The 288358-nt window shown below is 42.2% G+C and overlaps 4 protein-coding genes and 3 pseudogenes across 14 annotated transcripts in view; 6 read left to right on the top strand and 1 right to left on the bottom strand.

The window, feature by feature from the left end:
* Nucleotides 1-8507: 8507 nt before the first annotated feature.
* On the top strand, nt 8508-11439 carry LOC146260424 (uncharacterized; annotated as a pseudogene).
* Nucleotides 11440-26929: 15490 nt separating this feature from the next.
* Nucleotides 26930-63057, bottom strand: LOC146260422 (serine/threonine-protein kinase pim-3-like; annotated as a pseudogene). The gene is made up of 10 exons (XR_014729546.1): nt 63028-63057; nt 59683-59733; nt 59237-59599; nt 57969-58142; nt 57742-57861; nt 27594-27664; nt 27428-27478; nt 27277-27351; nt 27060-27179; nt 26930-26961 (listed from the first exon to the last, which is right to left on the bottom strand). The product of XR_014729546.1 is annotated as a serine/threonine-protein kinase pim-3-like (transcript).
* LOC146260423 (uncharacterized) lies at nt 35352-42336 on the top strand. Of its 2 annotated transcripts, XM_084669752.1 has the most exons (13): nt 35352-35601; nt 36339-36488; nt 36643-36729; nt 36826-36930; nt 37016-37303; nt 37410-37885; nt 37990-38317; nt 38416-39217; nt 39340-39549; nt 39760-40256; nt 40344-40448; nt 40549-40926; nt 41087-41280. In XM_084669752.1, the coding sequence occupies exons 1-13, from the start codon at nt 35467-35469 to the stop codon at nt 41138-41140; spliced, it is 3615 nt and encodes a 1204-aa protein (XP_084525878.1). In that variant the 5' UTR covers nt 35352-35466; the 3' UTR covers nt 41141-41280. The 2 variants fall into 2 exon arrangements, with proteins under 2 accessions (XP_084525878.1, XP_084525877.1); XM_084669751.1 differs by having other exon boundaries at nt 35356-35601; nt 40549-42336.
* Nucleotides 63058-76544: 13487 nt separating the features above from the next.
* On the top strand, nt 76545-77269 carry LOC146260421 (uncharacterized). Its single transcript, XM_084670655.1, has one exon. The coding sequence runs from the start codon at nt 76604-76606 to the stop codon at nt 77252-77254; it is 651 nt and encodes a 216-aa protein (XP_084526781.1). The 5' UTR covers nt 76545-76603; the 3' UTR covers nt 77255-77269.
* A 15908-nt stretch (nt 77270-93177) lies between these two features.
* LOC146260420 (inactive carboxypeptidase-like protein X2) lies at nt 93178-240770 on the top strand. Its single transcript, XM_084669881.1, is given in 15 exon segments — nt 93178-93948; nt 95697-95786; nt 114780-114889; nt 116275-116414; nt 151639-151723; nt 155674-155824; nt 156008-156096; nt 202821-202944; nt 203058-203254; nt 203768-203947; nt 206188-206254; nt 206257-206484; nt 206835-206974; nt 237727-237826; nt 239939-240770. Coding segments are annotated over 15 exon segments (2274 nt in total). The 5' UTR covers nt 93178-93671; the 3' UTR covers nt 240235-240770.
* Nucleotides 240771-269973: 29203 nt separating this feature from the next.
* LOC146260419 (uncharacterized) lies at nt 269974-272225 on the top strand (annotated as a pseudogene).
* A 12471-nt stretch (nt 272226-284696) lies between these two features.
* The window catches only part of LOC146260418 (uncharacterized), a 4232-nt gene continuing 570 nt past the window's right edge, over nt 284697-288358 (top strand). The window contains exons 1-3 of one of the 9 annotated variants that reach the window (XR_014729540.1): nt 284697-285798; nt 287760-287819; nt 287931-288358. The exon at nt 287931-288358 is cut by the window's right edge and continues 88 nt beyond it. Coding sequence is in view for 1 of the 9 variants with exons in the window: in XM_084670386.1 (XP_084526512.1) it covers nt 287905-288001; nt 288260-288358 (196 nt within the window). In the remaining 8 variants the exon portion in view is untranslated. The other 8 variants (XR_014729544.1, XR_014729545.1, XR_014729539.1 and 5 more) reach the window with 8 other exon arrangements.

The raw sequence follows: 288358 nt of genomic DNA, 5'->3' as shown, positions 1-288358 counted from the left end.
GACAAATAAATGATGTAATTAGGCTGTGTGTTATTTTGTGACTTACCTAGTAATGCAAGACTGCTGCTGGAGTTAGCTCATGAAACCAACCAACTGTCGAAACCACTTATTGATGACAGAACATTTTCAGAATAAAACCCGGAACTTCCATATATTAGTTGGCAGGTGAGTGGATGAACCATCGGTCTATTATCGTCCATTACCTACTCGTAGAACGATGATTGGTCCAGAACATATTTTGAGGCCAAAATTAGCACTTAAATCTTTGCAAGCCATTTTAATCTCACGATGCGTGATATCTGCGTCAACAGTTTTTCTCGCTAAGAAAACGAAGCTCCTGAGTGCTAACACAACTTAAACTCATTGAACATCTGTTTTAGTAGTATGACATTTACACAAATATTACTTCAGAGGACGGCTCAAGGCGGTAAAAGCTTAATAAGAAGGCTCCAAAGTGAGAGGCGGCTGGCAAGGAAAAAACGATGCCCAGTGAGCAACCACTTCTTAAGAACCAAAACTACCACAGCATCCTTGGCTACCACACAGGATACACTCAGATAAATGTGGCAATCGATTATTCTGTATTCTAAAATAAAATGGGTAGAATCTTAGACATTTGTAGACTATGTTTTATGTTACAGGAGCTGTAGAAAGACAAACCATAGGGGCCAAACTAATACTGACGTGTTCTATGGTATGAAGTTATTGAATTTTGAGTTTTTATATGGAGGTTTGTATAGATTTAACCTTTGTATTTGTTCATGTTTGGTTAATAATGTTAAAATTTACAGAGTGAAGTGTCACGTTTTCCATTGAAACATAATCCAAGTTTGTGTTTATTGCATTAAAAAAGGGAATGAACGGTTGAAAAGGATATGGTAAGAGCCTGGTAACACCATGGAAACAAACACAGCTTCCTTTTACAGTCCAGTTTCAGATTACTTACTAAGAACATAACCATGTTTTACCTGGTATTGCCTTGGAACTTATATTACAAGTTCATAAGGGTAACATTGACAAAGTGGTATTCGCTTACAAAGAATACGGTAAGAGCCCGCTAACACCATGGTAACAAACACGGCTTCCTTTTACAGTCCAGTTTCAGATTACTTACTGAGTACATAGCCATGTTTTACCTGGTATTGCCTTGGAACGTATAGTACAAGTTTTTACTAAGGGTAACATTGACAAAGTGGTATTCGCTTACAAAGAATATGGTAAGAACCTGGTAACACCATGGAAACAAACACGGCTTCCTTTTACAGTCCAGTTTCAGATTACTTACTGAGTAAATAGTCCAAACATGCGCTGGAACATACCCAGTATCCAAGAAGATTTACCATGATAGTAGAGGAAAACCTTTCCCACGGAGGCCAAGTAAATGAGGCCATCATCGATAAATGTATCTGAAAAGGTATTTTATAGGAAAGTACTGTCTTATATTCTCATTAGACGTGGACTGTTACCGACATTAACCTTAGGTAACTGCAGGGTAATAGTAGAGTATTGTTTTCATAATTCTGCTGGAGCTTGACCGTCTTTACCTACTTTGTAGCAGTGGTATTTACCCAATAACACATTATAATTTACCATATATATCTCCTGTAGATACCAACTTACTACCAGTGGTATTTAAATAGTAATATGTATACGTTTCCAGGTAAATACTACGTTTTGTCTTCTGTCTTTACCTAATTAGTGAAAATTACCCAGTAGCCTAATAACCAGCACGTTAGTAAATAGTTAATGGGTAAATACTTCAAATTATCTCTGTATTTACCACCTTGGTACCAATCGGTAATACCCAATAATACAGAAAACATACCCAGTAATGACCAGCACGTTAGTATGAAACCCAGACTTAACAGAAAGAACAGACACTAAACCTGGCCTTAACTTCAAATGCTCCATCCCCCCTGCCCAACCCCACGCCCTTTCGCCAACCACCAGGATGCCCGGCATCCGAGCATCCGATCCCGAATTTAATTTCAGCAAGGCCAGCTTTATATTGGCTCAAGTTGAGGAAACAGTGGCTGAAATGTTTGGCGCAGATATACAAAACTTTGGGAAGTTGTGTCGGCACATTTCCAGCAAAAATAAAATTAAGATACTGGTTGTGCAGAGGCTTGGATGAACAAACTAAAAAAATACTTTTGTTTTGATTTGTACATACAAACACAGAGCAACTATTATGCTTAGTTTGTTTGCTAGCCATGATGTCTCTCCAGGAAAAAACAATATTGCACTTGCCTTTGCACGATCGCAGCTCAGTTTCTCATGGGCGGGCCAGATTATCTGGGCGGGCAAAGTAGAGAGAGGGGACCTTCCTCCTTGTGACGTCACAAGGAGGAGATGTTCAAACAGAGTAATTGAGCCTTCATTTTCTCAAAGGTGGATAGGAACACCCAGGGGTTGGTTTACACCTATCAAAAATTCTGGCTACTGGGAGACCAATGTAACTGCTAGGCCTAGTCCAGCTCTATAAAACCTGAACCAATTTCCTACCCTACGTACAAAAAAAAATATTTCTGAACAAACAAGTGTCCCTACCAAAGCTGAGACCAAAACTACGCCCTTGTTACAGGCGCCCCAAAAAAGGGGCAATTTTATATTTAAACACGAATGCCTTGATAAAATTGTTCAAACGGACACAAGCGATGATCCACGTAGGCTAGTGAAGCTTTCTGGTATATTTAGCTACGAAGAAGCTAGCGGAGTTCTCTGCAAACTTTGCTCAGAGTTCTGAGGTTTGTGCTCAGACAGATTTCTGTTTGCTCAGTGCAGAAAATAATTAGAGGGAACATTGATTAGGCCTATAGCACAGATTTGTTCAAATCTAATTAAAGCAGTTCATGTAGTGGATGCCAGTTTGTGAAGTGATATCAGCAACAATTCATATAGAAGATGCCAGTTTATAATGCATCAACATGTTTTATTTTTTTTCACGAAATGAAATAAATGTGTGCAATATGTGGTCAACGTCAATGAGTCTCTAAATCTATTCTGTTGTGTATTGTGTTATATATGTCAAAATCTGCGTAAACATTAGAAAGGTCGCTGATTAACACTTGCAACTCAGTGTCAGGATGTTTTAAAAAACAATTCTGAAGGTAGTAAAAAAGGTATTAAAAGGTATAAAATGTAACTTAAAGATTGCTGTATATACCCTGTGTATAAGTTTGTTGTCACTGATATGGGACAGTATATATATATATATCACAGTTTATATATAAACTTAATGTGCACGTTTTTTTGTTAATTTACATATAAATACATTGAAATAACATTGTAATTAATTTAAATGTTCACATATAAATATAAATGTTTTACTATTTTGCTTTATATCACTGATCAAAAGGAGGTGGGACATAAATTCAACTGCATTCGTGGAAAGTCCCAGGTATCACACAATTGCTTTTGTAATTCCAAATCAGTTACAACAGTCCCCGCAAGATGGCGCTTGATCCTACTCTACGTCAGGGGTCGGCAACAGGCGGCCCGCGGGCCTATTATTTGGCCTGTAAAAATATTTCCGATAATCATTTTTTTCCCCCTGTCGACTTTTATTTTGAAACTGGGAATGGTGTAATTAGGTGCGTGCAAATTCCTGCAGCGCTGGCGTTGCCTGCAGCCACCTGACTTGAAGCAGCCAATGGCATTCTCAGCTTCAAGGCAGCCAGCTATCGGTGCTGCAGGAAGTCAAATACACCTATTGACTTGTATTAAGTATTTTTTTGCTATGATTGCTACACCTCACGGCTATTAGATCGCCTGAGAAAGCCACAGTTATGGCTAGTGATCCTATTCTCACTGGATGAGACAGTATTTATGTGCACCAACGACCCACCACTTTGGGATGACAGTGACGACCATGTTGATTTAAGAAATGTCAAAATTCTAAAACTTACTAGAAATAGCCTAGTAATATTATTTAGCATCCTCCTATTTGTTCTGGCAAGGTAACTCGCCTGGAACGTCTACGTAGGCCTACGGCTGTCACGGACAAGTGTTGGTTGGTTCATAACTAGCGTCTCTAAATTGCATAGCAAGATCAATGAAATTTAAATGGATCATAAACTCATGACATTTTTATTGGCAGATATATTAACTAGCCTACTTGCTAACCGAGAGTGAGGTGATGCCGGGAAATATCAAACTGGGGCTTGAACATATCGACCAAGCGATAGCGAAGAATGAGGAACAACGATTTATTTATTATTTAGCAAATAGCCAATAGTGGCGTAATAACATCAGCACAGATCTGTAAAACAATATTCATTTCATTTATTCATTTAGCAGACGCTTTTATCCAAAGCGACTTCCAAGAGAGAGCTTTACAAAAGAGCATAGGTCACTGATCATAACAACGAGATTGTCCCAAACATTGCAAGTAGCCAATACATGAAGCATACATTGTGAAAAAGCTAAACAAGTGCCAAAAGGGAAGACCCATAAGAGCATGCAGTTATACAAGTTACAAATTAAAACAACATGAACCACAAAAGTGCAGGACTGTACCTGTAGAAGAACAATCAACAGTAAAATATTTCACAGCGAGTACAAGACTTAGCTTCGTTATATCTAACCTGAAAGAGCAATGAGTCACTTAATAAGAGTCATTGTGATCCTGGAGGAAACTAACTAACAAGTCCAGCCAAGCATTCTTAAGTGCCGTTGTACTCCCGGAACAAGTGCGTCTTGAGCCTTTTCTTGAAGGTGGGGAGACAGTCAGTGTCCCTGATAGAGGTGGGGAGCTGGTTCCACCATTGGGGGGCCAGGCAGGAGAAGAGCTTGTGTTGGGACCGGGCAGTCTTGAGCGGTGGGGTGTAAGGTTGCAGGAGAGACTTGATGTAGACGGGTGCAGTCCCGTTTACTGCTCGGAAGGTCAGTACCAGGGTCTTGAATCTGATACGGGCGTTGATGGGTAGCCAGTGGAGAGAGATGAGGAGCGGGGTAACATGGGAGCATCTGGGTAGATTGTAGACCAGGCGGGCCGCTGCGTTCTGAATCCTCTGAAGAGGGCGGGTTGCACATGCTGGGAGACCAGCGAGCAGCAGTAGTCCAACTTGGAGAGGACCAGTGCTTGGACTAGCAGCAATGATGATCGGGCAGTCACGCAACGATCGTGGTGGATTTGCCATGCTCCTGAAACGACACAAGTAGGCATAAGGACAAATATTTCAGACCAATCTCAGTGACTGACATTCAAGATGAATTCTCGTAGGATAAGGTTAGGTTACTCACTTAATGGGAAAATTGGCATTTGCCACTCGTTACGATTTTTTTAATGTCTGGTGTTACAGACGTCACTGAAATCCGCAGCAGTTTTCCAGGTTTTCATTTGTAAGTCTGTTCCTCTCGTATGTCTTGATTGCATTCATTGAGGAGAATGCCGACTCGCATGTGTATGTGGAGGGGAACATTGTTAAGACGTTCATCGCCAGTTTCTTTATGGCCCCGTACTCCTCTGAACATGCAATCCAAAAGTCACTCAATGACCCTCCTGATCTGTAGGCGTCTTTGACCAAAGAGGTTGTTTGGAAATCTATGAGCTCCATCTCAAATGTGGCCTTATCCAAATAGGGCAGTACTTGTTTTAGCCAGCGAGGAGAGTTCTCCACTTGGTCGGATTGCGAGAGGGTCACGCACAAAAACAAGTACGTCTCTTGGGACAGAAAAGTCCTCCAGCCTAGATGCGAAGTTTGCGCGTAGTTGCTTGATGAACTCAACCATCAGACCGGTCACTCTCCCTGCTGCCCGTGTTTTCAGAGTGTTAAAATGCAGTAGCCTGCCAGTTGACATGTCTGAGTCCAACAACTCCAGCTTTACCGTGAATGATGGAGTTTTTCCACTATGTCCACGATGGTTTTCCCCTTCCCCAGTAGCTGTACGTTCAGAGTGTTTCGATGGCCAAATATATCAGCTAAAAAGGCCACATTAGCCATGAACTCATCGTCCTTTATTAGGACAAGATGATCTGCTGCCCTCTTGCCCGATAGGAACATCTTCACTTCATCTAGAAGTGCACAGAAGCGCTCCAGCCCTTTCCCCTTTAGCCAGCGCACGTCATTATGAAGCAGAAGGTCACAGTGGGTGGGCTCCTCTGAGTCAGCCACAAGCTGTCGGAAAAGCCGATGCTGGGTGCTTGATGTACCCCTGATAAAGATGATGATGCGCATCACTTTGTCCATGATTCCCTTTAACTCACCACCCACCTGGCACAGAGGACACTTTGGTGGATGAGGCAATGCAGTCCTTCAGGGAGCGACCTCCTTCAACCTGCTCACCAAACCTGTGTGCTTACCCACCATAGTAGGGGCTCCATCTGTTACGAGTAGGTTCACCTTCTCAAAGGACAACGAAAGTCGTTCAAACCGCTCAGACAATTAAGTGAAAATGACCTCGCAGAAAGGGGTATCTGTTTGACAGAGGCAATGACTCCATCCATGGACTTATCGTCAGCTAGTTCCTCCAACACAGCAATCATGACATCTTTGAAAAGCTCTGCATCGGTGAAAGGCTTGTTGTGTTGGGCGAGCAACCAAGACGCTTTTAGGGACGCATTTGTGGCTTTTTCTTGGGATGTGAGACCTCGCATTAGGATACTGCTACTCTTTGCATAAACCTCTGACTGCGCTTGAATTTTACGTTTTCGGGCCTCAGACAGGAGCGGATAAGCAACGTTGAGGGAGCCGTGCTTTGTTTCGTGATGCCGCTTGACATTGTACCCTTTGCAAACCGCCACAACTTTGTTGCAGATAAGACACATCGGCTTTCCATTTGTGAAACCGGGTAAGATAAAGGCAAAGTTGTCTCTCCATTCCTCTTTGTGTACTCTGTTATCGTTGTCAACTTTCCTCTTGAGACCTTCTGATAAAGACATTGTTCCAAGCTAATTTTCTGCAAATTTTTTCTCTGCTCGCTCTTTTCCCAAACAATATACATTGTAACGTTATAGCCACACGATTGCCACACGACTGTCAGCAGGTCTATTAGACCTGTGTAATGTCGATCAGGTCATATCTCTGGCCACTGGATTGCAGGGCTTGACATTAACTTTTTGAGGCACTTGTACTTTGGACAAGTACATTTATGTTTCACTTGTCTATGCACAAAAGTCACTTGACCCCGATAGCGACCGAGTCTGACTGAAACTAACATCAACAGTGTAACGATGGCGCCGACGTTGGCAGCCGCGGTAGCTAGGTGCGCTCTGTTTTGTCTTGTTTTATCTGTTAATTCAGTGTTCTGCCAAGATTTCCGGGGTTCTCTAACAAGAGAAGCACTTCTTAACATCAGGACTACAACTCCTGTGGATTATTTCATGTGTTTCCTGAGCATTCCTGTTCATTACACTACCCGTAAACGTAGATATGTCACAAAGTATATACGGTCTACGTCTAACCTTCACTACCTATCCAGATCTTCTCCAGCTACCCTCTCTCTTTCTTTAGGGCTCTGGAACTGCCAGTCTGCTGTGAACAAGGCAGACTTCATCTCGGCGTTTGCATCTAATGCTTCTCTTCATGCCCTTGTGCTGACAGAGACGTGGATCCGCCCAGAGAACACTGCAACTCCAGCTGCTCTCTCCGTCAACCACTCCTTCACTCACTCACCTCGCTCAACAAGGCGGGGGGGTGGGACAGGTTTGCTTCTTTCCCCACATATTAAATACACATCCACACCACTCTCTGTTATTGCCAAATCATTTGAACATTATGTGATGTTAATTGATCCTATCAAAGCATGCTTAATTGTTTTTTATCGCCCACCGGGACCGCTAGCCGACTTTGTGGAGGAGCTGGACATGCTCCTCAGCGTCCTCCCGGATGATGGAACCCCGCTGATAGTCCTTGGGGACTTCAACATCCACCTCCAAGGAACGCTCTGTCTCTCCTGACTTCCTTCGACCTGGCGCTGCTGAGCACAACGGCGACCCACAAGGCAGGCAAACAGCTAGACCTCATCCTGACACCAGAGCCGGACAGTAACAGAGTACATTTACTTGAGTACAGTACTTAAGTACAATTTTGAGGGATCTGTACTTTACTCGAGTATCATTCTTGGGGAGTACTCACGACTTTACTCAAGTACATTTGAGAGGCAAATATTGTACTCTTTACTCCGCTAAATTTCTATCCATAACCGTGAGTAGCCATTACTTCAAATATTATTATTATTTTTTTAATCCTCAATTTGTCGTTTCCCTCTCAAACGTCATTGGTTTGTGCAGGCACCACTGATTGGGACAGCCAATCAGCAATCACCTTCAGTTTTCCGCCAAAGTCAACTGTCAGATTAGATGAGAGACGTTAACCATGGACGAAACAATGGAAGAAGACAAAGCAGGTCCATCCCGGGAATGTGTTAACCCGTGGCCCCACCTCGCCAGCCTATTTAAATTTTCCTAACAAGTGAATGATAGTTTTCGTTTCAAATGTTTGCTCTGTTTACCAAAACAGAACTTCATCACCGCCTACAAAAATTCATCCTCCAACTTGCGAAGCATGTCAAGGTACGTACATTCAACTTCCTTACATTTCTAAGCTAGATTCTAGCTACAGGAGAGTGCACTAAATGATTGTAAAAAGCTGCATTATCGCATCAAGCCATTCTCGGTTACGTTTGAGTAGTCGAAGCCACATGCACCCGCCAATTTGCCACCTGTAGCTAGCCATTCAGATAGCTAGCTAACTTAAGCCTGACAATAGTTAGCATAAGCTGAGGTAAGCTAATCGTGTAACACAGATAATCAACTGAAGTCCTTTCAGCTTCATGTTTTGACATGCCCCTGACAAATATAAAGAACATACAGTGTATCTTTTCTAGTCTAAGATCGAGTATGAAACGTCTTTTTTACCATACAAAAGTAAAAGCCTAATTAGTTCCGTCGTAGGCTATGCTAGTTGCAAGCAGAGCATTTCAGCTCTCTTGTTTCACCGGAGTGAATAACAAGAGCTAGCCCAAAAGTTTAGTCTAACGGGCTATTTGGCTTTTTAAAAAGTAACAGTTCAGCCGGCCTAGACAGGATTACAATAGCGTTTGAATACATGAGAGATATACTACCCAAAGTCTTGTATTTGCCTGACCTAATATTGCAGGACTTGTTAGCAAGACAGAAGCACCTAAATACTTTGCTCTACCGGAATCTACAGCGAGCTAGCAAGACCGCGCACACGAAACAGACGTGCTCCAAACCGCGTTAGCATTTGTGTAGCGCGCGCACGACAGAGAGGGAGAGGGACCTAGAGACTGTGCGTGTGTGAGGCAGTGTGCGTGTGTGCCTCAGTAGCATCCTGATTAGTGATTATATGGATATATGCCGCGGGGCGAGGGCTTCAATTACCTCTCTCTTTTTTGACTATACATGTGTTTGCATCCCTGTTTGCTGGCCCCCGTAAATAAATGTAGACTACATGATGGGTATCTTTTCTAATATTTATTAGTTTTGTATAGTGTAAACTGAAATATTATACTGTGTTTTACAGAGCATGAGACACATCTGGAGGAATACTGTCAACTGACTTCAACAGCCTGCAAGAGGCTATCAGAAGCTGTTGGAGACCAAGCAGGTGTCTCAGAAGACGGTTGATCGGGCTATCCTCCGCTTCATCGTTCAAGGTCTCCAGCCCTTCTCCCTGGTTGAGAAACCATCCTTTCAAGACCTTATTGTAGAATTGCAACCGAGAAGTGCTGTCATGTCCCGCACAACTGTGCGGCGTAAGATTGATTCAGCTACATCTAAAATGAAAGTCTCAAGAAAGAAATGAAAAAGGTACCATACATTGCCACCACTACTGATTGTTGGACGGCCAGGAGAAGGAGCTTTATAGGTGTAACAGCCCACTGGCTCGATCCTTGAAGTTTTGGACGCCGTTCAGCTGCCCTTGCTTGCCGTCAACTGAGGGGCTCCCACACATTCGATGCCTTGGCAGCTGTTTTGACCGACATTCATGCTGAGTATGAAATAAGTCTAAAAGTTGTTAGAACTACAACAGACAACGAGTCGAATTTTGTCAAAGCGTTCCGTGTCTTTGGTCAGCAGGATGAAAATAACAATGAAGAGTTAGTTGCAGAAGGCACAATCGAAGAAGAAGTAGGAGAAGATTGTGATGCATCTGATGGTGAAGAAGAGGTTGAACTCATTGATGTGGAAGCCATTCTGGAGGAAGATGATGGGCTTCAGTATCAGCTGCAGAAACATCATCGGTGTGCATGTCACTTACTAAATTTAGTTTCCACAGTCGTTGTTGATATGGCTAATACGACAGAAACTTACAAGAAATTGTCCAGATCAGCCTTTTCTAAGTGTCAGGCACTCTGGAATAAAGCATCGAGGTCTCCTCAAAATGCAGAGCTTATAGAGGAACACTGTAAGCTTCACTTGGTACAGCCTAATTCAACTCGTCCAGTTGCGAAGTCCTTGAAAATACTACAAGGTGAAGTCAATGTTCAGATGGGCTGGCTGCTCCCGACAATCACCATCCTCACAACCAAGCTTGAAAAGTCCAGACCGTCACTCAGATTTTGCAAGCCACTTGTTGATGCTCTTCTTGAAGGTTTGAGGAAGCGGTTTGAGAGCATGATGTCAGAGCCAGAGCTAATTGCAGAAGTTCCAAGGTTCAAAACCTCCTGGACCAGTAATGACACAGTCCTACAGCTTGGTAAGGAAAACGTTTTTTTGTTTGTTTGTTTTTTCAAAAACCTTTCCATCCAACAATGATTCTATGCAGTTGCTTACTTACAGAGTAATAATAACAAAAATGTGTATTTGTTGGTGTGATTCTGCTGTTTATAGCCCTTGGGTTCTCTTCGGGTCATTCTGACCCATCAGTCATTGTGACCCACCGTCGTATTGCGACAACTTTACCGCACGCAAAAACAAAGTGAAGCATTTTCTTTTAACCGTTGGGCTGTTTCAGACCCCCCACATTACGAAGGTTGAAAGAAAATAATTGTTATTTGTTTTTTTATTGGGTAAAAGTGGGTAAACACAACGATGGTTCGTTATGAACCTTTGGGTCATGTGACCCGAAGGCAGCACAAGGGCTAATCAAGGCCTTAGTTACATCAAGACACATCTGCCAGAACAGGATGAAGGTCTTCGGTCTCCTGGTACCACAGCATCCTCTTCTGATGAAGATGATGACTTCTTCTCCAATGTCAAGCAGACACATTCCCATGAGATAAGTAAGCAACTTGATGGATACCTAGCCGCTAAAGCTGATGGAGTGAATACACTTGCCCCCTATCCAGCTGTGCGTAACCTCTCACTAAAGCTCAACAGACCTGCCAGCTTCAGTAGCGTGTGAAAGGCTTTTTAGCATTGCCGGTTTGCTTTTTACCCCAAGAAGGGGATCAATTCATTCACAGAATTTTGAGAACCAACTTCTCCTCAACTTGAACAAGGACTTCTGTCCCTGTTCAAGCCGTCTGTGACATGCTTGCGTGTAAAAAGGGTTATACAAATCAATTTGATTTGACTTCATGACATTTGATTGAACTGAAGTACAGTACACTCACACAAAATGTCCTGTGCTACTTACACACACACACCCACATACACAAAATGTCCTGTGCTACTTACACACATACACACACAAAATGGCCTGTGCTACTTACACACATACACACACACACAAAATGGCCTGTGCTACTTACAAACACACACCCACACCCACATACCCAAAGTCCTGTGCTACTTACACACATACACAACCAATAATACAAATAATAATTATACTAGTGTTGTACATTATTTGATTTGAATGCCAGCTGTTTGCCTAATTTTCAGCCTAATTAGTTTTCATACCAATCATTTATATATTACTTTTCATATATCAGTGAACAGTGTTATATAACTATGCCCATGCTGTTCTCATAACTGAAATAATTTACTTAATTCCATTGTTTTGGTATTGTTTCTTGGGTAAGTAACATAGTTATTTTTCAGTGAGCAGTACTTGAGAGGTATGTTGAATGCAGTACTGTGCTGTATATCTTTGATATGTTGACACTGTAGCATGAGTAGTCATTGAGTCACGAGTTGCTGTGTTTGAAATGTGTCTTTCCCATGTGGTGAGCCAATTATTGTGTCTGATGAGATATAGTGCGAGTAGACACTACGCATTATCCTTTGTCACAACATGTGAAGCCTTGTGTTACGCACTTGTTAGGCAAGTGAGATGTTAAATAAAGCAACATGGTAAAAATATGAAAATGACTTGATTTTACTTTCAATTCCTTTTACATTCTCCAAGGTATTAACATTAACATTTTTCTTAACTCCATGTAGGACATTTCTATACATAAATGTACTGTAAGCACCATGGCAGTAGTAATGCAATATTTAAAACATTTACTCATGATACTCAAATACTTTTAAAAACAAGTACTTTAGTACTTTTACTTAAGTAGACATCTGACTGTAGTACTTGTACTTGAGTAAAATTTAGCAATTTGTACTTTTACTCAAGTAAGGAATCTGTGTACTCTGTCCGCCTCTGCACGGAACTGTATCACTGACTTAACCTCTGTAACCCCACTGCATATTTCTGATCACTACTTTATCCAATTCTCTGTCTCTCTCCCTCCAACTCCTCCTACCTCCCCTCCCCTCGTAACTTTCCGACGCAACCTCTGCTCCCTATCCCCCTCCCATTTCTCCTCTATTGTAACACCCTCCCTCCTATTGACGAGTTCTCGTCCCACCCCACTAACACTGCCACTGACACCCTGTTAACCACTTTAACTGCATCACTTGACTCTCTGTCCCCTGTCAACCAGGTCTGCACGATCTTCTCCCTCCTGCCCGTGGCTCACGGATGTTATTTGTGAAGAATGGTCCACCCTTCGAGCAGCTGAGAGGAGATGGCGCAAGTCCAAAGACGGTCTGGACCTTGATAAGTATCGCTCCCTCCTTAAATCCATCTCTTCTCACATAACTGGTGCTAAAACCCTTTACTTTCTTAACAAAATTAACTCTACTTCAAACCCCCACAAACTTTTCTCTACCTTCTCCACCCTTCTTTACCCACCTCCCCCACCCCCTCCCTCCACCCTGACAGCAGACGACTTCTCCTCCTTCTTTGAGAAGAAAGTTGCCGACATTAGCAGTCGGTTTCCTAAACCCACCTTTCCTACCCCCTTTCCCTCCATGACTGACCCAACTTAACGTCTAAACTCTTTCTCTCCCCTGTCCGAGGCAGAGCTCTCTGACCTCATTCTCTCTCATCGCCCCACCTCCTGTCCCCTTGATCCTATCCCCTCCTCTCTCTTTCAAACCATCTCCCCCTCCATCATAACTTTTCTTCTCCATGTCCTAAACTCCTCTTTTACATCTGACACCTTCCCCTCTGCCTTCAAACAGGCCAGAGTTACCCCCCTACTCAAAAAACCCTCCCTTAACCCTGCCGTCCTCCAGAACTACAGACCGGTATCACTGTTACCCTTCTCTAAAACAATTGAACGTGCTGTATCTAACCAACTGTCTAACTTTCTCTCTCAGAACAACCTGCTTGACCCCAACCAATTGAGCTTCAAGACAGGCCACTCCACAGAGACTGCCCTCATTTCAGTCACCACTGCCCTCCAGTCTGCCAGAGTGGCTTCGAAGTCATCGGTCATCATTCTGCTGGACCTTTCTGCAGCGTTTGATACGGTTAACCACCAGATCCTGCTCTACAGACTTTCTGAGATGGGCATCACTGGCACTGCACTCCAGTGGATCTCATCCTACCTGTCGGGAAGATCCTACCAGGTCTCCTGGGAAGGCAAACTGTCAGACCCTCGCCAGCTCTCCACTGGTGTCCCTCAGGGCTCCGTCCTAGGACCCCTCCTCTTCTCTCTGTACACTACCTCAATCATCACCTCCCATGGCTTCTCCTACCACTGCTACGCTGACGACACGCAGCTGTACCTGTCGTTCCCCCCGACCGATCCGGGGATCTCAGCTAGGATTGAGGCCTGCCTCGCAGACATCTCCGCCTGCATGACCGAGCACCACCTCCAGCTGAACCTCATCCACGCCATAACATAACTTCTCATCATCCCGGGCAAACCTTCCATCTCCCACGACCTCTCAATCACTTTGGGATATGCGATGGTGACCCCCCTCATCCTCTGCCAGGAACCTTGGGGTCACCATGGATGACGAACTCTCCCTCATGGTCCTCATTGCTGCGGTTGTGTAGATTCCCCCTCTACAACATCCGGAAGATCAGGAGATACCTGTCTGAGCACTCCACCCAGCTGCTTGTCCAAGCACTTGTCCTCTCCAAGTTGGACTACTGCAACTCGCTGCTCGCCGGTCTAACAGCATGCGCAACCCGCCCTCTTCAGAGGATTCAGAATGCAGCGGCACGCTTAGTCTACAACCTACCCAGACACTCCCACGTTACTCCGCTGCTCCCACGTTACTCCGCTGCTCCCACGTTACTCCGCTGCTCCCACGTTACTCCGCTGCTCCCACGTTACTCCGCTCCTCATCTCCCTCCACTGGCTACCCATCACGGCTCGCATCAGATTCAAGACCCTGGTACTGACCTTCCGAGCAGTGAACGGGACTGCACCCGACTACATCAAGTTTCCCCTGCAGCCTTACACTGCCACCCGCCACCTACGGTCTTCTTCAGACAACCGCTTGGTGGTCCCACCGCTCAAGACCGCCCGGTCCCAACACAAGCTCTTCTCCTGCCTGGCCCCCCAGTGGTGGAATCAACTCCCCCCCTCCATCAGAGACACAGACTGTTTCCCCACCCTCAATAGAAGGCTCAAGACGCACTTCCGGGAGTACAACGGTACTTAGGAATGGTTTGCTGAACCCATTGTTAGTTTCCTCAAGGATCACAATGACTCTTGCTTAGAGACTTGTTGCTCTTGTTGGTTAGTGGCAGCGGATTTAAACTGTTGTATTTGCTGCAAAATATTCTATTTTAGTTAATCTTATTTTTATTTTTACTGCTGCTGCTTATTCTACAGGTACACTTGCACTTAGAGATTCATGTTGTATAAATTGTAACTTGCTTTACTACATGCTCTTATGGTTCTTCCCTTTGGCACTTATTTTTGGGTTGTTCACAATGTGCGCTTCTTGTTTTGTCTCCCCGCAATATCTTGCTGTTATTATCAGTGACCTATGCACTCTCTCTTGGAAGTCGCTTTGGATAAAAGCGTGAATAAATGTAAATGTAACTAAAATAATAAAGCAACAAAAGTTTAACGTTGTGGAATGCACGAGTGTAATATGGTCACATCTTCAAGTCATGCAGCTTACGCATTTACAGTGTCTGCTATTTTCTGCCAGCTTGGCAGCAGCGACTTTGTTGAATTTTGCCTGTATTATATGTTTGCATTCCTGATATGCTTGTATTACAATAGGAGAAGACCAGGGGTGTCAAAGTCAAATGGACGGAGGGCCAAATAAAAAATTTAGCTACAAGCCGAGGGCCGGACTGTTCGAATGTTCATTGAAAAAAATTAAAATGACGCATATAGTCTAGTGAACCTAATTGAACCTACTGAAAACCTAACAAATATATTCCAATATGATCAGATAAATAAAGCAATATTTTCTTATGGCTCTGTCAGTAATCTTTAATTTTCAACAGACACAAAAGACAAATTTCCTTTATATAAAAATCCCCATAACATGAACATTAAATGAAAGAAACCGGTATTCAAGGCACCATCAGTAGCCTATATTTTTTATTTTAGCAAAAGTGGGCTAAATTTACTTCAAAGAAAAAAACAATAATAGCAATTTTCTATCATCCACTCAACTGAAATATTTTTAAAATATAATTGGATTGAAATACAATAAAATAAAGTGCAAAAATCTATTAATCAAAAACAACACTTTGTTTAAGGAGAAGTAACATGCAGTGAAAACAAATATTAAACTTTAACTTTTAAACTTGAACTGAGTAAAAACTCTAAAATGTGATTGCACAGTAATGTTCACTTGTTTGAGGTTGAGGGTGATACTTGGTGGTGTCCCATCTTTTCCACAAGTTCATCAATGTTCGGGGTAAGGCTCTGAGCTGAGGAAATCCTCAGAATTGAGTGGAGGTGTTCAGCAGTAAGTCGACTTTTGTGTGATGTTTTGTTCAAGTTCATCAAAGAAAACAGTTGTTCACACAGGTATGTGCTGCCAAACATAGACAACGTTTGAGCAGCCTGGATGCGCAGCTGGGGCATTGTGTCGGGGAGGAAACGGGCGAACTCCGCAGCACCCACTGCCGCATATTTTGCCCTCAGTGCATCATTGCATTGGAGGTCAATCAACTCCATTTGGAGGTTTGGTGGTGAGCTTTCCACGTCAACAGCAAATGGGTTACCAAGCAGTTCCAACCTGCTTTTTTGTGCTTCAAAGTCAGCAAATCGGCGTCGAAAGTCAGCGGCAAGCATACCTATTTTATCAGCCAACTGTGCGCTCGGGAACGCACTGGTAGAGAGCTTCTCTTTCATGGTCTGGCAGCTGGGAAAGTGGCTCAAATTTTATTTCCGCATCTGCGTCTCCCACAGAGTCAGTTTGGTTTTAAATGCCTTCACTGTACTGTACATATCAGAGATGACACGATCCCGACCCTGCAGCTGCAAGTTCATTGCATTCAGATGACTCGTAATGTCACACAGAAAAGCCATTTCACACAGAAACATTTCGTCTCGGAGTTGTGTTGTGTCTTTCCCTTTGCTGTCCAAGAACAGACAAATCTCCTCACGAAGCTCGAAACATCTTTGAAGCACCTTTCCCTGGCTTAGCCATCGCACCTCTGTGTGATAAGGCAAAGCACCATGCTCCGTTTCTAACTCCGTCAGAAATGCCTTGAACTGGCGGTGATTCAAACCTTTGGCTCTGATAAAGTTAACTGTGCGCGTGATGATGCTCATTACATGCTCCATTTTCAAGGCTTTACCGCACAACGCTTCCTGGTGTATGATACAATGATAAGCTGTCAGCTCACCTGTCGCGTTTTCCTCTTGCATCTTTTCCCGTATCTTCGCCACCAGTCCGCTCCTGTGTCCACACATCGCAGGTGCTCCGTCGGTTGTCAAACCCACAAGTTTTTCCCAAGGCAGCTCCATCTCATTTACACATCTTGACACCTCTTCATACAAATCATGCCCCGTAGTTGTGCCATGCATAGGACGTAAAGCCAAAAACTCCTCTGTCACGCTTAGGCTGGAGTCCACTCCGCGGATGAAAATTGACAACTGGACAATGTCAGAAATGTCGGTGCTCTCATCCACAGCCAAGGAATATGCAATGAAATCTTTTCCCTTTTTCACAAGCTGCTCTTTTAGATTGATGGACAACTGGTCTACTCTCTCGGCAATGGTGTTTCTGCTCAGACTCACATTTAAAAAGAGTTGCCTTTTTTCTGGGCAAACTTCGTCACAAACTTTAATCATGCAGTCTTTGATGAAATCCCCCTCCGTAAATGGCTGGGCTGATTTAGCGATCTCTTCTGCCAAAATAAAACTGGCCTTGAAAGCAGCCTGGCCTTGTGATTTGGATTTTTTGAACAGAGCCTGTCGAGATTTGACGCCTCGTTTTAATTCCTCTGCCTTTTGTAGCCTTTGTTCCATGTCCATATTCTTGTTTTTGTCCGCGTGTTTCGTTTCATAATGTCGTCTCAGATTATACTCTTTCAGTACCGCCACACTTTCTCCACACAGAAGACACACATGTTTTCCAGCTACCTCCGTGAACAAATACTCCGACTCCCACCTTGTTTGAAACCCCCGGTTCTCAGTGTCCACCTTCCGTTTTGCCATTTTTGATGGGTATCTGAAAGTTAATTTTACTGTGATGCTGACAACTGCTGTGCCAATAAATATTGAAATGAAGCAGCCTACTGCTCGGTGCGTCACCGTTGCTTTGTGGGAAATGTAGTATTGGTGCGTGTAAAAGATCTGCGGGCTGCCGGCCTGCTGCGGTCTGTGGGCCGGTTCTAATAATAAATTAAGATCATCCCAGGGGCCGTAAAAAACCTTCTCGCGGGCCGGATGTGGCCCGCGGGCCTTGACTCTGACATATGTGGAGTAGACAAAGTTTGTAAGATTATTGTCTGCTCCTCCTGCGTGAAATATGCGGCTCTTGTTTTGTCCATATTTGCCATTAGACATACGGTTCAAACACCGCCCCTTTATGTGAACGTGCACGTCTCTAGATTGGAAAGATCTGGGTTGAGTTAGAGAATTGATAACCGCCGTTGTAGTTCCGCTTATCGTGATTGCGATTGTTAGGCTTGGTGTAGCCGGGTAACTGAAAGTAATCCAGAGCATGTTGATCTTGATTCGTAGTACCGGCCCCAGCTGTCTCCGGTGTTTTCCTACATCTTCAACACCTCCCTGGAGACATGCCATGTGCCAGCCTGTCTCAAGTCCTCCATCATCATCCCTGTGCCCAAAAAGCCCAGGCCAACTGGACATAATGACGACAGACCCGTCGCCCTGACCTCTGTGGTAATAAATATTTTCTATTTATAGCTGCTGTGCGTTTCTGCATTTCCTCAATGTTATAAAACATTTTAGAACCGCTCGGGTAGGCGCCCTATCTCATAAGATAGAATTTTGACATCTAGAGGGAGCGGGGGCGCCGTGAGCGCTGAGCGAGCAGTTACGAGTATTGAGTTGCCGTCTATTGAAAATGATGGACAAATCAAAACAGTTGTCGGGGGCTAAAAATAGAGAAAGAGGGAAGAGGAGATGACATGTCAAGGGATGCAACAGTAGTAGTAAATAAGTGGATGGTTAAAGGCAACCGGTAGGATTTAAAGTGTGACGTTTGTGCTTGGAGGCTTGCAAATATTCATGTTAACAGACTAGCTAGAGTTTGCGAACACTGGGAATGTGGCAGTCAAATTTGGGTTTAAGGCTAGTTTAGAATATGCAAAACTGAGGTTGCTGAGCTGAAAACTGGAAAATATAAGGTAGCATGTACAATAAATGACAAGAATCTGGAAAACATAATGCAATAACTCTGGTTTACGTCAATCATGCAGTGTGCAATCATGCATAGATTTTCTACCAAACTTGGAGACTTGCAAATATTCATGTTAACAGACTGTTTTCAGACTAGCTAGTGTTTGCTAACGTGAGCTAAAATGGGGTTGCTTACAGATGAAGTCTGATAAGTTCTAATGCCAAATCGAAATAATTTAACATGTTTTGATATAGGCTAAGCTAATCTTGCCATTGCAAATGAAAAATGCATTTCTGTATCAAAACCCTGCATGTGGGAAATATAACAATTAGCCTATGTCTGACAGTGGTGACGTAGTAAACAAATCAGAACGCAAATTTAAACATCCGCAAAGCATATGCTCAAATGCCATCAATGATGATTTATTTGTAATGAAAATAAAGTACATGAAAAAATAGGCTACAATAATGTGGTTGCCAGGGGTGATGATTAGGTTACCACTTGTCACAATATGGTTGCCACAATTTGGTTGTGGACTTCAGTAAGAACTTCAGGATGAACACAGCCCCACTCACCCACATCACCCTGTGCGACTCCCCAGTGAACACTGTGGAGTCCTTCCGCTTCCTGGGCACTATCCTCTCCCAGGACCTCAAGTGGGAACTGAACATCAGCTCCCTCACGAAGAAAGCACAACAGAGGATGTACTTCCTGCGGCAGCTGAAGAAATTCAACCTGCCAAAGACAATGATGGTGCACTTCTACACAGCCATCATTGAGTCCATCCTCACCTCCTCCATCACCATCGAGTTCACACTAACTTTAATGACTTCATGTCTTAAAACTATTTGCATTTTGCACTACATTCAAGTACTGTATTATTAGGGTTCCTCCGGTAGGAGGGAACCCTATTGTTATTGGTGGTATTATTAGGATTCCTCCGTCAGGAGGAAACCTATTGTTATTGTTAGTTTTATTAGGGGCCAAGCAGCGAAGCTGCGAGGCACCTATTGTTATTGTTAGTATTATTATTATTAGGATTCCTCCGTAAGGAGGAAACCTATTGTTATTGGTGGTTTTATTATTTGTAATTCTTGTACCATGGGAGTCAATGGCAGCCCCTAGACCCCATCGACAACTTTTTGTGAAATTTGGCACACTCATTAAGGACAGTTTCTTCTATACCTACACCAAGTTTCATGTCTCCCATTAGACCACTCTAGCGCCACCAATGGGTCAAAGTTGGACTTGTGTTTACACACGCAACTTTTGAACCGTATGACTCATTTTCAAAAATGAGGTACCATTGGATTCCCTGGATCAAGCCGAGTTCAACGCACACCATGGCGTTAATTTCCGGTTATATAGATTTCCCGCCATTTCCGGTTTTATCAAAAACCTTTGAAAGCCTACTCCTCCTACAATTTTTGTCATATCTTCTTCAAAATCACCAGAGATGATCTTCAAACCAAGCCTCACAAAAGTTATCAAAGGAATTTTGATCCTCATAACCGTCTGTCCGGTACAGCCAATCAAATTCATCAGAAAAGCCGCCAAACAGGATGTGAAGTCATGTCTCAGCAAATCTTTGAGATATCAACACTAAACTTGGTAGATCGGAGGAAGACACTACAACATATTACCATGTGCAAAGGCAAATTCATATCTCTAAAAATGATTGATATAAATCAAATTGAATTTATCGCTACCGCTGCTTGGCCACCTCATTGCTGCTTGCAGCTATATTTGGAATTGGTCAGATTTGGTATCCCCTTGGTAAGTCTGCAGCATTGATTTTTCTATACAGTTACAATTTGTCAAGAATAAAAAAAATTCAATGGTTCACGATGTTTGGAGGAATCCGCCATTACTGCTTGCAGTTATATTTATTATTATTATTCTTCCGCCATGGGTGTCTATGGCAGCCCCCATAAGCGCTTGGTCGAAAGTTTTGAAATTTGGCACACTCATTGGGGACAGTCCCCTGGTCCAATTCACAAAGTTTCATGTCCCATGCTTTGGCACTCTAGCGCCACCAACTGGTCAAAGTTGGACTTGTGTTTACACACGTAACTTTTGAACCGTATGACCGATTTTCAAAAATGAGGTACCATTGGATTCCCTGGATCAAGACGAGTTCAACACACCCCATGACGTCAATTTCCGGTTATATAGATTTTCCACCATTTTGAATTTTAAGGAAACACGTTTTTTCCCTTCAACTACTTTTATTTTTATCAAAACTTCCCCAGAATTGGCACACATTATCATCAGACCAACCCTCACAGAAGTTATCAAAGGATATTCGATTTTCAAAATCGTTTGTCCGCTACAGCCAATCAAAATTGGCAACAAAGCAACCAAACAAGAAGTTGGGTCGTATCTCAGCAAATCTTTGATGGATTCATACCAAACTTGCTGCATGCACTCGGAACCCTGTTCTGAGGATTTCTAAAGTGTTTTATGGGTCATTTGACTGCTTGGCCACTACATTGCTGCTTGCAGCTATATTTTTATGTGTTTTTTAAAAATAAAATACATTTTGGGTGTTTTATTCAGAAAATAAAAAGGTTGTATCTACAAAATTACACTTAGACTTGGAGTTATAAGGTTTTATCTGTTGCCCAATCATCTTTTGGAATATTTACAGAAGGACCAATCAAATACTGTCGTCAGACGCTCGCTCTCTGAAGTCTCTTTATGGTGCCAGGTTGTCTTTTTCACCCCATGTTAGCGTTAGCTAGCTAGCATTAGCGCCATAAAGAGACTTCAGAGAGCGAGCGTCTGACGACAGTATTTGATTGGTCTTTCTGTAAATATTCCAAAAGATGATTGGGCAACAGATAAAACCTTATAACTCCAAGTCTAAGTGTAATTTTGTAGATACAACCTTTTTATTTTCTGAATAAAACACCCAAAATGTATTTTATTTTTAAAAAACACATAAAAATATAGCTGCAAGCAGCAATGTAGTGGCCAAGCAGTCAAATGACCCATAAAACACTTTAGAAATCCTCAGAACAGGGTTCCGAGTGCATGCAGCAAGTTTGGTATGAATCCATCAAAGATTTGCTGAGATACGACCCAACTTCTTGTTTGGTTGCTTTGTTGCCAATTTTGATTGGCTGTAGCGGACAAACGATTTTGAAAATCGAATATCCTTTGATAACTTCTGTGAGGGTTGGTCTGATGATAATGTGTGCCAATTCTGGGGAAGTTTTGATAAAAATAAAAGTAGTTGAAGGGAAAAAACGTGTTTCCTTAAAATTCAAAATGGTGGAAAATCTATATAACCGGAAATTGACGTCATGGGGTGTGTTGAACTCGTCTTGATCCAGGGAATCCAATGGTACCTCATTTTTGAAAATCGGTCATACGGTTCAAAAGTTACGTGTGTAAACACAAGTCCAACTTTGACCAGTTGGTGGCGCTAGAGTGCCAAAGCATGGGACATGAAACTTTGTGAATTGGACCAGGGGACTGTCCCCAATGAGTGTGCCAAATTTCAAAACTTTCGACCAAGCGCTTATGGGGGCTGCCATAGACACCCATGGCGGAAGAATAATAATAATAAATATAACTGCAAGCAGTAATGGCGGATTCCTCCAAACATCGTGAACCATTGAATTTTTTTTATTCTTGACAAATTGTAACTGTATAGAAAAATCAATGCTGCAGACTTACCAAGGGGATACCAAATCTGACCAATTCCAAATATAGCTGCAAGCAGCAATGAGGTGGCCAAGCAGCGGTAGCGATAAATTCAATTTGATTTATATCAATCATTTTTAGAGATATGAATTTGCCTTTGCACATGGTAATATGTTGTAGTGTCTTCCTCCGATCTACCAAGTTTAGTGTTGATATCTCAAAGATTTGCTGAGACATGACTTCACATCCTGTTTGGCGGCTTTTCTGATGAATTTGATTGGCTGTACCGGACAGACGGTTATGAGGATCAAAATTCCTTTGATAACTTTTGTGAGGCTTGGTTTGAAGATCATCTCTGGTGATTTTGAAGAAGATATGACAAAAATTGTAGGAGGAGTAGGCTTTCAAAGGTTTTTGATAAAACCGGAAATGGCGGGAAATTTATATAACCGGAAATTAACGCCATGGTGTGCGTTGAACTCGGCTTGATCCAGGGAATCCAATGGTACCTCATTTTTGAAAATGAGTCATACGGTTCAAAAGTTGCGTGTGTAAACACAAGTCCAACTTTGACCCATTGGTGGCGCTAGAGTGGTCTAATGGGAGACATGAAACTTGGTGTAGGTATAGAAGAAACTGTCCTTAATGAGTGTGCCAAATTTCACAAAAAGTTGTCGATGGGGTCTAGGGGCTGCCATTGACTCCCATGGTACAAGAATTACAAATAATAAAACCACCAATAACAATAGGTTTCCTCCTTACGGAGGAATCCTAATAAGAAAAGGTAGAATCACTTATGTGGCTTCGCCGCTTCGCGGCTTGGCCACCAATAATAATAATAAGAAAAGGTAGAATCACTTATGTGGCTTCGCCGCTTCGCGGCTTGGCCACCAATAATAATAAGAAAAGGTAGAATCACTTATGTGGCTTCGCCGCTTCGCGGCTTGGCCACCAATAAGAAAAGGTAGAATCACTTATGTGGCTTCGCCGCTTCGCGGCTTGGCCACCAATAAGAAAAGGTAGAATCACTTATGTGGCTTCGCCGCTTCGCGGCTTGGCCACCAATAATAAGAAAAGGTAGAATCACTTATGTGGCTTCGCCGCTTCGTGGCTTGGCCACCAAGAATGTTCACAAGTTATAGGTGGTGGGTCGAAGCCCCGTATCTGTTCAACTTTATAATTTAAATTGGGACTAGCTGGAATTTTCAAGTTGAGTTAATTATATTATTTCTAGCGAGAAACCAGTTGTTGCCAGCAAAATTAGTTGCACATTTTGTCAAAACCATCGTATTAAGTTTGTTAAACTCACCGGCAAACACAGTTGCCTACTAAATCAGTCCAACCAATAACACAATGTAATACTGGTGTAAGAACATTATTGAACAATCAGATGCCGTCACATTGACACCCGTTTCACCCATTTCTCAGCTCATAGCTAATATTGACATATTTCACTGCTGCCGCGACAGCTCCAACCCATTGAAACAGAGACTTGTAAGTAATAATTTGATCAGTGTAAGTCCGTTTTAAAACATGTTCGTTTTCTAAACCGTCTTTTTCATACGTGAGTGATGATGTAAATAGTTTTAGTTCGCTAACGAGCCGTAGTTTGTACTATATAGTCTTGCCTACTGTTAGCTACGCTTTTTGTTAATACCTAATTTCTGTCAAGTCCAAATCCAATGGTACCTCATTTTTGAAAAATGAGTCATACGGTTCAAAAGTTGCGTGTGTAAACACAAGTCCAACTTTGACCCATTGGTGGCGCTAGAGTGGTCTAATGGGAGACATGAAACTTGGTGTAGGTATAGAAGAAACTGTCCTTAATGAGTGTGCCAAAATTCACAAAAAGTTGTCGATGGGGTCTAGGGGCTGCCATTGACTCCCATGGTACAAGAATTACAAATCATAAAACCACCAATAACAATAGGTTTCCTCCTTACGGAGGAATCCTAATAAGAAAAGGTAGAATCACTTATGTGGCTTCGCCGCTTCGCGGCTTGGCCACCAATAATAATAATAAGAAAAGGTAGAATCACTTATGTGGCTTCGCCGCTTCGCGGCTTGGCCACCAATAAGAAGAAGAAAAGGTAGAATCACTTATGTGGCTTCGCCGCTTCGCGGCTTGGCCACCAATAAGAAAAGGTAGAATCACTACCTATGGTATTCGTCATAGCTCGCTAAGCGGTTTAGCGAGCTAATTTTCAGGCTAAGATAAAACACGCCCCTCTTTTTGGTTCGTGGAAGCAAGTTACGATTAATCACCATAGTAACATATCAATTAGCACTAACCTGCTCCAGAGCAGGCTAACATAAGTGTAGCTGGATACGCTTGCCACACCCCCGGAAAAAAACATGGCATCTCCATTTTTGAGAGACCCAATTGACGAAGGAGCTATTCTAGTTCGATTAGCTTTTCATACCGATAGAGTTCTTCGCGATCGCCAAGATCCTTTATGTCACACGGATGAGTTCCTGTTTGAGCGATATCGATTCAGCCGACAAGGACTCATTTATTTGCAAGACCTTCTCGGGCCATACATTGCAAATGTCACACGCCGCAGCAGAGCTTTCACTGTGCTTCAGACTTGAAGGCTTTGAGGTTTTTTGCGTCAAGTACATTTTTATACAGTGTAGGTGATGCAGAAAACATTGGCAAAGCCGTAGCATGCGTTGCTGTAAGAAAAGTGTACTTGGCGCTCAACCAGCTGATGAATAAATTCATCATATTCCCAGGCCATGTCCCAGTCAATGACATCAAAGAGGGATTTTATGCAATTGCAGGTAATTGAGTAAATAAATATTTTACCATTTCATGAAAATGCCTTCCTTTCACTAATCATTACGGAGTTTATCACTATGCAGAGTTTCCTAATGTCATTGGCGCAGTGGACTGCACCCATATACGCCTGAAAAAGCCCTCTGGGACAAACGAGGCCGATTTTGTGAACAGAAAGGGCTTTCACAGCCTTAATGTTCAGGTACTTGTTACCAAATTTTCCTCAAATTACAGTGTTCTAAAAACAATCATTTGTCTTTGACAATAGACATGGACCTTGCAATTGCCTGCTGTAGGCTACTCATGTACTGTACAATACCCATGACTTGACTGCAATTCATCTTAGATGATCTGTGACTCCACCTGCCTGATCACAAATGTTGAGGTCAAGTGGCCGGGGCTGGCCACGACTCCCGGATATTCCGAGACTCCACACTATGCCACAGCTTTGAGCAAGGTATAGCACATCTCATGTCATTCAGAAACTGATTATTTTATGTAGAGGTGATCCAATATTGTTCATATCATATACTAGGTAACTACAATGGGCTCCTAATTGGAGACAGGGGTTACGCCTGCAGGCCCTGGTTCATGACCCCCTATCCAGAGCCAGCCCCAGGCCCTGAAGTGCGGTTCAACGGTGCTCTCTCTAGAACGAGGGCACGGATAGAGATGACCTTTGGCCTACTAAAGGTCAGATTTAATTGTCTGCGGGGGCTGAGGGTGGAACCGGACAGGGCCTGTGCAATCACGGTGGCATGTGCTGTGCTCCACAATGTGGCCACACTTAGGAGGGAGAGGGTCCCAGTGATCGTGGCCCATCCTGAGGACTATGTGGAACCGATCCATCTAAATGAGCGGTCTGGAGCGGCTACAAGGAACATAATTGCCCAGCATCATTTCAGATAGCTGTCCAGATGACTTTGGGTAATGTTGGACTCATTTCATGTTCTTCATGTTTGCATGTTTCATTTATATGGTTAGCCACCCCTCTTTGCTTTTAGTTACCCATTAATAGTCCATCCTCAGCCATCATCGAGTCCATCCCAACTCAGTCTGGTTTGCACCTCCACTGCCAAGGACCAAGGCAGACTGCAGCAGATCATTTTATCCCACCCTGACCTGTTCCATTCCAGGACCAGCAAGAGAGCAAGCAGGATCATTGCTGACCCTTCACATCCTGGCCACCACCTCTTCCCATCCAGCAAAAGTGTCCGGTCCATTAAAACCAATGGACTCACAAACAAGAGTCAGGTGGTTGAGCGGTTGGGGAATCGGGCTAGTAATCAGAAAGTTGCCGGTTTGATTCTTGGCCGTGCTAAATGACGTTGTGTCCTTGGGCAAGGCACTTCACCCTACTTGCCTCGGGGGAATGTCCCTGTACTTACTGTAAGTCGCTCTGGATAAGCGCGTCTGCTAAATGACTAAATGTAAATGTAACAAGGGGCTCACAAACAAGCCCCCTGCACCACACTGACTCTGGGACCCCTGCACACAATGCACTGCAGTTTGCATCCTTATTCATTCTGATTCTGAATAGAGGAACATGCTGAAGAATAATGTAACAATAAAGCCTTTATTTTTTCCCCCTTTATTGGTTATCCTGTAAATGAAGGTGCACAAGATTTTCAGTTTAGTTACAATTCATGGCAAAGCTCACAAATACTTAGCCAAAGCTTTACTTTACAGGGTTAGACTTACATTCAGCTGCCGTTTAAGTAATTTAACCTCCAAATCCAACTTAATTGAGCTCCAGTGGAGGTTGTGTATTTTGGCACGCAAGTATTGCTTATATAGCGTGCGCACATCTTCAGTATCAGTCTGGAAAAAAGGACAAACCATTCATAACTTGTTCAGTGTGGTGGTCAGATGCCAACTAAATTCAGACCTCACAATAGGGTATTTAATGAGAACTCACCCCCCCATCCCCAGTTCCCAAAGAGTGAGAGGGGCCAGGCTCCTCCGGATCAGCCCGTGGTCCAGCAAGATTTGCCTAAAGGAATGCATTGATGTAGTGAGTGACAGGAGTGAGTGCGATAGGAGTATTAGTTGACACAACTTGCATTTACCAAATCGCTTGAGAAGGCAGAAAGAGTGTCCTCATCGTTTAGACCGACCTCCTGTTAGTGAATTAGGAATTATTAGGAACTGTGGGAAAGTGCCTTCGGTTCTAAAATACACACACAATGAACATGTTTAGAATCATTACACAATGATGCAGCAATATCAACTTACATCATTGGGCTCCTCTCCCCCGACAAACACATTTGGAAGTGGCTGCAGGAGCGTGATTGAACCTCCGGCCACTGCAAAATGTGACGATGGTTAACCAAATGACTAATTATGAAGGAAACTCATAGAATGAAGTGCACCTACCTTGGACGTAAGGATTATCTCCTGCCACCACCTCTCCAGAGGAGCTGCCCCCAGCTATGCCCTGTATGATGGGCCTACCCCTATTATTAGCCAGGGCCAGCTCCTCAGAAGGGGTTAGCTCGGGACCTTGGGGTCCTCCCCCCGCCTTAATCATATCCACCTTTTTCTTGTTGGCTAAAATATGAAGGATATGACACTGACAAGCTGTTCAGTACATTACCATGGCACATAGTGGCGGGGATGCAACTACATGGGGTTTGAAAGCACTCATAATTATATGACAGTGTTCACCATATCACACCATACCATACAGTACACCATACCATATAATTATTTTTGAAAATGATTAAAGTGGACTCATGATACGGAGAGAATCTAACAATTTCTTTTCACTGCTTCAATTGATTGGATTGGATATGAATAATACTACGTACATACTGTGATCCGGCCATACACAGATTTGCACATGCATATTCAAACTCCTACTTCTATATGGTCATCTACACATACATGCATATGTACATGTATACCCCTGAACGAGTCATATTTGAGTGGAGTCAGATTGTCTTGAATAAAAATATTGGTGTGTGGTGGTTTTTTCTTTGACCAAGAAGTTAAAGAAATCCCGAGGAGAGATGGAGAAAGGTGGGGGCTAAAAGAGTCCTGTTACTTGAGATCTTACAAAAGTGATCCCAGAGGGTATGGTTCTGCATAATTATTTTAGTATTAATGCTGAGAGATGTGTTTGTTTAGATCAATTCCAAGTTTGGTGGTTAACAAATGCGTGATCAACATTCTTTATAATTCCTAGCCAAACAGGGAGGAGTAAAAACTAAGAGTAATTGAGAAAGTGAGAAGAGTAGTACATTCAACCATATAGTAACTACAAAATATGAAAATGAAATATTTTCATTAGGGAATCTATGGGTCCGCAAATGTAAATTCGAGATCCGTGCATTACGCATGCTGAGGGCAAAGGAATATTCTATATTACATGCTTTGATAAGGCTTTTGAAAAGTTAAGGACTAAGGTTTTGTGTCTTACGGGTTACATTGCAGGTTTGAAAAAGACAAAGGGAGCATTTTGAGTTATATTTTCTTTTTGTCTTAAGGGCATTGTTTGGCTGACATGATTACAGAGCGTAATACTGACATGAGGGACGTAGGTCTAGGAGCAGTTTTAACCTATCTAAACATTGATTTCATGAAACAAAATTATGATATAGTGTAAAGTAAAAACATTTTTAAGTTAACATTATTTTATTTTGGTTTGAGGACATGTGAAAGATTGAGGAAGTGATTAGATGGTTACATAAAAGATTGGTTTAGAGTGGATCATGGAAGGTTATGAAATGAAGCGAGAGAATGTTTTTCGGATGTGAAGAGATGATTGGTTTAAACATTGATATTTTAAAAAGGAAACTATGCATATACTTTGAAAGTATATGGGCAAACATTTTTAGTCAAAATAGTCAAATCTAGAGTTTTTAAGAGTTTTGATAAAGGTATTAGATGCAGTTTTGTTAAAAATTAGAAAAAGAATATTTACAATGTATTTTAATTTTAATTTGGTTTTAAGTTTTATTTCAGAGTTTTATCAGAGCCTGGCATACTGTTTGGGGTAAATAGTTTGGCTGTGATAATGTTGTATTAATAAATGGTATTAGTGCATGAAGAGGGTTATTATAACATTCAGTTCTGAAATAATTTGGGAAGACTCATCAAGTCTGATGAATTGTGGTTATGATGGTTTGAGCTGATTGGCTCGTTTTGAACTGCAGCAAAACGAGTTATGATGTTCTACCTATCTGACCTTTGTGGAACTTCACTTTTAAAAGGAAGAAAACGTTTTTTGAAGTGAAAGAAACAAGACTATCAGTTAATTGTGTTTAAATAAGGAAACAAAGAAACAGATTGTAAATTCTGGTAGGTTATGTAAATTCACAGGAGGAACTTATGTTACTAAGGAATCTGTTTCATTGTGTGCTGATTTGAGCCATGGGATGAATCATGTCTCAAACAGGAGGGATGGAGATAACGAAAGAGTGTTTATAGCATATGGGTTTAAAAACTATTCAAGAAAACTTTAAGATTTTTTTTTTTTGCATACCCTATTTGTGCAAACATTATATGCATGAGCTTTATTGAACTACAGAAATGTGAAGGGGAAAATACTGCCTTGTAATTATAGATACAGTATGTTTACTATGTGAATTGAAGTCTTTTCCAGTCCTATACCAGATGCTTAACACCATTTTAATTGATTTATGGAAGAATATTGACTTGATTTATTCTCATTTGATTTTCTTTGTAATACCACAACTTAAACCTTTCACATAGCATGATGAAAGAGGCTAATCAAATGGTTAACCTATTTTATAAAAATATGCTAACTAGAAAGGTGATTTTCTGCTTGATTCTGTTCCAGGTGAAGCTGTAACCCAAAGAGTGGAGGAGTTAAACCAGGAGATTGGTTTGACAGTTACATTTTGAATTAAATGTATTTTGATAATATCTTTTATTTTTTCTATATTACCATTCTAAAAAGCTTGGCTAAAGGTGTATGTATGTGGTGAAGGGGGCCTGTGAATATGTCCAGGTCTGTCGTGGATACATGGATGTCGAATGTCCACTCAGCGGAGTGACGGTGGGTTTTCACCTATAACATCATTAGGGTTTTCCCACTGTGTCCAGTGTGTCCTCACCACTTGGCCATAATGCTGCATAGTCTCATCAGTATAGTTGAATTGTATGTCAACATTGTGTCATCAGTAATGGGATATTTTTTTATTTGTGTTTGTTGTCACCACCTAAATGGGTGTGAAAGGAGGGATTTATTTTAACTTAAAAAATATCCACTTTAAATCCTCAAATGGGTTCCTGATTTCAATATCTGTGTTTAATCATTGGTGTCCGACTGTTTGCATCTCATTTGACTCAGTTACTGCTTGATCATGGGAGATAAGGTGATGCTGGGACTGTAACTCTTTTCTGCTTCTGGATGAGTCAGAGTGGCGGGTCTGACTACCTTTGGATATACAACCCCTGTTCTAAGGCCCCATTCCCCTGGAGACCCTGTCCCCCCCTTTCTTACTGGATGATCTACCCCTTCCCCTTGCAGACCCTGCCCTATTTGCCCCTATGCCTCATCAGACCTAGGAGTGCCCCCCCCCCCCCTTCCCCTTGAAGACCCTGCCCCAATATATCATCAGATGGTTGGTAAAGCCTGTTGTACATTTATGGACAGGACCATTCCAGGTCATTGAGAGAACCTTGCACGCCCTAATGGTGCTGGGGAAAGGGAGTATGTGGAACCACTGGAGCATGTGTTGTGCTGTGCATGAGTTGTGCTGTGCATGAGTTGTGCATGAATAGCAACCTTTTGCTATTGCTATGAATGTGAGAGTCCGGAAAAGAGGGTTACGACTAGCTCAAGAGTGTTACTGCTTGACCATACTAGCATTGTACTGGACTAAGAAGGTTTCCGCTAATTTGCTTAGTGTGTGCTATATCAAATATCAACATGATTGTTGCTCTATCCCAGGTATCAGGTCCATGTCCAACCGGATCATTGTCTCGGCTGTGGAGACCCTAACGAAGGGGTTCCAAATGCCGTTGCTGGGGGTGGCTGACCAGGACGAGGAGGCGGTGGTTGGTTTGGGCTATGTTGATTGATCTCTGGTGTTTTCAGAGATCAAAAGAGGGATTAAAGAATTTATAATACATTGCAATTCTAGAACTATAATCATTAGCTGTATCACGGTCATGGCACTATCTATAATCCCAGTTATTAATATTTGTGGCAACTTAATCACCAAATGCATCACGGGCACTGTGCACTATATAGCAACGGGAACAATGCTCATAAGACTTTATAAAGGATGCATGTATTAAAATTATGTATTGTGCTTATTAAATGTATGTCTTATGAACTTAGAAGTGTGCTCAGGCTTAAAACATTGTGTCTCACACAGGGTGTGGAAAACAGGCTGTATTTTGTGTTGTTATCTCTCCATTTCAGAAGCAAACTTGAATGCGGGCTGAGAGAGAGCCCGAGTAGGTGGGATGCGTAAGGAAGAACAACTCCCTGATACACGAGAGAACAAGCTCAACCCTTTTTTGATATTACTGTTTCAATTGCACTGTATAATATATGCTGGGGCAGGGACAGATAGCCAGTTGGACTTCGTGAACCAGCCCAAAACTCTGTTGCGGGTAGGGAAGCGTAGACAGCCCCAGAGCTCTGTACTTGTTGATTTCCAACTGCTGCATTAAAGCTGATATTATCGGACCTCTGCGACTCCAGACCACTCTTTCAAGAACACATATTTGTGTCATTGAATACCATCATTACATATTGGAATAGACACAAACAATCTGAGTCCTTCAGTACATGTTAAATAAGCGCTTTCAGTACATACATCCTCATAAGTGTCTATGAATTCGTATCAATTAGAAAATTTTTGGCCTTGGTTTTATCTAGGCCTACTTATCCTACTTATAAGAGTTGAGACAATTATTTTCGCTAACAAGATCTCATTCGATGATTAATTTCCATTAAGCCTAGTGCCAGCAGGCACATTTAAAGAAATGTGATCTGATTGATTGGGGTAATATGGCACTTAAGATGAGCCTATACATTTTCCCAAAACTTATACATTCAGTTTATCTGCAATTTTTTGCCAAACTGCCTGTCTTGCTCTGGCAGCGGTGGCGGTGTTTGACTTCGCCATGATTATTTCTTTGAAGTCTTCATAGAGACTTATTATTAAAAGTTGTTCTGATGGCGAGAATATCACCGCTCTCTCTTTAAGTCCGGTCTTTCCTGCCATCATACCATTTGAAAATCACGGTTTTGGTGATCGACCTTTCCTGCCTTCTGAAGTAGGACGTGCGCGTGCACTTGCCCCAATGAGTTTAGCCTGATTGAAATTAACCACATGATTTGGATGCGGATCAGCCGTCGACGAACCAATATTTGCGGTTCTCAATTAGCTCGCTAATGTTAACGGGCTAAAGGGACAATGGATTAGCTTAGCTTCAACCCCTACGACGAACGGGGCCCAGGACTCTGCAGAAACATATACAGCGGGCAAGTTACCAGGCTGCAGTGCACAGTAGGAGCCTGGATTGTTACCCAGACATTCCTTCTCCAATCAACCATGGCTGGAAAATGGCTGAGGAGCTCTATGAGGTGGACTGGATGTCACTTCCACCAGCTCCAGAGGTAATCCTTGAGCTTGTTCACTGCTCCTGCAAGAAAACCAATTGTGTCAGGGGAAAATGTACATGCCAAATGTATGATCTGCCATGTACAAACCATTGCAAGTGCACAAACTGTGACAATAGGACCATAGAAGAGGACAAGGGAGTACTCATTTATGCTCTTTGTGTACTAACCACCTTTGCCTTGGGGCTCTGGTCCAAGTGTTCAAGAGATATATCCCTATCCACATTTTCCCTTCTCCTTTTCCCCCTTGATGATTAAATATCTCTTAGACTATAACGTTTTGAGTTGCGTGGTTTATGAGTCTACCATTGACTCCATACAAGGTGAATAACGTTGATTAAACTTGACAGAAATGAGGAATTAACAAATAGCATAGCTAACAGTAGGCAAGACCATAGACATAATAAAGAGTAGACGCCACAATGGCTGCTGGGCGCGAGAAATGCGTCCGCCATCTTGGAAAGGTCAAATTCCCAGTTGCGTAGCAGCAGAATAAACAAGATGCCGCAACACTGTGCAGCATATTTCATGCACTAGTCGGCGAACCATCTTAAATAGGGCTCAGGGGATTACTTTTCACAAGTAATATTTACCATTACAGTACTAGTTGTTGCATTTTGTAAATAGAATCTTACCAACGTTGAGAAATTTTGAGCAAGAATCTTTGATATTACTGTACTGAAATTGTAGCTGGCAAGCTAGCCTACTGTAGCCCCCTATGTTTACTGCACCGGCCGGTGACATACCCGGCTATGAACTGAGACTTGATATGTCATATTCCATAACACTGACTTAGATGACACAACTGACACAATAATGCTATTGTAGAAATAAAACAGATATTACTGGAAAACATTGGCCAGCAAATTTTACAAAAGTGGCACCGACTGTAGGCATCAGGGCAGTCGCAATAGTAGGCTACTTGTACTTCTTCCACAATCGACCGAAATGTACATTTAGCTTATAGTTTATATAATCTAGCAAGTTCATGTTGTTTTTCCAAATGTCACAGAAAGCTGCTAAAATCGAGGCTAACAGGGCTACTACTGTCATAGCTGCCTATCAAAAACGGCCAAGCCGGACACGTAATTCTTTGCTCAAATAACTCACGTCACTCCCACAAACAAATTCTTCGTAAGTAAAAAGTTTAGACTTTTAATCGACAATATTGACAACACATATTAAGAAACTTGTCTTTACTCATAATATCGTCTCCGATTTCAATTCGAAGCTGTGAATCTAACACAGAACAGAAAGCAATCTGCCATGGTCTCCGCTCTGGCTTTGCCTCGGAAAACAATGGCTCCCGTTGCTGATGATACATTTATTTCCCTCTCCCAGTAACCCCTAACCAATGACATGTACTTTGAGCTTAAGTTGTCATGAGTATCTGGCAGTTTTCAGAAATAAAATCGGCAATTGGACGGCAAAGATATTGACGCGGGAACTATGGACATTTTAATGCCCATATTTGAATGGTCCGGCAGGAAAGGGTTTAAAGGAAAAGCCCACTATGAATATTAAAATACGCCGAAACAAACTGTGTGAAAATCCGTTTGGTATTCAGTGCGGTATGATTAAATGCGCTGACAGCTCAATGCCCCAACCAAACAGATAACACTGAGCGGAGCGATCGGACCTTTCCAAGATGGCGGCCCCACGTCTCGTCAGCGCCAGAAAGCAGTAGCGTTCGATGCAGCGTCTATTCTTTCTTATGTCTATGGGCAAGACTATATAGTACAAACTACGGCTCGCTAGCGAACTAAAACTATTTACATCATCACTCACGAATGAAAAAGACGGTTTAGAAAACGAACATGTTTTAAAACGGACTTGATCAAATTATTACTTACAAGTCTCTGTTTCAATGGGTTGGAGCTGTGCAGCAGTGAAATATGTCAATTTTAGCTATGAGCTGAGAAATGGGTGAAACGGGTGTCAATGTGACTGCATCTGATTGGTTAATAATGTTCTTACGCCAGTATTACATCGTGGGATTGGTTGGACTGATTTAGTAGGCAACTGTGTTCGCCGGTGAGTTTAACAAACTTTATAGATGGTTTTGACAAAATGTGCAACTAATTTTGCTGGCAACAACTGGTTTCTCATTAGAAATAATATAATTAACTCAACTTGAAAATTCCAGCTAGTCCCAATTTAAATTATAAAGTTGAACAGATACGGGGCTTCAGCCCAGCACCTATTATACCAGAGTAAGAATATTTACATTTACATTACATTACATTTACATTTAGCAGATGCTCTTATCCGGAGCGACTTACAGTAAGTACAGGGACATTCACCCCCGGGGCAAGTAGGGTGAAGTGCCTTGCCCAAGGACACAACATCATTTGACACGGCGGGGAATCGATCCGGCAACCTTCTGATTACTGGCCCTACCTGGGGCAGGATCGGCTACCTAAACTCCAATCTCACCATCCAATCAGGATACTAACTGTCCAATGTGGATTGGATTTAGGCCAATCACGTCATTGAGTGAGAATGGATACAGCCAATCACAGCGCTTCTTTCCATTGTGAGTCCGTTAGAAAACTTTCTGTCAGAAGAAAAGTCCGTTGGCTGTCACTACTACACAAACTGTTTACTGTCGGTACAAACCTACAAGAAAGCATCAAAGTAAGTGAACATTAATTTTATTTTCTACTTAAATAGGAATATATTGTATTACATCCGTCAGGCAAAGTCACGTTAACATGTTGTTGTCCAGTGTCATGTTAAACTTTAGTCACCTTAGCTAATATTAGCAATCGCTACTAGTATTACTGTACTGTACAGTAACGCTAATTTCTAATGTAATCGTGAGAGGAAACAGGCAGGATATATTCGCAATAATTCAAGTTAGTGTTAGTATCAGATTCAGATTAGTTAATTAGTTAACGTGCTATAGCTCTACGTCTATTACGTCTGACAAGCGGAGGTACTGTACAGTAGGTACTGTACTAGTAGCTAGCTACAGTACAGACAGTGCAGTACAGTAACGTACAGTAACCAACATTCAGTATTATAACTTGTCGACATTGCGGGGTCTGCTTACAGTACCTAGTTTAAACTTCTACGGTTTTAGTGTAAATATTAACTAGTCCTTTACTGTAGGCACTTAGCTACTTACATTCATTTAAAGTGGGTCTACCTCCAATGAATAATGGAATTCATAATGATCCTACAGTACCTGAAGCTTTGGTAAGAATGACAGTTGTCAATCATTGTAGATACAGTAAGCTGTTAAAAACTAAACAAAAACCTTTAGCAGTCTAGTTTGCTTATGTTACTGTACTTATGAGCATGCACAAGTTGGTTCAGCACTTCCATACATAGTTGTAACTACAGTTATTAATATGTCTCTGTTATTGTAGATGAGCACCAAGCCTAAGAGCCACAAATCCATGGGAGTTGGAGAGTGGATGGCGAGGCTGAGGGCATTTGCTGGCTCAGGGGTTTGGCCTGCTGGAGGAGGCAATAGACCTGCCCCAAGGCAGCGGAAATGGCATGACCTCTATCAAAAGGTAAAGTACTGCAAAATATGTGCTTATTACTTCTTACAGACATTAGACTGCAGGTCACTTGATGAAAAATGGTCAATACAATGGTGCAGATAATATCAGACAATGGACTGTACACTGAGTGACTCTGGCTGAATAACTATTCTGATTGTTTCAGATTGAGAAATGCCCCATGCAGGCCCGTGGTCAGACTGCCCTTTTTGGAGGGTCCATGGTCTGTAATTGTGGATTCCATGCTGTTAAGGTGATGTATTAAAAAAAAAACATCGACTATCTTGCATCTCATGTCTCTTACAAGGCTGTTGCTGATACATTACATGACATGCTGTTGTTTTAGCAGACTGCCACTCAGCCACCTCAGGCACCACAGTCTGTGGCTTCAGACTTGCCCACTGGTGCTGCAGTCCAGCCTTCTTTCCTGCGGCCCCCTCTGAGTGTGGCAATGGTAAATCTTTTCTTGATTATTCATGTTTTATATAAATCATTTTGTATGTGCTGAATAACAAAATTAACTCTGTTTCTCCTTGCAGTTCACTAAATCACGCTTTGGTGGGTCACAGTCTGCCTCAGTGAAGCCCAATATTGTGGCGAGGAAGACCCCCAGCCCTGCTCCTCCTCCATCCTCTGTGAGGACCCCCAGCCCCGCTCCGCCTCTATCCTCTGTGAGGACCCCCAGCCCCGCTCCTCCTCTATCCTCTGTGAGGACCCCCAGCCCTGCTCCGCCTCTATCCTCTGTGAGGACCCCCAGCCCTGCTCCGCCTCTATCCTCTGTGAGGACCCCCAGCCCTGCTGTTAGCGCCAGCATGGAAGTAGCCACTGTGAGTACAGCGTCTCCTTTTTGTCTTGTTATGTTTCAAGTCATCTTGAGAGTAGCCTTTTTGAACGCAAAAAAAACATTCTTATTTGCTGTTGTCTCTCAAACAGGACGGGGCAGGAGAAATCCATCCAGCTGCTACTGGGGCGACAGCTTCTGTGTGGTTGCCGGGTGAGCTGAGCAAGTCAATCCCTGTGCAAGATCAGAGGTGGATTTCCAACACCCTCTTTCACTCCGGCAAACTGCGGCCAGATTTGAAGCTGTGGTACGAGCCCCCTGTTCCAGCACTGATTTATCATCAGACGCCAACACCCGACCGCTTCTTCACCCATCGGCTGATGGTGTGGATGCCCTACCGCCTGTGGAGGGTGAGGGTGTTCTGCCCAGCTTGTGGGAAGCAGTTGACGGGTGCTGGCATTCACAGGAGAGCTCGGAAGGTCCTTGACATCGACAGGTACTACCTAATGGTGACAGAGACACTCAGGTGCTCTGTGTGTTTCCTGACCACTCTGTCGACCAGTCAGACTGTCAGGGACCAGCTGGACCTGCCACACCAGAATCTGTTCCGGCTCATCCTGACCTGCAAGTGAGTAATGCATTTTTGAAAAGATGGTGATTGTGAAGCCTATAACAACTGACATTACCCTCCAATAAACATGTAACTAATCACTCCAACAATGGGCCTGTCAGGTATGCTTGTGACATTCGTGTCGTTCGGATGCTTCGGGAAAGGACCCTTGGCAACAGTCCAACACGCCTGGTAAAGCAGCTCAAGGAGAACCATGGGGAGGAATGGCTGACCCGGTTGGCACACTATCTTGGGGAGTGTGCTGACTTTGTGGATCGACCCAGTCTTTTCCCAGTGGTCTGCCAAGAGCCCCCTGAGCCCATCGACATTCCCACCAGTCGTTGGCTGTTGTCTGTGTATGGCAGGGACATCCTCTCCCGCATGGACCACATCAAGGCCAGCATCACATCCACGTTTGGCTCCATTTTAAAAATGGATTCAACCAAAAAGGTAATACATCATTTGACTGTGTAATTGTACATTACTGTGTACATTACCATGGATGTAATATATACTCATATAAACAAACAACTTTTGTCACATTCTAGATCACAAAGAAGCTGTCTGGCCATGGCAAGGGGACAGCTCTCTGGGTGACCTCCCTTGGGAACGAGGTTGGACAGATCCTGACCAGTGTCCTGACGGTGCAGGAGGGGCCGGGATTGGATCGCATGGTGTCTGGTGTGATGGAGCGGTACCGCCAGGCAGCTGTTCCACCCCCAGTGCTGCTGTATGTGGACTGTGGCTGCTGCAAAAGTGAGGGGCCGAGCAAGCTGCAGACCAGGTTTGGAGAGTGGCCAGACCTCCACATACGGCTGGACATCTGGCACTTTATGAGGAGGATGGCTATCGGCTGCACCACCGACGCTCACCCACTCTACCCCACCTTTATGGGATCGCTGTCTGCCTGCATCTTTGAGTGGGATTCAGGGGACCTCACTCTGTTGCGGCAGGCAAAGAGAGCACAGCTCAGGCAGGAGGGTGTGCCATCCATAACTGATCTTGTGGTGGACACCAAGATCTCCAAGATGGAGCTGAGCCTCTACTGCCGCAGGAAGACACGCGGCGAAGAGACCACCATCAGCCTCATCGACCGGCTGCTGCAGGAACTGGGGGGTGCCAGAGGTAGAGACCTCATGGGGGTGCCACTGCTGGACCAGGTGCGCATGGAGCACATCTGGCGTGTGCAGAAACACCACGTCAAGTGTATCCAGGACGTGCCAGGGGTACAGCTGTACACTGAGGTAGGAACCACCACCAAGGGGGGTGTCCTACTGACCAGGTACCGCTGTGCCAGGGGGTCCACATCCCTGGAGTCATTCCATTGCCACCTAAACAGGTTCATTCCAGGTTGGTGTCTCTCTTATGTATAATGTTTTCAATGATTGAATGTCTTTTTATGAAACCATTATTCAGATTCTAAAGCAAGACCTTTTTTTTATTGGCCGACATCATTTATATATTTTCTTCAGGAACCAGTGCAAACGCACTGAATTTCCAGCTGTACCTCCTGGAAGGCCTAAATAGGTGGAACCAGGATCGGGGGACTGCAGCAGTGACCAGCAAGCCATCGTCCCTCCTCACCTACTCCGGGGATGTGGCCCACTGTGTGAACACCAACAGCCTGAAAGTGTTTGGCCGGGCATTTGTGCCAACCTTCAGGCCACCTGCCAAATACACTGGTATGTCAAGCTGATATCTGGATATATAATACTGTTTGTGGGTTTTCTGTGTTCTAACTTAAACTTTATTTTTACTATGCCCATTACCAAAGCAAACCATACACTTACTTGCACATGATACAGATACACTACTCTGATATTAAACAGTATCTTTAAAGAATGCTACAAATACAGCTAATAATGTATGTGACTGTCTGTACTATTTTATAGGAGAGCTGATTGGTGTTGACTACCTGCTGAGTCAGACTGGGCAGTCTCTCAACGTGAACCCCGACTCAGAGGAGACAGAGGGCATGCTGGAGGATGTTCACGAGGGCGAGGAAGAAGAAGATGAGGGCTTCGAGGAAGAACCAAGTCTTGCTGTGTCAAGTCTCCTGGATGACCCAAGCTTCACTACTCCCACCCTGCCTCCTGCCTCCATGGCTGCTCCCACCCTGCCTCCTGCCTCCATGGCTGCTCCCACCCTGCCTCCTGCCTCCATGGCTGCTCCCACCCTGCCTCCTGCCTCCATGGCTGCTCCCACCCTGCCTCCTGCCTCCATGGCTGCTCCCACCCTGCCTCCTGCCTCCATGGCTGCTCCCACCCTGCCTCCTGCCTCCATGGCTACTCCCATCATGCCTTCTGCCTCCCAGGCTACTAACACCCTGCCTGCTGCCTCTCTGACTGCTCCCTCCCTGCCTGCTGCCTCCCTGGCTGCTCCCTCCCTGGTATCTTAAGAAAATCAATGTATCTGCGTTTTGTCCCACTTCACTGACCTTCCACTGTGATGCTCATTTTTGTTTATTTATTTTCAGGCTGTGGATGACTCTGGCATGCCGGGCTTAGACAGAGTTGACAGCTTGGCAGAGTGTTTGGTGGAGCTGAGGAACCAATCCTCTCTGGCCCTCACCAACCAGCAGGTCAATAACATTTATTGTCTTGCTACATTACCTCTGTGCCCTGCCAAAAATGTTCACACTTGCACATCTTTTTGTCTTCTCATGTGTTCTCTGTGTGTAGGTAAGCAACATTGTTGCTCTGTGGCAGAACCTGCTGGACTACGACCAGCAGAGGGTTACCTTTGCTGCCAGACACCAGAGCAGGCTGGACACAGGGAGGTTCAGGTCTCCAAAGAAAAGGCAGGAGTTCACTCCAGGGGTAGAGAGCATGAAGAGGCACGCACTCACCACCACTGCCCCACTTGCCCAATGGCCTGATTGCTGCCGCCTGATTGAACTGATCTTCGTCAGGCTCTGTGCCATCCATCGCTCTCCCAAGAAGAAGGGGACTGGCGCAGTGTCCAGATGGAATTTGATCCTGGATGACTACAGGAAAATCAGGCAGCGCATTTTGGCAAATGGGACAGTCATGCAGCAGACCACACTGCAGCTAGTGGATGTAAGCCACACCACCCTTGTGCAGTGGCACAACAAGAGGGTGAAGAAGCAGGACAACGCTGTGGTTATGCAGGGGCTGAACTTGCCCAGTCGCTTGTCTGCGGCAGCAGACCCACTCCCCCCTGCTAATGTGCGCCTTCCATCTGCGCTTCCCCACCCAGGCCCGGCTCTCCAGTACCAACTGCCCTGCAGCACCGTGGGCCAGGCACGGTTGAAGAGAAAGGTCCCGTCCACAGATGTGACACCGGTGGCTATAAAGATGCATGCTCAGCGTCAGCTCTTCCCTGCTCCACCCTCGGCCCCTCGTCTGTTGGTGCTGGCTCCGGTGACCTCACAGGTGCCTGTCTTCATCGCTGCTCCACAGGCCCTGGGAGGTATCTTCCCTGCACCTCCTGCTCCGGTCCGAAAACTAACCCGCCATGTACCCCACAACACGTGCAAGAAATGCGGGCAGTTCAGGACAGCCCAGACTGGACACAGTCAGTACAAAGGGACCGTGTACTGCCCCTCTGTAGAGGCTGTTCCCAAGGAGCAGTGGTTGGAGGACATGAAAAAAATGTAGATGCCCCTCTACCCCCCTCCCAGAGGCATGGACACTGGGCTAGTGCCCCTCTACCCCCCTCCCAGAGGCATGGACACTGGGCTAGTGCCCCTCTACCCCCTCCCAGAGGCATGGACACTGGGCTAGTGCCCCTCTACCCCCCTCCCAGAGGCATGGACACTGGGCTAGTGCCCCTCTACCCCCTCCCAGAGGCATGGACACTGGGCTAGTGCCCCTCTACCCCCCTCCCAGAGGCATGGACACTGGGCTAGTGCCCCTCTACCCCCCTCCCAGAGGCATGGACACTGGGCTAGTGCCCCTCTACCCCCCTCCCAGAGGCATGGACACTGGGCTAGTGCCCCTCTACCCCCCTCCCAGAGGCATGGACACTGAACACTTTAATTTTGTCAATAGTTCTGTTAATGTTTTCTGTTATTGTCTGTAGTTACTGTTGAATAAGTGAATGGAGGGATTCACTACTGTTCTGTATATATTTAAGTTAATGTCTGTAGTTACTGTTGAATAAGTGAATGGAGGGATTCACTACTGTTCTGTATATATTTAAGTTAATGTCTGTAGTTACTGTTGAATAAGTGAACGGAGGGATTCACTACTGTTCTGTATATATTTAACTTATTGTCTGTAGTTACTGTTGAATAAGTGAACGGAGGGATTCACTACTGTTCTGTATATATTTAAGTTATTGTCTATAGTTACTGTTGAATAAGTGAACGGAGGGATTCACTACTGTTCTGTATATATTTAAGTTATTGTCCATAGTTACTGTTGAATAAGTGAATGGAGGGATTCACTTACTGCTGTATAATGGCTTTGTGATGACTGAAAATAAAAGTTTTATCACAACAGAAATGTATTTTCCTGTGCTTCGTTTGTTTGTTTTGTGGATAAAGGTTTCTGCTAAATACATCAACTTAATTGTAAATATTATCTTAACAGTTATTAGTATCATCATTGTTTTGTTATTAACCAAACAGTGATTATGTGATTTCCAAGAATACAAAATAACCACTTGAATTTCTAGCAACAATTTAGCCAAACCAGAACCTTGGGATTAACTTTTATCCCATATATATGTCTATAGAAATAGAAATATAAGGTTTTAATTGTGATTCCTGATATACCTCAACATTTTAAAAACATTGGTGATGTAGGTATGGGCCATAAAAATCCCTTCCTTCCCTTTTTCTCTCCTTTTTTCTTTCTTTTTTCCTTTTTCCCCTCTTTTTTCCTCCTTTTTCTTCTTCCCCCTTTCTCCCCCCTCCTTTCCTTTCTTCCCCCCCTCAGGTAGACGAATGTTCGCCAGCTTTGGCGCGATTCCCTAACCGTTCATCCACCTGACGCCCATGTAAATATGAAATGCGTGTGTTTCACGGCCAATGCGTGAGAGTTGGCAGCCCTGTAAGTAGGCTACAAATACATAATGAGCATTCATAACAAAAAGCTAGCTAGCTTCCGTTACCTAGCAACCTAGCATAACACTCGTGACAATGCTACTTCCTGATAGTAGGGAGGACAGACCAAAAATTTCCAATCAGTTTTGCTCCGTTTTTCTTTCAATTCCGTATGTAACCTAACGTAACTTAAACTAATCCGAAGTCAGATTTCAGTTACCTCTATTAGTTTTCTCATAAATCCAGTTTTTAGGCGTGATTTTAGGTAATTTTTTGAAACGTTCCACCGCTTTAAGCCTTGAGTTTTGTGGCACCGAGAAGCTGTCAAGCTCCCTTTAAGAACGCCATTGTTCTACGTCACAGAGCTCTGCTTCCAGCCAAGGCGGGAAATATGACTTACATTTGTCATTTAGCAGATGCTCTTATCAGATTTTCTGCTCTTATCCAGACTTACATTCTTTGTACATTGCGAGCTAATGCGGTGTCCAGTACTTCGCTATAAATAATTATGTTAAATCGAGACCACAAATATGCAAATGTTTGTCACGTTTAGCACTACTGCTGTAATGTAAAATTTTGGCCACTTGGGGGTGTATTTAACGTTGAACAGGGTGTTTGTGTGTGCTTGTTGTGACATTGCCCATTATTTTCAAATACTTTGATTTGAACACGTCTGTTTATGATGGACAAAAAGTATACACTAATCGTATTATAAATAATATACTTTATTTATAGGGATATGAAACCTATGGTCCAAAATGTAGTAATTGCCTGTGGAAAAAACCTACAGGTTGATAGCTCTCAGAGGACAATTGGGCACCTCTGCATCAATGGTGAAGGTTCAGGGGAGCAACTTTTATCTATTACTTCTATACTAACTATGACAGTTTGTCTTAACAGGGAGTCACCCCATTACAGGGCCCCCTGTCTCATATCACCAAACTGTACTTCTTCTAATCCTACCTGTATCTACTTTTATAGACATAGTCCATTTTAATATTGCAAAGCCAAGTCTGTCCGTGCCGCACAGGCCCACTTGATCAGACAACCCAATGCTAAAACCAAACAAATACTACTACTACTTACCCAATGCAGCTATCAGATATTATGGCAGACCATTTGGCTTAACAGGGAGTCACCCCCTTCTGTCTCATATCTCAAAATGGTCCATTATGAATATCCTCAAGCTACCACAAAGCCTGAATATTACATACCGATAGCTAAATGACACACTGCAAAGCTAAGTCTGTCAGTGCCGCACAGGCCCACTTGATCAGACAACCCAATGCTAAAACCAAACAAATGACTACTAACCCAATACAGTCTGAATATTACATACCCATTGCAAGACTACAAACCTAAATAGGTTCCTTTCACAGATGTCCGAGCTGAGGCGAGAACTTCAGCTCTTCTATCTGGATCTAACCCTGACAACCATTTCCAGGACCTATTCTGCTTAAACATGACCATACCCTCTAATGCTATTTTACTTGCCCTGAACTTTGATCTAATCAAATAATCAAATATCCCAAAATCCCTCTCGCATGAAACATTTGTTTTGGGCACTGATCTGAGGACATGATACTGATCTTCAGACACATCATCATACCGTCCATGTTCCAAGTGGTCCGCTACCAACCTACAGCAAACTTTCACTAAACCAGCAAATACAAGTTTTAGAACTTGTTGAGTCATAGCATCAAACTCTTCTGACGTCGACTCCAACAACTTATCTAAGATGGGTCCTCTGTGGATGTCTACATCCTCAAACAGAGTGACCTCACCCTTCATAAACTGCCTGCTGTCTGCCTGCCACTCTCTAAGCTTTATAACAGGCGTTCTATACCTATCATTCATTGCTAATACATGTTCAGTAGGCAGGGCCTCCCATATATGGGAACACTTTCTGGGGCCCTGCCGTGGTGAGGCCCAGCCGCGATGCCAGCAATAATCATGTTCGTCCTAAATATTTTAAGAAATTATAACCAATTTTATTTTGAACTGAAATACTCACGATTAGGGCCTACTTAAAAAAAGCAAACATAAACATTGTATTGTTGGCTTAACCGGTGAAGACCTCACCCTTTGTAACGAGTGGTGCGAACGCAGGGTTGGACCAAGTGTTGATTATTAAACAGAGTCAGGGTACAGGACAGACTACACAACATAACGCTAGACCAAGTTAGCCGGTGACAATGCTAGACAATGGTTGTTGTTGCTTGCTTTCCAGTCAACTTCAAAAGATGCTCCCAGCCAGGCTGCAGAGACCATCGATATATCTATGGCAGAGACGAGCAGCAGTAGCCACGATGCTAGCCAAGAGGAAGCTAGTTAGAGCAAAGCTGACACTGAGAAAGTGCATGTTCTGCATTGCTCATTGCTCTGAGGATATTCTGCACTTTACCATAACCACTTAACTGTGGCAGGAGGAGAAAGGTCCTTAAGTAAACTCAAAATCATAAAAATTACTTGTGCTCCACAATGAGCCAGGAGAGGCTGAATCACAATACTTGCCATTGCGTGTGAAATGGCTAAACAAGTTGACTTCAAATACATTATAAAAGACTGCATCCAGAAAGACAAGGAAGATAGCTGTATAATAGGCAAAGATGAAGACAGGTAAATTGCATTTTATACTAGAAAATGTGGTGTGAGTGTAGCAGATCTCGGTGTGTCAAATTGTTATTTTTATGTGTGTGTGTGTCTGGCCCGGCGCCACACAAGTTGTTAAGGCCTCTCAGTTATATTTATTAAACTTTATGTTTAAGTTTTATGTATAAAGATGTATTTGTTTTTCTATAATGTAGCTCCCATCACTGAGTAAGTCTCTCTCAGTTAACATATGTTTTATGTAGAGAGAGAGAGAGCACACACGTACATGCGTTAATAAGTAGCCTAAAGACCTATTAGGGGGGCCCATTCACTGAACCTTTTCAGGGGCCCAGCCATTTCCATGGGCGGCCCTGCCAGTAGGCCTGAGCTCTGCATTTACCTGCTCGAACACTTGCAAATCCCCTTTACATCCAGCTTCAAGGTGATCTATGTGCAGTAGCTCAAACACCACACCGAGACACGATTCTTTATCACTAACTCTGACTAAATGATTGAATCGTTTCATCAGTTTACTTACAGCAGTATGTACTCTGTTCCATATTTTATCATCAAAGTAATGTTCGTGGAGTTTAAAGTTATTTGTAATTATATTAAACGTTACAAGGTGCACTGGCATTTGAAAAACTAGGTTACGCTACGCGTGATAATGTCGATCATGATCCCATTTGTTAAGGTTTCTAATGGTAATTTACCACAAAATGATACCTAAACTTTTGCAAGTGGCTATGTGTTGCTCCCCCTCACCTATGAATGCAATTTCAGTAGTTCTTGTTTTTTTATCTGCCATAGAATTTCTTTTCCATTGATTGCCAGAAAGAAAGAATATTCGCGCTTTTTTAAAAATAGTTTTGCATTTCCTGACAGACAAAAAAGGTAATGATTGGTTCCGATTTGTGCTACGTGACAACAGCATTTGCATATCACAACCATGAATCATTTCGGTAGAAACATGTATTTAAAAAGTCACCAAGAGAGTGGGTTTTATATTACCAACATTTTTTTTTTTGATCTGCATACTGTAAATATACATGTAAGGTGTCTAAAATATATATGTTTTAAACCAGTAACCATGACCGATACTTGCATCCACATACGGGTATATATAACACGGCTAGTAGCACATTGTATGATGTAAATCAGTTGATTGAGCATTGGAAGCAGGCTAGCATGAATCAAGCGCGGGAGTTACAGAGGCTCAAAACGTCTGACGTCACAGGTTTCTGAACGACTCATTCAGGGAGCCAAAACACAAAATGTATGTCTTTCGATTTTCTTTAAAATTTGACTGATGACGTCTTTATACGTAACCTTGCTTTCCAGGAAGTGTCAGGGTGGTGCCGACATGCGGGAAAAAGTTACAAGGGAAAAACCAACATTTTTCTCAATAGAACGTTCAGATTTCAATGCATTCCTATGGGATTTTCATCAACATGTCTTCAACTAGATTTTTCTCAAAATGTATATGTTTTAAAATTGACTAAATATACCTTATTTTGAAGAAAACAACCTACTCTTTCATTTAAGATATGTCTCCCGGTGGTGCCGACCTTCTATGAAAGGTAGCCAAAGCAGCAAAAACTATAAACATTATTTTCATATACTTTCTCAATGTGCATTGCAACCAACATTTGATAGCATTAAGGGGTAAGTGTCTACATGTTAACTGGCATGTTTGTTTTTAATATCTCGCTAGTAGTCGCTAGTTATAGAGCTAAGAAAAGGACGTGGACCTTAAAATTCCGGTGCCAGATTTCTCAGTGGCGTTCTTAGCTACATTCAGGCTAACTTAGCATTCGATTCAATGCGTCTTCTACCGGCGTTCCACAGTATTTGACAGTTGGTTAGCTTTGGCCAAAAATGACGCGTTCTATTGTCCTCCCTACTGATAGTGTTACTTGTAAGCCTCCTCATTGTAAATTTGAAGCCATATGATAAAGTTTCCATAGTCAATAAGATAGATAGGTACTTTAATAACCCCCGAAGGAAAATTATTGTGTCCAGACAGATAGCTCGAAAGCTCACGCAGTCCAGAAAATCTTTAATCGATAAGTTGGATATTGTAGCTACAGTATAGCAGTACAGTAGCTAGCTATCGATCTCTCAGTCACTAGTTTGATACACCGTTACAATATTACCGTTATTCGCTAACAATATCAACAGCAACAACATCGGGAACGTCTCATTTTTCAGTTCACAAGATCAAAATCATAAAACGTGTTATAATAATAATAATCATAAAACGTGTTTGTGGTTAAATGACATGGAAAATCCTGTTGGCTTCAATGGCTTGTTAAGGTTTACTATCGCCAGCCAAGATCGACGTTATCCACCCGGAAGTAAGATATTTGTTGTTTTGCTGTTTTTGTCTATCGGAAAATAGTAGGTTGAAATGTTCAGAATCACACGTGTGACGGTACTCTGTGGGGCCCGCTTTTGAACGATCACATATCTGTGACGCTACTCCTTGAGGTTAAAACAAAAAATGTGTTAACACCATCTTTATCCATTTTATTTTATTTTTTTTTTGCTCCAGGGAGCCACTAGGGCGGTGCTAAAGAGCCGCAGGTTGCCGACATCTGCTTTGGACCCAGATATTTTGAAGTCACCATCTTTGCCACTACATGTTGCAAACAGACACTTCTTTCCTGACATTTCGACCTGATCTGACCACCTTTCTTTGTTTTGAACAATGAATACTGAACCCTAGACTCAAATGGTTAAATAATCCTCCATAACTTGAAAAAGCAACAATAACAGACTGAATATCGACTGTGTTTAATCCTTTCCTTATCAAATTAGTCGGAAGAAGAATCTGAACATTGATGATGGCAACTAATTTTAGAACAGTAGATTCACCCACAAAAAAAAAGCACAAGTTAAGTTATTTTGTACTTCCTAGTTGTAGCTTCTTTATAAGCTTCTTCGATACGGCTATGAGGTCAATAACGCCAGCTTTCTGCTTTACGGGAGGTTTGTGAAACTACTGCCTTTATGATTTATTTTCCATAAATTGTTTAATGTTTCAAGTACTTTAAAACTAGACTATGCTCCCTTGCTTTACACCATGATTATTACAACAGCTAGCTGCAACAGCTTATTTGCATAAAAACATGATCAAACATCAAAAATGTAAAGAAATGTAGGTTATCAACATTCACTTAAAAGATTAGGAGCAACTCGTCAGTAACAGTGCGTGTCCACTGCAGCGACGCAAATCGCTTGCCATCGCTTGCAATCGCTTCCCACAGTTCACCACGTTCGGGGGCGTTTCAAACGGATGAATGTAGAATGTAGTTCTCTAAAATCACTGTTGTAGTTGTCATGGCCAAGTGTGCAGACGTGGGTTTACGTAGTTGCAACATCGATCAAAATACAACTTGTATACCAAATACAAAACTGCTTAATAGACATACACATTGACATGTGTAAAAAACGTTTTACTATATTCCTCAGTCTCTGCTAATCTGTCGATACAATAGTGAGTTCCAGCCGGGCTAGCCAGCTAGCTAGTTACTACAGAACAAAGTTACGTAATGTCACTAGACTGAATTAGAAAGTACAAGCACCAACAACTTCGGCAACCTTGCGCCATGCATCGTTTTTTTATTATTAACATCTCTGTACAAATACAGCTATGGCTCCATAGAAAATGAATGGAAAACATGCTGTCGCTCGCAATGCAATGTTTTTCATTCATTTTCTATAGAGCCAGGCGAATCGTTTGCCTGGTGCATTGTGGGTAGCGACGCGACAGAGTTGAGATTTTCTAAACTTTATGCAAATAAGGAGCGACTTTCGCTAGCGTTTTGGCTTTTGGCTGCTGTGTGGGAGAGAGAAATGGCATTGCTAGAGACAAAATGTGGCTGTTTCCATTGTAGAATGGGTTTCGGTGTAAGGCTTTCAGGTTTGCTCTGTGTGTAGTTTTCCTACTAGCTAACTAACAACAACCTTCTTGATGGCTAATTAACTCTATGGATGGTGAAAACACTTCTGATATCTCTCTTCTTATTGGGTGATCTGTAAAGCACACAAGGGTCAAAAATATCAATGCTGAGACCAAACTAAATACTAATATGAGGCTTCATTATTTCCTGGCGTACTGCCAGCTCTCTTTCTGCAAGTCACGATTCACTAACGGTGCATTCACACTGCAGCGGGGCGGGCAGAGCGGGGCGTCGGCTTCCAATTTATTTTCAATGAAAAACAGGCATTGACGCTCGCGTAGGGCATTGTGGGAAGGTGAGCGGGGCATCGACGCTCGCGTAGGGTATTGTGGGAAGACGAGCGGGGTGTCGAAAGTTGGATTTTCTCAACGTTATGTAAATGAGGAGCGTGAAAACGCTAGCGTTGGCCAATGGGGTTGGTTTCTTGTTTCTTGTAACGTAGCAACTGTTGGTCATGGTAAACATTTCTAGGTTTGACAATTTGAAGATGGAAGAGCAACTCATCGTATGTGTGTCTACACACTCAGTCTTGTTTTATTTGCCTCTGTACGATTAAAGAGATGTTTAAAAATGTATACTTGGTGCAGGGTTGCTGAGGTTGTTGGTGTCCCTGGTGTGTTAAATTCAGCCTCGTCACTTTAGCTAGCTACAGTACGTAACCTAGCTCTAACTTTCTTCTGTGCTAGCTGCATACTGTACTAGTCTAGCTACAGTAGTCTAGTTTACCCAGCACACAATTGACATTCAATGTTGAAATGCTGGTTGGCAGTCACTCGCTAGCCATACAGTAAATGTGTAGTGGCCAGAACCTAGCGAATGTTACTGGAAAAATGTTTGAAGTGCTGTACAGTTACGTAGCCTATAGCCTAGTTGACAAGATCATGCAACATCTAGTCAGCGTATCTGATTCCTTGCATCATGCAGTGTAAAAGCTGTATTTTGATCAAGACAGGAGCACCTATATGTATATCAATAATGATTGATATTGTAAGTACATGAACCCAAGTCTGCACACTTGTCCGTGACACCGTTTTACACAAACTACAACAGTGACCTTAGAGAACTACAACTCTGTATTAACTTTTCTATTAACACGCCCCCGAGCATGGAGCACTGTGGGAAGGCAAGCGGTGCAGAGCCTTAAAAAACGCTGCAGTGTGAACGCACCGTAAGTGTTTCTGACTTTGCCTGCCACTTCAGCCAATTCAATGACATCATCTTGTTTCGAAGGCTCGAGGGCGCATTGTTTAACTTGGAAATGTACTTTTCCCTTTTCAGGGTGACGAATATAGTAAAGATAATAATACGAATGAGTTTTCCAAATATATTGTGCAAAATATTTCTTTTTGAAAATTAACAAAATATTTGTAGGGAAGATTGTATCTTTCCCTAACTTTGGTTGTGACTAGTCCCTATGGACCCTATGCAAACCTACGCCCTTGGCCTGTAAAGGTAACGTTTCAGATTTTTGTTGCCAGTCAAAGCTTGAGAAGAGCGCCATGGACGTTGTTTTGTTAAAAGCTTGCGTGTAGTCTAGAGTGACATTGAAATGTATGAAGTGGGCTTTGCCGCATTTCGCCGATCAACTGAACATTTATTGGTTTTATAAAATGTTATAGTTTTATTTATTTTTTAAATCGTCAGGGTGACGAATATAGTAAAGATAATAATACGAATGAGTTTTCCAAATATATTGTGCAAAATATTTCCTTTAGAACATTTACAAAATATTTGTAGGGACGATTGTATCTTTCCCTAACTTTGGTTGTGACTAGTCCCTATGGACCCTATGCAAACCTACGCCCTTGGCCTGTAAAGGTAATGTTTCTGATTTTCGTTGCCAGTCAAAGCTTGAGCAGAGCGCCATGGTCGTTGTTTTGTTAAAAGCTTGCGTGTAGTCTAGAGTGACATTGACATTTATGAAGTGGGCTTTGCCGCATTTCGCCGATCAACTGAACATTTATTGGTTTTAGAGGGAACATTGGGCCTCAAAGAGATTCTTGCAAAAGATTTTTATGGCAACTGTCTGAATGGCCTTTTCTTCAATAGTTTTGTCCATTTTAACCTGTTCCTCTTTTTCCTCTTTGTATCTCCTTCTGAGTGTATAGGATTTAGTGATTAGCTGTGCCATTTTTGACCCAGAAACATTTCTTTAAACAGTTCCGAAAATTCCTTCGTTGGAGTTCAATGAGTGGTGTTTAACTGCAGTGTTTAAACACCACAGAGCCTCCGCACACAGTGTTGATGTGGCGCCCATGGTCACCCGAAGGTCAGACGTAGTTGCTGGAGCCGTAGCATTGGCTTATACCATCGCACTAGTTTTCAGTGGTGCAGCAGCACAGACAGTTGAGAGTGGTAGAGTTAACTGCTCTCGCCGACCGCGCAATCCATTTTTATGTTTAGTGGATTGCAAGTGCATTAGCTCCCATCCAGTTGACATCAGTAGCGGACTGGCCATCGGGAGGACCGGGAGAATTCCCGGTGGGCCGAAGCACTTTTGGGCAGGAGAGCCGCTGGCCTTATAATTTTTTTTACTACTAATACAAATTTCTGCAGAAGATTGAGTGACACGGTTGCCCCCCCCTTTCCCCCCGGCCGTTTGGTCTATTCCTAATGAACATTTATGCAGCTTTGTCTCGCTTACACACGACAGTGACACTGACAGATTGAAAGCTAGCTAGTAGAGACTATATAACACGTCAACACACGTTAGCAACGACGCATGGATACAACGTGATAGAGACTTTCTAGCTTGCAAATTGGAGCTTGTATTATGAGTGAAAAATACCATCCCCAACAAAAATCACAACCATTTGGCTTTGTAGAGAAAGCAATTTAGAGTGGAACTGCAATCTCGGATTTTTGATTTAGGTTGTGAAAGTCTTTGTAATTTGAGCGAGTGCGGGTCGCCCGTGAGACACCCCAACTGTCTTTAGGCGGCAGCCATGCTAGAAAGCGTCATAGTAGTATTTTTGTAGCTAATTTTATAGTTCAATTTTAAACAAAAAAAATGGGAAATGTTATGACAATTTGACTATTGTGAAGACAGCCAGGTGGTGAGATTTTAATGTAGGTTGTAAAAACTTTGATTTGTTTGCTACGTGAGAGCCCCATCAGCCTCCATTGACAATTGAGGCAGCAACAACAGTTTTGTCAACGAGTGTTGACACTCGTCGACAACAGTGTTGTCGATCTGCATCTGGTGAGTATTTTCTTAATTTCGTACCAGGGTCAATTCTACATCCAAATGGACAGCAGTGTTTTAAAGATATGGCGATTGCGAAGACAGCCAGCGGGTCAGCATATTTTAGTTATTTGTGTAAAACTTGGAATTTGAGTGAGACCGCATCTTGTTTTGACGTTAGCCTCAGAGTCACAGACTCTGCTTGCCCACACTGGCAGTGTGTAGTAGTAGGCTACAGTACTGTCTTCAATGCCACAGCTGTGGCTAAACTTTTTTTTATTTTTTTATTAACTACTTACTAACCGAGAGTGAGGTCATGCCGGGAAATATCAAACTGAGGCTGGAACGTATCGACCGAGCGAGGTTGATAAGGCAAAGCTGAGGGTTGATATTTCCCGGCATGACCGAACGGTCAGGTTAGTAAGTAATTTATTATATGGCATTTTTAGCTTTTCGTTTTGTAAACGAAAATAAATGGTACCTCTAGGCTAATTGTAGCTTGCTCTCAAGTCTTCTCACGGTGTTTCATGTGTTGCCTAGCAACTCATTACTTTTGATAGTGTAGTGTGGTTTGCACGGTTAAGATTAGCAATACTTAGTTTATAATAAAGTATAGTAGTTCTTGGGGAACCACCTCTGATTTGTGGAAGGGACAGAGGAAACCTTGTTTAATAAAATAGCACTCGTAATAATCAGTCTAATCTTAAGTAGTGAATTCTATGAAAGTAGAGCCAATCATATAACGTGAGAGATGAGTAAGTATTATACACAATGATTTATTTAAGAGAATGTAAGTATAGTGAACACATACCAGATAAGTTATGGGTTAGTTGGGCTAAAGCAGTACAGTAGGCCTAGATTCTAATGCGAGCGCACTACACAATGGTTGCGTAGAGCGCGTGAAGGGGGAGGGGGAGAAGTTGAGGAAGAGGTAGAGAGGAAGAGGCTTCTATAGTAACAATGGACGATCAATGGAAACTGACCTAACGATGATTAAGTTAAATCATTTGTAAAATACAATCAAACATCAACAATTCAAACACAACATGCCAATATGTCACAAGTAAGAAATATTGCAAATCGCAGTTACTTTTGTCGGTTTGAAGAACGGAGTCAATGGTTCGTTATGTCTAACGAATAAAAACGGAATCTCTCGTCAAAGTACCGGGCGCAAAGTGAATGTGCAGGTTATGAGGAAATAGACTAGAGTGTGCACCTCCAGTTGATCCTACGAACGAGCGGGGGTGATTGTACGTTTGGGGGTTAAATACCCCAAAGAACAAGGGGGTCATCCCTGTGAAGGTGACCTCTCTCATTGGTCAGTTACTTCCACCTGGGCGTTGTCCTGGGACCTACCCAGAGGTGTGAAGTGGCTGATAGTTTTGAGTTCCATTATCTCAAATGTCCATGGAATGCCCAAACTTCAGAATATAACAATACAACGTTCATAACTGGTTTTGTTAGTATGATACAATTATTTTGATACCAAGACTGATTTAACTATACCCCCATGCTGGGTCAGGAATTTGAAGCTCCTACTCTGGGAGATAAGGACAAAGGGGGACAGACCCTTTCCTCGTCGGGGTAGGGGAAGGTGTGGATGGTACCATGCTTTGTCTGTGGACTCTCTGCTACAATAGAAAGCGGACAACATGGTTCTGCTAAAATGGCTTTAATTCTAACACAAATAACGACTCTTTTAGAAAGTTAACAATTTCTTCGTCGCTGTTGATGTTTTCAGTATTGTCTGGATAGTAAAACTCAGCAACTGACTCGTCGATATCGCTCATTTTGAAGATGACATCAGAGGGCAATAAGATACTTATCAGACCGCGGTCAATACGCGGCTGGCATTAGAAAGCTTGTACCGTCTTTGCCATATAATAATGTCTTATTATACTGCTGTTCTTAATGCTGTAGAATGCTCCATTCACTTGAATGGGGCTTCCCAACGTTCTGCGGTGAACAATTTTCTCATATTTGATCGTTGCTATGCATATTTGACCGCTGTCAAGGGAAGTGCCGTTTTTGCCTAGGATTCACGTCTTTTGTAGCACTCCACAAGTAGTCCGGTAACTTTTCAACCCCAGCGTACTCTGTTGTTTAGCAACGTCAACTGATTTGAAGCCTCGAATGTTGAAAGTCTATGAAGTTCATCATCTTTGGCTAACTATTTCACTGCTGATCAACAATACGAATGGTAACACAGTGTGTCTTTTTACAATGTATTTGTTATCAGTGAAGTGTGGATAGCAATGGCAGCTAGCTTGCTTCTAGGAAGCTGCTTTTGAATTAGCCATGTCCCCCTAAATTAATATCAAACTTATATACGTTTTGGGGGGCTTATTTTCAGTTAGCAGACGGTACTATTTGAATCGCAATTCCATCTGAAATACTGCCAGTGACAACGTTGTTACAGTAGCTTGTTTCAAAGGGTGTTCTTCATGAATTGTGCAATATGAGTAGGCTAAATGCTTGAAAATATCACGAGAAGGGAAAACAGACCCACCTGCAACCGACGCAAGCAAGCACACCCTACAATTTCCCCAGAAAATGTACCCTCTATAGTTACTGGTTGTTATTTAAAGGTTGTTGAGGTGAACATTACCCCACAAAAACGTATAAAAAATACATTTAGAAGCTTCGATATCGTGAATCTCTGTAAAATCCGAGTCTTAAGGATGACGTATAATGGATAAAGAGTTAATAAAGTCCTGCGTGTGATAGAGACGCATTTTCTGTTGATATAAATGATGGGAGGAATTTGAGTATAAACTGCACGCAAAATATATATATAACATATATATAACATACATATATATATAACATATATATACATTACAAATATATGGCACGCAAAATAGATGTGTAAACCCGTGTCATAGATATGCAGAAGTATGAGACTGGGTTGGCGGAGCGGACTCCATGCCGACTGCCAAGTCTTCTGCCTCTTTGTTAGGCTGTCACTCATAATTCCCGCCTCTGAGTTCAAGCCACGCCCCCTACGTAAAATCGGGGCCAAAAGTCTGAAACTGAAAAAAAAGAAGCCGTAAAAAAAGGTTTTGAATGTGAAAACATGAAATGTGAAAATATGAAAATATATAATTTATTCAAAAATTGTATTCAACCTGAAACAAATTGATATACTTATTTATTCTTTGAATACATGGTTTTATTTTTCAAGTTTTCGACCAAAAGGTACATTTTCAATGGCAAACTTTAGTTTTTTGACTAATGATTTTTATTTCAGAATTAACAAAACATTTGGCCCTGATTTAGCTCATGCCCATAGTCAGCTCGACCCTCCATCAGCCTATGGATGCCTGTTTTAAATGCAATCATCAGTAGCTCCCGTCAGTACATACTTTTCCCATACACAGTAGCATAACAGGTAGAAGTAAAACAAGGCGTCTTTGTGGTCAATGGCTTCCCAAACACAATTGGAGCGGTGGACTGCACCCACGTTGCAATAAAAGCACCATCCCTGAACAAGTTCAATTACGTGAACAGAAAAGGCTTTCACTCAATTAATGTGCAAATCATCTCGGATGCGCAATCAAACTTGTTGAACATGGTGGCGAGATGGCAGGGGGGAATGCACAACTCATTAATTTTGCGAAACAACGTTGGCCTTCGCTTACAGGAGGGAGCTGTTCAGGATGGATGGCTTATTGGTATGTATTGCCCAGGCATCAAGTATTTGCCATTAGTGTATTCTATTTATCTATTAGTTTCCCTGAAGGAGACAGAGGTTATCCATTGAAACCATGACTGATGACTTCTTTGACCAATCCTGTGACGGCACAAGAGAGAGCCCATAATGCTGCAGACATAATGCAGTCTCACAAGGTCGATCGTGGAGCGCACAATTGGAACTCTGAAAGGCCGGTGGCTCTGTTTGTCATCTGCTGGGGGTGCTTTGCAGTATAGACCGGAAAAGGCTTGCAACATAGTCATGGCCTGTTGTGTACTACATAACATGGCCATCAAGCATGGCATTCCACTTGTTCAGGTAGACCAACCTGACCGATGCCAGAGGCACCACCTTTCCAACCTCCAAATGCCTTTGCAGATCAAAGGAGGAGGGAGATAATTCAACGTTTGAGTTGAATTATCTCCCCCCCCCCCCCCCAGAAAAGAACAGCCCAAATGCCTTTAGCTCATTTATGTAATATTTGACTGGCACAGTTAACCAGTTGCTGTAGGGATTGATTAATGTCATTGAGTGCAGTGTAGATGCCAGTTAAATTATAATTTATTTCTTTAAAGGGATTTGATTATTTTGTCTTGTTTCTGTAGGACTGATTCTGTCAGGACCCTTGGCTCACGGGTTGATGTGGCGCGGGAGTGTGGCACCTCAATATGCGTCGGAGTGGGGGGGAAGACTTGCATCTCCCACAATGACTCCGGCACTGTCTCCACTCACTGCAATTTATGGAATTATTCGATTACTGCATCAGATCAGATTATAATTTCCTGTCGAATAAAGTGGTGATCATAATATTGACAACTCTGTTGTAAATCAAAAAATTTCTTCTAACCTTCAACCTAACCACAAGTAGACACCGGTGAATTGGACACGGTAGGACCTGCGACTAGGTCACTGTCTCCACCTGACACAATTCCAGACAGCAATGTTTCTCCAACAATTGTTGCAATTCTTTGCATGGGAGAAACGCTTGTCTTAACTTGCCCACCTCCAGTTGCAGCAATGTCTCGCCTGTGTATGACTACGGCCTTTTTTGCACTTGATTTTAAATCAAACCACTTTTTTTTTTATATCTGAGAGCGCCTCTGAGAAGATGCTGCGTTAACAGCAATCGCTACCTTTTCCCACAGACTACTCTTTTTTGTTGTTGGTCAAAGCACCGCTAAGTGTTCCAAACAAAACTTTGTGGTTGCACTCAACCTCCGACACCAAAACCTCAATTTAATTTTGCAAAAAATAACTTTTCTTTCTTTTATTTCTAGCTTACATTACATCGCTTTGACACAGCATGAATAAAAGATGGACAGTAAATGTTCCCTGGCACACACGCACACGCAGGCACTGTCCTATATCCCATTCTTTCCAGTACAGTGACCATTGACCACAGCCGAGGCTAAAATATCTGGGACGGACCGTGGAGCAGGTGGCCGTTAAATCCTCCATTTACTCCGGCTGGATCCAGGCCTTTCCGAGCGACCCCCCCGTTTAGCCGTACCTGTGCTTCCACCTCAGATACATCACGCTGGTGGCACTCTGCACAACAACAACAACACTGTTAGTGTCTCTCCATAAGACAGTGATTATAACTCCCTGTTCCTGTAGAGGGAGCCCCTTCCCTATAAGTGTGTGTGTGTACCTACCGTTGGACACCCGTCTCCTGTAGTACAGTCGTCCTCTCAGTATCTCCTCGTCCGGCTCAAAGGGGATGTCCCCATACACCATGTCATACAGCAGGACGCCTAGCGACCACACGTTTGCCGAGCGACAGTGGCATCTATGGAAGCGGATCCACTCGGGGCTGTACACTCTGGTACCTGGGGGCAGGAAACAGGAAGCAGATGAGTGGTGATGTTCCAAAGATGTGTGATGTTATGGGAATTTCATAACGTCACTGCAGGTGTTTTTAGTTTTGTTTTAAAATGCGTAAGAAAGAGTCCTTTTAGGGGCGAATGTTGACATCAAAGTTGACAGTCATTTGATTTGGCCCTGTAATATTTATACTCAAAACATTCAATCTCAACCACTCTGGTCTTTTTTAAATTTTTATGGTGTCGTGTCTGTTTGCTTGTCCCAGTGTTATTGTGGCTACTGTGTTTGTGTTTGAAAATCTCAATAAATATACATTGAAAAAAAAAAAAAAAAACTCTCCTTCCCTCTCTCTAGCACAGAGCTTTCCATCCGCGTGACCTGCCCCCCCTCTCTCCCCCTGTTCTGTTCCTTCCTTCCTCCCCTTCCCACGGGCAAGAGTAACTTGGAAACCAAACAAACTCGAATGCGCATCGAGAGCCATCACGTGAACACCAGGCTCCAGTTTCACAACAAACAGACGTTACTTGACGACTGACCCAACACCCACACAACCTGCCGAAAGCCAGCAGTTTAGACCGACACAACCTTACATTTAGTCATTTAGCAGACGCACTTTTCCAGAGCGACTTAGACCAAAACAACAGCGGTAAACATCTATATGTAGGCTAAACTAAACGAGTTGCATCACACACAACGTTCAAAACTATTATATTTACACCTCTATATAATCAAGTCGTTGTAATAAAATTGGTTCATTTCCGTCAGGTATACATTGATTATAAATCTTACCTACGCATTGGAGCTACACCTCGAGGGAAAATCCGCTACGAGGCACAGAAAACAAACATATGCGTCACAGGCTCGTCAACGCCCCTGCCGTTATCATGAGCTACCAGCCCATCAGGCTATCAAGGGCAAATCAACGGAATTGCATACATCCGTAGTATGTAAACATACGGTCGTGAATCACACACCACATTGTACAGAACTGTGCAACGTACCACAGAAACACCAAAACATAATTGTCACATAGCCAATGTGTACCGACCCATCGCCTAAAAGCACAGCAATGAACAGTTGGATTTAAAAAGCTACGTACCATCAAAATCGGTGTAGACTGTGTCCTTGAGAATGGCTCCGGAGCCAAAGTCAATAAGCGTGAGTTCCCGGGTACGGAGATCCACAAGCAAGTTCTCGTCTTCGATGTCTCTGTGCACCACCCCGCAGTTGTAACAGTGCCGCACTGCATCCACAACCTGCCGGAAAAAAACCCTCGCCGTGTCCTCGTCCAGTGCGCCCTTCTCCGTGATGAAATCAAATAAATCCTTGACGAGCTCTGGTCTCTCCATGACGATAAACCAGCCCTCCGGTCGCTCGTACCAGTCCAGCAGTTTAAAAAACCCCAAAACGACGAACTCACTTTCTTCAGTAGGAGGATTTCCAAAGGCACGATGGCACCGTTCTGTGAAAAGCGAACGAACGATTTAGAGCCACACTTTGACGTAACCTAAACAAACTCGTAACGGTTTAAATTAGGCTACTTACAATCGTGCCCCACTTGGTCACTCTTTCCTTCGCTACATGTTTTACAGCAACCTGAAATTAGATCACACTAGGGCTGCAACTAACGATTATTTTAGTAATCGATTAATCTGGCGATTCTTTTTCGATTAATTGATGAATCGGATAAAAAAACAAAAAAGCATTAATTTCCAACCCTTTATTCAAAAACAGAACTGACAGTGCAAAACATCTTCAGAATGTGCACAAACAGGCATACAATTTTGAAAAGGTTATTAATATTAGCTTGGATCTAATGCTATTTTCAGAGATGAGCAATTTATTTGAGTTTTGTTTAAAACATTTTTTTAAATTGAAAGGTTGTGGAAGTAGGCCAGACTTTGTTAAAATAATCTGGTGTATATGTAGGATTTTTTGACACAATTTTGAATTAAGTTAAATGTCACATGACATGCTGTTTTTGGATGCTTTTATATAGGAATTAGTGGTCCCCTAATACTGTATCTGAAGTCTCTTTCCCGAAATTCAGCCTTGGTGCAGAATTATAGCCACCACGAGTAGTCCCACAATCAGCTTTCCTCAGAACGCGCTGTTTCTGTGTCTGTAGCTTTAAATGCTAAATGAGGAGGAGAGGCGGCACCATGCGCTTATGTTTACAGTGGATGTATAGCAATTGCTCGTTGACCCATTGCTGTAAGATGCCTCGAATTTGCCCATTCTCATCTGATAACCCTGGTTTGCAGAGCTGCACACTCAGTCATTTCAATGTGGGGAAAGGCGGATATTGCGAACGCCATAACACCAACAGCAGAACGTTATCCACATCAACAAAGCGTACAACACTGCTTACAGAATGTGTATTCACACACATACTTGATGCTGACTACCTTTACAGTGGCGACAGTACCTCAGCTGATGGCTGCAGAGCTAATGTTACAGCCAGATTCTAAGGGTAGCAAGCTAGGTAACCATATCGCAAGCAACAAAATGATATAGCGTTAGTTGACTTACTTGTCCGAGGTTTGTAGCTGGACCAAGGAGTAGGCTACTGATCCAGAATTCAATTTCAGACGGTCAGCAAGGCCAACTTTGTATTGGCTCAAGTTAAGGAAACAGTGGTGGCTGAAATGTTTGGCGCAAACATGCAAAACTTTGAGAGTTTGTGTCGGCGAATTTCCAGCGAAAATATGTGCAGAGACTCCTCGTGACGTCAAAAGGAGTAGATGTTAAATAACCTCCTATATTGAAGTTTTCATGTCATGTGACCTTTAAGATTTGCGAGGATTGAGCTATTTTTAAAGATCAGTGATTTTTATCATTTTATTTGAAACTTTGTTGAAAAAGTAAAGGCTGTGGAAGTATACCAGACATTGTTAAGATACTCTGGTGTCTGTCTGAGGTTTTATATTTATAAAAATATTATAAAAGTCGAATTTTTTCTAAATGGTATGGGTAGTTTTCACCCAGTCCCTAGCGCGACGCTGCAAAGTAACGTCTTCCGAATGTGAGATGAATGTCAAATATGAAACTAACTTCACCCTGGTCAATAAACACACCTTTTCGACGTATTTAGTGTGAAATGCTCCCACACCTTGGATGACTTAGGTCGTACTGATTTCTCCCCCTTGTGTTTCAGAACAACGTTACTCAACAACGTCTCTCCGATGGTCTTTCCTGTACCTCCGCTTTGCTCCACTCTCAACTAAACTTTTTTTTAAATACTCAAACATCTCCGCGATTGACTTGACTTATTGAGTGGTGTAATAATTGCGCAACACAACGAATCGATAATGAAATTTGTTGCCAACGCAACTAACGCTTTTTCTAGAAAAGGCTGTTCCTGCGAAACAGCAGTGAGAATGCTGAAAACCTTAATGGGGATAGCTGACCATGCTAAAAAAGCTGAAAATTGTGAAACATTTTTGAACAAGTTATATGCTGAAGCTTCAAAGCAGCTTCAAATGTAGCTGGAATCCACACCTCAAACAAGTTAACCTAGACGCAAAACTGTACGTCCAATCCAAAAAATTTGGATATTTTCCGAGACCCAAGACTTGGCCGAAACCATTTATGTCCTTTATGTGTTTGTGCGGTCAGAAATACGACTCTACCGGCAGTTTTAAAATCGTCTTCCTTTCGGCCTTCTCTGACTAATTTTACCCACCTTTCCATTGAAGTTAGTGAGAGAATTTGAAAGGCTGCTCTCGCTTCAAGGCTCAAAGCTGAAAATCTGTAAATGTGAGCGCTTTAGTAGTTAAATTGACTTAAAGAGGACAAGTTTTCCTGAATTTTAAGGTATAACTTGTTTCTGTAAGTTAAACTATATGAACGTCAGAGGAATTTGTTTTACATTTTAGTTCAATATCAGAAAAGGAGCAGCTGCTCAAATCATAAAAATCAAGGAGCTTAATTTTTCATGTATTTAAAACTGTTTTTCTAAAACTGGTTGTTCCCATCCTTGATTGTGATTGGCTATATTGAATTCCATGCCATTGTAAAATCCAGCATAACCTCACAGGTTGTTCTTTAACATTCCATATTACTCGATTACTTCGAATATTTCAAATTGAAAAAGACGGTAAAGATGACCATCTGGCTGTTGCGTGGCAACGATTTATGTAGGAACTATACTTTAGCGTCGTGCCTAACCACTCCCCTTACCTGTTCTAAAATCAGCGTAAACCAGGGCCTGTTGGGGCCTCTTGTTAGCCAGGCTAGTTTCACTCGGTCAGCCTATTTAAAGGTCTCTGACAGTCAGAATCACTGCTTACAGGCAAAGGTCGAGCTGGTCCTTGGTCAGATGTGTATATTGACCAGTTTAGAGCTAAATACTCTTGCCAGAGCCTGGAATCTAGCCAAATGTTTGGAGTGACTGCATGGCCGGGTCTCCATCAGTTCAACACATTTGGATTCAAGTTCAAGTAATGCCACTGCATTTCACAGTCAAAACTGTAGTTTATGTCAAGTGTAGATGTAAAAAGCTTCCTTTTTCACAACTGACATGGATCCTTTCTTCACTTTTACAGGTCTGGAGGGTCATGCAGAGGCCTGCTCAACAGAGTTCAACAGAGGATGCTGAGAGAAAAACATATCCCTTGCTGGACTACCCCCCGCTAGCTGGACAGCTTTTCATCAGCCCTGACCCCAGGACAGCTTCACCCAGCTGGCCTGCTCTGACTGCCTGCCTGCAGGCCCTGCTTGCCCCTGCCTGCCAGCCCTCCAGAGACAGACAGTCACCCCACAGACACAGAAGCTCTGCAGACTGCTTTTTTGAGAACATTGATGAAAAAGGACAAACCAGCATTTTTTACTTTGAGGAAAATCTAAATGTTGAATCCTTTCCATGTCCCAGCATGCCAAGCTGCTGACCTTTAGTGTCAACCGGAAACCAGCCTCCATGACGGCCAACAACGAGTTTCCAGGTCCCATCCAACGTCTATAAAGCCGAACAATGGATTTTTGGTGTTTCAAAACCCATTGACACTGTATGACTATGTTTAGCTTGTGTTCTGCTCCTCTCTCTTGCCAACCGTCTCTGGAGGAGGGGATCCCTCTCTGAATTGCTCCTCCCAAGGTTTCTTCCATTTTTTCCTCCCGTTGGGAGTTTTTCTGGGAGTTTTTCCTTGTCTTCCTTGAGGGTTTAGGTTGGTTGAGGGGCAGTTCTATGGGCGTATGTGAAGCCCTCTGTGACATGCTTGCGTGTAAAAAGGGCTATACAAATAAATTTGATTTGATACTGCGTGTCATAGATGTGGAATGTCTAACCACACAGCAGATGACTGCGGAGCTAGAACTGCTAAATGCCTCTACTGTAAGAAGGTGGGTCATTATGCTCGAGTTTGTAGGAAAAAGAACAGCTCGACCCGAGAAATTGAAATCAAAGGCAAAAATGATTCAAAACAAAGACAATCAGAAAAGCCTATTAGGATTGTAAATGAGCAGAATTCAGATGATTCTGATGAATTTGTTTATTCAGTGGATCCAGAAGGCAAAGAAACAATCCAAATTAATGCACAAAAAGTGAAGATGGTAATTGATACAAAAAGCAGCAGAAACTTCATAGGAGATGGTCTTTACAATAGACTGTTTAAAAGAAATACAAAGTTGAGACAGACAACCAAGAAGTTTTATGCATATGGACAGAAAACACCTTTGCCGTGCATTGGATTTTTTGAAGCTGAGCTTTGCTGGAAGGACAGCAAGATAAAGGATGATGTCTATGTTATCAGAGGAGATGTTGAAGCACTGTTAGGAAGAACATCTAGCTTCTCAATGAAAATTCTGAACAAGTAAGAGACAATCAACACGGTACAACATATAGCAGAAAGATTTCAGAACTTGTTTGAAGAATATGCAGAACTTTTCAAAGGACTAGGAAAAGTGAATGGCTACACGCACAAAGTGACAGTAGATCCATCAGTACCACCAGTAGCACAGAAACTGAGACAAATTCCATATCACATGAAGGAAGTAGTGAATCAGGAATTAGACAAAATGCTTGAGCAGGATATCATAGAGGGAGTCAATGAAGGATCTGAATGGGTGTCAAACCTACTGCTCACACCGAAGAAAGGTACAGCTGAGATGAGACTATGCGTAGACCTCAGAGAAGTGAACAAAGCTGTCATCAGAGAAAGGCATCCCGTACCAACTGTTGATAGTATATTGCAAGCAGTTCAGGGTTCTAAAGTCTATGCAAAACTCGATGCCAGGAAAGGTTTTTGGCAAATTGAATTAGACCCAGAATCAAGGAAATTGACAACATTTATATCACACAGAGGCTGCTACAGATACAAAAAAGTCCCGTTTGGATTATCATCAGCACTTGAGGCCTACCAGAAGGCTATGGATTTATTGATAAGTGGAATGCCTGAAATTGTATGCTACATGGATGATATGGTTCTGTATGCAGATGATGAAGACCAGCTGGAAGAAAGGCTGAGGAAAGTGTTCAAGAGATTTCAAGAAAGAGGATTAACACTTAACAAAGACAAATGTGTGCTGGGACTGAAACAAATTGAAATACTTGGACATGTGATCTCAGGAGAAGGAATAAAGCCTGACCCAAAGAAAGTTGAAGCCATTAGCAAAGCACCAAGACCTGAGAATGTGACATTACTCCGTTCTTTCTTAGGCACATGTGTATTTTTGATGAAGTTCATTCCTAACTACGCCAACATATCAGAGCCACTAAGACGATTGACAAGAAAAGGTCAAGAATGGCAATGGAACAGTGAGACTGAAAAGTCATTTAATGACATGAAAAGAGCAATGGTAAGCCAACCATGTCTGGCATACTTCAGGCTGGACTCACAGGCTACTGTGATTTCAGATGCCAGTCCAATAGGATTAGGAGCTGTGCTACTTCAGAAACAGACTAACGGACAAAACAAACCAGTAGCTTATGGAAGTCGCTCACTAACCGCCACCGCGAGACGCTATTCTCAAATAGAACGTGAGGCTCTAGGATGTGTCTGGGCTGTAGAACACTTCAGAACATACTTATGGGGAAGTGTAATGTTGCAGATTCTCTCTCAAGACTTCCTTTGGCTGTAACAGAAGACAACAAATATGTTGACGATTACTTGGAGAGAGTACTTTCCATCATCACAAATGAAGTGCCTGCCATTACGCTTGATGACATCAGAAAAGACACACAGGAGGACGACGTACTACAGCAACTCGTTCCAATCATACAAACAGGACAATGGCCGACTCAGATTGCTGAGGAAATGCAACCATATAAAAGATGCGCAGATGAATTATCAACGCACACTGGATTGATCCTGAGAGCGCACCGGATCGTGCTGCCAAAAGGTAAAATCAGACAAGCAATGCATATAGCACATGAAACACATCAAGGAGTAGTGAGAACAAAACAATTTCTGAGAAATACGTTTTATTGGCCTAATATGGACATTGATATTGAGAGAATGATTAGGAACTGCAATGCTTGCGTTCTGAACAAACCACTACATGAAGATCAGCCACTCCAACCACTAGAGTTACCTCCAAGGCCATGGACAAAGTTAGGCATAGATTTAGTTGGCCCAATAGGAAATCTACACATACTGACAGTCATTGATTACTACACGTCTTACCCCAAAGCTATAGTGTTATCAGATATATCATCACAGTCAGTGATTGGAGAACTGATAAAAATCTTTGCACGCTTTCGATACCCCCTTGAGGTAGTGACTGATAATGGCAGACAATTTGTAGCTCATCTCTTCGAAGATTTTCTCAAAACTTGTGGAATCAAGCACATTAGGGCGTCACCCTATTACCCCAAGAGTAATGGTAAGATAGAACGTTTCCATCGTTACCTGAAGAAGGCCTTCAGATCAGCCAAATGTGAAGGAAAGAACTGGACGGAGGAATTGCCAAAGATTCTCATGGCAATGTACCACCCCTCACAGAGCATCAGGTGAAACTCCAGCCTACCTTATATTTGGTAGGTATATGCACACAAAACTACCAAACTTGGAGAAGGAAGAAGAAGAAGAATGCGGGATCAGAAAACATCATGACGAATACAAAAACAAAATGAAAGAGTATGCAGATAAGAAACATGGAGCAAAAGGACACACTTTCAAAATTGGAGATATTGTATACATTGCTAATCTGGAAAACAACAAATTAGATGCAAAATACAAGGACATTCGTTATGTCATATTAAGAAGCACCTCTGACACTTCTTTTGAACTGGTCAATACAGAAAATGGAACTCTGGTGATAAGGAATGTCAAACACCTCCGACATGCACCTTTCCCATTGGAGTTTAACATTCCCGAACCAGCGACACCGAACATGGACATGAGAGTACCTGAGGATACACCACATCCACAGCATCAGCCTACTGTAGAAACCCCTCAAGAGACTGTCAATGTGCCAGAACCTAAACCACCAGAAGTTACCACCAGATCAGGGAGGGCTATCAAGAAACCAGCCCGTTTCAGAACATGATTGTAAAAAAAAAAAAAAAAAAACTGTACTCTTTTGAAAGAAATGTCTTATGTTTAATTTTGTGGAACAGAATACTTTGTTAGAGTTAAGGAACTGTTTGATTTAAAAACTTTGAAATTAAGAATATGAGATATAATTTACTTTAAGAATTGGAGACTAGGGGGGTATTCGTTGTAGCTCGCTAAGCAGTTTAGCAAGCTAATTTTCAGGCTAAGATAAAACACGCCCCTCTTTTTGGTTCGTGGAAGCAAGTTTAGATAAATCACCATAGTAACACATCCATTAGCACTAACCTGCTCGAGAGCAGGCTAACGTAAGTGTGGCTGGATAAGCTTGCCACACCCCCGGAAAATAATTGGCAGCTCCCTTTTTGAGAGACCCAGCTGACCAAGGAGATATATAGTTCGATTAGCTTTCCATACCAATAGAGTTCTTCGCGATCGCCAATCCTTTATTTTACACGGATGAGTTCTTGTTTGAGCGATATCGATTCAGCCGACAAGTACTCATTTATTTGCAAGACCTTCTCGGGCCGTACATTGCAAATATCACACGCCGCAGCAAGCTATATGCTTTATGAGCTTATGCTGCTGTATGTGAATATGTAACGCTATGTTTTAAGAAATTTTTTATCTGTTGTGCCTGTGCTTTTTATGTTTCACTGTGGGTGAGTGGGAAACGTCATATCGATTCCTTTTTATGTCTTGACGTGAAGAAGTTGACAATAAAGCTACTTGAAACTTTTACTGTGCTTCAGACTCTCTGCATAACCTTGAGGTTTTTCGCGTCAGGTAGGCTACATTTTTATACAGTATAGGCGATGCAGAAAACTTTGGCAAAGCCGCAGCATGCGTTGCTGTAAGAAAAGTGTGGGCCTACTTGGCGCTTAACCAGCTGGCATGTCCCAGTCAATGAAATCAAAGACGGATTTACACAGGCCTACATGCATATACATATATATAGGGTGATATCAGGTAAAATGGGCCATCAGGTAAAATGGGCCATTTAAGGTTTGGGGGTCCCAGCCCTGACAAGTAACAGGGGATTTGATTGCTTTATGGTTGCTATAGCGGGCGGGCCAATAATTCAAACAAGACTGCACCAGAAATCTGCATGGTAAGTAGCCTGGCATACCAAATCTAACTAAACTATTATAAGGATGATAAATCTTTTTTTTTTTTTATGCTCATAAAAAACTATGCATAATATCTGTCTTGATGGCATCAATCAGAAATAATGTTGTTAGTTTGGTATATGAACATATTTTTTGAAAAAGTGATGTTTTTCTTGGTGGCCCAATTTACCTTAACCCACTGAGGTAAAATGGGCAACATGGTTTCAGCTAAAATGGGCCATCATCTGTGTCCCTCACAAACACACATACACATGTGTTGGAGTGTGTGTGAGGGTGTGTGTGTGTGTCACACCATGACCCCCCCAACAGTAATAATGGTAGTAGATATTTTATGTACAGTGAGTATGGCGAACGAGAAGGAAGCGAGAGGAGAGAGGGAGAAGGAAAGGGAGAGAAAAGAGAGGAGGAGCAAGGACCAGAGAGGAAAAGATATAAAGATAAAACAGGGATGGAAAGGAAAGCCAAACAATTACAATTTGTGGAAAGAGGAGAGGATGAAGGGGGCCTTAGATGAATACATGGAGGGAGAGAAGAAAGGAATTACAGTGAGTGTGCACCTCTTATCAAGAGCATGGGGTGTGCCGCAATCAACACTGCAAAGACGCATCAGTGGAAAGGTGACTGGCAGTGAACATGTGTCAGGGCAGAAGCCCTACCTTCCACAGGAGGCAAAAAGGGAGCTTGCTGCCACCCTCAACACATTGGCGCAGAGGGGGTTTCCCTTCACAAAACGTGATGTCCGGCAAGTGGCCTTTGATTTTGCAGCCAAGAACAACATTTCTGGTTTCTCCAAGACAGCAGGGAGGGCCGGATATTACTGGTTTAAGAACTTTCTAAAGCACAACCCAGAGCTTGGGATGTGCAAGCCAGAGGTCCTGTCTGCAGCACGGGCTGCTGGACTCAACAAAGAGGTGGTTAGCCAGTGGTTTAACCAGTATGAGAGCCTTTTGGTTGAGCTGGGTATTGAGGGCACACCGTCACATATATATGGAACTGTGACGAGTCTGGGCTTCAGGATCATTTTTTAAAAATTATGGCACATATGAATATGTTTGTTTAATGCAGTTTAAATGTTATGTGGCTGTATAAGCAACTGTGTTTTAAAATTAAAATTGATGATAAATTACAATTTCCCTTTGCAGTTTCACTGGCCCATTTTACCTGAAACTGCTCGTGCAAAAAACCTTGGCACAGCTGATGTTTCAAGAACTGTAGGGCCTAAATAATAATATTTTATTACATCATTTCAACAAAAAATTATCAAAAACAGTCATAAGTAATCATAAAACACATGGAAAAGGTATATGGTATTGTATTGTTGTCCCAAAGATTTACCAAAAAGTGGCCCATTTTACCTTATATCACCCTACATATATCCTCATAAGTATCTATGAATTCGTATCAATTAGATACTCTTTGGCCTTGTTTTTATACTTATTCAGAAAGAGTTGATATCATTATTTTCGCTAGCAAGATCTCATTTGATGATTAATTTCCATTAAGCCTACTGGAAGCAGGCACATTTAAAGAAATGTGATCTGATTGATTGGGGTAATAAGGCACTAAAGATGAGACTATACATTTTACCAAAACACACATTTAGTTTATCGGCAATTTTTTTTGCCAAGATGCCTGTCTTGCTCTGGCAGCGGTGGCGGTGTTTGACTTAGCCATGATAATATGGTTATTGTCTTCGTAGAGACTCATTATAATAGTTTGCTCAGATGGCGAGAATTTCACCGCTCTAACTTTAGTCTTTTCCGCCATCATACCGTTAGAAAATCACGGTTTTGGAGGTTTTGCCTTTTGAAGTAGGACGTGCTCGTGCACTTGCCCTGATAAGTTTAGCCTGATTGAAATTAACCACATGATTTGGATGCGGATCAGCCGTCGACGAACCGATATTTGCGGTTCTCAGTTAGCTCGCTAATGTTAACGGGCTAAAGGGGCAAATGATTAACTTAGCTTCAATCCTTACGACGAACTAGGTCTACATGTTGAAATGTTATGTTATACCAGGAGAGATTTAAAATACATTTGATAAAGATAGAATAAATCTACAAAGGGAGGAATATGTAGTATAGTTAAGGAAACGCGAACTACGGAAGCCGGAAGAGAAGACCGCGAAAGGGGAGAGATAAGTCACATGTGGGTGAGACGGACAAGAGTTGACAATAAAAGAAGTTAATGGCAACCGGTTTCTTTATTGGACAACACAACACTGACCAAAGCTAATACTCTGCCCTTTCTACTCTTACATTCACAACAGTTGGTATGTAGCAGAGAGGATAGAGAGGCTGCCTTGTAACCTTATGCTCATGAGTTCAAGTCCCCATTCAGCCTATTGTAGTTGGCCCAACATGATGTAGTTTTGCTCTCTTGTTGTCCAACTCTTGACCTTTTACAATGAACATTTTTATAATATTTTGCCATTTTGCAGAGGAACCCGCATCGCTGCTTGCAGCTATATTGTTACATTGATAACTATGTTTAATTAAAAGGTGATGACATAATCAAACTGCTGGAGAGGGCAGTGCGAGGCAAACCAATGGACATCAGGACTACTGGACCAAGTGGACCTACTTTTTGATGTCATGATGTCAGAGGTAAATGTTGTATTTCTTTTTATGCTAATGAACAACACCAAATACAATAACTAAATGTATTTTATCAGTTTTATTTTAAATTTGAATTTTTCTTGTTTTAGGTCATTATAAGAATACTGTTCAGGCATCAAGGGATGTGCTGCTACATGGCTGAAATTTTTATCCACAGCAGGAAAGCCATTTAGGCTACTTTTATTTATGTTAGTAGTTTGATTAATATTGTTGGTGGGGTTTTGTATTTAAATAAAACATTTAAGACCAACAGTTGTTTTCTTTATTTTATTGTAAAAATTGTTATTATGCTTTAATTGTTTCGGTGGTCCTATTCTCATGCATATAGCCTAATATCAAGTGCAGTTTTATTTACTTAAGTAAAGGGAGGCCCTCAACATCCCTGCTGTCGGCCATCCGTCCATGCGAAAACAAGGGCCTATAAAGTTGTTTCTGCTATCATAATTGAACAGCTATGTCAATTTATGATGTTTTAATAACTGTACACCTTCTGGTTCAATGCTAACTTTACCGTGTAAGATAACATGTCGCCGGATCCATAGTCAAAAACAACTTTTGCTGGTGCTACAGACAAAATGCATATTTTTTTTACTTGACTTGTCGCATAGCATGGTATTGCCTTTGTCTCTGCTCTAGTGGGTCAAACTGACGGCTTCAAAGACCTAAAGGGCCATGTACTTCAAAGGGTCATAACACAATGTTAAAATCTTACATGAGTCTTTATTAACAATTCTCGAAATAATTAAAATATATGTAGCCTATCTCTAGGCAAACCATAACATATTGTTTTTCAAGTCTATATTGTCATGAGATTCTATTGTTGATTGGCTTAATTTTTTATGCAAAAAAATTAATAAAGGCGTAAATATATAGCCTACACTTACATGCAATTTATACAAAATAACGTGACAAAAGTTATTGAGTCATCCACAGTTGCTGTAGCTACATTAATGGTAACCTTTGACGGCTTTGGTTTGGCTCAACACATTGTTTTGTGTTTTGCATTTGTCTCCGCTCAAAGGGAGTGTTTGTTGTTTTGCATTTGTCTCCGCTCAACGTTCATGTGCAAAGTTTGTGCTCAACATTGGAGCAACTGACTGGTGGCTCCAAATCCACCTGTAGGGCTCTCTAGAAACGTGTTTTATTGCATCAGTTTTATAGTTATTTTTGCTACATTATAACACAGTTACAGTAGTCAGTTTCCAAGAGTCCTAAACATATTTTAGTTATGTACAGTGATTGGGTATAAGCCAATCAGAAATTAGAATAAACTGTTATTGTATTTTATTTGAATGATACTAGTTTTCCGCTTGGGGGGAGGTATCCCAGAATTCCTGGAGACGAGATAGGGGGAGCTATGTTTTGCTGCTCGGCTAAGAACAGACACATTTTGGAGACCTAAACTGTTAGTTGCCCAAGTTTTACGGCAGTTACAATTTGTATGTGCACGATATTTGTCTATTCTACATTGCTCTAAGAAAATAGTGTTTTTCTTCAACGGTGAAGCTGTGTTTTCCGACCACGAGGACAACGCACATCGGAAAGCAAAGCTAGCCTACATCGCATGTGGCTCTCCTGGACTGGACATCAGTTTTTTTCCCTTGGTGTGCATTGGGGAGAGTTTTGCCATCTTCGGGTGAAGGTTGCGTGAGTACTAAGACAAAGTAAATCCATGAAAGTTAGCGATATGGGACTGTCACATTCAACAATGTGCACCAACGTGTCGACTGGGCCCCAACAAATTTAGTATCCAAGCTTGGTTAGAATAACAAAGGTGTCATTTCTGTTTCATTTCAACTGTCATATATGGGTTATTTGTTGGAAAACTGTTAGTGTGAAAGGGTATACACTCAGTCTGATTTGATATGTACACTTGATGTTTGATAAGTGGACGGTATATGAATGTTGTTTCGAAATTCATATTCAACCAAAATCCCTTAAATGATAACCAATAAGAGAGCAATAAATGTTTTATGATTTAAGTCTTGTTGGATGGTTGTAAAGTGTTTTAGTTCTTATAAACTGTATTTGTCACTAGTTAGGTCTGGGGAGTTACATTTTTACTATCAGGATCCTGTTTATATTATATGAGTGTGACTCTAGTGTGTCAGAGAAAAACCACTAGAAAGGGGTTACATTTTGGAGGCACCGCTGAGATTTTTCTTCTATTTTTTTTGCCAGACTGTTTAATAGTGTATTTTGGAAATTGATTGTGTAAACATGGAACTTTCAAAGGCAGTTGAGTGGAGCCGTGAAGAGGGTGTTAGTCTCGCTCATGCTATCATTATAGGTAATGTTCCCATAGATGTAGTGGATGACACCATTATGAAAGTGTTGAGCACTGTGAAAGCTTTTGGTCGTACAAAAATACATGGCCGCCGTGGAGACGCCACTGGTCGGAAGCTGTTCATACTTGTCCATATTAGCACTGAGTTAGAGCCAAGTGCTGCACCCCCGGAGATAGGTATTGAAGGTGAGGTTGGGCCTTGGACTGTACACTTCATTAAAAGTATTGCCATTATAGAACCTGATGCAGAATTCCACTCAAAACTGGTGGCATTGTTGCAAAAAGAGGGAAAGTCTTTAAAAGATGTTAGGGCCATTCTCTCTGAGGATCTGGCTCCTAAACCAGATGTGAATATGGATTTGGTGAATGCTATAGGTAGGTTGGTGGACAAGTGTTGTCAAGGACCCGCTGATGGACCCAGTTACAGAAAATTTAGATTGTTTTCTGCACTGAAACCTGTCCCACCTGGTGAAGAAGAATATGAGCCATGGATGGAGATGGCTACTCAAATGATCAGTGAGTGGCAGTGTAGTGATGCTGTGAAAAAGCAGCGTATTGTAGAGAGTTTGAAGGGACCTGTGGCTGACATTGTTAGATTTTTAAGGTGAGCAATACTTCTGCTACTGCTAAAGATTATCTTGTTGCATTGGAAACAGCCTATGAGATCGGGCCGACTACAGAGAGTCGGCCCGATCTCATGGCAAAACTCCGACACACCTACCAAGAGGACAGAGAGAAGCTTTCTGTATTCTTATGTTGTCTGGACAAGCTACTCCACAGAGCCCTGCTAAAAGGAGGTATAACTGCGGAAGACATGAATAGAGCACTAATGGAGCAGCTGATAAAAAGGGCATTGACAAATTATATGGTTGCTTTGCGTGTTCGATTGACTCACACTCTGCAAAACACTCCTTCTTTTCCTCAATTGTTGAAAGAAGTGAGAGAAGAAGAGAATTGGGTCAGTGCTAGGGAAGATGTGAGAAAGACCCTAAAGTTGCTACTGCTACAGTCTCCGAAGTATCCGATAGTACTGAATTTGACGGTCTAAGGAAAGAAGTCAGAGAACTGTCTGCTCACGTGTCAAGACTCTTAAGTGTAGCTACAGTGACTTCAAGTGTGGAAGTGCCAAAGATAAAGTCTGAGTCTGATGTCCAAGCATCTGAAGCCACTGCTCGCAGTGCTCCACCTAGAGTTAACACATTCAGATCCCCTCCACATGGAATCTTTTGTTACAAGTGTGGTGAAGATTAGCATACCAGGCGTGAATGTCAGGGCTCTGAAGACTTGAGAAAGGTAAACCAGAAGTTGTTGAGAATGCATAGGAAGCAGGGAAACTCTGCCGAAGTCCAGTGAAGGAACGGCTCGGGGCTCCAAAGAAATCACGTTCCGCAAATTGTTCTCCTGTTTTGAATGCTGATTTGCCTGTAGGTTTAGTCGGACCCACCTCTGTTGTGCCCGTTCAGATAGAGGGTGTATATACCAGGGCTTTGTTGGATAGTGGTTCCCAAGTCACTATTTTGTACAGGAGTTTCTATAACACGTATTTGAAACACCTCAGCATACAACCTGTTGAGAACCTTGAAATATGGGGCTTGAGTTCACATAAATACCCTTATGCTGTGTTGCTCATTCCAGTGTTTCCTGTTTTACGACATACCGTGCTGCACCTGGGGCCCGTTCGTCGTAAGGGTTGAAGCTAATCCATTGTCCTTTTAGCCTGTTAACATTAGCGAGCTAACTGAGAACCGCAAATATCGGTTCGTCGACGGCTGATCCGCATCCAAATCATGTGGTTAATTTCAATCAGGCTAAACTTATCAGGGCAAGTGCACGAGCACGTCCTACTTCAAAAGGCAGGAAAGGTCGATCACCAAAACCGTGATTTTCTAACGGTATGATGGCGGAAAAGACGAAAGAGAGAGCGGTGATATTCTCGCCATCTGAGCAAACTATTATAATGAGTCTCTACGAAGACAATAAGCATATTACCATGGCTAAGTCAAACACCGCCACCGCTGCCAGAGCAAGACAGGCATCTTGGCAAAAAAATTGCAGATAAACTAAATGCGTATTTTGGTAAAATTCCTTTCTTCTCTCCCTCCATGTATTCATCTAAGGCCCCCTTCATCCTCTCCTCTTTCCACAGATTGTAATTGTTTGGCCTTCCTTTCCATCCCTGTTTTATCTTTGTATCCTTTCCTCTCTGGTCCTTGCTCCTACTCTCTTTTCTCTCTCTTTCCTTATCCCTTTCTCCTCTCCTCTTGCTTCCTTCTCATTCGCCATACTCACTGTACATAAAATATCTAATCTACTACCATTATTACTGTTGGGGGGGTCATGGTGTGACACACACACACACCCTCTCACACACACACACACACACACACACACTCCAACACTCTGTGAGTGACACAGATGATGGCCCATTTTATCTGAAACCATGTTGCCCATTTTACCTCAGTGGGTTAATGTAAATTGGACCACCAAGAAAAACATATGAACATGTTCATATACCAAACTAACAACATTATTTGTGATTGATGCCATCAAGACAGATATGCATAGTTTTTGTATGTGCATGTTTAAAAAAAGATTTATCATCCTTATAATAGTTTAATTAGATTTGGTATGCCAGGCTACTTACCATGCAGCTTTCTGGTGCAGTCTTGTTTGAATTATTGGCCCGCCCACCATAGTAACCATAAAACAATCAAATCCCCTGTTACTTGTCAGGGCAGGGACCCCCAAACCTTAAATAGCCCATTTTACCTGATATCACCCTATATATGTGTATATGCATGTAGGCCTATGTGTAAATCCCTCTTTGATTTCATTGACTGGGGCATGGCCAGGAATATGATGAATTGATTCATCAGCTGGTTAAGCGCCAAGTACACTTTTCTTACAGCAACGCATGCTGTGGCTTTGCCAATGTTTTCTGCATCGCCTATACTGTATAAAAATGTAGCCTACCTGACGCGAAAAACCTCAAGGCTATGCAGAGTCTGAAGCACAGTAAAAGTTTCAAGTAGCTTTATTGTCCATTTCTTCACGTCAAGACATAAAAAGGAATCTATATGACGTTTTCCACTCTCCCACAGTGAAACATAAAAAGCACAGGCACAACAGATAAGACATTTCTTAGAACATAGCGTTACATATTCACATACAGCAGCATAAGCTCGTAAAGCATAGCTTGCTGCGGCGTGTGATATTTGCAATGTACGGCCCGAGAAGGTCTTGCAAATAAATGAGTCCTTGTCGGCTGAATCGATATCGCTCAAACAAGAACTCATCCGTGTGAAATAAAGGATCATGAGGATCGTGAAGAACTCATTGGTATGGAAAGTTAATCGAACTATATCTCCTTGGTCAGCTGGGTCTCTCAAAAAGGGAGCTGCCAATTATTTTCCGGGGGTGTGGCAAGCTTATCCAGCTACACTTACGTTAGCCTGCTCTCGAGCAGGTTAGTGCTAATTGATATGTTACTATGGTGATTTATCTAAACTTGCTTCGACGAACCAAAAATAGGGGCGTGTTTTATCTTAGCCTGAAAATTTGCTCGCTAAACTGCTTAGCGAGCTACGACGAATACCCCCCTGAGCTGCTCCAAACATTTCCCAAACTTTTTCTTGTTAACCGCTATATATTATATATTACTTCATTTATTTATTTATTTAGTCTATACCGATTTAATCCATACATCTACAGTCTAGTTATAGGTTTATTCGGCACGGCTTTCTTCCTGGGAGCTCGACGCTACTGTTCCTGGTGAACTAGCCAACTCAACGCTTTTGAAGGATTATCCTGGTTGGCATAAACTAATCACGTAAGTTAACTATAATGTCTGACGACCACTCACTTTGTCCTACATGTGCCATTTTGTTCGATAAGTTGACTCTGTTAGAGAGTTGCGTTCAGTCGCTTGAGGAAGAACGTATGCTAGTAACTTTAGATGCGACTGGCGCAACATCACAGACAGGGAGTCCTAGCGTGAGGGAGAATTCAAGTTTAGCCCCACCGGTTTCACCTTTGCAGCATGGTGGGAGTGGGACTCCTCAGACGTTAGTGATCGGTGACTCCATCACTCGTAACATTAGATTAGAGCAACCAGCGACAGTTTACTGTGTACCAGGGGCCAGAGTTACCGACATAGAAGCTAATCTTAGGGTGCTGGCTAGCACTAGGGCTAAGGCAAATGCCCAAGCTAAGGCACATGGCGCACACACTGATGATAGGTATGAGAATATTGTCATTCATGTCGGCACCAATGATGTAAGGCTGAGGCAGTCAGAGGTCACGAAGGTTAATATAGCTCGCGCATGTGACCTTGCTCAAAAGATGAGTCGGCATCGAGTAATAGTCTCTGGCCCACTACCTGTTAGGGGGACTGACGAGATCTACAGCAGGCTTGTCTCTCTCAACCGCTGGTTGGCTCGCTTTTGCTCAGAACAGGGTTTAGGATTTGTAGATAATTGGTCTAGTTTCTGGGCCAAACCTGGCTTGTTGAAAAGTGACGGGCTCCATCCTAGCTGGAGAGGTGCTTTTCTTTTGTCTAGGGATATTGAAGCTATTTTAGAGCAGGCCTGACACTCACTAGAACAAGCCGGGCCACAGTCTCTTAGAGAGTCTGATAGGTATGTTGATAGGCATGTTGTGAGCTGTTGGGGGCCCGATAGCTCAGCTTGTAGTGTAGCCAGCGTGGATGCTGATGTTGTTTCTCCCATTGAGACGGTGTCTGTCCCGACGGTGTTTTTTCAAATTCCGGCCCTCAATTATTAGGAATTATACCAATTTAATATGTATTCAGCCTTGCTCCCCCGTTGCTCTTCCTACTAAGTTTTCTGATAGCAGTGCCACCTTTTCAGAAGGATTACCTATGTCTAAAGCTGCCAAAAACCCCTACTGGAATGTTGGGCTCCTAAACATCAGATCTCTATCCCCAAAGGCCGTTTTGATTAATGATATGATGTCTGAATGTAGCCTGGACCTGATTGGACTCACCGAAACCTGGTTAAAACCTGAAGAATATTCCTCCCTGAATGAAGCATCGCCTCCGGATTTTGCGTACTCACACATCCCTCGTGCCTCAAAGAAAGGTGGCGGTGTTGCTATGATATATAAAGCTAGCTTCAACCTTAGCCTAAAATCTGTAAATACCTTTAAATCATTTGAGATAATATAACGACTAATAACGACTTTAAAAAGGACTAATTCTTCTACTATTGCCCCCCCTCCCTCATTTTGTTTAGTTACTCTATACCGGCCCCCCGGCCCGTATTCCCTCTTCCTAGAGGAATTTGCAGATTTTAGTGCTGGTCTTGTGACATATACTGATAATATCTTAATTATGGGCAATTTTATCATCCATGTGGATGACCCAAAAGATCCTCTAAGTAAGGCCTTTACTGCTCTAATGGATTCCACAGGTCTCACTCAGGTGGTTTCTAAACCTACCCATCTTCACTCGCATACATTGGATTTAGTTCTCACACGGGGAATCAAGATTAGTGACATCATTGTCCACCCCCACAATCCTATATTATCAGACCACTGCCTGGTTACCTTTAAAATTGATCTCTGCCAGATCCCTGGAGGCACCCAGAATATCTCTACTAGCCGCTGCATAACCCCAAACACAGCTATGGAACTGGCCAGTATTCTACCTGCTGCACTAGAAGCACTGGACGTCCCAAATAAATCATTAAATGCTAAAACAAGGGATCTGAATTTGGTTCTTCAGTTATCCCTAGATTCTGTTGCCCCACTCAAACCAAGGAAAAGAAAATACAAGCAAATGGCTCCATGGTATTCAGAGGAAAGCCGCACTCTCAAGAGGTCCACTAGAAAATTAGAGCATAAGTGGCGTACCACTAAATTGGAGGTTTTCCACCTGGCCTGGAAGGACAGCCAAATGAAGTACAAGCAAGTCCTCATCAGGTCCAGATCAGAATATTTTTCTAAATTGATTAGTAAGAACAAACACAACACAAAGTTCTTATTTGATACTGTTGCAAAACTCACAAAGAAAAGTACACTCTGTGTTAGTTCAGATCTCTCTCCCAATGATTTCTTCGACCAAAAAATCTATGCAATAAGGGACAAACTACAGACTAGTCCTGGAGGAGTGGCCATCAACACTGAATTTGACTCTATACCCAGCATGCTGCATGTTGAGGCTCTTACTCACTTTAACCCTATTTCTAGGGAAGCGTTCATCGAGCTGGTAGATTCCTCAAAACCCATCAGCTGCCTTCTTGATCCCCTCCCTGCCAAACTTTGTAGGGAACTTCTCCGTATTATTGGACCACCCATGCTTAGTATTATTAATGAATCTATTGTAACTGGACAAGTCCCTAACGATTTCAAACAAGCTATTATTAAGCCCCTTCTTAAAAAAACAACCTGGATCCAGGTTGTCTTAGCAACTACAGGCCAATTTCAAATTTGCCATTTCTCTCCAAAATCGTAGAAAAAGCTGTGGCACAACAGCTCACTGAGCACCTCTCCTCAAATCAGCTTTATGAACCTCTCCAGTCTGGATTTTGTCTTCACCACAGCACTGAAACCGTATTAGCTAAAGTAGTTGATGATCTATTATTAGCCCCTGACGCGGGCTTTATCTCTGTTCTGGTTCTTCTAGACCTAAGTGCAGCATTTGACACTGAGGATCATGAGATTCTCCTGGAGCGTATGGAGAACTATGTTGGGATTTCTGGTACTTCACTTCAGTGGTTTAGATCGTATCTATCTGATAGATCACAATATGTCCACTATGATGGTTGCTCATCCAGGAGCACTACTGTAAAATACGGAGTACCACAGGGTTCAGTTCTAGGCCCTCTGTTATTTTCACTCTATATGTTGCCTTTAGGAAACATAGTTAGAAGCTCTGGGGTAAATTGTTCACTGTTATGCAGATGATACTCAGCTATACATGTCCATAAAGCCTGGAGAATTTCCACATGCTATGGAAAAAAGTGTTTCCGGGTTGAGAACTTGGATGACAGCAAATTTCCTTTTTCTTAATTCGGATAAAACCGAGGTTCAAATTTTCGGCCCTAAAAAAACAGAAATAATTTATCCAATCTGACCTTAAACTTAGATGGCGTCAAAGTATCTCAAAGCCAGCTGGTAAAAAATGTAGGAGTCACATTGGACCCAGACCTTTCGTTTGAGAACCATATTAAATGTAATCTTGCTCTCAACGAAGGCAGTCGCATTTTCTTTCCCTCTCCTCCCCCTGACCTTCCCTGCTTGCTTCCTTGCTTGGCTTCACGGAGAAATGCTCTGAAGTTTCAGTAATTTGGATAGTTTTCGATGATATTATTCAAAATCAAGTGAATTGATTACAACCACAAAAAGGAACAACCTGAGGGACTGAAGCCCAAGGAGAACAGAAGTATTTTGGGCTGCTCTCCCAGACTGACCACAGGCAAGCAAGGTAAAGCGTGTTCCCTGTAGAACTATGGCTTTCAACGACTGCAAACAATTTACTCAGAGGATAGTCGAACTGGAGTTAAGAGTCAGAGCCCTAAATATCAGAGAGAACAAGGACTTAATAGATTCCATGCTACCTAGCCCGGAGGCTAAGCTACCGGCTAATGAGCCACCCTTGGAACCAGCTTTCTCTCCACCGGCCGATGGACCAGATGAGTTATGGCCTGCTCTCGGCGCTAAACCAAAGAGGCCTAGCACTGCCTCTACCTTCATCGGAGATGGGACTGGCACCAAGGATAAAAAGCCAAAAAAGTGAGGCAGAAACTCTTCCCTTATCACCTCTCCTCCTGTCCCACTCAGAAACAGATTTGAACCACTGGGAATTTTCTCTCCCTTGTGTGTGGAATCCAAGGCGAAGAGGCACAGGAGTGCTAGCCACGCAGCTAACCAACATGAAGAGCCCGGATTGCAGACACACCATGATGGTAGCTACTACACACATGCAAATCCAACATATCATCGTCTGCTACGACCGGGAGTCCCCCATTTTACTCCAAGCCCCTCTCGGGGCGCTGTTCGACCCCCTATCAAGTCTAATCAGACAACAATATCACAGGATTATAAAGATCCAAGGTATGCTAAGACTATCCACAGCCCATCAGCTCTTAGAGGAGCTAACGCTGCTAGCACTATAGAATCTATTGCTAGTACTGACACAGTGGCTAACCTTGGTCTGGCACAAGGACCTATCATTGCTAACTAGGGATGTAACGATATCAAAATCTCACGGTACGATACAATTTCGATATTGACCTCACGGTGCAATATTTATTGCGATATTGTGGAAAAGCTCACGGTATTGTTAAATAGCTCACGATAGTGTTTGTGATGATAATAGCAAAAAAAATACTGACATTTAAAAAAAGTGTGAAGCGCGTGTCCTTGCTATTCTCCGACATGCACTCTAACAATCACTGCTGAAAGACGGCCTATTTTTGTCCTATTTTCCGTAAAGCAATACAGTTAGGCTACTTAAAGTATGTTCTATTAATGGCAGAAATATGCCAATTAATAATTGACATAACAACTTATTGTAAATGGTCAGTAGCCTAGCCTATCGATCAAGGTACTCGAAAGCATGTACACTGTCGGCTTCATTTGATCTTGATAGGCTAAGCATTCTTTAGCAAATAATAACAGTATACCCACTGTTAACTAAAACTACTTCAGCATAATAATGCACCTAAAATACAAACGTGAGCAAGGGCAGCAATCGCTATCGAATCAACAGGCATGCAATTCTGCTAGCAGGGGAAGAATACAAACAACGAAAATCACCAGTTTAAATTAGCAATAACTGTAGACTAATACAATAACAGGCTTTAATGAACTGAAAACACAAGTTATACGACTTACAGTTCTCAAAGACGCACACACGCAATCTCAACTGCGCTGTGAAGCGCGTGTCCTTGCTATTCTCCGACATGCACTCTAACAATCACTGCTGATAGACGGCCTAAAATCTTGTACAGCCCTATTTCTGATACCGTGGCGGCAGAAATGTAGCCGTGGCGGGCCGCCACGACAAAATCAACATAGGGGAAACACTGATGGTTGTTGTGACGACGCAGCGCAAAGGATCATGGTCTATGTAGTTAACAATGATTTGTTCCGCGGGACTGTGTTTATTCCTCTTGCTTTTTGACGGACACCTGTCCTTTTAATATTGTAACCCAACCACGACGATATCGAGACACGTTTACCACCGCGATAGCGCGATATCGTCAATATCGTTACATCCCTATTGCTAACCCAAATAAGATAAGAACTGGCTCCACAGCTACAAATAAGGCAAACGTTAGAAATGCAAACACAACACCACATATGGCCACTATCTTGATTGGAGATGCCATGACAGCACATGTTAAACTGGCAAAGACAGAAAATATTTGTCTTAGCAACAAATCTGTCGAGGAATTGTCGTCAGAGGTACTAACAATCCTCAACAATAAACCAAACAACCCTAAGATTATCATCCACACTGGCTCATTTGATATCCTACACAAGAAAACTGGCACTGAGATACTTAAACATTTCACCCAGCTACTGAACACACAACAGATATCAAGATGTATTCATCAGTGGACCAATTGCATGCTTTCGAAGAGGAAAAGAAGCCTTCAGTCGACTACTATCTTTCAACACATGGTTGGCATCTGTCTGTCTGGCACACAAACTGAGATTTATCGATAATTTCAATGTGTTCTGGAACTGTGCAGACCGTTTTCAAGCTGACGGACTCCACCCAAACCGTAGAGGATCTCAACTACTAAGAGCAAACATCAGTCACGTGCTCCTGACCACAAATCAAGTTGCTCCCCCTATCCCTGTTGTGTCTAAGCTGACTGACACATTCCAAACAACCTCCCATGGAACAGAACAAAACATTAAAACAGCCTCCTGCAAGGACATGGGCCTTGCACAGATCTGCACCCCCCAGAGGAATTCCCTTGTGATGGAACAGCTCAGTGACATAGACTTTCCCAATGAAAAGCTACGCTAGGACAGCCACCATGCTATTTCATTAGACATACCGGTCATCATCACAAACAGAAAATGGCATGGTAAAATGCATGGTTACAAACCTGAAACTAGTGTTAGAAGTCACAGAACTATCCATATTCTTCCAACAGATTTATCAACACCTGTTTTATCTGTTAATACCCCACAAATGACACGGCAACAGCAAGTTTCTAGGAAATCAAAAAAAAGGTGGAGGAGTCGCAGCTATTTTTTCCTCTAAACTGTTGTTCAAAATCACTGAGCAAGGTGAATTCACATCATATGAATATCTTGCTATAGAGCTCAAAACCAAATCAATACTTTTTGTTATTATATATCGGCCACCCAAGCACTCGCCAATATTCATACAAGAATTCTCTGAACTATTATCACTGTGTCACTAGATATGACAAATTAGTTTTAAACGGAGACTTATCTCAGTAAATAAAAAAGCAGACCCAAGAACTATTGAGCTCTTAAATCTCCTTGACAGTTTCAATCAAATTCAACACATAACAGACCCAACACACCGGCACGGAAACACATTAGATCTAGTGATATCAACTGGACTAAATATCAATAATATTTCAATAACTGATCTACCCCTCTCAGACCACCATTATATACTTTTTAATATGGAAATTATCCTAACAAAAAACACAAAACAATTCTTAGTCCAAAGAAGAAATTTAGACGATACAGCTATGATGAAATGTTCTGAACAATTTGCTCTATATGAGACAACTAGACATAATTGCTCTCTGAATGAAATGGTAGAGAACCTCAATGATGCACTATTATCTGTGTTAGACTCTGTTGCACCACTGACAACCAAAAAGAAGTGCACAAGCAGAACCTCCCCATGGCTAAGAAATAAAAAAGTTAGTGAAACGAAAAGTAAATGCTGTGCAGCAGAGAGAAAATGGAGGAAAACAAAGATCACTATCCACTACAATATCTACAAAGATACACTAACCAACTATAACAAAACCATCCGTCTAGCAAGGAGAGAATATTTCTCCAACATTATTACAGAAAATGCCAGAAATTCCAGAGTTCTTTTCTCCACCTTTGACCAGCTGCTAAACACTGTCCCTGTCCCACCCCCATCCTCAGCAGTTAAATGTGAAGAGCTTGCTTTGTTCTTGGGGTCGAAACTGACATCAGTAGATTCTGCAACATAACCATGAGCACATTTACCTGTATCACACTTAATGAACTTTCCAAAATTGTCAGCGAATCTAACTCCAAAACCTCAGATATTGATCCTATACCCACAACATTCTTTAAGCGAGTGTTTGATAGTGTCTCAGGTCCGGTGCTAGAGATTATAAACACATCCCTTAGAACTGGCGTCTTCCCAGATGCCTTCAAAACAGCTGTTGTAAAGCCCCTATTAAAGAAACCCAAATTGGATAACAGTCTACGTGCAAATTACAGACCAATATCAAACCTTCCATTTATTAGTTAAGTACTGGAAAAGATAGTTTTAGTCCAATTAAATTATTTTATTGAAGAAAATAACATCCTTGAAGTCTCGCAGTCAGGTTTCAGGAAATATCACAGTACTGAAACTGCTCTCACCAAAATAATTAGCGACCTCAGACTAAACTCTGATGCAAATAAAGTTTCTATCCTTATCCTGCTAGATCTCAGTGCAGCATTTGATACCATTGATCACAACATCTTAATCAATAGACTAGAAAAGCTTATTGGGTTCACGGATAGTGTATTGAACTGGATAAAATACTATATCACAGGAAGGAAGTTTTACATTAGTTTAGGAGACCATAGGTCCAAGAAACTTGAGAACTGCTATGGGGTGCCCAAGGAAGCTGCTTGGGTCCATTACTTTTTTCTCTTTATATGTTACCACTCGGCGACAATCAGAGAACATAACATAGATTTCCATAGCTATGCGGATGACACACAACTATATATCACTGAACCCAACGATACAACGGCCATCAATTCCATTACTAACTGCCTGTTGGCAATAAACAAATGGATGAATGAAAACTTTATTAAATTAAATGAAGACAAAACCGAAGTCCTATTATGTGGCCCCAAATCCAAAAGAGAGAAGCTTACTAAGAATCTAGGAGGCTTAACCCCCTGTCTTAAACCAGAGGTGACGAGTCTCGGTGTAATCCTGGACTCAGATTTGAATTTCAACTCTCACATAAATAAAGTGACCAAAACAGCGTTTTTTCACCTGAGGAATATAGCAAAGGTACGACCATTCATAAACCAAAATGATGCAGAGAAGTTAATTTATGCTTTTATACCCAGCCGGCTGGACTACTGTAACGCACTTTTCGCTGGTCTTCCCAAGAAAACCACTGAAAGACTACAGCTCATTCAAAATTCTGCAGCTAGATTATTAACCAAAAATAAAAGGAGAGAACACATTAGTCCTGTCCTAGCTACTTTACACTGGCTCCCTGTCACTTTCAGAATTGACTTTAAAGTTGTTTTCCTCACATACAAAGTTCTACACGGACAAGGACCTAGCTACATTGCTAACTCCCTTATAAACTACACACCAGCTCGAACACTGCGATCATCAAATGCAGGCTTATTAGAGGTCACCAGAAGCAGTCATAAGAAGAATGGTCATTCGGCCTTTGCTAATTACGCCCCAAAACTATGGAACAAATTACCCATAAATATTAGGGAAGCAAACACGCCAGACATTTTTTAAAGACAGCTTAAAACCCACCTTTTTACCGAAGCATTTAAGTAATTTTATCTCAGAAGGGTTTTACTACTTTCATCAGTTATATTATTGTTGCAATTTTAATTATGACTTATCACTTGTATTATTGTTTTTATTGATTTTATGTAAAGCACTTTGAGCTACAATTCTTGTATGAAATGTGCTATATAAATAAAGTCTTACTTACTTTTCCGTCTGCCTTCAAACAGGCCAGAGTTACCCTTCTACTCAAAAAAGCCTCCCTTAACCCTGCCATCCTCCAGAACTACAGACCAGCATCATTGTTACCCTTCTTCTCTAAAACAATTGAACGTGCTGTATCTAACCAACTGTCAAACTTTCTCTCTCAGAACAACCTGCTTGACCCCAACCAATCGGGCTTCAAGACTGGCCACTCCACAGAGACTGCCCTCCTTTCATTCACCACGGCCCTCCAGTCTGCCAGAGCGGCTTCCAGGTCATCCGACATAATTCTGCTGGACCTTTCTGCAATTTTTGATACGGTTAACCACCTGATCCTGCTCTCCAGACTTTGAGATGGGCATCACTGGCACTGCACTCCAGTGGATCTCATCCTACCTGTCGGGAAGATCCTACCAGGTCTCCTGGGAAGAAAAACTGTCAGGCCCTAGCCAGCTCTTGGACCCCTCCTCTCCTCTCTGTACACCACCTCACTTGGACCAATCATCAACTCCCATGGCTTCTCCTACCACTGCTACGCTCACGACACGCTGCTGTATCTGTCGTTCCCCCCGACCGATCCGGGGATCTCAGCTAGGATTGAGGCCTGCCTCTCCGCCTGAATGACCGAGCACCACCTCCAGCTGAACCTCGCCATAACATAACTTCTCATCATCCCGGCCAAACCCTCCATCTCCCACGACCTCTCAATCACTCTGGGATCTGCGACAGTGACCCCCTCATCCTCTGCCAGGAACGTTGGGGTCACCATGGATGACGAGCTCTCCTTCATGGTCCACATTGCTGCGGTGTCCCGGTCGTGTAGATTCACCCTCTACAACATCCGGAAGATCAGGAGATACCTGTCTGAGCACTCCACCCAGCTGCTCGTCCAAGCACTTGTCCTCTCCAAGTTGGACTACTGCAACTCGCTGCTCGCCGGTCTCCCAGCATGCGCAACCCGCCCTCTTCAGAGGATTCAGAACGCAGCGGCCCGCCCGGTCTACATTCTACCCAGACGCTTCCATGTTACCCCGCTCCTCATCTCCCTCCACTGGCTACCCATCAATGCCCGTATCAGATTCAAGACCCTGGTACTGACCTTCCGAGCAGTGAACGGGACTGCACCCGACTACATCAAGTCTCTCCTGCAGCCTTACACCCCCACCCGTCACCTACGGTCTTCTTCAGACAACAACCTGGTGGTCCCACCCCTCAAGACACAAGGTCCCAACACAAGCTCTTCTACTGCCTGGCCCCAATGGTGGAACCAGCTCCCCACCTCTATCAGGGACACTGACTGTCTCCCCACCTTCAAGAAAAGGCTCAAGACACACTTGTTCCGGAAGTACAACGGCACTTAAGAATGCTTGACTGGACCTGATGTTAGTTTCCTCCAGGATCACAATGACTCTTATTGAGAGACTTGTTGCTCTTGTAGGTTAGTTATAACGAAGTTAACTCTTTAACTCTTGTACTTGCTGTGAAATATTTTACTGTTGATTGTTCTTCGACAGGTACAGTCTTGCACTTTTTGGGGTTCATGTTATTTTAATTTTTAACTTGTATGACTGCATGCTCTTATGGGTCTTCCCTTGGCACTTGTTTGGTTTTTCACAATTTGTGCTTGATGTTTTGGCTGCTTGCAATGTTTGGGATTACCTTTTTGTTATATCAGTGACCTATGCTCTTTTGTAAAGCTCTCTCTTGGAAGTCGCTTTGGATAAAAGCGTCTGATAAATGCATAAATGTAAATATCAGTTGTAAAAATGTCATTAAAAAACGGACCCCTCTGCAACAGACGTAAGCAAGCACACCCTACAATTTCCCCAGAAATTGTACCCTCTCGAGTTATTATATTCTTAGTCATAATGAGCAATTTTAATTGACTGTTCTGCCAAGCAAAGTGTGCTACAGTTTGGGTCACCTTCTGATCTGAAAGTTTGTGCTGGGTCTGTGCAATAATGCTTATTTCAGTGAATCCCCATTTTATCTTTCCTTTTATCTTTAAGATCAGCATTTAGCCTATCGGGTTTATAAATGTGTGTGGCGAAGTTATTTGGACGTAATTTATTAATTGTGTTCAAGATGTGACGACAAAAACATTATTAGCCCACATGAAGTGCAATTAACCATGGCCTTCTTCAGTGTTTTGAATTTTATCCTGCAATTTTCAATTGCTGCCATGTTCTTTTTTTGGGCTATTATTCTCAATTTCCTGTTGAAAATATTGGCCATGGGCTACTGTCAGAACGGTTTCAGACAGCTCATCATATTACACTAATTATCAGTAGGCCAAAATGCATATGGTTGTTAAATAGATTTGGTAGGCCTACAATTTTTTTGTCGTAATGGTTTGACAAGTTGTCTCCCTTGCCGTGTTAATTGCGGCAACATTGCCCTTTTTGGGGACAACTCTAAAAAAACATGACCTTTGCATAGTCCCCTTTTGTTGATATAATCGTCAGAAACTCGCTGCCCTAAAATCCCATTCACACAGATACACACAGAATCCTGGCATTATTAGAGATGTTACACAACACAATGTGCAATATACACCTAATGAAACACTATATACAGTATACAATAGAAAACACTTGAACAGTTCCGTAAACAATTCCTTCTGAGGACTTAGCAAGTGACATTCAACCTTACTTTCCAACCCCACCCCCAAACAGGTGTAATGAAGCAATATGTTTCATTGTGCTCACAGGGCTGCCAACTTTTGCAAAAACCTTGGAATGAGATTTGGTATTTGGTCCCCCCCTCTGCAGTTAACGTTTCTGGGGGGTATCAAGATTACAGAAAGGGATCGTATAATTTTTTATATTGATGGATTTTTTGACGATCCGAGTGTTAATCAGGCACGGAGCCAGACTTTGTAAACATTATGGGCTTAGCCCAAACCTAGGACATATGGGTTTGATGTGATGCGAGATAGGGACATCCACACGTAATGCGAGCGAAACATTTTGGCCATTATTTGAACGCAAAATAGTTTAATTGAGGCAAATAAACAGACTTTTATCAAAAAACCTTGTCTAGTGATGCCATCACTCCAGCCCTGCTCCCATCCATCCTCGCTGACGCGTATCGTTACGGTAGGGCCCCCCGGCCCAGCTCTCCGTAGCCTATCTCAGAAAACCTTTTGGAAAAGACAGGCTATGGACCCAACCAACTCTATTTGGGAGGGGAGAACTCCCTCACATCATGGTACAACCCATGCAGAGGCTGAGGTGTCAGAATGTGCAACGTGTGTAGCCTACTTTAAGAGAAGATAATACTAACGTGACAAATGTCAACAACAAAAAATCCTCAACCGGCCCAAAAGTAAAGCGGCCCACCGGGAACTCTCCCGAATACCCACCCCGGCCCTGTTTACAACGTTAACAGGGCTACTTGGTTGGCTTTGCATTTTCAGCGCGAGATATACAATATGAGATAAGGTGTGGCGTGAGAGCGTGTGAAATGGTTGAAATGTGTGTGTCTCATGGGTGTGAGAGTTGGCAGCCCTGGCTCATGGCATGCCATCCTTGTAGTCTGGGCTGTTTACCAGAGTGTGTGTGTGCATGTGCGTGCATGTGTATGTGGATTGCCGAGGTGGGGAATGTTAATCTGTCTTTAGTTTGTTTTGCTTCAGGCTGTGTAAATGTCAAGGGGTGTGTACATTAGGTGTGCGATACGCTCAATGGAATCGTGTCTTCTCCAGGACTATGAGTTCTCAGAGGGTGTCTGAGGCTAATGGTATCCCAGGGATAATTATAAAAATCAAGTCTTAAAATACCTGCAATAATAGACCAATAAAACTTACTTTAATTTGTAAGAAATTACATTACAGTAAATACACTCCCAGCATTGATATTTTGAATGCCTTTGTATAACACCTTAGATTCTAAATTGCATGCATGTGTCAGAATGGTTTATAACTGCTCTGCCTGGAACTATAGTAATACATATTACTATCTATAGGCTATATAATATAGTAAATACTAGAGAGGGTACCATTTCTGGGGAAATTGTAGGGTGTGCTTGCTTGCGTCGGTTGCAGAGGGGTCTATTTTTTAATGACATTTTTACAACTGATATTTCAGTATATTTTATATAAAAATGCATACTTATTATTTATAAAGATTACATAGATTTAAAAGCATATTTTTTTGCTGCTCATTTTCAACTCAAAATACTAAGAGTGAAGTGTAGAATGAAATAGTTGTATTTTCGTTTCCCCTGCAAGAGGGAATGGTGATCAGCAGCCTCATGGTTGAATCAAAACAAATACATTTGGCAGACCGGTGTAAAAATGTACCTAATCTCTATGACTGACGTTCTTTCAATTTTTTCCCTTCTCGTGATATTTTCAGGCATTTAGCCTACTCATATTGCATTCATTCACTAATAAAGAACCCCCTGTGACGATTATTCCAACAATGACGTTACCAGCAGTACAGTGGCTAGCTATCTCAGATGGAATCACGATTCAAGCTACTGTAGACCTAGCTCTACCATCTGCTAACTGAAAATATGCCCCCAAAAACGTAAATAAGCTTGACATAAATTTAGTAGAAAATCGCTCATTCATAAAAAGCTCACTGGTAGCGATCAAAAAAAATTGGTCGGGAAGTTGGGTCTGGGCTTGATCGGTTAGGGAAAAACTCTGTCCGAACAAGAGCTGTTCGGACCAATCAAATTGTCAGGGCGGGCTTTATACAATGATGGACAGATGATCAACCATAGATATATATATAAAGACTAGATGTCTCACGGCCGAGTCTAGAACATCCGTACATGGCGGCCATCTTGCTACAGTCAACTCGCTCACCCATAACATTGTGTTGGTGCTACATGTACTTTTTAACCCTTGTGTTCTCCTCGGGTCATTCTGACCCATCAGTCATTGTGACCCACCTTCGGTTGCGACAACTTTACCGCATACAAAAACAAAGAAAAGCATTTTATTTTAACCGTTGGGCTGTCTCAGACCCCCCACATTGCGAAGGTTAAAATAAAATTATTTTTATTTGCTTTTGTATTGGGTAAAATTGGGTAAACACAACGATGGTTCGTTATGAACCTTTTGGTCATGTGACCCGAAGGCAGCACAAGAGTTAAATAACTATAACTTGCTCAATTTTCAACCGATTTTTAAACGGTTTGGTTTGTTATCAACGTCAGAGATGTAGTTATGCCATTGCATACTTCTATTTTCTATTCTATAAAAAAGAACTTAATTATACACATATATATATATGTGATCAACAGTAACGCAATCAACCATGTCACAAAAGAGCGCTTGGGTTGAATTTGTTTTCAACAAACAACATACTACGTTGCTCTGATTGGTTGAAGGTCTATCCAATTGAGCGAAGAGGCATTTTTTCCGGGTTTGGTTGAAACAAGCCATACTTACAGCCCAACGGAGCAGTATCAGACTCATATTCTGACTAGAATTATGAGTATGACAACGTCAGGCTGGATCACTGTCAGTAACAACGCAAAATGCAATATAACCCTGTGTGGAGAAGCTTACCCGGTAAATTGTACTGCTACTGTACAGCCAGTTCTAGACTACTGCTGTGTTCGTCTTGGTACGGTAGCGATTGCATTGGTTGAATTTGATTAACGTTCCGTTGTACGGTTTAGGCTGAAATGAATTATTTTCATGGCAAATTGACAGGGTTTAGGCTGTGGCAATGAAATTCAGGTTAGTAGTCTGATAGTTTCACCTATTGAAAGACTTTAGATTTAAGTAAGGGGAGTGCCGAACATGTTCTGTCGCCGTTTGACTTCCAAAACAGCTGTGGAGATGTTTTTGTTGTTTTAATATTGTGTCTCGCGTAGGCTACAGCGTTGCAGTGAGCTACACTGGTTTGAAATCACAGGTAATGATAATTTAATCAACAAATCGTTTACTTGTAATCTAATGTCATAATAAATCCTACAACAAAAATGTATTTGTGAGGAATGTTTATTTTAACATTGAAAACAGATGCATCATAGGCCGCTGTAGTAAATGTGTTGCCCGGGCAAGAGAGGCTAATGTCATGATGCTAATGCTTCAGTGAAATAGTAGACCACTATGTTTCATATCAAAAAGTAAAATGAGTAAAAAGTTGTCACCCTGCTGTCACAGAGAGTGAATAGCGTCCTGGTGAAGTGAACATCGAGACCACGGCATTGACTGCGAGTGATCAAGGCTGGTGTTTAATATTGAGTTTAGCTAAACCCTAGTCTCATCGGAAGCTTAAGGGACAGCAGTTAGACAGCAGTTATATTACTAGTTTACACTGGTCAAAGAGTAGCTAGCCAGTGAGTCAGTTATAGCGGTTAATGTTGTTTAATTGTAACTTGTTTAACTACATGCTCTTATGGTTCTTCCCTTTGGCACTTATTTTGGTTGTTCACAATATGTACAAATAAACAACATGAATCGCTATAAGTGCAAGTGTACCTGTAGAAAAGCAAGCAACAGTAAAAAATATTTCCCAGGCGCCACAAAAAGGTAATTTAAACTTAAACCATGCAATGGAACGTAAATAAAAATGCAAGCAACTCAATCGCTACCAAGACGGAACTTTTCACACCAACGTTTTCTATGTAGTCCAAATATTGACGGATGCTTAGGGGTGGGAAAATAATAAAAATAATAATATATATGTGAGAAAACAAAGGTTGTGCCCTTACCGAAGGCAAAGCACTCCCAATAATATCGCTGCACACAGGTAAACTGTGGTGAGGTGATATGCATGATGTGTCTCTGCTGTGTAATGTTGGCTCTTCCTGGGGCTTTCTTTTTGTGTTCTCAATGAAGTCAGTATAGTTAAGTCACTCTGGGTGTTTTAACTGGCGTCACTGTGAGTTGCTTCAGATTAATGTGAGGTGTCTGTGTTTCCACAGGTAAACACAAAAGTACTGTATGCATGCAATTGCATTTTTGTGAAAGTGAATGTGTTTCCACACAGTATGTATGTGTGAGAGAGAAAGAGGGTGAAAAAAAGAAAGTGAAATAGAGAGAGGGAGAAATCAAGAGAGAAAAAGAGGGGGCAGGGAGAGATGAGGAGCAGGCAGTGCAGTGTTGATGTGATGGACTTTGACATGGGGGGCAGAGCTTCATCTCTGTGTCTGAGCATGCCCGGGCACGGTACAGTAAGGCACTGTTTTACCTTAGCCCATCGCTAGTGTGCAAATTACAACTATGTCCAAACAGGTCTGGCCATCCAACAACTCTGAGTCAGGAAATAAGGCAACTTTTAAAGGGAAGTTAAAGCAGAGTAAGATATTTTCCCAGAAAAAGTGCTATTTAGAAGCTCACTAAGATCTAACTAGCTACTTCTCCTGGTGGGATTCAGGGATTTAAGTTGGAATGAGGCCTTCAATGAACAGACACATTATTCATCCTTAGCACTAATTATAAATACAACATGTCAAGTTGGACTGTGACAAGTGTTTAAGTGAGTTCCAAAGCTTGCCCCTGCTCTCAGTTTTAAAATCTATGGCAAGCTTCCCCCTTGATAGCAGATGGGTTGAGAGAGTTTGCGCTCCCTCTGCTCTGCAGCTGAAAAGAGAAACTTTCTCAGATTACACAGCCACCCCATTTGTTCTGGACAGAGTGGGAGGAGAGGAAGATAAAAGAAGACTCTTTAAAAGTAAATGATCAATGTGCATTTGTGTCTGGGAGTTTTTTATCTTACTGCCCAACATCTCAAAGAACTCTATAGTCATCTTGTTTTTTAGCTCTATAACGTCCAAGGTTAAGCAAAATATCTGACAATTCCCCTGAGGACTTTTTGGAGATTCAGTCACTTGCCAACATCTAAGGAGGAAATTCTCTCTCGTTCTTACTATTGTCTTTAGCTTTCTTTTTCTCTTTCCGTTTCACTATTTCCTCTCCCCAGCCTCACCTGCATTGTTCCCGGGCACAGAGAGACTTCCATGGACCCCCTGACTCTGCTTTTGTCCAACACTTGGAGCACTCTGAAAACTCCCCACGCTGCGCTGGCGTAAGAAAGGAGAGACGTTGATGGGACGCAGCCTGACAGCAGCAGCCTCCTCTGGAGACAGACAGACCCCTGAATTCTAACCACCCTGTCTTCCCCACCCTGCAAGGCCATGAGTGGACCGCACCTCACCCTCTTTGCCCTGGCTCTGCTGGGAGGACTCCTGGCAGGGTACCTGGGGGTCTGCCATGCCCATGTGACTGAGGATGAGGATTACTACACGCAGGAGCTCCTGAGTAGAGAGCACTATCACCAGGTCCCAGGGGCCGAGGAGCAAGCCCAAACCCTACGGGACCATAGTCCTGGTCAAACCACAGCCAAGAAAGGGGCCAAGGGCAAGGCACCGAGCAGCCGGCAGACGGACAAGGCCAGCCCGGAGGCTAAGACTGGTACAGTCAACCCCTCCCTCTTTTATAGTTCCCAACAAGAGTGGCTGGTTATTTTCTCAAAAAATCAATCTTAAACTATATTGTGAATGGTGAAATGCTTGTTTTTCTGTTTATAGTTTTACTACTGTAAAACTGACAATTTAAAACACAGTTGCTAAACATTCACATTGCTTAAAAAAAAAAAAAAAATAGCCCCAGTGGACGTCTAATAGTTTTTTATGATTCTAAATGTTTTTGGAATGTGGTGCTGTAGGTCAGTTACAGTGTGTCCCTTACAGTGAATTGCTTCAGTGACAATACTAGAGTGTTCTTGATTAATGTTACCAAAAAAATGTACACACACATCAACATTTGTCTTGCAATACAGAATTGGAACATTAGTTTCATGACTTAACAAATCAAGGTTTTAATGGCCATGTAAGTAAACTGCCCAAAATGTGATCATCTTTTTCAAAGATGATACCAAATTCAGAAATCAAAAGCCCAATTTTTTATCTGAGGCTCATTATGGTATTGTGGTAAAATGCACAAGTTACTCATCTGTCACAAGTCACTTGCTAACCATTTGATGGCTCTCTAATGGAAACCATGAGGCACAATACCCTGGTGTCTGGGAAACACAGTTGAATTCAATTCAGATGTTGCTGTGATGGATGAGCAAATAAAGGGAACAACACCCATCTCCCCATGCAGTCCTCCTTTACTCTGTTCATGCACATTAGTGGCAGGTCTCTTTGTGGCTCGAAGGCCAGGTGGCCACCACCCCCACAGAGAACAGCATTAAACACCACCAGCCCTGGGGAGGTCAGGATTACAGTAGGAGCCCAGATGTGCAGTGTGCACATGTGAGGTCGCCACGTCTTCAGGGCGGAGCCAGTAGATTACACCAAACCTGCAGTCTTTCATACAATTGAGTTTCTTATATACTATTATTATAATTAAACCAATACACTGTTCTTATTGGTCCAGAGAAGTTCAAAGAAGTCTGCAAAACCCTTGCAGACATCTGAAAGTTTTCAGAGGTCTGCTTCGATTTATTAAAACGTTTTAACAAATCTCTGCCTACAAAGGCGTTTGCAGACCTGTTAAAGTTCATATTTGCAGTTTATTGTATGGGTGAAAGCCTTATCCACGGTTCGTGTAGCATGGGCCATAGCACTTAAAATGAGTTTGTCCTCCTTTGTTGGTCTGAATGAATGCAGAGCAGAGGAGCCAGTAACAGGCACGTAGTTGTTGTGTGGGTTGTTCCAGTGGTGGACTGGTGGCAGCTAATTGGGAACAGCTGTGTCGACACTGACCTCATGGCTCAGGCATGCTCACGTGCGGCAGCAGCCGTCAGGACTACCTGGAACAGGTGGGGCAGGACAAAGAATATGAATGCTGGATAATACAAGGGTCATTCTTGAGTGTAGTTGTGGCTGTACGGTTTATGGCTCTACTGGTTGGATTCTCATTGCTTTGGTTTACGCAATGAGTCTGTAACTTATTCATAGCAATTATTTGGAATATGCTACATTTACCATTCTCATGATAAAATACCTGGGCAATAATCCATTCTGGAAAATAATCTTCTATTTTGCAAGCCATTAGGATATTTATCTTTAAGTCAGTATCATTGACTTAATCCTCTGCAGTTTAGGTCATTTTTCTACATTCTTTCTGCCTTCAGAACATTACAAATCTGTGAGCCAGTCAGTAAAAGAAAACTACGTGAAATACAAATATTAATTCATGTGTCTCTCTTTCAGTGAAAAATAGAAATAAGAGTACTGAGAAGAGCAAGAAAAGTCCAAACATGATCAGCGAGGGAGATGCTCAATACAAGAAGATTCAAGAGGGTAAGTGATACTGGAGACATTAAGTCCACCACTGGGATCTGATATTTAGATGATAGCCAGGGATGACCCTTCTCCTCAGTGAATGGGGGTTCCCACCTCATGGCATGCAGAGGAAACTGTGTGTGTATCTGAAACAGTAACTGAGATATGCCGCACACACAAGCGAACACTTAAAAAATAACAAATGTGCCTTGTTCCTTCTGGGGCAGAATTCAATTCACTTACTTTTCCCTGAGAGGGGAAAAAAAAAACTTTGGCCATAAAAATGATGCTTTAAAGAGATGTGAAGCCACAGATGCACTGCAGTCTTTTCCGGGAATGAAAAATTGTGTTTGGTTTCCATGGATCAGTCTAACTGCTAAACAGAAGCCCGGATGCTGCCTGAATGAGAGCCAGTTTGTCTCTGGTCATGTGGAGAGTGTGGTTCTTCTCAAGGCTCCCCAGGCCTAAATGATTACACCCAAGGCCCCCTGCTGGTGGTAATGTTATTTTGGCCTGCAGCCTTGGCCTGACTCCATTCCCAACATTTCAATAGTTCTCAAAACTCAGCCAATGTCCTGCTGATTGATCATGGGTCAGGGCTAGTAATGTAATTACTTTGTAAGAGCTCCACAATTATTGAGTGATCGCTGCATTTGTTTGGAAGGCTGATGGGGGAAATGGTATATTCTCAGAATGTCTCATAGATGGATAAGAAGACAAGCATCCATTTAATATGAGTACTTGGATGCGAGACAAGATTGTGAGGTGAGTTCAATTGTAAGATTGTTTTGACATGTTGCAAAATGGTGACACTACACAGACATGGCACTTGGTTGGAAAGAAGTCCAGCGTGCAGTCATTTTCTAACCTGGCTGCAATTCTAATCTGGAAATCCTGTTTACGGTGCCATTACATAAAGCAACCAGGATAGGATTAATTGTTTGTTGCACTGTGGCAGGGATTTTAAGAGTGAAATTGGAAGGGTCTTTGAAGATTTAGATATCTTTCAGTCTGCTGCCACTCATAGATCTGTGGTTTATTGTTATGAAGAGCAAGATTATTTCAGATGTTTAAGCATAGCTATTCAGAATTAAATACGTTCAGTTATACAATTACTATGTACATTAACAATATATTTGACTTACATCATTGTGTTTGTGTAAATACTAAACAAATCAATTCCATCTATGAATTAATTGTTTCGCAGCATGGGGAAAAAAACGTTTTAATTTAATCATGATTGCATCGTTGTCCAGCTAAATGGAAAAAACGATTTATCTTTGAGCCTGACTTTGAAGTGCAGTTGTCTGGCAGGGTGAGCTCAAGCAATGATTCAGGGTGGAGTTACTCATGTAATCATTCGTGGGCAGTGCTGTTTTTTCTTCCACTTGGAATGAGCTAGAACTGCTGTTTTCATTTAGTTTTTCTCAGTGATAAAGTTTCAAGCTCCCTGCAGAACATGTTTCTATTTGTTTAACTGTTGCTATCCCTGGAATATGTATTGGTTATGTCAGAACCTCGAAAGATTCCAGTGTTTTGAACTAGCCTGATGACAAAGCCATGAGATTCTATGAACAGATCAGTGTTGTAGTCAAGACAACCTAAACCGAGACCAAGTCATGACCATGACCAGAGTGTATAAAGAAGGAGACAAGACAAAGACTGAGGGGTCGAGACCGATTCAAGACCAAGACCCAAGGCAGGGCAATACCGGGTCAGGACCAGACCACTCAAAATACACAAGCAATAGGGTTTGACTAGGTAATAAGTTAGATTTGATCTGTAACTGTATCTGAACAAAACACTTGCACTCAAAGTAGTGCCACGTGCTTATGGCCAGGCAAAACAGCCTATGCTTTTTTTTTGTTTTTCATTAGTACTCGCTCTCTTCTTTCACATCTCTCTCCCCCCAAGTGAAGGAGCATGGTATCGCAGCGTTTAACTTAACATTATGAAGTCAGGAGAGGTATGCAGCTGACATGAGTAAACATTGATGGAACATAACTTTATATTCATCATTAGCTACATTGCTTTATGTGGCCTGACTTGTTATCACAAACAAAATCTGGCAAGCAACTGAAACTAATGCCCGTCGCCCTGAAACATACAGTATGTTACATAGCTAATACTAGCTAAATCTCTTTGTGTAATGGGGGAAGAGATTTCTAAAGAGTTTTTGTACAGAGGCACATTGCAAACGTTAGGTAGCTAGCTTTGCTTACAACTTACTGTTTGAAATGTTTTCTTTCTAAATGCTGGTAAAAGTTTGATGTAGGCCTAGTGCCAGCCGTCTCAGTGAGCGTCTGTTTGCCAAATTTACACAAACTGTTTTCTTTCGGACATTATAGTAAACATATCTAATTATAGCTGATTTGGCCAACATCTTCAGACAGCCACTGTTCTGCCAATCTTCCTCATTCAGTTTTGGGGTTTGAGGAGGGGCTGATGGGTAATTTCAAATTCTAAAACTGGTTGTTCCCATTCTTGATTGTGATTGGCTATATCGCGTTCCATGCCGTTGTAAAATCCAGCATAACCTCACAGGTTGTCCTCATAACATTCTTTAACATTCCATATCACTGCGCATCGAATATTTCAAATTGAAAAAGACGGCAAAGATGTCCATCTGGCTGTTGCGTGGCAACGATTTATGTAGGAACTATACTTTGTAGTAGCGGAAGAATGACAGTTTATTATTAAACTATTTTGTTTCTAATAGTTTTTATTGATGAAACCATATCAAATATTTGTAGTAACAGTTTTAGAAAAGCAATAAGCCTCGCGGGTCCGTGGTTTACGCTGATTTTAGAACAGGTAAGGGGGTTTCCGGCACTCCGCTTCGCATCGTGCCTAACAACTCCCCTTACCTGTTCTAAAATCAGTGTAAACCACGGCCTCTTGGGGCTTATGGCTTAATTAGAAATGAGTTAAGTTATTGGTTGCATTGAAGCGTGGCGTTTTACATCCAATAACAGTAATTATATTAACAAATAAATTAAACAATGCACAGGCAATTTAGGGATTTTCTCGCAGTTGTGGTATTGCCTGGTCTTGAAATGAAATCCAGAGTCCTCTTTGTCTGAGACCGATACAAGACCGAGTAATGCGGTCGATTCCGAGACAAGACAGAGACCTTCAAAATGTGGTCGCGAGGCCAAGACCGGTCTCGAGTACTACAACACTGGAACAGATCCATCCATATGGATCCATTCAGATCCATATGCCCTACCCTTATGTTTTGATTAAAAGCATTGATATTCTGTGAACCGCTTTTCAGACACTGACAGTTTGTCTGCATCTCCATCATTAAAGCCAGATCATGTGTTTTTTCTGTGGGCATTGTTTGCCATGTTCACAAAGTTTCTGCTGGCAAGGATGGCATGCGTTTATTTGTTTATCCTGTTAGGCTTGTTCATTTGGCCTGTTACAAGGGCCAGGCTGACCCTAATGAGTTCTGATCCCTGGGTTCAAAGCTTTTTTCCAAGGCTATATTTTACCTCAGGGTGAACATGAGCTAAAATACACTTTAATACTCTAACTTGTCTAGCCTGCCAGGCAGGCCAAGTCTGTCTCCAACAAGCTAATAAGAAAGGAGGCACAACAAAGCTGGAGACTGCAATTCAAAGCCATGCATGCATAAACTGTTAAATAGAGGAAGGATGTTTGTATTGTGAGAGCCTTACCGCCTTCATCTTCCTACCCCTCCTCCAGTGTTCATATGAGGACAGCTTTGGCCATGGGATTGTGGAGCAATGGAAACCATGTGCGGTCCATGCTACATGGACAAACAGACACATGACTAAGAGGAAATACTTACTTTGAAAGCCCATAGCTGTGGTTTGGTGTAGTCTTCATGCAGCACGATCTGACCGAAAAAGCTGTGCACCTTCAGAGTTTTACCTGAAAGCACAGATCTAGCTGGGTGACGTCCAGCAAAGTCTAAATGTGGATCCATCATAAGTGAAGGGGGGGTGGTCATTGCCTTGTGATCATTATGTCACAGAGAGACAGCCATTCCATAAGATCCAACGTGATTCACATCATCCCGCTTATACCATGGTCACTTGCCGAGTATTTTTTTTACAAACATTAATTGATGTTTTCATGCGTTTTGTAATAGAAAACATTAGCCAACTCGATATTTCTAGTTCGCTCAGCTCATAGAACCAACAATGGCTTTCCTTTGGCTGAGCTATGAGCACAAAAGCTAACGTAATGCTAGCAAGATTCAAAGGCAATAACATTGTTTATTATATGGCAACGACGGTACAAGCTTTCTGCTAATGGGTAGTCATGCCAGACGCGTATTGCCCTCCTCAGCAGTCAATAAGGCTCCGTATTGCCCTCTGACGTCATCTTCAAAATGAGCGATGAGTCAGCTGCTGAGTTTTACTATCCAGATGATGCTGAAAAGATTTGTCATCGAAAGTGAGGATGAAGACTACACTCTTAATCACTTGTGTCGTTATTTTGTGTTGAAATTAAAGCCATTTTAGCAGAACCATGTTGTCCGCTTTCTATCAAAAGTAATGAGTTGCTAGGCAACACATGAAACACAGCGTGAGAAGACTGTTGAATTATATTTACTGTTTGTCAACCGAACTAACTACTAGAGAAACAGAAAAGCAAGAGTACAGGCCGGGGAAGGGAGACAGAAGGAGGAGAGAAACATATGTGATGGAGTATGTGAGACAGAAAATGAATAGTGTCTCTCTGCACAATAGCATACTCTGTTATGCGTGTGCGTGAGAGAGCTTTGCCGTATCGACCTCGCGATACGTTCCAGCCTCAGTTTGATATTTCCCGGCACTCTCGGTTAGTAAGTAGTTAGTATGGTTGACAAACAGTAAATATAATTCAACAGAAGGGATGGGTATCGTTAATTTTTATCGATATCGATACCATTTGAGACTGATTAACGATTCGAGTCTTAATCGATACCACTATCGATACTTTTCTATTTCTTAAGTAAAACAGATGTAAAATAGAACAAGGGGAACGTATTGCTCTCAGGAGGAGACTGGCTAAAAGGAGCAAATAAGCACAATGGATCCTGACTCTGGCTATATCTAAATCTGTCCACAACCTGGATGAGTAACTAGACTATGAGTAATTGGTTGGTTGACGAAGTGACATTGAACAAGCTCATCGACTTTATGAAAAGTTGAACACGTTTCAACAAAATGCACCTGATATAGCTTAATGACCAGCTAACCAAACCCAAACCTTCCTTATCCCTATTTTCTTCTGTCTCTGTTTTTGTTTAACACGATGTTTAAGCATCCCACAGAGCCATGCTTGCGGTGGCTATGTTTTGAATGATCAACAGTGAGGGGAGGAGGCTTGTCTATACTCACTCACTGTGCTCGTAAATAATTTTTGCAGTTCGCGCACACATCAAATTTTAGGGGCATATGCTAAATAGTTGCACTGTTGAGCCCTGAATTGGCTTATTATTGTCAACGACGGAGACTCGCTACGAAGTTGTGGTGCGCTCACCATAGGATTGTCCTGCAAAGGCAGCTGGAGTTTGCACCGTTGCGACTCGGAGACAGTCGAAGTACTGCTTTTTTTCTTTATCTGATGCACAACGTTGAGGTGCTTTTTCATCGCAGTTGTTTCCCCCCTTTACAAGAAATTACTTTAGAACATATATCGCACTTTGCTTCGTCTTTATCTTTGGCTTTATTATAATGTAGCCAAGCCTTTGACCGTTTCGTGCGTTCTGCTATCGTAGCTAGCAACAAAATGATAAATCAAGCGAGCTCGCTACTAAGTAGGTAGCGCTTGAGGCAATAACATTCTTCTTTATTTAGTTTAAAGGCGGTTGGCAGGCCATTCAATTGAATTTAGTCATTTTATTAGTTTATACGTTGTATGTTTGTGCACCAGCGATTTGATTTAAATAACATTACTTATGTCTCGAGACATAAGTCAATGTTACATTACTTGGTCTCGATAGCGGTATCGATAAGCTTGGACCTTATTGATATTCGGGTTTTGAGAAATTTGGAACCGGGTCCTTACAGAACCGGTTCTCGATACCCATCCCTATTCAACAGTATGTTTAACAACAAGACTAGCCAGCTTTCGAGCCATGTCATTGTCCCCAAATAAAATCAAGAATTTTATGGACAAAATAATTGGCGTATCATGTTGGCCGCAGCCTGTCTGAAGTACTGTAGATTGACTAGCGAGGTGAATAGCAAATGGGATGTGAGATGAGCGATTATGTGAAACTGACTGACTGAATTCAGTCAAATTTAACATTTTTAAACAAGGTTAAAGGTCCCATGACATGAAAACTTCACTTTAGGAGGTTATTTTACATTAATATGAGTTCCCCTTGCCAGCCTGGGTATTCTTCTCCGCCTTTGAGAAAATGAGAGCTCAAACGTTCGGTTTTGAAAATCCCCCTATAGTGTATTCACCTTGCTATTGTTATAAAGTACTTGAACTTGAAACATGAACTTATTTATAAAAATATTTGGAAAAAATAGCAAAATGTCATAAGACATACAAAACATGTGCAACAGAGCATAGCACAATATAATACAGTGCAATTAAGCCATTCAGCTAACAAGATGAACATGAGTTTACCTTCTAACCAAGGTAGGCTATACGTTAAGTTAAAACTACAGCATAGCTAACCTAAACTTAGCCTGGCTGCCAGCCCAACTTCTCCCCGCCCACAAAAAAATTTGGTCGGGAAGTTGGGTCTGGAGGGTCTCGTATTGGGAAACAACTACAGAAAACCAGAATCTGGGCGTACCAATGAAATTGCCAGGGCGGGCTTTATACGATGATGGACAGATGATCAACAGTAACGTAATCACCCACGTCACAAGAGCGTTTAAGTTGAATTTGTTTTGAACAAACAACATATTACGTTGCTCTGATTGGTTGTAGGTCTATCCAATTGAGCGAAGAGGCATTTGTTTTCCAGGCTCTTTGAAACACGCCCCGTAGTCAAAGCCCAACGGAGAGTTCTCAGACTCATATTCTGACTAGAATTATGAGTATGACAACGTCAGGCTAACTAAAACTATGTAGGCTACATAACATAAGCCATTGTAACTGTAGTGCCCACCATCTCAAACTTTGTGTGACGTGTATGACAGGTTAATAAACAGAGAGTGCATTCTTTGGATGTATTTAGAACTTCGCCGCGACCACAACGAACATTGATGTATTTGGTATAATGCCAGTTGTTAGCATCGGTGCTGCGCCTCGTCTGGAACGGCTCACCTTGAATTCTTTAAACAAATCCGGATGACGATCTTTCAGTTGCTCAGCTAAATTGGATGTATTACCTCCCTTGATCTGAAGAACAAGGTAGCATCTTCTGCATTGTGGCTTCTGCGAATTAATTATAACGCCACGGTCATCTGCCTCAAACGCAAAGTAGGCTTTCCAACCACGACTTTTTGTCCCTATGTTGTAAACAAATCGAGATGGGGCGATCGCGGCAGCTGCCATCTTGGTTTTCTGAATGTAAACATCGCCTGGAACACTCCTGAATACTGCCCCCATCAGTTCCAGAAGAGGCGCAGCACCGATGCTAACATCTGGCATTGGCGCTCACGGTGCTTCAAAAAAATGGGCATCATCTGTGTTTTGTTCAGACATGAAAATCCCTCACCTTTCGTTGAAATTCGCCGTTTTGAAACCAAAACAGGTGACCTACGTGAATCATGTAGATTCGATGAGAACGTTTTTTTTTGGGGGGGGGGGTATTCATATTCAGTGAACTGCGAACAGGTGCGCGTGTCAGAAGGGAGCCTTGCATCACCAGTGCAAACCACCATCAGAAGCTGAAAGCACCTGGCCTTGGTGAATGATGGTTTCAATCATTTTTTTATTTTTCTGGTATATCTAAGTTAAGTTACCCAGGAGCTCTGTTGACAGATTTAGCTAACGTTAGCTACAGCTTGATGAATTGAGTCATTGAACACAGCTGGAGAGACGCAATGTTAGCCAGCTAGCTAGTTAAAGCTCCGGTGGAAAATTCCAAATGACACTGACAGAAAGTTTAATTTGAGACAATAAAGTTTAATTTGATAAATATAAAGATGGAAAACCAGGCTAAGAAACGTAAACGTAATTACCTTCACTAGACAACGTGTTACAAATTGGACAAACGGCTATGTTTGTTTGTTTCAAGCTCCAAAAACAATTTCTCGCTCAAATCAGCCCAGAAAATTCGCTCACGCGCTCGCATTAACCATGGAAGTCCCTAACTAGCATCACATCAGGCACAGAATTTGCATGCATTAGCAGGGCACTTGCTGTATTGGCGTATACGGGACCGGTTCTGGTGGGCCGGTCTGGATCAAAGTCCAAGGCCTATTTTTACTCCCAGTCCGTCCCTGCCGTTCTATCAATAAGCAGACCTGCCAAACTGTACGCAATTTGTCTAGCGGATACGCATTTTGACTACAAAGTACGCTGGTACTTCTATTGGCTGTCAATCATGATTGAAGAGTAGACAAGTTAAGTTACAGCATGTCCACCATCTCTTGTGGGGGTTATGCATTAAGCCATTTGTGGTTCCCTTACCACATTGTGCCTCATATACTGTAAATGTTAGACCCAGTGACAGGCTGGCATCAAAAGGCTTGCATAATACTTAGTAAGGAGGCGATAATAATTTGACTCATGGCTTAAGTTACGTTTCTCCAGCTCTCCCCCAGGTTGGAAAAAAAGTATCTCAAAATGCATCAGATTGATGCTTTAAAATATGGAATATTACAATTTTTCTTAAGGGGGAGCATGCACCCGGACCCCCTTAGAGAGGTAATATCCTTCTCACCTTTTTCACCACTGACCCGTTTTCATGCCTGTTTGTTATTTTAGCATCGAAAGGTATTGTAAGTATCGGTTCTCTTGACATCCCTACTCCTGAGACCTTCTCCTCAGTTCTCCCTTGTCTTACTGTCCTACTCCTTGCTCACCTCTTGCTTTCTCTCTGATATACAATGATATTTGTAGAGTAGGTAAGATTTAAAGCTTTCATTTTGTAACTTGTTTGCCTTGTAATTTATTTCATTCATTTGCAATGTTATTAAATGCATATTTCATGTAACCTTACTTTGACCATTCTTGCTCTGATTCAACCCATAGAGTCAAATCACTAATTCTATTTGTATTGGCATTATTTGGTTCATGTTAACACACTGTTCAGTTTCCCATCTTCCTTTGAACCATAAGGGAATTGGTTTTGGTTGTTTGGCCAGTATTTAACCCGCTACAGTTTTGCTGACCCCTACTACGTGATGTTTCGAGCAATTCAGTTACAGTTTGGTATACCGACCATGGTGCGGTGAGTAAGCATTTATAAATGTAGCCTACATTAATTGTGTTCCACCTGGTTCTGTTGGTAGAAGCCTATTATAGTTTTTGATATTAGCTCCTGCATAAAACGAACAAAAATTGAATGGGAAACTGAAGTTAACAAATGACTTAACCTATGGGAAAAAGTTAGCGTTAACCGAACGTTATCTGAATTGAGCAAGAAAGACAAGAACGGTCTTAAAACTGATTATACGTTAGCTGACATAATTGACCATTGGCAAACTAGGAGTCCATAAAAAGAAAACAGATAAGAAACAAATATTGAAGATTACTGTACATTTAATTGGCAAATGTCTTCTCAACTCGCAGCGACCCCTTTTTGTCAATACAACTCTAACAAAAGCAGTGAAGAGACCATCCATGCTGCATCCATGCTGACTTACATTATACTGAGTTTTCAGACACAGACAGTGGAATTGGTGCGCAAATCACCAAACCGCGTTCTACAAAGAACCGTTGTGCCCCTGATCCGCCACACATTACTGCCATGAAGTTGGCGACAGAGTTAGAACCCAAGCCCCAGCAGCCCACTAGACAGTAACTTCTGTAAAAGACAAGGACACACTGAAATGCGATGTTGGGATCAAGGGCAGAAGTAGGTCTATTCCACCCACTCGCTTGTTTAATTCTAACAACAAATTTGATTTTGTCGTGCTTTTCTACGAAGTGGTCACACTGAGTCAACATGTCGGGATCTGGGAAAGGGTAGGCCTCCTCTATTTTATATGCAGCAAACGCTGGGGATACATCAGGCAAAAATACCTTTGACTTAAGACGTGCAATTCTATCTCTTATATTTACTTAATTCAGGTACTAATTGTGATATTGCTACATTCCTACTGTATTACCCGTGTTCAAAGGTTCGTTGTGGACAGTTGCATATGGTTTGTCCATCCATGGGTTCCTATGTTCCTATTCAACACCATCATCCCTTCCAGACTGGTCTCCAAGCTTGGGGACCTGGGACTAAGCACCTCCCTCTGCAAGTGGATCTTCCACTTCCTGACGGGGAGGCCACATCTGGTGAGAATCAGTGACCGCACCTCATCCGTACTGATCACCAACACAGGCACCCCCCAGGGATGAGTGCTCAGCCCTCTCCTGTTCTCCTTGTTCACTCACGACTGTGCGGCAACGCACAGCTCCAACCTCCTTGTGAAGTTTGCTGGGCCTCATCTCTGACAGTGATGAGTCAGCCTACAGAGAGGAGGTTGACACCCAGACATCATGGTGTCAGGACAATAACCTCTCTCTCAACATCAGCATGACCAAGGAGATGATTGTGGGATATAGGAGGCGGCAGGAGAAGGAGCATGCACCCCTATTCATCAACGGATCTGAAGTGGAGAAGGTCAGCTGCTTCAAGTTCCTAGGGGTGAACATCAGCAACGACCTCACCTTGTCTGTTCACATGGACAAGGTAGTCAAAGCGGCCCGTATACACCTCTTCTTCCTGAGGAGACTGAAGACGTTTAATATGGACTCAGTCATCCTCACTAACCTTTACAGATGCACTGAACATTCTGACTGGTTGCCATCAGGCTCCTGTATGGTCATTGACATAGTCACGGATCTGTAATTTTGCACTATTGTACTGTAATCCACCTAGGTTTAGAGGTTATAGGGTTGTAATAGGTTTTATGTGCATTTAGGGTTAGTATAGTGTATTATTTATTGTTATCTGTATATTTAGGAAGTTTTAGTATTAGGGTTAGTATAGTGTATTATTTATTGCTATCTGTATATTTAGGAAGTTTCACTTATTTAAGCTCAGCATAGATAAATCTAATCCATAGGTAAATCTAGGCTAATTCTAGGCTTTAGCTAAACTCACAATGGTTCCTGACCTGTAAATGTAAATTGGTATAACTTGTATTTTATTATTTAAATGTATTCATTTAGCAAACGCTTTTATCCAAAGCGATTTCCAAGAGAGAGATTTGCAAAGTGCATAGGTCACTGATAACAACACAGCCCCAAAACATTACGAGTGGCCAAAACATGAAGCACATATTGTGAAAAAACAAAATAAGTACCAAAGGGAAGAATCACAAGAGCCTGTAATTAAACAAGTTACAATTAAAAAACATGAACAAGAACATGAATAAGTGCAAGTGTACCTGTGGAAAAACAAACAACAATAAAAAATATATATCACAGCGAGTACAAAAATGTAACTCAGTCACCCCAACCACAAGATCAACAAGTCTCTAAGCAAGAGTCATTGTGATCCTTGAGGAAACTAACATTGGGTCGAACAAACCATTCCTAAGTACTGTTGTACTCACAGAACAAGTGCGTCTTGAGCCTTTTCTTGAAGGTGGAGAGACAGTCAGTGTTTCTGATGGAGGTGGGGAGTTGATTCCATCACTGGGGGGCCAGACAGGAGAAGAGCTGTGTTGAGACCGGGCGGTCTTGAGCGGTAGGACCACCAGGCGGTTGTTTGAAGAAGACTGTTGGTGGCGTGTGGGGGTGTAAGGCTGCAGGAGAAACTTGATGCAGTCCTGTTCACTGCTCGGAAGGTCAGTACCAGGGTCTTGAATTTGATACGGGCCGTTATGGGTAGCCAGTGGAGAGAGATGAGGAGCGGGGTAACATGGGAGCGTCTGGGTAGATTGTAGACCAGGCGGGCCGCTGCGTTCTGAATCCTCTGAAGAGGGCGGGTTGCGCATGCTGGGAGACCAGCGAACAGCGAGTTGCAGTAGTCCAACTTGGAGAGGACAAGTGCTTGGACTAACAGCTGGGCGGAGTGCTCAGACAGGTATCTCCTGATCTTCCGGATGTTGTAAAGGGTGAATCTACACGACCGGGACACCGCAGCAATGTGGGCCGTGAGAGAGAGCTTTTTATCCATGGTAACCTCAAGGGTCCTGGCAGAGGATGAAGGGGTCACCGTCACAGATCCCAGGGTGATGGAGAGATCGTGGGAGATGGAGGGTTTAGCCGGGATGATGAAAAGTTCTGTTTGGGTGAGGTTCAGCTGGAGATAGTGCTCGGTCATCCAGGCGGAGATGTCTGTGAGGCAGGCCATGATCCTAGCTGAGATCCCTGGATGCATGGGAGGGAACGACAGGTACAGCTGCGTGTCGTCAGCGTAGCAGTGGTATGAGAAGACATGGGAAGTGATGGGGTCCAAGGACGGAGCCCCGTGGAACACCAGTGGAGAGCTAGGGGGGCCTGACAGTTTGCCTCCACAGCAGACCTGATAGGATCTTCCCGACAGGTAGGATGAAATCCACTGGAGTGCAGTGCCAGTGATGCCCATCTCAGAAAGTCTGGAGAACAGGATCTGGTGGTTAACCGTATCAAATGCTGCAAAAAGGTTCAGCAGAATGATGACGGATGGCCTGAAAGCCGCTCTGGCAGACTGGAGGGCAGTGGTGACTGAAAGGAGGGCAGTCTCTGTGGAGTGGCCAGTCTTGAAGCCCGATTGGTCGGGGTCAAGCAGGTTGTTCTGAGAGAGAAAGTTTAACACTTGGTTAGATACAGCACGTTCAATTTTTTTTTAGAGAAGGGTAACAGTCATACCAATCTGTAGTTCTGGAGGACGGCAGGGTTAAGGGAGGGTTTTTTGAGTAGAGGGGTAACTCTGGCCTGTTTGAAGGCAGAGGAAAAGGTGCCGGAGGTAAGAGAGGAATTTAGGACATGGAGAAGAAAAGTTATGACGGAGGGGGAGATGGTTTGAAAGAGAGGGGAGGGGAAAGGATGAAGGGGACAGGAGGTGGGGCGATGAGAGAGAATGAGGTCAGAGATCTCTGCCTCGGACAGGGGAGATAAAGAGTTTAGACATTTACTTGGATCAGTAATGGAGGGTGAGAGGGTAAGAAAGGTGGGTTTAGGGAACCGACTGCTGATGTCGGCGACTTTTTTCTCAAAGAAGGAGGAGAAGTTGTCTGCTGTCAGGGTGGAGGGAGGGGGTGGGGGGATGTGGGTTAAAAAGGGTGGAGAAGGTAGAAAAAAGTTTGTGAGGGTTTGAAGCAGAGTTAATTTTGTTCAGAAAGTAGAGGGTTTTAGCACCAGTTATGTGAGAAGAGAAGGATTTAAGGAGGTAGTGATACTTATCAAGGTCCAGACTGCCTCGGACTTGCGCCATCTCCTCTCAGCTGCCCAAAGGGTGGACCGTTCTTCACAAATAACATCCGTAAGCCACGGGCAAGAGGGTGAAGATTGTGCAGGCCTGGTTGACAGGGGACAGAGATAGTTAAGAGATGCAGTTAAAGTGGTTAACATGATGTCGGTGGCGGTGTTAGTGGGGTGGGACGAGAACTCGTCAATGGGAGGGAGGGAGGATGTTACAATAGAGGAGAAATGGGAGGGGGACAGGGAGTGGAGGTTGCGACGGAAAGTTACAAGGGGAGCGGAGGTAGGAGGAGTTGGAGGGAGAGAAACAGAGAATTGGATAAAGTAGTGATCAGAAATGTGCAGTGCGGTTACAGAGGTTAAGTCAGTGATACAGTTTCATGTCAGGATGAGGTCTAGCTGTTTGCCTGCCTTGTGGGTCACCGGTGTGCTCAGCAGCATGCAGCGACAGCCTGCGTTCCTTGGAGGTGGATGTTGAAGTCCCCAAGGACTATCAATCCGGGAGGACGCTGAGGAGCATGTCCAGCCTCTCCACAAAGTCAGATTGTATTGCTGTTTAATTTATATTAAGTTTATTTTGGACCCAAGAACACATTTTTGCTTTAATTGCCATTTTCATCTATGCTAGATTATATGTTTGTGTCCCTCTCATCTATCAAAAGGGAGGACTGTTAGTTTTAGGACACTGTCTCACGCATTTCCATTTGTATCCAATCCTACTCTCACAGAAAATTTTGTTGACCAAGTGCTGTGCTCTAATTGTTTTTGCTGTAACGGGACAATAACTTAAGTTGCAGGAATATGCTAAAAAAAGGCACGTCTGCATGCCAATGCAAAGGTTCTTCCAAGTGATCATCTGAGCAACAGACATGATCCAAAAGTGGTCCTTTGAGCAATAGCTATGATCCAAAAGTGATCCTCTGAGCAAACAGCAAGGACCAATCTCAATACTGACCTGTCTGCAATCAAGTTATTTTCTCTTATGGGTGCAGGTTATCACTAGCCTGACGTTTTCATACTCATAATTCTAGTCAGAATATGAGTCTGATAACTCTCCGTTGGGCTTTGACTATGGGGCATGTTTCAACCGAACTCGTAAAACAAATGCCTCTTCGCTCAATTGGATAGACCTAAAACCAATCATAGCAACGTAATATCTTGTTTGTTGAAAACAAATTCAACCCCAGCGCTCTTTAGTGACGTTGTTTGACGTTGTCAAGTTGTCGGAGTTTTTTGGTTGTGCTATTCCCCAACTTGAAAAAGGGACTGAGCTGTCTACATGGAGGTGTGGGTAACTGGATTCCACTCGAGTTGCTGAATGACTGAGTCCCAGGCAGTAGCTATGTTTCCACTCTCCTTTTTATTTCCATTAGTCACTCAGCAATTGGCCATTTAGCAGATAGGTAAAAAACCTTCAAAGACAAACATAAAACACGCAAGTTTTCAGCAAAATGCACACAACAGTACACAAACACCACCATGCGCAAAATACTGATTTCAATGACTAAAAACACAAACCAACGATGCAGGAGGAAGTAAGATTTAAAGTTCATTCTCTCACCGGCTGCCTCTCCAAACTTGTAGACTCAGATCTCGCACAACACTCCACAAACAGCAGCACGGTTTGCTGCCGTTTCAATTACTCTCTCGTACCTGCTTGGAGCCCAATTAGGCACCTAATATCCTCCTCTGCGTCGCGCTGATTTGACCTTGATTGACTTCAGCTGGTTAATCTGCTGCTCCCGATTTAAAGTGAAAGCGTCACCACCCTTTTTTTCCCCAGTTTTCCCCCGTGTATACACAATTCTCTTAAAATCCCACAAGTGAAATTCTAAACCCACAGTTTGACTCAACAATTACGTTACTATTGAACATCTGTCATCATTGTATAAAGCCCGCCCTGGCAATTTCATTGGTCCGCCCAGCTCCTGGTTTTATATAGTTTGTCCCCAATACGAGCACCTCCAGACCCAACTTCCCGACCAAATTTGTGGGCGGGGCTAAGTTGGGCTGGAAGCCAGGCTAATGTGTAACTAGATAGGGTACAATTTCTGGGGAAATTGTAGGGTGTGCTCGCTGGCGTTGGTTGCAGGTGGGTCCATCCCCTTAAGTTTTGACACCTACGTTGTCCATGTTGTCCAAATATTGACAGATCCTTATGGGTGGGAAAAGAAACAATAAAAATGTAATAAATATATATATGAAAGAACAATGGTTGTGCTCGCCGAAGGCGTGAGCACACCCAATAAGAAAAAGGTAGAAACACTTAAGTGGCTCCCCAGCTTCGCTGCTTGGCCACCTATAATAATAAGAAAAGGTAGAAACGCTTAAATGGCTCCGCAGCTTTGCTGCTTGGCCACCAATAATAACTACAGAGGGTACAATTTCTGGCGAAATTGTAGGGTGTGCTTGCTTGCGTCGGTTGCAGGTGGGTCCATCCCCTTAAGTGTTTCCTTTCTAGTGATATTTTCAAGCATTTAGCTAGCCTACTCATATTGCATAATTCATTAAGAATTGAAACAAGCAGTATTTCAGATGGAATCGCAATTCAAACAGTACTATTTGCTAACTAAAATATGCAAAAACGTAAATAAGCTTGACATTTATTTAGGTGGAAATAACTAAAGTGCCGGAAATTAGAATGTTTCTTTTGAAAAAGTCTAGGCTGTGGTATTGAAGACAGCGACGCACTACACAAGTTTGAGTTTAAATACATTCTTTCATGTGACATTACTTACTGAACATGCAAGTCTTGATTTGCTTAAATGTACATGTGCTGTTAGCACACCACGGCACAATACGATACTTGCTGTGCAACAGCAGCACATCTATGCACGTTGTATCCATGTGTCGTTGCTAATGTGTGCTGACGCTGTGATGTAGCTAGCACTGAGTTCCCTTTGTTTGCACAAAGTACTTTTTGCCACAAAAACTTAAGTTCAGCCTAAATCGTGCAACGGAACGTAAATAAAAAGACAAGCAACTGCTTGCTACCGTTGCTACTGAGACGAAACTTTTGACACCGACGTTGTCTATGTAGTCCAAATATTGAGGCATCCTTAGGGGGGCCAAAAAAAACAAAAATAAAAATGTGAGAGAACAATAAGAAAAGGTAGAAACACTTAAATTGCTTGTAATGGAAGAATTCGAGTGGCACTGTGTAGATCTGAATAGTCAAGGGATATGGTTTTAGTACAATTTATTTAGACTATACAATTACATATGATTAAACAAAGCTTTGCTGATCAGTCTCAACAAAGGAGGTGCTATCCACACAGATCGTTCGCAAGAGTGATAAAGGACAATAAGGAGAGGCTCCCTTATATGAACAGATACCAGATGATGGTCACCATGATTGGTCAGGACTGGTCAGTGACAGTTTAGGATAATAAAAACCCCCAGGCCAGTGTCCCATGTTGGTGCAGTTTCTAGTTTCTACAAACAGAATGCCTGGCTTGGCCATCTCCTTGGCCAAAAGATCAGGTCAGGTCAGCACTGTCCAACCCCCAAACCTAACTAAGACCCTCTGGATCTTAGTTAGGCATCTTAAAACAACACCATAAATACCTTAAGACAATCTGAGTGTCCCTTCTACAGAGTAAACCGCATCACAGAACCTCAGTTTCTGTCTATAACAAAGGAACGTACTTTTTACCGCTTAAAGAAACATAAATATTGTAACTATGTCAAAAATTGCCATTACATGCTCCGCAGCTTCGCTGCTTGGCCACCAAAAATAATAAGAAAAGGTAGAAACACTTATGTGGCTTCACAGCTTCGCCAAAAATAATAATAAGAAAAGGTAGAAACACTTAAGTGGCTCCGCAGCTTTGCAAGCAGCATGAGGTGGCCAAGCAGTCAAATGATCCAGAAAACATTTTAGACATCCTCAGAAGAGGGTAACGAGTACATGCAACAAGTTTGGCGTGAATCCATCAAAGATTTGCCGTCTTCAAATTTGAATCGAATGCAACACAACAGAAAGTTGTGTCGTATTTGATTGGCTGTACCGGACAAACGGTTTCGAAAATCTAAAATAATTTGGATAGTTTGTGTGAGGATTACATTGACTATATACAGCTTGACTACAGGTAGCTAGCGACTGTGGTGTACTTGGCTTCCTTTGCAGTGGCTGACAGTCTCACTAAACAGAGAATCAGAGACATGACATGCTCATCGGCTTTGGCTGGATTCGAACCTCTGACATTGCCAGTACACCAACTTATCATTGTGAGCTAATCTCAGTGCTGGAAATCACAGGGTTCAGTTACTGGGTAAAAATATAAGCAGTTTTTCCTGTGGCAAGCGGTTGTCAGATTTGGCCCAACAGCTGTAATTCAGTCCTATTTTGACATGTCAAGGTGATTGTGGTCTAAAGATAATCTGTCCCAAATTTGGTGAATATTTCATACATTTTGTAGGAGGAGTAGGGCAAAAACGTTTTATTAATTTATTCAAAATGGCATCAATTCAGCTGGTATTGCAAGTTAACATATGTCGGACACGGGATCGCTCCCCTAGAGGTTAGAGGACACATCTACAAAGCACAATAAATCTGACTCTTCTTGAGTATAAATCCCCCGAGAATGAAACATTACCATGACCATTATACCACTAGACAGCTACTGTGGCATACCTGGCTTCACTAAACAGATTAACCAGTATCATGACATGCTTGATGACTGTGGCTGGATTTGAACCTACGACCATGTACTTCAAAGGAGCCCGTCTTATCCCAGTGAGCCATTCTCAGTGCTGGGAATTGCTGTGTACAGTTATGTATACAAAAGTAAGCTGTTTCTCCTGTGGCAAGCGTGGTCATATTTGGCCAAAATTTAAACAGCTGTAATTCAGTCCTATTTTGACATGTCAAGGTGATTATGGTATGAAGATAATCTGTGCCAAAGCTGGTGATTATTGTATATATTGTGTAGGAGTAGGGGAAAAAGTTGTATTCATTCATTCAAAATGGCCACCAACAATGATTCTGCTCAAAACAAACTGAGTGGAAAAAAAGTATGGTTTGAAGCCCTAATGCTAAGACTGTACTAATGAGTGAAGTCTGTAATTCCTCTGTCATAACTTCCCAATGTTGAAGTCTCCAGCCACAATGTGGCAGCAAGTGACTGGTTTATTTAAAAGAAGACCTTTAAAAGAAAGCGTTGTGACTTTGCTATGTTACTGAGTTAATGTTGTTGAGCCCATACAAAAAGTGAAAGAATATAAACCTCAAGTAGATGACATGTACACTCAGACATAATCAACCATTTCTCTACAGCCACCACCTGACTGGTGCGTGATTAATGTCATCATTGAGGTTGTAAAGTGACAGTTGATCATGCTCTAAACTTGCGTCAAACTGGGAACACATTTTAACTTTCTTCCATGCACATGGACAATCCACACAACAATGACAAACACATCAGGCCATAGATAACATGTCATGCAAGACTTCAATAACATGCCTAGAAACACCTACGTAAAATTATAATAACGATTGGAATTAACAGATTCATCCACAACAGTATAAAAGTAGTACTGAGCCATACATAGTTTTTTTTCTTCTTTTTTTCATAGAATGCCCTCCGATGGGACTGGAGACACTGAAGATTGATGACTTCCAGCTTCACGCCTCCACCATGAGACGCTACGGGCTTGGAGCTCACAGGGGTCGTCTCAACATCCAGGTGGGACAGACCTCTGAAATAGCAACCAAGGTTGCAACTAGGTTTTAGTAGTCGCCTGGAATACTCACTGAAAAAAAACAAATCAATTAAGTCTTGGTGGCCTGTAATTGTGTAGAGATATCTCAATGGTCTTATTGTGCAAAGATATCAATAAAATGTCATACTAATTGCTTGGTTCCATTATGATGGCATACAGCTCCCTTTTACATGTCATGGCTTTGCAGACTCTAGAGAAAACAACACTGTTGCCATAAAATCTGGGAAACATCCCCAAACCTCATAAAGCGGATTGGCAACTGGGAAAAGAGGTATTTCCTGTTAGTGCGAGCTGCTCCTCAGAGGAAATGAACTAGAGTGTACTCTCCAGTTTGCCTCATCATCATCTGGAGTCAGCACTGCCAGATTTTGTACATTTCATTCCACACACGCCATTTAATGTGTTGTATCTGTTGAGGGACTGACAAACAATGCCTTGGTTGTAAGCTGTCATGATGCTGTGTGTGTGTGTGTGTGTATGTGTGTTTATGTACACAGATAAAACAGATGTGTCCTCTTGATTCAGGCCAAATGCATTATCAAAACAAATTATTTTCTTTTCAGTGTTCAGATTCTAAGCACTGATAACAAAGGACAAAACACCAGAGACAATCTTTGCTGTTCTCTGTTTTGCCCATTTACAGTTTTACACAAGATCATTCCATTTATGTTGCATTTAAATTATCTTATGTTGAATAGAAGACTTGATCATGTAAAATGATAATATTCATCATGATTATCACCTGACTATCATCAAACCTGATTTACTGAAAACCTGTTTGGAAGACTAATTAGGTACTTGGAGCATCTTAACAGTTGACAAATTTCAAAGTGTGATATTTTCAGTGTCCTGAACAGCCATGGTAGTCTACATTAGAGGAAGATAAACAATTAGTCCTATTTGTATAGTTTTGTAATGTTCATAAATCCACATGTGTCAATTTACTTTACAATGTATTGGCTGCTTATGAAGGTTATAGCTTTCACTGCCCAGAACAAAAAGCCTAATGTGTTCCTTTGACCAAAGCCCTGTCAGTTTTGAGTAAGTTTCCCCTCTGATGGTTTGAGCAAAACGTCCCAAGAGTGGTTAGTGAAAAGAATTAAGGTGCAGGTCTTTTTCTCATACCATTGACTTGAGTCAGTGGTTCTCCAACTGTGGGGTGTGATGCCACATGGCGGCGGATGTGGGAGCTATTGCAGGGTAGATACAGGGGGAAAGAGAAGTGCATACGTTTTTTTACGGAGATTTAATAAAAATCGGGAGGAGGTAGGAAAAAAACAATCCCACTTTAAACTGAGAGTGAGAAAAATGGAGAAAGGGGTCTAAGGTGCTTTTCTGTCTCTGGAAGGCTGCCCTCTATGAAGATGATTTGTATGACGGAGGCTGGTGCGCAGGGAGGCTTGACCCTCTGCAGTGGTTCGAGGTGGATGCCAGAAGGTTGACCAAGTTCACCGGGGTCATCACGCAGGGCAGGAACTCCCTCTGGTCGTGAGTATGCTCGATGATGTTTGAGAACACGTTCAGACTCAGGCCCGGTTACTGACAGCAAAAGAAGGGTGGGCTGGCAGATATCCTGGGTGGGCAATTATGGCCCAATTATAAGGGTTCTTCTGGTTGGAGGAAACCAATTGTTTTTGTTAGTATTCTTATTATTTGTCCTCTTCTCCATGAAATGGCTCAATAGCTCAAAAAGTCCTGGACCCGATCTTTTTTAAATATGGCCCAATGATACAACAGGTCACTCACTACTCCCAGACTGCTATTGGCTCACGTACGCCCATAGGTGGTGCTATAAGCCACACCCAAAGTCTACATGATTTCCCCAGTGCCCCCTTACTCAAATGCCTGAAATAGGTATCCATGCCTTATTTCTCATGGGGAAGAAAAAAGCCTTAAGGACCCATAAGGTCCGCAATGATGGATTTTACTGTACTGCAAATTTTTTTGAAAACCTTAAACATTTATCTCCTCTTAAACTAAAGGTCCAATCGATTTTATTAATTTTTTACAGATTTGTAGAATACATGTCTTCCTATAAGATCAAGTTGAATAAGGAATGCAATGCAAAATGGCTGAAAGAAGTGTATTTATGTAAATGTCCAAATTGCCTCAATATCTTTGTGTCAATAAATCCAATATAATTTTGACTGATGTTTTTTCTAACCTTATTGGCTTCAAGATAAAATCATTCTAAAGGACCATGCTCAATTTCGAGCAATTTTACCTTGAAATGTCACCGTTTCTTAACCTTTGTCCCAAAGCTGACCAAAGCTAATACTCTGGCCTTTCTATTCATTACATTTAACAGTTGGTGTGTAGCAGAGTGGATCGAGAGACTGACTTATAACCTTATGCTCATGAGTTCAAATCCCCATTTAGCCTATTGTTGTTGGCCAAACATGAAGTCGTTTTTCTCTCTTGTTCTCCTACAATTGAATTTGTAAAATATTTAGCGGAGGAACCCGCATCGCGGCTTGGAGCTGTATTTATATACATTATTTAAAAATATATATATAGATTATGATTCTCCCATTATTTTGAATAGGAATGTAAGTTTGTGACAAAATGCTAACTGCTGCAGTAGTAGTTGTTGTAGATTGGTTAAACTCACTCGTTTTGAGGCCATCCGTGAAATATAGGCCTATTCTAGATGAAACTCACCACATAGCAATTTTTGCTTTGTGTTATAAGTATGATTACTAGTGCTGTCAGTTTAACGCGTTATTAACGGCGTTAACGCAAACCCAAATTAACGGCGTACATTTTTTTTTTGCGCGATTGACGCTCTTTTTGGCCTTGCAAACTTTACAACTACCGACATTAGAAAAACTACAACACCACACCGGATCTAGCTAGACCGGAAACAAAACAACAGGCATGCCACACACACTTGTTTGGCTTGCGAGCCGGCTAAAGAGTAGTAGCAGAGCCCGTTTACGGATATTAGACATTCTCTGAGTCTGGTAGTAGGCTATCTTAATGGATGCCAATAAGATTCTGAATGGGAAGTTTACTTTTAAAAACTTGCCAAATGGTTCCATTGAAAAGACCAAAGTGATCTGTGTGTTTTGTCGTTGTAAACTGAGCTATCATCGCAGCATGTCCAGTCTGAAATACCACTTGATGGCCAAGCACACAGCTGATGCGAATTCTCCGCCCCCTCGTCAAAGCCAGGCGATTGCAATGTTGTTTTCAATAAAAAAATATTTGCACAAAGCAATCCGAACCACTTTTCCATGTTGAAAAGAGCATTAAAATTTGAAAAAAGAATGGGACCAAAATAAATCAAGGGACATTTAGAATAGATAAAAATGTGCCCCAGCAAGTTAACTATGACATTAATGCCATTAATCGCGATTAAAAAATTTAATTGTTTGACAGCACTACTAAAAAGTCGAGCAGGGCAGCTTTCAAGAGATATGGGAATTCTGCTTTTAGCCAGCTGGTCTGATTATTTTTCTGATTTGTTTAAACTGGCAATCTGAGTGAGACTGCGTCCCATTACACTGTTTTGACGTTAGCCTCAGTCAGACTTGCTCACTGGCAGTGTGCACAATGTTGTATTTCACTCCATTCTACACCAGAAACGTCAGGGAGGACTGCCCAATGTAGATACGAGCCTAATGAAGTAGCCAGCTTCTCTGATTTCTTTAACCGAGCCTGTTTCATTCGTGATTTGCCTGAGAAAGCGACCTTCGTTAGCCAGGCTAGTTTTGCCCGATCACTTGATCAGGCTATTTAAGGGTATCGGGGTGAAGTGACTATTGTGCATAGACAAATGAAACGTGAATGTATTTGTCCAAAGGTCAAGAGTCCTCAAAAAGTTAATATCGAGCCCTGCAATCCAGTGGCTAGAGATATGATGACCTGATCGACACTCCAAGTGTAAAAGACCAGGGAGAAGTTCGTCTTTTGCAACCGACATGCGCAGTTGAGCCTGTTTGACAGTTGTGTGACGTAGGGTGATAATTGGCTAGGATAGGATGAGAAGGTGAAGCTATGTCAATCCAGATGTACATAGTTGGAATAAGTGCACCTTCACGGCTTTCTTAAACTGACCGTGGTATTGATCAAAGACTGATGCAGAAATGGAGAAGACACGTGCGGCATATTTTTCACCCGCTAAGCAGCAACTAATTACGGAAATTGAAGCATATAATATGCTAAAACAGAAATACGGCTGTTGTTATTCAACATAGAGAAAAGCCTGGCAGACAATTGCGGACCGACTGAATGCGTAAGGATTGAAATATCTAGCCTACTTACTAGGAAAGTTGTACACTCTGTTTCAATTGCTTTTAATATGCTTGTTTTATGTGTTGGTTGTATTTATGTATCTGTGTTTATGTGCTAAATGTGCTGGTTTGTCTGCAAAGCGTCTTTGAGTAGCCTATCATGTAAAGCACTATGTAGGGGTGGGCAATATGGCCGAAATCTTCTATCATGGTATGAGTAATTGTATATCACGGTTACGTTATATATCACGGTATAGTAATTGTTCTGTAAATTCTATTAAGAAATGGTACAAAATAACCATACCGTACTTCATCATCACACTCGATTATTCATTACAAACAAAATCAACTGCCTCACATGAGACAACACTTCAGTTAAAAACCAATGACTCAAAAAAGTTACGAGTAGCGTTCCGATTGGCTGATGCGCAGTCATGCCATCCGCGTGGTTACCTACCGACAGCTCAATACGGATCCGTAATGCCCTCCGACGAAAAATGAGCGAAAGCTCGATTTAGCCTACTTTGCCTTAAAAGTGAGCAGAGGGAATCAATTTTCCTCAGGAAATGTACCCTAAAGTCAAGGCCTCATTTCAAACCCTTATTCACAATGCAAGAATATGTTTTACAACCATATGCACAAATCACTATAAGATGTTCTAATTCTAAATATATTTATACAATTAATGTTCATACAGAACAAACATGACTGGACAAAAAAGATCCTGGCAACAAGTCAAGATAAAATATAAAAACATTTTGCAGGCTGGTAAGTGCCTTAACAGTTTGTAAATGGTATGTCATTACTTACAAGATGCCTGCAACATATTTGATCTAAACTGATTTTAGCAGTTAAGAAGAAGGCTCATTTGTCTGGCACTGGGGGGGTGGGGGACTCCAGGCTTCACCCCAGCTGGGGAATTGTCTCGTCTTAAACCAAGGAAGGCTTGTGATGGAAGGGATTCAGGGTGGGACAGCTACTGACCACCTGCAAAAACTGCCCTCTTCATACAAGGTACTTGCAGGCCTTGTGTGTCCAGCAACACAGTTACTCTCCTGCCACCAGACGAAGATCCAGTGAGTATTTTTCATTAAAAGCACATGGCTTGGCACATCCTGTCAATACAAAGTCTATTCAATATGGCAGGGGTAGGAACTTCTGCAGTATGGGAAAGGGCTTCGGCAGCTGATGATGAGGAGACTGTGTCACTGGACTCCAGAAGGCCTGAGGTATCATGTAAATCGTATGGAAATGCATATTTAGCCCATGATGGATGAGAAGTCATTTCAGTTCAGTTTATTCTTTGCTCCAGAAGGGCAATTTGTATGCAGCAAGATGGCATCCCATGAGAATATACAAGTCAAACAACTCAACAATTAACACGATAAAAGTCAGTTATATAGCACTCATAATATATATATTTGTAACTGGTCCAGACCAGTAGGCTACAGCCTGACAGCCAGCCTGGCAACATTGTAAGTATGGGCTAAAGGAAATCTAAATCATGCACAATTCCTGCTGTGCTTATCAATGGGTGGTTTCCAGAATTCACAAACTGTCAGATGTCTCTAATCAACATCTGAAAAAGCTAATTGAGCTGGCAGATGCACAGATTGCTGTCAGTAAAAGTCTCCAGGATCTGGACCTTGGTATTGAAATCAAGAAAAAAACACAGAGGAAACTGTATCTGGAGATAAAGAAACTAGAAAAATAAGTGACTTCAATCCATACTTAAGCATATCTGTAAAACAATGTATTAACCTCTCACGTCCGAAAGCACGTCTCAATATCAAAGCTTCGTTATCCAAAATGTCGTTCAGAAATGGGCATGCCATGGTGCAGAAAGACACACAGGTGAATGGTACCGTATACTAATAAAAAATAAAGGGAACACTAAAATAACACATCCTAGATCTGAATGAATGAAATAATATAATTAAGTACTTTTTTCTTTACATAGTTGAATGTGCTGACAACAAAATTACACGACAATGATCAATTATTTGAATCAAAGAAAGTATTTAATGAGAATTTTATTCATTCAGATCTAGGATGTGTTAATTTAGTGTTCCCTTTATTTTTTGAGCAGTGTCTATCGCCTTCATTACTGACTTCATTGAAATCACAGTTGCAACTTCATCAACCATTTCTAAACAATTGTAATAGTAGGGTTTAAAACCAAACTTGTGACAGCAATAGTGACATGTTGGCCTAATGCATGTTAATAAAAAATACATAACACATTCAGAAGACAACGGAATAACTGTTAAAACGTTTATTTCGGATCATAGCGGCAGCTGATTTAACACGAGACTACAATTAATCTTAGCCTGGCTGTTAGCCTGCTCTGGAGCAGGCTAGCTGCAAAGAATACATCTCCATGGTTACTGAAGGACTCAATCTTTGTGTCTAATCCAATATGTAATGATGGTATTCAATGACACAAGTCTGTGTTCTAGAAAGAGTGGTCTGGAGTCGCAGAGGTCCGATAATATCAGCTTTAATGCAGCAGTTGGAAATCAACAAGTATAGAGCTCTACGGTTTCCCTACCCGCAACAGAGTTTTGGGCTGGTTCATGAAGTCCAACTAACCCCTCATGAAGTCCCTGCCCCAGCATATATTATACAGTGCAGTAAAATAAAAAACACAAGAGGGTTGAGCTTGTTCTCCTGTGCAGTAGGGAGTTGTTCTTGCCTACGCGTCCCACCTGCTCGGGTGCTGTCTCAGCCCGGTTTCAAGGTTGCTTCTGAAATGTAGAGATAACGACACAAAATACAGCCTGATTCCCACACCCTGTGTGAGACACAATGTTTAAGCCTGAACACACTTCTAAGTTCATAAGTCATGAATTTAATAAACACAATACTAACTACTTACTAACCGAGAGTGAGGTCATGCCGGGAAATATCAAACTGAGGCTGGAACGTATCGACCGAGCGATAACGAGGTTGATACGGCAAAGCCGAGGTTAGTAGGTAGTTTATTATACGGCATTTTTTGCTTCTTTTCATTTTGTAAACGAAAATAAATGGTACCTCTAGGCTAATTGTAGCTAGCTCACAAGTCTTCTCACGCTGTGTTTCATGTGTTGCCTAGCAACTCATTACTTTTGATAGAAAGCGGACAACATGGTTCTGCTAAAATGGCTTTAATTTTACCACAAAATAACGACACAAGTGATTAAAAGAGTCTAGTCTTCATCCTCGCTTTCGATGACAAATCTTTTCAGCATCATATGGATAGTAAAACTCAGCAGCTGACTCGTCGCTCATTTTGAAGATGACGTCAGAGGGCAATACGGAGCAATATTGACTGGCATGACTCCCCATTAGCCAATCAGAAAGCTTGTACCATCGTTGCCATATAATAAATAACTTTAATACATGCTTCCTTTATAAAGTCATACGAGCATTGTTTCTGTTGCTATATTCATTAGTACACAGTGCCCGTGATGCATTCGGTGATTAAGATGTCACAAACTAGAGAGGGTAACATTTCTGGGGAAATTGTAGGGTGTGCTTGCTTGCGTTGGTTGCAGGGGTCAGTATTTAAATTATTACAATTTACAACTGATTATATAACTGAGTATATTTTATATTAAAATGCATAGCCTACTTATTATTTATAAAGATTACATAGATTTAAAAGCATATTTTTTTCTGCTCATTTACAACTCAAAATACTAAGGGTGAAGAGTAGAATGAAATAGTTGTCTTCTCATTTCCCCTGCAAGAGGGAATGGTGATCAGCAACCTCATAGTTCAATCAAAACTAATACATTTGGCAGACCGGTGCAAAAATGTACCTAATCTCTATGACTTAAACGTCATTGTAAGTTTTTCCCTTCTCGTGATATTTTCAGGCATTTAGCCTACTCATATTATATTCATTCATTAAAAAAGAACCCCCTTTGAAGCTTATTTTAACAATGACGTTACCAGCGGTAGCTATCTCAGATGAAATCATGATTCAAATAGTACCATCTGCTAACTGAAAATATGCCCCCAAAAACGAAAATAAGCTTGACATTTATTTAGGGGGAAAATCACTCATTCATAAACATGTCAGTGGTAGCGATCATTGTCAGTAACAAGGCAAAATGCAATATAGCCCTGCTGTGTGTAGAAGGTACCCCGGTAAATTGTAGGCTACTACTACTACTAGACTGTCTTGGTAGCGATTGCGTTGGTTGAATTCGATTTAACGTTACTTCCGTTGTACGGTCTAGGCTGAAATGAATTATTTTCATGAACAGATTGACAACGTTTAGGCTGTGGCAATGGAGTTCTGGAGCCGAGTGCACCAGCTGGGCGTACGCCTGGGCGTACGCTACGTCCAACGTAAAACTGAATGTTACGACTAGTGCACCAGTTAGACTTAAGCCCTTTATGTGCTGCACCTGGGTGTACATTTTACGCCTAGTGGGGAGCAGGCGTAAGTTGGGAAATTGGACTAATATCCATGGTAATTATAATGTACAACAGTTTGATCGGACAATATACTCACAACAATGGCAGCGCGTCTCGTTTATAGACAACAAATGGAAAGGGCTTTAAGGCGAGAAAGAGTCATCCGTGATCGCACAAATCCGCTAGACATTTACTCTGAACATGAGCTCATTGAGAGGTTTTGTTTCGGTAGAAACTATATTTTTGAGCTAATCGAGGAGCTTTCCCCTCATCTCCAACATACAACGGACAGAAACGCTGCTCTTCTAAATCTGGGGTACCTGGTATTGTTGGGTGTATTGACGGTACTCATGTTCACATTCAGGCCCCCTCGGATCATGAGACTCTGCTGAAACTAGAGATGTCCTTTATATGACTGTGCGGTCAGAAATACGACTCTACCGGCAGTTTTAAAATCATCTACCTTTCGGCCTTCTCTGACGAATTTTACCCACCTCTCCATTGAAGTTAGTGAGAGAATTTGAAAGGCTGCTCTCGCTTCAAGGCTCAAAGCTGAAAATCTGTAAATGTGAGCTCTTTAGTAGTTACATTGGCTGAAAGAGGACAAGTTTTTCTACATTTTAAGATATAACTTGTTTCTGTAAGGTAAACTATATGAACGTCAGAGGAATTTGTTTGACAATTTAGTTGAATATCAGAAAAAGAGCTCAATCATAAAAATCAAGAAGGAGCAAAAAAAAATTTTTATTTAAAACTGTCACAATTCCAAATTGGCTGAATATTTGAAAAAGCTGAATCATTTGGGAATAGCTGAATGGTGTCTCTAGCTGAAAGTATGCCGAAGTAGTTAAGTTTGAAAGAGGAGGAAGCTTTTTAATGATTTGAAAGGATTTACCATTACTTTTATTGGGAGAATCATTTGCACAAAAACCTTAATTCTTTAAAAAGTATAAAAGTGAGAAATACCAAAAGTCATAGCCAACATCTCCTGAGGGAGCGGAACGTTTTGATTCCAAAATTGTAGGAATTGATGAAAGTATGCAGAACTAGTTAAAGGCCAAAAAACGGCGGAAGAACTGAGAAGTTGAAAAACAATAGTGAGAATGCTTAACAGCATAATAATATATATGCGAGACTAGAAAAGGCTGTTCCTATGAAACAGCAGTGAGAATGCTGAAAACCTGAATGGGGATAGCTGACCATGCTAAAAAAGCTGAACATTTTTAGAAAGTTATAAGCTGAAGCTTCAAAGCGTCCGAAAGGTATTTTAAATAGGGGCTGGAGCTGGACAAAGGCATAAAACTACAGAAAAGAGAAGAAAAATGCAAATCAAAAAGTGAAAAAAATCAGAAAGAAGAGAAACAATGCATACAATGTGAACATTTAGCAGAAAATTATTTGCTGGAGTTTTAAAAGGCCTGAAATGTATGTTAGAAAGGACCTGCAGCAAGATTAAGCCAGAAAAGTACAGAAAAGAGAAAAAAATAAGTACTGGCAGTTGGAAGATACTGCTGTGAAAGGTATTTTTGAAAGGACCTGGAGCAAGATGAAGGCAGAAAAATGCTAAACAAAAAGGGGAAAATTTCAGAAAATGTGAAAATTGAGCAGAAAACCAGAAGTCTTGGTTGAACGAATTTGAAGGTAAAAGGACAACACTGGAATGACTTGAACTTGCTGGAAAAAAGTAGCAACCGTTGGTCATTGGCAACAGACTGGCAACATTTCTAACCAAGAATCTAGGTTTTAGGTTCAAGACGGAGGAGAAACTAATCATGCCTGCCTGCACACCCAGTCTTGTTCAGACACTTAATTTAAAATGACATCAAAATAATAATCCATAGTGCAGGGTTGCCGATGTTGTCGTTGTGTGTGGTGAGTTTTTTATACGTAAATAATAAGATCATGCTACATCTAACCAGCGGATCATTTCTTGCAAGTGTGTCAAAGTTTGTATGTATTAACACCGTAGGCTTGAATAATAACCGAAGGCGTGAAGCTGGAGAGAGAGAATGCAATGGAAGATTTCCTACATAAGTATATCTACTACTTCAAATTGAAAACGGAGAAGATATTTAGAGTAAAGACAAGTTACTTAACATCTGTGTTCAATATCGTCAATTAAAAGTAAAAACTTACCAATTACGAAGCGCTTGTGCGTAGGATTAACGCCAGCTGCAGCAAACACTTACCCCAACCCTGGTTTGGCAGTTAGTGACGCTCAGCTTTGACAGTCGAGCCTCGATTTGTGCAGATTTCTGTGAAACTTGTGTAACCCAGGTTAAAATATGATATGATATACATGGATTGTTTTACACTGTATGTTTTTTATGTTAGCCTGAAGTGGAGTGATGGTTTGATTTTGTTTTAAAAAGAAAATAAATAAAAATACTTATTTAATATATTATTTTCCCATTGGTTAACCGAAGTTGGCACAACTAATCAGAAACCCTCAATTCAATAACCAATCAGAGACAGGTGCCCATTAAAACTTGTGTTTGCTCGTTCTTCTTTCTCTTCCATACCAAGACGAGGATGAGAGCAGCCACGCCAGCGAACAAATCAATTAATTGAAACAAACATTCAAACAAGTTAAATAATACGTTTTCATTGAGTTGTTTTTCCACTGGAGCAAAGATTTAAGTAAGTTAGCGGATACGTTTGTTGCTGTACACCGAATTGAATATTGTGGAGATTCTGCAGTTCAGAATTTGTAGCGTCACTGTGTCCAATCCCGACCGCTGTAAACTACTATTGTCCAAACCCGAACGGGGTCTGGACACCCAGTTTCCGGTCTTTTTGCCACCATTTTCTTTTGCAATCGCTAGCAAAGTGTAAAGTAATATTATTTTAGGCATACCAAACCATCTACGTGTCAATTTTCATAAACATATATGGACATTTACATGTCTAAATAATTTAGAAAAGTTACATTGATGAGAGAAAGCCGAAAGACCACTAGGGCGACGCTTTTTACTCTGACATGAGAAGAGTTCAACAAAACATCCAGCAGGGGGTGGTAAACAGTCAAATTTAGATTTTATCGCATAGTTTGGAGATGTTGAAGCGTGATATCTTATTGTCCCCGTATATATTTACAGCATTATGGTCAGTTTGGTGACCCTGGATCAAGTTAATATCCCCGGAAAAACAGCAGCAGCGAGTGTTTACTACGAGTATAAGTGCGGTCGGGTTTGGACAAGGGTAGAGCACGGCTAATTTACCGGCGCCAGCGTCTTTTTACCGGCTCTAGTAAAGGATAAGCTAACTCTAATTTTGTTTACAATATTTAGCTCGAAGGGTAAGAAGTTAAAGCTTAACGTGAAATCAGTAAATCAGCTGAAAACGTGATACAATCTTTTTTATAAATATTTGAAGTGGCATTTTATCAGAACGTTAGCTAAAATCCGGTCGGGATTGGACACAGTGACGTTACCGCATTGGTAAGAAATGCCTTTGCTAGTATTTAAGTGATAGCGTATGTATGTCACTCAAATGATGTTTGTTAAGATGTGTATTATAATTGAGATGTTTTGTTAAGATGTGTATTATAATTGAGATGTTTTATTTGAATTTAGAACTGTTGTTAATTGGTAACACATGTGGCTATGTCGCCATAGCTATGCTACATAGCTACTGTCACACGAGGCAGAGCACAAGGTTGTATATTTGGTATTGATGTGGCCAGTTGGTATTAAGTGTATATGTCCGATTTAGAATATATTCTTGCTTTGGTTTTATAATCATCCATTGGAAATTGAAGTTTGAATACAAGTTCTGACCTTGCCCACATAGGTCAGGTTTTTGACGAGTTCGAGTTGATCCTGGATTGGATTCCACATTTGATGGCGAGCTACAACCCAACGGAGAAGAGCTTCAAAGAATTGCATGCAGAAGATTGAGAGACTTTGTCCTACACACACCAGTCCACTCTGCAGTGTGGTAGGGTGTGCATACCGGTCCTAGGTATCAACGATTTGTGTGTTAGCTACATTGATATTGATGTATTTTCTTTTCTATGGTTACCCGGGTAACATTTAAAAAGGGGAATTGTTTAAAAGGTAATATTTCACAGTTATAGGAAAGAGTAATATTCAGGGTTCGTACGGTCATGGAAAACCTGGAAAAGTCATGGAATTTTAAAATGGTTATTTCCAGGCCTGGAAAAGTGCTTGAAAAAAATAAAATCCCCAAAGTTTTGGAAAAGTCATGGAAAGTTGTTATAATCATATTTTCATGTTGTTCATTTACACTGAGTTTTAAATAATTCACATGCTTTTAAAAGAAATACGTTCAAAATATAAGCAGGCATACGCTCTCATACTAACTGAAAAGTTCGATGGCCATAGCAACAGTAACTCAGAGAAGCGCAAGGGATAATTCAAAATGCCAGGAAAGTGTAGATTTAACGATGCTTGGCTACAAATGGAAAGATACATTACAACAGACAAAGACCCGGGACGAGCAAAATGTCGGTTGTGTGGTGGAAAATCATTCAACATTTCAATCATGGGAGAGGCGGCATTAACTAGCCATTCCTAAGGTAGCAAACATCAGAGCGCTGCTGCTAGCAAAGCTACAGCAGCCGGTGATGGGTACTGCTATCAAAGCTAAAGCAGCACCCATAACCGGCTTTTCTCACCACAGCGAGGTCCACTGCTACGCCTAGCAGTAGGGGTCGTTAACCGATGCTGTGACAAAAAATTAAATCCTAACTGTGGAGGTAAGGGGCTTAAGGGCTGAAGGGGCTTATTTTCCCGACTATGACCGGCGTTCTATACATTATGCTGCTTATTACACAGCTATTTGCCAAAAAAATAACTTAACACAGTGTGTCTTTTTACAATTTATTTGTTACCATTCGTTGTGTTGATCGGCAGAAAAATAGTTTGCCAAAGATGTTGAACTTCATAGACGTTGAACATTCTTTAGGCTTCAAATCAGCTGACGTTGCCGAGCAATGGAGTACGCTGGCTTTGAAAAGTTACCAGACTGCTTGCGGAGTGCTACGAAAGATGCGAATCCGAGGCAAAAAGGCCACTTCCCTTGACGGCGGTCAAATATGCATAGCCAAGTTCAAATATTGAAAAATTGTTCACCGCAGAACGTTGGGAAGCCCCATTTAAGTGAATGGAACATTCTACAGTATTACGAACAGCCGTGTAATACTAGGGAGACAAACGTTCTGCTCTCAATGTAATCACAACGGAGGGTTCCAAGCGTCAACAAATGCAAAATTGAACGTATTGCTCATTTAATATTGTGATAAAAAACACAATTGTGAGATTTAATATACAATACGATGTACGCTGATATTATTAGTAAATTTACTTTCGAAAACAGTAGTCAATTTTCGTTTGATGACTGAGTCGTTAGCGTAATTAGCCTCTGTTGAACGACATATACGATAGCGGTCTGTGATACATCCGTTTTCAATCGTTAAAATAATAAACATGCCTCACATATCGATGAACCTTTTATGATTTATTATGACATTATATTACTAGTAAACAATTCATGGGTACAATTGTCCTTATATACCTGTAGTTTTAAACCAGTGTAGCTCACTGTAATGCTGTACGCAACGCGGTTTAGAGAAACAGAATTCTACTGCTGTTTAGGAGGCCAAACGGCGACAGTAAAATCTCGGCACTCCCCTTACAAAAATCAAAATTCCCAGATGAGTTTTTCAATTGGTGGATCAAGCTGTCACTCAAATTAGAGCCAATCCCTGTGTGAATACCATCCCGTATGTGGCACAGAAGTTTTCCCATTTTAAGAGGTCTGTAATTGGCTGAGAGTACTTTGAGCCATTGCCTACTAACCTGAACTTCAATGCCACAGCCTCGATTTGATGTCATTGTGTTCATGAAGGTCTCCTCTACAGGACTGTGAAAACCGCGAACAGTTCCCAGCTGGGGGATTTTTTATAATCGAGCTTATGTCTGAGGAGTGCCCCTGTTTTAGAGCTACATTTTGAGTGCAAACAAACTCCCCATCGTTCCATCCAGCTAGTTAGCTTGCCACGAGCATTCCTCTCCCTACTTCACTAACAAAATATGGACAGATGTGCCTTGTTTTCGCTCATTTAATTGGATCGACCTCAAAATACATTAACATATAGTGGAAACGTACATCTACGAATGTGTGGTCTCAAATATACATAAAGATAAACATTTTTTTATTCCACCGCGTTCAAACAGTCCCCTCAGTTAAGGTTGGCTAGCAAGTTACAGCAGCAGCCTGGCCCTGTGACAGGTGGGGGGAGGGGCGCAAATGGCAAATTTAATAGTGGTATCTTGCTTCCAACTCATATTTTAGACAACCCATTCATTTGTAGCAGATAAACATCTAAAAACATGCAAGCTAGTAGTAGGACCGAAAACTATAGGATTGAGAGAGGTTAAAATAAAAGGAGTATAAGAGAAGCTGACAAAGCTGAATGAGTATTTCATTTGTTTGATGTGCAAGGCAACTAAACCCCTCTATGGGAAAATGTAGATCCAAAATTACTGAAGAGCTCTGGCAGTAGTGCAATGCTTTGATAATAGTTTACTACATCAGAACTTGATGACTAACACGTTGTATTAGATTTGAGTACAACATTTAAATTAAAGAAGCAATGACAAAAGGCTCTCACAAACAAGCTAGAAGTGGGTAGTAGCTTACTTGTGCTTTCCAATCAGAATCTAGTTTTGATTGGTGTTACCAAGACTTGTCCTGCTTAAAAAAGCATCAAACTCTAGTCTGCTGTTTTTATACCTTGGTTCTATGAGAAGCCTTTAAAAAACATGTAAGTCACATTCACTGTTGACCATTCTCCTTAGAAGTTGAGGCAAACTAACCATCCACATCCTCAAACACCAAAGTGGCATCCATAGGCTCTTAACTGCTCATCTGTAAATGTAACTGTGTTTCCTCTGTGTATATGTAAAAACCACTGTGATTTCCCACACTGACAATAAGACTTTGTTTGTCTAACATAAGTCTTACAATAACTTTGATCAGTGCATCAAGCATCATACTGACAGTGTGGGAAATGTACACAGTACCATTTACATGTACACAGGGTGAAATGTATTGTGCTATATGTAACAGAGTTAGAACCACAAAACTTGCTCCTCAGGTATGTAACAGGCCACCCGCGTCAACGAAGAGCTAGCTTTTCTTTGGCGTAGTTGGTAGTGGTCACGCTTGGCAAGTCGGAGGTTGTGCATTCGAGCTCAGTGAGTAGCAAACGAGCCTTGTTGTGATGGCGCGTGGCTATAGCTGTTACATACAAGTCACATATAACATGTATAGTAGGCCCACATAATGATGTAATTAGTATGTGGATACAATAAAGTATGTATGTGGTACGTAATAAGATAGCTCAACAAAATAAGTCAAGTTGTGACCATCCTTGTCATCTGGCTCATAGAAACAACAAGAAGACGCGACAGTTTCATGGTTTGCAGATGAGCAGTACTGAGTCTACAAATGTTGTTCAGATGTATGAGGATGTAGTTGATCGGTTTGCCTCGAAGAACGACAACTCAACAGTGACAGTGACTAGTTTTCTTTTTAAAAAGCTTCTCAGAACAATGGCAACAAAAATGGAGAATGGATGGTTGGATGCTTTTCAAGCAGGACCAGTCTTGGTATGGCCATCAGAATAGACACTGACTGGAAAGCACAAGTATGCTACTATAACTAGAGCTTGTTCGTGGGAGCAGATATCATTTTGTCATTCTCCTTTTTTAATTCAACCTAATCAACACAATGACGTAGGCTTGTTTTGTCCTTGGCAAATGCATGGACCAGGGGCGTCGTTAGACCCTTTTCACTGGGGCACAGCGCACCGTCACTTCAGGAGACGTCTGTTCAGGATTGTGAAAGCGACATTATCAGCGGTGGTGCCTACATATGAAGATGTGTTATGCCAAAGCAGTATCCCAATTAAAGCAGTTAAACCGAAAACTTAAACCGATGCCCGCAGAATTCCATGTCAGCGCGCTCTTCTGAGCTTACCCAATAGCCACTGCAGCACGCACACAGAAGTTCAGGTGTCGGATTCGGCACACAAGTCAGAATTGAGGTAGGCTAAGAAAACATTACAAAACTAAATAAAGTTTCAAAATGATAGGCCTACCGATCATCTTATTTTGACTAAAACAGAAAAACAGTATTACATGAAGCTCAAAAGTATTTTGCGCTCGCATTTACTATTGATGTCCCTGCTAAAGCTGATCAAACTTGCGTATCTCACTGTAAGTCGCTCTGGAGCGCCTGCTAAATGACTAAATGTATTTGAACTGTTGTACGGTGGGTTAAGCAAGGGGAGTTTCTATAGCCGAGTAGTGCATCGTGCACAGCAAGCTTGGAAGAAAAAGAGGGATATGAATAAGGGCCTGTGCCCCAGTAGGGGTGTATGTCTAACAATGCCCCTGGCATGGACATTGTCAATAAGATGCTTGCATTTGCCTTACTGTACTAAATCTGATCCAACTCCATCAACTACTGTATGTCTGGCAGAATAATGTCTCGAAGGCCAAATCTCAATCAACCTCCTCCCTTGATGTATCATACTCTCTCATGTCTGCTTTATCGTTTATCGTTTTTATTCTATTAACTCCAGTCAACATATCAAACTATCTCCCCCAATAATTTTTGTTAGATTCTCGAACCTGGCTCATACTACTAGCTTTTTCATAGAATAATTTTTCCTGATTTTTGCAAAGATTGAAACCAATCTGAAATGGGTAAACTAGCAGCCCATTTATTTGCTTACGTCAAGAAAAGTTGCCTGGAAACGTGCTCGCGGATACGAACAATGAACAAGCACAAAAGGGAGCATCAGCAAATCGCTGATTTACCTGAGCTGAATGAGAACAAAGAGAAAGGATTTGATAATCTACAGCTGCCTGCCTTTATTGTAGTTTTACAAATGGTTGCACATACATGACGGTTGTTTGTAGAGTTAATTTAAGTTATTTTAAAGCAGATTTAACCATTTTGTAATGAACGCTATTATGCACATGGCATGACAAACGTAATTATAGCCTAATCTAATTAGTTATAATATCGTGGCATGTTACGGCTTCATTATATATTGTTGACATGTTATTCTGAGGCAAAGACAAAGATGAATAAATCATGTCTGATAACGTCAATATTGTTATGTTCGTTATATTGTTAGAACTTTAAGTCAGTTAACACCACAACAATGGCATTAACAATAAGCTAGTAATTGTAGATATTCAGGTTTAAAGTTTATTTATCCGACACAATACATAAGCAGTTAAACTATAAACACAAAGCAAAAAGAACAACGTATAGGCCCTGCACGTATAATACAACAGTACTAATAGTATTGATTTTCGTAAAGTTCACATGTAGGCTATCTGCTTCTTGATCGGACTTCTACCACATTCTGACAGTTTTCTGCAATGCCTTAGCTCCAGCTCACAAGCTCGCGACTGGTTGTCGCAAAGTATGACGTATACAGCTAGTTGCAAGCATGCATGAGTTTCGGAGCTAGGAACAAGCTTCTGCGCAAGACCGAACGAGTCGGTCTGGAAAGATGGCGCGGTCCGTTAGGAGCTCTCGCTTGCCTCACTGCGCCACTGAGCACTTTTCATAGAAATGAATGGGGACGCCATCTTGGAAGACAGATGTAGCTGTCTCTAGTTATATTACCTATGGGCAATACGCGTCTGGCATGACTCCCCATTAGCCAATCAGAAAGCTTGTACCGTCGTTGCCATATAATAAAACTTTTTAAAGTATACACCGAGATTTCACAAAAAGTTTGGTCATGGAAATTTCGTTTAAAGTCATTGAAATTGCATGGAAAAGTCATGGAAATCCATTGGTCAAAATGTGTATGAACCCTGAATATTATTGAATAAATAAGTTGCTTTAATATATAAATTAATAAATAATGAATAGCCATTCATACATTGTATTAATAATAATAAGCAGTAGTTAAATGAATACATAAGCAGTAACGGATAATAATATCAATAAATAGTAAATGGATAATAACAAATAGCTTGATAATTAATACATAAAATACACAGTTGATAAGAAACTGATAATCAATAATTGGGACAACAAGAGTGCATTCTGATTTCTTTCATTTCTATCCTTTATGTAATAAAAGGGATTGTGAATCCCAAAAGGAAACTATTTGTGTGTTGTGATTCCGGGTATTATTGTGTATGCTAGACTCCATAGCCGAATTTAGTCTTCTGTCGATCTAGTCCTAAATACACCACACATACTTGTAACTTATTATCAATAAGGGTTACACTTGCTAAAATAAAAAACGATCTAGCTAGATTATGTACACTTTAAGCTCAATATAGCCTACATACCTCTTGGCCAATTTGGTCGATTGTGGAAAAAGTCGAACCGTTTTTAGTTATGGAGAGCCATCACGCTAGCTCGATTGAGAAATGTAGCTAGAATCAACACCTCAAACAAGTTAACCTAGACGCAAAACTGTACGTCCAATCCCAAAAATAAGGATATTTTCCGAGACCCAAGACTCTGCCAAAACCAGAGATGTCTTTTATATGTCTGTGCGGTCAGAAATACGACTCTACCGGCAGTTTCTAAATCTGGTTGTTTTGCCTTGTCTGACAAATTTGGCACCAGATTTGCATTGGACTCTATGGGGCGAGAGTTGGACTTTGTCTTGCTTTCGTGGGGCTCTGAATAAATGTGTAAGACTGTTGGATTCCACAGACAACTGTCTATGACCAGCACAAATTTAGCTATCTATTGATCCAAAAACAAAGCATGAAGAGTGAAAATTGTGGTGGCAAAAAATGCTGGCAAATTAGAAATATGTTTTCAACAACATCCGAAGCTCCCCTCCACTCTAAGCGATTCAGTCTGCACTCTAGGCTTCCTCGTACACACCCATGTAAATCTCAGAAACGGTTTGAAAAAGTCAAGAAACATAATCAGTGATATTGCAAAAAGCTGAATTATTTAAAAATAGTTTATGGTTTTGTCAACGTTTTAAAGTTTAAATGGTGGCTCTAGCTGAAAGATTGAGGAAGAAGAAGGATTTGGAAGTTGAAGAAGTTTCAAGAAGTTTGAGAGGATTTGAAAGAACTCCATTGGAAACCCATGTTAAAAATATTATGAATATTGATTTATATTAATTTAAACATAAGAGGTAGAAAGCTGAAAAATCATAGCACCCATGGCATGAAACTGCTGATTTTTTAATAGTTGAACGCTTTTAACCTCTTCCCGTTCCTTGGCTCGCCGGCGAGCCAGCAACGCTGCGCCCCCTCCCCCAGTGAAAACGCACTCAATTTGAAGATTTTTTTTTTTTTAGACGTCTAAACATATTATACCTCGTTGGAAAGCTACGATTCTTGGGCTTTCATTGAAATAAACCAATTCAAGCTCAATTCGCAACAGTAAGTACTGTCAACGTCTTTGTCCGGTGACCGTTCCTTCAACAATGCCAGAGAAAAAAGTTTGACTTACCTACGATTACTTCGGAATGTTCCAGGTATGCACACAACTCATCAAAACCTCATCTGCTCACACTCCCAAAGGTCCAAAGCATCAAACCATGTCGAGTAGTTGTCCAAACAATGAATTATATCCACACATAGCCACGATCTTGTTGCTTCATTCTGCCTTCGTCAAAAAATTGTTTTGATTTGCGTCTCAAACAATTGCTCATAGCAAGAGATCTGGGGTCTCATTTATAAAGCTTGCGTACGCACAAAACGGGACTGAAAATGTGCGTACGCCACTTTCCACGCAAAGGTTGTGATTTATAAAAAACAAACTTGACGGGAGAATGTGCGGTCCTCCACGCAAACTCTGACCCTCTCGTAGGCCTATGCACATTTTGAAAATAGTTGGAATTGGCGACGCAGATGACCGTACTGTAGTCAGACTGCAGAAATTGAATGTGGGAAGAACATTACTCGTAATTTATATATTTTGTTTTCCTCACACACGTTTTTTTCATTCAATTTCATGATTTTCATGAAGATTACATCCAGCAGTGTTATTTGCACTTGAACTGAGTGATTCTTGTTCCATAAACACCTTGTACAATCCAACTCAATTTTTTTTTTTAAATTCAGTGCTTCCTCACCATCAGATTGTCCAATACGGCAGTTCAGGAGGGGCAGATTCCCTGACTGCATGGAATACAGGATAACATCACATATCCTACCTTTAGATAACTGCAGAACACAGGGTTTAACTAAATATATTTATTTAATACTGTGCAAATGTCCTCATGTCAAAAACTGGAAATACAGTCGTTAAGCTCCCGCAATCGCTACACTCTACGTCCTTGTTATCAGTCCAGACTTTAATAGATTACTGTTCATAACAAAACGCTTTTGTTTTCAAATTGTATGTCGACTCGCAGTATCACTGGCACAGTTGACGCCACTCGCACAGTTTTTTTAAATTGGTGATCTACCGGCCACCACATTTTTTGAGTTTTCAGGCTCCACCAATAGGCTAACAGTGTCTGAGAAGTTGTCATGCGCTATGATTCACCGTAAAGAACAATCGTATGCCAGGGTCATGATGAGACACTAGATTAGCATTCATGAGGTGCTTTGCATTGACTATATATGGTTAAAAATGGGCGTGTTCAGGGCGGGGTACAATGCTGATTCACGTACGCACACTTGTGGGTAATCTGTGATTTATAAAGGGAACATTGCGTACAGGTGTGCGTACGCACGGTTTTATTAATCTGAATTTTTGTGTGCGTACGCCATTTTAGGCTTTTGGGCGTACGTACACTTTTAGTAAGAATCCTACGCACAGTTTCATAAATGAGACCCCTGAGCAGTAAACAAAGACGAGGATAATCTTAAAATGGCCGCTACACCCTAAGCTTTTGATTGACACCTCATTTGACCCAATAGGAGCTCCATGCCCCGGTGACAGCCCTCTAAAGCCAACTAGGTCTGTGTGTCCCGCCGCCCCCTGCCCCCCCACCCCCTCTACACGATTTTTTCTAACTGGCTTCGTCTGGCTATGAAATGAGCTAGCTATCCTTGTAGTTTAGAGCAAGCTGTAAATGGCGATACCCCATATGCTAGGTGTTTTGGAGTCTTCAAAATAAAAGTCGATATGCGCAATATGTCAGTGTTCTGAGTGCCAATCCCGGGAATCAGATAAAGCACTCTAATGTGTTCATGCTTCAGTTTTTGTGTTTCAGTAATACTAATGAGGGATTTATTAGTTTATTAGTGTTATATATGATAGTTCTAAGTACCACCTTTCATTATAGATAACAATTATACCTTTTTATACTAGGAATTTGACCTTGGTTACAAGGGTCATTCTGGAGTCTCCAAAAGAAAACGCCTGGATGTGCTTTTATAAAAACCTTTTGTCAAATCTGAAAACATTGTGGTATTATGTTTGACTTTTGATTTGAATTGGGTAAGGCTTCAACCTGTGGTCCAATGCTGTCTTCCAGCTAATACCTACCACCGCTAGGCCTCTTCAGGCCTCTGTTTTCAACACAAACTCTAGGCGGAAATAGAAACTTTCCCTTTCTTTGTGTTCAAGCTTCTATTAGTCAACACCAGTAGGACTGACAGGGGTCCTGACAACAAGAAACATAACTTCAGAGTGTCAGCTTTCAAAACAGTCAATTTACATGCATGTACTCCAATTGGTTCAAGAACAGCAGTCAATTTACTTTGGGTATGCTGTTTAGGCGTTTTTGGGAACATTTAACAGGATCCAGAAGGGGTTAATAGCTGAAGATTTGAAGGCGCTGAAAGGTGTCATGTAAGAAATAGAGGAAGAAGATGCTGAATAAAGATTCAAAGAACAATACTTGGAATGCTGGGGCAGCATTCCAACAATAAGTAGAAACCCTGTAGGTGGCTTCGCCGCTTCGCGGCTTGACCACCAACGAGAGAGGGTGAAATTTCTTGGGAAATTGTAGGGTGTGCTTGCTTGCTTCAGTTGCAGGTAGGTCCGTTTTCCCTTCTAGTGATATTTTCACGCATTTAGCCTACTCATATTGCATAATTCATTAAGAACACCCTTTGAAACAAGCTACTGTAACAACGTTGTCACTGGCAATATTTCAGATGGAATTGTGATTCAAATAGTACCATCTGCTTACTGAAAATAAGCCCCCCAAAATGTAAATAAGTTCGATATTAATTTAGGGGGACATGGCTAATTCAAAAGCAGTTTGCTAGAGGCAAGCTAGCTTCCGGTGCTATCCACTGATTGTTTGAAAGTGCAGGAAATTAGAATGTTTCTTTTGTAAGGGATAATTAAGCAATAAGCCCCAAGAGGCCGTGGTTTACGCTGATTTTAGAACAGGTAAGGGGAGTTGTTAGGCACGACGCAAAACGGACTGCCGAAAACCCCCTTACTTGTTCTAACATCAGCGTAAACCACGGACTCGCGGGGCTTATTGCTTTTCTAAAACTGTTACTACAAATATTTGATATTTCAATAAAAACAATTAGAAATACAAAATAGTTCAATAATAAACTGTAATTCTTCTGCTACTACAAAGTATAGTTCCTACATAAATCGTTGCCACGCAACAGCCAGATGGACATCTTTGCCGCCTTTTTCAATTTGAAATATTCGATGCGCAGTAACAGGGGCGTTTCTAGGATTCAAAGAAAGGGGGGGCTTAGCCCGAAGGGGAGTGGCATGTTTGCGTGCGGCAATGTTTTTTGTTTTTATCCTCTTTTTTCAAATTGATGCTATAGTGCTTGGCAAGCTCATCTAAGTGTGATTCACTTAAGAAGTTCTGAGATTTAGGGCTGCATGCCTGGATGAAATGTTTGGCGCAGACAAGCAAAACTTTGGGAAGTTGTGTCGGAGCATTTCCAGCGAAAATAAAATTTAGATATTGGTTGTGCAGAGGCTCGGATGAAGGAATGAAATAAAGATTTGTGCTTGCATTTGTACATCCAAGCACTGAGCAACTGTTGTGCTTTGTTTGTTTGCTCCCCATGATGTCTCTCCAGGAAAAACCGATATCGCACTTGCCCTTGCACGGTGGTAGCTCAGTTTCTCATGGGCGGGCCAGATGATCTGGGCAGGCAAAGCAGAGAGAGGGGAGGTAACCTTTCTCGTATCTACGTCACTTGGAGGAGATTTTCAAACAGAGCGTTTGAGCCTTGATTTTGTCAAAGGCGGAGAAGAACACCAAGGGCTTTGTTTAGACCTAACAAAAATTCTAGCCACTGGGGGACCAAAGGCAGGCTAGGGGAACTCATTTTAATGTTAAATAACCTCATAAAATGAAGTTTTCATGTCATGTCACCTTTAAGATAAGTTCAAACATTGAAACATAACTGATCGAAATCCAGAAGCCAATTTTATGACTTGGCATAAAAATATCATGTAATAATCTAGTTTAGGCTACAAATGACAACAAATGCCTATACATATTTACCACAGTAGAAGAAAATAAAAAAAATCTCCACTAATTTCCTTCTAGACCTGTAGACCACTAACCTCCGTCATACCGGCTCCTTCAGCCCTGTCAATATCCTGCTTCTCTCTCTCATCTGACTGGGCGGAGCTGCCACCTCTCCTAAAGAATGTTTTTATATCCATCTGGTCAATGAATTGGATGATATACCGGCACAATAGCGTTATGAGGGACACTATGACATTTAGTTTTCACTAGCATGTTTTCACTAGTGCCCGGGGTTTGTATCGTAAAGTATGATGACAGGCTATTGGATTATTATTTGTTAGAGTTATAAATAACTTGTCCGTGTGAGAAACAATAGTGGGGGGTTTTAGGGGGGCTTCAGCTATTCACCTCGCTAGTCAATCTAGCTACTTCAGACGGGCTGTGGCCAATACGACAGTAGCAGCAGCTAACTCTACACATGGCCGATTATTTTCTTCTTAAAAATCTTTATTTGTGTACAATGACATGGGTCAATAGCTGGCTAGTCTTGTTGTTAAACATATTGTCAAATTATAATTACTGTTTGGAGCAAATGTTCACTTGGTGCGGTCATCCCGCATCCATTTGCTATTCAACTCGCCACAGGCTGTGGCCGTACTGAAGCCTAGTACTAGTATGGCCGATACTTTGTCCGTGAATCTTGATATTGACTTTGAGACAGTGACATGTACGGTGGCCCACTGGTGCACGCCACAGCAACATTAGTGAAGCAAACAAAAGTTGAAAACACCACAACATTAACACACAACACACCGACATTAACAAAAACAAAACATTTATAAAAACGCTAAATTTCAAAACCAATCTACTACTTACAACACAACAGCATTGGTTCACACCACCAACATCAACGGAGAACACCGCAACATTAGCCGAGAACACAACAGCATTAGCCGAAAACACCGCAACATTAGCGAGAATACAACAGCATTAGCCGAGAACACCGCAGCATTAGCACAAAACACAACGACATTTGTAGAAAAACTGCATTTCAAGTTCACACCTAATCGTTCTCCAGACCACTAGGGGCAGTGCGAAGTGGAATTAGTTGGGTTCTCCCCAAAATAAAAACAAACTTTGACAGCCGGTCAATTTGAAATAATTCAAATCAAGAACATCAGAATCATAATGGGATTTATTCGCCATGAAAGTCTGCACAGACATGGAATTTACTTTGGCAGGAAGGTGCATACAATAAACATATAGGACATAAAATCAAACAAGAACACAACTTAAATTCACTAATGAAAGTTGTTTTTATTATATTTTAATTATAATCTTATGTTTTAAGACGCCCTCTCTAAGTTTCAATGATGTTGTATTGCGTTACGTTCGATAGCAAACCTCAAAGGTAGTCTACGTAAGTGTGGTCCCGTAGAGTTAATTTACTTCACTTGATTTTACAACAACAGGTAAAACACCCCACTTTGCATGCAGTGCCCTTAGTGGTCTGGAGAACGATTTGGTGTGAACTTGAAATGCAGCGTTTCTGCAAATGTCGTTGTGTTTTTTGTTTTTTTATAACTTTTATTAGTACAAAATCCTTGAGTCTCACACAGCCTGTCATATAGTATTATATATAATTATAACAACACTATAGTGATATAATATTTATATATAATACAAGTGTAGACCAAAGGAAAAGAAAACACAAATGGCAAATCCCAATGAGTTCACATAATTACATATTCAATCCAGCTTGTCCAGTCAAATGTCAACAGGATGTTCAATTTAACAGATATATTATAACAGGCGTCCATTTGCTAAGTAAATGTCCATCTGTAGGCTTAGGCTTGCGGTCAAACTTTCCATTCAGTTCACAGCCTGGAGTCTCTGGGCCCACTGGTCCACGGTAGGTGGGTGAGGCTTGAGCCAGTTCACTGTGATCAGTTTGTGGGCAATTAACATCATAACTCTGATCATATACCATTTGTTTTTCTCTAGCCCCCTTGAAGGTGTAGTTCCCAAAATCAGCTGTTGTGGGTCTATCGAACTGTCTAAGTTCAAAATCTCACATATCTCCCTCTTCACATCTTCCCAGAACTTCTGTAATTTAGGGCAATCCCAGAAAATGTGAGAAAAGTCCCCTATTTGACCACAACCCCTCCAGCAGAGAGGGGAATATTTCTTGTCATACTTAGCTATTACCATGGGTGTTCTAAAATATCTAATTCTTAGCTTCCAACTGAATTATCTCCAGGTTGGACAACTTAAACATTTTTGCCAGGACACCCAAGAGCTCTCCCATTCTTCAACTGCAATTATGGTGTTAGCCTCCAATTCACATTTACCTTTTATATCTAATGTGTCAATGGATGTATCCATATGAATTTTCCTGTATAGGCAAGATATTATATGTCTTGTTGTAATTCTATGCTCCGCTATCTCCACCAAATATTCAAAATTGCCCGATGTGTCCTTAATTTTGTCCCATTCCTTGAGTGTGGTCAAATAGTGTCGAAGTTGGAAATATCGGAATAGATCATTAGCTTCAATACCATACTTTGCTTGAAGTTGTGAGAAAGCCTTGAGGGTTGTTCCTCCAAATAATTTAGCAGGCAGAAAGTCACAAAGAGCAGTTATCTTTGTTGCCTTAGATACAGATAACGAAAGGTTTAATACCCGTCTCATTTTTTTCCAAACCTTCAAAGTGGAACTGAACTGATTTGAACTACGGCTCATATCATTTTAAAAATAAAATCACAAAACTTTCTGACAACTAAAAGAGCAAAATGTTCCATTTGTTAATAAAAACGTTTTAAACTTTACTATTTAATAGGGATGGAGATTTTAACTGATTTCACTATTCGAATAGTATCCGAAATTATTTTCGAATATCCGGATAATCTATTTTGTTAATGTGGTTCCGTTATGTAATTAGCCTGACGTGACGCAAAGCATACAGTAAACACATGAACCACCACACATTCTGGCAATAATTGGGACTGTTAAGATATTAGATTAAATAAGGGTTGAATAAAGAAAAAAAATGAAAGATCAATTTATTAACATGACGAAAAGACAATGAACTTGAAAAAACGCTGCGTCTTCAGACGTAGGCTCTTAATTTGGCGAAGAAGCGATTAGCCTATTATTATGTGAAATAAAAAGTTGGCTACATTGGACTGAATTAAACACATTGGGTAGGCTATTCTCGATAAAAACGAAAGACACACAGAGAACTATCCTATAGGATACGGTGCGCCACCACACAATGCAAACATAAACAGCCGATTACGCTAGCTCTACATGGCTACTGGTAAGAAAATAAATAAGCCACAACTGCATTAGCCATACGCATTTTTATCCAGGAGAATTAGCATGTAAACATGCTCAGGGGAGAGGCGAGTACGAAGTCGATTTACGAGCAGGCCGGCGTAGAAAGGACTGCAGGACCTGCGGTTGCTGCGAGGTACTGCTTAGCCAGGACACTATGCTTCTTGTAGCGCCAAATGAAATGAAAGGAGACTCGTAGCAGAACACAGGCGTAGCCTACCTTTTTTGATGGTTTTCATCATTTTCTAACGTCACAACTATTAGAATTCACAACACGACGCGACGGTTTTTCAATAAAATGTTTTTTTTTAATTAAACTACGCTCATAAGTATTCGAAAAAAGTATTCGTATACTAACTTACTTTAGGATATCCGGATATTCGATTAACCACGCCCATCCCTACTATTTAAAAAATAGGCGCGGCCATCTTTGAATCGTCATGTCTGTGACGTCACGAGAATGGTTAGGTACTGTGACTGCCGCCTGCTAGCAGTTATCAAGATAGACATTGATACATTTTCAGGGAGAACAGAGGTATAAATGGCTTAAAACAAACCAGCTAAAACAAGGTGGAAAGTAGGATCTTACTGGCTGGTTGTACAAACAAATTTTACAAGACATAAGGCATTCACTATCATGTCCTACCCAAGCGGCAACCGGTTTTACGAAAATGGCTTGTATCTATACAGCGCCAAATCCCGCCAGCTTCCCCCGGATTCAGAGTTTGCAGGGATCACTTTGCAGAAGCGGTTTATATTAATAAACCTGTTAAATACACTAACGTTAATACACAAACTGGCGTTTTTGACATAGCTACGCTAGCTAGCTCTAGCTCCTACATTCACACCTGATTGTAGCCAAAGCTAGCTCCGTTACGTTACGTTTCCTACACTGTAGTTTGTTTAATTTAGCAGCGAACAAGTTATCAACTCAACCATTGAGCATGTTTCACACAACTTGAAGGGGCTACTATCTGAAACATAGGCTACCAGCTATGTGTAGGGCGCTCCAAACTTATTGTCAGATGCACAGAACAACACAGGGTCAGACCGAGCATAGGTTACACATATGATAAGCTAACATAAAAGGTCTTTCTCCTCACACAGCATGGGAAAGAGCCTGTTCTCAATGATGAACGATCATTTTGGTGGACCACCAAACACCCAGGTTATCCAGGTCTGCCTCTTTGATCAGATCGATTCTGTCTGTTGGCATTGTCTGCAGTTATGACAAGTAGCTAGCTACGAGTACATCACCACTCGTTGTTCAACTTGTCAGTGTTAACTATATTTACATCTTCCGACAAAAACATATTCTGCATCATATGGGACAACTGCGGTCCTGCAGGTACATTATTACGTATTGGTTCAAAAGCATATGCCATAGGATGAACAGGGATAGCTATGATGGGTCGATTTTCTTCCATTTTTAATGCAGTTTAACGGGTTCAAACTGAGAGCAACCATTCTCGTGACGTCAGATGTGTACGTCATTTAAACATGGCGGCGCCCAGTTCTTTTTAAGGGGAGGGCTGAGAGTGTTGTGTTTACTGAACTTTGCTCTATATGTACCCATTTTGTATCCATATCCTCATCCAGAAGACCAGTGCTCGAAGTTGTGCTGCCCAGTAATAACTTCTGAAATGAGGCAAGATAAGCCGCCCTTCTCTTTAAGTAAGCAAATAACTTTAAGTCTCACTCTAGGCCTCTTGTACTGCCATATGGGCCAGGAAACCAGCTTAAATCTTAAATCTAATAGTTTAAAAGTAAAATCTACTTAAAAGTAGATACCGGACCACAATAGGAAGAGAACAAAAGAGAAATAACAGCCTTGGCAGAACATTCATCCTGATGGTTTCTACCCTCCCAACCAAGGAAAGGGGAAGCATCTCCCACCTTTCCAAGTCATTCTTGATCTGGGAAATAAGTTTGTCATAGTTTGCTACTGATTTTAAATTAAATCTTCTAATATTATTTGCACCTTGACGGCCCGGTATAAACCCAATCTGATCAGGATTGATCAAAGTCCCTAGATATTTCTGCAATCTATTCACCAGTACAGAACTTAGAATCTTTACATCACTCCCAAGCAGACTAATTGGCCTATAAGCGCCACACTCCAGTGGATCCTTCCCCTCTTTGTGTATGACCGCTATTACGGCCTCTGACCAGCTCTTGGGTGGGTAATTTTCCTTTAAAGCGTAGTTAAAGACCCCACAAAGCTTTGGCACAAGCTCCTTCACAAAGGTCTTGTAAAATTCACCAGGCATACCATCTGTGCCTGGAGATTTGTTATTCTTCAGCGACCTGATGATTCCTTCTATTTCACTTTCTAATATTGGGGCTGTCAGCTCCTCTGCCTCCGCTTCCGAAAGTTTTACTAAATTTAGATCTTTAAATATTCCCTCCATTGTCACCGTGTTTGGCGCTTCCTCTGGTGCATCGTAAAGATTCTTATAAAAAGTTTTAAATGCCTCTGCCACGTCCACTGGATGTGAAACCTCAGCTAAGGATGTTGGATGTCTTATTCTAGGAACTATACGGTTTGATTGCTCTTTTCTCAACTGAAAGGCAAGTAGCCGGCTTGCTCAATTCCCTCATCTCATAATATTTTTGGTTTGTATATCTGAGCGCTCCCTCAGCTTTGCGTGTACGTAATTCATCCAGAGCAGTTCTACACTCCTGTAGTTGTTTCAATATATTTTTGTCCCCAGTTACTCCATGCTCATGCCCTAATCTTTTTATATCACTTTCCAATTGTTTCTCCTTTTAAAGTCTCTGTTTATTTAATTTAACGGCTATTTCAATAAATTTCCCTCTCAGCACTGCCTTAGCCCCATCCCAGGGTGGAGGGGTATACTGCTCCATTATCATTTATTGCTAAGTATTCTTCTATAGTTAGTTTTGCTTGCTCTTGGGTTATTGGATCCGTTAGCAAAGAGACATTCAATCTCGTCTCGTCATCTGCCGCTTGTCCGGGGATCGGGTCGCGGGGGCAACGACCTAAGCAGGGAGGCCCAGGCTTCCCTCTCCCCGGCCACTTCCACCACCTCTTCCTGGGGGACCCCGAGGCGTTCCCAGGCCAGCCGAGTGACATAGTCCCTCCAGCGTGTCCTGGGTCTTCCCCGGGGCCTCTTCCCAGTGGGACGTGCCCGGAACACCTCACCAGGGAGGCGTCCAGGAGGCATCCTAATCAGATGCCCGAGCCACCTCAGCTGGCTCCTCTCGACGCGGAGGAGCAGCGGTTCTACTCTGAGCCCCTCCCGGATGACCGAGCTTCTCACCCTATCTCTAAGGGAGAGCCCGGACACCCTGCGGAGAAAGCTCATTTCGGCCGCTTGTATTCGCGATCTCGTTCTTTCGGTCACTACCCATAGTTCGTGACCATAGGTGAGGGTAGGAACGTAGATCGACTGGTAAATAGAGAGCTTCGCCTTTCGACTCAGCTCCTTCTTCACCACGACGGACCGATGCAGAGCCCGCATCACTGCGGACGCTGCATCGATCCGCGTGTCGACCTCGCGCTCCATTCTTCCCTCACTCGTGAACAAGACCCCGAGATACTTGAACTCCTCCACTTGGTTCAGGATCTCCTCCCCAACCCGGAGATGGCACTCCACCCTTTTCCGGTCGATAACCATGGCCTCAGATTTGGAGGTGCTGATTCGCATCCCAGCCGCTTCACATTCGGTTGCGAACCGCTCCAGTGAGAGCTGAAGGTCACGGCCCGATGAAGCCAACAGGACCACATCATCTGCAAAGAGCAGCGACCCGATCCTGAGGTCACCAAACCGGACCCCCTCAACACCCTGGCTGCGCCTAGAAATCCTGTCCATATAGGTAATGAACAGAATCGGTGACATAGGGCAGCCCTGGCGGAGTCCAACCCTCACCGGAAACAAGTTCGACTTACTACCGGCAATGCGGACCAAACTCTGGCACCGGTCGTACAGGGACCGGACAGCCCCGATCAGGGAATCCGGTACCCCGTACTCTCGGAGCACCCCCCACATGAGCCCCCGAGGGACACGGTCGAACGCCTTTTCCAAATCCACAAAACATGTGTAGACTGGTTGGGCGAACTCCCATGTACCCTCCAGGACTCCGCGGAGGGTATAGAGCTGGTCCACTGTTCCACGGCCAGGACGAAAACCACATTGCTCCTCCTGAATCCGAGGTTCGACAATCCGGCGGACCCTCCTCTCCAGGACCCCTGAATAGACTTTCCCAGGGAGGCTGAGGAGTGTGATCCCCCTTAAGTTGGAGCACACCCTCCGGTCCCCCTTTTTAAAGAGGGGAACCACCACCCCGGTCTGCCAGTCCAGAGGCACTGTCCCCGATGTCCACGCGATGTTGCAGAGTCGTGTCAACCAAGACAGCCCTACAACATCCAGAGCCTTAAGGAACTCCGGGCGGACCTCGTCCACCCCAGGGGCCCTGCCACCGCGGAGCTTTTCAACCACCTCGGCGACCTCGGCCCCAGAGATAGAAGGGCCCCCCCCGATGTCCCCAGACTCTGCCTCCACGTCGGAAAGCGTGTTGGTGGAATTAAGGAGGTCTTCAAAGTATTCCTTCCACCGATCCAGGACGTCCCCCGTCGAAGTCAGCAGCGCACCGTCCCCACCGTATACAGTGTTGACAGAGCACTGCTTCCCCCTCCTGAGTCGCCGGATGGTGGTCCAGAACCTTTTTGAAGCCATTCGGAAGTCATTCTCCATGGCCTCGCCGAACTCCTCCCATGCCCGGGTTTTTGCCTCCGCGACCGTCAGAGCCGCGTTCCGCTTGGCCTGCCGGTACACATCAGCTGCCTCAGGAGTCCTACCAGCCAATAAAGCCCGATAGGCCTCCTTCTTCAGCTTGACGGCATCCCTCACCTCCGGAGTCCACCACCGGGTCCGAGGGTTACCGCCGCGACATGCACCGACCGCCTTGCGGCCGCAGCTCCGGTCAGCCGCTTCAACAATGGAGGCCCGGAACATGGCCCATTCGGACTCAATGTCCCCGGCCCCCCCCGAGACATGATCGAAGCTCTCCCGGAGGTGGGAGTTGAAGCTCCTTCTGACAGAGGGTTCCGCCAGCCGTTCCCAGCAGACCCTCACATTACGTTTGGGCCTGCCAGGCCTGACCGGCGTCCTCCCCCACCATCGGAACCAACTCACCACCAGGTGGTGATCAGTTGACAGCTCCGCCCCTCTCCTCACCCGAGTGTCCAAGACATGCGGCCTCAAGTCCGACGACACGACTACGAAGTCGATCATCGAACTGAGACCTCGGGTGTCCATGTGCCAGGTGCACATATGGACACCCTTATGCTTGAACATGGTGTTCGTTATGGACAAACCGTGTTTAGCACAGAAGTCCAACAACAGAACACCACTCGGGTTCAGATCGGGGGGGCCGTTCCTCCCAATCACGCCCCTCCAGGTCTCACTGTCATTGCCCACATGAGCATTGAAGTCCCCCAGGAGGATGAGGGAATCCCCGGGAGGAGCGCTTTCCAGCACCCCCTCCAGAGACTCCAAAAAGGGTGGGTACTCTGAGCTGCCGTTTGGTGCATAAGCACAAACGACAGTGAGGACCCGTCCCCCCACCCGAAGGCGGAGGGAGGCTACCCTCTCATCCACCGGGGTGAACCCCAATGTACAGGCACCGAACCGAGGGGAAACAAGTATTCCCACCCCAGCTCGACGCCTCTCACCAAGGGCAACTCCAGAGGGGAAGAGAGTCCAGCCCCTCTCAAGGAGACTGGTTCCGGAGCCCGTGCTGTGCGTCGAGGCGAGGCCGACTATATCTAGCCGGAAACTCTCTACCTCGCGCACCAGCTCAGGCTCCTTTCCCGCCAGCGAGGTGACGTTCCACATCCCTAAAGCTAGCTTCTGCAGCCGAGGATCGGACCGCCAAGGCCCCCGCCTTCGGCCGCCGCCCGTCTCACACTGCACCCGACCCCCATGACCCCTCCTGCGGATGGTGAGCCCACTGGAAGAGGGTCCCACGTTGTCTCTTCGGGCTGTGCCCGACCGGGCCCCATGGGAAAAGGCCCGGCCACCAGGCGCTCGCCATCGAGCCCCACCCCCGGGCCTGGCTCCAGGGGGGGGCCCCGGTGACCCGCTTCCGGGCAGGGGCAACTGGGAACCATTGTTGTGTTTCTTCATGGTTGGTTTTTTGAGCCACGCTTTGTCTGGTCTTTCACCTGGAACCTGTTTGCCTTGGGAGACCCTACCAGGGGCATAAAGCCCCCGACAACATAGCTTCCAGGATCACTAGGACACGCAAACCCCTCCACCGCGGTAAGGTGGTGACTCATGGAGGGGCATTTTAATCTCCAGTATTTCAAATGTCTTTTGAAACCCAAGTTCAATTTCAGACTCACTGGGCCATGGTCAGATAGCGTAATAGGTTCTATAACACACTTCTTAATTTTATGGAGGCTTTGCTTTGAAATGCAAATCAGATATATTCTGTAATATGACCCATGAACCGTAGACAGAAATGTAAAATCTTTTGTTGTTGGATTCTTGGCTCTCCATCCATCTACAAGCCCCAACTCTTCCAACATATGTTTTGCGGCCTTAGATTTCCTGCTAGGAGGTCCATTGTCTGTTGGTAATTTGTCTAATTTCGCATTTAAGACACAATTAAAATCTCCTAAGATGATGGTACCTTTCGCTTCCCTTGCCAATATGGATGCAATGTCCCTAAAAAACGAAGGATCATCTTCATTCGGAGCATAAATATTCATGATGGTCAGGTCTATCCCACCTATTTTTCCTATTATTGCTATATACCTTCCCTGAATATCTTTTACTTCCCGATGTACTGCAAGACTGCTGGATCGACTAATTAAAATAGCCACTCCTCTCTTTCTGCTATTTGGACAAGATGCATAGAACACCTGATCCACCGAATCTCTTCTCAATTTCTTGTGTTCAGCCTCATCAGAATCAGAATGGGATTTATTCGCCATGAAAGTTTGCACAGACAAGGAATTTGCTTTGACAGGAAGGTGCATACAGTAAACATATAGGAATCTTACATTTAAATATGTGGTCTAACTATACTAAGGATACATAAACTAGCAATACTAAGTGGAATACAAGTAAAATAAAATATACAATAAAGTAGAATATAAGTTGCCAATTTACAATATAAAATACAATATAAAATACTAATATTACAGGAGTTGAGTGTAGTGCAAAAAGTTTTTAAGGATATTCAGTCAGTGTGAGCTTTGGCCTTGTTGAGGAGGCCAACAGCGGAAGGGAAGAAACTGTTTGTATGGCGTGATGTTTTGGTCCTGATGGACCGCAGTCTTCTGCCAGAGGGGAGTGACTGAAACAGGGAATGTCCAGGGTGGGAGGAGTCAGCCACAATCTTCTTTGCCCGTCTCACGGTCCTTGAGGTGTGCAGGTCCTCGAGGGAAGGCAGATTGCAGCCAATCACCTTCTCTGCAGTGCGAATGATGCGCTGCAGCCTGCTCTTGTCATTGGCAGTGGCAGCAGCGTACCAGGTGGTGATGGAGGAAGTGAGGATGGACTCAATGATGGCTGTGTAGAAGTGCACCATCATTGTCTTTGGCAGGTTGAATTTCTTCAGCTGCCACAGGAAGTACATCCTCTGTTGTGCTTTCTTGGTGAGGGAGCTAATGTTCAGTTCCCACTTGAGGTCCTGGGAGAGGATAGTGCCCAGGAAGTGGAAGGACTCCACAGTGTTGACTGGGCAGTCACACAGGGTGATGGGGGTGAGTGGGGCTGTGTTCTTCCTGAAGTCCACAACCATCTTCACTGTCTTGAGAGCTTTGAGCTCTAGGTTGTTCTGGCGGCACCAGGTCACCAGGTTGTCTGCTTCCCACCTATAATCAGACTCTTTAGGGGAGTTTCCTGTAGTAACCCTATTGAACAACTGAATTTTTTCAACTGAGCTAGGATCTTTTTCCTCTTAATGGGATGATTGATACCTTTAACATTGTAACTGACAACCACTAAATCAGACATGAATAATCGTCTTTCTCGTTCTCTCGTCCTCTAAAATCCAGTGTTAAAAATAAAAAGCTTTACTTCAAAAATTACGTAATGTACTTGTGTGAGTTTAACCAACATGTCAAGGATATAAGAACTAAGAACAAACACATGTAAATGAACCAAATTAACACCTTTGACTTCCAAAAACCCAGCTGGCTGATGAAATATGTCCACCAGCCCCTGTTGTATTATAGGCAGAGAGTTGTGACCTCTATCTCTCTCTGGGGAATATGCACAAAGTGCCAACCAAACCACAGACCAGATAAAATAACCAATTCCCTGGTGAGGTTTTCGTCCCATCTTGGGTATTATCATAACAAAGAAAATGGGAGCCTTTCACTACCTCTTACCTGCAATATCACTCACATATATTCATCATATTATATTCAATGTGACTTCCTGTTTCAAGTGTCACATGAAGGGATACATATAATGTCTTATTATTCCTGTCGACCGTTAAACTTAGCACCAACTTTCAAAAGTCTGTTAGCGTTATCTGAGCACAAATGTCATTTTCTCAACCCCGCAGAAAAGACCGTAAATCAGTGCCTCAGAGATGCGGCTCCTCTTCCTCTCCTCCCGTCCTCCTGCCTTTGCCATGTCACCCTCGAAAGCTCCCGGTCCATCTCTCTCTCACTCACTTGCACAACAACGCCCAACTCCTCAAGAGTCGGCAGAGCCTCAACTAGCGTTGGAAAGGTTTTCACTCCCGTCTCCAAGGTGACTCAGCTGTGCAGGGAAGCGACATCCGGCCCAAATCCCCTTCTTTACTGCTTTATAACTCCACGTACCCGCGCTCTTTTCCTCTGTACCTCCGGAGAGCAATCTTGATCAAAGTATATCAGTTTTCCCTGGAACTGGACTTGTTTTTGCGCCCAGGCTTGTCGTAGAACCGCTTCTTTCACTGTGTAATCCAGAAATCTCACAATGATGGAGTGCGGAGGTGCGGTGTTGTCTGGTCTTAGCCCCAAAGATCTGTGCACGATCCTTACGGAGGAATCCTAAACAGAATAAAACTAACAATAACAATAGGTTTCCTCCTTACGGAAGAATCCTAAAAAGTAGAAACCCACTAGGTGGCTTCGCCGCTTCGCGGCTTGGCCACTAATGAACCTTTAGCTATGAATTCTTTAAAGCTGTTCTGAGCTAAATGCAACTCTCATTCTCTTATGAGAAATCTTCATGTCTTAATATTTCCCCAGGTCAAATCATCTACAACTGTCACCTTGGTGTTCAGTTGAGGTGGTGGAGCATGAAAACCTTTTTTCTCTTTTTTCAACCCACAGACCTACTTTGCCTTTTCTCTCATTCTCTTTATACAGGAGCGACTGGGTGACATCATACAAAATCCTGGTGAGCAATGACAGTCACACTTGGGTGACTCTGAAGAATGGCTCAGAAGACCTGGTGAGTAATCAAGAAAGGACAGGAGATCAAAAGAGCAATTCCTTTGTCTCACCATAATAATCAATTGTCCTACCCCTGAAATTTTGCAATGAGGACTGAAATTCTGCTCACAACTTTGTTTTACCCTGATTTCAAGGTGTTTTCATATGTTGTTTTCAATTTATTTTTATATTTTCATGATGGCAAATCTCTTGTTTGAAAGCAATTCATGGAGATGATTTGAAGGAGTTCTTATAAGCCAGCCAGATGAGCTTGGAGACAATAGTTAAATGTAGGATTCTCTGACAGATGGTAAGCTCATCAAGCCTAATTTTCAGACTGGCAGTGCAACTGTCTGTCTGGACTCTTAGCTTTGTTTACATTGGATAAGGAAACATTACATTCTTTAAATACAAGTTCACTATTGTTTCCTCTCCATGGTATTGAAATGTCAAGCAGGTTTACCCTCAAGAGTTCTATTGTGGGCACAACCTATGTATTTTCCAAAGTGGATGTATTTTTTAGCGTGAGTCTTTACATTATGAATAATATGTACATATATTGAATTAGTACCTGTATATATAGCGAATGTATATGTACACAGTTATAATACAGTTATTATACCATGTATTATAACTAGGGCTGTCAAGCGATTAAAATATTTAATCACAATTAATCATATTATTTCATATGATTAATCGTGATTAATCGCAAAATTATTAAATCTATTTAATCTGTAAATTTTACCCCAATAAATGATTTTTGTCTTAAAATAATATTAAAAGGGTGTACTTAAAAACAAATAGGCCTTCCTGTATGCACTGTATGTCTGTGACTTGTACTTGATAAATAAAAGTTATAAAAAACAAAAAAACAAATAGGCCTAACTGGATGATAATGTCCAGATAACAAGTTTGGATGTAACAATTTAAATTGTGAGGGAGTTTTATTCACTCACAAACTATACTGCTGTATAATAAACATCCACAAAATTAGACTTGTTCTGGAATATAAAATACATTTAAGACATGTTGTCTAATAGCCTACTACGATATCCTGCTCCATAATATTCAAATCTAACTCAAACATACTTCAGATACTTAAGCAACCACAGATTGACCTTTATATTGAAAAATACAGTTTCTATTTTGTTGAACCCAGTCAGCTGCTCGCTTCTTTTGCTAATGTTGCCATATATTACCAGAGCGAACGCTTCTGCTGCGTGGCTAACGTTGCATTCACACAGCAGCGGAGCGGGCGGCGCGGCGGCTTTCAATTCATTTTCAATGAAACAAGGCGTTGACGCTCGCATAGGGCATTGTGGGAAGGCGAGCGGAGCGTTGCAAGTTGGATTTTCTCAACTTTATGTAAATGAGGAGCGTGACAACGCTAGCGTTGGCCAATCGGATTGGTTTCTTGTAACATAGCAATCGTTAGTCATGGTAAACATTTTCTAGGTTTCAAGATGGAGGAGAAACTTTTTGTATATGTGTCTACACACCCAGACTTGTTTTATACGCCTCTGTACGATTAAAGAGATGTTAACAAAAAATGATATACCTGGAGCAGGGTTGCCGAGGTTGCCGGTGTCCCTGGTGTGTTAAATTCAGTCTCGTCACATTAGCTAGCTACATAGCTCTAACTTTCTTCTGTGCTAGCTGCATACTACAGTAGTCTAGCTAGTCTAGTTCACCCGGCACACGATTGACATTCAACGTTGAAATGCTGGTTGGCAGTCACTCGCTAGCCATACAGTAAATGTGTAGTGGCCATAATCTAGCGAATGTTACTGTAAAAATGTATGAAGTGTATGTATAGCCTATAGACAAGGGCCGGGTTTCCCAGATTTGTTAATAAGCTCTGTTAATTAGTAGCGTCATACATATGTGATCGTTCAAAAGCGGGCCCCACAGAGTACCGTCACATGTGTGATTCTGAACATTCCAACCGACTGTTTTCCGATAGACAAAAACTATATGACAAACGCTATAGTATGGCGTCAAAATGTACAATTAGGAGGTTAACAAGTAACACTAGCAGGTAGTAGCATTGCTACGAGCATTATGCTAGGTTGCTAGGTAACGGAAGCTAACTAAAGCTAGTTAGCTTCCGTTTTGAAAAAATAACTCACACTGGTGGAAGCGTCGGTAATATTTAGAACTCACTCCTTATCTAATGCTGGGGACACACTACAGGATAATTGGGCCAATTTTGCCCCTTCCGACAATCCTAGGTAACGTCCAGATTTTCTTGATGGTTCTACAGATTATCTTATCAAATGTTCCCTTGGTGTGAGGTGTGTCAAGAGTGACCGAATCTGCTCGGGAGGACTTCTGGGGCGCCCCTAACTCGAATCCTAAATATTCAACATGTTGAATATTTGCGATCAGAAATCCTGATGTGTGGGGGGAACCCCAACGACATACGACCGAGTTTATCACGTGAAACGAAACAATATCCAATCGGAAAGCAAGCTGAGAGAAGACGGAAGCATAACAAACGGAGTCACGGCGCAGCACAAAGTGAAATGGAATTTATTTTGGCAACAGCAAACCCTATTTTTTTTTGCCGTGAATTTTCTGTGAAAATCATTCCAAACACTATCATCGCAATTTCTTCCTGCATATCGTCCGCCATGCTTATTGTTAAATCTCGACAGGTTTTGCGAGATTTCTTGTGTTAAGTCGGGACACTGGTTGGAAATCTGTTTGTGTGTGGTGTGCAGTCTTTGTCAAATCATGGCACACCACACACTGTAGGAGCAAAACAGCAAAATGTAGGATTTTTTGACCTCATGTTTGTGGTCTATCACAGTTTGAAAATCTTACACGAATAAAAAAAATTGTTGTGTCCCCAGCATAACAGGTTAGAGCCTCTTAGGAACATTCTAAGAGCGTTTCTAGAGCGCTCTTAGAACATTGCTAAGAAGCTCTTAGTGTTAAGAGCTTCTTAACGAATCTGGGAAACCCGGCCAAGATCATGCAACATCTAGTCAGCATATCTGATTCCTTGCATCATGCCGTGTAAAAGCTGTATTTTCATCAATACAGGAGCACCTATATTTATATCAATAATGATCAATATTGTAAGCACATGAACCCAATGCCTGAAATTTCACACAGCCTTAGTTTTGTCAACCGAGATGTCTCGCAACTTTTTGAAATGGAACTTCCCATCTAAAAGTCCTATCTCCATCATTCAGCTACCATCAGCAGTCATGTGACAACAGGTGATTCCCTGAGTCAAAAAGAAACCTGCGTTAACAGCACTAATTTTTTTTGTTGCGTTAAAGTGAGATTGCGTTAACGCGTTATTAACTTTGACAGCCCTAATTATAACATGATTACTCATACGCTGCGCGTCGGATGGTTCATGCCTCTGCATCGTCCATTTTGGATGATTTGACACCTCGTTGGGCATTATCCCTTACTTATTGTACAGTATACACATTATCACTGTTATTATATTTAGGGGTGCTGCGAATAGGATTTTTGGGGCCAATCACCGATCACTAGAAGCAGTATCGGTATTAGTTAGACCATGTACCGTTAGTAGTTAGTATAGTTAGACTTGTACACCACTATTCAAGATTTATGAACCCTATATGTTGAATGTATGCACCTTCCTGCAAGTAAATTTCTTGTCTGTGCAAACTTTCATGGCAATTAAACCCCTTTCTGATTCTGATTAAGGGGTCTATTTGGAGCCTTCTATTAATCATGTACCATTATATATTTAACTATTCTTAACAACAATGTATATTAAGTAAAACAATGAAGACATTATAAAATATCATGAAACAACTGTTTATTTAGTGGCAAGAAACGTGTTATAGGCCGATAATGATTGGCGACCGATTGATCGGAGAACCCTGTATGATAATACACATTTCCATAGAGCAGCCGTACTGTGGATATCTATGTCTTGATTCCCAGTTCCTTGTGCATTGTGGCCTGTGCTTGCCTCAGTAGATATTTATAGGGAACAAAGAGAAGGAGATCCCAGTATTGAACATGTTCCCTGTACCCATGGTGGCACGCTACATTAGAATCAACCCTCGCTCCTGGTTTAACAGTGGCAGCATCTGTATGCGGGCTGAGATCCTTGGCTGCCCCATGCCAGGTATGGCACAATTGAAGGTTGGAGTTGAATACTTTATTCTTGTTATAACGCCCGCTTCAAGTTATAGCTGATATGGCTTTTAATCCGTCATTAACAATGTTGATATTGATGCAAATAATATTATGTAACTTGTAGGTTCCCATGTTTCATAACTTGACACCTAAATAGTACATTTCTCTGCAGATCCCAATAACTACTACCACAGAAGGAATGAAGTAACAACAACAGACAATTTGGACTTCAAACATCACAGCTACAAAGACATGAGGCATGTAAGTTGACTTGAAACAAGCTTGTGCCTTAAGGTTCATAAATGTATCTGAAATTAAGTAAGAAATACTGAAATGTGGTTTTCACTTGACACCTTTCATGCCACCGTAAGTGTTTCTACGTATTCTTATTATTAGGGTTGCTCCGGTAGGAGGAAACCTATTGTTTTTGTTAGTATTCTTATTAGGGTTTCTCCGGTAGGAGGCGCTATAAGACACACCCAAAGTCTACGTGATTTCAGCGCCTTTTGTCTAAAATACCTGTAAATTGGTATATATGCCTTATTTCTCATGGGGAACAAAAAAGCCTCAAGGAACCATATTGTCAGACTTATTAATTTTCTTGTACTGTCCAAATTTGGTCCAACCTTCAGAACCCTTCTCCTTATGAACCATAGATCCAATCGACTTGAAATGTGTTACAGATGTGTAGAATACATGTCTTTACATAGGGTGACATGGAATAAGAAATGCAATACAAAATGGCTGAAAGGGGTGTATTTATGTAAATGTCCACATTGCCTCAATATCTTTGTGTCAATAAATCTAATATAATTTTGACTCATGGTTTTTCAAACCTAATAGGGTTCAAGATGACATCACTCTGAAGTACCATAAACAATTTCACCTTGGTATGTCTATATATGATTGAATTCAATTGAATTGCTCGACAGTGCGCGCTCCAAATTCTCACAGGCTCATCCTGCTCCTTGACACGAGGGTGACCACCTGTCCCACTTTGCGTTGTGTCGCACAGCATTTTCACATCTTGTCCCGCACGTCGCATATTGAATATGCTGTGCGATACAGCGCAAAGAGGGACAGGTGGCCAACTTGTCTGAGGTTGTTTCCCCCGATGTGGAGCACCATCATGTCCGGCCCGGGAAGCATGCCACACTTCTCACGGAGCTTAGGCACAAGGTCTGCCCACCTCATGCCCCTCACCGAGTGATGTTACGCTCGATACCGTGCTCACGAAGCGGTATCGACCTTTCGAAACAATTGGTACCGATACAAACGTGTCGAGCGTGGCTTCAAATGGGCAAAAGCCACGTGATCAGAGTCGAAGTGTCAAAGTGACGTCCGAAGCATCAGACGTCACACGAGCAGCTGAGACAAACTCTGTTTTATTCAAAGGCTTAAAAGACATCAGAAATCACTAATATTCGGAGGTTATAGAGAGGAGACATAGGCCTATTTACGGACGCTATAGAATACATTCATTGACAGAGCCAGAGATACAGATAGATTGCCAGAGCTAGATAGACAGAGATAGATACAGATGAGATCGTACACAAGCACATAGCCTACATATTGCTTCGGAAAGCTTTGTTTCCCCCATCACTACCCTCACCCCTACCCATTCAAAATGGCACTCCAGTGCAAGGTCGGGGTACAGTCCGACCTCCTCCGCATGCCGTGCAAGCCAGTAGACAGAGGAGCTGCCTACGATCCAGACGTGGGGAGGACTTTGGTTTTCCATGGTGTGATATGATCCAACATCTGCCTCTTAAATACTAGTGCTTCCCTGATTCACACCTGATTCAAATGTGTGTTCGTTACCAGGCTTCTACAGAGCTAGTTAACGACCCTTTTATTGGAATCAGGTGTGGTGGAGCAGGGAAACATCTAAAACATGCAGGACAGGGGGTCCCTGATGACAAGGTTGAGAACCACTGCTTTAAGCTATTTAAAGGGTCAATTGTAGTCTATGGGACGTCTAATATTCCAGTTTGTCTAATAATGTGTAGGACCGTGTTTCTCAAGTGGTGGGTCGACCTAAACTAAAAGTGGATCGCAAGCTGGTGTAGGACATATTGATTAATAAATGCATCTAAATGTATAAACAATGTTTTCTGTTATTTAAAAGCAAGCTCAGAGACGTATGAATGGAAAAGGCATTAAAGGCATCTTTGTAAACCACTCTGATCAGTTGTAATGTGTATGTAAACCAAACATTCCCACTTGCTACTTGACTGTAAAGAATCACTTTGTATTCTAGCTGACCAACAGCGCAAAGACAACAAAGCTGACTAGACTAGCTAGATTTCTTTTAGCTAACTGGCTACCACTACGGCACTAGCTGGTGGCTGGACGATTTGTACAGTACCTACCAGAAGCGGTCTGGAACGGAAGACAAGGTAGCAAATTAGGTGTAGCTAGGTCTAACACTTTTGGTAACAGATAGTAGCAGAGATATGCCGGGTAACAGCTCAGCACTCTGTATAGCACATTGGTCAACGAAAGTTGTGTTTAGTTGTGCTTTATAAATAAAGATTGATTGAACAGCTGTAGCTAGGTCTAACACTTTTGGTAACAGATAGTAGCAGAGATGTGCCGGGTAACAGGTAGAGCTAACTCCTCTGTGAAATAGCAGACTACTGTTTCCGAAAGTAGATCTAGGTTACTGGCTTAGCTCTAATATTATCAGCGTACAGAGCTACTGTATCATATTTAGCTACATTTCATAATTGTGTTTCATATCACAATGTTAAATGAGTAAATAGTTATGCTATCACCATGGCGTCTTTGGTTGTGGCATTACAAATCGTTTACTTGCAATCTCATGTCATAATGAATCCCAATATTTGTGAGGAATTATTTTAACGATTGAAAACAGATGTATCACAAACCGCTGTCTCATGTGTTGCATGTCGCCCGGGCAACAGAGGCTAATGTCATGATGCAAATGCTTCAGTGAAATAGTAAACTACTGTTTCCGAAAGTAGATGTACTTCCTTAATAATATTAGCTTATATTTTACATTACACATCACAATTGTGTTTCATATCAAGAAGTAAAATGTACAAATAGTTATCACCCAGGCCTCTTTGCTTGTGGCGTACGCAAGTTTTTGTGAAGTTAGTGACGTTAGTGGCGTCAGTGACTGTGGCTAGCAAGTTAGCCACCGTTAGCTTCACTTTTCACCACTAAAACGTAATTTCTACTTAAACCGTGCAACGGAACAAAAAATCCCAATATAAGCAACTCAATCGCTACCAAGACAAAACGTTTGACACTGAAGTTTTTCTACGTAGTCCAAATATTGACTGAGTTTTAGGGGTGGGAAAATAAACAATAAATAATCAATATTATTTATTATTGCCGAAGGCAAGCACACCCCAATAAGATGACTCGGAATCCTCTTCTGTGGCTGTCCAATTAATTTGGTGTCATGTGATCACTGGGCGTGGCAGCAAGAAGCAAAAATGTTTGGGCCCATAACTGTTGATTTGTTTGCCTTTATTAAGTGATTTCTTTGTCTCATGATGTCTTGGAACGTCCCGTGTGTGACCCATCATCATTTGTGATAATAGCCGAATTCATGCGGCCGCCATTATGAATTAATTGGTGGCCAAGCCGCGAAGCCACATAAGGGTTTCTACCTATTCTTATAATTAGGGGCCAAGCAGCGAAGCTGCGAGGCACCTATTGTTATTGTTAGTTTTATTAGGATTCCTCCGTAAGGAGGAAACCTATTGTTATTGTTAGTTTTATTCTTTTTTTTATTCTTGTACCATGGAAGTCAATGGCAGCCCCTAGAACCCTATGGTAACTTTTTGAGAAATTTGGCACACTCATTAAGGACAGTTACTTCTATACTTACACCAAGTTTCATGTCTCCCATTAGACCACTCTAGCGCCACCAACGGGTCAAAGTTGGACTTGTGTTTACACACGTAACTTTTGAACCGTATGACTGATTTTCAAAAATGAGGTGCCTTTGGATTCCCTGGATCAAGACGAGTTCAACTATGACGTCAATTTCCGGTTATATAGATTTTCCGCAATTTCCGGTTTTATCAAAAACCTTTGAAAGCCTACTCCTCCTACAATTCTTTTCCAATCGTCTTTAAAATTACCAGAGATGATCTTCAGACCAAGCCTCACAAAAGTTATCGATTAGAATTTTGTTCCTCACAACCGTTTGTCCGGTACAGCCAATCAAATTCAGCAGAAAAGCAGCCAAACAGGAAGTGAAGTCATATCTCAGCAAATCTTTGAGATATCAACACCAAACTTGGTATGAAGACTCGGAACCCTCTTCTTAGCCTATCTACACAATTTGGTGTCACGTGATCACTGGGCGTGGCCGCAGGAAGCAAAAATTTGTTTTGGCCAATAACTATTGATTTGTTTGCCTTTATTGAGTGATTCCTTTGTCTCATGATATCTTGGGACATTCCGTGTGTGACTCATAATAATTTGTGAAAATAGCCGAATTGATGCGGCCGTCATTTTGAATTCATTGAAAAACGTTTTTTCTCTACTCCTCCTACAATTTTTTTCCAATCTTCCCCAGAATTGGCGTACATCATCGGCAGAGCAACTCTCACTCAGGCATTACTTTTATATTTGATATTCAAAACCGTTTGTCCGGTACAGCCAATCAAAATCAGCAACAAAGCAACCAAACTGGAATTTGGATAAAATCTCAGCAAATATTTGAGTTATCAACACTAAACTTGGTATATCGGTGGAAGACACTACAACATGTTACCATGTGCAAAGGCAACTTCATATCTCCACAAATGATTGATATAAAGCAAATTGAACTTATCGCTAACGCTAAAATAATGCTTTACACATCAGCCAGTCAAAAACAGATACTCTGATTCAATCACAAGTTCATATGAAGAAACCTGAGAATGTTTAGTACACAAATCTGTGAAAAAGTTGACTGTAAGATGAAAGGTCGATTTTTGATGAATATTTGAAACATGCATGCTTGGCTAATTTCTAGGGAAATTTCCAATGAAATGTGTCCCCTGCTCCTCCCCGCGCGCGCTCCAAATTCTCACACACTCAGCCTTCCCTTGACACACGCACGGCCTTGGCAAGACGCACACGCAACATTTCAGGAGAGTGTGGGCTGACCAAGCCCCCACTCACCCTCAGCGCACGCTCCAAATTCTCACACACATACTGGCCCTTGACACATGGACAAGCTTGTGGGTTTACGGGTTTCTGTAAAGGCTGACCAAGCACCTGCCTTCATTCCTTGGACTAGTAGCCATTCAGTGGCTTATTTTTTATGTAGCTTAGTTCAAAGTTAGCAACTTTATTTGTCAATCTTCTCAACTACCTAAACTCTCCAACCAACCAGAACTCGTGTATCATCTTGTTAGCTAATCAAATTGTTCGTAACAGGATCAGCTGATAGGAAAAACAACCTAAGTGACAATGTGTCAAGGAGCTAGCCTACATTCTGACTGGTTGTATCACAGTGTGGTATGGGAGCTGCACAGACAGGGACCGCAAGGCCCTACGAAGTGTGGTCCGTTCTGCTGAGTTCATCATCGGCAGGAAGCTCCCAGCCCTACAGGACATCTACCACACACGTTGCCTAAGGAAAGCCGGCAGGATTCTAAGAGACTGTTCCCACCCATCCTTCAGTCTCTTTACCCCGTTGCCTTCTGGCAGGCGTTACCGCAGCATCCGGTCGCGCACACGCAGACTGGACAACAGTTTCTACCCAAGGGCCATCAGGCTTCTGAATGGACTCTGATATGGACACTGATTTACTGCACACTAGTCACTTATACACTGTCACTTTAAGCTACTGGTTGCACTATCAGTAACATTGCACTACTGTACCTCACTGTACCGCCACCAGGCTCCTGTATGGTCATTGACATAGTCACTGATCTGCATTTTGCACTATTGTATTGTACTCCACCTAGGTTAGAATAGGTTATAGGGTTGAAATAGGTTTTATGTGGCATTTAGGGCTAGTATAGTGTATTATTTATTGTTACCTGTAATTTAGGAAGTTTTAGTATTAGGGTTAGTATAGTCGATTATTTATTGCTACCTGTATATTTAGGCAGTTTCACTTATTTAAGCTCAGCATAGATGTAGATTATGTTCTGTGTACTTATATGTTATGTTATGCCAGGTGCTTGCGTTGTCTTGTCTTAAGAATTTCAGTGCCCAGTCTGACCTTGTGTTGTTCTGTGTACCTGACAATAAAAGACTTGAAACTTGAAGTTTCCGGCTTTGAAATAACAGTAAGTTGGTTGCTGAGCTTTAATTAAATATTGTCAAACCCTGTCAAAAGTAACACATAACATTTGAGTTAGAGGTAGTTTTTAAACATCTGATGGTATAATGTGTTCAAGTTGAAGTGGTACTTTGCCTCTGAAGCAACCCGATCCCTACCACGGATATACAGTCAGAGGTTCTCATCCATTTGCCTCTCAGCAGCAACTAGCAACTTGCCATATATGTGTGTATTACACGCTATACATTTTTACTTAGTCTCTTTCTGCTAAATGTCAGTTTGGTGTATGTTTCCCCTTTGCATATAATGCAGTTTAATGGGATGGCTAGCTCACTGTGATATACCAACTCTGGTAAGGCTTGAGCATAGGGCTCGAATTGTAGTTGCTGATTCCTCAGGTAAAGGTTGCTTTACAGCTTGTACCTCTTTGTATTACTAGACAAAAAGGAAGGAAAGAGAGTAGTTATTTTAGATCTCATTTATTGAACTATATATTTACTTATTATAAAAAAATATTCACATAAATGCACTTCCAATGAACGTAACATGAGTTGTGTGGTCGAATAGAGGGGGGCAGGATAATGTGTGTACAATCAAGAATACTTTGTCTTTCCTGCTACAGGCCTTCTTTGTCCTAACTGTCCACTGCCCTGTCCGTCCTGTCTGTGCCCTTATTAAGCATGCAATGTATGTCAACTGATTTTCTAATAAAATGTATGGTGCACATAGATTGTACATTAAGCTGTACACTGTACATTTTGCCATAACAAATATTGAATTTCATACAAAACTTCTGTTTGTAAAAACCTTCTGTAGCTTAGTTCAAAGTTAGCAACTTTATTTGTCAATCTTCTCAACTACCTAAACTCTCCAAACAACCAGAACTTGTGTATCATCTTGTTAGCTAATCAAATTGTTTGTAACCAGATCAGCTGATAGGAAAAACAACCTAAGTGACAATATGTCAAGGAGCTAGCCTACAAGTTTCCGGCTTTGAAATAATAGTAAGTTGGTTGCTGAGCTTTAATTAAATATTGTCAAACCCTGTCAAAAGTAACACATAACATTTGAGTTAGAGGTAGTTTTTAAACATCTGATGGTATAATGTGTTCAAGTTGGAGAGTGTAAGCTGTCTTGTTTCTTTCTCCATATCCTGAAACATTGTAAAGGCCAAGAGTAACAACCACACTTTAACAAAAGCCCATGTGGATCTTGTTGGTATTGCATTTCCGATTTAGTATGCAATGGTAAAGTTATACAATTCCTGAAACATTGATAGTATAGGCCAAGAGTAACTACCACACCACAAATGGCCCACTATTACCCATAGGTCTTCCCTTGACACACGCGCGGGCTTGGCAAGACGCACACGCAACATTTCAGGAGAGTGTTCCTTGGTCTTTTGCAAAGGCCATGTGGATCTTGATGGTATTGCATTTCAGATTTTGTTTGCCATGGTAAAAAGTTATCCAAATCCTGAAACATTGATAGTAAAGGCCAAGAGTAACAACAACACTTTAACAAAAGCCCATGTGGATCTTGTTGGTATTGCATTTCCGATTTTGTATGCAATGGTAAAAAGTTAAAAACATCCTGAAACATTGATAGTATAGGCCAAGAGTAACTACCACACCACAAATGGCCCACCATTACCAATAGGTGTCGCTACAGGCCACGCCCTAAAGCACAAAGCACTTCACTTCTTGTGAAGATTAAAGCGCTTCACTTCTTGGCTTGAAATAAAGGCCCTTGTGGATGTTGATGTTATTGCATTTCAGATTTGGTATCCCATTGGAAATTCTGCAGCATTGATTTTTCTATACAGTTACAATTTGTCAAGAATATACATTTTTCAATGGTTCGCAATGCTTTACACGTAAGCCAGTCAAACAAGTTCATATGAAGACTCTTGAGAATGTTTAGTACACAAATCTGAGAAAAAGTTGACTCTAAGATGAAAGGTCGATTTTTGGTGAATCTTTGAAACATGCATGCTTGGCTAATTTCTAGGGAAATTTACAATGAAATGTGTCCCCTGCTCCTCCCCGCGCATGCTCCAAATTCTCAGACACTCATTCTTCCCTTGACACGCGCGGGCTTGGCAAGACACACACGCAACATATCAGGACTGTGTGGGCTGACCAAGCCCCCACTCATTCCTTGAATATCAGCATAGGCCCTTGAGGACCTTGGTGTCATTGCATTTCCTACTTTGTATGCAATAGTAAAAAGGTCTCCAAATCCTGACACATTGACAGTACAGGCCAAGAGTAACTACCACACTTTACCCAAAGCCCATGTGGATCCTGTTGGTATTGCATTTCCGATTTTATATGCAATGGTAAAAAGTTTTTAAAATCCTGAAACATTAATAGTATAGGCCAAGAGTAACTACCACACCACAAATGGTCCACCATTACCCATAGGTGGCGCTACAGGCCACGCCTTAATGCATAAAGATACAAGGCTTTCTGGAATGGATAAGCTCACCAAGCCCCCTTCCTTCACTTACTGGCTTGAAATAAAGGCCCTTGTGGATCTTGATGGTATTGCATTTCAGATTTGGTATGCCATTGGTAATTCTGCAGCATACATTTTTCTATACAGTTACAATTTGTCAAAAATAAACATTTTTCAATGGTTCGCAGTGTTTGGAGGAATCCGCCATTACTGCTTGCAGTTATATTTGTTAGTTTTATTAGGATTCCTCCGTAAGGAGGAAACCTATTGTTATTGGTGGTTTTATTATTTGTAATTCTTGTACCATGGGAGTCAATGGCAGCCCCTAGACCCCATCGACAACTTTTTGTGAAATTTGGCACACTCATTAAGGACAGTTTCTTCTATACCTACACCAAGTTTCATGTCTCCCATTAGACCACTCTAGCGCCACCAATGGGTCAAAGTTGGACTTGTGTTTACACACGCAACTTTTGAACCGTATGACTCATTTTCAAAAATGAGGTACCATTGGATTCCCTGGATCAAGCCGAGTTCAACGCACACCATGGCGTTAATTTCCGGTTATATAGATTTCCCGCCATTTCCGGTTTTATCAAAAACCTTTGAAAGCCTACTCCTCCTACAATTTTTGTCATATCTTCTTCAAAATCACCAGAGATGATCTTCAGACCAAGCCTCACAAAAGTTATCAAAGGAATTTTGATCCTCATAACCGTCTGTCCGGTACAGCCAATCAAATTCATCAGAAAAGCCGCCAAACAGGATGTGAAGTCATGTCTCAGCAAATCTTTGAGATATCAACACTAAACTTGGTAGATCGGAGGAAGACACTACAACATGTTACCATGTGCAAAGGCAAATTCATATCTCAAAAAATGATTGATATAAAGCAAATTGAACTTATCGCTAACGCTAAAATTATGCTTTACACATCAGCCATTCAAAAACTGATACTCTGATTCAATCACAAGTTCATATGAAAACTCTTGAGAATGTTCATAACACAAATCTGTGAAAAAGTTGACTGTAAGATGAAAGGTCGATTTTTGGTGAATATTTGAAACATGCTTGCTTGGCTAATTTCTAGGCAAATTTCCAATGAATGTCTCCCTTGCTCCTCCCCGCGCGTGCTCCAAAATCTCACACACACTCAGCCTTCCCTTGACACACGCGCGGCCAAGACGCACACGCAACATTTCAGGAGAGTGTGGGCTGACCAAGCCCCCACTCATTCCTTGGTCTTTAGCAAAGGCCCATGTGGCTCTTGATGGTATTGCATTTCCGATTTTGTATGCAATGGTAAAAAGGTCTCAAATCCTGAAACATTGATAGTGTAGGCCGAGAAACACTTTAACAAAAGCCCATGTGGATCTTGTTGGTATTGCATTTCCGATTTTGTATGCAATGGTAAAAAGTTATAAAAATCCTGAAACATTGATAGTATAGACCAAGAGTAACTACCACACCACAAATGGCCCACCATTACCCATAGGTGGCGCTACAGGCCACGCCAAAAAGCACAAATATACAAGGCTTTCTGGAATGGATAGGCTCACCAAGCCCCCTCCCTTCACTTATTGGCTTGAAAAAAAGGCCCATGTGGCTCTTGATGGTATTGCATTTCCGATTTTGTATGCAATGGTAAAAAGGTCTCAAAATCCTGAAACATAGATAGTATAGGCAAAGAAACACTTTAACAAAAAGCCCATGTGGATCTTGTTGGTATTGCTTTTCCGATTTTGTATACAATGGTAAAAAGTTATAAAAATCCTGAAACATTGATAGTATAGACCAAGAGTAACTACCACACCACAAATGGCCCACTATTACCCATAGGTCTTCCCTTGACACACGCGCGGGCTTGGCAAGACGCACACGCAACATTTCAGGAGAGTGTTCCTTGGTCTTTTGCAAAGGCCATGTGGATCTTGATGGTATTGCATTTCAGATTTTGTTTGCCATGGTAAAAAGTTCTCCAAATCCTGAAACATTGATAGTAAAGGCCAAGAGTAACAACAACACTTTAACAAAAGCCCATGTGGATCTTGTTGGTATTGCATTTCCGATTTTGTATGCAATGGTAAAAAGTTAAAAACATCCTGAAACATTGATAGTATAGGCCAAGAGTAACTACCACACCACAAATGGCCCACCATTACCAATAGGTGTCGCTACAGGCCACGCCCTAAAGCACTTCACTTCTTGTGAAGATTAAAGCGCTTCACTTCTTGGCTTGAAATAAAGGCCCTTGTGGATCTTGATGTTATTGCATTTCAGATTTGGTATCCCATTGGAAATTCTGCAGCATTGATTTTTCTATACAGTTACAATTTGTCAAGAATATACATTTTTCAATGGTTCGCAATGCTTTACACGTAAGCCAGTCAAACAAGTTCATATGAAGACTCTTGAGAATGTTTAGTACACAAATCTGAGAAAAAGTTGACTCTAAGATGAAAGGTCGATTTTTGGTGAATCTTTGAAACATGCATGCTTGGCTAATTTCTAGGGAAATTTACAATGAAATGTGTCCCCTGCTCCTCCCCGCGCATGCTCCAAATTCTCAGACACTCATTCTTCCCTTGACACGCGCGGGCTTGGCAAGACACACACGCAACATATCAGGACTGTGTGGGCTGACCAAGCCCCCACTCATTCCTTGAATATCAGCATAGGCCCTTGAGGACCTTGGTGTCATTGCATTTCCTACTTTGTATGCAATAGTAAAAAGGTCTCCAAATCCTGACACATTGACAGTACAGGCCAAGAGTAACTACCACACTTTACCCAAAGCCCATGTGGATCCTGTTGGTATTGCATTTCCGATTTTATATGCAATGGTAAAAAGTTTTTAAAATCCTGAAACATTAATAGTATAGGCCAAGAGTAACTACCACACCACAAATGGCCCACCATTACCCATAGGTGGCGCTACAGGCCACGCCTTAATGCATAAAGATACAAGGCTTTCTGGAATGGATAAGCTCACCAAGCCCCCTTCCTTCACTTACTGGCTTGAAATAAAGGCCCTTGTGGATCTTGATGGTATTGCATTTCAGATTTGGTATGCCATTGGTAATTCTGCAGCATACATTTTTCTATACAGTTACAATTTGTCAAGAATAAACATTTTTCAATGGTTCGCAGTGTTTGGAGGAATCTGCCATTACTGCTTGCAGTTATATTTCTTTTTTTTATTTATTCTAGTGCCATGGGAGTCAATGGCAGCCCCTAGACCCCTTCGACAACTTTTTGTAAAATTTGGCACACTCATTAAGGACAGTTCATTCTATACCTACACCAAGTTTCATGTCTCCCATTAGACCACTCTAGCGCCACCAACGGGTCAAAGTTGGACTTGTGTTTACACACGCAACTTTTGAACCGTATGACCGATTTTCACAAATGAGGTACCATTGGATTCCCTGGATCAAGCCGAGTTCAACGCACCCTATGACGTCAATTTCCGGTTATATAGATTTTCCGCTATTTCCGGTTTTATCAAAAACCTTTGAAAGCCTACTCCTCCTACAATTTTTGTCAAAACTTCTTCAAAATGACCAGAGATGATCTTCAGACCAAGCCTCACAAAAGTTATCGATTAGAATTGTGATCCTCACAACCGTTTGTCCGGTACAGCCAATCAAATTCAGCAGAAAAGCAGCCAAACAGGAAGTGAAGTCATATCTCAGCAAATCTTCAAGATATCAACACCAAACTTGGTATGATGACTCGGAACCCTCTTCTGAGGATATCTACACAATTTAGTGTCATGTGATCACTGGGCGTGGCCGCAGGAAGCAAAAGTGTGTTTTGGCCAATAACTATTGATTTGTTTGCCTTTATTGAGTGATTCCTTTGTCTCATGATATCTTGGGACATCCCGTGTGTGACTCATAATAATTTGTGATAATAGCCGAATTTATGCGGCCGCCATTTTGAATTCATTGAAAAACGTTTTTTCTGTACTCCTCCTACACATGTTGTCAAATCTTCACCAAATTTAGCAGAGATTATCTTCAGACCAAGCCTCACAAAATCTAACACATGGTTTTCTGATTTTCGAAACTGTTTTTCCGGTACAGGCAATCAAAATGTGCCGTTAAGCCAGCAAACAGGAAGTTGGGTTGTATCTCAGCAAATTTTTGATGGATTCACACCAAACTTGCTGCGTGTACTTGTTACCCTCTTCTGAGGATGTCTAAAATGTTTTCTGGGTTATTTGACTGCTTGGCCACCTCATTGCTGCTTGCAGCTATATTTGGAATTGGTCAGATTTGGTATCCCCTTGGTAAGTCAGCAGCATTGATTTTTCTATACAGTTACAATTTGTCAAGAATAAAAAAGTTTCACAAAAAATGGTTCACAATGTTTGGAGGAATCCGCCATTACTGCTTGCAGTTATATTTATTATTATTATTCTTCCGCCATGGGGTCCTATGGCAGGCCCTAGAAGCGCTTGGTCGAAAGTTGTGAAATTTGACACACTCATTAGGGACAGTCCCCTGGTCCAATTCCCAAAGTTTCATGTCCCATACTTTGGCACTTTAGCGCCACCAATGGGTCAAAGTTGGAGTTGTGTTTACACACGCAACTTTTGAACCGTATGGCCCATTTTAAAAAATGAGGTACCATTGGACTCCCTGGATCAAGCCGAGTTCAATGCACACCATGGCGTCAATTTCCGGCTATATAGATTTTCTGCTATTTCCGGTTTTATCAAAAACCTCTGAAAGCCTACTCCTCCTACAATTTTCAAATCTCAGCAAATATTTGAGATAAAGTTGGTATTTCGATGGAAGACACTTCATCATGTTACCATGTGAAAAATTGACTTAATATCTTAAAAAATGACTGATGTAAAGCAAATCAAATTTATATATAAATAATACTTTAAACATCCACCGGTCTAAAACGGATACTCTGATACTATCACTAGTTTATATGAAGACTCTTGAGAATGTTTATTATTCAAATCTGAAAAAAAGTTGAATGTAAGATGAAAAGTAGATTTTTAGTGAATGTTTTAAATATACATGCTTGGCTAATTTCAGAGCTTTTTGGCTAAATCCTCTCTCTCCTCTTCCTGCCCGCGCGTGCTCCAAATCCTCACACACACTCAGCCTTCCCTTGACACACGCACAGGCTTGACAAGACGCACACGCAACATTGCAAGAGAGAGTGGGCTGACCAAGTCCCCACTCATTCCTTAGTCTCTAGCAAAGGCCTTGTGGATCTTGATGGTATTGCATTTCCGATTTTGTATGCAAAGGTAAAAAGTTCAAAAAATCCTGAAACATTGATAGTATAGGCCATGAGTAACTACCACACCACAATGACCCACCATTATCCATAGGTGGCGCTACGGCCACCCCCCCAATTGTCAATTTTCAAAGTGATGCCATTTGCATCCCATTTGTCCCAAAATGCTGAAATTCATTACATATGCCTGATTTCTCATGAGGAGCAAAAAAGCCTCTCGAACCTATAACGGCACCCCCACAAATCTGAAAAATAGTTTAATGTAAGATGAAAATTAGATTAATTGTGAATATTTAAAATATGTATGCTTGGCTAATTTCTAGAGCTTTTACCCCAAATCCTGTCTGTAGTTTGTTTAAACAAACGTAGCCTTTTAAACCTCTAGGTTTAATTCTCTCTTTTATACATTTAAAGTTGGATTTGACATTTAATCATTTAGCAAGTCGTTTGACTCAAAAACCATAACAGTACATGGCCCCAACAGTACCAAGCTCCCACCTTCACTCCTTAGTCTAGTAGACATTTTAGACTAGTAGGCATTGTGTGATTAGTTCGGCCACAGCTAATTCTACTGTTAAAAGAAACAGAAGGTCTTCTTCTTAAGAACTATACAGTTGAATCAACGAAACACAGCTTGGTCATGTTATCGTCTTCTTTGGCACATCTAAACTAAGGACTAGACTTTTAACCCGTTAATTAGTAGCGTCACGTATATGTGATCGTTCGAAAGCGGGCCCCACAGAGTACCGTCACACATATGTGATTCTGAACATTCCAACCGACTATTTTCCGATAGACAAAAACTATATGACAAACGCTATAGTATGGCTTCAAAATTTACAATTAGGAGGCTAACAAGTAACACTAGCAGTTAGTAGCATTGCTACGAGTATAATGCTAGGTTGCTAGGTAACGGAAGCTAACTAAAGCTAGCTAGCTTTCGTTTTGAAAAAATAACTCACTCTGGTGGCAGCGTCGGTAATATTTAGAACTCACTCCTCTAAAGGTTAAGAAAGCATGACCAAAGCAATTTGTTGAGGGATGGTTCCTCCATAAACAGTTGCCGACAAAGAATTTCAGACAATAACTTAAACATAGTCCTGCATTAAGAGTAGAGTCAACAAATTGAATAACTGTGCTAATGGTTGTTGAAACTCATTGCTCTGAATTGGTGCATGTCAATTTAGACAGAAGTCCATGTCTGGTGATATTTGACAACCTCAAACAGCATGAGTCTGCTCAACATACGTTCTTTTACTTATCTTCATTTTACTTATTAATTTGCCTTTAACTTATTTTGTTCATTGCTAATAAAGTATTTGTTTATTCTAAAACTGCTATCTATCTTAACACCTCACAGAATATTTACCTTGCTTACATCTCACACAGATCATACAATAAGAAATAGTCAACCACCCAGCATTCACATACATTTCCAACACAACAACGACATGGACATATTACCACATGTAACTACACTGACTACAATTGATTTAAAATTCAGTGTGTATGTTTACGTAAGACACATATGTAGTTATTCTACTTTGACATCACAAAAACTATGAAATAAAAGTGAATGCAATTAGGAAGCAACTTTGTCCATGTACAATATGGTTGATGTTTGTTTATAACTGGAATATAAATGTGTGCACAACAATTAGTTCCATTCAAGTAAGTCTATTTGATTGGACAAGAAGCATTCAATGAGTGGTGACATTTGACAACCTCAGACAGTCTGCCACTGGGCCAAATGAAAAGCTCTATTCTTGATTTGCAATGCAGCTAGGGGAAGTCCTAGACCATAAGGGGCAAAGCTGCGGCCACTTGTGATGTTAAAAAGGCCAGTTACATAAAAAAAATATTGCTGTCATATACCATATTTCTTTGATTAAACGCTGCAGACAAACAACTAGACAAGGTCAAACAAACGCTGAGTGTAAAATTTAAGCTGCGCGTGTCTCTACTTTTTGTAGAAATCTGAAGTAGCATGCCAAAACATTCTTATACTTTAGCTTTCAAACAGAAAGCTGTGCAGAAAGCACTCACAAGCAGCAACAGACCTGTAGCACGCAAACTTGGGGTTGATGAAAGGCACATTGACCCAAGCCGAGGACTTCAAGTATCTCTGGGTCTTGTTCACGAGTGAGGGAAGAATGCAGCGCGAGATCGACAGGCGGATCGGTGCGGTGTTCGCAGTGATGCGGGCTCTGCATCGGTCCGTCGTGGTGAAGAAGGAGCTGAGTCGAAAGGCAAAGCTCTCTATTTACCAGTCGATCTACGTTCCTACCCTCACCAATGGTCACGAACTATGGGCTGTGACCGAATACAAGCGGCCAAAATGAGCTTTCTCCGCAGGGTGTCCGGGCTTTCCCTTAAAGATAGGGTAGGAAGCTCAATCATCCGGGAGGGGCTCAGAGGAGAACCGCTGCTCCTCCACGTCGAGAGGAGCCAGCTGAGGTGGCTCGGGCACCTGATCAGGATGCCTCCTGGACGCCTCCCTATACATGCTTGGCTAATTTCTAGAGCTTTTTTGCAAAATCCTCTCTCCCCTCCTCCTGCCCGCGCGTGCTCCAAATCCCCACACAATCAGCCTTCCCTTGACACACGCGCGGGCTTGACAAGACGCACATGCAACATTGCAAGAGAGAGTGGGCTGACCAAGCCCCCACTCATTCCTTAGTCTCTAGCAAAGGCCTTGTGGATCTTGATGGTATTGGATTTCCAATTTTGTATGCCATGGTAAAAAGGTCTCCAAATCCTTAAACATTGATAGTAAAGGCAAAGAAACACTTTAACAAAAGCTGATCTTGTTGGTATTGCATATCCGATTTTGTATGCAATAGTAAAAAGTTATACAAATCCTGAAACATTGATATACATATATATGTATATATATATAAATCTTTATTTCAGACGCCAAGTTCCATATACAATAACAGACATAGAGCTATAAAAAATAGAAAAAAACAAAAACATAAAACATAGATAATACAGTGCTTTAAAAAGTATGAAGACTTTTGTGCCAATGTCGTCTTAAGTTCCAAGTAAATCGATAGCAGCTCTTTAGAGGGTTGACCAAAGCGTCTACTATTCAGTTCTCAGACTTGTCCAGTCGACACATGAAACCATACATCAGTTGTCTCAAGAGTGCCTTACAGGTTGGTACGTGCTTAGACACAAACAACTGACTAGCACTATGCCACCTAGGCAATCAAATTCTGCAGAAAAGCCGCCAAACAGGAAGTGAAGTCACATCTCAGCAGTTCTTTGAGGCAGTGATACCAAAGTTGGTAGGCCTACTCGGAACTTTATTCTAAGGATGTCCTCCAAAAATGGTGTCATGTCAAAAGGGGGCGTGGCCGGAAGCATAAACGTGTTTTGGCTAATAACTGTTGAAGTGTTTACCTTAATAAAGTAATTTCTTTGTCTGTTGATGTATTGTGAGATATCAAGCTTGACCATCGATAATATTTCATAACAACCGAATTGACGCGGCGCCATTTGGGATTTAATGGAAAAGTGTAAAAACCTTTTACACGCCCCAAATTTTGTCCAATGTTTACTAAATTTGGCACAGATGATTTTCAGACCAAGCTTCACAAAGATATCGGATGGATTTTCCATTTTCAAAACCGTTTGTTCGCTACCAGCAAAAAAACAGTTTGAACACTCAGTACTTTGGAACGCAAACAGATATTTAAACCAAACTTGGTGTGTTGCAATGAGTGCAACAGGTTATTGTGACTTAATTGTTGCGCAAGTGCTATGGAGGCCATGTCCTGCTCTGGAAATTTGGCACACTCATTAGGGACAGTCCCCTGGTTCAATTCACAAAGTTTCATGTCTCATTCTTTGGCACTCTAGCGCCACCAACGGCTCAAAGTTGGACTTGTGTTTACACACGCAACTTTTGAACCGTATGACCCATTTTCAAAAATGAGGTACCATTGGATTCCCTGGATCAAGACGAGTTCAATGCACACCATGGCGTCAATTTCTGGTTCTACAGATTTTCCACTATTTCCGGTTTTATCAAAAACCTTTGAAAGCCTACTCCTCCTAGAAATTTTGTCAAACCTTCTTCAAAATTACCAGATATGATCTTCAGACCAAGCCTCACAAAAGCTATCAAAGATCATTTTGATCCTCACAACTTTCTGTCCGGTACAGCCAATCAAATTCTGCAGAAAAGCCGCCAAACAGGAAGTGAAACCATATCTCAGCAGTTCTTTGAGGCAGTGACACCAAAGTTGGTAGGCCTACTCGGAACTTTATTCTAAGGATGTCCTCCAAAAATTGTGTCATGTGACTAAAAGGGGGCGTGTCCGGAAGCATAAACGTGTTTTGGCTAATAACTTTTGAAGTGTTTACCTTAATAAAGTAATTTCTTTGTCTCCTGATGTCTTGTGTGATAGCAAGATTGACCATCGATAATATTTCATAATAACCGAATTGACGCGGCCGCCATTTTGGATTTCATGGAAAAGGGTAAAAACTTTTTGCACGCCTCAATTTTTGTCCAAGGTTTACCAAATTTGGCACAGATGATCTTCAGACCAAGCTTCACAAAGATTCTTAGGACTGGGTGTCTATGGCAGCCCCCATAAGCGCATGGTCGAAAGTTTTGAAATTTGGCACACTCATTGGGGACAGTCCCCTGGTCCAATTCACAAAGTTTCATGTCCCATACTTGGGCACTCTAGCGCCACCAACGGGTCAAAGTTGGACTTAGGTTTACACACGCAACTTTTGAACCGTATGACCCATTTTCAAAAAAGAGATACCGTTGGATTCTGTGGATCAAGCCGAGTTCAATGCACACCATGGCGTCAATTTCCGGTTATATAGAGTTTCCGCTATTTCCGGTTTTATTAAAAACCTTTGAAAGCCTACTCCTCCTACAGTTTTTGTCAAATCTTCTTAAAAATTACCAGAGATGATCTTCAGACTAAGCCGCACAAAATTTATTGTAGAGCATTTTGATCCCCACAACCGTTTATCCGTGACAGCCAATCAAAGTCATCAGGAAAGCCACCAAACAGGAAATGAAGTAATATCTCAGCAGTTCTTTGAGACAGTGACACCAAATTTGGTATGCCTACTCGGAACCTTATTCTGAGGATGTCCTCCAAATATTGTGTCATGTGACTAAAAGGGGGCGTGGCCGGAAGCGTAAACGTGTTTTGGCTAATAACTAAGTGTTTACCTTAATAAAGTAATTTCTTTGTCTGTTGATGTCTTATGAGTTATCAAGCTTGACCATCGATAATATTTCATAACAACCTAATTGACGCGTCCGCCATTTTGGATTTAATGGAAAAGTGTAAAAACCTTTTACACGCCCCAAATTTTGTCCGATGTTTACAAAATTTGGCACAGATGATCTTCAGACCAAGCTTCAAAAAGGTGTAAGATGGATTTTCCATTTTCAAAACCGTTTGTTCGGTAGAGCCGATCAAAGGCGGCAGCGAAGCCGCAAAAGACATGTGAGACGGTAACTCAGCAACCATTTGTGCGATTGTCACCAAACTTGGGTTCCATCGTTCCCACGAGGGGCAGAGGAGGCCTGTGGTGTTATACCAGTAAAAAAAACGTTTGAACACTCAGTACTTTGGAACGCAAACACATATTTCAACCAAACTTGGTGCGTTGCATTAGTGCAACAGCTTGCTGTGACTTTATTGTTGCGCAAGTGCAATGGAGGCCGTGTCCTGCTCTTGACGGCTTGGACCCTCCATTGCTGCTTGCAGCTTCACTATTGCTTTTCAACTTCTCAGTTCTTCCGCCGTTTTTTGGCCTTTAACTAGTCCTGCGTACTTTCACCGTTTCCTACAATTTTTTTATCAAAACGTTCAGCTCCTTCAGGAGATGATGGCTATGACTTCTGGTATTTCTCACTTTTATACTTTTTAAAGAATTAAGGTTTTTGTGCAAATAAAAAATGTAGCTCCTTCCTGATTTTCATGATTGAGCAGCCAGCAGAGTGGCACACTGCTGGCCGCTCTTTTTCTGGTATTCAACTAAATTGTCAATCAAATTCCTCTGACGTTCATATAGTTTAACTTACAGAAACAAGTTATACTTTAAGATGTAGGAAAACTTGTCCTCTTTCAGCCAATGTACCTACTAAAGAGCTCACATTTACAGATTTTCAGCTTTGAGCCTTGAAGCGAGAGCAGCCTTTCAAATTCTCTCACTAACTTCAATGGAGAGGTGGGTAAGATTTGTCAGAGAATTTCAAAAGTAGACGTGTTTTTAAACTGCCGGTAGAGTCGTATTTCTGACCGCACAGACATATAAAGGACATGTATGGTTTTGGGAGAGTCTTGGGTCTCGGAAAATATCCTAATTTTTTGGATTGGACGTATAGTTTTGCGTCTAGATTAACTTGTTTGAGGTGTGGATGCTAGGTAAATGTTGGTTATTCTCTGCCCTCAGTGTGTTAGCAATCATAGCTGCACCATCACCGGGGCAACCAAACAAACAAGCACCATGAAAGCAGAATTGGGTCACGTTTTGGAAACTGCAGGTAGAGTTGTATTTCTGACCGCAGAGACATATAAAGGACATCTCTGGTTTCGGCAGAGTCTTGGGTCTCGGAAAATAACCTTATATTTCGAATTGGACGTATAGTTTTGCGTCTAGGTGTGGATGCTAGCTAAATGTGTCATTCTCTCTGCCCAGCTCGTTAGCGAGTACAGCTGCTCCATTGCAGTGGCAACCAAACAGACACGCACCATGAAAGCAGAATTGGGGAACGTTTTGGAAACTGCAAAAAGAGTTGTATTTCTGACCGCACAGACACATAAAGGATATCAATGGTTTCGGCAGAGTCTTGGGTCTCGGAAAATATCCGTATTTTTGGGATTGGACGTGTAGTTTTGCGTCTAGGTTAACTTGTTTAAGGTATGGATGCTAGGCAAATTTCTGTTATTCTCGACGAACCAATAAAGTTAATCATTCATCAAACTCAATTACTAGCAATTCTCGGTTTATGCCAATAATACAATTACTCCGTTTACATGTGTAATTAGTTATGCGATTACTCAGTAAACACGTCTAACTGATTCTATTTTATTAATAGTTGTATGCTTCACGGACGAAACTTGCACCATCATACTTCTGCAACAAAGTGTAGCTGTGTCTTCTTGTATCGGCCCTACTGCTGTATGTTTGAAATCCTACTAAGAAAGCCGAGTAAATGCACTCAATGGTAGGCTACATATGCTACTGCTATTACTATCCTAACTATAATTTCAGCTGTTAAAACGATAATATTCTTGTTATGACTAGCTAGCCTACTTCTCTGTTTAACAGTTCAGCTTTCAGCTTCTCCCGCATTGTAGGGTATTTTAGCTCTTAGCTTTGTTAGATCATGCAGTTCAGCTTCCACACTGCCTCTTGTGTGACTCACACATTTTTGAAATTCATTTCAGCTTGCGGGTATTCTCATTTCTGTATTTTCAGCAATAATAAAAAAATATATATATAAAAAAAAAAACGTTCAGCTCCTTCAGGAGATGTGTGCTGTGTCTTGGTATTTCTCCCTTTTATACAATTTTTTTTTTTTAAGGTTTAAAAAGTAATCCTTTCAAATAATTAAAAGTTTCCTCTTTCAAACTTAACTACTTCAGCATACTTTCAGTCCTCCTCTTTCAAACTTAACTACTTCAGCATACTTTCAGATAGAGACACCATTCAACCTTTAAAATGTTCACAAGACATTCAGCTTATAACTTTCTACTAAATGTTCACTATTCAGCTTTTTTAGCATGGTCAGCTACCCCCATTCAGGTTTTCAGCATTCTCACTGCAGTTTCGTGGGAACAGCCTTTTCTAGTTATTATTTTTGCCCCCCTAAAACTTTGTCAATATTTGGACTACATAGACAACCTAGGTGTCAAAAGTATCGTCTTGGTAGAGATTGAGTTGCTTGTATTTGGAATTACGTTCCGTTGCACAGTTTAAGAGGTTACAACGTTTTTGTGGCGACAAAGTGCCTTTTGTCGACGAAGGGTAACCTGTGCTAGCTACGTCACCACGTCAACACACGTTAGCAATGACGCATGGATACAACGTGATAGACTTTCTAGCTCGCAAATTGGAGCTTGGATTACGAGTGAAAAATACCACTTCAAAAAAATCACAACCATTTGGCTTTGTAGAGAAATCGATTTCGAGTGGAACTGCAATCTCGCATTTTTGATTTAGGTCGTGACATTCTTGACCAGCGAGTGCAGGTTGCCCGTGAGACCGCCTCGTCTTTTAGGCGGCAGCCATGATAAAAAGCGTCATAGCAGTATTTTTTGTAGCTAATTTTCTAAAAACAGAAAGAGGTAAATGTTATGACTATTGTGAAAACAGCCAGGTGGTGAGATTTTAATATAGTTGCTGTAAAAACGTTGATTTGTTTGCTACGTGAGAGCCTGTCAGCCTCCATTGACGATTGCGGAAGTAACAACAGTGTTGACACTCAGTCAACTGACAATCTGCGTCTGATGAGTATTTTCTTAATTTCGTACCAGGGTCAATTCTACATCTTAATAGACAGCAATGTTTTAAAGATATGGCGATTGCGAAGACAGCCAGCGGGTCAGCATAGTTTGTTATTTGTGTAAAACTTTTAATTTGAGTGAGACCGCGTCTTGTTTTGACGTGAGCCTCAAAGTCACAGACTCTGCTCGCCAACTGGCAGTGTAGTAGTAGGCTACAGTACTGTCTTCAGTGCCACAGCTATGGCTAAACTTTAATGTCTTATTACACGGCTGTTCTTAATGCTGTAGAATGCTCCGTTCACTTGAATGGGGCTTCCCAACTTTCTTATATTTGACCGTTGCTATGCATATTTGACCGCGGTCAAGGGAAGTGGCCTTTTTGCCTCTGATTCACGTCTTTCGTAGCACTCCACAAGTAGTCCGGTAACTTTTCAACACCAGCGTACTCTGTTGCTTAGCAACGTCAGTTGCTAAAATAATGCTCAAAGTCTATGAAGTTCAACGTCTTTGGCGAACTATTTCTCTGCTGATCATCAATACGAATAGTAAATACATTGTAAAAAGACACACTGTGTTAAGTTATTTTTGTTGGCAAGTAGCCGTGTAATAAGCGGGATAATGTAAGGAACGCCGGTCATTATCGGGGAAATAAGCCCCTTCAGCTTTGCGTCACATTATCCCTTACAAAAGAAACGTTCAAATTTCCTGCGCTTTCAAACTATCAGTGGAGTGTGGATAGCAACGGCAGCTAGCTTGCCTCTAGCAAACTGCTTTTGAATTAGCCATGTCCCCCTAAATTAATATCGAACTTATTTACCTTTTGGGGGGCTTATTTTCAGTTAGGAGACGGTACTATTTGAATCGCAATTCCATCTGAAATACTGCCAGTGACAACGTTATTACAGTAGCTTGTTTCAAAGGGGGTTCCTTGTTTCAAAGGGTGTTCTTAATGAATTATGCAATATGAGTAGGCTAAATGCTTGAAAATATCATTAGAAGGGAAAACGGACCCACCTGCAACTGAAGCAAGCAAGCACACCCTACAATTTCCCCAGAAATTGTACCCTCTCTTGTTATTATTATTACACATCTTCTTCTGCCATGGGAGTCTATGGCAACCCCTAGAACCACATGGTCAGAAGTTGTGAAATTTGGCACACTCTTTGGGACCAGTCCCCTCATCAATTTCAGTCTTCAAGTTTCATGTCTCCCATTTCAACCATCTAGCGCCACCAATGGGTCAAAGTTTAAGTTGTGTTTACACATGTTACTATTGAACCATATGCCCCATTGTCCAAAATGAGGTATTGTTGGATTCCCTGGATCAAGACGAGTTCAACGCGCTCTATGACATAATACCCAGTCTTATAGATTCTCCACCATTTTGAATGTAAAGGAAAAGCGTTTTTTCGCGACTCCTACAATTCTTGTCGAATCTTCAAAGTTGCCACAGATGATCTTCAGACCAAGCCTCACAAAAGTTATCCCCTGGAGCTTTGATTTTCGCAACCGTTTGTTAGTTACAGCCGCATCAAATTGATGTGGCCGTCATTTTGAATATATCGTTTTTTTTGCTACCTCTCCTATAAGGTTTGTCCAATCTTCACCAAACTTAGCACAGATCATCTTCAGACCAAGCCTCACAAAAGACATCACATGTTTTTTTGATTATCTAAACCTTTTGACTGGAACAGCCGATCAAAGTCGTCAGCCAATTATTGCGCTGCAATAAGCAAAAATTTGGCACCATTTATCTTCAGATCAAGCCTCACAAACGACATCACGTTTTTTTGATTTTCTACACTTTTGACTGGCTGACAACTTTGACTGGCTGTTCCAGTCAAAAGTGTAGGAAAAAAAAAAACGTGATGTCTTTTGTGAGGCTTGGTCTGAAGATAAATGGTGCCAAATTTTTTGCTTATTGCAGCGCCACCTAGAGGTGAAATGGCATGACCTATTTTGGACCTCTTTAGAACAGTGTCCCTAGTCCCTATACCAAATTTGGTGTCAATGCAGTAAAGAGGTGCTGAGATATGACCTCACTTATTTTATGGTGGCTTGGTTGAAGACTTTGATTGGCTGACGACTTTGATTGGCTGTTCCAATCAAAGTCGTCAACCAAGCCACCATAAAATAAGTTAGGTCTTCAGATCAAGCCTCACAAACCTTTTCACATTTCGGTAAAGCTGATCAAATTCGGCAATGAAGCCGCCAAAACAGGACGTGAGATCATATCTCAGGAAATATTTGCTGAATCGACATCTAAACTTGGTACAGGTGCTCAGGACCCTGTTCCTAAGAGGTCCACAAAAGGTTGTGTCATCTAACCGCTACGGGGCGATCCTGTGTCTGACACATGTTAAACTGTGATACCAGCTGAATTGATGTGGCCGCCATTTTGAATGAATGAATGAACCGTTTTTGGTAAATATCAAATATTCACCTAATTTGGCACAGATTATCTTCAGACCACAATCACCTTGACATGTCAAAATAGAACTGAATTATAGCTGTTTAAACTTTGGACAAATCAAATTTTTACCCAGTAACTGAAATCTGTGATTTCCAGTACTGAGAATAGCTCACTAGGATAAGTTGGTGTCCTGGCAATGTACACGTCAGAGGTTCGAATCCAGCCAAAGCTGACAAGCTTGTCATGTCTCTGATTCTCTGTTTAGCGAGACTGTAAGCCACTGCAAAGGAAGCCAGGTACACCGCAGTCACTAGATGTCAAAAGTTTCTTCTGGGTCATCTGACCTGCTTGGCCACCACATTGCTGCTTGCAGCTATTAAAGATCTTCTTCCGCAATGGGGTCCTATGGCAGCCCCTAAAACCGTATGGTCAGAAGTTGTGAAATTTGGCACATTCTTTGGGACCAGTCCCTTCATCACTTTCACCAAGTTTTATGTCTCCCATTCCAACCATCAAGCAGGTCGAATTTGAAGGTGTGTTTACACACGTTACTTTTGAACCATATGCCGCATTTTCCAAAATGAGGTATCACAAGATTCCCTGGATCAAGACGAGTCCAACTATCTATGATGTCAGACCCAGTTATATAGATTCTCTTCCAATTTGAATGTTGAGGAAAAGCGTTTTTCTTCCTACTCCTTCTACAATTCTTGTTGAATCTTCTTCAAAGTTGCCACAGATGATCTTCAGACCAAGCCTCACAAACGTTATCCCATGGCGTTTAGATTTTTGCAACTGTTTGTTAGTTACAGCCAATCAAATTGAGCAAACTCATCAGGGATGAAAAAGGTCACAAGGATCCGAACCCCCTTTGGGGTCCGGGGCATGCTTCTCGGGGAATAAAAAAATAATTTTATATATATATATATATATATATATAGTCAGTTAACACTGAAATTAATTTGAGGATTGTAGACCAAAAATCTATTGAAGTTTGAAGGTTTATTTTGAATAAAGAATTACTTTTTAATAACTTAATAACTTTACAAAATAAAGCCTTTGCAGCATGAATGCATACATCTTCAACAGTTTAACATTATTTTGACATTAAAAGTTCATGTTGTTGAGAAGCTATTGACTTTTGAAACGTGTAATTTGTTGATGGTCCCTAAACATACGTGTTGTTTAGGCAGCCGAAAGCATTGGCTAAGCGGCCAGTCGTAGCGGTGCTAATGTAAGAGGGGTTAAAGAAAGCTTGTTCATAATCCAGTCTTCAACTTAGGTTAGAAAAAAAAATGATGCAGGCACATTAAATAAAGCTGTACGAACTTAATTTATTAGCCGAGCAACATTCGTTAACATTCGACCCTGACACCTTTTCTACTCGCGCTCTCTACAGCACATGTCTCTAATCAACCTCAACTTAATACGTCCCTTCCACATGTGTAAAATAAAATACAATCTTTAAAACTCTAATTGTACAAAATATTAAACAGAAAAGTAAATCTCAAACTTCCCCCCTTCCCCTGAGAATTTTTTTTTCCTCATTTCCAATAATAGAATAAAATAAAAAGTATACAAATATATATGACCATACTTGCATGGATATATTGCCTTTCTCTGTCCACTAAGGTGCGTGCTATATTATAAGAACACAACATTGTGTAGCAAACAGGTTTTTTTTTTTTTTTTACAAAACAGCAACAATGCTATATAACAGGTCACATAAACTTCCTAGGCCTTTTGCTAATCCGCCCTGAACGAGTTACTACCCCCTCAGTTGATGAGGGCTCTCCCACTACAGAAGATCCACCGTCCAGCCCTTGAGATGGCTGTTGTATCGGCTGCTGAACAGGAGGTATGCGTCCTGATGACCTACGGATGTAAGGACGAGCCATCAGGGTTGTAGTTTTATTCTCTGCAGCCTCAGGTACTTGTGCCGTCAAAGGAAGAGACCCTGATAAAGATGTATATGTTGGTCTTGCTTCGGGTACCTCTTCCTCTCCATTCTGACCATTACCGGTGGACTGGTTAGTTTGAATATTCCAGCTGGATCTATATGGCTTTAAACGATCATAGTGCACAACTTTGAGTCCTGCTTTCTCATCCCTTAAGTTTAACACTGAGTAAATTACACCATCCATGTCCACAGAAATGATACGATATGGCCCTTTCCATTTGGGCTCGAACTTCTTTCTTTGTGTGGTCGGATCATTCATCCACACCATGTCTCCAACTTTAAAAGGCAGAAACTTTGCATCCCTGTTAAAGTAATATTCCCGTTTGAGTTTCTGATCCATTCCATTACTAAGCACCTCTCTAAACACAGTTTCCATGCGCTCAACCAGAGTAGAGCCATAGTTCTGAGGGGTCTCCACATTAACTCCCACAGGGGAATCAATCTGTGCGTGCACAGGCAAACGAGGCTCCCTACCATGAGCTAGAAAAAATGGAGAGTAACCACTGCTAGAATGAGGTGTTGCATTAAATTATAGTACAACTGCTGACAAATACTGGTCCCATTCACCATCCTTGTTGAAGAGAACTTTGGACAACTGATCTTTCAGCGTCCTATTGAATCGTTCTACCATACCATTACCACGTGGATGATACGGGGTGGTCCTTTTCTTTGTTATTTGTAGTCGTTGACAAATGTCATGTATGATCTCTGACTCATACCGACGGCTATGATCTGATAATATTTCCTCTGGAACCCCATGCTCGGGTATATACTGTTCGCAGAACAACTGTGCTGGCCTTCTGATCTGCCATGGAATATGCATTAACATATTTAGTGAAATGATCTTGTACTACCAACACATACCTATTTCCTCTAGAAGTAACCGGCATTTCGGTAATATCAGAGCACACAAGCTGAAAAGGTCTATCAGCACTAATAGACTGAAGAGGTGCCCGTCGTTCAGGAACATGCTTCCTCCTAGATTCACAAGCTTCACATGACTCACAATATTGTTTAATTGCACTTCTCATTCCTGGCCAAAAACACCAACTCCGAGCACGTTTAAGTGTGCGCTCAGCACTATAGTGTTCGGCACAAGGATCACCATGTAAGCAATGTAAAGTGTCTTGGACAAGAGCCTCAGGAATTACTACTTGGTACATTTCAAGTTGACCTGGAGCCAGGTGAGCAGTACGACATAGTACGTCACCACGTAACACCAGGCGGGGAAACTGCCACCAGACTTGTCTTAATTTCCCTGTAACCTGTCTGAGATTAGGTCTCTTTGTTCTGAAGCCACCCAAAAACCTGTGAGAGATAAGGATCTGTTTTCTGAGACTGTGAAATGTCCTTTCCCTCACTACTCAAAGAAACCTGCAAAGGGTTTACAGTAGCAGTTACAATTTTTGCATCATCATTACCCCCCCGGAGTCAAACAACTTAGAGGCTGCAAACTAGTATGACTGTCCAAACGACTGACTCCAGAAACAACGCCTGCCCGAGAGATGTCAGTTAACTCTTCAGTTTGTATAGCCACTGTCTTTGTAAGAGCGTCCAGTGGTTTAGATAAATCCACAGGAATTCTAGACATAGCGTCTGCATTAGTGTTTCCGTCCTTCCTTATGTAAAATGACCCATTCATACGGGTCTAGGTCCATAGCCCACCGATCTCTACGTCCTGTGGGATCAATGTCAAACTTTAATTTTCTAAGACCAACAAGAGGTTTGTGATCTGTTACGATTGTAAAAGGGCAGTTGCTCAAGTAATGACAAATGCCGAAACGACCAAACTATTGCCCATAATTCTTTATCGTAAGTGGACCATTTTCTTTCTGTAGGAGACAGTACATGGCAAGCATATGCCACAACACGTTCGTTGCCATTTTGGATTTGGGACAAAACAGCACAAATTGCCAGATTAGATGCATCTGTGTTCAATGGCTGATCAAAGTTTGGAAACGTCATGACGGGGCGAAGTCAGAGCATCTTTCAGCTGCTGAAATGCCACTGAGCAGTCATCTGTCCAATCAAAGAGGACATCCTTATGAGTCAGTCTGTGTAAGGGTTGAGCTTTAACAGCATAGTTTGGAACAAATCGCCGATTTGCACTGCACAATCCCAGAAAAGCTCGTACCTCAGTGGGAGACCTAGGTGTTGGCCAATCTCTAACGCGCTGACTATGAGCTGGGTCAAGAGCCAAACCCTCCTTTGACACAATGTGAGCCATGTATTTCACAGGTGCTTGACAAAACTGACATTTTCGGGTGTTAAGCTTGAGACCTGCTTCTCTAAACCTGGTGAAAATCTCTGAGATTTGCCATATGATCCTCAGTCTTTTCCCATGCAGATTATGTCATCTAAATAAACAACACACTTCGTCCAATGTAGTCCTCTGAGGACCAGTTCCATCAGTCTTTGGAACGTTGGTGGACTATTCTTAAGACCCATAGGCATAACCTTCAACTGATATAAGCTATCACCCGTTGTAAAGGCAGTTTTCTGTCTGTCCTTTGCATGTAGTTCTACCTGCCAATACCCAGAAGACATGTCCATTGTAGAAAAGTACTGAGACCCTGACAAAGCATCCAGACTATCATCCACCCAAGGTAATGGGTGTGCATCAGTGATAGTGACTGAATTTAACCTACGATAGTCTACACAAAATCTATAAGTGTTGTCTTTTTTCTTCACCATCATCACGGGACTAGCCCATGGGCTATCACTATCTTCAACCACATATTGTGCTTTAAGTTGTTCTATATGACAATTAATTTCTGCCTTTAGAGCAGGAGAAGTCCAGTACGCTCGCTGAGAAATGGGAACGTCATCTGTTGTCCTGATATTATGGGTGACCTTGCTCGTCCTTCCATAGTCATGGGCATGCTGACTAAAAACATCCCAAAAGGAAGTCACCAACTCTGTCAAATTCTGTTGTTGTGCCATAGACAACTCAGCACCAGAGAGATCTGGCAGTACAGGTGATTTGGGTATTGACACTGAGTTAAGCCCACAAGCACCTTGCAAGTTGACATTATACACACTTTTGTCAATAACTGCATAATCATCCTGCTCACTCTCAGAGATGGAATGAAAAGTACCAATCTGTGCACCACTGTGCAGAGAAACTTCATCATAAGAAGGATTAACAACTTTCAGATAAATTGAACCCTTATCGGATTTGGTCACGGTCCACGCAAATCCAATTGTGGAGTCCTCACGATAGTGAGGCTCGAACACACCTGTATAGCCATTTGGCTGCAAACCCTTATGGGGCGATGCAAGCTTGGCCAAAATGACAGTCTCTGAAAAAGCAGGTATAGTCATGGTGGTAGACACCGTTACATCCACCAGTTTGGGAACTTGTTGATTTAAACTCAAAAAATGTATGGAGTCTCCACCTAGTTCTAGAGTCATGTCCCGCACATTTACCACCATCCTGTGAGTGGATAAGTCCCAACTTAAAATGATTGATTTAAAGCAGTTCCTGATCACCTGGAATGAATGAGACAGGATGCTTCCCCAAAGTTACATTAGCCAATAATGTACCCACTGAATCTAAAGTATCTCCAGAAACAGATGTCAAGGGTATGAACTGTTTCACTAATGGTGTTTGACGTAATGTAGCAGTCGACATTCTAAACTCCTCACTAATAAGAGATACATCAGCCCCACTATCAACAAATGCATGAACTAAGGTGTTTTCAATGACTAGTGGCACATATTGAGTCATAACATCAGTATTCAAAATTACTTGTTTTACATCGCTGTTACCATGGGGCCTATCATTGGCAGTTGGCAAGTGGCCCTCCTTGTCAACTACTTGTAGTTTTCCTGGGTCTGGTATGCACGTGAAGGGGACTGAAAGCGTACGTGGCCCGGGCTTGGTGAGCGGCGACTCTGCCGTTTCATTGAGTAGCCCTCAAACGACTTGTCACCCTGACCAGGATCCATACGGGATGACCGATCTCGATAGTCTCTCTCTGCTCTGTATTGTCCACGTTCTCGGGATCCCCTTGGACTCTGACCATGATAATTCTCACGTTGGTGTGAAGCACTATAGGTCCTATCATCACTACTGTCCCGGTGATCAGATCCACGACGGTCATGAGCGTCATATGCATGTCTGTCATACTTATGTCGCTCGAATGTGCGACCTTGTGCGCACCACCAGAGTAAAACTACACCCCCGGCGTTCTGGAGAAGGACGGCTGTTAGCATATCTCTGCCTACTGACCTCGAGCTGAAGCTGATACACTCTGTCCGACAAACTCTCCAAGGTCCTCTGCAGTGCACTGACATCCCCGGATGTCGCTAAGTTAACCGTCGAAGGAATTGCAGCTGCCGGAGCACAGGAGGAGGCAGGTGAAGTTTGTGGAGGAGCCCTAACAGTGGATTGAGGGAAAAGTCCTGCTGTTGGTGATGACCATAGTTGCGTGTGTGAAGTCATCAGAATCTTGCTGGCCTGATGCGCCCGTTCAATCTGTAGAGCCATTGTAAGAGCAGCATCCAATGTGTTCACGCCTTGTTCATGTATGCAAAGTTGAAGATAAGGTTCTATTCCCGCTATAAAGCGCCTGAATTTTTCTCCGTTCCTTGCATTCACCTCAAATGTGGGAAAAGCCTCATCCACTAAGCGGCTTATGTCAGCAGCAAAAACTTGGAGAGCCTCCCCGGGCAAACGCGTACGAGCGTTCATATAGCTCTGAAAAAGTAGAGAGGTAGATTGTTTGGCCAAAAGCTCCTTTCAGCTTCTCTTTCACCAGTCTGTAGTCTTTCTTTGCATCACTAGGCAAGCTGTCCAAATAACTAAAAGCCGTTCCACCAAGGCAAGTGGGCAGAAGTTTAGCCAGTTTATCATGATCAAAATCTGCACTAGCCTCCACAGTCACTTCAAACCGTCTGCATCAGTGAAGCAAATCTTCTTTCCCATCCCCCATAAAGACAGGCGGGAAATGTCCAGTAAACCGCGGCATGGCCTGTGAAGTATTACGACGCGGTTGAACCCCGTCCGCATCTTCTGCATCCATATCCTCCTCTCTTTGTATGCACCAATGCACAAAACAAAAACTGCAAAACTCGAAACTGCGCGCACACAAAACTTTACTCGTGCAATAAAAAAGAGGTGACGGTGGCACCCAACTGAAAAAAAATGAATGGGTACAAAAACTGCTCGTCACCCCTGTTCCGTCTTCTTCTGTAGCCAAAATGGCACAATCAAGTTATGTCTCTCACCAGTTCCAGCAATCCAACTCCGTGAAGTGCAAACGAAAAACTCAACCACTGTGGAATTCCAGAAGGAAGCCTACGTTGGCATTCAGGAGATTTCAATTTTAGCTACCGGTGTCCGGAATGCCTCAATGCCGCATCCATCCGCGTAGTGCCTGCCAAAAACCTTGCTTACATGCCAAGCATGTCTTCCAAACCCGCTGTCACCAATTATTGTAAAAGGGGTTAAAGAAAGCTTGTTCATAATCCAGTTTTCAACGTAGGTTAGAAAAAAAATGATGCAGGCACATTAAATAAAGCTGTACGAACTTAATTTATTAGCCGAGCAACATTCGTTAACATTCGACCCCGACACCTTTTCTACTCGCGCTCTCTACAGCGCATGTCTCTAATCAACCTCAACTTAATATTTCACTTCCACATTTGTCAAATAAAATACAATCTTTAAAACTCTAATTGTACAAAATATTAAACAGAAAAGTAAATCTCACACTAACACCGGTTAAAATAACACAATAGCCTACTGGGCGTCCGAATATCTGTTAAATATCGAACTTCAAACCAACTTTACCACGGTCATTCACAAGCCTAAAAAACAATACAATCAAAAATCTCTGTCAGTGACTGCACCTTTAACTTGCGCTGGGTAGCCTATGTGCCCCACACATAACTGAACTGCCCGCAATAAAGGTAGTCGAGGTCGTTATCCCAAAAATAGCATTTCGTGGCCACGAATTAGCATTTTGTGATCACTAATTCCAGATGTCATGTCTGGGGCTCTGGGAGTTACAGACCCGAGGGCTATTGCACAAAACAAAGATAAGGGATTAAGTCGGAATATTTAAATTATCCTGGATGAATTTAGCTTTGAATTGGTTGCACGATAGCAGGTTGAATTAAACCCATCCAAGTAACCATGGAGATTTAGTCTTTGCAGCTAGCCTGCTCAGGAGCAGGCTAACAGCATGGCAAAGAATAATTGTGTTAAATCAGCTGCCGCTCTGATCCGAAATAAACGTTTTTAACAGGTATTCCGCTGTCGTCTGAATGTGTTATGTATTTTTTATTAACATGCATTACTTGTCACTATTGCTGTCACAAGTTTAATTTAAACCCTACTATTGCAGTTGTTTAGAAATGGTTGATGAAGTTGCAACTGTGATTTCAATGAAGTCAGTAATGAAGGCGATATAGCCTACAATGCTCAAAAAAATTAAGGGAAGACTAAATTAACACATCCTAGGTCTGAATTAATAAAATAATCTCATTAAATACTTTCTTTGATTCCATTGATAATTGATCATTTTTGTGTGATTTTGTTGTCAACACATTCAACTATGCAAAGAAAAAAGTAGCCTATTTAATGAGATTATTTAATTCATTCAGATTTAAGATGTGTTAGTGTTCCCTTAATTTTTTGGAGCAGTGTATAAAGTCCCATTCACCTGTGTTTCTTACTGCACCATGGCATGCCCATTTCTGAGTTTTGGATGACAAAGCATTGATATTGAAACGTGCTTTCAGACGTGAGTGGTTAAGACATATATAACTGACTTTTATTTGTGTTAATTGTTGTGTGGTTTGAGTTGTATTATTCTCATGTGATGCCTTCTTGTTGCATACAAATTGCCCTTCTGGAGCAAAGAATAAACTGATCTGAAATGACTTCTCATCCATTATGGGCTAAATATGTATTTCCATACGATTTACATGATACCTCAGGCCTTCTGGAGTACAGTGACAGTCTCCTCATCAGCTGCAGAAGCCCCTTCCCATATTGAAGTTTCTTCACCTTGCCATATTGAATAGACTTTGTATTGACAGGATGTGCCAAGCCATATGCTTTTAATGAATAATACCCACTGGATCTTCGTCTGGTGGCAGGAGAGTAACTGTGTCGCTGTTTTAAACCAAGGAAGGCCTGTGCTGGAAGGGATTCAGGGTGGTACAGCTACTGACCACCTGCAAAAACTGCCCTCTTCATGCAAGGTACTTGCAGGCCTTGTGTGTCCAGCGACACAGTTACTCTCCTGCCACCAGACCGTAGTAGAATATGTAGCAGGCATCTTTTAAGTTATTTCTACATACCATTAACAAACTGTTAAGGCACTTACCAGCCTGCAAAATGTTTTTATATTTTATCTTGACTTCTTGCCAGGATCTTTTTTGTCCAGACATGTTTGTTCTGTATGAACATACATTGTAGAAATATATTTAGAATCAGAATTAATAATATATTTTATTTACATAGTGCTTTACATGGTAGGCTCCTCAAAGACACTTAAGAGTAAAACCAGCACATTTAGCACATAAACACAGATACAGCAATACAACCAATACATAAACAAGCATATTAAAAGCAACTAGAGAGCATACAATTTCTGGGGAAATTGTGAGGGTTTGCTTGCGGCTGCCCCAGCTGCCCATACTCTCCTGGTGTTTACATATTTCAAAAAGCATTTAGATGTATGACTGCAGTTCTGGCCATTGTGTTCCCTTGATAATAAGTTTGTAAAAATTACATGCATCACTCAGATGGAGGAGTGGTGATACTGGTTGGTTTGAAGAGAAGGAGGCCAAATGTAGCTCATGAAGATGCAGCGCTAGGTAACTTATTAAATTGTAATCAGATAAACAACTTGTTGGTTGCCTAACAAGAGGAAGACACAGCATCTGCTTCTTCAACTCCTTAATCCTCTCAAGGCAACTGTTGCACCTGGTTATGAGGTTGTAGGCTATGGGACGTCTAATATTGCATTTGTCTATGTGTAGGACCATGTTTCTCAAGTGGTAGGACATATTGATTCATAAAAGCATCTAAATGTATCCTATCAACGTCAATATATTAATGTTTTCTGTTATTTTAAAGTAAGCTCAGAGACGTATGAATGTAGAGTTGCTCGCTATATAGGCCTAGAGTAGCCTACCGGACACCGTGAGCTGAGCTCGCAATGCCTAGCCCTAGCCTACGTGACGCCGCTTTTTATGACACATTTCAAAGATGTAAAGATGGTGTGATTTAACCCTGTAAGACCCCATGGCAGTAGCGGACTGGCCATCAGGAGAATCGGGAGAATACCCGATGGGCCGAAGCACTTTTGGGCCGGAGGGCCGCCGGGAGGGCCGGAGGGCCGCCGGGAGGGCCGCCGGCCCTCCGACCCATAATTTCTTACTACTAATAAAAATGTTGGAAGAAGATTGAGCAACACGGTTTGCCCCTTTCCCCCAGGCCAGTTGGTCATTTCCAAATGAACGTCTATGCAGCCCTTTGTGCCGCTTATATACACAACAGCAACACTGACAGATCGAAAGTTAGCTATAGAGACAATATAAAGATGGAAAACTAGGTGAAGAAACGTAAACGTAATTACCTTCACTACACAATGTTTTACCAATTGGACAAAAGGCTATGTTTGTTTGTTTTACATCAAGCTCAAAAAACTACTTTTCGCTCAAATCAGCCAAAATAATTCGCTCGCATTAAGCGTGGAAGTCCCAAAGCATCACATCAGGCACAGAATTTGCATGCATTAGCAGGGCGCTCGCTGTGGTGGCGTATACGGGACCGGTTCTGGTAGGCTGGTCTGGATCAAAGTCCAGGGCCTATTTTTACTCCAAGTCCGTCCCTGCCCCATGGTTGTAAAATTACAACGGCACTTTGAACGGTCTAATTGCTCTTTTTTTACATTTTGGGTGGCTCTTAAAAGAGCCGTTGTTGTGTGTGCTGTGGCTAGCACAGGAGTCGTCGGAGACCGTCTTGGATGTTTCCCAAGAACACATTGTTTCCAATGTGATCAAGGTGGACACGGTCGGGTCGGTACATCCACACGAAACCGTGTCTTATTTGGGGGTGTTGAATGCTCCCCATCCCACGGTCGGCAAGGAAGTTAGACACGGCTGCGTTGACTCGACATCTTGCCCTGTCGATACCAGAAGCGCTGGTGCTCCTCTGATACCTCCAGACGCAGCGTTCCAGGATATCAGAAAACACCAGCAGAGTGTTTGGGAACATCTCCATGATGGCCCCCAGGTCTCGCTTCATCTGCTTCGTCAGGTCTACCCCGGTCAGTTGGCCGAGGTCATTTCCCCTGACGTGGAGCACCATTATGTCCGGGCTGAGAAGCATGCCACGCTTCTCACGGAGCTTAGGCACAAGGTCTGCCCACCTCATGCCCCTCACCCCTACCCATTCAATATGGCACTCCAGTGTAAGGTCGGGGTACAGTCCGACCTCCTCCGCGTGCCGCGCAAATCAGTAGACCAACGAGCTGCCAACGATCCAGACGTGGGGACGACTTTGGTTTTCCATGGTGTGATATGATCCAACATCCAACATCTGCCTCTTATATACTAGCTGGCTTTCCGATTCTTCTTTTTCAAACAATGCAAGGCTAACATCTGCCTGTTTATTTGCCGCCTGTGTCTGTGTTGTTTTTATTCACAATATTCTCATTGATTGGCCTTGAAGACAAATATAGCTCTCTATTATTTCTGAGACACTCGTCCTATTATGTAATTTTAACGCTCTGAACAGAATCATTTGAGTAATGAGGGCAAGCGCAGGCTTATTGATTACTTAAAAAACGTATTTCATTATGCATGATAGAGGAGCCTAGTTAGAGAAGGATTTAGCAGTTTTATTATTACAAGCCTATTTTATAATAATTTTCAGAGTAACCTCAAACCTTTCTTTTGTTTCTTTGACCTTACATTTTCTTTGAGGGCTTATTGGTCTCGGTTTAACATCATTATTTATAGCGACATCATTACCGGACACTGTTAGCTCGCAATGTAGACAAAGAATGCTCCTGCAACAAAGTTGTTACTTAAATAGCCAGCTAGACCATATGCTAGACGCCCAGCAGAAGTTTGTAGCTAACAAAGAATGCTCGTGCAACAAAGTTGTAACTTGGTAACAAGTAGCCAGCTAGAAACCGAGCAGAAGTTTGTATCCATATAAAGGCCTATATATATAGGCTACTTGATTTGGCTGCAAGATTCGCTGATTTTGAGTGTCTAAGATATGATGGATTCTGATCTGTATCAACAGTCCAGCCATGTAGCTTAGGCTTGTCCGGGAAGAGTGGATTTTTTTTTTTACGGCAGGTCTGGAAGATAAATTTAGTTACACCTGGTTAGAAACACATCGAATTTAATGCAATTTTACACAACACATAAATGATTCAAAAATAAACACCCATCTTTGCTGTATGGAAAGGGTCCCGTGTAAGCTATGGGACGTCTATTGAATTTGTCTATGTGTAGGACAGTGTTTCTCAAGTGGTGGGTCCCGACCCAAAAGTCGATCTCAAGCTGGTGTAGGTCATTCTAATTAATAAAAGCATCTTACTAGATGTTTTATGTTATTTAAAAGTAAGCTCAGAAACGTATGAATGTAAAAGGCATCTTTGTAAACCACTCTGATCTGTTGTAATGTGTAGGCCTATAACTATGTAAACAAAACATTTAACTTACTTGACTGTAAAGAATGACTTTGTATTCTAGCTGACCAACAGCGCAAAGACAACAAAGCTGACAAGATTTAATATATATATAGTGCTATATATATCTGGCTACTACAGTACGGCACTATCTGGTGGCTGGACGAATTGTAAAGTAACCTCCCGAAAGCGGTCTGGAATGGACGACGAAAGGTAGAAAATTAGCTGTAGGATTAACAGCTAGCCTAACTAATTTGTCGTTATACTGTAGCTACCTGCCACTCGTATGTTGTACAGTACTGTAGGCTACCTCCCCAGGCCAAAGCGATCTGGAACGGAAGACTACAAGGTCGCAAGTTAGCTCTAGCTCTAACTTACGGTCTAACACCTTTGGTAACAGATAGTAGCAGAGCTGTGCCGGTGTAACAGCTAGAGCTAACTTCTCTGTGAAAATAGGAGACCGTTTACACCGTTGTCAAAAGTAAAGCTAGACTAGCTAACTAGCTCTACAGTAGCTATAATCATCAGCGTACATATTTCACGAGTGTTTCGTATCACAATTTTAAATGAGTAAATGGTTATCACCATGGCTAGTCAAATCGTTAACTTGTAATCTAATAAAATAATAAATCCAAAAACGAAAATGTATTTGTGAGGAATGTTTAATTAACGATTGAAAACAGATGTAACATTATGTTGTATGTATGCCCTGTGTCGCCCGGGCAACAGAGGCTATGTCATGATGACTCATGATGCTAACGCATCAGCTGCAGCTCCACTCTTTCCAAAAATAGATGTACTAGCTTAATAACAATTCGTACATCATATTATACACTACATTTCATAATTTTGTTTTATGACAATGTTAAATGAGTAAATGGTTCACCCTGGCCTCTTTGCTTGTAGCGTTTTCTAGTTAGCCTATCATCTCCCAGAAGTCAACAAGCTGCTAAACTAATGTTCTGCAACAGGTAGTCACGCGTGTTTTCGTGACGTTAGCAACGTCAGTGACTGTGGCTAGCAAGTTAGCCACCGTTAGCTTCACTTTTCACCACAAAAACGTAATTTCTACTTACACCGTGCAACAGAACGTAAATCCCAATACAAGCAACTCAATGACTACTAAACGAAACGTTTGACACCGAGGTTGTCTATGTAGTCCAAATATTAACAAAGTTTTAGGGGGGCAAAAAGAAATAATAATAATATATATGTGAGATAACAATGGCTTGTGCTCGCCGAAGGCAAGCACACCCCAATTACAGTGTACAACCTTCTTAGTAAGTAGATTTCTATCATTACGCTTTCAGTCAGTCCGCGATTGTCTGCCAGGCTTTTCTCTCTGTTTAATAACAGCAGCCGTATTTCCTTTTTTACATTTATGTTTCACTGTGCTTCAATTTACGTAATGAGTTGCTGCTTCCCAGTTAACACATGACGTTGCCACAACGTTGCCAGTAAGTGCTCGGTTGGTAACCCGTGACGTTACCTTCTGGCAACGTTATAAAGGGAATGTTGCCAGTTGGTCCCATGGACAACGTTGCCACGACGTTGCCCCTTGGTCGGCCGGTTACGTTATTTTTAGACCCGTGGACAACGTTGCCGCGACTTCGCCCCTTGGTCAGCTGGTTACGTTATTTTTGGTCCCATGGACAACATTGCCGCAACGTTGTACCTTGGTTGGCTGTTTACGTTAGTTTTGGTCCCGTTGACAACGTTGCCGCGACGTTGTACCTGGGTCGGCTAAATACGTTAGTTTTGGAACCATGGGCTAAGTTGCCGTTAAGTGGCTCTTTGGTCGCAGGACAACGGATCTCGAGTGCAATATCGTGGTTTATCCAGAGATGGAGAGATCACACTGGACTGATCTCAGTTCTTACACTTTTGTAAAGTAGCCATAGTCTACAAGAATTTCAATCACACACAATATTAAATGTTGCACGTATAAATGTAGACAATGCATGTAAATGTGCAGCTCAGCCCCAGAATGTTATTGGTCATCAATTTTCTCATATGCAGAAACATAGCTTTAATAAATAAAAGAAAATTTGGAATATAATTTAGTCTTTCATTCTTTACTATAAACATGTACAAAAGCAATCAATGTGTAATGTGTAACATGATTAAGCAAACATTCTTTGTATAGCACACCAAAGACCGGGGTTGGTTGGCTACAGGGGTTGGTTGACACACAGCATTTTTTGGTCGTTTTGAAGGTCACAGAAACAAAATTGTAACATCAAAATGTTTGCTTTCTCGACCTGCACTCATCTACTACGTTAAAACATCTGCAAATCACGAACTGTTTTGGTGAGGGTAACATTTCACTTTTATAGTGTCAAAAGCAAAAAAATTGTCTGTGGACTAAATGTATTATAAAACTGTGTCTGCTAGAGATATATATGAAAAAATACATGTAGTTAATAGACATGGGAATCAGCTACATTTTCATTTAAAATGTGAAAGTTTGTGATGAGTAATGGTAGCTAGCCAACATAATTTAATCACAAAATTGGGTTAAATTTGGGAGGGGTTGGTTGGCACAGTGATTTTGAAGATATGTTGGGGTTATTGTCCCTTTTAAATGTTGTCTAATGGGAACATTGTTGTCAACATTCCATTCTTCAGTCTTTTTGCCTAATCCTGAGGTTTAGGGTTAATATATACATTCCTTCTAATAAATTGCATGAAACATGTTATAGAATGATTAATTGGTTAAACTCTTTTATTCAATGTTCAAATTGTTTATATTGCTTGCTTCATTTTGTGTAACTATAGCATTTTAACATTGTGCCAACCAACCCCATATTGTGTGCCAACCAACCCCGTGATGGGGCTGGTTGGCACAAATGCACAACATGACTTTAATCTCAAATCACAACATTTTAGAAAATATTTATGTACTTGTAAACATATTTAATTATAGCTTAGATCATGTTTCATTTGCTGCTGGTTAGAATATTCTATCATAAATGATGGCAGAGAAAGGTGGCAGAGAGTGAAAAGTGTGCCAACCAACCCCGGTCTCCCTATGACACACAATGCAAATTTGTGCTCCAATACTTTTGTAATACAAAATTGTTAAATGTGACCAAAAGGTAAGCAACTCCTAAGAGTTTCATTTCCAAAGACAAGTCATCACAGAATATTACAATTCTTCCTTAGCAAACCTGCCCCTCAGTCTGCCCCTGAGCAACAACTTTGCGCATGCCCATTTCAACGCATGGCTGAAACTGGGGTTCCTCAACAGATTTTGCAGGGGTCCCGACATCTTTCACGCTTTGGATTTTACCTGGAAATAAGTTACTTGAAAGGTGAGTTTCTTTACAGAAATAGTTCTAAATATATAAATATATTTTCAGTAATTGAATGGGGCATATAGGTTTGAAACTGAGGCTATTTAGCCTGTTTATGTGCTATCAGATTTACATTGTTAACGTTAGGATTTTGCTAGCTAGGTTAAACCCTCCAGAAAGTTATGTTGAAACACTGAAAATGTATCTCTGGAAGGTGAGCGAGGCTCTTCAGCAGGGGTGAGAGACAGTGGTAGCTTTTCAGCTGTCTGCTCCGGTGGCTCTGTATGCTTCGGTGGCTCAGTCCACAATTCATCACGCATCCAGTGGTGTGGACGGTTGGCGGCTGGAATGCTTGCACAAAGATGTTGGCTGTTGCGGCGGTACTCCTTGTTTCCACTATCCACAACATAGAATCTCGGGGAACTGTGCTGTCTGACCACAACCGCGGGTGTCCATGTGTGGCTACCGGGATGAGGCTGCATCCTGACATCCTTTCCGGGCTCGAGAGCAACACAAGGTTTGCCTGCTCTTGCGGTCATAATAGTACTTTTGATAGTCCTTAGTCTGATCTAGCAGGCGCTTTACTCTCAGTGGGTCGTAGGCCTTTGGTGCAAGGAGCTCACTTGCCGTAGGCAGCATGTTGCGTGGCCTCCTTCCCATGAGCAGTTGGGCTGGTGAAAGGCTTACTGACTTAAGGGGAGTAGTTCTGTAGTCCAACAGTGCAAGATGTTTGTCTGGTGCCTTGCGCCAGAGCCTCTTCACAGTTTGCACTGCACGCCCCTGCTTCACAGTTGGAGTGTGGTGTGTGTGGAGAAGACGTTACGTGTTGGATGCCGTAAGCCTTGCAGAAGTCTTTGAACTCCTCTTAGGAGTACTGTGGGCCATTGTCAGTTTGCATTGTCGCAGGAATGCCGTGCCTGCCGAACTGCTCCTTCAGTGTCTCTATGACAGTGCGACTGCGTGTGTCTCTCAGTCCGTCCACTTCAATGAACTTAGAGTAATAGTCTACAAGCAGCATGTACTGTTTCCCCTCAAACTCAAAGAGGTCTGATGCTACTTCCTCAAAGGGAAGTCCAGGCGTTTTTGTTGGTTTGAGTGGTAGTCTTGGCAGTTTATTCTGGAAGTCAGCACACAAACTGCAGTTTCTGACTGTTTCTTCAATTTGTGCACTCATACCTGGCCAGTAGAGGGCCTCACCAGCTCGATGTTCACTATCCCCAAGTGTGATTGGTGGATGAGCTTCAACATGTGCTCACGCATGGTGGGGGGCACTACTATTCGAAGGCCTTTCAAGACGATTCCATCAGACCATGCGAGTTGACTCCTTGAGTCCCAATATGGCTGAACAGGAACAGGCACCTTGCGTCTGTGCTCCGGCCAGCCACGCTGAATGACTTGTTGGAGGCAGCTGAGCTCTTCCTTTGTGCGTGAATGCAGTTATAAATACTTCTGATCACTGACTGAGACAAAGTTCAGCATGGAGATGCACTCTAATCCACTCATCTCTGGTGTGCTCTCGGATAACTGTGCTCTGGACAGTGTGTCTGGAAGCTCCATGTCTTTTCCTCTACTATACTTCACAGTTAGATCATACCACTGCAAGCGAAGACGCATCCTCTGGATCTGCGTTTGTGTGGACAACAGGGATTTTTTGAAGATGTCTTCAAAAGGTTTGTGATCGTTGTATACCGTGACATGTGTTCAATATGTAGTTGTGGAACTTGGTGCAGGCATGGACAATGGAGAGTGTCTCCTTCTCAATTTGCGCATAGCGTGTTTCTGCGTCAGTAAGTGAGGAAAAGGCAACGGGCTGGTCATCTGGCAGCAGGACTGCTCCTAGTCAGTCCACTGCTGCTGGCATCAGAGAATATCACAACAGGCTTTGCTGGATCAAAATACTTCAGCACTGGAGGATGTGTGCACAACTCTCTCAGCTTGTCAAATGCCTGCTGCTGAGCTGGCTGCCACGCAAACTCTACATCTCTCTTGAGGAGCTGGCACAGCGGTGCGTCTACTTCACTGAGGTTAGGTATAAACTTCGACAGGAAGCGATGGACACCTTCTTTATCCACCGGTGGTGGCATGTCCCGGACAGCTTCCACTTTTGCTGGGTCAGGCCTCAGACCATCAGCTGTGATCAGGTGTCCCACATATAGCACTGATGGCTGGCGTATGTGGCATTTGCTGAAGTTAAGCCTCAGGTTATAGCTTGTTGCTCTCTCGACCACTCTACGTAGGATTGCGTTGTGTTCCTCTACAGTGGGGGCAGCTATAAGGATGTCGTCCATCACGCTTATAGCTCCCACGATGCCCTCAAGCATCTGGTCCATGATGCGCTGATAGATTTTGGGTGCGCATTTGATACCAAAAGGGAGTCTAAGCCATCTAAATCGACCTATTGGTGTATTGAAGGTTGTGAGGAAGGACGACTGATCATCCATCTCTATCTGCAAGAAGCCAGATTTAGCATCCAGGACTGAGAAGACATTGGCACCTGGTATCATTGAGACAACCTCTTCTACGGTGCGCATGGGGTGGTGTTCTCTTTTTATAACTTTATTCAAGTCGCTTGGATCTATGCAGATTCTAACCTTGCCATTCCTTACTGCAGCAACCATGGAACTCAACCACTCAGTAGGCTGTTCAACTTTGGTAATGTAGCCATCTTTTTCCATTTCACACAGTTTTTCTACTATCTTTCCTCTGAGAGCAGCTGGTTATCTGCGTACAGGATGGACAGCACATTTTGCACCTGGTTCGAGCTTTATGGTGGATTTACCTGGCATTGTTCCAGTGGTACATGTCAGTTCTGGGAACTCCTCAAGTCCAGCAGGAACACTGTTCCGGTCTTGTCTGGGTTCCTTATGTAGTACTTTTGGGCGCTTTCCAGCAAATCAAGGCGCACGATCAGTCCTAGCGCCTCCTCTGTCGCACCACTGAGAACATTCTTTTGGGCAATGTCCACTATTTCAAACTCTGCGCTCACTTTACACTTTGTTGACTCAATTTGCAGACTAACAGAGGCTATGGGCTTTAGCCTGTGATTGGAGTATGAACGAAGCACTATCTCAGAGCGCTGTAGCTCACCTTTGTGGGCGAGCGACTGGTAGCTATTTAGCGTTAACGTGTTGCATTTGGCGCCTGTATCGATTTGGAATATCACTTCTTTAGACAGAATTTCCAATTTTACCACCCATTTGTCAACAATGGGGTCAGCAAGTTGCATCAGACATACTCAGAATTTCTTCATCGTCCGGAGAATCTTGGTTTGCCTCAATAGTTACAGCGCTTACTGCACGCTTGTGACACACTGCCACCCAATGGTTTGGTTTGTGACAGTATGAACAAACAGAGCCTTTTGCTGGGCACTTGCCTTGGTTCCACTTGTGCTGTGGGTCTTTTCCACACCTTGTGCAGTTTTTTGTTGAACTGACTGATGTTTCTTTTCATGTAAAGTTTCCCATGTTGTGCATTCTGTTACTTGGTAGGAAGTGCTTCGGTCTAACGGACACTGCTGACTTTTGTGAATCCTCATCTCTGACGATCTTCATCTGTTTTTGTGAAGTTTCAAACTGCTGAGGTATTCCTATGGCTTTGTTTAACGTGAGGTCGTCGCCTCTCTCGAGTAGCCGCTCTTGGACTCGTTTCTCTCTCACTCCCGCGATTATGGCGTCAACTAGCATGTCGTCGGGGTCAGTATACTCACAGTCCATTAGAATTAGCCTCAAATCCTTCAGGAAGTTATCAAAACTTTCGGTTGGCCCTTGTTTCCTTTGTTTGAAACGGTGCCTGGCTATCCTTTAGTTTTTTCTGGGTCTGATATAATTGGCACATTTATCCAATACCTTAGCCGGATCTTCTTTTTCTCCTTCACCCTAGGCTAGCGTCTTGTCGACTTCTCTGCCCTGTTCCCCGATCCACGTACCTAGCCAGCCTGCCTGTCACTTAGCTGCTAGGTCGGAGAGGGGACCATCGAAGACGAACGTGACGTGACTTCGGAATCTTTCAAACTCTTGATTCAAATCAGAAGCGTCCCAATCAATCTTGGGATGTTCGAACTGCGACAAAGCTGTTTCTTTTTTGGGCAGTTTTATTTCTTATTTGGTTCTTTAAAGACTCCTGACACCATGTAATGCACTCCAGTCAACGTACGTGCTTATAGCTTCGATCATGCCAACTTTATTGTGTCTGCGCATGCGTCACACATACAGTACTATGGGTAAAGAATTTGTAAAACATTAGTACAGAACAGACTGTAGCCACGGGAGTAAATCAAACTCAATACGTTACAGAACCAGCGAGAGGTTCTCCTATACAGGCAACGACGACGTGGCCCAAACACAGGCTGAACTCCAAGACCTTGAGGAGCACCTTCAGGTGCTGGAGTTCCGAAAGAGAGTGGTTGGTGTTTTGAGATGCCATGAACTATGGCTTACACACAGCGTTCAACGCTCAAATTGGTGCTAACAATAAGTTCATGACTTCTATTGCAGATGCTGTGATGAAGTGGAAGACGGGACGGGGAGAGGAGGCTGTGGAGCTCCTCATAGCGTAGACGGGACGGGGAGAGGAGGCTGTGGAGCTCCTCATAGCGTAGACACTCCAACACGCCCCAGCCAGGTGAATGAATCATGATTGCAGCTTCCATATCCAACCTTTCACATGGCTATGTGACAAACTAGAATCCCATAATCTTTTTTTGATGATGTATATTATTCTAGATGTGATTTTTAATGACTTGTATAGCCCCTTTCACACGTGCAATTATGTTGATAGGACACTAACTTATTTTGTGCTTTTGTCAGGGCCAACAGACAGGACCTGTAGCGGGGACTGGCACAAGATTTTAATTCACTGTTTGGCATTTTGTTTGAAATAAAATGACAATGTTACATGGAAATGTGGCCTTGTTTATGATTAGCTTAAGTTAGGCTACACACCATACAAACAGTCCTCCTGAAGTTGGCTATATGTAGCCTATTACACAAGAACACGTAGCATTTGGGGCAAATTAGGTCTGCATCTGGTTTGCAAACGTGCAACCGAATAAGCCGCGATGAGCGGATCACACTAACTCCAGCTGCGCTTTTTCAGTTATCCTGGATTTCTTTATTCTACTTTTGTGCAATAGCCCCCCGAAGACTTGAAATAAAAAGCGTGCGTGTCATGTTGACATTGGTGACAAACAACAAGCTTGAAAAAATATTCACAGCTTGCTATCGCAGACTAGTATACTTGGAGGACCCCTCCCCCCCACACACTCATATTTTTATTGCAGATCTACACAAATCACACAAATGACCTATTTCGGATCAAAAACAGCGAATTTCGCCGAAAGGTGACGAGTTTGCACCCCTGATGTTCAGACCACAATCACCTTGACATGTCAAATTAGGACTGAATTACAGCTGTTTAAACTTGGGCCAATTCTGACAACCGCCTGCCACAGGAAAAACTGCTTATATTTTTACCCAGTAACTGAACTCTGATTTCCAGCACTGAGAATAGCTCATTAGGATAAGTTGGTGTCTTGGCAACGTCAGAGGTTTGAATCCAGCCAAAGCCGACGAGCTTGTCATGTCTCTAATTCTCTGTTTAGGGAGATTGTAAGCTACTGCAAAGGAAGCCAGATACACCGCAGTCACTAGCTACCTGTAGTCAAGCTGTATATAGTCAATGCAATCCTCACACAAACTATCAAAATTATTTTTGATTTTTGAAACCGTTTGTCCGGTGCAGCCAATCGAAATCGGCAGCAGAGCCGCCAAACAGAAAGTTGTGTCGTATCTCAGGAAATCTTTGATGGATTCACGCTAAACTTCCTGCGTGTACTCGGAAACCTCTTCTAAGGATGTCGAAAGTTTCTTCTGGGTCATCTGACCTGCTTGGCCACCCCATTGCTGCTTGCACCTATATTATTATATAAAATGATAAAAACTTATGTAAGCCCTCCTGTGTCTTATGTGAAATATCCAATCTATTTAAAGTGCCAAAAGTAAGGAAGTGCTCTGTTGAAGTTTGAAGGTTAGGGATATGAGGGATGAGGGATCCGAGGAGTGGGAAATAGAAAGTATTTGAGACTTGGGGTAGTAGCTAGTAAGCCGAGGGCAACTGTTACTACATGTAAACAAGATAATGGAACATGTCTTGTCCTCTGTCCTCTGCAGCTCATGAAGTTGGTGAATGAAATGTGCCCCAACATCACCCGGATCTACAACATTGGCAAGAGCCACAATGGCCTCAAGCTCTATGCATTTGAGATCTCTGACAACCCTGGAGAGCACGAACTCGGTTAGAAAATAATCTTTACCATGACAATAATCCACTCTTGTATGCTGTTAAAAACCATAGACACTGAAGGTCTACTAGCTCCCTGCCCTCTTCCCCTTTTCCCCTCCCCCCAGGTGAACCAGAGTTCCGCTACACGACCGGTTCCCATGGTAATGAGGTGCTGGGTCGTGAGCTACTGCTGCTGCTCATGCAGTTTATATGTCAGGAGTACCTGTCCGGTAACCCACGGATACGGCACCTGGTGGATGAGACCAGGATCCACCTGTTGCCATCCGTCAATCCTGACGGCTATGAGAAAGCTTTTGAAGTGGTAGGTCTGCCCCCTGCCATCCTCGCTGCAGACAGTTACCCCTCTCTAGCATCTATTGACCCCTAAGGCCAATAGCACCCCCCCCCCCTTCCTAAAAAGATCTGTCAAAGTAAAGTGTTGTTTTATGTATGTTTTATCCTTTTTGAACCAAAGCAGCTGTTTAAGGTCTGAATGTACATATTTATATCTAGTATAAAAGTGTACATTGAAATAAAAAAATGTTAAAGGGTTCAGTTCTCAGGAGTTGTGCCCTAGAATTTCATAAAATCTTATCTGAATATATTAATGTTCACAGTTATTTTATATGATCAAAGATCATGAAATTCAACATGAGTTTTAGATCTTAGTTTGTGAAAAACTGACAAATCAAGTACAATTATGAATAGTATATCCACAATGAATTATAAACAATAATTTGTGTCATGTGTGTCTGTGCATGTGGTACACAGTATGTATCGGTCCATCTCCCTCATAATACCACCGTGTGTGTCTGTCTCTGTCGTTATCTCGTAGGGTTCTGAGCTGAGTGGCTGGTCCCTGGGACGATGGACCCAAGATGGCATCGACATCCACCACAACTTCCCTGACCTCAACTCCATCCTCTGGGAGGCGGAGGCCAGGAAGTGGATCCCCCGGAAAATGTTTAACCATCAGGTGCCCATCCCGGATTGGTACCAGTCCAAAAACGCAACGGTCAGTCCAAACTCAAACTTTGTTTTTGAGGTGGCAGGCCATGTGAGCTGTTCTCTATGGGGTTTGTTTATGACTCAGTCCTTTGGAGCTAATTGAAACCCCAGCCATCTATATTAAATTCTCACTCACAAGTATTCAGGGAATATATTCACGACCACCTGTGAGTCACACTGCTTCAGAAATAGCCAAGCAGCTGCAGGCACTGGGCAGCGCTGCCTCTACCCAGACAGGCAAGCACAGTGGAGCGGTTGTCCCCATCTGTGCTCAGGAAGCTGGGAACTTTTTTCTTCATATCCCTCCACCAACATGTGCCCCAGGCTTAGAGACAGGACGTTTAGTCTATTTAGAGTTTCTCCGATAGGAGGAAACCTATTGCTATTATCATTATTCTTATTTTTCTTCTGCAACATTACTGCCAGTAACTCTCAAACTACTAGAGCAAAATGCTATACTTCACCACACTAATACTCTATACCTCTTATTACTCGGCCACCAACAATGACCCCAATCCGGCCATAGCGGGTGCTACAGTACACGCCCAATATCTACATGATAGCCTGTATGTCTAAACTTGATGTACATGCCTTATATATCATGAGGAAGGAAAAAAAAGCCTAAGAACCCATAACATAAGCCTATAAGCCACCATCTTGGATATTTCTGTAAAACATTTGACCTCTTAAGAATCCTGTTAGATTTGCCTGAAAATGCCTAAACAGCATACCCAAAGTAAATTGAACCATTTGGAGTACATGCATGATTGTGGTCTCATTTGAAAGGTGACACTATGGAGTTCTGTCTGCTGTTGTCTGGACCCCTGTAAGTCATTCTGGTCAATCGAAAGGTCAGAGTGCAGTGGCCATTTTGACATCAACCTATTATTATTAACCTAAATATTCAAACCAGACCATTTTTGTTGGGATGTTTTACATATCTGGACAACTCTGAGTCTTAATAGATAAGAAGTCTATTTTTTCTTTCACGTTGTTGACATGCTCGTGGTCGGACAAAGACGTTGTACCTGCTGTTGCGACTCGATCTTGAAATGGTTTATATCAATAGCATCACAATAATAGTAGCTTTCCAACAAAATATGGCATGTGTAGCAGTCTAAATTATTATTTTGGTGGCGAGGCGATTTAGACAACTTGATAAGCTACAACCTGCCGGCGGGCCATTGGATTGCTATCTAAATCTTGTTATATACCTTACTTCTGATTTACTTTATGTATTGTATGACTGCATTGTAAGACTATGTTTAGCTTGTGTTCTGCTCCTCTCTTACCAACCGTCTCTGGATTGCTCCTCCCAAGGTTTCTTCAATTTTTTCTCCCGTTGGGAGTTTTTCCTTGTCTTCCTAGAGGGTTTAGGTTGGTTGAGGGGCAGTTCTATGGGCGTATGTGAAGCCCTCTGTGACAGGCTTGCGTGTAAAAAGGGCTATACATAGAAATTTGATTTGATTTAAAATGTGGTACACATTTTGTATGGGTAGTAAGCAAAAAATAAAAAACGTATACATATTGGTGAATAGACAAATGTTGCAGCTATTTAATGTGTCCATGAACCACTTGTATTTTAAATGTGCCACACAGAAAGAGTACTCTTGCCATGTCAGATATCTCAAAAAAAAAAAATTATGAAAGATTTAGGCGATGTTTATGATTCATTAAAATAATTGCTTTACACATCTGGTTGTCTTAAACCAATATTCAATCACCGGTTCATATTAACTCTCAAAACTCATCATGTCCGCATGATGGGTTTTTCTTCTACATTGATAATTTGTGAAAAACTACCAAATTTACTAAAAAAGCCTGAACATTTTAGGTGACTACAAAAATGAAACATCCTGGCCCATTGATCTAAATACCTTAAAATGTTGTGTATATATGTGGGATACATTTCTCTATCAAGTCAATTGGTCCGCAATCTTCAAGAGGAATCCACCATTGCTTCTTGCAGCAATATTGTCTAATTATGACTAAAAAATGCAAAGCTATGTAATTTTATGGTACTGAATCATATCCTCCTCCAGCACAGACTAGAATGTAATTTATTTTTAAGAAGTAGAAATTAATTGTTTGTGCCAGTTTGACATCTGTCCTCATCATTCTTTCAACTGAGTATACAATCCAATTGAATCATTTTTAGGGGGAAGCCAGAGATGATTTATGTGTGATGTTCTTGGTATTGAAATGATTACTTGAAGACAATACATTGTCCCTTTCCCTCTGCCCCAGGTTGCTGTGGAGACACGGGCCCTTGTGGCATGGATGGAGAAGATATCCTTTGTGCTGGGGGGGAACCTCCAGGGGGGGAGCTGGTGGTAACCTTCCCCTATGACAAGACACGCTCCCAGGGCGTCATCAGGGAGCAGACGGCCACTCCTGATGACCACGTCTTCCGCTGGCTAGCCTTCTCCTACGCTTCCACCCATCGCCTTATGACCGACGCCAGTCGCCGTGTCTGCCACTCTGAGGACTTTGCCAAAGAAGACAGCACCATCAATGGAGCATCCTGGCACACGGCAGCAGGAAGTTAGTGTCCATGACCACTGTGGCCTTCTCTCCGCCTTCTCTGCTCTTAGTGGCTTATTGTTGGTGAAGACCCACCAATGGTGTTAGTTAGCAGAAGCCAGCTCAGCCTTGGCGCTTGACAATTTTACTGTTTTAGTCCCTTTGCAGACATCTGCATATGCTGATCCCACTGTACTTCTAGCTACTTTTATAATGTTGTGTTTTGTTTATACCATTGTAAAAGTTTCCACAAACTATAAAAGGTAACATAATCCCAAAATACCAGGGATGCAGAAGTTCAGTAAGAGTGTGCCTTTTCCACTGTCTCTTCAAGAAAATAATCCTTCAAAAAATTGCTCTCTGTTTGACAGGTATGAACGATTTCAGCTACTTGCACACCAATTGCTTTGAGTTATCCATGTTCGTGGGCTGTGATAAATTCCCTCATGAAAGCGAGCTGCCCGAAGAGTGGGAAAACAACCGCGAGTCACTACTTGTCTTCATGGAGCAGGTACACAGAGTTAAGGGGCCACATGGCCCCATGACACTCACACACATACAAACACGCATCACATGCACACATAAACAAGCTATGTAGCCTATTTTTATGCTAACAAGAACATCATAAACAGAATTGTATGCATTATGTATGTAGCTGGTGTGGTAGTTAACAGAAAAAATTGTAAATTGTAAATTGTAGATGGCTTTGCGATACTGCTATAGTTTATGTTCCCACCTCAATATCCCAAGTACCACCAGAGGAGCAGCCATCCCTATGGGCACACCCCTGCCATGCCCCCTGCCATGTCACCTAACCCATCTCCCAGCCCCTCCACCTCAGCACAACCGAACCCTTTCCCTTTCCCCAATTATTATGAGGAGTAGGCAGTGGCATAAAAGAGCACTGATCTTCATATCTGTCTCAAATCAGTTCATGTCATTTTATTAAGCATTTATGTTACTATTAACAGCTTTTATGAATGTAATTGAATACATTTGATCAAATTCCATTGTCTGTCGGTCCACATTTCTTGCATTTACTGTTTCCATGGCTTTGGGCTAATGTAATGTGATATTGGGGAACACCTGGTTCCGGCATCAAATAATGCAACACATTTATCGGCATCAAATAATGTAACACTGAATGTCATGGATCCAGATATTTGGTGAGTGCATGTCTGATTCGTCGCCCCTCTGACTGAATGAGGCGTTACCGTGAATTTGTCCCTGCTGCAGATAGCGACGATCCACTTATGCCTCAGCTCGACAGGAAAAGTAAAACAAACTAAGTACAGTACTTTCCAGATGTCTGGCACTGTGGCACACAGCTGTGTTCGGAAGTTGTACCAGACACTCTCTGGTATCTCAGAATCAGAATGGGATTTATTTGCCATGAAAGTTTGCACAGACAAGGAATTTGCTTTGGCAGGAAGGTGCATACAGTAAACATATAGGAATCTTAAATTTAAATATGTGGTCTAACTATACTAAGGATACATAAACTAGCAGTACTAAGTGGAATACAATTAAAATAAAATAGAATATACAATAAAGTAGAATATAAGTTGCCAATTTACAATATAAAATACAATATAAAATACAAATATTACAGGAGTTGAGTGTAGTGCAAAAGGTTTTTAAGGACATTCAGTCAGTGTGAGCTTTGGCCTTGTTGAGGAGGCCAACAGCGGAAGGGAAGAAACTGTTTGTATGGCGTGAGGTTTTGGTCCTGATGGACCGCAGCCTTCTGCCAGAGGGGAGGGACTGAAACAGGGAATGTCCAGGGTGGGAGGAGTCAGCCACAATCTTCTTCGCCCGTCTCACGGTCCGCGAGGTGTGCAGGTCCTCGAGGGAAGGCAGATTGCAGCCAATCACCTTCTCTGCAGTGCGGATGATACGCTGCAGCCTGCTCTTGTCCTTGGCGGTGGCAGCAGCGTACCAGGTGGTGATGGAGGAGGTGAGGATGGACTCAATGATGGCTGTGTAGAAGTGCACCATCATTGTCTTTTGCAGGTTGAATTTCTTCAGCTGCCGCAGGAAGTACATCCTTTGTTGTGCTTTCTTGGTGAGGGAGCTAATGTTCAGTTCCCACTTGAGGTCCTGGGAGAGGATAGTGCCCAGGAAGCGGAAGGACTCAACAGTGTTGACTGGGGAGTCACTCGGGGTGATGGGGGTGAGTGGGGCTGTGTTCTTCCTGAAGTCCACAACCATCTCCACTGTCTTGAGAGCATTGAGCTCTAGGTTGTTCTGGCTGCACCAGGTCACCAGGTTGTCTGCTTCCCACCTATAATCAGACTCGTCTCCACCAGAGATGAGCCCAATGAGGGTGGTGTCGTCCGCAAACTTCAGGAGTTTCACGGACGGATGACTGGAGGTGCAGCTGTTGGTGTACAGGGAGAAGAGTAGAGGAGAAAGGACGCAGCCCTGGGGAGATCCAGTGCTGATGGACCGGGAATCAGAGACTTGTGTTCCCAGCTTAACGCACTGCTTCCTGTCAGACAGGAAGTCTGTGATCCACCTGCAGGTGGAATCAGGCACGTTCAGCTGGGAGAGCATGTCCTGAAGCAGAGCGGGGATGATGGTATTAAAGGCAGAGCTTAAGTCCACAAACAGGATCCTGGCGTGAATGCTGGGGAGTCCACGTGCTGTAGGGTGAAGTGGAGGGCCATATTAACTGCATCGTCCACAGACCTGTTGGCTCTGTAGGCAAACTGCAGGGGGTCCAGTAGAGGGTCTGTGATGGCTTTAAGGTGTGCCAGCACCAGGCGCTCAAAAGACTTCATTACCACAGAGGTCAGGGCGACAGGTCTGTAGTCATTATGTCCAGTTGGCCTGGGCTTTTTGGGCACAGGGATGATGGTGGAGGACTTGAGATAGGCTGGCACATGGCATGTCTCCAGGGAGGTGTTGAAGATGTAGGTAAACACCGGAGACAGCTGGTCAGCACAGTTCTTGAGGGTGGCTGGAGAGACAGAGTCCGGCCCAGCTGCTTTGCGGGGGTTCTGTCTTTTGAACAGTTTGTTTACTTCTCTCTCCTGAATGGAGAGGGTCGTCACTGTAGAGGGGGGGGGGGGGAGGCCTCACGGGTGGAAAGGAGTTGTACAGGACTGTCCAATTGTCTTTCAAAACGACAGTAGAACTCGTTCAGGTCGTTGGCCAGACGAGAGTCGTTAGTGGAGTGTGAGGCTCTGGGCCTGAAGCCCACTCCAGACAGAAGCAGAGTCGTTAGCAGAGAACTGGCGCTTCAGCCTCTTTGAGTACAGTCGTTTAGCCTCTCTCACCGCCTTGCTACACCTGTTCTTCGACTCCTTGAAACTGTCCCTGTCCCCACTCCTAAACGCGGCCTCTTTGTCCAGCCTCAGCCTTCTGAGTTTAGCTGTAAACCAGGGTTTGTCGTTGTTGTAGCTCACCCTGGTGCGCGTTGGTATACAGCAGTCCTCACAGAAGCTGATGTATGATGTCACAGCCTCTGTGAGCTCATCCAGACTATTGGAGGCAGTCATGAACATATCCCAGTCAGTAGAGTCCAAGCACGACCGCAATTCCTCCATAGCCTCACTGGTCCACTGTTTCGATGTCCTCACAGCAGGTTTGCAGCGCTTGAGCTTCTGCCTGTATGCAGGAATCAGGTGAACCATGGTGTGGTCTGAGTGACCCAGTGCTGCTCGGGGAACCGCATGGTATGCTTTACTGATTGTAGAGTAGCAGTGATCCAAAGTGATTTTCATGCTCCACGCACAATATCTGGTTAGCAAGCACACGTTGAGCCTCGTTGGCGCTAGCCTGAGGGGGCATGTAGACCAGTATGAATGAAGCAAACTCACGTGGCGAGTAAAAAGGTTTACAGTTAATAAAAAATGATTCCAGATCAGGAGAACAGTGCTGCAGAATCACTGTCACATCTTCACACCAGCCACTGTTAATGTAAAAACAAATACCACCACCTTTCGTTCTAAACTTTGACTTGTTCATGTCAACTAGCATTTACTGCCGCCTACAGGTTTGGCATAGATGATGGCGCTGGGGGCGTATTCATGCGGGTTCATGTAAACAGAAACATTTTTGAAAACGATCATGAGTACAAGGTTATTTTTGAAAACGGAGGGGCAGAAATATTTGTTTCTGTAAATACCCAGCTATGTGTAAACGTGGCCTAAAATGTATCGACACAATATGGGTAAATGGTTTTGTAAGTATTTTATCATCAGTTGGATACCAATATTTACTGACCCATCTTTATTGGAAGGGGAGTTTCATTAAAACATCAAATTAAATCAACACAGTATAAAACGAAAGGCATCATATCATCCCTATACAATGCCTATAAAAAAGATTCAACTCCCTTGGATGTTTCACCCTTTTGTTGCTTTTATACATGAAATCATTCTCAATATAATTGGGCTTTTTTGACAAGAATTTGCATCAACAAAAAAACTATAAATATATAAGGTCAAGTAGAGAATAATAATAATAATAATAGTATGTATAATGCACTTTATATTAACTAAAATCTCAAAGTGCTACAGGTAAAAAGCCAGAAAGGGCGAATACAATTAAATGAAAACAATCATGTCGACCAAAAAAAGCAAAAGAAAATTTTAATCAGAGAAAAAAAAGAAGATAAAATAGTCAATCAAAAAAGTGGGTTTTTAGGCCACCTTTAAAAACATCTAGGCTGTGGTGTCCTCAGATGATCAGGGAGAGCATTCCACAGACTGGGAGCGGTGGAGCAGAAAGCCCGAGCTCCCATGGTACGCAGCTTAGTCTTTGGTGGTTTCAGGAGATGTTTTTCAGAAGATCGGAGGGTCCGCGTGGAGGTTTGTGGTTCTTTGAGGTAGGGGGGGAATTTCCGTGGAGACACTGATGGGTGAGGAGGGAAACCTTGTACTCGACCCTGAATGAGACAGGAAGCCAGTGGAGTGATCTACGGATGGGGGTGATGTGGTCATGCTTGCACACCCTAATCAGGATCCTGGCAGCACTGTTCTGGATGTATTGCAGTTTCTGGAAACTTTTGCCAGGAATCCCGGTGAAGATGGCATTGCAATAGTCCAGCCTGGAGGAGATGAAGGCATGGACAAGCTTTTCTGTGTCTAATAAAGTGAGTGTGGGACGGAATTAGAAAATATTTCTGAGGTGAAAAAAGGAGGTTTTACACAGATGGTTGATATGGGCCTCGAAAGTCAGATGGGAGTCCATTTTAACACCCAGGTTGGTGGCTGATGGTGAAAGTGGAATATCCTGGCCCAAAAAAGTGATGCTGGTGATGACGGATGACCGGACCTGATGAGGGGTGCTGACTAAAATGGCTTCAGTCTTTGAGCTGTTTAATTGCAGGATCCATGCTTCATCCATGCCTAATTCTCCTCCAAGCAGGTGGTCAGGGTAGATGATAGCAAGGCTGCAGAGGAGGTTTTGTTTGTCCTGATGTACAGTTGCAATGGAATGAAATTCCATGTCCGCCGATGTCATGGCCAAGGAGGAGCATGTACAGAATGAACAGGATGGGGTCAAGCACTGAGCCTTGAGGGACACCACAGGTGACGTTGTGTGTCAGGGATTTTGCCTCTCCTAAGGCAACATACTCAGTTCTTCCGATGAGTTAGGATAAAAACCAGTTTTGAACAGAGTCAGAGAGACCAATGGTGGAATGTAAACGGTGAAGGAGGATGCTGTGGTCCACAGTGTCAAACGCTGCGGTCAAATCCAAGAGGATGAGCAGAGATGGTGAGCCAGCATCTGCCGTCATCAGTAGGTCACTTGTGACCCAGACCAGAGCTATTTCTGTGCTGTGGCTGGGGCGAAAGCCAGACTGAAATTTTCAGTTTGAGATGGTCCTGAAGTTACGCAGCAACTACTTTTTCCAACACCTTGGAAAGGAATGGAAGGTTGGAGATGGGCCTGTAGTTGGCGAAAACTTCTGGGTGGCTTTTTTGAGTAGTGGTCTGATGACAGCAGTTTTCAGTGTAGATGGAACATGGTCAGACAGGAGTGAGTGATATATGACCTTTGTGATCAGGGGGCTTATGGCATGGAGATTGGATTTTACCAGGGCTGTGGTGAAAGGGTCCAGGACACAGGTGAATGGTTTCATCTTTCTGATGATGCTCTCAACCTCTTGTTGTGAGATGCCGGAAAAACAGCAGAGAGGTTGGGTAAACCCAAACTGCGGGTCGGCAGTCGGGACAGGCAGGGTGGTGGAGGTGAATAGGAGGGAGCGGACGGTGTCAACTTTTTCTCTGAAAAAGGAGATAAAATTATTGCACCTTTCCTCTGTGGCTTCAAGATGAGAGATAGTTTGTGGTTTCAGGATGTGTGAAAAGTAGTTTGGAGTTTCCTGGGCTATTGTTGATAATGTTGGAGTAGTACTGTGACCTTGCTTCTCTCAGGGACCTTGCATAGGCTTTCTGGTGGTCTCTATAGGCTTGCCTATGGAAAGTGAGTCCTGAGGCCTTGTGGCGTCGCTCAAAGACACGCCCAGCTGTCTTCATCTTCCGCAGTTCACAGGTGTACTGCCCTACAAAGGCAAAAGACCGTAACTCGCCAAAGTGTAGAACTACATTTACATTTATTCATTTAGCAGACGCTTTTATCCAAAGCGACTTCCAAGAGAGAGCTTTACAAAAGAGCATATGTCACTGATCATAACAACGAGATAGTCCCAAACATTGCAAGTAGCCAAAACATGAAGCATACATTGTGAAAAAGCTAAACAAGTGCCAAAAGGGAAGACCCATAAGAGCATGCAGTTATACAAGTTACAAATTAAAACAACATGAACCACAAAAGTGCAGGACTGTACCTGTAGAAGACAATCAACAGTAACATATTTCACAGCGAGTACAAGACTTAGCTTCGTTATATCTAACCTAAAAGAGCAATGAGTCACTTAATAAGAGTCATTGTGATCCTGGAGGAAACTAACTAACAAGTCCAGCCAAGCATTCTTAAGTGCCGTTGTACTCCCGGAACAAGTGCGTCTTGAGCCTTTTCTTGAAGGTGGGGAGACAGTCAGTGTCCCTGATGGAGGTGGGGAGCTGGTTTCCAGTGGATAGAGATGAGGAGCGGGGTAACATGGGAGCGTCTGGGTAGATTGTAGACCAGGCGGGCCGCTGCGTTCTGAATCCTCTGAAGAGGGCGGGTTGCACATGCTGGGAGACCAGCGAGTTGCAGTAGTCCAACTTGGAGAGGACCAGTGCTTGGACTTGCAGCTGGTTGGAGTGCTCAGACAGGTATCTCCTGATCTTCCGGATGTTGTAGAGCAGCGGTCCCCAACCTTTTTTGCGCCACGGACCGGTTTAATGTTGCAATATTTTCACGGACCGGCCTTTAAGGCGTGGCGCATAAATACATAAAATGAAATGATACGACCGGCATACAAACGGTGGCATTTTCTAAATACTCCAAAGGCTTGTCTTTTAATGCAGGGTGCTTGGTCTCCAAGTGGCGAAGCAGTTTTGACAGCTTCATTGCCTCATTGGAGAGCCGCTCGCTGCATATAATGCAGAGCGGGCTTGGTGCACGGGAATCACCTGTTGCGATGAAGCCATATTTTAAGTAGGACTCCTGATAGTGTCTGTTAAATGCAGCTTTCTTTTTCTTGGAAGTCGTAGGCTCTTCTTCCGTCTCCTCACTGGGCCTTTTCCCCTTCCCAAAGAAACTTTCTAAAGACGTTTGTTTTTTACTCATTTTGTTAGCAAGTTGTAGGTTTCATTTGAGCGGCAACGTACCGAGTAACCGAGACAAGCTACAAGAGTACGTGATAGACGGATGTAACAACCAGAGGGAATCCGGTAATTTTTTTAAATAAAACTTTTTTTTTTTTTTTATAAAACTGAAATAATGTAATTATTTATTCTTTCTCTGCGGACCGGTACCAAATGACCCACGGACCGGTACCGGTCCGCGGCCCGGGGGTTGGGGACCGCTGTTGTAGAGGGTAAATCTACAAGACCGGGAGACTGCGGCGATGTGGGCCGTGAGGGAGAGCTCGTCATCCATGGGAATCCCAAGGTTCCTGGCAGAGGATGAAGGGGTCACCGTCGCAGATCCCAGGGTGATTGACAGATCGTGGGAGATGGAGGGTTTAGCCGGGATGATGAGAAGTTCTGTTTTGGCGAGGTTCAGCTGGAGGTAGTGCTCGGTCATCCAGGCGGAGATGTCTGCGAGGCAGGCTTCAATCCTAGCTGAGATCCCCGGATCGGTCGGGGGGAACGACAGGTACAGCTGAGTGTCGTCGGCGTAGCAGTGTTAGGAGAAGCCATGGGAGGTGATGATTGGTCCAAGTGAGGTGGTGTACAGAGAGAAGAGGAGGGGTCCGAGGACGGAGCCCTGTGGGTCACCGGTGGAGAGCTGGTGAGGGTCTGACAGTTTGCCTCCCCAGGAGACCTGGTAGGATCTTCCCGAGAGGTAGGATGAGATCCACTGGAGTGCAGCGCCAGTGATGCCCATCTCAGAAAGTCTGTAGAGCAGGATCTGGTGGTTAACCGTGTCAAACGCTGCAGAAAGGTCCAGCAGAATGATGACGGATGACCTCGAAGCCGCTCTGGCAGACTGGAGGGCAGTGGTGACTGAAAGGAGGGCAGTCTCTGTGGAGTGGCCGGTCTTGAAGCCCGATTGGTTGGGGTCAAGCAGGTTGTTCTGAGAGAGAAAGTTAGACAGTTGGTTAGATACAGCACGTTCAATTGTTTCAGAAAAGAAGGGTAGCAGTGATACCGGTCTGTAGTTCTGGAGGACAGCAGGGTTAAGGGAGGGTTTTTTTTTGAGTAGAGGGGTAACTCTGGCCTGTTTGAAGGCAGAGGGGAAGGTGCCAAAAAAAATCATTTTCGACAGAATTGAAGTTATGCTCTTTTGCCTTTGCACAGCAGTGTACCAAGTGGCTGAGCATGGGAAAGTGACAGTATTTGTTCTGAAATGGGCGTGAAGATCTAGGAGACTGCTAAGTGATTTATTGTTTAAGTCAACCGATTCATTGACTGAGGAGAAATCGGCAGAGGAGAGATGCTGGAGGTCTATGGTCAGGGTGCTCTTTTCAGGCCTCTGAAACATATTTGACGCTTTTCTTTGGTGTGGGAGGGAGGGAAGAGTAAGTCCATTGAGATTGATCCTTGTGGTCAGACACACCTAGATCATACACAAAAAGGTTGCTAATGGGGGCAGAGTTTGAAATGACAAGGTATTGTGTGTGCCCCTTAGAGTGAGTGGGGACATCAACATGCTGTTGGAGGTTATGGCAGTCCAGTAGTTCCAGAAACTCAGCTGCAAAGTGGCAGGAGGGGGTGTCTACACGAATATTTATATCTCCGAGAATTATTATTTTGGCAGAGGTGGTGCAAAGTGTTGTGATAAGATTGTGCATTTCTGAGATGAAAGCTGAGTTTGGTTTAGGGGGCCGGTAGATGAGTAGTATTGTAATGGGGAAAGGGGGTTTACATTTAAAAGCAAAGCATTCAAATTATAATAGTGTAGGCAGAGGAAGCTCCAATTTCTTTCTGTATATAACAGCCAGGCCACCACCACGACCTGTGCTGTGGGCTTTTCCCAGGTAACTGTAGCCGGGGGGGGGACAGACTTCATTTAGTGCTGAGTAGACCTCTGGCTGATGCCATGTTCCTGTTAGGCACATAGTCTTATCCCTTATCTATGATGTGGTCTTGAATGAGGGATGCTTTATTTGCGAGGGATTGTGTGTTAAATTGTTATATTTTAAGCATTGATGGGGTGGTAGATCTCTGTAGAGGCCGTAGTACACTGGGATCCACTCCACATTTTCTGTCCTGCCTGATGTGCCGAGATCTCGCGACGTTTCCCACATTGTCATGTTCAGGGAGTAGAGATCTCGCGGTGTAGAGATCTCGCGGTGTTTCTTGTGTTACTAACACAGAGAGCCACATCCAGTGGTGCCAGGTCCGCGGTTTTCCCGAGGAATTGGGCTACTTTTGAAGTGTTGCCGCGGGTTGAATTTTTCCGCTAGTTCGGGTAGACCTATTTTGCATGCAAATTACATTAATATCTTTAAATAAAAATCTACATTTTAAATGAAATAATTTATTTATGCCCAAATCCTACCAAACTGACTCCAGATCAGCACATACACACATGGACATGGGGCAATGAATAGAAGACAGTTTAGCTCGCTGTCTAGTTGGAGTTAACACACCTCAATGAGGACAGTACAGTAAAGTGTTATTCAACTGGAGTTTTTAACGTCCACAGAAGTAAGATAAGTCAAATTGGAATTAGCCAGGGGGCTATTGCACAAAAGTCGAATAAAGAAATCCAGGACAACTGAAAAAGGGCAGCTGCACTTAGTGTGGTTCGCTCATCGCGGCTTATTCGGTTGCAAGTTTGCCAAACCAGGATGAGAAGGTGCAACTATGTCAATCCAGATGTACATAGTTGGGATAAGTGCACCTTCACAGCTTTCTTAAACAGACCATGGTACCGATCTCATATTGACTGATGTAGAAATGGAGAAGACTCGTGCGGCATAGTTCCCCCGCTAAGCAGCAACTCATTACGGATATTGAAGCATAGTGAAGCAAATAATATGTAAAAACATAGAGAAAAGCCTGGCAGACAATCGTGGACCGACTGAATGCATAAGGTTTGAAAAATATCTACTTAGTAGGAAATTTGTAAACTCAGTTTTAATTGCTTTTAATATGCTTTTTTAATGTGTTGGTTGTATTGCTGTATCTGTGTTTATGTGCAAAATGTGCTGGTTGGACTGTATAGTGTCTTTGAGAAGCCTACCATGTAAAGCATTATGTAAATAAAATGTATTATTATTTAGCCTACTTTGCCTTAAAAGTGAGCAGAAGAATTAATTTTCCTCTGGAAATTTACCCTAAAGACTAGGCCTAATTTCAAACCCTTATTCACAATGCAAGAATATGTTTTACTTTAAGTCGCTCTGGATAAGAGTGTCTGCTAAATGACTAAATGCAAATTTAAATATATTTCTGCAATTAATGTTCCAGGATCTAGACCTTGGTATTGAAATCAAGAAGAAAACACTGAGGAAACTGACAGATATATCTGGAATCTGGTATCTGGAGATAAAGAAACTAGAAAAACAAGTGACTTCAATCCACACTTAAGCATATCTGTAAAACAATGTATTAACCTCTCACGTCTGAAAGCACGTCTCAATAACAATGCTTTGGAGCAGGCTAGCTGCAAAGAATAAATCTCCATGGTTACTTGGCTGGGTTTAATTCAACCTGCTTTCGTGCAACCAAATCAAAGCTAAATTCATCCAGGATAACTTGAATATCCCGACTTAATCCCTTATCTTGGTTTCGTGCAGTAGCCCCGGGACTGGTACTGCATCTGTGCATACAAGAAAATCAAAGAGTTCTCACTCATCGACATCGAGTGCAGTAAAGGCGTACGCTAATGCAGAGGCGGCGAAGGCACGAGCGATGTTTGCAGAGAGAGAGGCGGCGCTCAAAGTAAAAAAAAGCAGCAAAGGAAGCAGAGCTACAATTAGCAAAGCAAAGCTAGACACTGAATTGAGCACTCACACTTCAAAGAGAGGCTGCTGCAGCTATTGCCCGAGCCGAGGCATTAGAACTAGCTGAACCAGGGTCACTGATGCATTCAGAGTGAGCGGTTGCTTTCTGTCGCCCTCCTGCCTCAAAGGCCAAATATTGATTGTTTTTGACTGATTAAACCATACAAAATTGTAATATTTGTTCATAAGAAACATGTCTGGAACAGTGTCGTGGACATTTTTGAGAGAATCAATCGTTCAAGCTGAAGTCGGGTGAAGTATAGAGTTGATGTTTATTTGACGTATATTTTAAAGATTATAACGTTACCAACATAACATCATCAGCACACAAACATAAGACAATAACACAAAGACAATTCCATACAGCTCCATCTAGCATTCTAGAATGGAACCGGGAGAATCCAGCCCAACAGTACTACTCAGCTGATGGCCCTGAACCCCCTAGAACATTCTTCAACAGATATAATAGATATGACAGTTCTCAAAAGTCATTGGTCCATCCTACAGACATGAAGTTACACCAAATCTCTTCTGTCATTGGTTAAATCCTTAGAATAATACAGTTGGATCCACATTTTCTTCAGAACAACTGTCTCTTCTCCCCAGGTGACAAGAACTCTTTCAGGTCACCCATACTTCACGTCTCCTAGACTTCATTCCCCCCCCTTCACCTCCTAGTTTTGTGTTATAAAACTACAGGTGGCATCTCTACCAAATGGAGTTGAATCAACATACATTGTATCAAGCTTCTTATCCAACTGTAAACTTCTCCTAAAACAAATTCATTGTACATAGGCCCAAAATTTTTTTCACAACAGATGGAAACACTCGAAGACGTGCAGCTGAATCGCTGAAAAAAAACGCCTGTTGCCAACCCTGAGACAGGTATGGACGACGACAAACCTGATGCTAGCATTGCTAATTTTTATCTCCCAAAATGTCACAGAGAAGATTAGCGCCTTAATGGAGTTGAAGTTCACAGGGCTACAGTCTTCCTTAAACAGACAATGTGTCGTCAATCACATTGACGAAAACAGCAAGAGACTAACTGAAGCTAAGAGTCGCATCTCTGATAATGAAGACTGCACTAGCTCTTTGGGGAACAAAGTTGATCATCTTGAACAATCAAATTGAAAACAGTCCTTAACAAACTGCACTGAGGCTAGTGAAAACCGAAGCCGTAGAGATAATATTCGGATCATCGGACACAAAGAAGGCACAGAAGGGAAAAATGCGGTGTGATTTTTGAAACTTGAACACTACATGACACACTGGATCTGAAGACCATAAGGGGATCTATTAAGATCAACAGAACTCATAGAGGCCTTGGCCAACAAAAGTCAAACTCTAACAGACCAGTCATCATAAAACTCCATAACTACGGCGACAAACACATAATTCTCTCAGCGACCAGAGAGAAGGGGAAAAATTATTGATCAGGACAACAAGATTTACATTCGTCAAGACTTATCAGCGGCAGTGAGGGAGGCAAGACGCAGGTTCAACGACACCTGCGAACAACTCATCCAGAGGGGAATACGGTTTCAAATGTGCTGCCCAGCCACTCTGGTCCTCACCTTTGAGGGAGAGTTGCATTCCTTTGAGACTCCCCAGGAGGTGGAAAAGTTCATGAGCAGGACGGAAGGTTTGAGGTCATGATTGAAAGATTATTGAACTTTTTGCGTCCTGCATCATCAATGTAGGCTAATATAAAAAGGGTTCATGTTCATTAACACAATTTAACATACACAATGTCTGCCCATTTCACCCCTTAATGCTTACTTCCATTTTGCCTAAAGTTTTTTTCTTCTTCTCTTGGAGCCAATATTAAATGGACTTGTCTAAATTGATAGGATGTTACTTTTGGTCATAGCCTACAATGGAGTGGACTTTAACCTGGGCTACACATCCCTACTCTCTGTTGGTAAATTCTAACCAGCCTACTGCTCTAATTTTTTGTTGAATGCCTGGAATTTTCATTTTGACAAGACTTATGTTATTGGATTCAGCGGCGTAACAATGACTTGGCGGGCCCGAGTGCAGATCTCACCAACGGGCCCCTTAACCGACCTATTGTCAGGCGAAATTATTGAATGTTGATCTTAGCGAGGCGCATGGAAATGTACTTATTATCAGTGTTGCGTCTGAACACGTTCATGAACTCGCTCATAATTTTGGTGAACGTAAACTGAACATAGCCTAGGCCTACTGTATTACTGCCTGATGAACGAACAGTCTTGTGTCCAAGGTCACCGAACCCGTCAATCGCTGAGTGTGCTTTCTTTCTTTCTTCTACTGTCTATGCATAGCAAGTGTGAGAACGCCGAATTGCGTAGAGGTAGAGAGCGGTATTGCAGACGGCAGCCACATATTGAAAAAAAGAACTGAACTAACCTAGCGTTAGTTCATTATTTGGAGCTTTGAACTTAGTTCAACATTTTGAATTATGAACTGAAGTAGTTAGTTCATGTAGAAGTGAACTTTCCCAACACTGCTTATTACAAAAAACATTGGGAATTGATTGGTGAATGTTTGATAACATTTTTGTTAGCTTGATATGCTAGCTTAACGTTTAGCCTATCTAGCTTTAGCTACTTTCCAACAACATCCTGCACATTGTTTTCAATATATAACCTGGCTGCTGCCTTATGCCTATACGTGCATTTATTGACATTTAATAGCCATGTCTAAATACATTCAATAGGCTATACCAGACAGTAGCCTAAACGTTAGCCTACCATGGTGGCTGAGTTTCACTCATTGCTGTTGGGCTGGGGGTCAGACGTAGCATCCTCTTGAACACCTCGCCACAAATCCAAATGAAGATAATTTTGTCACCCTTTCATCCTGCTCTTTGCGTTCCTGCCGCTTCCTGCAGCCACTTTTGTGTTCTTGAATGAAGGGCATGGGGTAGCCTATACCGCAATTACTCAACATGCAACGCAATGCAACACAACAGGATGGCAAACGATCACAACGTGTGGGTGGCTATAGAATCTTTGACAACATATTACCCAGACAATATTACTAAATAAAAACGAGATTCGTTTCATTCAGCAAATGAGGCAAAAGGAATTATTTGCTGTTGTTAAGACTGACTATTGTTAAAATGTTTATTGGACAGGTGAGAATAACTGACACCATAATTGAGAAATGTTTGCGAATTGATCGGACTGGATCTAACCTTTCTGTGATTTATGCGGAGCGAGGGGCCCGGTCAGTTCTTCAGGTAAAGTTCTCACTTGAGATCGAGGACGGGCCCCCTTTCGCCACGGGCCCTAGAGCAGCTGCACTCCCTGCACTTCCTATAGTTGTGCCACTGATTGGATTAGTCATTTTTCCTCCATTCCTTAAATAAAATTACATAATTTGTCAGTTTTTTTTATCCAATGACATAGACTGATACTGGTTTGATCACTTTACACTGCCGACTGGCCGTTTTGGTGGTGGTGGGGGGTTAAGGAAACTGTGCTCTAATAGGGGTATGGTAATGCCTGCTGATAGACTGTTCTTTTTTAGTGATGGAGGGTCACCTCTCAGCTTCACTTGTCCCAACTCACTTAGCGCCACTCTTTGGCTGTTTTCTTTTGTTTTGGGAGGGGTCTGTTATTTAATGGGTTATGGCCCATCGTTTGGGGATGGTGCCATATTGACAGCATTATTTAGTGTGTTTTTTGATGTATTTACTTAGCTCCAGTCCTTTTCTGTAGAATTTATGAGTGTACTGTCCCACATTCAAGGATGCAAACACATGTATAGTCAAAAAAGAGAGAGGTAGTTGAAGCCCTCGCCCAGTGGCAAATATCCATATACTTACATTGCCACCAACCCCCTGACATCCCTGGCCCACCCCTATATGCACAGAGTAAAATTACATTCTGAAGATCAAAATACACTGACAGTAATTTGTAATATTCATTTAATTTTTTGATTCCGAGACAAACTCCTATTAAATTATCTAGCACTTCTTCTGGTTTTACTCCTTCTTTCTCTTCTTCCTGGCCACCTCTGAGGGCACTAAATGTTGATGATCCTAGCCAACTCCTTCAGCTGAGTAACAGACTGGGAATGGCCCCTCACCACAAGATCAATGGAGGACAAGGCCTGTAGGTTCTTACCTTTGAGAGGTAGTTTGTTCTACTTGCCGCAAGCTGCTTATGCCTTGGTCACCTTCCTTATAAAATCCATGACAGTAGGAGATTTCTTTAAGACTGCAAGGGAAGCTCAGCTTCCCCTAAAACAGGGGTACTCAGTTGGAAACTCAAAAGGTCCACTCACCAAATTTCCATTCATTCCAAGGTCCGGAACGTACTCCTGGCCATCTTTCGCCGATAGACCAGACTTCTGGGTGTAATTTTGTTCAAAGTGTCTATGTTTTGTGTCATAGTGACATTTAACGTTAGCTCTACCACCTTTGACAAGGGCAACCGTCTCATTGCAGATTAAACACATCGGTTTTGTACTCCCCACCGGCAACACAAATGCGTACTTGTCAGTCCATTCTGTCTGAAATTTGAGATTTTCGGAAACAACTTTTTGCTGGGTTTTGTCACGCGATGATTTTTGATAAGGAAGAAACAGGTAGGCTCGCTACCGTTAGCAAATCGATTAGCCTGCGTTGTTGCAAATGACAAACAACCTGCATGACCCACAGAGGTTGCGGCCAACGTTGAGTGAGTTGTCATGGTGATTACAGTTATTACAGCTCCTGATTGGAGCTTTAGATTGGACACATAAAGCACATCTACAAGGAAAAAAATAGGCTATAGCACAAAATCATGCACCAATGAATTGCGTCTAGGTATTGCGGTCTGGATCCGGACCGGAGTCCGTTTATTGAGTACCCACCGCAGACAGTAAAAGATACGCAGCAAGAAGAAACACTAGTGGTTCACGCTTGCGCGCATAGGCTACTGCTGATTTGCTTATTTCCTATTTACTTGTTTGGTGGAGGCAATACATAATTACTGTTGGTGCAATTAATATCAGACCCCCGCCCCTCCTTAAAAAACTCTTCGGATCTGCACGATTCACGGAAGTCACCCAAACTGACGTGAAAAAAGCGGGAGGCGCCAAAAAGCGCGCTGTTTGCATCCCTGCACATTGATCCTCTTAATTCATCTCACTGTCCATCTGCTGTCTCATTATTGTACAACATGAAACTTAGGTATGAGTGATGTCAATAATTACTGTGTTTTACTCTCCATATTACTCAAAAATCAGAGGGGTTGCTGTTCTTTTACATTGCTGCTTGCCCTTCACTCTGGACAAAACAATATCTGACAGAGGGCCGCTATGTGGTCCTATCTGGCTATTTGTATGGTGAACTTGTAGTTTTTGGCTGTGTGTATGCACCAAATTCTTATTATTATTAATTCTTCTTTATCCCACAACTACTTTCAGATTTGGCATAATTTCCTCCCCATACATGCTAATAGCAGGCAACGTCAACTGTGTGCTTAATCCCTGTGTGGATATGTCTTCTCCCCGTTCAGCTTCCTCCACTAAAATTAACAAAATGCATGCTTTCCTTAGCGATTTAGATTTATTTGATGTCTGGAGAGTACTACACCCCCTTGATAAGGATTACACATTTTTCTCTAACCCCCATTAAGTTTTTTTCTAGAATAGACGACTTTCTCTCTTCACGGACTGTCTTAGACAGAAAAGCAGACTGTACAATTTGCATCCAGTCTATATCTGACCACTCTCCTGTTGCTGTAACCATCTCCCTCCATATAGGGATCCCTCTTGTAGACACTGGCGACTGAATCCTGCATTATTACATAATCAGCGCTTTGTTGATTTTGTTACTTTGGAATGTGAGTGTTTTTTGTTGAGAATAAAACTCCTGACATAAGTCCCTCTACTTTATTGGAATCTACTAAGGCTTACATACGTGGTGCAATTACATCCTATACATCAGCACAGAAAAAGGAGGCTACAAAGAGGCAATTAGAACTTGAGGAAGCAGTACATGACCTTGAGGCTCAGTTGAAGCTGAAGAACAAAAAGATGGATTATGTAGACCAATTAGCAAGGATTAAGTTTCTGAAACCATCAGTAATCTTCAAGGGGGCAAGGCTCCAGGTCCAGATGGCTTTGGCCCTGATTTTTATAAAACATTTTGCAAGGTAGTAGTTGTCCCCCTCACAGATATGTACTTTGACTGTTTTGACAAGGGTTGTCTCCCCCAACGTTGAACTTTGCCCACATCTCTGTTAGTCTTAAGAGGGAAGCCTCCTGACTTATGCGGCTCTTACAGACCTATTAGCCTGACATCAGTTGATAGTAAACTGCTCTCAAAACTTTTAGCAAGGCGTCTGGAAAACCTGCTCCCAATCCTAATAAACCCAGACCAGACAGGTTTTCTTCAAGGACGTTATTCTTCAAATAATGTAAGGAGGCTTTGAATATTGTACAATCTATATCTTAGAAGAAACAGAATGTGAGGGCATGACCAAGAAGGCACACGAGAACTGAGTAGGGTGCAAAAAATTCAGGGGTTTATTACTTAGATTTGAATGGATGGAACACATGGACAAAGTAAATAAAACCGAGAAGTGATGATAAAACCAATACATGAGAACCAACCAATGCCTCATACAGACAGAGGTCTTCATCTAGGTTGGTTCTTCCTCTCTCATTTCTGCTTGCTCCTCTCACAGTTATATAAGCCTGGGCTGCCACAATAAATATAGGGAGGGGACGCCATACATCCTCCCACTTAATAATCGGAGCAAAATTGGAGCAAACACCCCTACAGCCCAGACAGGGATGGGAGCTTCCCATCCACTCTGAAACTCCATTTAAGCATCATGTTTTCTAGTCGGACACCCTTTACTGGGACACGGCAGCCATGCTGCCCTCATGATGGTCAAACAAAGAGGTAACAAAAATGCTAAAGCTAAACTAGCAAACATTAAACCAAAGGCAATAAAGATGACATGAGAACTAAGGAACAAATGTGACATGTGTTATTTATGTGAAGACAGTTGTATAGTGTTGCTGAATGTTAACATGCACATAAAGAAAATAAGGATACTTAAGTCCCTGTGTGGGCCGCTGTTAGGCGTCCATCACACAGAAGGCACAAGCTATTTCCCTTGATGCCAAAAAAGCCTTCGACAGAGTCAAATGGTGCTATTTGTTTGTCATATGCAGAGATTTGAGCTGGGGGAGACTTTTTAAAATGGACCCAAACCATATATCATGTGCCGAAAGCTATGGTCATAACTAATGGCTGTCGCTCTGAGCCTTTTTCTGTGACTAGAGGTGTGCGCCAGGGATGCCCACTAAGCCCTCTCCTCTTTGCCTTGGCATTGGAACCCTTGGCGGAGATTACCCGGCTACACGCAGAAGTGAAGGGGGTGTGGTTGGGAGACAGGGAGCATAAAATTGCCTTGTATGCTGATGACATCCTCCTTTTTGTGACGTCTTCTAGATTATCTATTCCAGCTATTATGATCATTTTCAGTGAGTTTGGTACCATATCTGGCTACAAGATCAATTTGAACAAATGAAGCCATGACGCTTGGATGCGTGAACAAAACTGAGTTTTCAAATGACTTCCCTTTTACATGGTCAGCCTCTGGTTTTATATACCTGGGAGTTAAGATATCCCTTGCCTTGAGGGAGTTGTGGAAATTAAAATGTTACCCCGTCAGTAATGCAGTGAAAGGAGACTTGGAACGTTGGCATAATCTTCCTCTGTCTTTATTTGGGCAAATTAGTCTAATCAAAATGAATGAGCTTCCCCGACTTCTATACCCTTTGCAGATGGTACCTCTGTACCTAACTAAAAAGTTCAACTGTGAACTAGAGAAGGCAGTCTCCAAGTTTATCTGGCATGGCAAAAAACCCGGGCAGAGGATGAACATACTACAGCTACCTACAGATATGGGAGGCCGGTCTTTACCCAACTTGATTTTTTATAATTGGGCCTGCCATGCTGATGATGCTCCACCTTTGGTCATGGTTACATTCTTTTGTCAAGGGGGTGCTGTTCTATGCCCCCTGATAGATCCTCAGAAATGTCCCCGGTAAAAAACACTAGCTTTTCTCCTTTTATGGTATGCTCATTAATGTTTAGATGAGCTGCGCGCTGATTGGTTGGTTTTCAACGAGTGAAGCTGCGGAGCAAAAATGCAACACAGCCAACAGAACTCACTGAAACACCGAAGGTGGAGACTTGAAATAAAAAGGTGCAAATAAATCTATTGTGTCTACACAACACTGGTTTAAACAGATTGTCTAGATATCATTTGAAATTATAACGTTAGTTGTTTCCACTTCTGTTGTAGAAGCAAACTGGATTGACTTGGGTGGATAGAACGCTACAACTAAGAAAACTATATCGTGATTTAACTCAGCTTCAGTTAGCTAGCTCTAGATATCATGCTGAAAAATAACCTGACAAAGATCTGGACAAACATGCATTGTAAATTGTAGATTTACATGCAACACAGGTTATTTATTCGATTGAAACATGAAACAGTCAGGAACATGAAATAACGTGTTAGCCCCATTGCCAATAAACTATATTCTACCTATGCTCTTGCGTTAGCAAGCTAAACTAGTTTACATGCCTACAGTCTAGGTGTTTTCGCTATCTAGCTGTTCTTGCATTCCTTGCAAATCAACGTTAATAAAAAGCAGATGAGTCTAGCTAACATTGACTCGACGGGCATGGCTGATGTTTGTCTATACCGTAGCTATAGCAAAAAAGATCCCTGTGCAGATCGACCCTCAATTACACATTTGCTCGAACCATTTCCCCAAGGACGGTTTTGAAAACCTGGGACAATGTTAAGCAGGATTTGTTTTGAAGCTGTTGCTGAGAAGAGGTGGGTTCCAACCTTTGTTATGTTCATCAAAACCGCAGGCTGTAGGATGATTTTGTCGGTACAGTTATTAGCAATGCTAACGTATCCTGTAAATAGCACCAGCTTTTCTCCAGTTCTTTCAAATAGATGATCTAGACAGGCGTTAGCAATAGGCTGGACTGCTATTCGTTTTCTGGCTATTTTTCCGGACGCTTTCATTCTAATGCCGACTACAGCTAGTCTAGCTAGAATCATTTGCTAAGTAAGGTATGCTATGTTGATGTGTTTGGAAACTTATTTAGCATTCTACCTATGCTAGATACAGGAGACGTTAGCATTGCTAATAGGCTACTGTTAGCGACAAAATCATACTTACAGGTTGCGTTTGTGATCAGTATACGGTCGGAACAGCACCTCTTTTCAGGAACAGCGGCTTAGCAAATCCTTCTTTAAACAGACCTGCAAACTCCTTAGACTAAAAAAGGTGACAGGGTTGCGGGGGGTGGGGCGTGCCCCCGGCTCGATTTTTTATTTATTTTAATATACAAATGTCCCATTTCTGAGCGTGACTTAAAGGCCATATTGCAGGTTAAACATCACTGTTGATAAATGGGTACATGAAGCACTCAAGATGTATACCATAAAAAAAATCTCCAAATGGTGTCTCTAAATGGTGTTAAAGACCAGCTTTTGTCGTTTTTGGTGTTAGCATTAGCATATTGGCGCAATTTGGTGATGACGTCACGTTGGGGAGACGTGGAGGAGAATAGGCATAGACGTGGAGGAGAGAGATCCATAGACATAATATAGATATCTATGGAGAATAGCCTCAGTTTTGTACTACAACTATGGCGAATGACTGCAACTCACCAGGACGCTTCACCAATTCCACTCATTCTCCTCAGACCATCTAACTACATAACACATTTACACAATTTCTACAGAATGAAACACTGTCTGTTATGTACGCTATTGCAGCTTTGTCCCAAGATCTCTACAGACCATGCAGGTAACTTAATGCTCAACACAAGGGCTTATTACTTGAAAGAGGAACTAGAGATGGTACAATTTCTGGGGGAAATTGTAGGGTGTGCGTCGGTTGCAGATGGGTCAGTTTATTATGAAACAAGCCGAACCCCCTTTGAAACTAGCTACTCAAACAACGTTGTCACCAGCAGTATTTTTCAGATGGAATTGCAATTCAAACAGTAGTACCATCTGCTAACTGAAAATATGCCCCCAAACACGTATATAAGCTTGATATGTATTTAGGGGGAAATGGCTCATTCAAAAGAAGTTAGCTGGAAGCGATCATTGTAAGTAAAAATAAGCCTACCATTTGATCTCAGTCTAGAGCCCTGCATGGAGAAGCTGCATGAAGAACCTACGAGCCAGCTAGCCTAGCTGATGTTGCTAGCCAAACTTCACTGAATGTGCCGGAAATGAAAAACGTTTTCATTTAGTTTAGCTTGTGGCATTGAAAACACAAGCTTGAGTTTAAATACATTATTTAATGTGACATTACTTACTGCACATGCAAGTCTTGAATTGCTTAAATGTATGATGCTGCCAGTACACCACGGCATGATAGATAGTAGTTAAGCTACTGTGCAACAGTCTATCCCATATAGTGCTAGTTCTATCCAGCCTAGCACATATGTGCACGTCGTATCTACTGCGATGTCTCAGTTAGACTATCAGGGCTTGGAAATACTGCGACTTGCTAAACACACAGCTGCAAGACCCAGTGAAATGTTATTTACTGCTAGCAAACTAACGTTAGCTAGCATTGCTATCAACATTGGCTAACTCAACTTCGTTAGGCTATCCTCAGTGCAAACTGGCCAGTGCAAGTAACAGTTGAAGCTGTGTTCTCAAAGATTCTGACGCAAGTGCTAAGATTCCGATTGGCCAAGAGAAAAAGTGCTAAGATTCCAATTGGCCCAAAGAAATTACAATTATAAAAATTATCCAATAATGTTTCGCAATTCTAAGCCTCCATGGAAGGGCAGAAGAAGGGCAGCCTACAACCCCCCCCCTCCCCTCACCCCAAAAAAACCTCTGGTTCTACACGATTCACGTAAATGACCCAATTGACCAAGAAAACGGCAATTGTCGCCGAAAAGCGAAAAGTTTGCAGGTCTGTTTAAATTGTCCGAGGTTTTAATTAAAAACTGTCTTTGGTGAAATGGTCCGAGCAAAGTAATAATTTAGTGTCGTACTTTATAGGGATCTTCCCATAGATAAACATCAGCCATGCCTGTCGAGTGTCTGGTTCCTTGGGAAGATTATAAAAAGTGTCAGCATTCCCAGTACAGCCTGGAACACTGGATTTACGATGGCCCATTTTCAATATACTTTAAAAACGTTCAAACTTTCTCCTTTGTTGTTCGCGTGGATGTAGACAGAGCAGCTAAACTAGTGTCTGACCCATGGGCGCCGCCGCAATGTAACTTGGGGGGGTCATGTCCCCCCCACTTAAAAAAAAGTTTTTGGACCCCCCCACTTTTGCGATCAAAATATTAGTGCATGACTGGTCTACTAGTCCAGCGATCTTTCCATTGCTTCACAATCAAATCTGTTCCACTTTATCAGTAGGGAGAATACCCATAGCAATAGAATTCCACTCCACGTTTTCTAAACTAACGGCATCACGCAGATTCAACTCCCATACTCTTTGATCGACGCATCGCGCTTGCAGCTAGCACTGCAATTGGTAGTAGCACCCCAGACATGACTGTTCCACAGACTAGATGGACATAGGGAGGTTTTTTTTGAGGAAGAGGAAAGTAAGTCAGAGTTGGCCAAGTTTTCCCTTCAGTGGCCAAAGCACCCTTATGAGACATTCTCTGACTATAATAGCATTAGTTAGCGTTAAGTCACAAAGATCCTTCTGCAAACATTAAGATAATAGCCAGCTAGATGAGCAAGCTTTTTACCTACATCTAGCACTAGGCAATAGCATACTTTATTTATCCATTAAAAGGGATACAGCATTTGTTGATTTCTTAATCTGGGTCTGAAATATGCTGTGCTTTTGGCCGTGTTCAGACCTCGGCGTCTGTTTCAGGCAGAAAGAGATGACAAGGATGTTTCTTCCAAGTGGCTACAAAATAAATTGCTGGTGTTTTTTTATTGCCCTAAAAACCGTGAGCTAATCTGGAGTTAACCTTAGCTAACATGCTTGTTTTTCTAACGACCCTGTATTTCAGAATTGTCTGCCAAATTTAACAAGGTTGCTCAACTTGTAATTTTGGCAATTCGTAGCATTTCATTACTACATGTTACTCTGTAACATGAAGGCAAACTGATTCAACCATTAAAACCATAAATTCTCTGAAAGTTTATACCTTCAGGATGTTATCTAATGAGACAAGAGACACGTCCTTCTCTCCATATTAGTATGCTGCCCATGCATAATAAATTGGTATTGGTAAATGGAGTATATGGCTGATACTTTCTTGGGCTGTGCCATTTAGGGAAACGGATTTAACCACCTAACCCATGTATTATCTGAAAGCTTACATCCTAAGGATGTGATCTGTGGAAAAGACTAGGGATGGGTATCGTTAATTTTTATCGATATCGATACAATTTTTGAGACTGCTTAACGATTTGAGTCTTTATCGATACCACTATCGATTTTCTATTTCTTAAGTAAAACATATGTAAAATAGAACAAGGGGAACGTGTTGCTCTCAGGAGGAGGCTGGCTAAAAGGAGCAAATAGGCACAATGGATCTTGACTCTGGCTATATCTAAATCTGTCCACAACCTGGATGAGTAACTAGACTGTGATTGGTTGGTTGACAAAGTGACATTGTCAAGCTCATCGACTTTATGAAAAGTTGAACACGTTTCAACAAAAGGCAACTGATATAGCTAAATGACCAGCTAACCAAACCCAAACCTTCCTTTTCTTATCCCTATTTTCTTCTGTCTCTGTTTTTGTTTAACATGATGTTTAAGCATCCCACAAAGCTATGCTTGCGATGGCTATGTTTTGAATGATCAACAGTGAGGGGGAGAGGCTTGTCTATACTCACACACTGTGCTCGTAAATAATTTTTGCAGTTCGCGCACACATCAAATTTTAGGGGCATATGCGAGTGAAATAGTTGCACTGTTGAGCCCTGAATTGGCTTATTATTGTCAACGACGGAGACTCGCTACGAAGTTGAGTCACCAGAGGATCGTCCTGCAAAAGCAGCTGGAGTTTGCGCCGTTGCGACTCGGAGACAGTCGAAGTACTGCTTTTTATCTTTATCTGATGCACAACGTTGAGGTGCTTTTTCATCGCAGTTGTTTCACCCCCTTTACAAGAAATGACTTTAGAACATATATTGCACTTTGCTTCGTCTTTATCTTTGGCTTTATTAAAATGTAGCCAAGCCTTTGACCGTTTTGTGTGTTCTGCCATCGTAGCTAGCAACAAAATGATAAATTAAGCGAGGTAGCGCTTGAGGCAATAACATTCTTCTTTGTTTAGTTTAAAGGCAGTTGGCAGGCCATTCAATTGAATTTAGTCATTTTATTAGTCAAACGTTGTATGTTTGTGCACCAGCGATTTGATTTAAATAACATTTCTTATTACTTGGTCTCGATAGCGGTATCGATAAGCTTGGTGAAATGGTGTGCTGACCAAGCCCCCACTCTTGGTCTTTAGCTCCTGTTTCATTTTGCTTCCAATCGCAGCTCGCCGTTACGAATATACATTTTTTCGGCGGCCATTGTTGTTTTCAACTGGAATCGCCTGATCACCGTGTTGGAGGCAGCCACGTTTGGTAAGTCCTATTTTTACACATTTTAAGCTAGAATCAATGATTAGGTTCGTGAAAGTACAATACTCTTGAATTATGGTGAAGGTTTGAGCACTTTGAGACCTTTAGATCATGAGTTTGAAGTGACAGAAAACAGAACTCAAAAAGTAGCTAGCTTTTTCCCTCTGTGTAATTACTGAATCATGTAGCATCTAAGGAGGTAGAGGAGGGCAGCTTTTAGGAGAACAAGCAATTCCCCATAGACCTGTCGGCTCAGAATTTTGATTTGGCTCGTGAAAGTCTTTGTAATAAGCCTATGTGCCAGGGAGACCGCATAGGCTTAGGTGGCAGCCATATTTTGGTCGCGTCATGTTCATAAGTTCACCATTTCACAGTACGGTCAACACCAAAAATATCGAGGATGGCAGCCTTTAGGAGATGTGGGAATTGTGCTTTTAGCCAGATGCTCCGATTATTTTTGAGATTTGTTGAAAACTTGCAAGTGGAGTGAGACTGCGTCCCGGGGGTACATTGTTTTGACTTAGCCTCAGTGACAGACTCGGCTCACTCACTGACTGGCAGTGTGTAAACAATATCGTAATTCACTAAATTCTAGTCCTAAAACGTCAGGCAGTGCTGCTTTTTGTAGACAAGAGTCTGCTGAAGATAGTATATAGGATCTTTCAAAACAAGCCTATTTGTCATTTTCCTGAGAAAATGACCTACGTTAGCCAGGCTAGTTTCACTCGGTCAGCCTTTTTAAAGGTCTCTGACAGTCAGAATCACTGTTTACAGACAAAGGTCGAGCTGGTCTTTGGTCAGATGTGTATATTGACCAGTTTAGAGCTAAATACTCTTGCCAGAGCCTGGAATCGAGCCAAATGTTTGGAGTGACTGCATGGCCGGGTCTCCATCAGTTCAACACATTTGGATTCAAGTTCAAGTAATGCCACTGCATTTCACAGTCAAAACTGTAGTTAATGTCAAGTGTAGATGTAAAAAGCTTCATTTTTCACAAATGACATGGATCCTTTCTTCAATTTTACAGGTCTGGAGGGTCATGCAGAGGCCTGCTCAACAGAGTTCAACAGAGAATGCTCAGAGAAAAACTGATCCCTTGCTGGACTACCCCCGTCTCGCTGGACAGAATCAGAATCAGGACAGCTTCTCTTCAGCCCTGACCCCAGGACAGCTTCATCCAGCTGGCCTGCCCTGACTGACTGAGGGGCCTGCAGGCAGTCAGTCAGGGCAGGCCAGCTGCTCGCCCCTGCCTGCAGGCCCTGCTCGCCCCTGCCTGCAGGCCCTGCTCGCCCCTGCCTGCAGGCCCTGCTCGCCCCTGCCTGCAGGCCCTGCTCGCCCCTGCCTGCAGGCCCTGCTCGCCCCTGCCTGCAGGCCCTGCTCGCCCCTGCCTGCAGGCCCTGCTCGCCCCTGCCTGCAGGCCCTGCTCGCCCCTCCAGAGACTCAGTCACCCCACAGACATAGTGGCTCTGCAGACTGCTTTTTTGAGGACATTGATGAAATGGACAAACCAGCATTTTTTACTTTGATGAAAGTCTAAATGTTGAATCCTTTCCATGTCCCAGCATGCCAAGCTGCTGACTTTTAGTGTCTTAACAGGGATCAACATTTTTTGGCACTGGCCCCATCGGGCCAGTGGGTTTGAAACTTACTGGCCCCAAAACCATTTTTACTGGCACCCCCCTCCAAAAGTTGTAATTTATCATTGTTACAACAAAACCAAAGACGTATAAGTTGTGTTATAACTGTTAACATGTTTAACCATTTATTAAACACATCCTGGATATAAAAATAACAACAATGAAATCACATTTCTAGTGATAAAAAATAAAAAGGTAATAGTCAGCAAAACAAGTGACTTTTAATGTCAAACATGACATGCTCTCTTTCCTGCTGACAGCCATCTCTGCACAACTCTGTCTGACATAAACTGAAACCTCTGGTTTGTCAATGCTAATATATAAAAACTTCCATAGCATTTCATGAGTATGATACTAGTAAGTACCCAAGTCGACACCATTCTTCTGCTGCAATTCAATAGCCTGAGGGAACGAGGCGAACGGCTGGCCCGTCTTGATTATGTGATATGTCGTTGTTATAAGTCGTGCAATAACACGATGGGCATCTACATTTTAATTCCTGACCAACATGGTCAACGGCCTGGAAGATGGATTGTCAACCATCCGTTTAGCTATTACCCAAACCAGGTGCTGTCTGCTAGCATGGCTGCTCAGGGATTGTTTTCAAGAAATGGTCGGTGCCTTGGTAAAAATATCTACTTTTGTCTGCTTTAGACGGGAACATACGACAGACGACACAGTGCCAGTTGTAAAAAAATGTATACAGTGATCCCTCGCCACTTCGCGGTTCACTTATCGCGGATTCGCTATTTCGCGGATTTTCATAATGCATTTTTTTTTTTTTTTTGGTGCATTGTGCTCTGCATTCTGATTCGCTAAAAACTCACTCCCGCTTCTTGTATCAAAACATGCTACGAATTGTGCTATCATTTTGTCGTCTCGTGCAGTTATGTGTACGTACATAAAACAGCTTGGCAAATTTACATTAAGTTGGCCAAATTATCTTGTAATTTCGAACATCTCCTAAACCCATAATGTCGACGAAACGGCCTACACGTGAGTCACTGTATTTGTATACATGTAATAGTTGCTAATTGTAAAAAATATATATATATATATATTTCGCGGATTTCACTTATCGCGGGTCATTTTCGGAACGTAACCCCCGCGATAAACGAGGGATTACTGTATACCCCGTTGGCTGCATGCTGTACACAATGGAATATTGGTTTCCTTAGCTCCTTAGCTAACATCTGATCAATAACCTTAAACTTTTATCGGAGCATTGAATTGTCAGTGCTTAGTTGCTTGCTGTGTACTCTCTCACTCACAAGCGTTCCAAAAGGCCTTCAAAATAAAGGTACTGTACTCTTACCAAATAAAGTCACTTAATAATACTGAATGCAAGTATTCTAAATTAGGACATTGGTTGAAAACAAATGATACATTATGTCATTGCGACAATTACATGTAGCCTACAATATTGCGAGGTAGCTGACTTCACCACTGGCGAATTCGCCTTTCATCAACCGCAAGTTTGCGTGCCACAGTTCTGTTGCTGCTGGTGAGTGCTTTCTGCACAGCATTCTGTTTGAAAACTGGAAGTGTCTAGTAAGACATCAAGGATTAAGACAGCTGTCTAGGTTTTCGAACAGAGCCTAAGGCATTGCAGAAATCTGTCAAAATGTGGTCTGATCAAGAAGTAGATAGCCTACATGTGAACTTTACGAAAATTAATACTATTAGTACTGTATTATTAGCTATACGTGCAATGCCTATACGTTGTTCTATTTGCTTTGTGTTTTTTGTTTGACTGCTTAAGTATTGTGTCGGATTAAAGAAACTGTAAACTTGAATATCTGGCTCCGTCATTGTTCTAGCACGGACGGCAAAACAAGCTAAATTAAGCATATGTTATAATGATAATGAGTGTTGCTTACTATTACTAGTTTATTGTCAATGCCATCGTTATGGTGTTACCTGACAAAGTTCTAACAATATAACGACCATAACAATAGGGTTATCAGACATGATTTATTCATCTTCGTCTTTGCTCCAGAATAACATGTCAACAATCTATATTGACACCGTAACATGCCACGATATAATAACTAATTACATTAGGCTATAATTAAATTTGTCATGCCATAAGCATAATAGCGTTCATTAGCCTATAAAATGGTTAAATCTGCTTTAAAATAACGGAAATAAACTCAACAAACAACCGTCATGTATGCAACCATTTGTAAAACGTGCTACAATAAAGGCAGGCAACTTTAGATTAGCAAGTCATTTATCCATGTTCTTCTCATTCAGCTCAGGTAAATCAGAGACTTGCTGATGTTCCCTTTCGTGCTAGTCCCCTGTTCGTATCCGCGAACACGTTTCCAGGCAACTTTTCATGATGTAAGCAAATAAATGGGGTGCTAGTTTACCCATTTCGGATTGGTTTCAAACTTAGCAAAAATCTGGAAAAATGATTCTATGAAAAATCTAGTAGTATGAGCCAGGTTCGAGAATCGATTTTTTGGGGGGGGTGAGATAGTTTTAGATTTGTTGACTGGAGTTAATAGAATAAAAACGACCGGACGAGTCGGGTAGCAAATCGGAAATGCAATACCACCTACATCCACCGGGGCCGTTGCTTCAAGCCGAGGGGTGGGGGCTTGCATTCTCCCCAATTCTGTGGTAACCGTCCCAGAATTCCACAGTTTTGCTGCATTACTCCGGTAATTACAATAAAAGGGCAGTAGATGGCGTGAACTCCCAACATTATGCAGTAATTTAACTACATATTCACATCGTTACACTAGCTGCAAGCAACGGTTTAGTTGATGTTCAGCAGGGATGGGTCGCTTTGTGCTGACCTTACTTGCTCTGCACACCTGAGAAAAGGCCATGTAGTACTATACATGGACAATTTGTACAAGTGCAACCCTCTTTCAACATTTTCTGTCTCTTGGAACGGGGGCCTGTGCTGGCCAACATTCACATTCACCTGAAAAATTTGAAAGGGAGATGTTCAATATATAGAAAGCGGTCAACAGCAGGCAGTCAAGTGGTATGACAAGAGATGTGTTCATTACCCTATGAAACATAAATCATACATTACTGTCTTGTCATTTCAATAGGCTGTTATATTGAATAAGCAAGAAGTCAGGTTTATTCTACATGTCGTCCATCAAGTAGCCCTAGCCTAGATTTTCCAAACGAATTACACTTGCCTCATTTTTGCAATACTTGAACTGTGGCCTGACAATACATGAGGAATAATAAATGTTCCATCAACACGGAAATGAATGGCAGTAGATGGTAGCAAGAGATCACAAAACATAGCCATCAATTTAGAATGGATGTCTGCTTTATTGTGTTTGCTCTAATTAGACAAAACATTTTCCAGTCTCGCCTGTATGGTTCAACTTGGTTGACATTGTTGATAATTTACTAGGCTATGTTACGTTGTTTGTGTGGCCAGATTAAAACGAGTACAAATTAATGCAGGTGCATCCAGACAGACTAACGTGCCAAGATTGTAATGCATAGTTTTATTTTTCTTACTTATTTTGTGAACACGGGCTGTGTTGCCAACTGAGTAGGTTTACGAGATGGAAGCCAGGTAGAGAAAACAACGATGTATAGCAATCAAGTTGGACTGACTGGATGTATCTGAATGATTGTGTATTCGTTATAATCCGACCACACAAACAAAGTAACATAGTTTAGTAAATTAGCAACAGCTAACTTGTTGATTCGACTCTTTACTACACTATGAGCTAGGTAGTTTGGCAAAAACATCACCTCATGAAATACAACAGTTAATGCTTTCATCTCAGTACCGTGCAAAATATATATAGGTGGTATAATTTGAGTAATACAAATACTTCTGTCACCAGATTCATAGCCAAAATATCTACTTTGAAGGTTTCCGCCAGTCCCCTGAAGCGGAAGTAATACGTAACGAGAAGGCGGGATAAACAAAACAACCAATGAATGGAGTTGTCGTCACTAATACGGGGTACAAACTAGGTCAATTTCAAATGTGAACCGAGAAATGCTGAAATAGTCTGGAAATTCGATTTGAATACGTCATAATCAATTTCTGGAACTTTGAAATTAATAACAAACTGCCGCGCCAAAAGAACTCACACTGTGGGGGCAGTCAAGAAATTTAGAACGTACGTTTGAAAGGGTTAAGCCTAATTTATACTTATGTCGCCGACACTTTTGAAATGGTCGCCGACGAAAAAAAAAGTGTCGCTCAGGCTGCTGCATAAAAAATAAAAATAAATCTGTTTTCACTTTAACACGAAATAAGCTTTTTGCAAATTCTTGTCAAAAAAGCCAAATTATATGGAACATGATTTCATGTATAAAAGCAACAAAAGGGGAAAACATCCATGGGGGGAGAATACTTTGCAACGGCATTGTATCATCCATAAGCAGTATGGTTCTTGAGAAGTGTTTTGGTGTGCCTTCTTACCCCCACCCCAAAGGTGGTCTGTATTACAATTGAATTATTCTTTGAGCCCCTCTGTTGCACTCTGAACACCTCTTCTGTACAGGTGCATCGTGGAATCAAAGGCATTGTGAGAGACGTCCAAGGGCGGGGTATTGCAAACGCCATCATCTCCGTGGATGGGATCAGCCATGACATTCGCACAGGTATGACATAAATGTATGTTAACGCACATAGAAATACCAATACAGATGAAACTTAAATGCTCCTTTTGACAGTGAAACTAATTGGATTAACAAGAAGAACATGTTTGATGAAGTACATCATCAATGGTAATTCACCTCACTTCTCAAGCATGTTGATCTAGCAAACAACATACATATGTAGAGGCAGGGAGTGCATCATACATCCACTCCGCCAAAGTCTGTCTGTGGTTATCAATAACTGGCCAAATCAATATGTGAGTGCCTTGACTGAACTAGAGATGGGCATTATGCTCTCTATCCTCTCAGGCTCCATGGATTGGATTAGGGGATCAAATGTGCCTCCAATCCAAGCCAATCCTGGCTAAAACGGCTACATGACTGAAATGCTTTTGTTATGGGAGCAGAAAATCAGATATTTTCTGCAAGTGGTTATTTTTCTTGAAATCCAGTTCAAGTCAAGCTTTTTTCCCAAGAAGCCTTCCTTCATCCCTCCACAGACAGGCTTAAGTAAGCTTCTTGATCTTAAGTATTAAAAAAACTAATCGGAGTGCCACATACTCTTAAAACTGAGTCCCTTAAGACTTATCTGTCTCCTCACCAAGCAGTTAAAATTAATAAATAATCCTTTTGTAAATTTGAATGTTCTTGAGTTAGTTGGAATTCTGCATAGCCTCGGCAAGGGGTGGTAAGACATGTCAACATAAAACATGTATAATGTTTTCCTAGACTTCTTTAAAACAGAAAGTTCTTAGAGATTCCCATCAGAATCCTCTTGGTAAAGGGCACAAACACAGATTGTTCTTACACGTCCATCTCAGTGTTGAACGTGTGGCTTTTTGAAAAAACTGTAGATTTACTACATTGGTATTTGTAACTAAAACCACACACCATAATCAGTTGGGCAATAGTCATGCAGGCAGCAGAGAAAAGGTTTGTGTGCGCATGTTTGCATGTGTGGGTGTGTGCATTTATGGTTGCTTGTGTGTGCAGGAACGGACTGGGGGGAAAAAGTGGCCCGGGAGTTATACTGTCAGACCGGCCCACTCAGTATACGGCGCACGGTCCACTCAATGCATTGCACGTATCGACCAGTCATTGGCCTACTTGGAAAAATACCCATACACTAAGCATTATTTTTGGATGATTACTAAGAAATTACATCATGTGCTTAATTTCTTACGTTAAACTTCCGAAGTCGGTAAGAACACGTTTGAGAAGACACGTTGGAACATTTTCAAAAAATTGGCACTGTGAGTGTGAATACAGATCGCAAAGAGCAGTATAAATGTCAGTCAGTGATTCTAGACTACAAATGGTCTTAGAGCAATGTATGCGTATTCAAGCTATGACATGTGAAATAATATGAGATGCTGGCGATGTCAGAGGGCCGGTTGTTAACGGGAGTAGACCGGTATTTTGGACCATCCCAACCCCGTCGGCCCACCGGGGATTCTCCCGGTGTCCCCGATGGCCAGTCTGCTCCTGTGTGTGTGGAGGGGGGGGGGGGGGGGGTAGAAGTGTAGCTGCCATCACTGTGCCTGCTGTATCAATGGTTGAGCATCAGTACACTGCAACTTCACATTCGAGAGTCCACACAATGCTTCTGCTCAGAGAAAGCGAAGGCAGGTAAACCCAGGATGACAGTGCAGACCTATTTGATCCTGAACAGGAATACAAGGTTCCTCCTCTTGAGAGAATTAGAGCACCCTTCTATCCCTCTTTTTTTTTCTCACTCAAACATGTTCCTGCTTTATTGTGCCAGCTTTCGACTGTTGCCACACATACCGAGTTTTATATTCTAGGAGCACAGTAGCATATAGGAACGTTTACTTTGGGCTAGAAAAACAATGATATCAACGTTTGTATTTACTCCATCTAGAGTAAATGTGCATACATTTGAGATCTGTGAATGGTTGTAATAATGGCTTAATTGCTGTGAGTATATTGTCTTTGCATGTATGATGTGGTCTTGATGTAATCAAAATACTGATTGTCTGGCATAATCATGAATATCTTTGGTCGTGAGTTGACTTTACAAAAGAATTCCTCTCTCTCTCCCTCTCTCTCTCACACACGCACATGTATTCACGGATGTGTGCATGTGCTCCAAAGCCTCTGATGGTGACTACTGGCGTCTTCTGAATCCTGGGGAATACAGAGTGACAGCCAGGGCGGAGGGCTACAGCCCTAGCAGCAAGAAGTGTGAGGTGGGATACGACATGGGTGCTACCCAGTGCGACTTTACAGTCGGCCGCACAAACCTGTCGCGTATCAAAGAAATTATGGAGAAGTTTGGCAAGCAGCCTATCCAGTTGCCTGTCAGACCGTTTTCAATTCGCACTCCCCAACAGAGACGCCTTGGAAGGGGGGGGGCAACATCTAAGGGAGATGGAGTAACAGGGGGATAAGATGGTGCAAGGTCAAATCACAAACATGGTTCTCTGTCCGTGTGTTCTAATGGAAATGCACATTGATTCTATCATGTTTCATTGGTCTTTGGTTGTGAACTCTAAAGCAACTGTCATCAAAGTGGAAAAGATGCGGAGGGAGTTTGTAGGTCTTCATTGGTTGATTGCTCAAAACAGAGTGCTGTTCTTTTAATTATGTTCTCTCTACTTGGTACTCATCTCATTGTGAGTATTTATTTTTTTTGTGACAAAGTGGCGACAGTCTGTATAACACCTCAAAGTTGAGAATGATCTTCCTCCAGTCAAGTTGGTGTCAGTCAACATGAATTTCCCTACTAACTTATGCAACTCCAGTATTTCCTTAAGTAGTAATAAACTATTGTACCAGTAATCACAACACAGCAAGCAATCTTTGAAATTATGTTTTGGAGCAAAGATATATTCAAGTTTCATTTTTGGGTTGTTTATTTTATATTGCAATCTCCTGTTACTTTTGTTCATTCAGAAATTATTTAATAAAAGTGTATTTGAAAAAAAGAGTCATGTCTTCTCTTGTTAGGTTAAATAAACTACGTTAAAAAATGTAATGTAATTTTTTTACTTAGATACACAGTACAGCCATAAAGCTGGTTTATGAACGCCAAAGTTACTTTGACAACCCTATATAGGTGAAAGGTATGATGAGAACAAAATAGCATTCTGGAAGACAAGATTGTCTTTGTAATTAAAACCACACATTATCATCAGTTGGGCAATATATATATATATATATAATAGTCATGCATGCAGCAGAGCAGATAAAAGATAGTGATGTGGTGGTGAGGGGGGTACATAACATTCAGAATGTTTATGGATAAATGCAATAGCTAAGCAAGTTGAATAATATTGGGTATTACCGATTGGTACCAAGGTGGTAAATACAGAGATAATTTGAAGTATTCACCCATTAACTAAATACAAACATGCTGGTTATTACTGGGTAATTTTCACTGGTAATAATTAGGTAAAGACAGAAAACAAAACTTATTATTTACCTAGAAACTTATAAATATTACTATTTAAATACCGCTGGTAGTAAGTTGGTAACTACAGGAGACATTTATGGTAAATTATAATGTGTTATTGGGTAAATACCACTGCTACTACGTAGGTGAATGGAAACAGTGCTTTAATTTAAAATAATGTCACAATTTACAGAGTGAAGTGTCATGTTTTTTCTAATCCAAGTATTTATTGCATGGAAAAAGGAATAAACAGTTGAAAAGGATATGGTAAGAGCCTGGTAACACCACGGAAACAAACACAGATTCCTTTTACATTTCAGTTTCAGCTTACTTACTGAGTAAATAGTCCAAACATGCGCAAGAACTTACCCAGTATCCAAGAAGATTTACCATAATAGTAGAAGAAAACTCTTCTCGCGGAGGTTGTTACCAGCCAAGTAAAAAAGTATGGCCATCATCGATAAATATACCTGAAAAGGTATTTTATTAGAAAGTACTATTTTATATTCTACTATTACCGACATAAACCTTAGGTAACTGCAGGGTAATAGTAGAGCCTGGCCGTCTTTATCTACTTAGTAGCAGTGGTATTTACCCAATAACACATTATAATTTACCATATTTATCTCCTGTAGTTAGCAACTTACTACCAGCGGTATTTAAATTTCAACATTTCTACGTTTCCAGATAAATATAAAGTTTTGTTTTTTGTCTTTACCTAATTATTAATAGTAAAAATAACCCATTAATAACCAGAAGGTTAGTATTTAATTAATGGGTAAATACTTTTACTTTATAATTATCTTGGTATTTACCACCTTGGTACCAATCGGTAATACCCAATAAAACACAAAACATACCCTTTATTTTCTACGTAAATACCTAGTACTTAAGGGACTGTAAAAGGAAGGGTTACCGAGTTATGTACGTTTTAAACGTATGATATCAATCTAACCAAAGCAATTGTCCAGTTCTGCCAGTTTTACATGGAGTAGTCTAGGGTTTGAAAGACCCTGTGATGTGATGTGATTAAAATATGTAATTTTAATCACATTGTCACATGTCCAGAGTTGACAGTAACATAAGCTCACATGTCACAGAAACTTTAACTGGGAGAGATCAGTCTGCTCCATCCTCCACTTGGACTTCCATCCAGTTCCAGAAACCAGAATCTGACTCAATATGGACCAGTTCAAGTCTTTTATTTGTCAGGCACAGAACAACACAAGGTCAGACTGGGCACTGAAATTCTTAAGACAAGACAACGCAAGCACCTGGCACAACATAACATATAAGTACACAGAACATCATTTACATCTATGCTGAGCTTAAATAAGTGAAACTTCCTAAATATACAGATAGCAATGAATATTTGACTATACTAAACCTAATACTAAAACTTCCTAAATTACAGATAACAATAAATTATACACTATACTAACCCTAAATGCACATAAAACCTATTTCAACCCTATAACCTGTTCTAACCTAAGTGGAGTATAGTACAATAGTGCAAAATCAGTGACTATGTCAATGACCATACAGGAGCCTGGTGGCGAGGTACAGTGAGGTACAGTAGTGCAATGTTACTGATAGTGCAACCAGTAGCTGAAAGTGACAGTGTATAAGTGACTAGTGTGCAGTAAATCAATGTCCATGTCAGTGACCATTCAGAAGCCTGATGGCCCTTGGGTAGAAACTGTTGTCCAGTCTGCATGTGCGTGACCGGATGCTGCGGTAACGCCTGCCAGAGGGCAATGGGGTAAAGAGACTGAAGGATGGGTGGGAACAGTCTCTTAGAATCCTGCCGGCTTTCCTTAGGCAACTTGTGTGGTAGGTGTCCTGTAGCGTTGAGAGCTTCCTTCCGATTAACTCAGCAGAACGGACCACACTTTGTAGGGCCTTGCGGCCCCTGTCTGTGCAGCTCCCATACCACACTGTACTACAACCAGTCAGAATGCTCTCTATAGTGCATCTGTAAAAGTTAGTGAGGATGACTGAGTCCATACCAAGCTTCTTCAGTCTCCTCAGGAAGAAGAGGCGCTTGATTTGACCACCTTGTCCGTGTGAACAGACCAGGTGAGGTCGTTGCTGATGTTCACCCCGAGGAACTTGAAGCAGCTGACCTTCTCCACTTTAGATCCATTGATGAGTAGGGGTGCATGCTCCTCCTACTGCCGCCTCCTATAGTCCACAATCATCTCCTTGGTCTTGCTGATGTTGAGAGAGAGGTTATTGTCCTGGCACCATGATGTCAGGGTGTCAACCTCCTCTCTGTAGGCTGACTCGTCACTGTCAGAGATGAGGCCCACAATGGTTGTGTCATCAGCAAACTTAACAAGGAGGTTGGAGCTGTGCGTTGCCGCACAGTCGTGAGTGAACGAGAACAGGAGAGGGCTGAGCACACAGCCCTGAGGGGTACCCGTGTTGGTGATCAGTACAGATGAGGTGCGGTCACCGATTCTCACCACCTGTGTTCTCCCCGTCAGAAAGTGGAAGATCCACTTGCAGAGGGAGGTGCTTAGTCCAAGGTCCTCAAGCTTGGAGACCAGTCTGGAGAGGATGATGGTGTTGAATGCTGAGTTGTAGTCAATGAACAGCATCCTCACATACGTATTCCCCTTGTCCAGGTGGGAGAGTGCGGTGTGCAGAGTCAGAGCGATGGCATCGTCTGTAGACCTGTTGGACCGGTATGCAAACTGCATAGGGTCCAGGGTGGGGGGCAGCGAAGAACAGATGAATGATTTGACTAGCCGCTCGAAGCACTTTATGATGACAGAGGTCAGTGCTATCGGGTGATAGTCATTCAAACATGTGACCTTGGTGTTCTTGGGCACAGGGATAATGCTGGTCCTCTTGAAGTAGGTGGGGAGTACAGACAGGTTGAGGGAGAGGTTGAAGATGTCACTGAAGACCCCTGCCAGCTGGTCAGTGCAGCCCCTGAGGGCCCTACCTGAAATGCCGTCTGGGCCAGGTGCCTTGCGAGGGTTGATTTTCTTAAAGCACAGCCTCACCTCGGCTACAGTTTGTGTAGGCACACCACTGGCTTGTCCTTCAAGTAGCTCCACTGCAGGGGGGTCACTGTCCCTCTCAAAGCGAGCGTAGAAGGAATTCAGCTCGTCTGGCAGTAGGACAGAGGACTGCGTCTCATTGTAGCCTCTCCCTTTGTAGTCAGTGATGGCTTTAAGTCCACTCCACATGCGCCTGGGGTCAGAGCCATGGTAGCTGGACTCCACCTTGGTCCTGTAAGGCCTTTCCGCAGCTTTGATGGCCTTCAGAAGGTCGTATCTGGCCTCCCTGTACTCATCGGGGTCCCCAGAGTTGAAGGCGACAGTACGGGCTCTCAGCTCAGACTGAATAACATGAAGATCTTTCATTTGTCCTAAGTCAACTGACCTTGTTGTGCCTTCAGTTTCCTCGGGCTCACTGTACTGCACATTATAACAGTGTTTGTGTTTTCCAGTGGCCTTTCCTGCCCGGCTGAGAATTGTTCCAGTGTGGGTTTGGCCACTTTCATTGTCTGTGTATTGAACCAACTGTCCAGCTTTCAGCCTCAAGCCTTCACAAGTCGCGGTTGAGTTTATCCGCGACGTGACAGGTTGATCAAGATCACTCCCTCCAGGCTGTACTGATGCATGAGGGGGTTCAGTGTTATCCTCAGCATCAAGGTGTTCATCATTTGTAGGTGCCACTTCCTGTAATTCATTGTCACTGTCATAGTTATGATCATTGAGTCCAACTGCTGGTGTCACTGTACGTTTTTCATTTTCAATTATTTGATCTCCCTTTTTATTTTCTTCCAGCTCTGCGTGATCCACTTTTCTCAGCCTAGACTGGTGCACTCGAATGTAGGTTCCCCCATGTCTGACGAAAATCACCACACCATCTTGGCCGATAACTACACCTGGACCTTTCCACTCGTTACAGTCTACTCTCTTATAGTATACTTTGTCCCCTGTTTCGTATCTGTCATCATTGGGCCGTAGTTGTTTGCGAAGGGCTCTTCGGATCCTCTCAGAGCATTCGGCTTCTGTAAACGCTCTCCTCGTAGCATGTAATGTTGTGATGTGTTGGGCTACCCAAGTATTCAAACTTGTTTCCAGAGCTGGAGGCTTATCGGTAAGGATTGAAGGCAAATTTGGGTTCTGCCCAAACACTAGCTGGTAGGGGCTGTAACCATGTACATTGTGCATCGAGTTTTTTGCCATCAAGGCCCAATCCAGGGCTGTCTTCCAGTCACATTGGTTGTCTTTCTTCACCTTCAGCAAAATGTCAGTCAGAGTTTGATTATGCCTTTCCAGTAGGCCGTTGCTCCATGGGCTGTATGCTGCAGTGGTTTTCACTTCAATGTTAAATTTTTCAGCCATGTCCCTCATTTCTTCGTTGTTGAATTCACCTCCATTATCACTGAATAACCTGCGCGGAGGACCATGGATACTTATCCAGCAGTGAATAAATTGCTTCACTATCTTCCTGGGTTTTTTCGTGGTGATAACACTTCCTGCGCTGAAGCGTGTGAAGTGGTCGATAGCATGGAGATACCAAACTCCCGGTTCAAGCTCATGCAAGTCCACAGCAACAGTTTCATTGTAAGTTGAGGCCATTGGCAAACCCACCACTGGCTTGCGTTTTGGTTTGCTGTACCTGATGCATGTTTCACAGTTTTTTACAATGTCTTTGAGTATTGTGTTGCTTTCCTCATCATTATTACCTGCACAGGCCAGTAGTTTTTGTAGTCTTTCAACTGAAGCATGTCCAAATTGTTTATGCAGTTTCACCAGGACTGTCTTTTTTTCCTTTGTCGTCATGTTTTCTGTCACAGTGAGAACTTCATCCTCATCTTTTTGGGTCTCACTTTCCTCTGCATCACTATCATCTCTCAAGTTCACACAATAATGTCCTGAAGATGTCAGTTCAAGCTTAACGGGTTGTTCAAACATTGTTGCTTTGTCATGCGCAATGTCCAAAACGGCACTTGCTCTTTTCAACGAAGTCTTGCTTAAAAGCATGGGTATATCTGCAGGGACAACTTCTGTTTCAATTTTGCATTTAGTCTGTCCTATCTTCGCTGGAATAATCACTTTCCTCGTGGAGTGGACCACTTTCCCATCACCAAATCTGAAAGGTCTAGCACTCTGTTTGTCATTAACTTTTTGTAACTCACTCTGTGGCAGTTCACGGATGTAATCATCAAGCCATTTTTCTCCACATACAGTTCTTGTACAGGCTGTGTCAACCACAGCTGATCCCAAAGCCTCCACCATGAAGACTTCTGTGTCAGACAAAACGTTTGAAAACAAAGTAATGTTGCATTCTTCAACATCATTTTTTATCCCTTCATCCGTTGTAAGTTTTACATGTTCCTTTTTGTTTGGACAATCCTTTGCCCAGTGATAAGTGCTCTGACATATTGCACATCTAGATCTCCTCCCATGTTTGTCGAGTGGGTTTGTGCCCTGAACCACCGTTTGTGACTGTTGCAAGTTTGACCTACTCTCCCGTCTGCCTGTGTATCTTGTGTAGTAGGCAGCATCACTAGAATCTTCACTCATTCGCAGCGCACTGCTGCCCTCTTGCGGTGGTGTAACGTTATCGCCAAAAATTCTTTTCAAGGCTGATTTCATGTCAACATAAGAGACGCTTGGGCAAGCTGTAAGCGCTAACTGTTTATCTTTCACATTAAGTCCCGCAGTATCCAGTAGCTTGAAGGCTAACACTGCATCTGGAAGCTCCATTTTAAACTTACGTAGATTGTTGTAGCGATGTTCAAATTCGATGATGTAATCCACCATTGAAGCACCGCTTCCTCTAGCGATCCGGTCGAACTCTGTGTAAGCCTCGTACTGCCGGTCCTTTTCTTCTTTCAAAAACACCAAGTCCAATTTAGTCAGAAGTGCAGTCATTCCCGTGTCGGAATTTAAGTCGCCAGCAGCAACTTCCAGAGCGCTAGCCTTGGCTCTCCCCTTTAGCGACAAGGTAACCGCCAAGGCTTGCTTCTTTTTATCCAGTTCGGTGACGAGTCTCCATATTTCGATCTCATTTTTCCAGCTTTCGTATGACGTCTTCTCGTCAAACGGTGGCGGAACTTTGTAATTCCCAGCAGCAACCATCCTCTGCTACCAATGTTAAACCAGTAACCACAACGACAGTTGTTCGAGTTTAGACTTTTACTGAACGTTAGCATATCACATGCACAACCATGGCCGTCGCCATTATTCACAGTCAGAGAACCGCCACTCCACTTGCCGCGCACGCGCAGTAGATAACATGCAACTTAACACACGGCATCAACCCAGGGCTTCTGATTTGGGGAAAACCTTTTTGGGGACAACGTCATCTATGCAGTGTTGGACGTAGCTGGAAACAGTGTCCGTGTATTCGTTAATGTCCCCATCTGCTGCCTCCTTGAACATCAGCCAGTCAGTGGTGTCAAAGCAGTCCTGGAGGGTCGCCACACTCTCGTCACTCCAAAGGTGAACTGAGCTCTCAACCGGTCTGACCCGTTTAAGCTTTTGTTCATATAGAGGGAGGAGAAGAATGGAGGTGTGATCAGCCTTCCCAAAAGCAGGGCGGGGAGGGGTTTGTAACTGCCCTTGAATGCTGTATAACAATGGTCAAGGATCTGGTTTCCACGTGTGAAGAAGTCAATGTGCTGATAGTACTTGGGCAGGACTTCATGTTGGCTCTGTTGAAATCACCAACAACAATGAAGGCTGCCTCTGGGTGCACATTTTCCAGACCATTGATTATCCCATACAGTTCATCCAAGGCAGCGGCCTTGTCTGCCTGAGGAGGGATGTAGACTGCACTCATGACGACCGCAGTGAATTCCCGAGGCAGATAGAAGGGTCTGATTTTTACAGTTAGCAGTCTGTGGAGACAGCTAGGTCTCGACGAACACCAGTACACAGCAGTTCCTGATGTCCCTTTGGAATTTGACACGACCGTTAAGTTCATCCATTTTGTTGTCGATGGACTGAACGTTAGCAAGTAAGATGGTTGGAAAAGCAGGTTTGAAGCACTGTTTCCGAGTTCGAACAAGAACTCCAGCACGCCGGCCTCGTTTCTTCTTCCTCCGTCTCGCAGGTAAACAGAGCAGCGGAACAATAAAGGGCCAGCTGCAGTACGAGTTTGCAGACCGAAAAGTGGAATTAAAGTTCGTAAAATAGTCCTTGCCAAGTGACAACTTAGTGTCTGCCGGTCGTACTGAATAAACGACATTATAACATTGACAAAACAAGTAACAAACACTAAAATTACAAACAAAAAGCTTGGTTTTTGCGGAGCTCTCGTTGGCACAGCCATCTCTTGGCGCACCGGATGAGACTACATGGTATTTTAACTTTTTCTTTTACACAATTTGGACAAGCTTTGTTGGTACAGAGCATTATTTATGTAATTAACGCACATCAAATTTGTCTCTGCTGTTGTCACTTATAGTCATGCTCTTAATATTCGGTCAATAACTTGATAATTTTATATTGGCAGCTATTTCCCAGTCTCGGGCAGTCTCTTGGCTCGAGTACTCAGAAAGTTGTGATTCCGCTTACTTTTATCCATGACACTTTTCCTTACCTGGTGCCTCACAATCATCCTTCACGTCAGCACTGGCATACTCCAACTGGAAAAAGGCAATGTGTTAGGTCTTCCCTCAATCGGCCTCCAGCTCAGTCACGCCCTCTACCTGCAGCTCCTTTACAAACACCCACATAACCCACCTCTCCTTTATGCAACTCCACTCGTAGAACACACTCACCTGAGTACTAGCACCTGTTGTCCATTAAGCACTCCCTATTTAGGGCTCCAATCTGCCCTTGGTACTTTGTGAGGTATTGTTGTTTGTGACAGCTTTCAGTACCAAGCCGTTCGTGCATTAACCTCGTGTTTTTTACCAGCCTTTTTGACCTGCCTTGGACCTTGTTTGCCTCTGGATTACTTGCCTGTCGTTTGGTACCTTTGCCCTGTCGTCTTGCCTCTACGTGTACCGAACTCTGCCTGGCCTTGGATTTGTCTTTTGCCTGCTCCTTTTTGTCAGATTACTAAAATGTGCGCTCTGCGCTTGTACCATCTCCTCAGTCTCCACAGAGTATTCATTACACAATGTACAATGATCTGTAATGTCTGGCAAACACACTGGACTGGCGAGTAGGATTAAGATAGATGCTAAGCATGCATTTTACATACATTGTAATGCACATTGTCTCAACCTTGTTTTAGTTGACTCTGTCAAGTCAGTCCCTGAAACTGACTGCTTCTTTTCTCTCATGCAAAAACTACATGTTTACATGTCAGGCTCTTACATGCACCAGAAATGGCTCTCGGTGCAAAAATAAATCAAGGTGCAGCCAGAGAGCTACAGAAGTTAAACGACACCAGGGGCCTCATGTATAAAGGATTGCGCAGCTTTAAAACCAGAAGATGGCGTACGGCCAAAACTCGAAAAGTACCTACACACAGAAATATTCACATGTATAAAACCGGTGGTACGCCAGGTCCTGCGCACCTTTCCTTTATAAATCACAATCAACGTGAGATTGACCGCATGTGAACGAGCCACTGACTCCGCCTTGCCTCCTCCCATAAATGAATATGCAGATGGGTTGTAAATGCACTCCAGAGGTCATTTCTTTGTCTGAATTACCGTATTTCTTCGAATAAACGCCGCCCTCGAAGAACCGCTTCACAAAAAATGAACGTTAAACTCCGCTGCGTCTATTCAAAGAAATACGGTGACTGTGATCGAGGTTCTGATAACCGAGTGTGGAGGCGAGAAAATGTGTCCTGTTTGGCGGCATGTCATCAGGTATTAGCAACAAAAAAAGTTGGCGGAGTGGAAGACTGTCACTATTTACACCCTTACTACACCCTTGTATCACTTTGAGATTTAGCTAAATGTAAAGTGCATTACAAAAAAAAAACATTATTACTATAGGGCCATAAATGCTGTGGGTTCAGTGAACCGGACCATGGCAGAAATTAAAAAGAAATGGTTCGATGTAAAACTTTAAATGAAGAAACGAGTGGTGGCGCATCGTAACAGCATGGCAGCTATAGGGTTAGCGTGACATGCATTTCCTGAATGACTTTGTTGTTTGTTTGACACCCTCAAGTTTAACAGAAGTTATTAAATGGTGGCGGATTAAACAGACGGCTAGGCCCCTATAGCATTTCCCGTTTTAGGTTTTGGCATTTTGATGTGATTATCCACATTAATGATCAATCTTTAATTTTTGTGCTTTTTTGAACATTTTGTCAACGTCATAAACATAGTAGTGGAAACTTTATTCAGTAATATTTGGTGAGTTTCGGCACTTTTCAATTTGAATTTGCTACGTTACAGAGGCAAACAAGAATTAACGGACGGTCCGCACATTCTCACGTCTGCTCAAAAGTTTCCGGGACGGCCCGCACATTCTCACGTCAAGTAAGTCTTTATACATCACAAAGTGTGCGTGAAACCAGCGTACGCAACGTTTATACATGAGGCCCCAGGTGTAAGTACAACCATGAATGATGACAGGCTTAGTAACCTTGGAGTGCTTAGTATTGAGTCTAGCAGAGCAGTGTCACTAAACATTGATGACTTTGTAAAACGTTTCGCTGCCCACCACAAAAACAGGAGAATTAAGCTGTTTTAACATTCTCACTTGACTGATTTGTTGACCCTAACTATTCCACTATATGTTTGGTGAATTACTGTTATTTTCTATTGATATTCAAAATAAAATAATGGTAACATGAAGCCAATGCATACTATTTCAAATGTTTTCATTACATGGTTCAATTGTTTTTTGGGCCACATTTTAATTATACCTCCATTTACTGTTCTAAGGATATTATATCTAAATGTACACTCAGGTATAAGAGTTAAGAATCATATTTGTGTTAAGAAACATTTATTTTTGTACAAATGTGTCATGTATTTAAATAAAACAATAATACAAAATGTGGAGGTTTAAGGTTATAGGTCAAACTTACTTTAGAAAATCACACTTTCCAATTATATATTGTAATGGTAAAACTAGAGAGGGTACAATTTCTGGGGAAATTGTAGGGTGTGCTTGCTTGCTTCAGATGCAGGTGGGTCCGTTTTCCCTTCTAGTGATATTACGAACCATTTAGCCTACTCATATTGCATAATTCATTAAGAACACTCTTTGAAACAAGGAACCCCCTTTGAAACAAGCTACTGTAACAAAGTTGTCACTGGCAGTAATTCAGATGGAATTGCGATTCAAATAGTACCGTCTGCTAACTGAAAATAAGCCCCCAAAACGTAAATAAGTTTGATATTAATTTAGGGGGACATGGCTAATTCAAAAGCGGTTTTCTAGAGGCAAGCTAGCTGCCGTTGGTATCCACACTCCACTGATAGTTTGAAAGCGCAGGAAATTAGAATGTTTCTTTTGTAAGGGATAATTATAGCCTGGCTGCCAGCCCAACTTCTCCCCGCCCACAAAAAAAATTGGTCGGGAAGTTGGGTCTGGAGGGTCTCGTATTGGGGAACAACTACAGAAAACCAGAATCTGGGCGTACCAATGAAATTAGCCAGGGCGGGCTTAATATGATGATGGTCAGATGATCAACAGTAACGTAATCACCCACGTCACAAAAGAGCGCTTAAGTTGAATTTGTTTTGAACAAACAACATATTACGTTGCTCTTATTGGTTGTAGGTCTATCCAATTGAGCGAAGAGGCATTTGTTTTCCAGGCACGTTTGAAACACGCCCTGTAGTCAAAGCCCAACGGAGAGTTCTCAGACTCATATTCTGACTAGAATTATGAGTATGACAACGTCAGGCTAGGATAATTAAGCAATAAGCCCCAAGAGGCCGTGGTTTGCGCTGATTTTAGAAAAGGTAAGGGGAGTTCAGGGGCGCAAAAAGTGGGTATGCGCTATATGCGGCGCATAGGGGCGCCGCACCATGGGGGCGCCAAAGCAAGGGTAAAATTAATATTATTATTAATATTAAATCTTTTTTTTGTATTTTCTATTTATAGCTGCTGTTGCGCGTTTCTGCATTTCCTCAATGTTATAAAACATTGTAAAACTGCTCAGGTAGGCGCCCTATCTCATAAGATAGAATTTTGACATCTAGAGGGAGCGGGGGCGCCGTGAGCACTGAGCGAGCAGTTACGAGTATTTAGTTGTTGTCTATGGAAAATGATGGACAAATCAAAACAGTTGTCGGGGGCTAAAAATAGAAAAAGAAAGAGGGAAAAGGAGATGACATGTCAAGGGATACAACAGTAGTAGTAAATAAGTGGAAGGTTAAAGGCAAAAGGTAGGATTTAAAGTGTGACGTTTGTGCTTGGAGGCTTATATTCATGGTAACAGACTAGCTAGCGTTTGCTAACACTGGGAATGTAGCAGCCAAATTTGGGTTTAAGGCTAGTTTAGAATATGCAAAATCGAGGTTGCTGAGCTGAAAACCGGAAAATATAAGGTGGCATGTACAATAAATGACAAGAATCTGGAAAACATAATGCAATAACTCTGGTTTACATCAATCATGCACAGTGTGCAATCATGCATAGATTTTCTACCAAACTTGGAGACTTGCAAATATTCATGTTAACAGACTGTTTTCAGACTAGCTAGTGTTTGCTAACGTGAGCTAAAGTGGGGTTGCTTACAGATAAAGTCTGATTAGTTCTAATGCCAAATCGAAATAATTTAACATGTTTTGTTATAGGCTAAGCTAATCTTGCCATTGCAAATGAAAAATGCATTTCTGTATCAAAACCCTGCATGTGGGAAATATAACAATTAGCCTATGTCTGACAGTGGGGACGTAGTAAACAAATCAGAACGCAAATTTAAACATCCGCAAAGCTCGAATGCCAACAATGATGATTTATTTGTAATGAAAATAAAGTACATGAAAAAAATAGGCTACAATAATGTGGTTGCCAGGGGTGATGATTAGGTTACCACTTGTCACAGTATGGTTGCCACAATTTGTCGAGCCCTGAATATACCTATGCTATATATACATATATAATTATTTATAATTATGGTAGGCCTACAGTGGCTGATATACTTTAAAATAAACTTTTATTATTTAAAGCCTATACATGATGATGTCCGGCACACTTATTTATTTTTTTGGGGGGTGGGGGGGCGCCAAAATTGTTGCTGCATACACCTCTGACACTGGGTAGTTGCGCCCCTGGGGGAGTTGTTAGGCGCGAAGCGGAAGGGGCTTATTTCCCCGATAATGACCGGCGTTCTATACATTATCCAGCTTATTACACAGCTACTTGCCAACAAAAATAACACAGTGTGTCTTTTTACAATTTATTTGTCACCATTCGTACTGTTGATCAGCAGAGAAATAGTTCACCAAAGACGTTGAACTTCATAGACTTTGAGCATTATTTAGGCTTCAAATCATCAGGCCACTTCCCTCCCAAATATGCATAGCAACGGTCAAATATGAGAAAATTGTTCACCACAGAACGTTGGAAAGTCCCATGCAAGTAAACGGAGCATTTCTACAGCATTAAGAACAGCCGTGTAATAAGACATAATAAAGTTTAGCCATAGCTGTGGCATTGAAGACAGTACTGTAGCCTACTAGACTGCCAGTGGGCGAGCCAAGTCTGTGACTCTGTGGCTAACTTCAAAACAAGACGCAGTCTCACTCAAATTCCAAGTTTTACACAAATAACAAACTATGCTGACCCGCTGGCTGTCTTTGCAATCGCCATATCTTTAAAACACTGCTGTCCATTTAGATGTAGAATTGACCCTGGTAAGAAATTAAGAAAATACTCACCACACACAGATCAACAGTTGACTTGAGTGTCAAAACTGTTGACAACATTGCTTCCGCAATCGTCAATGGAGGCTGACAGGCTCTCACGTAGCAAAAAAATCAACCTTTTTACAGCAACCTATATTAAAATCTCACCACCTGGCTGTTTTCACAATAGTCATATTGTAACATTTCCCTCTTTCAGTTTTTTTAGTGTAAAATTGAACTATAAAATTGGCTACAAAAAATACTACTATTACGCTTTCTAGCATGGCTGCTGCCTAAAAGACGAGGCGGTCTCACGGGCGACCTGCACTCGCTCAAATTTCAAAGACTGTCACGACCTAAATCAAAAATGTGAGATTGCAGTTCCACTCGAAATCGCTTTCTCAACAAAGTCCAATGGTTGGAAATGTTTGGGAGTGGTATATTTCACTCATAATCCAAGCTCCAACTTGCATGCTAGAACGTCTCTAGTTGTATCCATGCGTCGTTGTTAACGTGTTGACGTGGTGACGTAGCTAGCACAGGTTACCCTTCGTCGACAAAAGGCACTTTGTCCCCACAAAAACATTGTAACCTCCTAAACTGTGCAACGGAACGTAAATCCAAATACAAGCAACGCAATCGAGACCAAGACGAACATTTTGACACAGCTGTTGTCTATGTGGTCAAAATATTGACTGAGCCTTAGGGGGGCAAAAATAAAAATAAATAAATATATATGTGAGATAACAATGGTTTGTGCTGCCGAAGGCAAGCACACCCCAATTACTGAATAAATGGTTCTAAATGTATGAGTCGTCCTACAAATAATAAATCTGTCATTTCAAGTTTGCAGTTACGTTTCTGATGTGTATGACAGGTAGAACTTATGGAATCCATCGAAGAAACTGTAGACTTATACATTAGAATAAATCATAATTTGCCATAGGAAAATCCCACGTGCGGGATGCTCAATTTAGATTAAGGATGTGACCATTTACTAATAACTACACATGGGGAACATGTCAATAGAAAAATGCTTAGTTTATTGTCATATAACACAGTGTTTCATTACCTACAACAGAAAGGGTAGATAAAATGTAAACTTTACAGGCTCGATTCGTGGTTGATGGCCACCCTGCTCTGGGGCTGTGCCCCTGCCTGGCCACCCTGTTCAAAATGTTCTAGACACGCCCCTGCTGTCAAGTTCATCAACATTTAACTGTTTTCCTTCTATCTTTAGGAGAGAGTTCAGCAATTCAGGCCATCTCAAATCAGCAGAGCTAAAAGATGCAAAAAAAGGTGGGTATGGAAAGTTGTCTTATCATAACAAAAAGGTCTATCTGTACTGACATCCAGAATGGAGGTGTGCCACGAATTCCTCTTAAGAACTTGTATCTTTCAAGTAGGGTTAGGGTTAGGTGTTTGTTCTGATAACTCTGATAAGCAGGCCAGGCCAAGTTTGGGGGCTGTGGGGCCTTCCTAGGCAGAGTTATGGGCCCGACAAAAGGGGAAGGCGAATATGGTCCAACAACATACATAGGTAGAGGCAGGGAGTGCATCATACATCCACTCCGCCAAAGTCTATGTCTATGGTTATCAATAAATGGCCAAAAAGGGAAGGCTAACATGGTCCAAAAATACGTAGGTGGGAATTGTAAGGCCGGAGACACTTTGTGTTTGTCCCCGGCTTGTGAAACAATACAATTCTGGTTAGATGTTCAGGGAGATAATTGACTCGTTAATATCTGACTCCAATTTTAGAAATGTGCACAAGTGTATTAACTGTAACCTTGAGCGCTAAACAGTTAATGACATGAAACTCTGACGTAGGTAAAAATCGCCTGCTTGATGTTAGTTTCCTCCAGGATTACAATGACTCTTATTGAGAGACTTGTTGCTCTTGTCGGTTAGTTATAACAAAGTTAACTCTTGTACTCGCTGTGAAATATTTTACTTTTGATTGTTCTTCTACAGGTACAGTCTTGCACTTTTTGAGGTTCATGTTGTTTTAATTTGTAACTTGTATAACTGCATGCTCTAATGGGTCTTCCCTTTGGCACTTGTTTAGTTTTTCACAATGTCTGCATGTTTTGGCTGCTTGCAATGTTTGGGACTACCTCGTTGTTATGATCAGTGACCTATGCTCTTTTGTAAAGCTCTCTCTTGGAAGTCGCTTTGGATAAAAGCGTCTGCTAAATGCATAAATATAAATCAGAGCACCAACCTTAAAGTATGCATACTCACTAATCAGTTGTTTATCTCTACTATAATATGGATTTAACCACCAACCTAGTATGTAAACCGACCACCCAGAGGCTCCGGTATTTCCTTTGGAGCGTGGAGGTCCACTGTAGGTGACTCAGAGGCCTTAAACCTTAAAACCTACTTCAAAAGTCTATATCTATAATCAGTATAGCCGCATCAACCCAACTAGATCAAGGTTTTCACCGCCGTCGCGTGATAGATGCGTTTCAACGAGAACAAGTGACTTAAAATGCACAATAATAGTTTATTATCTAAATAGTAAGATAATCAATACAATGATAATGAAACATCATCAAATACAAAACATGCCTTCAGAGCAATGCTCAGAACTCAAAGTGATTGGTAAAACTTCTCCCTATATACTCCCAAACCTGACTAAAATGGGGACACCGACCATATGACAGAAAAGTTGTCTAACGCATGCAAATTCAAATTGGATCATTAATCAAGGCTGCAGTAGACCAAGTGGTGCCCTTGCAAGACAAGGGAATATGTTAACACGTTGGTCTGCTGCAAGCACAAACTCTGTAAACCCTGTAAATGTACATGTTACTGTATTAAAATTATTACTAGAATGTAATACATAAAATAAGAAACAAAATCATATCAAACATGACATTAAAAGCTGCTTAGAACTATATTTACAAGAACACAACTTTTAATGATAATTTCAGGTCTTCCTCGGTCCACCTTCCTCTTCAACTGTTGAGATCACCTTTCCAGAGGTGTGTTATTAAGGTGTGATTGTCATTTTCTTCTCTCTCGTCTCGTCATCTACCGCTTATCCGGGGGTCGGGTCACGGGGCAGCAACCAAAGCAGGGAGGCCCAGACTTCCCTCTCCCCATCCACTTCCACCAGCTCTTCCTGGGGGACCCCGAGGCGTTCCCAGGCCAGCCGAGAGACATAGTCCCTCCAGCGTGTCCTGGGTCTTCCCCGGGGCCTCTTCCCAGTGGGACGTGCCCAGAACACCTCACCAGGGAGGCATCCAGGAGGCATCCTGATCAGATGCCCGAGCCACCTCAGCTGGCTCCTCTCGACGCGGAGGAGCAGCGGTTCTACTCTGAGGCCCTACCGGATGACCGAGCTTCTCACCCTATCTCCCGGACACCCTGCGGAGAAAGCTAATTTCGTCCGCTTGTATTTGCAATCTCGTTCTTTCGGTTACTACCCATAGTTCATGACCATGGGTGAGGGTAGGAACGTAGATTGACTGGGAAATAGAAAGCTTCGCTTTTCAACTCAGCTCCTTCTTCACCACGACGGACCGATGCAGAGCCCGCATCACTGCGGACGCCGCACCGATCCGCCTGTCGATCTCACGCTCCCCGGCATCTCACGCTCCTCGGCATCTTCCCCACTGAGAACCATTGTTATTTTTCTTCGTGGTAGGTTTTTGAGCCACTCTTTGTCTGGTCTTTCGCCTGGAACCTGTTTGCCTTGGGTGACCCTACCAGGGGCATAAAGCCCCCAACAACATAGTTTCCAGGATCACTAGGACACGCAAAGCCCTCCACCGCGGTAAGGTGGTGACTCAGGGAGTCAGCATTCATGCAAATCTACGACTGTCCCAGACGAGTGTCTGGGTGACCAGTGACAAAGAGGCTGCCAATACAGCCCTACAGTTACGTAATATTTTACTTACCGAGTCTGGGTTTGTTAGCATGCCGTGTGTCACTTCTTTCAGAGAATTATTGCCTTCACCTTTGCGTAACGCGACTGAAACACTAGACACAACTTGATTAACTTCTGATATGTACTGTGCATAAAAAATGAAGTCTGTGTTCTGTGCGAAATGACCATCGGCATTGAGTATGCATGTATTTAGGTAAAGTAACAGTGTTATTTTTTCCTCTCTTTCAGCATGTAAAGTAGGCCTACCAGTAGGAGAGAGGACAGGGAAACATTTTGCTTCATTGGTTTTATCTGATAGTATCCTAACAGGACTGTTGCCTTCACCTGGTACCACCAGTGTTTCCAACACAGACTAATTTGTGGCGGTGCACCACAGAATCAACACCGGCCACCACATATTGCGTTTCGTTATAAAAAAAAATTGTTTAGGCTATCTAAAACATGCAGCGTATTCGCTCAGCTGCATTTCCTTTCCCTGCTCTCCCTCCGTCTCTCACATACACTGTCACAACGTCAGCACATGTTAGCAACGACGCTATGCGATATCAGCAAGCCTTCAGCATTAGTACCGTAGCTAAGTCTAGGAAAGTTTGTTACTTTTTGCTAGATACCTACGAACATGTCTTAATCTGCTAGACAAGTGGGTTCCCCATCGTTGTTTTAGTGAGCAGTCTCACAAGCCCTATACCCGTTGTCATGGAGCCGACCAGCTAAATAGTTATTTAGCACTAGCGTTTCAACCTGCATATATGCAGAAATTGTTTACAATATTTTCAGGCTTCAACCAGTGCTGCTCAAGCATAAAAACAGGGTCAGGGAGAGAAAGAGATAGATTCTTTAGGCTTTGAAGAAAGAGTAGGAGAGGAGGACAGGATCCAAAATAGCTCATACATATATATTTAATAGAAAAAAAAGTTCTGTGTAACGTTCTGTGTAACAAATGACCCCCCCCACCACCACAAATTTTTTTCTAATCTGTGGGAAACACTGTATTTAGTATGTCCTGGAAATGCTGATCAATGATCTCTGAACCAAGATCAACCGGCTGTAATGATGCATCTGACAAAAGTCCATTCTGTCCTTTAATGTATGTCAAATCTTCCTCTGGTTGCTTTTAAGGAGAATTCTCTTCATCTCTCTCTTCTACTGTTTCATCTTTGTTATATGCCTCTTTCTCAGCATCATCAGTTTCATTCAAAGTATTAACACAGTCTTCATTGAACTTCACATCATCATACCATTTATTGTGCATCATTAAATATCTCAGAGCATTTCTGACACGGTCAGTATGGACATACATATACTCATAATGCCCTTTATATGTCAATTTTAGTTTCAGTTTTACTCTTCATCATTTTGACATCACATTCATGTCTCGGAAGTATGTTTGTTACATCTGCATTATTGATAGGAACAGAGACACATGGGCCAATGACAAGCTCTCTGGCGACTACGGGGTATGAACAGTGCAATTTCATGAAAGGAATATGACGTGCAATCAAATGTTGCTCTAAAGAATTGAGACGCCTAAGTTCCGCTGGGATTTCCTCCAAATGCATGTTGTTAGCAACGCTCTGGTCTGGAAGTTTTCCACCAAGTATTTTTCGATGGCATTTATACGAAATCCATAATTTACTTGGATTGTCACACAAATGATTTCCATAACGGCTGATATTGAGAAGAAAAAAAAAAGGAGGAGTCCATTTGAGGATTTTCAGGATAACAGCAGTAACATTCATCTGGCTGTTTTGTAACTCCTCCAATTTTGATTTAAAAAATGTAAGGGGCTTTTGACTTTCACTGGCATGCTTGGTGTTCAGGTGGCTAAGTAAATAAGAGGGCTTCAGACAGCTGTTAGCCAGAACCTTACTATATACTCATTGTGGCTTTGGGCAATCTGCATTGCCAATCCAAGTGAAGCCCAGACCCAGATAATTTTAATCGTATTTCCTCTTTTTTTTTCCCAGTCTGATGCTCATTCTCGTTTCCTCTTTTTTCACCTTGACTCCGCGATTGGCCTATGTGCTCCCGATTTGTCTTTGCTATCCCCTCCTCCTTTTCGGTCTGCTCCGTCTAATTTTTCTCTGACTCCCGCTCAATATCTTCTCCCGGTCTCTCCACAACACATCTCTCCATTTCTCTCGCCTCCGATTCTTCACTCTCTCTCTATCCGTCTCCTCTTTTATTAGGCTACTGATAGGTTCAGATGTCCCTTCTGACAGTTTCCCCGATTTAAGCCAGTTTAGCATAATTGCATTAATGTTACTACTGAATGAATGAAATTAGCTGTAATCTTACGTTAGGTGCACAAGCTCGGCTAGTTGTCATGGAGACATAACACTAGTGTAGTAAAAGACAGTTTGGCGGCAGAAGCTGAAGTGCATTTATTTACTAAATTGTACGTTTTTTATTTAGTCTTACAACAGGAATTTTTATAATTCATGTTTTTGTATTGTGAAAAATCCCACTTCACTTATTACACCAGTAGACCACCATTACATTTTTACTCTCGCTCACCCCCTAGAGGCAGCTCGCGCGCACCACACTTTGCAAAACCCTGCTGATAGATCATAAAATACTGCTTCAAAAATTAGAATGCTATGGTTTTACACCTTCGTCTCTGTCATGGATGGGGAGTTACCTATCCAATAGGAAGCAGCGGGTGTTCTTTAATGGACAATATTCGACTACTAAGACAATACATTGTGGAGTGCCCCAGGGTAGTTGCCTTGGGCCTTTGCTATACTTGATCTTTACAAATGATTTACCTTTTATTGTGAAACATTCAACTGTTGTTATGTATGCAGATGATTCCACACTGTACTGTTCTGAAAAAACTCAAGATGTCTCAAATCTGTTAAATCATGATTTGCAGAATATAAGCAAGTGGGTAAAAGATAACAAATTAGTTTTAAATGTAGACAAATCAACATCGATGATATTTTGGAAAAGATCAAAACCAACTACCCAGCCTTCTCTGAACTTGACAGTCAATGGTCTGCTGCTAAGACAAGTGATGCAAGCCAGGTTACTGGGCGTCACCTTGGATTCTTGCTTGTCTTGGTCAGCTCATATTGCTGGAATGATTAAAGTGGTTAAAATGGGGAATGGTATTGCAGTGTCCAGAAAATGTATGTCATATATTTATATGTCCATTGCTAAACAGGTTGTTCAGTCAGGTTGTTTTGTGCCATTTAGAAAACTGTCCAATTATACGGTCGTCTGCATCTCAAAAATACCTTGATAAGCTTCAAATGGCAAAAAATAGGGCAGCAAGGACCGTCCTCCAGTGCTCTCTTGAGACTACATCTCTGATGCACAAATGCTTGGCTCACAGTTGACGACAAAATTAAACTAAGATTAATTTAATATTGTGGAATGCAGTTTTTATGAAACAGCCACAGTTTCTCTCTGAGCAGGTTGTTTTTGTAGGAAGTAGACACCTATATGCCACCAGGTAGGCACTAGGTGGTGACATAAAACTTCCGCTTCCCAGGACAAATTTTCTGAAACGCACATCACTTTACAGAGCAATATCTATTTGGAATCGACTCTCTGTCTCATCATGCAGAATTCAGAACAAATATAAATTTAAGAGGACAGTAACCCAGGAATTGCTACAAATGACCTCATGAAAACTGGAAATTCTCATGTTCTTTCACTTAATCATATTTTGAATGTAATTGCAATGTTTGAATTTTTTTGATTGTCGTCGTCGTCGTCATCTGCCGCTTGTCCGGGGATCGGGTCGCAGGGGCAACGACCTAAGCAGGGAGGCCCAGGCTTCCCTCTCCCCGGCCACTTACACCACCTCTTCCTGGGGGACCCCGAGGCGTTCCCAGGCCAGCCGAGTGACATAGTCCCTCCAGCGTGTCCTGGGTCTTCCCCGGGGCCTCTTCCCGGGTGGGAACACCTCACCAGGGAGGCGTCCAGGAGGCATCCTAATCAGATGCCCGAGCCACCTCAGCTGGCTCACCTCAGCAGCTTTTTTTTAATTGTAATTTGTGTAATTGCTTTGTGTAATTTTATGTTGTGAATATTTTAAAGAGGACCCCAGGAAGATTAGCTGCCATTAAATGGGCCGCTAATGGGGATCCTAATAAAAATGAAATGAAAATATGTTAATGTTATAAACCTGTTAGCCAGTGCAGCAATTTTCTGTCCTTTGTTTTCATAGCAAGGTCTTTTACACTCAACAACCTGTTTTCGGAAAAGTAAACAGTGACACACACAGCATACATAATCTGGACCTGTACTGACTTTTTGGCGGAAATGACTAATTGTAAAATCAAGGTTTTTTTTGTCTCTTTTGCCACCTTGCATAGTTCTCACAGCTTCCTTGAGTTTTATTTACACAGATATTTATTCATTTTCTTGGTACTTCTTCCCTGTTATGCTGTTTGATTTGATTTTGAAATATTATATATATATATTATTAAATATTATTATTATTTATTCTGTATTTATGACGACCATAATCACGGACAAAAGACTGACATTTCCTGTTTGTCTGGTATTTGGCTTTAGCAAATGCTTGCACACTAGCTTGAAAGCTAAGACTTGTCCTGTATTTACTTTTAGAGTATGCTCGTACACTTTCTTTAAAGTCAAGATTCTTCCAATATTTACTTCCAGTGTATGCTCGTACACTTTCTTTAAGGTCAAGATTCTTCCTATATTTACTTTTAGAGTATGCTCATACACTTTCTTTAAAGTCAAGATTCTTCCTATATTTACTTTCAGAGTATGCATGAAAATTCATGATTTGTCCTATATTTGGTCAAATAATTATCCAGCTTATATTTTTGAAAGGTTGTGTTTCTCCAATATTTACTCTTCTCATTTTCACACTTAGCCTGTTTGTCAGACTCCTCTTTGTGATATTTATCTTTAAGATATATCATCTTTTTCTCTCTGTAATCACTGTTATAATACTGTTGAAGTTTTTTCTTAGCTTTCACATTTTCTTGTCTATCGTTCAATTTCCGTTAACGTGTCTTCAAATGATCAATCTCTCCAGGCTGACACGTTCCTGCATAAACATTTTGTGCACATCTTTGTTTAACACATTGTACAACTTCATAATGATTGCCTGTGTGGTTCAAGAAGATACAATTTCCATACTCTTTGTTTTACAAGGACAACCCATGACATCAACGTTTGTTTATACAGTAGTCTGAACGTTTTCATGAGCAAGTTTTAAACGTGCACACAAAACATCCTGATCCTGACGCGTTAAAGGTTTAAAAGGTTGTTCCTGAACTCTTACATCGCTAATAATGATATCATCTGTTCCCTGACTTGTTTGAATGGGGGTTGTTGTTAACGTTGGTATTTTCCTGCAGGGTTTTTCCTGCATAGATCATATTTGGGCGCGCGCCTAAGCCGTTTTCCCAAGCGCCTATGGAAAATCCTGAGCGCCTAAGGCAAAAAAAAGTCTGATTATAATAAGTCAACGCTTTTTGGCATTTACAAAGTGTTAACTAATAGTTAGTTAATCCTTTATAAAACATTTTGAAACATTAACAATACATTATTAAAAAGTTAATAAGCTTATTAACAAACGCTATGTTAATCATTAGTAAACACTGTTCAAAATTATGGATTTGATTCATAATACAATTCATAAGGTGTTTGATAACTGCATTACCATACTTAATAGACGACTTGTTAATATAGTTTCAAACCAGTAGTTTATAATCTGTTAATGGTACATGAGCTGGTATAGAAAGCATTAGCAAATGGTGAACAAACCATTTACATTACCTTTACAAAGCATTAGTAAATAACTAAATACATATTTACTTGTGTCTTTAATTAATGTACGCCAAGTCGAATACATAATGTACACTAATACTTAGCAGATATCTTGACAACTATTTTATACTATTTGGGGTGTGCTTGCCTTCGGCGAGCACAAACCATTGTTATCTCACATATATATTATTATTATTTATTTTGCTCCCCTAAAAATGTGTCAATATTTGGACTACATACACAATGCCGGTGTCAAAATGTTTGTCTTGGTCTCCATTGAGTTGCTTGTATTTGGATTTACGTTCCGTTGCACAGTTAAGGAGGTTACAACGTTTTTGTGGGGACAAAGTGCCTTTAGTTGACGAAGGGTAATCTGTGCTAGCTACGTCACCACGTCAACACACGTTAGCAACGATGCATGGATACAACGTGATAGAGACTTTCTAGCTCGCAAATTGGAGCTTGGATTAAGAGTGAAAAATACCACCCACAAAAAATCACAACCATTTGGCTTTGTAGAGAAAGCGATTTCGAGTGGAACTGCAATCTCGCATTTTTGATTTAGGTCGTGACAGTCTTTGAAATTTGAGCAAGTGCAGGTCGCCCATGAGACTGCCTCGTCTTTTAGGTGGCAGCCATGCTTGAAAGCGTCATAGTAGTATTTTTTGTAGATAGCTAATTTTATAGTTCAATTTTACACAAAAAAACTGAAAGAGGGAAATGTTATGACGATATGACTATTGTGAAAACAGCCAGGTGGTGAGATTTTAATATAGATTGCTGTAAAAACGTTGATTTGTTTGCTACGTGAGAGCCTGTCCATTGACGATTGCGGCAGCAACAGTGTTGTCAACTGTCGATCTGTGTCTGGTGAGTATTTTCTTAATTTCGTACCAGGGTCAATTCTACATCTAAATGGACAGCAGTGTTTTAAAGATATGGCAATAGCGAAGACAGCCAGCGGGTCAGTATAGTTTGTTATTTGTGTAAAACTTGGAATTTGAGTGAGACTGCGTCTTGTTTTGACGTTAGCCACAGAGTCACAGACTCGGCTCGCTACACTGGCAGTGTAGTAGGCTACAGTACTGTCTTCAATGCCACAGCTATAGCTAAACTTTTATGTCTTATTACACGGCTGTTCTTAATGCTGTAGAATGCTCCATTCACTTGAATGGGGCTTCCCAACGTTCTGCGGTGAACAATTTTCTCATATTTGACCGCTGTCAAGGGAAGTGGCCTTTTTGCTTCTGATTCACGTCTTTCGTAGCACTCTGCAAGTAGTCCGGTAACTTTTCAACCCCAGCGTACTCTGTTGCTTAGCGACGTCAGCTGATTTGAAGCCTAAATAATAGGTCTATGAAGTTCAACGTCTTTGGCAACTATTTCTCTGCTGATCAACAATACGAATGGTAACAAATACATTGTAAAAAGACACACTGTGTTAAGTTATTTTTGTTCTCCACTAGCCGTGTAATACGCGGGATAATTTAAAGAACGCCGATCATTATCGGGGAAATAAGCCCCTTCAGGGCGGAACTAAACCCCTCCGTTTTGTGCTGTTCGCCCTGTCGGGTCTATATCCCTTACAAAAGAAACGTTTTAATTTCCTGCGCTTTCAAACAATCAGTGGTGTGGATAGCAACGGCAGCTAGCTTGCCTCTAGCAAACTGCTTTTGAATTAGCCATGTCCCCCTAAATTAATATCGAACTTATTTACGTTTTGGGGGGGCTTATTTTCTGTTAGCAGACGGTACTATTTGAATCGCAATTCCATCTGAAATACTGCCAGTGACAACGTTGTTACAGTAGCTTGTTTCAAAAGGGGTTCCTTGTTTCAAAGGCTGCTCTTAATGAATTATGCAATATGAGTAGGCTAAATGCTTGATTGAAATATAAAATATCACGAGAAGGGAAAACGGACCCACCTGCAACAGAAGCAAGCAAGCACACCCTACAATTTCTCCAGAAATTGTACCCTCTCTAGTTTTATTTTATCCACCTTTTTCCTGGTTAGCGAATGTACCCATGATTCATAGCGGGTTTCAACCGGAAGCCGGTTATCGTTTTCCGGTTCAAATGTTGCTAATGCTCTGACATTCTGATTCTGCTTCGGATGCCATCAAGCAAGAGCTCTGGTCGTATCAGTCCTTCACTAACCAATCAGCATTCATTAGCAGAATGCTAACGTGTTAAAGGCAACAACGACTCACCCTGTAAGAAATCAAAAGGACATAAGTACTCGTTCATTCAACTTTTGACCTATAATCCATGTTGAACATGCAAAAACTACAATCAAATCTGAGATTTCTCAACGACAATCAGGCAAAAGAAAATTTAGCCGTTTAGCTGCATAGACTCCCATTCAACATGCACTCGCTCGCGATCATCCCCAGTGGAATTCTGGTGGAACTGCAACCAAATTCGGTACAATGGGGCTTAATAGGGAGTGGCAAGGCTCTCCTTAAACAGGCTCTGGTATAGCTGACGCAATGACCCAATGTTAGCTACATCGACGTTGTTAATTACCTTTTGTGTTCTGAAGGTGTTGATGGCGAAGAGTTGCGTAATTACACAAGCACAGAAGCATATACGTACTTGCATAGTAACAAAATAGGTAGCCTACAGTATTGTTGAAGAAACACAGCAGCGTTATGTTTCTGAAGGCAGCAGTAGAGCCCAGTCAGAGTGTCAATGAAGCTAAACATACAGCATGGGTAACGCTGAGGGAAAGTGGAGTCTTGACATTTACTCATTTAGCAGATGCTTTCATCCAAAGCGACTTCCAAGAGAGAGCTTTACAAATTGCATTGGTCACTGATAATAACAACAGATAGCCCCAAAAACATTGCGGGTAGCCAAAACATGAAGCACATATTGTGAACAACCAAAATAAGTGCCAAAGGGAAGAACCATAAGAGCATGTAGTTAAGCAAGTTACAATACATTAGCTACAATACATTGAGACAGTTGGCAGCCGGGTTAGGGAAGTCATGTAGCCATGCAGCAGCTATTCAGTGGAAGGTAAAAATATAATACTACATATACACAGCACTTGACAAAATTTACTTTTACACTTGTAATTTAATATGTTCATGCTTACTCTCTTTATTTATCCACCTACTATTAACATTAGCATTAATAATAGCAATAGGCTATTGATAGTGATGCCATTATTGCATTATTGCGTAGCCCTGATAAAGCTCCGGATCAGGAAACAGTTCGGTTGGCTTTTTTTTGTATGGAAAGAGCAAACATACACTTTCTTGTATGAGGGTGTTTTAGTTTCAAAGCTTCAAGCCACGCTGTTTTGCGTTCCTTGACATGGAGTGCAAAGTATTGACCTTATTCCGGAAGTCACAATGGGCGCGGCCATCTGCGTATTCTCATTTCCGGTTTAGATACTTTCCACTTTATAACGGTGCTAAAAGACAGTGTCTTAAACAAGCTCTGGTACTCATTCATGGCTAATAGAGATGCCCAGCGTCAACTGCAGTTTGTGGCTGCCATAACAGGTGGAGAAGACGGAATCAGACCCTGTATGATACTTGTTTTGACCATGGAAAGAAGAGGTCCAAGTGTTGTGGGCCGACATAATTTGCATTGACCTCCAACCAAAGTTGAGGATCTGCGTCCCTGGCTGAAGGGGCTGAATTAAAAAAAACACCGAAGTTTTCTTTTGTCTGCTCGTATCAATAAAGGGTGTAAACTAACTATATTTTAGTATGTTTTAGTGTTCTCAATTCATGAAATAGATACATGATTATAACCAAATGTATGGGCATGGCTGTGAGCAAAACAATTGCTGCAGTGCATCTAAGTTTAATATAAAGCTTTTGAAACAACGCAGCAATCAAATTATTTCATGCGTCTTTATAATTGCCATTAGATAGGAGGGAAGATACATATTTTGTAAGTTTTAACACGTTGCATATCGCTTGTACCAAAGCCCCTCGATGAAAAAGTTGTTACTATTTATTATTACAGCACAATTTGTCACTCATAAATTTGCAGTTTATGGCTAATAGCAGAGACTTGATGTAAAAACTAGAGCCTCAAGTAGATAAACAAGAAGCTAGCTAACGTTCTGCTCACAGTGCTAGCTGGTCGGTTTTGAGGGGAAGTCTCAAATACATGTACTGACTGTAAAATTTATCACACGACTGAATTCTAGAGGACTTAAGCTTTCAAACAAAGTATAGCAAATGCATATGCCCTGCAGTGAAATCTTTAGAATATCTTATGTTTGTGGCTAATGTGATGCCTGCATATCGCAGCACAGCAGAGTGCAGGGCAGCAATCTGTCCGGCAAACAAATTATATCAACAAAAAGTCGTTTTCAAGCCATCCAGTGAAAGGGTGTATGTGTTGACTTGTTGTAGCACATGAACATAGCACATCTTGCACAAATCCACCAAATGATTTAACATTTTAGCAGCGGGAATTCTCAACATTTCTCCATGAATGATATCCCCGGTAAAGCGGAAGTGCAAATACAACGGAAGTGCAAAAAGATGAAAAAAGTGGGCGGGGCGGAATAAGGTGAATAGGGCGATGGACACAGACAATTTCTTCGAAGTTGTTGATGTTCGAAGCAATACGTTTCCGACGAATTTTCTTGAATTGTTATGGCAACCAACAACGGCACAAGTGTAACCTGAGCTCATGTTAACAACATTTAATTAAACACAACTTATTCTAATCAATGTAAAGTTGCCTTCTCTGTCGATATCATGGTACGCTAGTAGAGGTTAGACGCTGAACAGGAAACACAAAACCGGAAAGCGGAAGTAGTTCAGGACCCATTGGTTGCTGGAGAAACAGGTGGATAACACTTACTAATGATGCAACTTGTGATTAGTAATGCAAGTTATAAAGGATTTACTAACTGTTAGTTAAGGCTTTTGCGTGGCCTAATCTTATTAAACATTTACAAGTTATTTATTTAAGGTATTCTTGTCCATTCTCAAACCTCACATTCACGAAGGCTGAACACACCTTTCTCAAAATGAAACAGACACAACACAGAGTGATACACAAAATTACTATTTTATTGAAGTAACGACCGGCATGTATTTATGTTTATTTCAGCCATCTTTGGGACAATATAATACAGCTTTGGGATGAAACTATCACGTGTAACCGACTTTTATACCAATTCTACTGTATTGTTTATGTATTGCTTCATCAAAATAAAAAACAACCTTCACTGGCACTCTGCAACCGTGCAGTGAGTCAAAACATAAAACAAAACGAAAACTCACTTAAAAATCACAACTTAACTGTTAACTTACTTTTTATTGGTAGTAGTTTATGGTAGGATGCCTTAAAGGCCTTGATTGTGTTTTGTACAGTCACAACTTCTATTATAATATTGGCACACTGTGTGGCAAATGAGCTCAGTTTTGCTTGACCTTTTTAGCGCAGTTCACAGAATTTGTTATGTGAATTAATAAATAGCTCAGCAATTGGTGCATTCATGACAATGGTGTTTCTATCTACGCCCACACGTTTAAAAGCAGATGATATTGTCCCTCCTTTTCTGATTTGCTTCAGAACCTTTTGGTATCTGGTCACCACCTGTTCTGGTGTATTGGCTGCAATTCAAAGATACAATGAGTATTGAACCCAACAACGTTAGTAAGCATCCACACTCTCAGTCATTTTAGTGTCTGTGATTTAGACTTAGCCGCCTCGTGGGATTTAAAAAATCTTTTTCCCCTTTTCCTCCTTCTTCTTGTGATCATCAGATGACTCAGAAGAGGAAAAGTAAGAATCACTTGAAGACTGACTTGACTCTTTACTGGTATCAGTGTGAAGTTCCAGGATGTCATCTTTTTGGGGTTCTTTTTTTTTTAATTTAAGAGCTGTTTCAACACATTGTAGACAACACAAAGCAGAGTAGTTTCAGCATTAGTAAGGACAGGTAAAGGTCCTGAACCAAAACTTTGGTAAGGCGGGGCGCAGGCAAAGGTTTGTTAGTTGACACAAGTAAACAGCTGGAGACTGCAGACAATTGTGGTGGCTGCAACCACACTATACAACTTCCCCAGAAATGATACCGCTCTAATTTTACCCCTCTAACATTAGGCTATATTCTGAGACAATTTACAATTGTAATTATAAATTGTATAAACTTTATGGCTTGTATTTTTTTTATATATATATATATATATTTACCAGATGCTAGTTCCTCCTTTAGGTAATTCCTCTCTTTGGTCAACGCGTTGATTTTGTCCTGCTGAATAATAATTTTGGAAGTATGGGTAATTAACTAACCATTATTATTTCCGTACAGGGTAGACTACTGCCAGTGCAACAACAGTACCAACATGAATACATTCATGCGGTATGAAAATATTGCATACCCTATCTGGGAGATTCTGCAAATGTCCCCGTTTTGATTAAAATTTTATGTGTTAAGTGCATTTTTCAAATCATAAATGTGTTTTAATAGGATTTGTCGAGCAAATGCTCATATCAGGCACAAGTCAATCTTCAAATGTTCTAAGGCAGCAGTTCCCAAACTTTTTAGGCCACGCACCCCAACTACACCCCAACTGGGTTCACGCACCCCCACTCCCCCACACCTTAAAAAAAAAAAGCGAAAGCCTCTTAAGCCGCATTTAAATCGTACCAATGAGAGAACAGTTTGCTAGCGCGTGGAGTTTGTTTACAAGATTTAGTCCACTGTTAAATGTTGCAGTGTAAACACAAACCGAACAAAGGGGCAACAGCAACATTTTATCATATTAATCCCTGAATCGGAACAAAGCAAACAAACTACATGGGTGAAAACGCCCTGTTTTAGCAGAGTAGGTTTCTGCAGCGATCCTGGTGTAAGTATTTGACCCAGTGTTAACAGTGCAGTTGAAAGAAACACATTTTCTGAACTAGTTCTGGGAGAGAAACTAGAGAAATATTTATTTGACAGGAACACATCAATTTATTTCCTCAAGTCACGTGCCAATCTTGCTGGCGTTCATTGGCTAACATGTACCTTTAAATAGCCTGAGGAGTGAAACGGGCAAAACTAGCCTGGCTAGCTAGTAACGGAGGTCGCTTTCTCAGGCAAATGATGAATGAAACAGGCTTGGTTGAAGAAATCCGAGATTCTGGCTATCTTCAGCAGGCTCGTATCTACCAAAGGCAGTCCTTCCTGACGTTCTAAGTGTAGAATGGAGTGACAAACAACATTGTGCAGACTGCCAGTGAGCGACCCGAGTCTGACTGAGGCTAACGTCAAAACACTACTGTACAGTAACGGGGACGCACTGTACAGTAAAAAGATTAACTTTGTCATGACTTGAAGACATGGCTGCCGCCTATGCGGTCATTCTCACTCAAATTTCAAGACTTTCGTGCCCCAAATCAAAATTCTGATGTGACAGATCAATGTGGAATCGCTTTCTCTCAAAAAGGTTGTCCTCCTCGACCTTTTTGGTCTTTTAAAATCTAACTATTGGATTCTCTCACCATTATAAAGGCTATATTTTCCCCGTTTTTTGCCACCATACTGCGCGCGCATCCCGAATGTTTACAAACAAATAATTGTTCCGGATCCGTGTCAGACGGGCGAGGTGGGCAATACGCAGCTAGCAGGACCCATTAGCCATCCGAAAGCTTGTACTGTCGTTGCTATATAATAATTCATATTACACCAATAGACCACCATTACATTTTTCCTCTCGCGCACCCCCTAGAGGCAGCTCGCGCACCCCTGCACCACACTTTGGGAATTCCTGTTCTAAGGTGTCTCTCCGTTACTGGATGGTATCCATCTACAGGTAGAACCTAGTAATAACAATAATTGCATAAATTGAATGCTATTGATAGTTAGAATAAGTGACTATTCTTAAAAAAATGTCTATCATGCATAACCTGTGTGTTGTCAGTCCTTGATAGGATAGTCTATGAAAATGGAATGACGTAGGCAAAATAGTTTTGGGGACCTAGCGGTTGTAGATTTTCCCAGGGCCTACAACTGCGTCAGATCGACATGATCGATGACAACATTGCAGCAAGCTCAACAACTCTTACAAAAATTACCAAAAAGCTCAGGGAGGTCTGCATCACAGCTGTTGAGGATGAGAAGCCAACACATTGGTGGAAGACAGGAGTTTGTAGTTATTGATGAGAGCCATTTTCAACACAAAAGAAAGGTGTGTTAAATAATACTGTCTTCAAGTTTTTGCAAATATTATAATCTATATATCAAATGAACTGTGGTCCACATTCTTTTGTGTATGTGCTTCTACTTCAGTATGGGAGAGGACGACTGGCTGGCGGATGCCATCGAAAAAAGTGGGTCTTTGGGATGTTAAGTGTTAGGCATCAAGGGCACAGAAATGGTAAGCCTGTTTTACGTCTTGTGGAAAAAAGATCTCGAAAAAGGTCCCCTTGATTGCCCATCATGAGAAGCCTCGGGTCATCAATCATCAGCGACGAGTGGCGTGCCTACCGCATACTCTCTGCATTAGGGTACAACAACCACACAGTTAACCACAGCAGGGGCTTGTTCGTCGTAAGGGTTGAAGCTGAGCTAATCCATTGTCCCTTTAGCCCGTTAACATTAGCGAGCTAACTGAGAATCGCAAATATCGGTTCGTCGACGGCTGATCCGCATCCAAATCATGTGGTTAATTTTAATCAGGCTAAACTTATCAGGGCAAGTGCACAAGCACGTCCTACTTCAAAAGGCAGGAAAGGTCGATCACCAAAACCGTGATTTTCTAACGGTATGATGGCGGAAAAGACGAAAGAGAGAGCGGTGATATTCTAGCCATCTGAGCAAACTATTATAATGAGTCTCTACGAAGACAATAAGCATATTATCATGGCTAAGTCAAACACCACCACCGCTGCCAGAGCAAGACAGGCATCTTGGCAAAAAAATTGCCGATAAACTAAATTTAGTAGTTACATAGGCTGAAAGAGGACAATTTGTCCTACATTTTAAGATAACTTGTTTCTGTAAGTTAAACTATATGAACGTCAGAGAAATTTGTTTGACAATTTAGTTGAATATCAGAAAAAGACCAGCCAGCAGAGTGTGCACTCTGCTGGCTGCTCATTCATAAAAATCAAGGAGCTAACATTTTAATGTATTTCAAACTGTCATCATTCAAAATTGGCTGAATATTTGAAAAATCATTTGAGAATAGCTGAATGTCTTGTGAATATTTTAAAGGTTGAATGGTGTCTCTAGCTGAAAGTATGCTGAAGTAGTTATGTTTGAAAAAGGAGGAAGCTTTTTTAATGATTTTAAAGGATTTACCATTACTTTTAATGGGAGAACAATTTGCACAAAAACCTTAATTCTTTAAAAAGTATAAAGGTGAGAAATGAGAAAAGTCATAGCACACATCTCCTGAAGGAGCTGAACGTTTTGATAAAAAAATTATAGAAATCGGTGAAAGTATGCAGGACTAGTTAAAGGGCAAAAAACTGGCGGAAGAACAAAGAAGTTGGAACAACTAGAACATGCATTTTCTGCTGAAAATGTGTTGGAATGGTGATTTTTGGCTTACAATACAGAAATGAGAAAATACCCGCAAGCTGAAATTAATTTAAAAAATGTATGATTCACACAAAAGAGGGAGTGTGGAAGATGAACTGCATCATCTAACAAAGCTAGGAGCTTAAATAGCCTACAATGTGGGAGAAGCTGAACTGTTAAACAGAAAAATAAGTAGGCTAGCTAGTCGTAACAAAAATATTATAGTTTTAACAGCTGAAATCTGACTCTCCTCCGTGAGTCACCACCTTACCGCGGTGGAGGGGTTTGCGTGTCCTAGTGATCCTGGAAGCTATGTTGTCGGGGGCTTTATGCCCCTGGTAGGGTCTCCCAAGGCAAACAGGTTCCAGGTGAAAGACCAGACAAAGCGTGGCTCAAAAAACCAACCATGAAGAAACACAACAATGGTTCCCAGTTGCCCCTGCCCGGAAGCGGGTCACCGGGGCCCCCCCCCTGGAGCCAGGCCCGGGGGTGGGGCTCGATGGCGAGCGCCTGGTGGCCGGGCCTTTTCCCATGGGGCCCGGTCGGGCACAGCCCGAAGAGACAACGTGGGACCCTCTTCCAGTGGGCTCACCATCCGCAGGAGGGGTCATGGGGGTCGGGTGCAGTGTGAGACGGGCGGCGGCCGAAGGCGGGGGCCTTGGCGGTCTGATCCTCGGCTGCAGAAGCTAGCTTTAGGGACGTGGAACGTCACCTCGCTGGCGGGAAAGGAGCCTGAGCTGGTGCGCGAGGTAGAGAGTTTCCGGCTAGATATAGTCGGCCTCGCCTCGACGCACAGCACGGGCTCCGGAACCAGTCTCCTTGAGAGGGGCTGGACTCTCTTCCACTCTGGAGTTGCCCTTGGTGAGAGGCGTCGAGCTGGGGTGGGAATACTTGTTTCCCCTCGGTTCGGTGCCTGTACATTGGGGTTCACCCCGGTGGATGAGAGGGTAGCCTCCCTCCGCCTTCGGGTGGGGGGACGGGTCCTCACTGTCGTTTGTGCTTATGCACCAAACGGCAGCTCAGAGTACCCACCCTTTTTGGAGTCTCTGGAGGGGGTGCTGGAAAGCGCTCCTCCCGGGGATTCCCTCGTCCTCCTGGGGGACTTCAATGCTCATGTGGGCAATGACAGTGAGACCTGGAGGGGCGTGATTGGGAGGAACGGCCCCCCCGATCTGAACCCGAGTGGTGTTCTGTTGTTGGACTTTTGTGCTAAACACGGCTTGTCCATAACGAACACCATGTTCAAGCATAAGGGTGTCCATATGTGCACCTGGCACCAGGACACCCGAGGTCTCAGTTCGATGATCGACTTCGTAGTCGTGTCGTCGGACTTGAGGCCGCATGTCTTGGACACTCGGGTGAGGAGAGGGGCGGAGCTGTCAACTGATCACCACCTGGTGGTGAGTTGGCTCCGATGGTGGGGGAGGACGCCGGTCAGGCCTGGCAGGCCCAAACGTAATGTGAGGGTCTGCTGGGAACGGCTGGCGGAACCCTCTGTCAGAAGGAGCTTCAACTCCCACCTCCGGGAGAGCTTCGATCATGTCTCGGGGGGGGCCGGGGACATTGAGTCCGAATGGGCCATGTTCCGGGCCTCCATTGTTGAAGCGGCTGACCGGAGCTGCGGCCGCAAGGCGGTCGGTGCATGTCGCGGCGGTAACCCTCGGACCCGGTGGTGGACTCCGGAGGTGAGGGATGCCGTCAAGCTGAAGAAGGAGGCCTATCGGGCTTTATTGGCTGGTAGGACTCCTGAGGCAGCTGATGTGTACCGGCAGGCCAGGCGGAACGCGGCTCTGGCGGTCGCGGAGGCAAAAACCCGGGCATGGGAGGAGTTCGGCGAGGCCATGGAGAATGACTTCCGAACGGCTTCAAAAAGGTTCTGGACCACCATCCGGCGACTCAGGAGGGGGAAGCAGTGCTCTGTCAACACTGTATACGGTGGGGACGGTGCGCTGCTGACTTCGACGGGGGACGTCCTGGATCGGTGGAAGGAATACTTTGAAGACCTCCTTAATTCCACCAACACGTTTTCCGACGTGGAGACAGAGTCTGGGGACATCGGGGGGGGCCCTCCTATCTCTGGGGCCGAGGTCACCGAGGTGGTTGAAAAGCTCCGCGGTGGCAGGGCCCCTGGGGTGGACGAGGTCCGTCCGGAGTTCCTTAAGGCTCTGGATGTTGTAGGGCTGTCTTGGTTGACACGACTCTGCAACATCGCGTGGACATCGGGGACAGTGCCTCTGGACTGGCAGACCGGGGTGGTGGTTCCCCTCTTTAAAAAGGGGGACCGGAGGGTGTGCTCCAACTTTAGGGGGATCACACTCCTCAGCCTCCCTGGGAAAGTCTATTCGGGGGTCCTGGAGAGGAGGGTCCGCCGGATTGTCGAACCTCGGATTCAGGAGGAGCAATGTGGTTTTCGTCCTGGCCGTGGAACAGTGGACCAGCTCTATACCCTCCGCGGAGTCCTGGAGGGTACGTGGGAGTTTGCCCAACCAGTCTACACATGTTTTGTGGATTTGGAAAAGGCGTTCGACCGTGTCCCTCGGGGGCTCATGTGGGGGGTGCTCCGAGAGTACGGGGTACCGGATTCCCTGATCGGGGCTGTCCGGTCCCTGTACGACCGGTGCCAGAGTTTGGTCCGCATTGCCGGTAGTAAGTCGAACTTGTTTCCGGTGAGGGTTGGACTCCGCCAGGGCTGCCCTATGTCACCGATTCTGTTCATTACCTATATGGACAGGATTTCTAGGCGCAGCCAGGGTGTTGAGGGGGTCCGGTTTGGTGACCTCAAGATCGGGTCGCTGCTTTTTGCAGATGATGTGGTCCTGTTGGCTTCATCGGGCCGTGACCTTCAGCTCTCACTGGAGCGGTTCGCAACCGAATGTGAAGCGGCTGGGATGCGAATCAGCACCTCCAAATCTGAGGCCATGGTTATCGACCGGAAAAGGGTGGAGTGCCATCTCCGGGTCGGGGAGGAGATCCTGAACCAAGTGGAGGAGTTCAAGTATCTCGGGGTCTTGTTCACGAGTGAGGGAAGAATGGAGCGCGAGGTCGACAGGCGGATCGGTGCGGCGTCCGCAGTGATGCGGGCTCTGCATCGGTCCGTCGTGGTGAAGAAGGAGCTGAGTCGAAAGGCGAAGCTCTCTATTTACCAGTCGATCTACGTTCCTACCCTCACCTATGGTCACGAACTATGGGTAGTGACCGAAAGAACGAGATCGCGAATACAAGCGGCCGAAATGAGCTTTCTCCGCAGGGTGTCCGGGCTCTCCCTTAGAGATAGGGTGAGAAGCTCGGTCATCCGGGAGGGGCTCAGAGTAGAACCGCTGCTCCTCCGCGTCGAGAGGAGCCAGCTGAGGTGGCTCGGGCATCTGATTAGGATGCCTCCTGGACGCCTCCCTGGTGAGGTGTTCCGGGCACGTCCCACTGGGAAGAGGCCCCGGGGAAGACCCAGGACACGCTGGAGGGACTATGTCACTCGGCTGGCCTGGGAACGCCTCGGGGTCCCCCAGGAAGAGGTGGTGGAAGTGGCCGGGGAGAGGGAAGCCTGGGCCTCCCTGCTTAGGTCGTTGCCCCCGCGACCCGATCCCCGGACAAGCGGAAGATGACAAGACGAGACGAGACAGCTGAAATTATAGTTGGGATAGTAATATCAGTAGCAGATGTAGCCTATAGGCTTTCTTAGTAGGATTCAATGTGTTGATTGAATGAAACATAGCCTACAGCAGTAGGGCCGATACAGGAAGGCACTGACACTTTGTTGCAGAAGGATGATGGTTCAAGTTTTGTCCGTGGAGTACACAAAGATTAATAAAAAGAATCATAATTGCATAACTAATTACACATGTAAATGGAGTAATCATATTATTGGCATAAACCGACAATGGTGATCAGGTTTCTCATGGTCAAGTAAACGCACTCAGTGGCGTAGTACAACAAAACAGTACTAGCATTAGCATAGTAGTTAGCGAAAGAGTTATTAGCAGCATCTGCAGAATTAGTAGTAGTAGTGTGGCATAAGATATAGCAGTATCGGTAGTGGTAGTAGTTGTGTTGTGGTGCTCTTAGTCCAGGGGTGTCTAAATCCGGTCCTCGAGGGCCGCTGTCCTGCATGTTTTAGATCAGAGGTCTTCAACCCTGGTCCTCAGGGACCCCCTGTCCTGCACGTTTTAAATGTTTCCCTGCTCCAACACACCTGATTCAAATGAATAGGTCGTTATCTAGTAATGCAGAAGCCTGTTAACGACCACTCATTTGAATCAGGTGTGTTGGAGCAGGGAAACATCTAAAACATGTAGGGCAGGGGGTCCCTGAGGACCAGGGTTGAAGACCTCTGTTTTAGATGTTTCCCTGCTCCAACACACCTGATTCAATTAAATGGGTTTTTATAACGACCATTCATTAGAATCAGGTGAGCTGGATAAGGGAAACATCTAAAACATGCAGGACAGCGGCCCTCGAGGACCAGGATTGGACACCCCTGTCTTAGTCTTTTAATGAGACGAGTTGACTGAATAGATTGTCTTGTGTCTCCACTAATCAGCTAATACCAATCACCTGTGTAAGAGACTGGCGCGTGTTTGTGTGGTTGCCACGGTGATGGTGCAGCTATGGCTGCTAATGCGCTGAGGGCAGAGAATAACATAACATTTAGCTAGAATCCACACCTCAAACAAGTTAACCTAGACGCAAAACTATACGTCCAATCCAAAAAATAAAGATATTTTCCGAGACCCAAGACTCTGCCGAAACCAGAGATGTCCTTTATATGTCTGTGCGTTCAGAAATACGACTCTTAACGTCAGTTTATAAATCTTGTTATTTTTTGTTTTCTGTGACGAATTTGTCACCAGATTTGCATTGGACTCTAAGGGGCGAGAGTTGGACTTTGTCTCGCTTTCGTGGGGCTCTGAATAAATGTGTAAGTCTGTTAGATTCCACAGACAACTGTCTACGACCAGCACAAATTAGCTATCTATTGATCCAAAAACGAAGCATGAAGAGCGAAAATTGTGGCAATGCTGGCAAACTTGAAATATTTTTTAACTACATCCGAAGCTCCCCTCCACTCTAAGCGTTTCAGTCTGCACTCTAGGCTTTCACGTAGACACCCATGTAAATCTCAGAAATGGTTTGAAAAACTCATGAAACATAATCAGTGCTATTGAAAAAAGTTGAACGGATATCAAAAAGCTGAATTATTTAAAAATAGTTTAGGGTTTTGTCAACATTTTAAAGTTTAAATGGTGGCTCTTGCTGAAAGATTGAGGAAGAAGAAGGATTTGGAAGTTGAAGAAGTTTTAAGAAGTTTGAAAACTCCATTGGAAACCCATGTTAAAAATATTATGAATATTGATTTATATTAATTCAAGTATGTGAGGTACAATGCTGAAAAGTCATAGCACCCATGGCATGAAACTGCAGAATTTTTGATAGTTGAACGGTTCTAATAGCTGAAGATTTGAAGGCGCTGAAAGGTGTCATGGAAGAAATAGAAGAAAATGCTGAACTAGAACATGCATTTCCTGCTGAAAATGCGTTGGAATGTTGAAATCTGAAATTAATTATTTAAAATGGCTGAAAATACAGAAATGAGAAAATACCCGCAAGCTGAAAATAATTTTAAAAATTTATGATTCACACAAAAGAGGGAGTGTGGAAGCTGAACTGCATCATAATATTATAGTTTTAACAGCTGAAATTATAGTTGGGATAGTAATATGAGTAGCAGATGTAGCCTATCATTGAGTGCGTTTACTCGTCTTTCTTAGTAGGATTCAACGTTTTGATTGAATGAAACATACAGCAGAAGTAGGGCTGATACAGGAAGACACTTTGTTGCAGAAGGATGATGGTGCACGTTTTGTCCGTGGACCATACAACGATTAATAAAAAGAGTAATGTAGACGTGTTTGAGTAATCGCAGTACTAATTACACATGTGAACGGAGTAATCGTATTATTGGCATAAACTGACAATTGCTATCGGGTTTCTCATGGTCAAGTGAACGCACTACTGTATGCTGAAATCTGAAATTAATTATTTTAAATGGCTGAAAATACAGAAGTGAGAAAATACCCGCAAGCTGGAATTTATTTACAAAATGTATGATTCACACAACAGAGGGAGTGTGGAAGCTGAACTGCATCATCTAACACAGTGGTTCTCAACCGGAGGTACGCGTACCCCTGGGGGTACGTGAAGGCAGTCCAGGGGGTACGTGAGATTTAAAAGATTATCATCCATTAGCATCCATTAAAAAATCATTTAAAAATAGTTATTATACGGCTCATCAGAATGTTCCCAAAAATTCTGTTGATTTGTATGGGCCATATGTAGGTTAAATGTCTACGTTCGCAGGTCTGTAATCTCTTGATGTTCATCGCTGCGAAAAGTTTATGACCGCTGTCATTGGCAACGGGTTTTGTGCTTCTAATTCACATCTTTCATATCATTCCGCAAGTAGTCCGGTCATTTAACGTAACGGAAAGTCATTGAAACTTGAAGTCAGAAGGTGGGTTGTTACTTGCTACGCACAAAGTTTTACCAATTGAAAAAAGGCTTTGTTTATTTTACACAAAGCTAAAAAAATATGTTGCGCTCAAATAAAGGCAAAAAAATTGGATTGCGCGCTACGCATGCTCGCATTAACTATTGATCTTCCGAACTAGCATCACATCTAACTCAGAATGTGCATGCATTAGCAGGGCAGGCCAGCTGTGGTGGCGTATACGGGGGCGGTTCTGGTGGGCAGGTCTGGATCAAAGTCCAGTAAACCACCTCCGTGGATGCGGGGGTCGCGAGTCACTGGCACCATTATTTTAGGGGTCGTGGGCTGAAATGTTTGAGAACCCCTGCTCTAGGTGGCACTGTTATTTCCTCTGGATATAGTTTTTCATGATGGTAACATTCATTTGCTAAATGTTTTCTGGTCAAATTTGAATAGCTCTTGGCTAGCTAGTGTGCATTGAAAATGTGATGTAATGTTGAATGAACACTACATTTTGTATTGCTTGAGGGAAGCTGAGGTGCAAAGAGAGCGAAAATAAGATGGCAATTTGTTGTTTCATTGTCTTCTGAAGGAGCAAATAAATATAAAAACCCACCCATGAGTTGTGCCTGTTCATGCCCTGAACACATCCGTTACAATAGCGCTGCCCAGCTAACACAGATACGTTGCCCGTTGTCGCAAAGTCACACGTTGACCAAACTTACGTTGCCGCAATGTCTTTGGCGACGTTTTTGATTGAAAAAAATATGTATATACTAGTGCTGTCAGTTTAACGCGTTATTAACAGCGTTAACGCAAACCCAAATTAACGGCGTCAATTATTTTATCGCGCGATTAACGCTCTTTTTGGCCTAGCAAACTTTGTAGTTTTTTTCACATGCTGTTGCAACAACTACCGATGTTAGAAAAACTACAACACCACACCGGATCTAGCTAGACCGGAAACAAAACAACAGGCACGCCAAACACTCGTTTGGCTTGCGAGCTGGCTAAAGAGTAGTAGCAGAGCCCATTTACGGATATTAGACATTCTCTGGTAGTAGGCTAACGTTACGTTTTGAGTGGATGACGAGCGCGAGATGCCGAAATGGATGCCAACAAGATTCTGAATGGAAAGTTTGCTTTTAAAAAGTTGCCAAATGGTTCTATTGACAAGACCAGTGATCTGTGTGTTTTGTTGTTGTAAACTGAGCTATCATCGCAGCACGTCCAGTCTGAAATACCACTTGATGGCCAAGCACACAGCTGATGCGAATTCTCTGCCCCCTCGTCAAAGCCAGGCGATTGCAATGTTGTTTTCAATAAAAAAAATATTTGCACAATGCAATCCGAACCACTTTTCTATGTTGATAAGAGCATTACAATTTGAAAAAAGATTGGGACAAAAAGAAATCAGGGACATTTAGAATAGATACAAATGTGCGATTAATTGTGATTAATCGCGAGTTAACTATGACATTAATGCGATTAATCGCGATTAAATATTTTAATCGTTTGACAGCACTAGTATATACATATTTTTTTCAATCAAAAATGCTCTGCGCTGGTAAGGGGTACTTGGCTGAAAAAATATTTCACAAAGGGTATGTAAGGCTGGGTGTCAAACCTGCCCCCACCTCTCATATGCTAAAGTCTGGAGTTTCTGGACGGTCTCAACTTGATGGCTCTCACACCCCATTCAAGATGTGGTCTGATTGGTTGTTCTTGTGTATAAAGGGAATTGTAATGCATTGTTCTTTGGATTCTTCATCTCCTGAGACATTCTCCTCAGTTCTCCCTTGTCCTACTGTCCTACTCCTTCCTCACCTCTTGCTTTCTCTCTGATTTACAATGATCATGGTAGAGTAGGTAAGATTGAAAACTTTCATATTGTAACATGTTTGCCTTGTAATTGATTTCATTCATTTGCAAAGTTATTAAATGCGTATTTCATTTAACCGTACTTTGACCATTCTTGCTCTGATTTAACCCATAGAGTCAAATACCTGGAATTCTATTGGTATTGGCATTATTTGCTTCATGCTAATACACTGTTCAGTTTCCCATCTTCCTTTAAACCATAGGGGAATTAGTTTAGGTTGTTTGGACCACATTTACCCCCCTACAGTTTTGGTGACCCCGACGTGATATGTTTCGAGCAATGCAGTTACAGTTTGACAAACCGGCGTTTCAAACCATGGTGCGGTGAGTAAGCATTTACAAATGTACATTAATTGTGTTCCACCTGGTTCTGTTGGTAGAAGCCTATTACTAGTTTCTGATATTAGCTCCTGCATGAACTGAACAAAAATGGAATAGGAAACTGAAGTTAACAAATTACTTAACCTATGGGAAGAAGTTAGCGTTAACCGAACGTTATCTGAATTGAGCAAGAAAGACAAGAACGGTCTTAAAATAGATTTTACGCTAGCTGAAATAATTGAACATTGGCGAACTGTAGGAGTCCATAAAAAGAAAGCAGAAAAGAAACAAACATTGAAGATTACTGTACATTTAATTGGCAAATGTCTTCTCAACTCTGTCCTCAAAGCAGCAACACCTTTTAGTGCCACAAGGCAACACACCGCTAATAAAAGCAGTGAAGAGACCAGCCGTGCTGGCTCACATTCTACTAATGAGTGTTCAGACACAGAGAGTGGAATTGGTGCGCAAATTCCCAAACCGCGTTCTACAAAGAACCGTCGTGCTCCTGATCCGCCACGCATTGCTGCCATAAAAATGGCGACAGAGGCAAAACCCAAGCCCCAGCAGCCCCATCATATACAGTGTAACTTCTGTAAAAGACAAGGACACACCGAAATGCGATGTTGGGATCTTGGCAGAAATATGCCTATTCCACCCACACGCTTGTTTTATGCTAACAACAAAGTTAGATTTTGTCGTGCTTGTCTAAGAAGTGGTCACACTGAGTCCAAATGTTGGGATCTGGGAAAGGGTAGGCCTCCCCCATTTTTCATGCAGCATAAGCTGAGCCTTTATCAAGACAACCAAATCTTAAACTTTTTAACGTGATTACATGCAATTCCAACTATCTTTTACATTTACCTAATTCAGGTCCAAATTGTGATATTGCTACATTCCTACTGTATTACCACTGTGTTTAGTCTTTGTTGTAGTTCAAAGATTCGTTGGGGACAGTTTATTTGTTGCTGCTCCAGTTCATTTAGCTGCATATGCATAGTGCGTATGGGTTGTCCATCCATTAGTTCCTATGTTGGTTTGTGTGGATGAGTATTGGGTATTGTGGATCAGTATGTACCTTTGTGTGTTTTATAGAGTTGGTGGTAAATGTTCTAGGTTTTAGCTAAACTCACAATGGTTGCTGACCTGTAAATGTAGATTGGTATAACTTGTATTTTATTTTATGATTGCTGTGTAATTTGTGTTTTGTTTATTTTGGACACTTTTGTTTTAATTGCCATTTTCATCTGCTAGATGATATGTTTGTGTACCTCTCATCTATCAAAAGGGAGGACTGTTGTTCAACTATTTTTTTGAGTTTTAGGACACTGTCTCACTAATTTCCATTTGTATCCAATCCGACTCACTCAGACCCCAGACCACTCCAAACTTTACCATTTTTATTGTTAATCAAGTGCTGTGCTCCAATTGTGTTCTGCTGTAACCGGACAAGAACTTAAGTAGCAGGAATATGCTAACCAAGGGCACGTCTGCATGCCAATACAAAGGTTCTTCCAAGTGATCCTCTGAGCAATGGCCATGATCCAAAATTGGTCCTCTGAGCACTAGCCATGATCCAAAAGTGATCCTCTGAGCAATAGCCATGACCATTAGAATCTCAATGCTGACCTGTCTGCAATCAAGTTCCTTTTCCTATGGGTGCAGGTTTTCACACGATGAACACAGCAGCTTTTCATGTGCTTTTGTGTCCAAGAGGGAGGATTGTAAGGCTGGGTGTCAAATAAGTCTGGAGTTTCTGGACGGTCTCAACTTGATGGCTCTCACACCCCATTCAAGATGTGGTCTGATTGGTTGCTCTTGTGTATAAAGGGAATTGTAATGCATTGTTCTTTGGATTCTTCATCTCCTGAGACCTTCTCCTCAGTTCTCCCTTGTCCTACTCCTTCCTCACCTCTTGCTTTCTCTCTGATTTACAATGATCATGGTAGAGTAGGTAAGATTGAAAACTTTCATATTGTAACATGTTTGCCTTGTAATTGATTTCATTCATTTGCAAAGTTATTAAATGCGTATTTCATTTAACCGTACTTTGACCATTCTTGCTCTGATTTAACCCATAGAGTCAAACACCTGGAATTCTATTGGTATTGGCATTATTTGCTTCATTTTAATACACTGTTCAGTTTCCCATCTTCCTTTAAACCATAGGGGAATTAGTTTAGGTTGTTTGGACAATATTTACCCCCCTACAGGTACATCGTTGAAATAAGGTTGAGAACCACTGATCTAACAAAGCTCAGTGCTTAAATACAATGCGGGAGAATACGTTTGAACGTTGTGAAGCAATCGAAGAAATGGTTTAATTTCAAGAGGCAGTGTGGAAGCTGAACTGCATCAACAAAGCTAAGAGCTTAAATAGCCTACAATGCGGGAGAAGCTGAAAGTTGAACTGTTAAACAGAAGAAGTAGGCTAGCTAGTTGTAACAAGAATATTATAGTTTTAGCAGCTGAAATTATAGTAGGGATAGTAATATCAGTAGCAAATGTAGCCTATCATTGAGTGCGTTTACTCGTCTTTCTTAGTAGGATTCAATGTTTTGATTGAATAAAACATACAGCGTAGGGCTGATACAGGAAGACACCCCAGCTAACACATGACGTTGCGGCAACGTTGCCAGTAGGTGCTCAGTTGGTAACCCGTGACGTTACCTTCTGGCAACGTTGTGGCAACGTTATAAAGGGGATGTTGCCAGTTGGTCCCATGGACAACGTTGCCACAACGTCGTACCTTGGTCGGCTGGTTACGTTATTTTTAGACCTGTGGGCAACGTTGCCGCGACATTGTACCTTGGTTGGCCGGTTACGTTATTTTATGGTCCCATGGACAACGTTGCCGCGACGTTGTACCTTGGTCGGCTGGATACATTCATTTTGGTACCATGGGTTAAGTTGCCGTTTAGTCGCTCTTTGGTCGCAGGACAACGGATCTCGAGTGCAGTGGTTTATCCATGGAGAGATCACACTGGACTGCTCTCAGTTCTGACACTTTTGTAATGTAGCCATAGTCTACATTAATTGCAATCACACAATACTAAATGTTGCACCTAGGACGTATAAATGTAGACAATGTATGTAATTCATCTGGTCGTCGGTCTACCAACACTGGACCAGGTCGTCAACCGGAAACCAGCCTCCATGACGGCCAACAGCGAGTTTCCAGGTCCCATCCAACGTCTATAAAGCCGAACAATTCATTTTTGGTGTTTCAAAACCCATTGACATTGTATGACTATGTTTAGCTTGTGTTCTGCTCCTCTCTCTTACCAACCGTCTCTGGAAGAGGGGAACCCTATCTGAATTGCTCCTCCCAAGGTTTCTTCCATTTTTTCTCCCGTTGGGAGTTTTTCCTTGTCTTCCTTGAGGGTTTAGGTTGGTTGGGGGGCAGTTCTATGGGCGTATGTGAAGCCCTCTGTGACATGCTTGCGTGTAAAAAGGGCTATACAAATAAATTTGATTTGATGTGCAGCTCAGCCCCAGCATGGTCATCAATTTTCTCATATGCAGGAACATAGCTTTAAATAAAAGACTGAATTTGGAATATAATTCTTATATTCTTAGCCTTAGGCCTATATTAAAATATAAGTATTTCATTCTTTACATGTACAAAAGCAATCAGTGTGTGATGTTTAACATGATTAAGCAAACATTCTTTGTCCAGCACACTAAAGCTGTATGACACACAATGCAAATTTGAGCTGCAATAATTTTGTAATACAAAATTGTTAAATGTGACCAAAAGGCAAGCGATTCTTAAGTTTTATTACCAAAGACAAGTCATCACAGAATATTAAAATTCTTCCGTAGCAAACCGAGCTGCCCCTCAGTCGGCCTCTGAGCAACAACTTTGCGCATGCCCATTTCAACGCATCTCTGAAACTGGGATTTCAGAAGAGTTTGCTGGGATTCAAACGTCTTGAAAGCATGGATTTCAACTGGAAATTAGCTACTTCAAAGGTGAGTTTCTTTACAGAAATAGATTGAAATATATTAACATATTTTCTGAAATTGGATGGAACATGCTATTACGTATAGGTTTGAAATTTAGGCTATTAAGCCTGGTTGTCTGTTTCAGATTAACATTGTTTACGTTAGGATTTCGCTAGCTACTAGCTAGTAGTAAAGCTAGTATAATGTAGGACTGTAGAGTTAAGGCTAAACCCTCCAGAAAGTTAAATACTGAAAATACATACAAAGTTTAGCGTCTCACCAATCACCCACAAAAGAATCAGTGAAAATAAACGTTCAGGGGTCTCATTTATAAAACTGTGCGTAGGATTCTTACTAAAAGTGTACGTACGCCCAAAAGCCTAAAATGGCGTACGCACACACAAATTCAGATTTATAAAACCGTGCGTACGCACACCTGTACACAATGTTCCCTTTATAAATCACAGATTACCCACAAGTGTGCGTACGTGAATCAGCATTATACCCCGCCCTGAACACGCCCATTTTTAACCATAAATCGTCAATGCAAAGCACCTCATGAATGCTAATCTAGTATCTCATCATGACCCTGGCATACGATTGTTCTTTACGGTGAATCATAGCGCATGACAACTTCTCAGACACTGTTAGCCTATTGGTGAAGCCCGAAAATTCCGAAAATGTGGTGGCCGGTAGATCACCAATTAAAAAAAAACTGTGCGAGTGGCGTCAACTGTGGCAGTGATACTGCGAGTCGAGATACAATTTGAAAACAAAAGCGTTTTGTTATGAACAGTAATCTATTAAAGTCTGGACTGATAACGAGGACGTAGAGTGTAGCAATTGCACGGGAGCTTGACGACTGTATTTCCAGTTTTTGACATATGAGGATATTTGCACAGTATTAAATAAATATATTTAGTTATACACTGTGTTCTGCAGTTATCTAAAGGTAGGATATGTGATGTAATCCTGTATTCCATGCAGTCGGGGAATCTCCCCCTCCTGAACTCCCGTAGTGGACAATCTGATTGTGAGGAAGCGCTGAATTTTTATTTAAAATTTGAGTTGGATTGTACAAGGTGTTTATTGTCAAGAATCACTCAGTACAAACGCAAATAGCACTGCTGGATGTAATCTTCATGATAATCATGAAATTGAATGAAAAAAACGTGTGTGAGGAAAACAAAATATATAAATATTACGAGTAATGTTCTTCCCACATTCAATTTCTGCAGTCGACTACAGTACAGTCATCTGCGTCGCCAATTCCATCTGTTTTCAAAATGTGCGTAGGCCTACGGGACGGTCAGAGTTTACGTGGAGGACCGCACATTCTCCCGTCAAGTTTGTTTTTTTATAAATCACAACCTTTGCGTGGAAAGTGGCGTACGCACATTTTCAGCCCCGTTTTGTGCGTACGCAAGCTTTATAAATGACACCCCTGAACTGTTAGAAAAAAACTTGTCCGAAAATAGTTTATCAGCGCGTGGCTGATCACGTTTTGATCAGTCGGTCATGGCATGCACAGCAATGGCGTCTATAAAAGTATCATGTCACTAATTCTTCCAATTTGTACATGCCATCTGTTTTTGGATACGTGTATTTGTTTTAACCTTAAGATGCGTGAGTTCTAAATGTTTCCGACGCTTCCACGAGTGAGTGTTTTCCAAAACGGCAGCTAGGTAGCTTTTATTAGCTTCCGTTACCTAGCAACCTAGCATAATACTCGTAGCAATGCTCCTACCTGCTAGTGTTACTTGTTAGCCTACTAATTGTTAATTTTGAAGCCATACTATAGCGTTTGTCACATTGTTTGTCTATTGGAAAATAGTCGGTTGTAATGTTCAGAATCACACATGTGCGACGCTACGCTGTGGGGCCCTGCTTTCGAACGATCACACATGTGCGATGCTGATCCTTTTATATTTATATCAAAATGCTAATACTATGTACTTAAACTACATTCCACTTTCATTTCTGTACAGAGTATCCTACCTCCGTCACACGGCCTAGCACTGTGTCCCTGGGAATGGACACATGGAATGGTAAAGTAATGAATGACCGTTTTTAACAGTGACAATAATTGTATGAACCATGGCAACCCTAAAGGCTATGTTTTGAAGCAAAAGCATGACTGAAAACTTTTGCATCACCAGACCCCTAGGTGTCAACTCTGGTCTGGTGGAGGACAACCCATATGGGGTCCAGGAAAATAGCTGGCAGTCAGGCAAGAGCAAATATAAGACACTCAAAGCTTCTCAATAGCATTGCCAACTCATTGTAAGGCATACTTAAGTTGTTCTGATTGTGGCAGGGGGATACATATTTGTCAAAACAACAAATGTTGTCTTACTAATGCTTTGTATACAACCATTCAAGGTAACATGTGTTATTTACATCAATGTTACAGCTAATCTAGAAGAACCACAGTGTATGCCAATCATGTTAACTCTTGTAAACTTGTTTTACTTGTCTTTACTGACAGACACATTACAGGTTATGTTCCAGAAGATGGAGACAATGGAGGAGAACCAGCGAGAGGCTCTCCTATTCAGGCGACGACAGGGCAGACACGCTGAAGAGG

Source organism: Hypomesus nipponensis, chromosome 13, assembly GCF_054491055.1.
Source record: "Hypomesus nipponensis isolate SF chromosome 13, ASM5449105v1, whole genome shotgun sequence".
NCBI lineage: Eukaryota > Metazoa > Chordata > Actinopteri > Osmeriformes > Osmeridae > Hypomesus > Hypomesus nipponensis.
The sequence above is the reverse complement of the archived record's forward strand: the minus strand, read 5'-3'. Positions and strand labels throughout refer to the sequence as shown.

Coding starts and splice junctions, on each gene's coding strand:
- LOC146260423 (XM_084669751.1), top strand. CDS start 35,467: ATGGATACAGCCAATCACAGCGCTTCTTTCCATTGTGAGTCCGTTAGA. Junction 36,730..36,825: donor GTGGATTCCATGCTGTTAAG/GTGATGTATTAA, acceptor TTGTTTTAGCAG/ACTGCCACTCAGCCACCTCA. Junction 36,931..37,015: donor CCCCTCTGAGTGTGGCAATG/GTAAATCTTTTC, acceptor TTCTCCTTGCAG/TTCACTAAATCACGCTTTGG.
- LOC146260421 (XM_084670655.1), top strand. CDS start 76,604: ATGCTAGTAACTTTAGATGCGACTGGCGCAACATCACAGACAGGGAGT.